Below are 257,168 nucleotides of genomic sequence, written 5' to 3'. Positions count from 1 at the left end.
TGTGTTAAATATTGCTGTCCTGATGCCTTCTGTTTTTTCTCTTTTACTCCTTCACATACATGTCCCTGCCTAATCTTCACTGCAAAGTCTTCATGAGACAAAAACTAATGAAGTGGTGCCCTATGGATCAGCCACAGGTCGAGGGCTCTCTGGGACTTCCAACTGCATTTCTTTTTTTTTTTTTTTTTGTGGTACGTGGGCCTCTCACTGTTGTGGCCTCTCCCGTTGCGGAGCACAGGCTCCGGACATGCAGGCTCAGCAGCCATGGCTCACGGGCTCAGCCGCTCCGCGGCATGTGGGATCTTCCCGGACCGGGGCACGAACCCGCGTCCCCTGCATCGGCAGGCGGACTCCCAACCACTGCACCACCAGGGAAGCCCCCATCTGCATTTCTGCTTCAAAGATTGTGTATCTGAGATCCATAGCCTTCATCCCTGCAGGTCCTTTGGGATAGTCTCTTGACTAAACCTCTGTGGCAGGACAGAAACACAGTCAACTCAGGTTGTACAACTCAAGTTGCAACTGCAATGTGAAGAATACTTATGGTAAAGATCTAGGAGCAATTAAGTACTAAACTAGGTCTCATTTAATCTAGTGTACTTGCTTGTTAATTGCCTCTATTTCCAGGTATGAATTCAGCCAGGCTTGCTCACTAACCCCTTCCTTCCTTTCTTCTTTTTTACCTTCTTTCGTTCTTTCTTCTGTGTTTCTTTCATTTTTTAACCCCTATATAATTCTCCATAGTTCTATTTCTCTATATCACTCATTTTCATTTATTTATTTATTATTTATTTAAAAGTATAGTTGCTGTACAATATTGCATGAGTTATAGGTGTACAATATAGTGATTCACAATTTTAAAGGTTACACTCCATTTATAGTTATTGTAAAATATTGGCTATATTCCCTGTGTTATACAATATATCCTTGTAGTTTATTTTGTACCTAATAGTTTGTACCTCATAATACCCTACCCTTATATTGCCCCTCACCCCTTCCCTCTCCTCATTGGTAACCACTAGTTTGTTCTCTGTATCTGTGAATCTGCTTATTTTTTGTTATATTCACTAGTTTGTTTTATTTTTTTAGATTCCACATTTAGTGATATACAGTATTTGTCTTTCTCTGTCTGACTTATTTCACTTAGCATAATGCCCTCTAAGTCCATCCACATTGCTGTAAATGGAAACACTTCATTTTTTTTAATGGTGAGTAGTATTCTATTGTATATATATGCCATTTCTTTATCCATTCATCTGTTGATGGACACTTAGGTTGCTTCCATATCTTGGCAATTGTAAATAATGCTGCTATGAACATTGTGGTGCATATATCTTTTTGAATTAGTGTTTTTGGTTTTTTTTGGATGCGTACCCAGGAGCGGAATGCCGGGTCATACGGTAGTTCTATTTCTAGTTTTTTGAGAAACCTCCATAGTATTTTCCATAGTGGCTGCACCAGTTTACATTCCCACCAACAGTGTAGGAGGGTTCCCTTTTCTCCACATCCTTGCCAACATTTGTTATTTATATTCTTTTTAATGATAGGTGGGAGGTGATATCTCATTGAGGTTTTGATTTGCATTTCCCTGATGATTACTTGAAAGCTTTTGCACAGCAAAGCAAACCAACAAGGAAATGAAAAGACAATGTACTGAATGGGAGAAAATATATGCAAATTATATGACTGATAAGGGGTTAATATCCAACATATATAAACAGCTCATTCAACTCAACATAAAAAATCAAACAACCCGATGAAAAAATGGGGCAGAAAAACTAACTAGACATATTTCCAAAGAGGAAGTGCAGATGGCCAATAGGTACATGAAAAGATGCCTTCATTTTCTTTTTATTAACATAAATTTTTATTATACCAGTAACATATTAATGTAATATCATATATTAGTGTATATTGTGTGACATCAAACTTCATTTGTCAGCTATCTTTTTTAGACCAAAAACTAACTTGGAACTCATTACTTTTTTCATATATATATAAAATATATATGATATATATGATTATATATATATATCTGTATGAAATACATATGTATATAATTATTCTTTTAAACTACTTCATGCTATTATGATTTATTAGTGTATCACAATGTATTCATCCCCTTAACTATTTAGATTATTTCTGGGGCTTCCCTGGTGGCGCAGTGGTTAAGAATCCACTTGTCAATACAGGGGACACAGGTTCGAGCCCTGGTCCAGGAAGATCCCACATGCCACGGAGCAACTAAGCTCGTGTGCCACAACTACTGAGCCCATGTGCCACAACTACTGAGCCTGCGCTCTAGAGCCTGTGCTCCATAACAAGAGAAACCACCACAATGAGAAGCGCACGCACTGCAACGAAGAGTAGTCCCCACTCTCCGCAACTAGAGAAAGCCCGTGTGCAGCAACGGAGACCCAATGCAGCCAAAAATAAATAAATAAAATAAATAAATTTTTAAAAAAAGAACTATTTAGATTATTTCTGATATAAGCAAATGCTGAGTGCATGATTCCTTTGGCACATGTATGATGATCTCCCTAATGTAGATTAAATACCAGAAGTGAAACTCTGGGTATGTCCATTTTATTTTTATTTTTTGTATTGAGGTGTAATTTACATACATTATATTAATTTCAGGTGTACAACGTAATGATTTAATATTTGTATGTGTTGTGAAATGATCACCCCAATAAGGCTAGTTAATATCTGTCACCATACAGAGTCACAGAATTTTGTTTTCTTGTGATGAGAACTTTTAAAATCTACTCTCTTAACAACTTTCAAATATGCAGTACAGTATTATTACCTGTAGTTGACATGCTGAACATTACGGCGTATATCCTTTTTTTTTGTTTTTTTTTTTTTGGTACACGGGCCTCTCACTGTTGTGGCCTCTCCCGTTGCGGAGCACAGGCTCCGGACGCGCAGGCTCAGCAGCCATGGCTCATGGGCCTAGCTGCTCCACGGCATGTGGGATCTTCCCAGACCGGGGCACGAACCCATGTCCCCTGCATCGGCAGGCGGACTCTCAACCACTGCGCCACCAGGGAAGGCCCCCATTTTAATTTTATTAACTACTGACTAATTGTTCTCCAAAGTGTCTGTGCAGCCCACACTCCTACCAGCTGTGCAGGAGAGAGCTCCTTTCTGCACAGGCCCCACTGACACTTGATATCACCCACTTTAACATTTTTGCTCTAGCTCTCATATTTCTTTTCTCCTTTTTCTCATCCTCTTCATTCTCCTCCTTTTCTCTTCTCTCACTCTCTTATTTTCCCTGGCTCTTGTTCTCTTTCTCTTGGTTTCCTTTGCTCTTTTGTTTCCTCATCCTCTTTTGGTTTCTTTATTCATAATTTTTTAATTTTGAAAATTTAATTTATAATCTGATTTATTACTTAATGAAAATCATGAAAATATCCTCCAGCAAATGTACATTTACAAAATTATTGTCAAAGGTTGCAGTGTTTTCTACATCATTGTTCTACCATACTTTTAAAAATTGAGGTAAAATACCCATAACATAAAATTAACCATTGTTAAGTGTACAATTCAGTGGCATTTAGTACATTGACAATGTTATGCAACCACCGTCTCTATCAAATTTTAAAATATTTTCATAATCCCAAAAGAAATGGGTATGGGTACCCCATATTCATAAAGCAGTTACTCCCCAATTCTCCCTTCTAGCCCCTGACAACCACTAATCTGATTTTTTCTCTATGGATTTACCTATCTGAATATTTCATATAAATGATTCATACAACATGTGACCTTGTATATCTGGTTTCTTTTACTTTGAATGTTTTTGAGGTTAATCCATGGTGTAGCATGTATCAGTACTTCATTCTTTTTTAATGGCTGAATAATGCTCTATTGAATGGATATGCCACACTTCGTTTATCCATTAACCAGTTGATGAACATTTAGGTAATTTCCATCTCTTGACTAGTGTGAATAGTGCTGTGATGAATATTTGTGTATAAATTTTTGTTTGAATATCTGTTTTCAGTTCTTTTGGGTCTCTACTTAGGAGAGGAATTACTGGGTCGTATGGTAATTCTATGTTTAACTTCTTGAGAAACTGCCAATCTGCTTTCCATAGTACCTGTACCATTTTACATTCCTACCAGCAGAGGACGAGTGTTCCTGTTTCTCTACCTTCCTGACGACACCAGCTATTTCTTGTCTTTTTTTTTGTTTTGATTGTAGCTATCCTAGCAGGTATAAAGTGGTATCTTGTTGTTTTGATTTGTATTTCCCAATGACTAATATGTTGAGCACCTTTTCATGTGTTTGTTGGACATTTGTATATCTTCTTTGGAGAAATGTGTACAAGTGCTTTGCTTATTGTTTTTTATTATTATAATCCTTTTTAAAATTTATTTATTTATTTATTTTTGGCTGTATTGGGTCTTCGTTGCTGAGGGCGGGCTTTCTTTAGTTGCGGTGCACGGGCTTCTCATTGTGGTGGCTTCTCTTGTTGCGGAGCACGGGCTCTAGGCTCACGGGCTTCAGTAGTTGTGGCTCACGGGCTCTACAGTGCAGGCTTAGTAGTTGTGGAGCACAGGCTTAGTTGCTCCGTGGCATGTGGGATCTTCCTGGACCAGGGCTCGAACCCGTATCCCCTGCATTGGCAGGCGGATTTGTAACCACTGCACCACCAGGAAAGCCCCATCCTTTGCTTATTTTTAAATTGGGTTGTTTGTCTTTTTGTTGTTGAGTTGTAAGGGCTCTTCATATATTCTGGATACTGGATGACTCCTATCAGATGTATGATTTTCAAATATTTTCACCCATTCTGTGTGTTGTCTTTTCACTTTCTTGATAGTGTCCTTTGATGCACAAGTTTTAAATTTTGATGAAATTTATTTTTTCCTTTGCTGCTTGTGCTTTTGGGGCCATTGCTAGAGTCTATTGCGAAATGCAAGGTTACAAAGATTTACCCCTATGTTTTATTTCCAGAGTATTATGGTTTTAACTCTTACATTGTTGATGTATTTTGAGTAAATTTTTGCATATATTGTGAGATAGAGGCCCAACTTCATTCTTTTGCACATAGACATTCAGTTGTCCAGCATTATTTGTTGAAGAGTTTATTTTTTCCCATTGGGTGGTCTTGGCACTTTTGTTAAAATCAGTTGACCATAGACATACGGATAAATTTTTGGATTCTCAAGTCTATTCCGTTGATCTTTATGTCAATACCACATACTGTTTTGATTACTAATAAATTTCTTTTCTGGTAAGTGTTAAAATCAGGAGGTGTAGGTCTTCCAATTTTGTCCTTTTTCAAGTTATTTTTGGCTATTTGGGCTCCATTGAAATTCCATTTGAATTTTATGAACATCATTTCCATTTCTGCAGAAAGGTCATTGAGGTTTTGATTGGGATTATAATGAATCTGTACATCACTTTGTAGTATTGCCATCTTAACAATGTTAAATCTTCCAATATATGAACATGGGATATTTTTCATTTATTTAGGTCTTCATTAATTTCTTTCAGCAATGTTTTATAGTTTTCAGTGTACAAATCTTGTACTTTCTTGGTTAAATTTATTCCTAACTCTTTTGCTTTCACTCTCCATCTATCCTTTTTCTTTTTCAGTTTTTGTTGTTGTTGTTTTGTCTCAGAAGCTGAACATTTCTCCCATTTAAATACCAAGTCCAACGAATGGTCAAGAGCATTATTCCTAATAGCCAAGAAGTGGAAACAACCCAAATGTCCATCAACTGATGAATGGGTAAACAAAATTTGGTATATCCATACAATGGAATATTGTTCAGCCATAAAAAGGAATGAAGTGCTGATACATGAAATAACATGGATGAAACTTGAAACCATTATGCTAAGAAGCCAAACACAAAAGGCCACATATTTGCCTTTCCTTTTTGGAGCAATGAAATGATCTGGAATTAGATAATGGTGATTCAGCATTGTGAATATGGTAAAAAACCACTGACCTGTACGTTTTAGGAGGGTAAATGTTATGGTATGTGAACTAAATCACAATAAAAAAGTAAAAATAAGTTAAAAAAAGAAAAAGTGCATTACACAGTTTTAGGTCAAAGCACTTCTTAGAGTTGTCTAGACTCTACCTCCTTACTCTTCCTGCAATCTTCTCATAGAAAATCTTTGAGCTTCTCTTTTCTGTGCACATGGCAGAATCAAAGCTGTCAGAACTGCTTCCAGAACTGAAAGTGCCAGTGTTTTTTGGTGGATAGGATCCCAGCAGGCCTTAGGGAAGCAGGACCTGGGCTGGTGATTTGGCAGGGGAATTAGGAAACCTCTTGAGGTACGGTCCATCAGAGTACCTGTCTTGGCTAGATCTCCATCAGCACCCAAGAAAAACCTGTCATCTCTGTTGCTGTCTGCAATAAGTGCTATGTGGTGTGTCTGTGTTGTTCTTTAGTTTGTTTTTGGCTTTTTTCCTCTGCTTTCCCAAAGCTTTGTGGGTTGTCTCCATTTGAACATGCTCTTAGAGTCAGTCCCTTGAGAGATTGGAGAGCTCCCAGATTTTAGGTGAAGGCCACATCTTGGGGAAGAAGTTTGCACCTTTATCTACCCAGAAGACCTTAGTCTTTGTTTAACAGTGGGAATAGCTGCTTGGAGTAGATTGGGGGAATCTCTGAGGCATTCAAAATTCTTATGAGTTTAGCAAACACTGATATTAGGAGAGCCTCTGGTTAGTTTAGAATTTCACTGCTTCTGAACATCCACCTTGAGATATTTCCCGAAAGATGGACCATGAACTTCTGTGTGAGGCCCAGACAGTTTTCAAAGTTTCAGTCCTCATCCCAGGATATATCCTTATATTACGTAGGGCAGAAGGCAGAAGATTTAGGTTAGGATAGAGAACTGAATGTTTTGGAAACAATAATACCTAAATTTTTACATCATCAAAAGTATACCATCATTGTTCTTAAACAAATTTTGTTCTGAACAAGACCTAAATTCAAGAAATTCAGTATGTAGCTAAACAACAGTTATTTTTCAAATGGTAAATAAAGCTGATTGATATAAAAATTACAGTTAGATCCAGGCAATATCGTTATGGAGCTGATTAAAGAAAGGTAAACACTGATGTATAAACAAATGAGCAATAACTGACTATGAAATATTCCCATTCCACCTGATCAAATAAAAAAGTATTTGTAGTCAATTATATCTCAATAAAAATTAATTGTAAAGTAAATTAAAATGGGGACGATTACAGATGAGGAATAACCAATAATAAAGAAATTTATTTAAATATTCACTCATCAAAGATGCAATTCAAATATGCAAGTGTACAATTAAACTCTTTTTATAATATCAAGACCATTCAAAGAGAATATTCTTCTGTGCATCCTATAAAGAGGGTGTTGCCACATGAGTAGTTGTAACTGGAACACAAATCTTAATGTCTGGTCCACGTAAGCAGTTGTTCTCTCTTAGGAAATGGGATGGAGAGCTAACTGTTATCTAACAGCTACTTCTCTACTTTGTGTAAAAGAGGTTCTTAGAAAAAATATGAAGGTCAGCATTTGAGATACAAGTCAGCATTTGTGAAGAGGCCTCACTCTACTCCATCAGAAAACTCAGCCACAGCCAACCTTTGAGGCCAAGAACCAAATGAGTGGGGTGACCCTGCCATTTATGGGACCTGGGAGGGGCTGAGGTTTTCTTGGCTTGGTTCATGGTAGGGGGCAGAGACCAGAGTTACCCTTTTCTCTCTGTGCTCCTCAGATCACTTCATTGGTTGCAGATCCATTCATTCAACAGATAATTATGAAGTGCCACCATGTGCCAGGCACAGTTAGTTCCGGGCACAAATGGGTGCAAAGCCTTCATTATGGCTCTATGGTACATAGCCATATGTACCGGGAAAATATACTCAGGAAAAAAGTAGATTAGCCTTTAAATGTATTCTGCCTACATCTCATATTTTTAAATATGGGATTCAAGTGACTTGATATAGTTGCTTTAATGTGTGGGATTAGTGAATAGGACATGTCTCATTTTCTGCCTAATAGGTAATAGTTGGAATTGAGGCACAATGCAAAGAGAAAAATATATTATGTAGAAGTATCTCACAATAGTAAGCCCTATGTTAGGGCTTGTTTTTGCTAAGATTTTAATTAAGAAAACACATTTTAAAATTCGGTAACCTTAAAGGATTTTTATTTATTTATTTTCTTAATATTTATGTATGTAAGTATGTATTTATTATTGAGATAACATTGGTTTATAACATTATTTAAGTTTCATGTGTACGACAGTATATTTCTACTTCTGCATACTCTACAGCTTGCTCATCACCATACAGCTGACCCCCTTTACCCATTTCACCCTCCCCCTACCTCTTCCCCTCTGGTAACCATTACTCTGTTCCTTAGAGGATTTTTAAATCACAAATTATCTCTGGGTTCCAGAAGGGAGAATTAGTGTTCAGAGTTAGGAGAAAAATGGAAATGTTGCTGAAAAGTAGAAACACAAACCAACTAAAGTGAAGAGAAAACAAGAGGATAGAAGTGTGCATTCCTCTGTAAGGACTTTGCATTTTGTATTGACTATTTTTTAATATTATACTACATTCTAAACACAATTCTATTAAGAAATTGTAGGTGAAAACTTCATTGTTTAGATGTGTTGGTCTTTTAAAATTATGTCTTTCATAAAGCTTAGTAGAATGTTTATATCAGTATCATCTTTAATAAGTTAGAAGACTGAAAATTACAGAACTAAAAAGGTTAGTAGACCTTTACAGAAGGTCATCAAAAGGAAGTGTGGCTTAATCACAAACTCTAAACAGTTGTAAAAGTAGACAGATAATTTTACCATTAGCCTGGTGATGAGGTGTGGTAGGCCACTGTTGAATTTTCAGATTAACAGAGCCCACAGGGGCCTTATAAATCTAGAGGCTTATCGTTCATGTTAATTTTTGTAAGTTCTTCTTAGGTTTTAATATTAACCATACCTCTGGGGCTGTAATCAAGATGATAAGATGATCTAGCTGAGGGACTTCCCTGGTGGTCCAGTTGTTAAGACTCCACGCTTCCAATGCAGGGGGGCCGGGTTTGTTCCCTGGACAGGGAACTAGATCCTGCATGCTGTAACTAAGAGCCCACATGCCGCAACTAAAGACCCCTCATGTTGCAATGAAGATCCCGCATGCCACAACTAAGACCCAGCACAACTAAATAAATAAATAAATATTTAAAAAAGAAAAGATGATCTAGCTGATTTTGATGTTCCTGAATCATTAGATTTTTTAGCCTTTTTTTTTTTTTTTTTTTTAAAGAAAGGGAAAAGAAAATATATGACTCTTTAAAAGTACCATACTGGGGACTTCCCTGGTGGCGCAGTGGTTGAGAGTCTGCCTGCCGATGTAGGGGACACGGGTTCGTGCCCCGGTCTGGGAGGATCCCACGTGCCATGGAGTGGCTGGGCCCGTGAGCCATGGCCGCTGAGCCTGCGCGTCCGGAGCCTGTGCCGCAACGGGAGAGGCCACAAGAGTGAGAGGCCCGCGTACCGCAAAAAAAAAAAAGAGAAAAAAAAAGTAACTATAGTGGATTTACTGACAAACAGAACTATCCTGTGCTCTAAGAGATGTTCAAGAGTAATTTTAACTATGTTTAATGTTTGCCTTAAATGCTGATTTTAAAGCCAAGCTCTATGATAAGATCCAACTTCCTTGAGTAAGCGTTTACCTTACAATTTTATAGTTCTCAGCAGTTTACACTGCAGTTCCGACAACTCACTTTTTAAAGCTTAGTGATTTTGGAATCATTGGCCCAAAGATAGATAACCTAACACTCATAGTCCTCACGAAGGGATAGCTTAATTTTGAAATATCTCCTTTAATTCCCAGAAATCCCTGTGAAATAAGAGAAAAAAACATACATGAACAAGTGTTTGAAGTAGTCAGTGCGTAAGAGATAAAAGGTATATCTCCAGCTTTGTAGGACAGAGTAAAAACTCTGTGGCAAATGAGACAAAATCCCACAGATTCAATAACAAATAAATGAAGGAAAAAACCCCAAACCTTAGCATGTTTCCCATATGTCCATCAAGATAAATAACAGATAACAACTGCTTTTAATATAATAGATGAGACACTGTTCTAAGCAAATTGCATGTATTAGATATTTAACCCTCCTATGAATTTATGGACAAGTATTGTTTCCATCCTCACTTTCTAGGTAAGGAAGCTCAGGCATGGAGAGATTAAGTAATTTTTGCAGGTTTTACGGCACACGTGGCAGAGCTGGATTCAAATGCAGGCAGGGGCTTCCAAGAGGCCACACCTTCTGCCCCGTACCACCTGCTTCTCTTGAGTGTCGCTGGCTGGGAACTCCTGGCACAGCCCAGTCTTTATCCCTAATGGGGAAGCAGTTGTAGTGCAGGACTTAAATGCACATATTTTGGTGTCTAAAAGATTCCTCTTTTAATCCTTGCTCCACCACTTAGTGGAGAAGCAGGAAGGGAAGTGATTGCCTTCCCTGCTCCCTCCATCTCAAACCCTGGCTGGTAAAGAAACTGAGATCTAAAGGATTTCGATATTTAAAATAGAAATCAGGTTCTATACCCAAACACTGAGTTGTTTTGCCACCTCTGAGTCAGCTTGCCACAGTCAAATCATCATGCATTCAGAAAGCTTCCTATACATCAGCTGTCTCCGATGCACTCAGTGGTGTCTGGTTGTCTTGTTGTTGTTTTTAATAATCTACTAAGTATACATGGATAAGGCAGTGTGCATTATGGAGAAAGTTAGTGTATTAACACTTTGAGTTAACAGTAATTCAAATAAGATAAATTGTTACTATTTTTCTCTGATTTGGTGCCTAACCTTCATTATCACTTGAAGTGTAAGTATTACAGTGATTTAATAGTTAAGCAGCTAGTAGGTATGGTTACCACTTGTTGAATACTTACTTTGCTCTGGGAGCTTTACTTAAATTATGTCAATTTCTCAGTGAGGTTGGTAAGTATCTTTACCCCTCATTGTTGATGGGACATTGAAGTATAAAGCAGTCTCCAGCAATTAGCTTCAGTTCCCATTATAATCTAGAGTGATGGAGGCAGTGTTAAAACTGAATCATTCTGATGCCCTCGTGTGCATATTTACCACAATTTTCTACTGCTTCCCAAAGAATAAAGGCAAGGCTATGTTTATAGCTTCTGACTTGCTACACTACAGCTTTAAAGGTCAGTATCTGTGGAATGTGTATTCTTTTTTAACATCTTTATTGGAGTATAATTGCTTTACAATGTTTTGTTAGTTTCTGCTGTATAACAAAGTGAATCAGCTATACATATACATATATCCCAATATCTCCTCCCTCTTGCGTCTCCCTCCCACCCTCCCTATCCCACCCCTCTAGGTGGTCACAAAGCACTGAGCTAATCTCCCTGTGCTATGCGGCTGCTTCCCACTAGCTATCCATTTTACATTTGGTAATATATATATGTCCATGCCACTCTCTCACTTCGTCCCAGCTTACCCTTCCCTCTCTCTATGTCCTCAAGTCCATTCTCTACATCTGCGTCTTTATTCCTGTCCTGCCCCTAGGTTCTTAAGAACCAGTTTTTTTTTTTTTGATTCCATATATATGTGTTAGCATATGGTATTTGTTTTTCTCTTTCAAACTTACTTCACTCTGTATGACAGACTCTAGGTCCATCCACCTCACTACAAATAACTCAATTTCATTTCTTTTTATGGCTAATATTCCATTGTATATATGTGCCACATCTTCTTTATCCATTCATCTGTCGGTGGACACTTAGGTTGCTCCCATGTCCTGGCTATTGTAAATAGCGCTGCAATGAACATTGTGGTACATGACTTTTTGAATTATGGTTTTCTCAGGGTATATGCCCAATACTGGGATTGCTCGGTCATAGTTCTATTTTTAGTTTTTTAAGGAACCTCCATACTGTTCTCCATAGCGGCTGTATCAATTTACATTCCCCCCTGCAGAGCAAGAGGGTTCCCTTTTCGCCACACCCTCTCCAGCATTTATTGTTAGTAGATTTTTTGATGATGGCCATTCTGACCAGTGTGAGGTGGTACCTCATTTTAGTTTTCGTTTGCATTTCTCTAACGATTAGTGATGTTGAGCATCCTTTCATGTGTTTGTTGGCAATCAGTATATCTTCTTTGGAGAAATGTCTATTTTGGTCTTCTGCCCTTTTTTTTTTTTTTTCTGCCCATTTTTGAATTGGGTTGTTTGTTTTTTCTGATTTGAGCTGCATGAGCTGCTTGTATATTTTGGAGATTAAACCTTTGTCAGTTGTTTCATTAGCAAATATTTTCTTCCATTCTGAGGGCCTTCTTTTCGTCTTTTTTATGGTTTCCTAGGCTGTGCAAAAGCTTTTAAGTTTCATTAGGTCCCATTTGTTTCTTTTTGTTTTTATTTCCATTTCTCTAGGAGGTGGGTCAAAAAGGGTCTTGCTGTGATTTATGTCATAGGTTGTTCTGCCTATGTTTTCCTCTAAGAGTTTTATAGTGTCTGGCCTTATATTTAGGTCTTTTATCCATTTTGAGTTTATTTTTGTGTATGGTGTTACGGAATGTTCTAATTTCATTCCTTTACATGTAGCTGTCCACTTTACCCAGCACCACTTATTGAAGAGGCTGTCTTTTCTCCATTGTATATTCTTGCCTCCATTATCAAAAATAAGGTGATCAAAGATAATATATGTGCGTGGGTTTACCTCTGGGCTTTCTATCCTGTTCCATTGATCTATATTTCTGTTTTTGTGCCAGTACCATACTGTCTTGATTACTGTACCTTTGTAGTATAGTCTGAAGTCCAGGAGCCTGATTCCTTCAGCTCCGTTTTTCGTTCTCAAGATTGCTTTGGCTATTCGGGGTCTTTTGTGTTTCCATACAAATTGTGCAATTTTTTGTTCCAGTTCTGTTAAAAATGCCAGTGGTAGTTTGATAGGGATTTCATTGAATCTGTAGATTGCTTTGGGTAGTATAGTCATTTTCACAATGTTGATTCTTCCAACCAAGAACATGGTATGTCTCTCCATCTGTTTGTATCATCTTTAATTTCTTTCATCAGTGTGTTATAGTTTTCTACATACAGGTCTTTTGTTTCCTTAGGTAGGTTTATTCCTAGGTATTTTATTCTTGTTGTTGCAGTGGTAAATGGGAGTGTTTTCTTAATTTCTCTTTCTGATTTTTCATCATTAGTGTATAGGAATGCAAGAGATTTCTGTGCATTAATTTTGTATCCTGCTACTTTACCAAATTCATTGATTAGCTCTAGTAGTTTTCTGGTAGCATCTTTAGGATTCTCTATGTATAGTATCATGTCATCTGCAGTGACAGCTGTACTTCTTCTATTCCGATTTGGATTCCTTTTATTTCCTTTTCTTCTCTGATTGCTGTCACTAAAGCTTCCAAAACTATGTTGAATAATAGTGGTGTCTAGTTGCTGATCTTAGTGGAAATTGTTTCAGAGTTTCACCATTGAGAATGATGTTGGCTGGGAGTTTGTCATATATGGCCTTTATTATGTTGAGGAAAGTTCCCACTATGCCTACTTTCTGGAGGGTTTTTATCATAAATATGTGTTGAATTTTCTTGAAGACTTTTTCTGCATCTTTTGAGATGATCATGTGGTTTTTCTCCTTCAGTTTGTTAACACGGTGTATCACATTGATTGATTTGCATATATTGAAGAATCCTTGCATTCCTGGGATAAACCCCACTTGACCATGGTGTATAATCCTTTTTTTTTTTTACATCTTTATTGGAATATAATTGCTTTACAATGGTGTGTTAGTTTCTGCTTTATAACAAAGTGAATCAGTTTTACACATACATATGTTCCCATATCTCTTCCGTCTTGCATCTCCCTCCCTCCCACCCTCCCTATCCCACCCCTCTAGGTGGTCACAAAGTACTAAGTTCCTCTCCCTGTGCTATGCGGCTGCTTCCCACTAGCTATCTATTTCATGTTTGGTAGTGTATATATGTCCATGCCACTCTCTCACTTTGTCACAGCTTACCCTTCCCCCTCCCCATATCCTCAAGTCCATTCTTTAGTAGGTCTGTGTCTTTCTTTCTGTCTTACCCCTAGGTTCTTCATGACATTTTTTTTTCTCTTAGATTCCATATATATGTGTTAGCATACGGTATTTGTCTTTCTCTTTCTGACTTACTTCACTCTGTATGACAGACTCTAGGTCCATCCACCTCACTACGAATAACTCAATTTCGTTTCTTTTTATGGCTAAGTAATATTCCATTGTATATGTGTGCCACATCTTCTTTATCCATTCATCCGATGATGGACATATAGGTTGTTTCCATCTCCTGGCTATTGTAAATAGAGCTGCAATGAACATTGTGGTTCGGGACTCTGTTTGAATTATGGTTTTCTCAGGGTATATGCCCAGTAGTGGGACTGCTGGGTCATAGGGTAGTTTTATTTTTAGTTTTTTAAGGAACCTCCATACTTTTCTCCACAGTGGCTGTATCAATTTACATTCCCACCAACAGTGCAAGAGGGTTCCCTTTTCTCCACACCCTCTCCAGGATTTATTGTTTCTAGATTTTTTGATGATGGCCGTTCTGACTGGTGTGAGATGATATATCATTGTAGTTTTGATTTGCATTTCTCTAATGATTAGTGATGTTGAGCATTCTTTCATGTGTTTGTTGGCAGTCTGTATATCTTCTTTGGAGAAATGTCTATTTAGGTCTTCTGCCCATTTTTGGATTACGTTGTTTGTTTTTTTGTTATTAAGCTGCATGAGCTGCTTATAAATTTTGGAGATTAATCCTTTGTCAGTTGCTTCATTTGCAAATGTTTTCTCTCATTCTGAGGGTTGTCTTTTGGTCTTGTTTATGGTTTCCTTTGCTGTGCAAAAGCTTTTAAGTTTCATTAGGTCCCATTTGTTTCTTTTTGTTTTTATTTCCATTTCTCTAGGAGGTGGGTCAAAAAGGACCTTGCTGTGATTTATGTCATAGATGGTTCTGCCTATGTTTTCCTCTAAGAATTAGATGGTGTTTGGCCTTACATTTAGGTCTTTACTCCATTTTGAGCTTATTTTTGTGTATGGTGTTAGGGAGTGATCTAATCTCATACTTTTACATGTACCTGTCCAGTTTTCCCAGCACCACTTATTGAAGAGGCTGTCCTTTCTCCACTGTACATTCCTGCCTCCTTTATCAAAGATAAGGTGACCATATGTGTGTGGGTTTATCTCTGGGCTTTCTATCCTGTTCCATTGATCTATCTTTCTGTTTTTGTGCCAGTACCATATTGTCTTGATTACTGTAGCTTTGTAGTATAGTCTGAAGTCAGGGAGCCTGATTCCTCCAGCTCCGTTTTTCGTTCTCAAGATTGCTTTGGCTATTCAGGGTCTTTTGTGTTTCCATACAAATTGTGAAATTTTTTGTTCTAGTTCTGTTAAAAATGCCAGTGGTAGTTTGATAGGGATTGCACTGAATCTGTAGATTGCTTTGGGTAGTAGAGTCATTTTCACAATGTTGATTCTTCCAATCCAAGAGCATGGTATATCTCTCCATCTACTTGTATCATCTTTAATTTCTTTCATCAGTGTCTTATAATTTTCTGCAGACAGGTCTTTTGTCTCCTTAGGTAGGTTTATTCCTAGATATTTTATTCTTTTTGTTGCAATGGTAAATGGGAGTGTTTTCTTAATTTCACTTTCAGATTTTTCATCATTAGTGTATAGGAATGCAAGAGATTTCTGTGCATTAATTTTGTACCCTGCTACTTTACCAAATTCATTGATTATCTCTTGTAGTTTTCTGGTAGCATCTTTCGGATTCTCTATGTATAGTATCATGTCATCTGCAAACAGTGACAACTTTACTTCTTCTTTTCTGAATTGGATTCCTTTTATTTCCTTTTCTTCTCTGATTGCTGTAGCTAAAGCTTCCAAAACTATGTTGAATAAGAGTGGTGAGAGTGGGCAACCCTGTCTTGTTCCTGATCTTAGTGGAAATGCGTTCAGTTTTTCACCATTGAGGACGATGTTGGCTGTGGGTTTGTCATATATGGCCTTTATTATGTTGAGGAAAGTTCCTTCTGTGCCTACTTTCTGCAGGGTTTTTATCATAAATTGGTGTTGAATTTTGTCGAAAGCTTTCTCTGCATCTATTGAGATGATCATATGGTTCTTCTCCTTCAATTTGTTAACATGGTGTATCACATTGATTGATTTGCGTATATTGAAGAATCCTTGCATTCCTGGAATAAACCCCACTTGATCATGGTGTATGATCCGTTTCATGTGCTATTGGATTCTGTTTGCTAGTATTTTGTTGAGGATTTTTTCATCTATGTTCATCAGTGATATTGGCCTGTAGTTTTCTTTCTTTGTGACATCCTTGTCTGGTTTTGGTATCTGGGTGATGGTGGCCTCGTAGAATGAGTTGGGGAGTGTTCCTCCCTCTGCTATATTTTGGAAGAGTTTGAGAAGGATAGGTGTTAGCTCTTCTCTAAATGTTTGATAGAATTCGCCTGTGAATCCATCTGGTCCTGGGCTTTTGGTTGTTGGAAGATTTTAATCACAGTTTCAATTTCAGTGCTTGTGATTGGTCTGTTCATGTGTTCTATTTCTTCCTGATTCAGTCTTGACAGGTTGTGCATTTCTAAGAATTTGTCCATTTCTTCCAGGTTGTCCGTTTTATTGGCATACAGTTGATTGTAGTAATCTCTCATGGTCCATTGTATTTCTGCAGTGTCAGTTGTAACTTCTCCTTTTTCACTTCTAATTCTTTGATTTCAGTCTTCTCCCTTTTTTTCTTGATGAGTCTGACTAATGTTTTATCAATATTGTTTATCTTCCTAAAGAACCAGCTTTTAATTTTATTGGTCTTTACTATTGTTTCCTTCATTTCTTTTTCATTTACTTCTGATCTGGTCTTTATGATTTCTTTCCTTCTGCTAACTTTGGGTTTTTTGTTCTTCTTTTTCTAATTGCTTAAGGTGTAAGTTTAGGTTCTTTATTTGAGATTTTTCTTGTTTCTTGAGGTAGGATTGTATTGCTATAAACCTCCCACTTAGAACTGCTTTTGATGCATCCGATAGGTTTTGGGTCATCATGTTTTCATTGTAATTTTTTGTAAGTATTTTTTGATTCCCTCTTTGATTTCTTCAGTGATCTCTTGGTTATTTAGTAGTGTATTGTTTAGCCTCCACGTGTTTGTATTTTTTACAGTTTTTTTCCTGTAATTGATATCTAGTTTCATAATGTTGTGGTCAGAAAAGATACTTGATACGATTTCAATTTCTGAAGTTTACCAAAGCTTGATTCTGACCTAAGATATAATCTATCCTGGAGAATGTTCCATGAGCAAATGTGAAGAAAGTGTATTCTGTTGTTTTTGGATGGAATGTCCTATAAATATCAGTTAGGTCATGTGTCATTTAAAGCTTGTGTTTCCTTATTTATTTTCATTTTGGATGATCTGTCCATTGGTGAAAGTGGGGTGTTAAAGTCCCCTACTCTGATTGTGTTACTGTCGATTTCCCCTTTTATGGCTGTTAGCATTTGCCTTATGTATTGAGGTGCTCCTATGTTGGGTGCATTAATATTTACAATTGTTATATCTTCTTCTTGGATTTATCCCTTGATCATTTTGTAGTGTCCTTCTTTGTCTCTTGTAATAGCCTTTATTTTAAAGTCTATTTTGTCTAGTATGAGAATTGCTACTTCAGCTTCCTTTTGATTTCCATTTGCATGGAATATGTTTTTCCACCCCCTCACTTTCAGTCTCTATGTGTCTCTAGGTCTGAAGGGGGTCTCTTGTAGACAACAAATATACTGGTCTTGTTTTTGTATCCATTCAGCCAGTCTATGCCTTTTGGTTGGAGCATTTAATCCATTTACATTTAAGGTAATTATTGATATGTATGTTCCTACTACCATTTTCTTAATTGTTTTTGGTTTGTTATTGTAGGTCTTTTCCTTCTCTTGTGTTTTCTGCCTAGAGAAGTTCCTTTAGCATTTGTTGTAAAGCTGGCTTGGTGGTCCTGAATTCTCTTAGCTTTTGCTTGTCTGTAAAGTTTGTAATTTCTCCATCATATCTGAATGAGATCCTTGCTGGGTAGAGTAATCTTGGTTGCAGGTTTTTCCCTTTCATCACCTTAAGTATGTCCTGCCACTCCCTTGTGGCTTGCAGAGTTTTTGCTGAAAGATCAGCTGTTAACCTTATGGGGATTCCCTTGTATGTTATTTGTTGCCTTTCCCTTGCTCCTTCTAATATGTTTTCTTTGTATTTAATCTTTGATAGTTTGATTAATATGTGTCTTGGCGTGTTTCTCCTTGGATTTATCCTGTATGGGACTCTCTGTGCTTCCTGGATTGGATTGACTATTTCCTTTCCCATATTAGGGAAGTTTTCAACTATAATCTCTTCAAATATTTTCTCAGTCCCTTTCTTTTTTCGTCTTCTTCTGGGACCCCTATAATTCGTATGTTGGTCTTTTTAATGTTGTCCAAGAGGCCTCTGAGATTGTCCTCAATTCTTTTCATTCTTTTTTCTTTATTCTACTCTGTGGTAGTTACTTCCACTATTTTATCTTCCAGGTAACTTATCCGTTCTTCTGCCTCAGTTATTCTGCTATTGATTCCTTCTAGAGAATTTTTAATTTCATTTATTATCTTGTTCATCATTGTTTGTTTGCTCTTTAGTTCTTCTAGGTCCTTGTTAAACGTTTCTTATATTTTCTCTATTCTATTTCCAAGATTTCGGATCATCTTTACTATCTTTACTCTGAATTCTTTTTCAGGTAGACTGCCTATTTCCTGTTCATTTGTTTGGTCTGGTGGTTTTTTACTTTACTCCTTCATCTGCTTCGTATTTCTCTGTCTTCTCATTTGGCTTAACTTACTGTGTTTGGGATCTCCTTTTCACCAGCTGCAGGTTTGCAGTTCCCGTTGTTTTTGGTGTCTGCCTGCAGTGGGTACAGTTGGTTCAGTAGGTTGTGTGTGCTTCCTGGTGGGGGGGACTGGTGCCTGTGTTCTGGTGGATGAGGCTGGATCTTGTCTTTCTGGTGGGCAGGACCGTGTCCGGTGGTGTGTTTTGGGGGTGTCAGTGAACTTATTATGATTTTAGGCAGCCTTTCTGCTAATGCGTGGTGTTGTGTTCTTGTCTTGCTAGTCGTTTGGCATGGGGTGTCCAGCACTGGAGCTGCTGGTCGTTGAGTGGAGCTGGGTCTTAGCATTGAGATGGAGATCTCTGTGAGAGCTCTCGCCGATCGATACTACGTGGGGCTGGGACATCTCTGGTGGTCCAATGTCCTGAGCTTGGCTCTCCCACCTCAGAGGCTCAGGCCTGACACCCGGCCGGAACACTAAGGCCCTATCAGCCACACGGCTGGAGGATGGGCAAGTCAGAAAGGAATCAGGTTTTCGGCTCTTGGATAGTGGCTGACTTGGGATTGGGGCTCCACAGCTCTGCTTCAGTGGTTGGCCTGGAATATGTATTTAATAACCAGTTTTTTACAAAATGTGCATAGTTGTTGATCCCCTGCATCTCAAAATTTATCTCTAATCTGGTAATTCCATACTCTTATCCTCACTAAAAAATCTTCAAACTGAAAAAACAAAATGTCTCTCTCAAAAACTATTATGCAGAAAGGAAGGAAAATCAACTGATGCTTTGTTCAGATGTGGACAAAATATTAGCTGTGATTAACTCAACCACTGGCTCTGAGTTATTTCACAGTAGCAAGGACAAAAATTCTGGCTCTGTTAATCACATTCGGATGAAACATCAAGTTTTATAGAAATTATCCCCATATCGCTGCTTTTTTCTGGCACATTAATACAACTAACTCATCAGCAGAATGAGCAAGCCATTCTTGCAACAGACCAGAGCTTCCTTTGATGAAACAGAGCCACCACAAGCTGTTCTCCGGAACCTGGGAAAGGATTGTATTAGTCAGTGTTGTACATGTTTTGCTTTTGAATTCATTTGGCCACCAGTGATCATAATATCTGTTCAAGGCAATAGGAAACCTAGTTACAGAACATTAGTGCCAGGTTCTTGCTGGTTTGTTTTTCAAATATGCTATTTCTAAGTTACCTAACTAACACACATACACATTCACATACCATTTCAGGCCATATGAATTTCTTCATTGTGTGACCTGTTCACTAACCAAAATGGATGATTGAGAGAAGTAAGCACAAATGAGCCAATCCACAGTGGAAATGGGAATCAAAGCAACTGATCTGAACTTGGGAGGCTCCTGTTTCCCCTCCATCTCAAAGGCACATACACACATGGGTCAGATCTGGTTGCCATGTGTGTAGACAGTGAACAGCAATTCTCTACCAGTACTGAACTGACAAAGGAGACCCAGAGAGCAAAGGTGGTTGGTAAGGAGTGGTAAGAGTGCTGTCCCTCCCTCCAGTTTTTCAAGAAACACCAATTCCCTCTTGAGCAAAACAACAACAAGATAAACCAACACCCCCCACACACACCAGAACTTGTCACCATGTATATAGCTCTATGACACCTTTCCTTTTAGGAATATCTCCTACAGCTAGGTAATAAAATATATATGGTACATGATTTCCCTGATGAATTGGGCTTATTAGTTTAAAGAGTAAATTGATCTTTGGGACCACAGTGGAGAGGTCCTTTCTGGAAGCTGTAATAACATTTCTGAGCTATAAGGATTGGTTCCTATGGACTAGGGTTGACTAAATTATACACTTGTGTTCTAGGAGGGATGGGAGAAGTTGGCCAGAGTCACAACAGGAGGGTATGAGAAGCTGAGCTATTACAGTTGCAAGAAGGAAAGAGGTGGACCTAGGGACTTAAATATACTCAAATGTAAAATTGTCTTTCAGAGGGTCCTAGGTGTAAAATGCTTGAATTAATCCTACTTAAACGATGTAGAAAAACAAACATCTACCAGACAAAGGAAAAGTCATGAAAATTCATCTAAACAGCTAAAAAACAGAATGTGTAGACTCCCTCTCAACTGTGGCTTTTTTTAATCCACCCATGATGGCTGGTTATTCAGTTCCTTTGGCATTCATTCCAAAAACATCTTTTGTTTCTTGATCCGCACAGAGAAGTCAATTTGCAATGACAGACTGACATGTTAAATGTTAAACATGAATCTCAAATTTAACTGAAATTATTTCATGCCGCCATGAAGCATAATAATCCATTATTTTGTTTTGTCTTGACTATGGAAGGGCAAAAGAAGCAGAACTTTAAATTAAAAAATAAAAAAGCTCATAAACTCCTTTTACCTTGTCAAAGGCATAGGGAGGATGGAGATTGAGTATTTCCATTTAGTGTTTGAGCTACTTGAGAAGATAAATTGGGTGAGACCACACAGAAAAATCCTCATTATTTTGTGCCCTTTGGACATGCTGTGGCTCCCTCCCAGGAGCTCACACCATGCCCCTTCTGAATTAACTGAAGTGACTGAGTTTATGCCAAAATATGCTCTGAGTAACATGTCCCCACAGAGACGGCTGTGCTGTGACTGGCAGCAAGCCAGGGTTTTGTCCTCCTTTGGCTCTAGCCTCTCCACCCCAGGCTGGGGAGACCCAACTAGTGAGTGAAGAAACAAAGAAACACTCCGTTTGCTTGTGGAAGTGGAGTGAGCCAGGGAAGGAGCCTCCTCCTCCACTCAAAGAAGGCTCTTTCAAAACATGAGAACTACCTGGGACAGAGGATCTGGTGCAATTAAACATTCAATTTATAAGGCTTTTACTTTCATCACTTTTAAGCCTCACCATAAGCTAGTGAGAGAGGTAGGAGTGGGTGAAATGCAATACATAACCCTGAAATTTGTTGAGTCTGAAACATGGACTAGGTACTCTTCTGGGATCATGCACACAAAGTAAATATAATGAGGTCCCTGTTCTGAAGGGAGCGACATGCATTCTAGTGGGAAATTGAGACTGCAAATTGTACATGAAATTGTTGTCAGTATTGGTATCCTAGGAAGAGGCTGTTTTGAACTCAAGGATTCAGTCTTGGCAAGCAGATTGCAGGGGTGGGTGGAGGGGCATTTGGGATATTTCATACCAGTAAAATGATTTGCTATATGTTTTAGTAATCAGTATACATAATTTTTTTCTTCCTATCCATTTCATTCTAAAAAGTATTTGAGGGCTTCCCTGGTGGCGCAGTGGTTGAGAGTCCGCCTGCTGATGCAGGGGACACGGGTTCGTGCCCTGGTCCGGGAAGATCCCACATGCCGCGGAGCAGCTGGGCCCGTGAGCCATGGCAGCTGAGCCTGCGCGTCCAGAACCTGTGCTCTGCAATGAGAGGCCACAACAGTGAGCGGCCCGCGTATGGCAAAAAAAAAAAAAGTATTTGAAGAGTTCCTCCGAGATGACAGCATAAGAAGGCCCTGAACTCACCTCCCATGGACACACTGATTTTACACCTACATACAGAGCAATTTCTCCTGAAGAAAAACTGAGGGCTGATTGAACAGCTTCTGCACAACTGACAATAGAGGTACCACACAGAGACAGGTAGGAGAGATGGAGACACGGTATCAATGGGACCTGTAGTAGGGACATCACTGAGGTGCCCATGTGCCCTGGGGAAGAGCAAAAAAACCCCACAAAAAACCAGCAGTTTAAAGGGCATCTAGACTATACATGAGAGAAATCCACTTACAAACCCTAGAGCATCTGCCGAATGGGCAGGGAACTTCTGGGACTCTCTCCAGGGTAGGAGGTACCAGAGATTGCCATTTTTGGCAATCCCCCTCCACCTTGATAGTGTACAAGGGAACGTGGTCCACTCATCTAGCCGGCATACCAAGGCTGCCCTGGTGCACCCCAGGTCCTTGGTCTACGCCTCCAGCCATCCCTTCAAGGTGGCTCCAGCTTAGCGCACGCTGGGCACCCCACCCACACCTGCCCCAGGAAAAAAGCGCAAAACCCACAAACACATGGAAGCTAAACAACATGTTACTAAACAACCAGTGGGTCACTGAAGAAATCAAAGAGGAAATAAAAAGATACCTGGAGACAGATGAAAATCTATGAGATGCAGCAAAAGCAGCTGAAAGAGGGAAGTTTATAGTGATACAAGCCTACCTCAGGAAACAAGAAAAGTCTCAAATAAACAACCTAACCTTACACCTAACGGAACTAGAAAAACAAGAACAAACGAAACCCAAAGTTAATAGAAGGAGAGAAATCACAAAGATCAGAATAGAAATAAAAGAAATAGAGACTGAAAAACAATAGAAAAGATCAACGAAACTAAGAACTGGTTCTTTGAAAAGATAAACAAAATTGTTAAACATTTAGCCAGACTCATCAAGGAAAAAAACACACAGAAGGCCCAAATAAATAAAATCAGAAAAGAAAGAGAAGTTACAACTGACACCGTGTAAATACAAAGGATCATAAGAGATTACTATGAACAATTATACGCCAAAAGACAACCTAGAAGAAATGAATAAATTCCTAGACATGTACAATCACTTAACAGTGAGTCAAGAAGAAATAGAAAATATGAACAGATCGATTACCAATAATGGTAGTGAATCAATAATCAAAAAACTCCCAACAAGCACAAGTCCAGGACCAGACAGCTTCACAGGTGAATTCTACCAAACATTTAAAGAAGTGTTAATACCTATCCTTCTCAAACTATTCCAAAAATTGTAGAGGAAAGAATACTCATTCTACAAGGCTAACATTACCCTGGTATCAAAACCAGACAGGACACCACAAAAAAAAAAAAAAGAAAAAGAAAATTATCAGCCAGTATCACTGATGAACATAGATGTGAAGATCCTCAAACATTAGCAAACCAGTTCAACAATACATTAAAAGGATCATCCACTATGATCAAGTGGGATTTATCCCAGGAATTCAAGGAAGTTTCAACATTTTCAAGTCCGTAAATGTGATACATCACATTAATAAACCAAAAATAAAAATCATATAGTCATCTTAATAGATACAGAAAAGCATTTGACAAAATTCAGTATCCATTTAAAGTAAAAACTCTCAACAAAGTAGATATAGAAGGAACATACCTCAACATATTAAATGCCATACAGGCATACCTTGTTTTATTGTATTTTGTTTCATTGTGCTTCAGAGATATTGTGTTTTTCACAGATTGAAGGTTTGTGGCAACCTGGTGTCAAGTAAGTTTATCTGTGCCATTTTCCAATAGCATTTGCTCACTTCATGTCTCTGTTTCACATTTTGGTAATTCTCACAATATTTCAAACTTTTTCATTATTATATTCGTTATGGTAATCTGTGATCAGTGATCTTTGATGTTACTATTACAAAAAGATTGTAACTTGCTGAAGGCTCAGATGATGGTTAGCCTTCTTTAGCAATAAAGTATTTTAAAATTAAGGTATGTACACTTTTTCAGACATAGTGCTATTACACACTTAATAGAGTACAGTATAGTATAAACAGAAATTTTATAAGCACTGGGAAACAAAAAAATTGTATGAGTCACTTTATTGTGATATTTGCTTTACTGCAGTGGTTTGGAACTGAACCTACAATATCTTTGAGGTATGCCTATGTATGACAAGCTCACAGCTAACATCATACTCAATGGTTCAAAGTTGAAATCTTTTCCTCTAGGATCAGGAACAAGACAAGGATGCCCACTCTCACCACTTCTATTCAACATAGTATTGGTAGTCCGAGGCACAACAGTCCTAGGCACAACAATCACACAAGAAAAAGAAATGAAATGCATCCAAATTGGAAGGAAAGAAGTAAAACTGTAACTATTTGCAGATGACATTATGCTATATATAGAAAACCCTAAAGCAGCAACCACAAAACTATTAGAATAAATGAATTTAGTAAAGTTGCAGGATACAAAATTAATATACAGAAATTTGTTGCAGTTAATAATGAACAATCACAAAGAGAAATTAATAAAATAATCCTATTTACAATTGCATCAAAAAGAATAAAATGCCTAGTAATAAACTTAACCAAAGAGATGAAAGACCTGTACTCTGAAAACTGTAAGACATTGATGAAAGAAATTGAAGACAACACAAATAGATGGAAAGATATACCATGCTCATGAACTGGAAGAAATAATATTGTTAAAATGTCCATACTACCCAAAGCAATCTACAGATTCAATATAATCCCTTTCAAAATACCCGTGGCATTTGTCAGAGAACTAGAGTAAATAATACTAAAATCTGTGTGGAACCATAAAAGATGCCAAAGCAATCTTGAGAAAGAAGGAAAGCTGGAGGCATCATACTCCTTTATTTCAATCTAAACTACAAAGCTATAGTAATCAACACAGCATGGTACTTGCCACACAAACAGCACATAGATCAATGGAACAGAATAGAGAGCCCAGAAATAAACCCATGCTTATATGGTCAATTAATCCACAACAAAGTAGGTAAGAATAAACAATGGAGGATAAGACAGCCTCTTCGATTAACGGTGTTGGGAAAACTGGGCAACTACATGCAAAAGAATCAAACTAGACCACTTTCCTACACCATATAAAAAAATAAACTAAAAATGGATTATAGACTTAAATGTAAGACCTGAAATCATAAAAATCCTAGAAGAAAACATAGGCAGTATGCTCTTTGACATAGGTCTTAACAATGTTTTAAAAAATCTGTCTCCTTAGGCAAGAGCAACAGAAGCAAAAATAAACAAATGGCACTGCATCAAACTGAAAAGCTTTTGCACAGCAAAGGAAACCATCAACAAAACAAAAAGGCAACCTACTGAATGGGAGAAGATATTTGCAAACAATATGCCCTGTAAGGATTTCGTATTCAAAATATATAAAGAAGTCATACAGTTCAATATAAAAACCCAAATAATCCAATTTAAAAATGGGCAGAAGAGGACTTCCCTGGTGGCGCAGTGGTTGAGAGTCCGCCTGCCGATGCAGGGGACACGGGTTTGTGCCCCGGTCTGGGAGGATCCCACATGCCGCAGAGCGGCTGGGCCCGTGAGCCATGGTCGCTGAGCCTGCACGTCCAGAGCCTGTGCTCTGCAATGAGAGGCCACAAGAGTGAGAGGCCCACGTACCACAAAAAAAAGAAAAAAAAAAAAAAGAGCAGAAGAGCTGAATAGACATTTTTCTAAAGAAGACATACAGATGGCCAACAGGCATATGAAAAGATGCTCAACATCACTAATCATAAGAAAAATGCAAATCAAAACCACAATGAGATATCACCTCACATCTAATAGAATAGCTATTATCAAAAGAAAAAAAATCACAAATGTTGGCAAGATTGTGGAGAAAAGGGCACCCTCATGCATTGTTGGAGGGATATAAGTTGGTACAGCCACTATGAAAGGCAGTGTGGAGGTTTCTCAAAAAATTAAAAATAGAACTACCATATGATCCTGAAGTTTCAGTTCTGGGTATTTATCTGAAGAAAACGAAAACAGTGATTTGAAAAGTTATATGCACCCCCAATGTTCACTGCAGCATTATTATATTATATACAGTAGCCAAGATGTGAAAGAAACCTTAGTGTCCATAGATAGATGAATAAATAAAGATGTGATATATATATGTATGTGTGTATATACAATGGAATATTACTCAGCCATAAAAAGAATGAAATCCTGCCATTGCAACAACATGGATAGACCTGGAGGATATTATGCTAAGTGAAATAAGTCAGAAAGAGAAAAACAAATACCATATGATTTCACTAATATATGGGGGAAGAAAACAAAACAAACAAACAGAAAACATAAATAGACTCATAGATACAGGTAACAGGCTGGTGGTTTCCAGATTGAAGGGGGTAGAGGGTTGGGCAAAATAGATGAAGAGGATGAGAGGTACAGACTTCCAGCTATAAAATAAGTAAGACCTGGGGATATAATATACAGCATAGGAAATACAGTCAATAATACTGTACTAACTTTGTATGGTGACAGATGGTAACTAGACTTATCATGGTGATCATTTTGTAATGCATGAAAATATTGAATCACTATGCTATACACCTGAAACTAACATAATATTGTAAGTCATTTATACTTCAATAAATAAATAAATAAAAATAAAAAGTACTTGAAGTGTCTTCAAAGATAAAAGATAGATATGAGAAGTATCTAAATTATCTAAGAAGTTGTATTAAATTTATGTTGGCAATGCTGAATTCACTTTTTAATTTTTTAATTAACTACGGAATACATCAAAAATATTTATAAAATATTTGTCATCCCTGAGAACTTAAAAAATTCTGTTATGAAATATACACAAAAATTAAGAGAAAGATATGATGAACTCCTATACCTGCCACCCAACTCCATCAATTATCAACACATGGTCAGTCTTGTTTCATGTAATCCTTATGTACACCATTATTTCAAAGGAAGTTAGAGTTCATAGCATTTCATCCATAAATACTTAAAAATGTACTTCTAAAAGATAAGGACTTGTTTTAAACTTTATACCAAGGTCATATCTAAAATTAATAATATTTCTTTAGTATCATTAAGTATTTACCTAGAGCCCTTTATAACAAATATAGTTGCTGCTGTGGTTATCTATTGCTGTGCAACAAACTACCCCAAAACCTAGAGGCTTTAAAGGAGAACCCATTATTCTCTCTCATGTAGGAAGGTTTTTAGTCATTAAGTCAATTTCTTTGGGAGGGTTCAGATATTTCATTTCTTCTTGAGTTAGTTTTGGTAAGTTTTAATTTTCTAGGAATTTGTCTATTTCATCTAAGTTTTAAAATTAACTCTCATAAAATTGTTCATATCTTTTTATAATGTCTATAGTATCTGTAGTTATGTTTACTTTTTCATTTCTAATATTGTTTATTTGTACCTCTTCTCTTTTTTCCTTTATTAGTCTCATTAGAGGTCTGTCAATTTTATTAATCATCTCAAAGGACCAAATTTTGTTAATTTTCACTATTGTAAGTTTGTTTCCTGATTTTTAATTTCTGCTTTTATCTTTATTATTTCTTATCTCCATCTTTCTTTGGATTTATTTTGCTGTTCTTTTCCTAATTTCTTAAATTGGAATTCTTTGTTCAATAATGTGTAGCCTTTTTTCACTCCTAATCTGTGCAACAAAAGCTGTATATCTCTCTAATTATTGTTTTAGCTGCATGCCAAAAGCTTTGATATGTAGAATTTTCATTATTGTTTAGTTCTAAATTTCTAATTTCTTAATTTCTGTTATAATTTCTTCTTTGAATAGTTGATTATTTAGAAGTATAGTTCTTTATTTTCAACCATGGGATATTTCTGGTTATTATTTTGTTGTTGGTTTCTAAGCTATGTGGTCTGCCTAATACCATTCCTTTGAAACTTGTTGAGATTTATGAACTAGTATGGGGTTATTTTTTATTACACTTTTTTTTCTTCTTTCACGCATTGGCAATTGTCTTTGCCATCCCCTGGGAGATAGGGGTTATTCTAGTTCATCCTTCCATTGAGGGTGTACACTTTGGGTCCTAGCTCTACTGTCTGTTCAGGCCCTGGGTTTTATCTCCTCTACCCCAGCCCCAGAAGGCTGTGCATATCAAAGCTCCTGTTCATCCAATTCAGTGCCTGCCCTCAAGATGGAAGCAGCATCAGTGTTCTCTCCTCCCTGCATGCTCTGCTTTTGTTGTTTTTTTTTTTATTATTGAAGCATGGTGGATTTACAATGTTGTGTTAATTCCTGCTGTACAGCAAAGTGAGTCAGTTATACATATATATACATTCTTCTTTATATTCTTTTCCATTATGGTATATCCCAGGACATTGAATATAGTTCACTGTACTACACAGTAGGACCTTGTTGTCCATCTATTCTATTCCCTTTTAGTTTTTGACCTGAGTATTCCTTACAGTCTATTCTAACCAGTTTGTCAATGCATTTAAGAAGATTTTTAAAAAATAAATATTATCCATCACTTTTCATTGGTTGTGAACCTGGTCTGCATACATCCATCAGCAGACGCCTATACTGACATCTTCTTTGACTACTGTTGAATTCCTGTAACATGTAGTAAGTAACATGTTCAAAGAGGTCAAGGCTTGGACATTTCTTGACGCAATCACTAGAAATACTGTTAGGGAAAAATTTAACAGGATATGTAGAGCGAATGTTCACAAGTATTAACCAACCATCGAATAAAAAAATACACACTGAAAAGAGAAAAATGATATACTTTTAAGTTCCATTCAGAGTCCTCAAAACTACAGCCAATAAATCTGAATAATTCTGAAATGACCCTCATATGTTTGCTAAAAAGATACATAGGAGTGTTCATAGCAGCATCTCTCCTGTCAAAAATTGAAGAAAAAACAGCAAATACCTATCAATGGTAGGATAGATAAATAAGTTGTGGAATGCTTTATAGCAATGAGAATGAACAAACTACAGCCCCATGCAACTATCTATACGAATTTCATAAATATAGTGCTGAATGAGAGAAGCTCAATACAATAATATATAAATTTGTATGATTCTATTTATATAAAGTTCAAAAACAGACCAAATGAATTTATTGAGTTATAATTCAAGGTGGTTGTTACCTTTGAGAGAAAATTAGTGAAAGGGATGGGCACACGAGGACTTCTGAAGATCTAGTCGTGTTCAATTTCTTAATCTGAAAGCTTGTTACATAGGTGTGCTCATTTTGTGAAAATTAGTTGAAATGTACACTTTTAATGTATGCATTTTCTGTATATATACATCAATAAAATTTTACATTACAAAAAATCCAAAATGAGAGATAAAAGCCATGAATTTATTTAAGAAATGAAATATCCACCTGATGCTGCTCTTGATTTTTTACAAAAGGATTGTGCTAATAAAGTGTTAACATAATGACATTGTAGCTGTTTAATGACTTCTGGAAAGCTGGGGACCTTGATCTTGAGAAATGAGAATAGGAAAAATGGAGATATTTTTCTTCTAAGTGTAGGAAAACACTGCTTTTCCCAGACCGAGTTATACTGTAGAATTGTGAAGAGCTTTTCCTTTTTGTTTTCCGTTAAAAATTTTTTTTATTGAAGTATAGTTAATCTTCAATGTTGTGTTAGTTTCAGGTGTACGGCAAAGTGATTCAGTTATTTATACATATATATATACATATATATAAATACACACACATATCCATGTTCTTTTTCAGATTCTTTTCCGTTATAGGTTATTACAAGATATTGACTATAGTTCCCTGTGCTATACAGTTTTAGAGTGCTTATGTTTACTGATCACCTGCAAAATTCTTGGAAATTTAAAAATCTGTTCTTGTGAGCTAGTACAAAAATGCTCCAGCACAGAAATTCCTTTTCTACCCCTGAGCAGCTTTGCGTGACCTTAAAGAAATTACTTTACTTATGGAGCTTTAGTTTTCTCATCTCAAATATAGTGAGAACATATTAGGTTATTGAAAGGATAAAATATTTATGACCATGCCCAACAGATGGTTAGATCTCTTAGATGTTTAGATGGTTAGGGCTCTTCTTAGTACATCAGAGATCTGAGCCATGTATTAATCTTCTTCTTTGACAGTTGTCCTCATTCTACTCTAAGCCTGTTTCTTCAACTGTAGAAAGAGAATACATGCCTACCACTCTGACACCTGGTAAGTAATCTTTTGGTTATTAATAATATTATTAGAATATTGTCAAATAGCAAGTTTGGTTCTAGTTGTCTTTCTTAATTTCTGCAGTGACTTATCATCTGAGTGCAGTTATTTCTGTGGGAACCCTAAATTATTCCTCTGTGTCTACCACAAAGAAAAATCTAAGTGGCTTCCATTTTCTGCCCTTGCTCTCTCTGTAAAATCTTCTTTGCCAACAGTAAAGCATCATTATCTTACTAAGAAATGCAGTGGGTCATTTCATTCTAGATCTATGGTTTGCCTTGAGCTAGAGAAATATTCCAAGTTCTCTAAGGAAGAATTCCAGCTCAGCTTACTTGCCAAAACTTGTCAGTAGATTCGTGGATTCTTTACGAGCAGAATCTTGGTTCCTCACTTTAATCTGTGCCCTAAATTTAAACATAGATTATCCCTTATTCTATTGTTTGTCAGGATTCCTACATTTTTCATGTTAACCTCATTTTCTGCATTGTAGTTTTCCATTCTGAGATGGAGATAAATCATATTGTCCCAGCCTGTTTGTAGTGTATTAATCATCCATTTCTCTTCCATGGGCTTTTCACATGGTTGCCCATTTTACATCTGTTCATTCCTTTCTTTTTTTTAGTTTTAATTTTTTTAACATCTTTTTTGGAGTATAACTGCTTTACAATGGTTTAGTTTCTGCTTTATAACAAAGTGAATCAGTTATACATATACATATACCCCCATATCTCTTCTCTCTTGCATCTCCCTTCCTCCCACCCTCCCTATCCCACCTCTCTAGGTCGTCACAAAGCACTGAGCTGATCTCCCTGTGCTACGCGGCTGATTCCCACTAGCTATCTATTTTACATTTGATAGTGTATATATGTCCATGCCACTCTCTCACTTTGTCCCATCTTACCCTTCCCCCTCCCCATATCCTCAAGTCCATTCTCTAGTAGGTCTGTGTCTTTATTCCCGTCTTGCCCCGAGGTTCTTCATGACCATTTTGTTTGTTTTTTAGATTCCATATATATGTGTTAGCATACGGTATTTGTCTTTCTCTTTCTAACTTACTTCACTCTGTATGTCAGACTCTAGGTCCATCCATCTCACTACAAATAACTCAATTTCGTTTCTTTTTATGGCTGAGTAATATTCCATCGTATATATGTGCCACATCTTCTTTATCCATTCATCTGTCGATGGACACTTAGGTAGCTTCCATGTCCTGGCTATTGTAAATAGAGCTGCAATGAACATTGTGGTACATGACTCTTTTTGAATTATGGTTTTCTCAGGGTATATGCCCAGTAGTGGGATTGCTGGGTCATATGGTAGTTTTATTTTTAGTTTTTTAAGGAACCTCCATACTGTTCTCCATAGTGGCTGTATCAATTTACATTCCTACCAACAGTGCAAGAGGGGTCCCTTTTCTCCACACCCTCTCCAGGATTTATTGTTTCTAGATTTTTTGATGATGGCCATTCTGACCAGTGTGAGATGATATCTCACTGTAGTTTTGATTTGCATTTCTCTAATGATTAATGATGTTGAGCAATCTTTCATGTGCTTCTTGGCCATCTGCATGTCTTCTTTGGAGAAATGTCTATTTAGGTCGTCTGCCTATTTTTGGATTGGGTTGTTTGTTTCTTTTTGATATTGAGCTGCATGAGCTGCTTGTAAATTTTGGAGATTAATCCTTTGTCAGTTGCTTCATTTGCAAATATTTTCTCCCATTCTGAGGGTTGTCTTTTCATCTTGTTTATGGTTTCCTTTGCTGTGCAAAAGGTTTGAAGTTTCATTAGGTCCCATTTGTTTCTTTTTGCTTTTATTTCCATTTCTCTAGGAGGTGAGTCAAAAAGATCTTACTGTGATTTATGTCATAGAGTGTTCTGCCTATGTTTTTCTCTAAGAGTTTTATAGTGTCTGGCCTTACATTTAGGTCTTTAATCCATTTTGAGTTTATTTTTGTGTATGGTGTTAGGGAGTGTTCTAATTTCATTCGTTTACATGTAGCTGTCCAGTTTTCCCAGCACCACTTATTGAAGAGGCTGTCTTTTCTCCACTCTATATTCTTGCCTCCTTTATCAAAGATAAGGTGACCGTATGTGCGTGGGTTTATCTCTGGGCTTTCTATCCTGTTCCATTGGTCTATATTTCTGTTTTTGTGCCAGTGCCATACTGTCATGATTACTGTAGCTTTGTAGTGTAGTCTGAAGTCCAGGAGCTTGATTCCTCCAGCTCCGTTTTTCTTTCTCAAGATTGCTTTGGCTATTCGGGGTCTTTTGTGTTTCCATACAAATTGTGAAATTTTTTGTTCTAGTTCTGTTAAAAATGCCAGTGGTGGGGCTTCCCTGGTGGCGCAGTGGTTGAGAGTCCGCCTGCTGATGCAGGGAACGTGGGTTTGTGCCCCGGTCTGGGAGGATCCCACATGCCGTGGAGTGGCTGGGCCCGTGAGCCATGGCCACTGGGCCTGCGCATCTGGACCCTGTGCTCCGCAACGGGAGTGGCCACATCGGTGAGAGGCCTGCATATCGCAAAAAAAAAAAATTTAAAAAAATGCCGGTGGTAGTTTGATAGGGATTGCATTGAATCTGTAGATTGCTTTGGGTAGTATAGTCATTTTCACAGTGTTGATTCTTCCAATCCAAGAACATGGTATATCTCTCCATCTATTTGTATCATCTTTAATTTCTTTCATCAGGTCTTTTGTCTCCTTAGGTAGGTTTGTTCCTAGGTAGTTTATTCTTTTTGTTGCAATGGTAAATGGGAGTGTTTTCTTAATTTGACTTTCAGATTCTTCATCATTAGTGTATAGGAATGCAAGAGATTTCTGTGCATTAATTTTGTATCCTGCTACTTTACCAAATTCATTGATTACGTTCATTCCTTTCTCATACAAGATGCACAGCCTACTTTTATTTCTGTTTCTTTATAAAATCTGATGTAAAATAGTGTATTTTTCCCCAGTACATTTCCATTGATTGAAGATTTATCAGAAATTATTTGACTCCATAAGTTCTATTTACATTATTTCTTTGCATTTCATGGTATTTTCACCTCCCAAACCCCTAAAGGACAGCAGCGCCAGCAATGACCTCTCAAACTGATTTTCTCAAGTCTTCCTTCTTAGAGCTTAGGCAGGTCTCACATTTCTTCAGGGCAGAGATTACCTGTTTTATTTATCATCTAATCCATAGGTAAACCTAGTGATTCTTTTGCTATGGTAGGATATAGAGAGGAATTTATTTGCAAGGCAAATAAGAAAATACTGAACTTTTATGCTCTTAAGACCGGACGTTGGAAGAAACTTATTCTTCAAAAATATATATCTTTTCTGAAGACTCAGCTATTCCTGAAGTGAACATAAATTATAATTTTTACTTTAAAGGTAGAGTGAGGGGCTTCCCTGGTGACGCAGTGGTTGAGAATCCGCCTGCCGATGCAGGGGACACGGGTTCGTGCCCTGGACCAGGAAGATCCCACGTGCCGCGGAGCAGCTGGGCCCGTGAGCCATGCCCACTGGGCCTGAGTGTCCGGAGCCTGTGCTCCTTAACGGAAGAGGCCACAGCAGTGAGAGGCCCGTGTACCACAAAAAAAAAAAAAAAAAAAAAAAAAAAAAAAAAAAAAAGTAGAGTGAAGATTAAAAAAAATTACTAAAGTCTTGTATATACATTCTACTACTGCCAATTGCATTACTTTAGTCGTATGATAGTAACCATGACATCATCGGTATAATCTAGTATTCCTTTGCATTTGGGGTTATGTTTTGACAGTGATCTTTATCTGCGTTTTTGAAAAGATAGATAAAAAATTGCTGCTTTTTCCTCCACGAGCATTTGAAGGTGATTACTGGTATATTTCAACACATATTGGTATATATGTTGTCATTGAAGTAGACGGTGAAATTAGAAAACTAACTTTCAAGTGCTCCCAAACAGTATATCTGTGTTTCACATGGCTGGGATTCTTAATTTTCTCTGCTCTTTCTCTTTCCCTGGTTCTCCAACTTTCCGCTTAAATGTCAGTGTTCCCAGGGTTCCATCTTTGGTCCTTTTTCTTCTCATGTTATACACTCTGCCGTGCCTACAATCATCACCACCACCCACACTCCTCAACTCCCACATTTCCATCTCCATCTCACTTCTAAGCCTCCCTTTCTCTATCTCCAACTGCTGGCTAGCCCTGGAAGATGTTTCCCCTTGGATCTCAGTATCCAGGAATGGGTGGTTCTCGGAAGCCACCGACTTGCTTTTAACTTAGGGTCTCAATGAAACGTTTGCTCGATTGTGTTTCTCTCTGTTTTGCCACTAGGAAGCTCAGGGCAGATCTGGTGGCCTATCCGTAGTTGTTGTTTAGGGTCTGCCTTTTACTTTTTGTGTATTAACCTCACCTCTGTCTTAATTCTCTTCACCTCAATTTTTCACCTAGTTGTTTTTATCCTGCTATAATGTATGTATTTATATAGCCTTGGTTTGGAATAGTCAAGGTAAAGTAATATGTGATTATATATATAAATATATCCTTTCTGAATATCTCCACCTTGATGGTCCATGTGGGTATAACAATGTCAACATGTTAGAAATATATCCTCCTCCTAACATTCTCTGTCATGAACTAATCCAACTAGTTTCCCAAACTAGCAGTAATCCCAACTTAATCTTTTTTTTTTTTTTTTTTTTTTGTGGTACACGGGCCTCTCACCGTTGTGGCCTCTCCCGTTGCGGAGCACAGGCTCTGGACGCGCAGGCTCAGCGGCCATGGCTCACGGGCCTAGCCGCTCTGTAGCATGTGGGATCTTCCCAGACCAGGGCACGAACCCGTGTCCCCTGCATCGGCAGGCGGACTCTCAACCACTGCGCCACCATGGAAGCCCCCAACTTAATCTTTGACTCTTTCTCTCTTTCCCATCATCACCTCCAATTAGTCACCAAAGTCTCCCAATTTATCAAGAGATTTCCTCTTCATCCCCACAGTCACTGTCCGACTGGACTACTGCAATGGTTTCTTGCCACTCCAGTTTGTTCTGTGTTCTGCTCCCAGAACAACCTTCCTAAAATATATATCAGATCCTATTAGCACCCTATTTAAAACCCTTCACTGTCTCCCCATGGCCCATAAGGTAAATTCCAAACCACTTTGTATGATGAACAAGGCCCTTCATGATTTGAACAGTGAACTCTTTCCTCTCCGTAGTCGGAGCTTATTCTCCTATCTAGAGGTCCACCACTCTCTGTGTCACCGTTTGATCCATGTTGGATTCCCCTGGAAGCAGACTCTGAGACACATAGCATTGGAGTGCAGGAGTTTGATCTGGCCATGGTCTTGGGATTACCCAGGTAAGAAGGGAAAAAAGCAGAAAGGGGCTGAGAGACAAGTCGGGCTGTGACAAGTGATATGCTGGAGCCAGCTTGCATGGAAATCGTCAGATGCTGTAAATCAGGGCTTTCTCTCCTCCCCCCAGAGAAACCGCTTACCAGCTCACCTCTGGTTGCAGTGCAATTGCAAAAGGCCTCGGCTGAACCCACAAAGTGTTTGAAAGCTGGGAAGGGCCTTCAGGGTTGTCCTAAACTTGAGGTGAGGGAGCTGGGCATCTATACCCCTCTGTTGTCAGTCACTGGATGTGGACTTTCTCTGGAAGGGGACATGACCTTGGGCAAACTCTCTTCAGCTGAGGCAGTTCCGAAAGAGGGCTGACAGCTGAAGGCTGTCTGTAGGCACCTCCCCGGCAGCTGGGGCAGCAAGTCCTTCAAGAGAAGCTTGCCACAAGTTCCCTACGGCCTCCGTATTTGCAGCTCTCTGAGCACCACTGGCTCTGCTGGGTGGGGAGGCAAGTGGCAGAGCGAGGCTCACGTTTAAGATTGGCCTCTGGCTCTTATAGCCTGGCAGCTGTAACAGGTAAAGGAGTCTTTTGACAAAGTCGATGGAGCCCCTGGTTTTCTCTCCAACCCTTGAATTAGGAATTTAAGAATTATGGGTTGTCTCCTTCCTTTATTAAGCTATCCAGCCCCCAAAGTCCTTTAGTTCATCAGCTTCTTCATGTTCTTTTACGGCAGTGGTTCTCAACTGGGGACAGGTTTGCCATCCAAAATTATACCACAGAGTTGGTCCGGTGAGGACCCTGCCACTGGCACCCTGAACATTGACCTGTACACCTTGCGTCTTGGACAGGATGCTCCATCCCTGGTGCTGAGTCGCTGCAGCCCCTTAGCACTGGGTGCTGCTGCCGCTGCTGCTGGTGTTCAAGAAAATCTCCTTGCTTGTCCTGCTCCTCTCTGTCCCCTGTTTCAAGGTCTGGAGCCGGTATATCGAACCTTTGAGGCCTGAGATGTTAACTGCAAACGATGCTGTGACAGTGGGTATCTGGCAGTTTCAGCTTGGATGGTGGGAGGTGGCCTTTACCTGTGGTCAAAATTCACCAGGAGGGCAATTTCCCAGACAGAGAAAGTGTGTAGATGCAGGAGAGCAAAATCCCGACTTTTAGGTGAAAAAGGTGTTAATTCCTCCTGACATTTGCATCTATTTCAGGCCATTTTATCATAAACATCTCCAACAGCAAAGCACTTGGATGTGTATAGCTCTCTGTATTTTTCCAGTGCATTACCTCAGGTTAATTTGTAGGTTTCTGACCCTGCCACAACTGCTGTTTACTTGATTACAAACACACACTCATACCTTGGTATGATAGCCTGATTATTATAATTACTTTCTCAGTATAAAAATAGGTATATGTCCTCTGAAGATCTTACCTTTGTTATTCAAATTCATTTCATCATGTGTTAGCAGTGCCAGGATAAACAATGCTGGAAACAATTTCCTAATGAAGTAAAGCTAGACAGCGTGACTTTTCATTTCTGTCTTTGATTAATTGTGTGCTCGTCTCCTCTTTTATGCAAGATAAATCCACATGTAAAGCTGTATCAAGGCAGAAAAACAAAGTCTCTTTTTCAAGAGTTCTTAGTTCTAGTGTGACTTTTTTTTTTTCTTATTGTCACTTGATGAATCTTTTCGTTCACCTTTTCTGACAACATCCAAGATGAAAAGTTCTGTGCTTCATAGATGAGCTGATGATCCCCTGACAGGGCTCTGCAAAAGTTTCTGGTTAGCCTGTCGCATAAAATACCAGTATTGTCTGGAAGACTCAGAGATTGCCAGTGCAGTAGGGCAATTTTTTAAAGTAAATTTAATGAGACATTCTAAAGGAAGGATCCAGAGGCAGGTCCATTTTGACTTTCACATAAAGACTAGGGGCAGCCAATTTGCCTGTCACTGTTGGAGATGTTTAGGGATGTTGGTAAGAACTCATTTTACATGTTAGCATACCCAAACATAGGATTGCTTTTTCATTGCTGCTTAAGGTGTCTCTCCATACTGTCATCTATCATCATTCCGGGTTTATAGATGGAGAAACTGACTAGGAAAAGCGGACCACAGACTCAGAATTAAAAGTCAGATATGAAAACAAATGATCAAATAAAAACCCAAGGCTTTTCCAGTGCAGGAAGGAAGGAGGGGAATCCTTCCCAGTCAGAGGCGGGCTGTCACAATCCCCAGTTTCTTAACTCATCAGAATGGTACACTTTTTTTGTCTCTTTTTTTTTTAAAATAAACTTTTAATTTTAGAATAGTTTTAAATTTACAGAAAAATTGGAAAGACAGTACAGAGAGTTCCTATTTGCCCCACCCCTGGTTTCCCCTGTTGTTAACATCTTATATTAGTATGGTACATTTGTCACAGTTAGTGAGCCAATACTGATATATTATTATTAACTAAAGTCCATATAGTTTATTCAGATTTCCTTAGTTTTTTAAAAAATATAATTGATGTATACGATTATATTAGTTTCAGGCATACAACATAATGATTTGATATTTGATATACTGCAGAACAATCACAATAAGTTTAGTTAACATCCATCACCATACATTTTTTTCTTGTGGCGAGAACGTTTTAAGATCTACTTTTTAGCAGCTGTCAAATATACAGTACAGTATTATTCACTACAGTCACAACACTGTACACTACATCCCCATGACTTATTATTTTATAACCAGATGGTTGTGCCTTTAGACCCCCTTCACCCATTTCACCATTCCCCCCTGCTGCCCCTTGCAACCACCAATCTGTTCTCTGTATCTCTGAACTTGTTTTTTCCAGATTCCATGAGGGAGATCATTTGGTGTTTGTCTCTGTCTATTTCACTTAGCATAATGCCCTCAAGGTCCATCCATACTGTCACAAATGGTAGGATTTCCTTCTTTTTTAATGGCTGAATAATATTCCATTGCGTGTGTGTATTATATTTTCTTTATCCATTCATCCATCAGTTGACACTTAGGGTGTTTTCATGTCTTGGCTATTTTAAATACTGCTGCAGTGAATATGGGGGCATGTATATCTTTTCCAGTTAGTATTTTCATTTTCTTCACATAAATATGCAAAAGTGGAATTTCTGGATCATATAGTAGTTCTGTTTTGAATTTTTAGCTTGATTTAGTCCTACTGGTTTATTTTTGCTTTTGTTATCTTTGCTTTTGGTTTCAAATCCAAAAAAAATCATTGCCAAGACTGATGTCAAGTAGCTTACTGCCTATGTTTTCTCGTTTCAGGTCTTAATTTTTGTGTACAGTGTAAGATAGTGGTCCAGTTTCATTCTTTTGTGTGTGCCTGTCCAGTTTTCCAACACCATTGTATATTCTTGGCTCGTTTGTCATAAATTAATTGACCATGTATGCATGAGTTTATTTCTGGGCTTTTTATTCTGTTCTACTCATCTATGTGTCTGTTTTTTTATGCTAATACTGTAATGTTTTGATTACTATAGCATTGTAATATAGTTTGAAATCAGGGAGTATGATGCCTCCAGCTTTGTTTTTCTTTCTCAAGATTGCTTTGACTATTCAGAGCTTTTTGTGGTTCATTACAAATTTTAGGATTGTTTATATTTCTGTGAAAAATGCCATTGGAATTTTGACAGGAATTGCGTTGAATCTGTAGATTGCTTTGGGTAGTATGGACATTTTAACAACTTAATTCTTCCAATTATGCTTTTTGTATTATGTATGAAACAAATCATCACACTCTAATTCATGTACATTGTCTCCCATGAAGAAATGTAAAGCAGGGTCAGAGGATAGAGTGACAGGGGCCGTTCTAGGTAGGATGATCAGGAAAGGGCTCTCTGAGGAAGTGAGGTGAGACCTCTATGAAGATCTGGGAGAGAAAATACCAAGCAGAGGGAAGAGTGGGCAAAGGCAGTTTATTTCTGAATGCAGCATATGTGATTCTTAGCAACTATGGTCCAGTCAGGTTTGGATTATGGATTCTCCAAATAATTGAACATAACATATAATCAGACTATAGCCGCACGTGCCCACGCGCACGCGCACACACACGTGCATGCAGGCACACTCTTCTGTCAAGATGCCATCAAGTAACATGAATTAGCTAAGTGGTTCTCAAACTCTAATATAAGTGAGAGTCACCTGGGAATCCAGGTGGAAATGAAAAGTGAACACTGCAGGACGGCTGGCAGGCTGCCAGGCATTCCGTTAGCTCTCACTTTTCCTTGTAGTCATCAGGCTTCAACTTTCTCTGAGCTTAGTTTTAACTTTTTCAGTAAAGGATAGTTTGCTGCTGTGGATCCAGGAAGCAGAAGATTATCACGAAAAGAGCAAAGGGTCACTTCCAGCTGGAAAGAGCAGATGAAGTCATTGGAACGATTTTTCCACTGAAGAAAACTACAAAATCTGGATGAAACTTTTTAAAAATGTTAAAGCATCGTAGAGATAAATGATTGTAAGGATTTACTAGGCCAGATTTTTGGAGAGGAAAGTGGAGCCTCTTCAACTCTCAGTCTTCTGTCCTCAGTCTGGAAGAAACCACTAAAAATGATCTTACGACAGCAGCGAGGTGGTGGGAAGGAGTATCAAAAATTTGAGTCTAGTACCTACCAGCATTAGAAGCTGCTGACCCCCTCCCCCAGGCCCCGGGTTGGGACTGCAAAGGGCTACACCATGGAAGTGTAGCTATACATGGCAGTCCATAGACTACTAGCAGCCTCGGGGGCTGGCAGAAGTGCTTTCTGGAGGAACAAAACATCACTGTAGGTCCAAAGTAGTTCTGTAACTATTTTTTTTAACACAGTGCCCTGCAAGACACAAAACAAACCAAAATCATGGTCAATCCAACCATCTGGACATTTTTATACTGATGATACTTGGGTGCATCTAATCAGAATTCAGCAGCTGACTGTTAATAGAGTAGGAACTACTAAGATTACTACATTGTATTACAAGTCAAAACAGGAACTGGTCAAACAAATAAATTTTGTCCGATGGATGGTAACTTGACAATGAAAAAGAACTACTTTTTCATGCAAAAACATGGATGACTCTCAGAAAGATTAAGCTGAGCAAGAGAAGGCAGTCAGGTACTGTACCTACGTATGGTGCCACTTATACGACATTCTAGATAATGCAAAAATAACCTATAGTGGCAGAAATCAGATTACTGGTCACCTGGCGCCAGGGGGCGGGGGGACTAAATGCAAAAATAATCTATAGTGGCAGAAAGCAGATTACTGGTCACCTGGCGCCAGGGGGAAGGGGGGACTAAATGCAAAAGGGCATGAGGAATATTTTGGGGTGATGGAAATGTTTTATATCTTGATTGTGGTGATTGTCACATGAGTGTATGTGCTTGTCAAACGCATCAGATTTTACACTTAAAATGGATGCATTTTATTTTATGTAAATTATACCTTAACAAAGTTGATTTGGAAAAGATAGTAAGTCCATCTCCCCTAAAACTTTTATTCTGTGTACTTTTCTCATCTAAACAATTCCAAGACTCATTTAATATAACGATGATTATTGCAATATTTGTTAAAAATGTGCTCTCATTTACTATGTGTGGTAGTACGCCCAATAATGATAATAATATTATTAGCCTTATTTTATTAAACTGTTCCTCACGTTATTTAGTAAATGTCTTCTTTAGGATCTGCCTGATATGAGCATCCACACCTAAACATATGCTCCTGAAAGCCTTCCAACAAAACTTTCTCATTGGTTTACTCTTCTTGCTAAGAAACAATAGAGAGATGTGATAAGTTTCATAATTTTAATACACTATGAAATATACAAATGTATATTTAAATGTGCGTTAAAGGAGTCGGGCAGATTGGTGAATGCTGATTTCCATTCAGCATTGGTTGGTTATTATTACAAGTGGTAACTTATTGAACGTAAGTTCTTTTTCTTATTACAGCTAGGATTAGAATTACATTAACAAAATAGGACTAATAAGGGAAAAAATGGATAGAAAAAGCCCAAATTAAAGTACTTCTATTATGAATCTCATAGTAAGAAATAAAGTAGGAAACAAACTTGGCATTTCTGAGACGTCTTGGGAATCACAGTCCATGCTCGCTGATTCTCTCGCTCCTGTTAACAAGCCAGTCACCTTCTGCACTCAGACTGAGAAAGTCATTATTTTTCTTTGTGGGCTGTAATTCTGCTAACGCTGGTGCTCTTGTTATAGCAGTCCTGTAACTCAGTTGGCTAGGATGGATTTGTAGACTCTGGGTCTTTACTGATAACCTTTACTGACCTTGTAAGATTCACAGATCCTTATTATGGCAGAAGTCCAAAGTGCTTCATGAATCAAAATGTTTTGGCACAAACATGTGATTCTGAGTACACTAGACTGAAAAGAGCTTGCTATGCAATGAGAGACCACGCTACTTAAACCAACAATTTTCCTTGAAAAGCACAGTGTTAAATACGGGCATGAATGTTTGTTCTCCAGCAGGGCACATCTAGCTCCCTACTCGTCATCCTTTGTACTCCAAGGAAATTAAGGCATGTCTTGAATTGTGATGATGCCTGAGTCAACACAAAAAACACTAAATTTTATACATATCTGTGTTGACATAAATTGAGATCCTTTCCAGCTCTTATAGCAAAATTGAATCCCTGCATAAGAGAATTGTATGCAATAAGATGTAATCTCTTAAATATTTTACCGAGGGTTTCTTAGCATTCATTCAGGAGAATTATGTTTGGGGAATGTGAATATGTCAGTGAAGAAAATAATGTTATAACCCAGAGAAGCAGCTTTTTATTGGCATTCATAAAACCAAATCCTTATTTCTTGGAAGACCAAAGCTAATGATGACATTCCCTATAGTAACTTCATCAGTTAGTTCATAAATTTCCTTGAGTGTCCACCCATGGTATTGCAAAGCCTGTTTTATATACTCTGGAGCACTAGGAGAGGAAACACTGGAGGAGGTGTTTTGCCCTCAAGTTATGTAAATTTTAATTAGTATTAAATGAGAAACATAAAAGAACACAATGTGTGTGTATACACACATATCTACATTATCTATCTATCTTCATCATCATCTATCTTATGCAGCTAAATACAGAGATTAACTAGGGGTGGTGGTTGTGTTTGGGACAATGGGGAAGTAAGTGCAATTAACACAATTAAAAAAAAAAACTCAGGCTTCCAGGGTGGTGCAGTGGTTAAGAATCCACCTGCCAGTGCAGGGGACACGGCTTCGATCCCTGGCCTGGGAAGATCCCACATGCCGCGGAGCAACTAAGCCCATGCGCCACAACTGCTGAGCCTGCGCTCTAGAGCCTGCGAGCCACAACTACTGAGCCCACACGCTCTAGGGCCTCCGTGCTGCAGCTACCGAGCCCGCGTGCCTAGAGCTGGTGCTCTGCAACAAGAGAAGCCACCGCAATGAGAAGCCCGCGCACCACAACGAAGAGTAGCCCCCGCTCGTCGCAACTAGAGAAAGCCTGTGCGCAGCAATGAAAACCCAACACAGCCAAAAACAAAATAAACAAAAATTAAAAAAAAAAATCTCTGCTAGTACTGCCATAGTCATCTACTTCTTCCTTTTTAAATAAGGGGCTTAATTTGATCATGTGTTAGACATTGAATAGGCACAGGTAACTCCTCCTGCAACAAGAATATAGAAAGAACTTGTTATATGTGAGTCCCAAAGGGCTCACTTGGATCTTCAGTATTCCCCACCAAACTTTTAATTTTAGAAGAACCATAGTCTGAAGTTGACATAAGCAAAAGAATTCAGGATATCTTTTAGTGTACTTGTTTGTTTTTGCCAAGACCTGTTACCAGTCGGGGTCTGAGGACCAAGCTGATATCCCAAGGAGGGCCCTCTGGCACTTGGTACTCGCCGTCTGTCTACATAGGGCCATCTTACAGGAGACTTGTAACCCTTCTCTGCCTCCTAGTCCTCATCAGGAATATCCCAGGCCATCTGTACATGTTTCCAGAATCTCGAATCTTGAAAAAATAGGACTGAGGTCTCAATCTTTTCCCTCCAGAAGACTTCTTATCTCCTATGAAAATAACCACCTCTTTAAAAAAAAACTTCAGGCCCACGGAAAAGAATATAAAAAAGAATGTATATATGTGATAACTTGAGTATATGTGTGTATAACTTTGCGGTATGGCAGAAATTAACACAGCATTGTAAATCAACTACACTTCAATGAAAAAAAAACAAAAAACGTCAAGCCCCATGTAATAATAGCAGTGGAGAGGTCTATTACATGAAGATACCTGCGTACTCACCAGACCCTTACCAAACCAGAGACATGTTAAATCTGCTCATCTAGATCCCCTCCACCTCGCTCAAACAGGGAGTATAACTCAGGGAAGTAGAGGATCAAAATTTAAAGCTGCCTGCTACATATTTTACCTGAAAAAGAAATTAAGTAAGCTATGCACTCGAGCGCATATATATTCTCATTTACCGTTAAAATACTCTTTAAAAATGTGTTTACTCTCTCAAATATGTAAGTAAAATTGACAGCTTAGGAAAGGCCCTATGTTTACTCTGTGGTTTTGCCTAAATCCTCATCCATTGTCAATGTGAGTATAAATACCTAAGTTTGAAGAACATGGAAGTGATCATTAACTTGCAAAAAGTACAAAGCAAGTGCTTTAGAAACTCATGGGAGGAAAAAATAATTTCTGTTTGGAGAATATTCAAGGCAAACTTGATGGAAAAGTTTTCTTTTTTTTTTGGCTGCGTTGGGTCTTTGTTGTTGCGTGCAGGCTTCTCTAGTTGTGGTGAGCGGGAGCTACTCTTCATTGCAGTGCGCGGTCTTCTCATTGTGGTGGCTTCTCTTGTTGCAGGGCACCGGCTCTAGGCGCGTGGGCTTCAGTAGTTGCAGCACACAGGCGCGGTAGCTATGACACTCAGGCCCTAGAGCGTGCGGGCTCAGTAGTTGTGGCTCGCGGGCACTAGAGTGCAGGCTCAGTAGTTGTGGCTCACGGGCTTAGTTGCTCCGTGGCATGTGGGATCTTCCTGGACCAGGGATCGAACCTGTCCCCTACATTGGCAGACAGATTCTCAACCATTACGCCACCAGGGAAGTCCGATGGAGGAGTTATTTTCCATCGTGGCATCAATGGCATAGACTTGAGTCAGCCACGCACACATATGTTTGATCTGTGTAATGCTTCTCCCTTCCCAATCCTTCTGCATACGTTTCAAGATGGCAGTTTGAGTTTTCAAAGAAGGTCAAGGGATGGATATGAAGAAGGGTGAGTTGTTGAAAAAGAGCAAGTTGTATTTGTAGAATCGGAGACTGTTTGGGCTGAATTATGTCAGGTTTACGATGTCAGGTTAAAGGAGGGGTGACTCTCAGATGTCAAGGACACAGATGATAGAAACTCTCCTATCACACAAGTCTTTGTGAGAAGAAAGACCCTTTCTCCCACCACAGAAATCAGAGTGCAGACCTTCTTTCTGCTTGCTTTCATAACGAGAATACAATATCTACTTATCTCTCTTGTGATATTGTCAGCAATTGATAGGTATAAAATAGTGGGTCCATTATTTTATAAGAGATTGTGAAATGGTGATATTCTAGTTCTATAATTTCTTCATCATGTTTTAATTTACATAATGCCATTTTTTTTGCTTCTTCATCCATTTGGTTACCCTATGAATTAACTTTGCTCCCTGGAAGCCAAAGCTTGAGGCAAAGTTTGCATGCTGGAGTTTTATTGGGAGATGCAATTCCAGGACAGCACAATTGAAGGAGAAAGGGAAGTGAGGCAGGAAAAACAACTGCAAAGTGGCATGTTCTAGAGCTGGCATAGCCTCACAAAAATACACGACTGGTTGTTTGATCACATAGGACGTCTGCCAGAGAGCAGTGTGAAGCACTACATCTTGGAACAGTCCATAAGGGAGAAACGGAGGCAAACCTATCTGCTGATGGTTTCCCAAATCCTGTCTCTCGCTGGTCAGAGTTCAAAGTTCACTTCAAGGGGCGTTAACTCCTCTAACCTTCCAGGTTGACCTATCAGACTGCCCCAGGCAGTGTTTGGGGAAGCCAGTTGCCATACACTAATGTTTAATACAGTATCTGGGTCCAGAAGCAGTGGGAGGAGCCAGCCTCTTTATGCCCATCCCCTCAAGTTGGACCTGGGCATCAGAGCTGCTGCTGCCTCCACAGCAGCAGGCATGACGGCTGCCATGCTCAGAGCCCAGCTCTTATCTCAGAGGAGGCTGAGACAGTTAGCAGTGTTAGGAGAGCATGCAACAGTGGTAGTAGTGGGGACGTCCACCGAAGAAGTGGCCAAATCTCAGGGGCAGGTGGGCTGTGCAAATACGGGAGGTGCATGAACTCAGTTTTGTATGAAAACAAAAACTCAGCTTTAGATGATGATATATTTAGGATTTCAATTTTATATGCTCTGAGGCCTACTTCATACAAACAAGGCAGGATAAATGCTTGAAGTTTTCCTTTTTCAAATCATTTTTCAGAGTAGTGACTTGGTTCCATAGATCCTCCAAGGGTGATCAGTGAGGATTGTACATTTTGTTTTGTTTTTTAGGAGGGTGGGCATATTATTACAAATCCACGGATTTTTAAAAAACTGAGTTGACTTACTTCAATCCATTGAAATTTGTATTTCACATAAATGCATATCTTATAAACGTCCAAACTGTCCCTTCTTTGGCCAGTGGAAGCCCTTTCAGGTCGCTTCCTGACTTTTACTGACATATTTCTGGAAGTCTTTGAGAGTTCCTTTGCTTTCCGGTGTGACCACGTATCTTGTACATTTCCTGCCTCAGACCTGGAATCGGCCATGTCTGCAAGGAGCCCTGGTTCATATTTGTGGGAATAATATTCAGAGCCACACTCTGGACACTAAGGATAAAGTAGCAGAATATGGAAGGTAAATATAAGTGTTAGGAAAATTTTATTAAATAAAAAGCGTCAAAAATAGAAAAATTAGATTCTCAACAGGAAAACTAAATTTTTGACAAATGTAAGTAATGGAAATGTATATATATTTCAAATCTAGAGGAAAATTCAAAATTTTACTTCAGTGACTTGGCAGACTCCTATTTAAAGACTCATTAAGGAAAACCTTTCATTCAGTTAATCAAACAAACATTATTTGGGTACTTTCTGTTGCAAATTTTTGAATGCTCATAGGTTTTTAAAAAGTGCACCTTGTCCTGAGAATGGAATCTTGAAACTAGCCAGGGACCTGTGTATGTACATTTTACAAAGGAAGCTCTCTTAAATATAATGGGACCAGGGAGAATGGGGTGGGGGGAGCAGAGAGAATTAATTTATTTAGCAAACATCCATTTACCTTCTATGTGCTAAGCTCTGCCATTGAGAATTCAAAGGTGAATTTAAATATAAGATTTAGCCCTTTAGGTATTTCCAGATAATTTGAAACTAAAAGAAGAAAATAACTAATTAAAATACCATGTTTTAACTAGTAACTGAGCTGCTAACTTCCATAGACTGAGAGGGAGAGACCTACAGCCAAGACAGAGTTGGGGGAAGGCTTCTAGGAGCAAGAGGCATTAAACTTGAGCTTGAAGAATGACTTCGCCAGATAGAGAAAGGTTGTGGAAAAAAGAACATTCAGGCTATAGAAAAAAGCATGTGCAAAGCCAAAGAGATGGGTAAGGGAATGGTCCCAATGGAATGGCAAGATGTTCTGTGTGTCAAAAACAGAAGAGAATGTGGAGTAAGCCTGCAATGAAGAGAGCAGAGGGAGTTGAGTCTGGAGTTGAATACAAATAGTCACATTGAGAATGGGGTTATACATCACGCTAAGCATTTGAACTGTTCAGTTAATTAAACAAGATTGAGTTTGTGTGAGATGTATCATTTCAGAATACAGTTTTGTCATTTCCTTCATAGATAAGATGTTGACCTTAAAACAAGTTTCAAGCTTAGCTGGAGGGAGCAAAGACCACAGTGTTCTGAGCAGGCCAGTGGGCATTGGGAGGACAGGGGCTCAGGTTGAGGGTATGGGGAATGTAGGTGGGAGGCGGCTGCTCAGACAGCCAGGAGGGTCCCAGAGCGCCTTACTGAAGCTCTAATTTCATGACTGCAATTCCTCTCGACTTCCAGTCTTGACCCCGTAGTGACTTTTCATTAGGAACTCTTTCTGTCTTAGTTCCTGACTTTGCTGATGATTTTCGAGTGGTTGAATCCTCTAAGGACAGGGATCTCTAGTAGTGGGAACTATCTTTGGGTCCTGCACTCTCACCTGGTAGATCTCTAAGTTAATAAGAGCGCAGGGTCCTGACAGGGTTTATACATTGATCTATTTGGGGATAGGAACTTCCACGGGAGTTTGAAATAGGGTCTGACAAATGAGACCCTGTGGATAGTGTCACACTACTTGTATTAGGATAAATCTAAACTTCTGTAATAAAGACACTCCACAATACCATGACTTTAATAGCAATAGTAATGATAATAACAATAATAAAATTTCTTTCTCTCTCTCACTAGTAGTTTCAAAATGAGTGTCGTAGGTCAGTGGGATCACTCTGCTCAAGTGAGGACCCAGGTTCCTTCCAAGTCATGGCTCTGCCATCTCTTGGCCAGTGTGCCTCAAACTTTAATGTGCATATGAATTCCCTGGGGATCTTGTTAAAATGAAGATTCCATTTCAGTAGGTCTGGGGTGGGACCTGAGATTCTGCGTTTCTAACAGTTCCTAGATGATGCAATGCTGCTGTTCCCTGACCATACTGGAGTAGCCAGACCCTAGGGCGTTATCATTGTCTGCATGGTCCACGCTGAGTCACTGCCACAGTCAGGGTCTAACCTACCCTGAAAAGGAGATGTGGGGGGACGGTGGAGGCTCCCTTGATGACCTGGAGGTGGCACACAGCACTTCTGCTCACGTTTCCTGGATAAAATCTTAGTTACATGGCCATACCTAATGGCAAGGATGTCTTGGAAATGTAACCTTGCTGGGCAGCCATGTACCCAGCCACAGTTCTTACTTTTGGAGAGCGGGAAGCAGATGTTGGCAGACAACTCCCAGTCCCTCCACATTCCTCTATCTAAAGTCCCCTCGTGCACCTCTCAGAGGCTTCTGGTGGTCGCCCAGTAACGTGAGGTGTACTCAGGGAAGCGTCCGTGACGCTTTCCAGACAGCACTTCACAGCATTCTTTCCTCCAGCACATTCTTGAGATATCCTGCTCTCGGGATTTCCTGGGTACAGAGGTTCTCTTTCTGCCTTCATGACTTTGGAAGTGAACAAGATGACCAAATTATACCTCTTCAAGATCTACTTGTTTAAGGCTTCCTGTTTTTGTGAGGATACATTGATGCTTCAAACCCAGTATCACACATTATACCAGTAAAGACAATCTTGGCTGGGCTGGATCAACTGCGCTGCAGGCTTTCCCATCTGATGAGCGAGATACGATAATAAATGAGTGGAGGCCACTGGCAAGATGCATAGGCAGCCTCAGAGTGAATCATAACCACAGTACATTTATAATAAAGCCCCCGTTCATATGCAGGCAGACATTAGACGGTCAAATAGCTCAAGGATACTGAATGAAAAACTTACTATTCATGAGTGATAATATTTGCCCTTCTATTTTTAGTTACCTGATTGAAAAGTATCTGGCTTATTCACTGAAAGAAATTTTTGCTTCCTGATACTCATCTCAATATTCAAGCAAGTGAAATAGAATTAACTGTTTTAGCCGAAAAGCTAGAAGGGCAAAGAATGATTGAGCAAGCACTCCATGGCTGCTTTAATGTGTCCTTAATAAACGGCCTTAATAAATGTGTAGGAAGAGATACTAAGCTGCTCTCTGAAAAAAAAAATTAAATGTGTATATTCTCCCCTCAAAATACAGGCCTAGAGAACAATGAGCCCTTAGTTGAATTTTCTCCTCAGCGTGACATTTCTCTGTTACCGTTCATTGAAATGAAAAATTCCAAAGTGAGAAAAAAAAACCCGAAATATTATTCTCGAAATCAAATAAGGCTACCATGTCCTTCCATTAGCCCCAACAGTTGCTTCCAATTATTGTAAGCAGATTTTCTCATTTGTGCTTTTTAGAGAAACAATATTTGAATTTCAGGAGGAGAGCTGAGAATTGAATCATGTTATATACATGCTCAAGACTGTAGCAGCAGTCCAGAAGAGAAGGAAGAATTCTCCCTGGATTCTGAGTCAAAATATATTTAAACCCTAGCCATCTAGTTTTCAAATAATCGTGATAATGATGAAAATAGTGACGACGAAGATGATGATGATGATAGCCAGCATCTGTGGAGTGCTGACTGCAAACATGGCACTGTTCTAACGCTTTCCATGTATTAACTCACTTAATCCTCATAAAAACTCTTTGAGGCAGGTCGTATTATCATCCCCACTTTATAGTTGAGAAAAATGAGGCACAGAGATGCTAAATAATCTCCCGCGGTCACACAGCTACTGTAGCAGACACCGTTCACCCAAGATCTGTTTCTTCTTTCTGGGCACATAGCCAGCTGACATTTCCCAGCCTCTTTGCAGGAAGATTGGCCACTGGACTAAGTACTGGCTGATGGAGTATGAGTGATGTGTGCCACTTCTAGACTAAAGCTTTTTAGAAGCAGGAGTGCCCCCTCCATGCTCTTTTACCATTTGCCTGCTGGATGGCGACTCTGCTGAGGCACTGGGGGCTGGCAGAGCCACAAGTAGAAGGGGACCGAATCGCTCCCACCCATCGGTAACACCCTCCTTGGAGTATCGCAGAGACGAAAAACAAGCTTTTACTCTGTCTGAATCATTACACCTTTGAGCGTCTACTTGTTACTACAATATAGCCAGCCCCAGTTAACACCCCAAAAAGTGGTGGAATCTGGATTTGAATCCAGGCAGGCTGGCTGCATCATCGCCCTTGGTTAAATCACTTAACTTCTTAATTTGATAAATGGGAATGCTTGTTGCCACCTGTCTCTCTTAGCTTCTGAGCTAGTGTCCTGCAGTCTCCAGTAGAAGACTGAGTTCTGTGCAGCTCCTGAGGAAATCTGGGACAGAGTCAGCAGTACCCTAGACAAGGTGTTCAGCTTGGTTTTGGTTAATAGTCTACCCAGGATTAAGCCTTGTCATAGCTAGGGCCAGGATACTCTTTCTGGGGACCTTAGTCATCAGCTGGGCTTCTGTAGGCTCCACGAGGCTCTTTCTGTTGTGCACCATCTCCAGATGAGATGTCTTCTGGTCCAGAGCAGACCCAGTCCATCTCTTCTCTGCAATGTGCGCTGTGGCTCTCCCTCTAGGGGGTTTGCCTTTTAACAATGCCAGTTCTCCGAATTCCAGTCCCTCTTACTGTAGCCTGTTTCTATTTCCCACCTGTCTGCCACTGAGATCCCAGTGTGACATAAACCAACTTGCCTAACTTTTCACCCTGACAGTATATGCCCTGCCTTACCTGACAGAGTTATTGTAAGGATGAATTTAAGTGTATAAAATTGCGTTTGAAATGTGTGGTATAAAATTAGGTATTATTATTAACATGTTTAAATCTTTAATTATCAAGTGAAAGAAGCAATTTTATTTTGTTCAACTAGATATTAGTTGAAGAAATGGCCTAAATATTTTTTAAACAATAGTTAAAAATGTTTTTATTGAAGTATAGTTGATTTACAATATTACATTAGTTTCAGGTATATAGCATAGTGATTCAGTATATTTACAGATTATACTCCATTAAAAGTTATTACAGGGCTTCCCTGGTGGTGCAGCGGTTGAGAGTCCACCTGCCGATGCAAGGGACACGGGTTCGTGCCCCGGTCCGGGAATATCCCACTTGCCGCGGAGCGGCTGGGCCCGTGAGCCATGGCCACTGAGCCTGTGCGTCCGGAGCCTGTGCTCCGCAATGGGAGAGGCCACAACAGTGAGAGGTCCGCATACCGCAAAAAACAAAAACAAAAACAAAACAAAAAAAACAAAACAAAAAAACCAACCAAACAAAAAAAGTTATTACAAGACAATAGCTATAATTCCCTGTGCTATACAATATACCCTTGTTATTTATCTATTTTATACATAGTAGTTTGTATCTTTTAATCTCATGCCCCTAATTTTCCCCCCACCCCTTCCCTCTCCCCTTCAGTAACCACTAGTTTGTCTTCTATATCTGTAAGTCTCTTTCTGTTTTGCATATACATTCATTTGTATTATTTTTTAGATTCCACATATAAGTAATATCATACAGTATTTGTCTTTCTCTGACTTACTTCACTAAGCATAATATTCTCAGGTCCATCCATGTTGCCGCAAATGGCAGGATTTCATTCTTTTTATGACTAGTATTCCATTGTATATGCAGACCACGTCTTCTTTATCCATTCATCTGTTTTTGGTTTTTGTTTTTGTTGGCCATGCTGCACGGCTCGTGGAATCTTAGTTCGCTGACTAGGGATTGAACCCCAGGCCCTCAGCAGTGAGAGTGCAGAGTCTGAATCACTGGACCGCCAGGGGATTCCCTATCCATTCATCTGTTGATAGGCATTTGAGTTGCTTCCATGTCTTGGCTATTGAAACTAGTCCTGCTATGAACACTGGGGTGCATGTATCTTTTTGAATTCATGGGTCTTTTTTTTTCCAAATATATACCCAAGGAGTGGGATTGCTGGATCATAGTTCTATTTTTAGTTTTTTTAAGGAAACTCCATACTGTTTTCCATAGTGGCTGCACCAATTTACATTCCCACCAACAGTGTACAAGGGTTCTCTTTTCTCCATATCCTCTTCAACATTTGTTATTTGTACACTGTTGGGGTTTTTTTTTTGTTTTTTTGGGGGTTTTTTTGCGATATGCGGGCCTCTCACTGTTGTGGCCTCTCCCGTTGCGGAGCACAGGCTCCAGACGCGCAGGTCCAGTGGCCATGGCTCACGGGCCCAGCCGCTCCGCGGCATGTGGGATCCTCCTGGACCGGGGCACGATCCCGCATCCCCTGCATCGGCAGGCAGACTCCCAACCACTGCGCCACCAGGGAAGCCCTGTAGACTGTTTGATGGTAGCCATTCTAGCCAGTGTGAGGTGATACCTCATTGTGGTTTTGATTTGCATTTCTCTAATAATTGGCCGTGTTGAGCATCTTTTCATATGCCTGTTAGCCATCTGTATGTCTTCTTTGGAAGAATGTCTATTCAGGTCTTCTGTCTTTTTTTTAAATAAATTTATTTATTCATTTATTTTTGGCTGCGTTGGGTCTTCGTTGCTGCACACAGGCTTTCTCTAGTTGTAGTGAGTGGGGGCTACTCTTTCTTGCGGTGCAAGGGCTTCTGATTGTGGTGGCTTCTCTTGTTGTAGAGCACAGGCTCTAGACACATGGGCTTCAGTAGTTGTGGTGCTAGGGCTTAGTTGCTCTGCAGCATGTGGGATCTTCCCGGACCAGGGCTCAAACCCGTGTCCCCTACATTGGCAGGCGGATTCTTTACCACTGCGCCACCAGGGAAGCCCTTCTGCCTTTTTTTGATTGGGTTGTTTGGGTTTTTTTGATATTGAGTAGTATGAACTGTTTGTATATTTTGGATATTAACCCCTTGTTGGTCATGTCATTTGCAAATATTTTCTCCCATTCAGTAGGTTGTCTTCTCATTGTGTCAATGGTTTCCTTTGCTGTGCAAAAGCTTTTAAGTTTAATTAGGTCCCATTTGTTTATTTTTCCTTTTATTTCTTTTGCCTTAGGAGACAGATCCAAAAAAATACTGCTATGATTTATATCAAAGAGTGTTCTTCCTGTGTTTTCTTCTAGGAGTTTTATGGTTTTGGGTCTACATTTAGATCTTTAAACCATTTTGATTTGTTTTTTATATGGTGTGAGAAAATGTTCTAATCTCATTATTTTATGTATAGCTGTCCAGTTTTCCTAGCACCACTTCTTGAAGAGACTGTCTTTTCTCCATTGTATATTCTTGCCTTCTTTGTCATAGATTAATTAACCATAAGTGCATGGGTTTATTTCTGGGCTCTCTATTCTGTTCCATTGATGTATGTGTCTATTTTTGTGCCAGTACCATGCTGTTTTATTTACTGTAGCTTTGTAGTATAGTGTGAAGTCTGGGAGAGTTATACCTTCAGCTTCTGCATCCCAAGGTCAAGTCTTTTCCCTGGTCCTTGCAGCCCCAGATCCAGTGCCATGCAGTGGTGTAGAATGAGCTGGGCTTGAGTGTTTGCTCAGCTTGGGCTAGGGTGCACATTGAGGTGGTTGCAGAAAACCTGGCAGCTGCTGGGGTGGACCTCTCTCCATCCTGCACTGGGGGCAAGTCACAGGAGTCCAGGCTTCTCCAACCTTTCTATCTGTCACAGTGGTCCTCGTAGCAGCCAAGGGGGTTTGTCTCCTCTCCATAGGACTCTAGGACTGGTATGCCCAGTCTGTGGCTTGACCTGCTCACACCTGAGGATGGGTGTCCACCAGTGCAATCTCCCTTTTCCTCTGAGTCCCCTCCCAGGGGCACAGGTCCCAACCTCATCATTTTTCTTCCCTTCCTACCTGATAATGTGTATATCTTTTTTACAGCCTTGGTTGCACAGGAGTCCTTCTGCTAGTTTCCAGTTAGTATTCAGTGAGAATTGTTCCACATGTAGATGTGTTTTTGATATGTTTGTGGGGGAAGTAGAGCTCCGTGTCCTCTTACTCCACCATCTTGATCTCCACCTCTAGTTTTTAGAATTTGATTTTGCAGGTAAAATTATTCACAATATGCTATGTGTTGTAAGAGAGGTTTAGAAAAAATTAGAGTGAAAAATGAAGGTGGTGTTGGAGAATGGAAGTAATTACCAAAGATCACAATTGAGAAGTGTTAACAGCTGCAAATAATACATTCATTAGCAATTCTTAATGGCAAAGACTGCTGGTTCCTTTGTGGTTTCTTTTATGCTGAATTATGGCACTGTTGATTTCAAAAGGCTGAGATATAGCCTTCTCAGCGCTGACCTGTAACTTTTATTTGCTCACCTTTGGCAGATGCTGTCCCAAGGCATCACAAGCTCTGCCCACGGAGATGAAGTATTTCTATAATATTTATTTTAGTTGTTGAGGAGAAGGCTCTCTTCCAGATCCAGTCACCCTGGTCGATTTCAAGGAATCAGGTTTCAGCTTCCAGGCAAAGCAAATTCAGAATAAATGAAATAAAAACAGCAGGATGTAGAAGACATTTTTATTTGCTTGAGTCAGTACCCAATACATTATATATACTATATGTATGTGTGTGTGTGTGTATATATATGTATAAAACAATTTTAGATTTATGGAAAATTGCAAATGTAGAACAGAGAGTTCCTATACTCTTCAGCAGCTTCTCCTAATATTAACGTCTTATATAGCCTCAATATATTTGTCAAACTAAGAAAGTAACACTGGAATACTATTAACTAAAGGCTTTATTCAGATTTCATTAGCTTTCCCACTATTATCCTTTTTCTGGTCCAGGGTCCCATCCAAGACATCACACTGCCTGTAGCTGTAATGTCTCCTTAAGTGGTTGTAATGTTTCCTTAATCTCCTCTGGCATGTGACAGTTTCTTAGTCATTCTTTGCGTTTCATGACCTTGATAATTTTAAAGAGTACTGGTCAGGTATTATTTGTAGATCGCCCCTCAAGTTTTTGTTTGTCTGATACTTTTTCATCACTAGACTGGGGTTAGGGGTTTGGGGGACAAATACTACAGAAGCAAAGTGCCATTCTCATCACATCACATCAAGGAGTGTATATGATGAACTTGACTTATATCTGGTGATGTTAACCTTGATCATCTTGAGGCAGGAGATAGATGGGCTCCAGGCTAGACATTTACAACTGGCCTCCTGTTCACACTTCCTGGGGTGAGAAGAAGATGGACTCCAGGCTGGACAGTCATTACCAGCCCCCTGTTTACATTTCCTGAGGCAAGAGACAAACAGGCTCTGGACTACGTATTTATGACTGGACTCCTGTCTATATTTTGAGATCTGTACTTCGATATAAGAAACAACAACAGGAATAGGGTAGATAACCAGACACTGGACACATTTATGGCAGGGACAGAGAGGGGCTAAACCCTGTTAAAAGGTCAAGAGGTCATACATTTCCCATCCTTGGGGCAAGGGAAACATTGCACATGTGCAGAAAGGTTCCTTGGGGGTCAAAAAGGAGGGGGGCACTCCCCCATAATATGTGATGCTAAGGCCATACCACAGGCCTCTGGGCTGTAATCCATCTTGGAAAAAAAGTTGTGCACCTATGCTGGGGAGGGCCCTAGGGCAGGTCAGGTGTGGAAAAGGAAACCAGATAATAGGCCAAAGGTAAACAAAGACCGGGAAGAACTGCCCTACATAAAGGACTTCACTGCTTCTTTACTGCACTCCTCCTCATTAGGGGGGATGCCCACACCCTTTCTCTCCGTGTGCATCTCTGCCTTGCTTCTGTCATAACTAAACAAACTGTTTCTCTGTGTGCTCTCCCACTTGTTGTTGTGCTACGTCTCTAATAATAAACTTTGTACCTCTTTTTACAGTTCTTGCCTCCCTGAGAAATGCATTTTTCATTGGGGGCCAGAGCCAGTGGGTGTGGTGGTTAGGATTCCTGGTTTTCATCCAGGCTACCCAGGTTCAATGCCTGGGCAGAGAATTAAGATCTTGCTTCACGCCACCACTCACTGCTGCCTCTCCGAGATCAATCTGGCCAAAGTAGTGTTTGCTCCACTGTAAAGTAACTCTCCCCACCTTGCCCTAGTCTATCCTTTGGAAGCAGGCTGCTAAATCAGGGAGGAAAGAACACCTGCTTGAGGATGGAATATCTACATAAATTATTTGTAATTATTTGTAAGGGGGATTTGTCTCTTCTCCCACATTTATTTCTTCAATCGTTTATTTATACTAGTAGGGACTTGTGGATTATAATCCACATTATTATAAACCAATGCTGTATTATTTCTTTCATTGCTCAAATTTTGCTCAGCTTTGTCCATTGGGAGCTGTCAGGTTTACTCTTGAATCCCTTTGACACTCCCTGTCTTTTTAACTTTTATTTATTTATTTTTTTTGAGCAACTCCATCTTTTCTGGCACTAAAAGAATCATCCCAGCTTATCTTGTATTTTCACATGCCCTACAACCAGCCATTTATTCAAGAAGCTCTGCTGTCTTTTACTGGAGGATCATATCTTGCATTTAATACTAGTCTGGAAGTTTTAGCAGTGTTCTCTGTGCAGAAAACTTTGGCACAAAGTGGACCGACCTTGGGCCCAGACTGAAAATTAAAGTACAGTACTATCGGGACTTCCCTGGTGGTCCAGTGGTTAAGAATCCACCTTCCAATGCAGGGGATGCAGGTTCGATCCCTGGTCGGGGAACTAAGATCCCACGTGCTGTGGTGCAACTAAGCCCGCGTGCTCCAACTACTGAGCTCGCATGCCTCAACGAGAGAGAGAAAACCCGCAAGCCACAACTAGAGAGAAGCCTGCGCGCAGCAAAGAAAGATCCTGCATGCCTCAACGAAGATCCCGTGTGCCGCAACTAAGGCCCGATGCAGCCAAAAAATAAACAAAATAAATAATAAATAAATCTTTAAAATAAAGAAAAAATAAAGTACAGTACTATCAAGTGGCCCTACAAGGGACTTCTGAACATGGATCCAGAAGATTGGATATCATGGATAAGGTGACAGGGATACCTGTTCTTGGCCTTTCAGATTTAATACAGAGAGAATTGAATCCTTTCGCCCAGTCTCTCAACAGGCATATATATCTATATGCCTTTGTCGTTGTGATCTATGATTGTTAGTCTTCCAGAATTCATCTTAATGCCTCTATTGCCAACAGTTGTTTCACTTAGAAATCTCTTTGCTCAGTCGTAAATAGTTGTTGGAAGTTGTTGTCTATGGATGTTATAAACAAAAAATAGACTGGAGATGTCCTTTGCAGATTGTGTATTAGAGAAAAGTTGAGTACTAGTGAATTGTCTTTTAGTAGCAGAGAGATGATACTGAAGAAAAATTGCCGACTGGTATTAATAAGTAAAAGACTTTGGTCAGAATATTCCTTAAAAAAAGCCAAACTTACCACTTTTGTAGCAGGATAACCTACTGATATACTATTTTTATGCTTTATTCATACTGTTGTAGAAGATTCAAAGAATAAAAGACTAATTCCCACTCACCCTCCCCTGATATTGTGATATGATAAGAAATATACATTAGGTCTTTGTGCTCAGTCCCAGGCACAGAGCTTCTAAAACCCTTGGAATTTCCTGAGTGATACGGTGAGAAGAGTGTCTTTTGTTATTTATAATAAGCCCCTTTCAACCACACCAGGGTTTATGCTAATGAGGTGACTCCTGGAGGGTGACAGCTGGTCGTCAGAGATGCCAAGCAGGCTGTTAGAGAGAGAACTTTCAGTCCCATCCCCTGACCTCTCAGGAGGGGAGAGGAGCCAGAGACTGACTGAATCACCAATGGCCAAGGATTTAATCAGTCATGCCTATGTGATGAGACTCCCACTGAAAACCTAAAGGATGGGGTTTGGAGAGCGTGCGGCTCAGTGAACACCTCCGTGTGCGGAGAGGTTGACGCAACACACCTTCACAAGGATGGAGGCTCCTGGGCTCAGGGCCCCTCTGGAGCTCACCTTGTGTACCTCTTATTTTGGCTGTTCATCCATCTGTCCTTTATAATAAACTAGTAATAGTAAGCAGAGTGTTCCCTTGAGTTCTGTGAGCCATTATATTAAATTATTGAGCCTGAGGAGGAGGCTGTGGGAACCCCTGACGTGTAGCCAAGGTGGTCAGAAGTACCAGAGGACTAAGACTGGTGAGTGGCATCTGAACTAGGGGCACTCTTGTGGGACTGAGCCCCCGACATGTAGGGTCTGATGCTAACTCCAGACGGTTGGTGTCAGAATTTAATTACATTGTAGGACATCCAATTGGTGTCCAGAGAGTTGGAGAATTGGTTGGTGTGGGTAAGACAAAACAAAAAGAAAACTCACACATTCAGTATCAGAGTGTTGTGAGTAAAGAAACAGTTTTTCTTTAATCCCTCGTTCTTCTCTCTACTTATTTAACACATACACATGCACATGTATACACACACACACACACACACACACACACATACATTCTCACCCCCATTTGTTAGATATTAGATCTTTGCTCTTGTGCTCTGGCATCCGTAGCCCCTGGAAGGGATGAACAGTTATTAGGGACTCAGGACCAAACTCTGAGGAGCAAGGGTTTCATCTAATTGTCTGAAATGGGGAGGGAGGGTATTCCCTTCAAGAAAGAAGAGGCTGGGATGGAATCTCTAGAAACTATTTTTCTGGAGTTGTCTGAACTTTGGCACAGGGAGTGGGAGGGAGGGAGTGGAATGTCCCTATCTCATCTTGTGGACGGCAGGAAGCACCACTGAGAGTGACACCACTGCAAAGTGCCTGGGCCACAGGACAAGAAGCAGTAGTGAAATCTCAGCAGCCACAGAATGAGAGCTTCTTTCAGGGCTCTTTCATAATTCTAGGGAGAGCAAGGAACCTCAAAAATGACAACATATATCAGCCTTGGTGAATGATGGATGTGGACCAGAATTGCTTTGATAAGAAAAGTAAGGAAAAATTATGTCATCTGAACTGTAGGAATGGCTATCATGACTCACAGCGTTCAGCCCATAGTTGTACTCACGACTGTGATTTACTACAGCAAAAGGATATCAAGCACAATCCGCAGAGTGAAAAAGCACATGAGGCAAATCCTGGGAGACCAGGTGCGAGCTTCCAAGCGTCCTCTCCAGTGGCGCCAAATAGCTGTGCTTAATCCTCCCAGCAGTGAGCTGAGACAGCACATGGGAAATGCTGCAAACCAGGGAAGCTCACTAGAGACTCAGTGTCCAGGGTTTTTAATGGGGACACTCTCTGCCTGGCAGATACTCAAATCCAGACTCCCAGAAGGAAAGTATGTGTTCCTCATAGACCACATTGTTTGTACAAATAGTTTAGACACAGTGAGACACTCACTGTTATTAACTGATAAAGTTAATGGTGGGAACCCTCCTGAAATCTAACTTCCCCAACAGCCGCCAACGGCCAGCTTTGTAAGCAGACCTTTCAAAAGATATCATCAGGTCTGCTCCATGAACCCTTTTCTGCACAGCAGGATTTTAGATTCTGTTTAGGTAGGACAAGTTGATAGAAGACCCTTCCTTCAAAATGTATGGATACCATTGGTGGTTTTGACTGGCCCTTTGTCTCACTGGTACCCACAGGATTTTTAATTTATGGAGGTCACTGAGCGACAACACAGAGAGGGTAATGCCTTTGAAAGAAGAATTTTTAGGGAATTCTCTGGTGGTCCAGCAGTTAGGACTCAGTGCTTTCACTGCCTTGGGCCCGGGGTCTATCCCTGGTTGGGGAACTAAGATCCTACAAGCCACGTGGTGCAGCCTAAATAAATAAATAAATTTTAAAAAAGAAAGAAGGAAGAATTTTTACAGTTCCCAAGAGAAGGGGGCAGAGGGGCATGCCATGCCATGCAGGGCCACATGGAGAAGTACCAGGTCTGGTCAGGAGGCAGGAAGAGTGAAAAGAAAGCATGGCCCAGAGCTTTTTTTGTGTTTCCTACAGGAAAGGCATGGCAGGGTGGGCAAAACAGCTTAGGATTAGCTACTTTGGATAATGTCAGTGGGCTCTGGGCTCTGGGTTGGTCTCCGGTTTTCTGGTACCTGGTCCTGGATTGATTTAGAGAAGGGGAAACCTTGGCTTGGTGTATCAGTTAAATAAAGGTGGTTGTTGGGGATATGGACTTGGGATTGGTTGGTTTGTATATGAAAGGCATGTTTGCAGGTGAGTTATTCATTATCTCTAGGAATTAGCTAATGTTCCCTAGGAGGGAACATTCTCTCCCCAGCCAGCAAGCCCCCTAAGGTGTCAAAACATCATAAAATTAAAAAAAATAAACATGATTAACTATACCCTTATTCCAAGTTCTTACTCACACAACAACCATGAGATCATTTACAGTTAGCCCCATCTATCTCTATTGATCAAGTTTCCACAAATAGGCAGACCCGCTTACAAAGACCAAAAGCATTGTTGGTACAGTTTGTGACAACTGGGACTTGTCACAGACTCTTAAGGAAAATGATTTATGAACATTCAAGGAAATGTTTTAGGAACATTTGAGAAGATTGTTGGCAAGAGAGAAACAGAGGCATTCTAACTGGGTAGAAGATCTATTTTATGAGAATGGGAAAGTCATAGGTGAATACTGGTTAACTGTTTGGTGTGCATGAACCAGAGTATAGATTGAGATAAATCCAGATGAGTTGGGGCCGGTGGGGAGGGGGTTGTCACTGGTTGTTCTTAGATGTGTGAATTGAGAAGCAACTGGAAATTACCTTTTGAGTTGGAAGATGAAGTGTTCAAAATCGTATGTGAGAAAGAGGAGTCTGAAGGTGAGGTATTGAGAATGATTAAAGAAGCCTAGGGGTAGCTTGTAGGTGGGAAGGTCAGTAACGAGGCTTATAGGGAAACAAGCCAGGAACAAATAGGGGCTGGGTGTTAAGAATAAAGAAAAGGAAGACAAATCCTCCAGTCTTGGCAATGTAAAGGATGGATGACAAAAAGATGGAAACAACCCAAGTGTCCATCAGCAGATGAATGAATAAACAAAATGTGGTATATACATACAGTAGAATATTATTCAGCCATAAAAAGAATTAAAGTCTGATAAATACTACAACATGAATAAAACTTGAAGACATCATGCTAAGAAATAAACCAGACACACAAAGGACAAATGGTGTATGATACCACTTACATGAGGTAACTAGAATAGGCAAATTCAGAGACAGAAATCAGAATAGTGGTTACCATGGGGCTGGTGGAGTGGAGGGAAAGGGGAGTTATTTTTAATGGATACAGAGTTTCTGTTGGGATGATTAAAAAGTTCTGGAGAGAGATAGTGGTAATGGTTATACAACATGTGAATATACTTAATGACACTGAATTGTACATTTAAAAATGCTTAAAATGGTAAATTTTAGGTTATGTATATTTTACCATGATAAAAAAAAGAAAAGAAAAAAAAGAAGCACAATTGAATGAATGGCATTTGAAGAGTGACTCTTGAGATGAGAAGCACAGGGAACAAAATGGGTCGTGGTAACTCTGAGAGACTTGGGAATTTGACGGTTGGTAGAGCTGATACCCAGGTCATAGACTCTGTATCCGTATGGATCTATCAGCTTTCTCTAGTGCCTGGGCACTGAATGCCCCATGACGCCTGTGTGAATGAGTACTGTGTGAATGAGTGGTTTGAGTCCAATGAAGATGGGAGGGAGTACTGATAGAACAATGTAACTTTATCAGAGCTACTGAAAAATAAAATAAATGCCTCATGACAGTGAATCAGGAGATTGGTCTGTGTGTGTGTGTGTGTGTGTGTGTGTGTGTGTGCGCGCGCGTGTGTCTAACATAGAAATACTACCATTTATGGTAGTAATAAAACCACGGGGTATCACTCGAAGAACAATAAATCAAAGGACTGGCTGTTTTTTTGGAAAGAGCTCTAGATCAGCCATCCAGATCTGTGAGTGCTAGTTTCTCTCTCTGTCTTAACTGCTTGACCTTGGACAAGTCACTTGCCCTCTCTGAATCTCAGTTTCCTAAATTGTCCTTCATTTCCATCCAAAATAAGGAAGTTATTCACTTTATTTATATTTTTTAGTAGTTATTGTTAAAATTTTTCATTTATACTGTTAATTCTGTCTAAAACTAATCAGAATCTCCACCTTTGGGGTTGGCACTGTTGATAGCCAACCCAAAGGCTTATTTTCATATCTTACTTGTCATAGAGTTTGGCTCCTACTAAGCTGTTGAAAATAATAGATGCTTACTCTGCCAGCCTATCTTCCGTCAAGAACATGAGCACGTGACCGAATTCTTGCCATGGGACTGAAGGGAATCCTGCTGTATGGGAAAGGTTTCCTACCTGGAAACAAGAGACATGAGAGGAGCAATGTTGCTATCCTCATCCATGCCACTCTTCTTCAGTCAGATACTGTTACCTCTGCAGCAGCCATCCTACAATCCTGAAGAGACAAGTTGAAGCAAGTCAATACCCTGAGGACTGCAAATGGAAATTTGGAAAGAGTCTGGATCCTTGGAGTCACCCTTGAGCTACTGAAAATAACCTGGGACTGTCTTCCTTGGAACTTCTTGTAATGATCCCCTTTATTTAAGCCACCTTTGGTTGGATATTATGCTTTTTCCAGAAAGTATTCTACATGATACAGTCTACTTCCTGAAAAATATAAGAACCTTATAAAATGGAAACAGTTCAAATAACGACTTCAATACACCCCCATTAAGTCTACCAATCTGCTCCTCTGTGTACCCACCCCCTGCTTCCCATCTGTTACAGTGGATGAGCTGTCCTTGCTCCTGTAGAAAGACTACCCCTTCATCTGTATATGGATCCCATCCTCTTCTGCTTACTCAAGGACATCAGTCTCTTTCCTCATTGTCAATTTTTTCCTCTCTTCTGGGTTATTCCTGTCGACATACAAATATCTCCCATTCAAAACAAAACAGAACAAAAACGAAACGAAACACAACAACAATCTGCTTGACTCTGTCTCCCAGGACAGTCACTACTCCATTTCCTTGCTTACCATTACGCCAACATTCTTTGAAATATTTCTCTATACTTCACATTCTCCACTTACGCTCCTCTCTTGAGACCACTCCATTCAGGCTTTTGTCTCTGCCACTCTTCAGAGGGACTTACCAAAGTCACCAAAGACCTCTGTGTTACCAAATCCAATGGCCAATTCTCAGTTCACATGTTTTTTCACCCAGCAGGAGCATTTGATACAATTGTCTCTCTTTGAAAGATTTTATTCACTTTTGGCTTTCACGGTTCTCTTCTCTTTTGTTTGTCTTCCTACGTCCTGGGTCTCCTCCTCAATCTCCTTTGAGGGTTCTTTTCAACTTCATGGCCACTAAATGTTGGAGGGCTCAGGGCTCAGTCTTCAAAACTCTTCTGCTTCTATCTATATCCCCCAAGTGATTTTATTTAATTACACATATACTACAAATACATATCTCAACTCAGAAAGACAGCTCAGTATACCCAACTGTCTAGCAGACATGTAGGTTTGGTTGTCTAAAGGTCATTTCAAATTTAACATTGTTTAATACTATACTCTTTATTTTCCTCTTAAAAATGCTTTTTTCCATTCCTTTTTCATTTCAGTAAATGGTCTGGCCAAAATCTTAGAGTCATCCTTGACGCTTTTTTTATTTTTAATTTTTTATTTTTTTTGCGGTACGCGGGCCTCTCACTGCTGTGGCCTCTCTCGTTGCGGAGCGCAGACTCCGGACGCGCAGGCTCAGCGGCCATGGCTCACAGGCCCAGCGGCTCCACGGCATGTGGGATCTTCCCGGACCAGGGCACGAACCCGTGTCCCCTGCATCGGCAGGCGGACTCTCAACCACTGCACCACCAGGGAAGCCCTTGATGCTTTTTTCTTAAAAAGAGCAATATCCAATCAATCAGCAAATGCCTCTTGGTTCCGCTTCTTCTGCTACCATCTTTGTCCAATCTACTATCAATTCTCACCCATATTATTGCAACAGATTCTAAATCAGTTAAGATTGAATCTGACTATGGCAAATTGTTCACAAAAGTACTCTTTTCTTGGACTAGGATTGTTCAGATAGTAAAGGGTACTTAATGCCGAATCAGCTGGATGTAAGATCTCTTTCCCAGCATAATCACAGTAAGGATTTTTTTTAAGCCTGTCACTAGGAAAGTTTTCTTTTATTTTGTTATTGAAGTGCAGTTGACTTACAGTGTTGTGTTAGACAACAAGGGTTTTTTTTTGCGGGGGGGGGCCGCGCTGTGAGGCTTGTGGGTTCTTACTTCCCCAACCAGGGATTGAACCCAGGCCAAGGCAGTGAAAGCATGGAGTCCTAACCGCTGGACCGCCAGGGAATTCCCCAACAAGGATTTTTGATTGCTTCTCTTTCCTAACTCTATTCTTCTTTCTCACCTTTGTGAAATAAGGGAAAGAAATGCCTAGCATTCCTAGGCATTTCTTTCAGAATTCCTTCAGAATTCTGAAGGATTGTTCCTAATTCTTTTTTTGTTTGTTTTGTTTTTTTGCATTACGTGGGCCTCTCACTGTTGTGGCCTCTCCTGCTGCGGAGCACAGGCTCCAGACCCGCAGGCTCAGCGGCCATGGCTCACGGGCTTAGTTGCTCCGCAGCATGTGGGATCTTCCCGGACCGGGACACGAACCCGTGTCCCCTGCATTGGCAGGCGGACTCTCAACCACTGCGCCACCAGGGAAGCCCTGTTCCTAATTCTTAACCTTGCTTCACCAGGACAGGACTGTGACCTCCCATTTTTCTTTCCACGTATACAGTGCTACAAAGGGTGCTGCTGAAAAAGGTCTTGGTTTGACTCTGCTATTTCCCACCTTTAATAAACCCTGGGGGAGCTGAAATTGCAGGGAGCAGCAGGCAGTCATAGCCTGACCCTTGCTTGTCCCCTCTCAGAGCTGAATACCGTGGCACTCATTAAATATTCAGCAATCTATTTAAAACAAAAAGAGGTGATCTTTTCAAACCGTCTAGTGGGTCTGCATTACAACTGACGAATGACTTTCCTGCTCATTAAACATTTAGGCTCTTCCTTGTCTTGGTGCGTCTGCCTGTAATCATGACAGCAGATAGAGTACAGCCGTGTAGACTCCTTCTTAATGCAGGAAACCTCCTGTCGTATTCTTATTGATGATTTTTGGCAAAGATGACAGGAAGGAGGATGGAAACATCAGGAAGATAAATAAGTCCTCTAGGGCTTCCCTGGTGGTGCAGTGGTTGAGAGTCCGCCTGCCGATGCAGGGGACACGGATTCGTGCCCCGGTCCGGGAAGATCCCACATGCCGCAGAGTGGCTGGGCCCGTGAGCCATGGCCGCTGAGCCTGCGCGTCCAGAGCCTGTGCTCCGCAACGGGAGAGGCCACAACAGTGAGAGGCCCGCGTACCGCAAGAAAAAAAAAAAAAGTCCTCTAAATCCCAGAAAGTTGGCACGTGTTCTCAAGAAACAAGTGTTAAAGCTATTTAATATGTAGGTCATTTGATAATCGCATTATTACCATTTATTTCACTTTTGAAAGGCATCTTCTCTCTCTGTAATCTTGATGAAAGCATGAGGGATTTCTAAGAGCTTCGATAAAACCATTCATATGCTTACGCTAGTACTCATAATGATGACCTAAAAGACACTAAAAATTTCAGCTCTTCTGGTACCTTCAACTTGCTCCTTTGCATTTGGAGCTGTTTGGCCCTCCTAAATTTTACCATCATTCTTTGAAGATTATTATTTTGTCGTATAATTATTTTAAGAGCCCATCTGTGATTTTAGTTGTAAACTGCTGCTTTTGTAGCATGTATTCAACATCCCCAAAGAAATGCTAGGTGCGCTGGGATTTCAAAGAGCCTGTATTCCCTCTGAACTAGTTATATAATAATGAAAATAGTAACTGCTGTATATTTGTGAATTGCTTTAAAATTGTGCTTACAACTCTTTTTTTTAATTTATGAGACAACTTTGCATTTCTTCTTCCACCCCTAAAACCAATGAAAATTTAAAAGATGTTAAGTATGAAGGAACTCATGTTAAATGTAAGGTCTCAAATTATTTTGTTTCTTTTTCACTTTCTTTCCCTTCCATCAACTTTTTCTTGCACTGTAGCCTCTTCCTCACGATCCCATAGAGCCAGCTTCAAAAAGGCTTTGTGCATAGATCAAACTCAAAAGGAGTTTGAGCTCCATTGTTTGCTCAAACTCTACCTTGGAGAGGGGGTTTCTTTATTGGTTTAATGCAGCTTGTTATAGAAGGCATTTCATGGGATAACTGAGCTTTGGCCTAATTTTTCTGCTTTCTGCTGATTCTTTTTTTTTTTTTTTTTTTTTTTTTTGCGGTACGCGGGCCTCTCACTGTTGTGGCCTCTCCCGTTGTGGAGCACAGGCTCCGGACGCGCAGGCTCAGCGGCCACGGCTCACGGGCCCAGCTGCTCCGTGGCATGTGGGATCTTCCCAGACCGGGGCATGAGCCCGTGTCCCCTGCATCGGCAGGCGGACTCTCAACCACTGCGCCACCAGGGAAGCCCTCTGCTGATTCTTAAATATTATTTAGTAATGACATTTTCAGGCTGAACCTGATCTCAGAGATTTTCTAATCTAACTTCCCTATTTTATAGATGTGAATCTGAGGTCTAAGTAGGCGACATGCACTGCCTGAGGATTGTTTCAAGTACTTCTTAATTTTCTCAATCTATTCTCTGTCCCATGGGATAAGAGTTTCTTATTTGTCCTCAGCTCCCTGGCCTTTATGAAGCTCCACTTTACTCCATTTACCATGACCTTTTCAAGGGCATGCCTTTCTGGGTTGTACATATCTTTCTCCCCTTCCATGGTATCTCTCCAGCTCCATCCCTTTGTGTCTGGTGCGGGCCGGTGGGGGATGGAAGTTTGACCCTTGACAACCAGATCTTGTCATCTGCCTTAAACAAATTTATTAAACCGAGAAGAAATCACGTATAAACAATTCCCCACTTCCTCTGATGGTAAAGAAATGTTTTCTGAGTTTCTGTCCTTATTTCACTGAGCTGGCGACGATTTTCCATCCATCAAATCTCCATACCGTGTTCCGGTGAGCCACATGTAACTAACACACAGAAATTTGACGCTAAGAAATTGCCTAGTTTGTTTTGTTCTGCCTCCTTCAGTTAATGTCCAAAGTCACCATTTAGATGCTATCCTTTCTACTTCAGTTTTATGCCACAGATTTTATTCTTCATGTTCTTTCTATTTAAAGTCTGTGGCAGGAATTTTCACTGGCCCAGCTCCCATGCATACATCTTCAATGAAGTTCCATTTCTCCCCTTTCTTTCATGGTCTTTTATTCTGCTTTGTTGACTCTTGCTTTACATTCTCTGGGTTATAGGATCCGAATGGCAAACCAGAACACCAAAGTATTCTTTTGCATGGAGACAGAAAACACCCAGAATCAGCATCCTCTTCCCTGGACAGGGCTGGCTAACCCTCTTGGCGTGCCTTTTCTAGACTTTGCGCCGAGCAACAGTTTCCTAAGCACGGTACTCCTCACTGTCAGATTATGGTTCAGTGGAGTAAAGTACACTGGCCACATTCCAGGCCCAGAATTGTGCCCTGGTCACTGTGATAGGGCTTTGCCAGCTCCCGGCACATGATGTGAAACAAGAGACCCTTAGGTATTTGTTTAAGTGGATCTATTTTAATTTCCAAGGACTCAGAAAAAATTTCCCAATGATATTAGGGTTGCTTATTCTATCTTTTGCTTGATTTGTCCTATTTTATTTATTAGCTTCCCTCTGAAGGGGCCTTTTCTAGTTCTTGTCTCCCTCATCTCCTTCTTTAAAGAATTTACCCCAAGCTTATCAAATACAACAACGATTTCTGGATCTAATATTTACGAATGTCAGTGGTCTTTGGTGCTTAATATTCTCCTTATTTACTTTTACAGCTAACTCTTGCCAGCTCTCCTCGTTCCATTGTGCTTGTCTTTTGGTCACTGCTTTCTGTGGACCCCTCTCTGCCTTCCATCTGGATGAATTCTGGGGAGAAGGAGTGTGGTCTCAAGTTTCACGGCACAACAGTAACCTTACCTGCCGCTTATCTGGTTTCCAAAGCACGTGTCCTCTCTCAGTCAGCAACATAGAATAACACAGAGAACGTCAGCAGATTCCAATGCTAGCCATTGTCGTCTCTTCCTGGCCCCTGTCCACCATCCAGCTTCTAACAGAGCTTGGCATAGAGAAGGGCTATTGAGTCTGAGGGCCTTGCTAGCACTTTAGCCTCTTCCATTTGATCAGAAGCCAATGGACTTGAACCATGATGGTTTGGTTCGAGGTGGTTTTATTAGTGGTCATAAGGAGAACTCAGTTTCATGGAGGCCACTTCTGCCTTGGCTGTAAGACTTTAAGGGCTTTTTCCAGCACATGACTCAGTGTCACCTAGATGAGGTCCCATGTGAGGAGTATCCTTTAGGATCCACTATTAGCACTTCCATGGCATTTTGTTTTCCATTGTTTCACAGCTAGTTACGTAGTTGCTCAGCTCTCCTCTCTGCTCCCTCACTAGACTGTAAATTCCTGGCATGCGCCCCTGAATTACTCATCTCTACATTGCCTACAGCCTTGTGCCTAGAAGGAGTTGAATAAAGTATCTGTATAGGGCGTTTCACAAAATATTTCCTAGAACTGTGATTGAGAATGTGCAGAATCTTTTAGGGGTGGTGATGAATTGTTAGGGTAGCAAAAGACCTTCCTGCAGCTGTCAGAGGTTTGAAAATCTGTTCTGAAGTTCTTACAGCAAGGGATGCATCATCATTTGAAATAGTATTTAAAGGAAAGGAGCCTATGTGCTTTGATCCAGTTGTCTTGGGGTGTACACATGACCAAAGAGCAGGGGTTGATGTGTAAAACAAAAAGCCACATGGCTTTCTTTACCCTCGACTCACCCTTTTCCCTCTGTGTTTTCCCCCAAGTTCCCAGTTTAAGCTAGTCTTCTTAGGGAGGCTTTTCAGCCCTGTTTAATCAGGAGAAAGGAAATGTGAAATGGAGAGAGAAACTGTCACAGGGAGAGGTGTGGCTTTCTGAGGAAAGTGTATGTTCTCTGAAAAAATTAAAATGCAGATTTGCATTTTCTGACCAGAAATATCTGGTTTGCCTTGAGGGAGGATTAGGAGTGCACAGCAGGGATACAAAGAGGAAGATTCAATATCCAGCCTTTGACATCTAGAGCAGGACTTCTGGGTCTGCAGAATAACATTTGTTTTGAAAGGCAATCTTTGTGGTGAATTTCTTTAGCACCTACCAAGAGCCGTCTTGTGGACTAGATCATAAGAAAAGGCAGGGGTGGAGAGAAGTCAATGTGTGACATAGGGTAGGAGGCACGAGTAAAAGAGGAAGGGGAGGGCTTCCCTGGTGGCGCAGTGGTTGAGAGTCTGCCTGCTGATGCAGGGGACACGGGTTCGTGCCCCGGTCCGGGAAGATCCCACGTGCCGCGGAGCGGCTGGGCCTGTGAGCCATGGCCGCTGAGCCTGCGCGTCCGGAGCCTGTGCTCCACAACGGGAGAGGCCACAACGGTGAGAGGCCTGCGTACTGCAAAAAAAAAAAAAAAAAAAATAGAAAGGGGAAGATAGAGGGAGAGGAAGCAGGCAGTGAGACACATGTGTCCCAACCACCCCCTCTTCGAGCTGATGTCCAGGAGCCACGGTAAATAGGTGGACACAAAAGCAAAGACAAAACAAAGGGCTTTGTGCTCTGCACCCCTCTGGGTCCCCAGGAGGCCGGCAAGATCCCCTGGTTGGCACTTTCTCCACGGGGCAGCCCTGAAGGAGAAGTTGGCTTCATGGATGGGCCCAGGGCAGCTCCCAGCTCTCCGTGGCCTGCAAGAGGTGTGCAGGGAGCCTGAGGTCCTACGTGGCCCACTGAAGAAATTCAGAGATTCTGGGAGGACAGAGCCTAGGGTCAGGATGAAGAAGCTGCAGAGTAAGGGGAAGTGGCCAGCATGCTGAAGCCAGGGGGTGGGTGACAGAATGCTGTCCCCAGTTGTCCTGCTGAGCCTCAGCTGTCACCAGTGGAGGGCACGAGCAGGACATTACTGTGTCACAGAGGCCCAGGGAAGGCATTAGTCAGGGAAGGCATTAGCCATTAGTCAGGGACGGCATTCGCCTGTTGAATCCATGTGTATATTGAGCTAAACAGTATTTTTATTTTGTGGCTGAAGAAGCCGTAGCTCCTGAAGTTTAGGGTCATTTCCCCCAGTTCATCCAGGGCCCGGCAGACCCGGCAGACTCAGGACTAAACTTAGGGCTCAGCTCCCGCAGTTCATGCAGGTGCTCAACATCGCTTTCTCTGCTCCTTGGAAGCGTTTTATGTTTTCTGGTTTCTCCTCTTAGATGCCTTATTTAATTTTGAAAGATGCCCAGAGTTCTTCCAAGATCCACACTCCAAACAAATAAAATGCAGTGTGGTTTGGTGCTGTGGTAATTACTCAGTCCATTACCTTTTCATAAAAATGCTGTCATCGTCCCAAGTGAAAAATTCCACACAGGATAAAAGTGGCTATTGGAGAAACTTCTGATTCATTCTCCCAGTTGATTTTATGACTTGCCCATTTGAAGCTTATTGGGTTTACATTTTAGACTGCAAACTCAAAAGGAGATAGTTAAACATAGCAGAATACTGAATTTTCAAGGCATCACACTTCACGCATTTTCCATTTTTCTGTGTTTCGCGTATGGCCAGAGTCTGATAGAGCTGTATCTCAGTACCTATATTTTCCTCATTAACCGAAAGAGAAACTATTACCCAAAGATACTCCATTCCTTAATCAAGGTTTTGTCATAGTTTACGTCCAGTTTTTCTTGCACGTTAAAAGATGTATACTTTTGTCACAAGAAAAAACTAACAAAGGAAGAGTTGGTGAAGGAATTAGCACTCTGCCTGGAAGGAAGCACATTCTGTGTGGTTCTGACTCAACTTAGGGAACTGGGTGGTTACAGCCCATCATAGGCCGATACAGACCACCTCTTGGCTTCCTGTCTCCTCTCTCTCTGCCAGCATTTCCCCCCCACCAAGTTCAACTGCAAAACCCTTCCAGAAGTGGAGGGAGGTACACGTAGGCTATAAAAACAGTCCAACTAAATGCCACTCCTCTTATTTTGTTATGAGATAAAATATGTGCTCACATTATATATTTAATCTGACTTTGTCCCATTGGTATAATATGTATTTTGCTTAAAAATGAGGTTAGGGATTACTGTTGGGAATGATACTGGGGCTCACATAAGTCTGATACAGGGTTTTGGAATGTCTCAATCCGTTTAAAAGTAGAGTAAACTTGATATAAATAATTACTTGCTTGGGTTTTTGAAATTGCTCAATTTTTATTTAAATTAGAAAATCTTTGGAATGACTAAAAAGACATTATTTAGTACTGGAACTGACCGTCTTTGTCTTTCAAACCTCAGGTGCCAACATGACACATTGTTGGCACCTAGGGTGCCACAGCCAGGCACTCTGCCCAGCCAGAGTTTTAAAATATGGGGACCAAAGCTTGGTACATGCCTTTGCTGGACACTAGCAGTGGTTGGGATCTTTAAAATAGGACAATAAGACTTCATATCATGACCTCAAAAGGGTTATGTCTATACCGCTAGGGAGTTCAATTTAATGAGTCTTAGGAAATAAAATGATCACCTTTTAAAGTAAGAGTTACAACATCCTTGTAATATGTGCAAATTTGACAGAAGTTGGACTACGCCGGAACTTCTTATTTGGCAGACTTTTTAATTTAGAGTTATTTAAAATAAATTTAGGTGCATTTAATAATTACGGCAGGATTGCAACAGCATTACAGAAATTTAGAAATTAGAGAAAAATTTTCTTGTAGCTCCCCCTAAGAACGAATATCATTTTGGTCCTCAGCTGACCCCCTATCTGGATCACCTGGGAAGCTTGTTACAGTGCAGATCCCAGGTTCCTCCTCTGAGTCAGAATCTCTGTGGGTAGGAGCCTGTGGATTTGTATTTTTAACAAGCTCCCCACTGGATTCTGATCTGCAGCTAGGAGATTAACTTGTTCAGCTACCCAGGGGATCATTTTATCTGCAGTTCGTCCAGAGGACCCATTCCAGGCTTTGCTACTCAGATCATCTCTGCTTTAGGGCAGTGGGAAGCCACTAAAGGCCCAAAGCAGGAGGTGACCTGATCTTATTTGCTTTTGAAAGCTCACTCTGGAGTTAGTGAGTAGATAGAATTTGAGAGGATCAAGACTTGGAGTCAGGGAGACAAATTAGGAAACATGGTGAGAATGGAGAGAAGCGGACACAGCTGAGGCCGTATTTAGACGATAGAATTGGTAGAACCTGGAGATGACCGGATTTATGAAGGTAATATCAAGACCTCTTGCAGGTTTAGGAAACAGAAAAGAGCTATTCTTTGAGATAGGACATGCAAGAATCTTATTTGTATATATCTTTTTATTATAATTTGTCTCAAATACTTTTCTGAAAGGTGGCATTTAAATATGTATTTTAATTTAGGTAAAATATAACTGTCATTAAATTATAAGGTAATCTTCAAGATGGAGAAGTGGTTAACTTTACAATGGAGAAACCAGGTAGACACCACCTTAACCAAGCCATCCAAATGAATGTCACCAGGAATAAGACATATCTACACCACGTACCCCCGATACCATGCACTGAGAAGTTACAGCATCATATCTGGGGCATTCTTGACAAAAATGCATAACTTCACTCTATGAGAAAAGATCAGACAAACTAAAAATGAGGGACATTCTACAAATAACTGACCAGTCCTTTTCCAAGGTGTCAAGGTGATTGAAAGGCAAGGAAAAACTGAGGCACTCTCAGGCCAAAGGAGACTAAGAGGACATGACAACTAAATACAATGTGAGACTGGGGCGAAAAAAAGACATTTAGTGGAAACACTGACAAAATTTAAATAGGGTGTGTAGGTTGGTTAATAGTACTATAATCAGTGATTGTTTCCAGGTTTTGATAATTGTACTGATTATGGAAGATGATAACATTAGGAAAATCTGGAGGAAGGGCATATGGGTTCTCCCTGTACCATTTTAGCAATTTTTTGTGCATCTAAATTACAAATAGAAAAAAATTACAGGCAACATTTATTTTTGCAATAATTTTAAAATATTAGTAAAATATACTTTTTCTCAAAGTTATACAGCTTCTGGGATAAAAGGCACTGGTGCTTGAGACTGTATATAAGGTGGCCAGTATCTATGTGAATTAATTCTGATTCCTGTGTGTCTAATAATTTTCCTTCACCAGTTTGGACCGGTTCAGGCTGCAAAACCTCTGTACAGTTGACCCTTGAACAACGTTGGGGTGAAGGGCATCGACAATCCGCCCAGTTGAAAATCCATGTATAACTTATAGTTGCCCTGCCGGATACATTGTTCCTTGGTTTCCAAGGTGCCACACCTGTGGATTCAACAGATTGTTGTAGTACTGTAGTATTTATTGAAAAAATATCTGGGTACAAGTGGACCCACGCACTTCAAACCTATTTTGTTCAAGGATCAATTGTATTTTTACCTCCTTGATCATTGCTCTCAGCTGGGCCTCTATACCTCGTGGGGATTGGGGCGGGGATAAACTCCATGACAGGTGAGGCTGCGTAGCAGCACTCCTGGGCTGAGACCCGGGAGCAAGAATGAGAGTTAGGCAAACTCTGCAATATCTGTTCCCTAATTTCCCTTCTGGAATTGTCCCTTCCCAGAACCTACCACCGTATTCTGACCGTTCTCTCCCTTGCCAAGTAAACCTGAAACCCACTTCCACCCACACGCAGGCACAGCCTTGCTGTTCACTAGGAAATAGCAAAATCAACTCAGAAGTTCAGGTGTTAACAACTGACGAAGCCCCTCCCACTCACCTTCCCGCCCCAAGACATTCCCATTTAACCGTGCTCTCGGAGGAGTTAGATGGAATTCTACACTGAGGCAAAACCAGAGCGGCGGCAGAGCTGGGGAGTTCCCGGTGTCCCTGGAGTTATCAGGTATGTGCAACTTCTGGGGATTGAGGTTGAGGGTAAACCCAGCGCTCTGGAAAACACCATTTGCGGGCCTAGCGCCTGAATGTCCTGGGAGAGGTAACATGGTGTTACTTGTGTAAACTTCCATCATTTCCCCCAGAATTTTGGGTTATGTTTTGACGCTGATCTTGCTTTCAGGTTAACCTCGGTTTGACTCCCTCTTCAAAGTGACTGTAAGCTCTTGCCGTTGATACTTATCAAACCCTTTAATACTTCGGAACCAGAGAACAGTAATATCTTTTCATTGCCCACCAAATGCAAATCACTTTCTAAATCACATATGACCACGTAGGTGGTCTGTTTACAATTCGTAGGGTTGCTTGGCGTTAATAACTCCCACAAATGGCCACCAAGACACTTTCTCTTGAACAGTAGAGAAAATGATAGCTTCCTCAGGCGTTCACCCAGCATTAAACAGAGCCTGCGTGCCTTTGTGTCTGTCTGCCTTCAGCTGCTGCAAAAGTGAGTCTGCAGGAGGCCCTGAGTTCCTGAGGGAAGTGGATTCAGGGCATGATTCGCAAGACATGGTATCAGCAGTCTGATCTACAGAACCAGACTGAGTAGAGGGGAGAGGGGCAGCTCTGCCTTGGGGGGTGAACTCTGCCATAAGGACCCTGCTCAAAACAGTCTTCATCCTCCTCGGCCAAACCTGATGAACAAGCTTTAATTTCAGTTGCTCCCATTACCTGCCTTTCCTACATGACCTTGCAGTTCTCCAGGTGGCTATCCCTGATAGTGCTCATCCAGAGGTTCATTTGTTCCTTTTTTTTTTTTTTTTTTTTTTTTTTTTTTTTGCGTTACGCGGGCCTCTCACTGCTGTGGCCTCTCCTGTTGCGGAGCACAGGCTCCGGATGTGCAGGCTCAGAGGCCATGGCTCACGGGCCCAGCCGCTCCGCGGCACGTGGGATCTTCCCGGACCGGGGCACGAACCCATGTCCCCTGCATCGGCAGGCGGGCTCTCAACCACTGCGCCACCAGGGAAGCCCTCATTTGTTCCTTTTTATTTCATTATCACAGTCTATTTTGACAACTTCATTCAAGTATTATGCACATACCATGAAATTCATCCATTTCAAGTGTGCAATTCAATGACATCTTTGTAAGTTTACTGGGTTGTGCAGCCATTACTGTAATACAGTTTTAGAACATTTTCATCACCCCAATAAGATCCTTCATGCCCAATTAGTTATGCCCCATTTCCACTCCCAACTAGAGGCAACCTCTTACCTATGTTCTCCTGTCTTTATTGTTTTGCCTAGTCTGGACACGTCATATAAATGGAACCATGCAGGACGTGGTCGTCTATGTCTGGCTTCTTTCACTTAGCATAATCTTTTTGAGGTTCATCCATGAGGTCGCAGGTCAGAGTTATTTTTGTGATGGTGGGTTCCCGCTGCCCCAACCCCCAAATTCCTTAAAGATGCTAAGACCACCTGTCCTTCTATGGTCCTCCTGCTTCTGTTCATGCCCCCTGCAGTCAGCATTCCACGTGGTTGTTGGATCTGACCCTGTTCTTTCCCTGCTCAGCACCTCGGGTGGCCTCACCTGCGCTGAACCATCTAGTCTACTCCAGTCTGTCCTGCCGGGTTCAGGCCTTTGTTCAAATGCTAATTCCCTTAAGTCCTTGCTGAACTCCTTGACTAAAATGGCATCCTTTGTCATGGCCTGTTGATTTGCCCTGCTGTTTCTTCAGTTTATTCTTGAAATACATTTTCTGCTTAGTATCTTTATTTTAATTAAAACATTATTTTATGTTGAGTATCCTTGATTTACAGTGTTGTGTTAGTTTCAGGTGTACAGCAAAGTGATTCAGTTATATATATATATATATTCATTCTTTTTCAGATTCTTTTTCCACATAAGTTATTACAGAGTATTGAGTAGGTCCTTGTTGATTATCTATTTTATATATAGCAGTGTGTATATGTTAATTCCAACTCCTAGTTTATCCACCCTGCACATTTCCGTTTTGGTAACCATAAGTTTGTTTTGTAAGTTTGCGAATCAGTTTCTCTTTTGTAAATAAGTTTGTTTGTATCATTCTTTTAGATTCCACGTAGATGGGATATCATATGATGTTTGCCTTTCTCTGACTTACTGCACTTAATATGATAATCTCCATGTTGTTGCAAATGGCATTATTTCATTCTTTTTTATGGCTGAGTAATATTCCATTGTATATATGTACCACTTCTTTATCCATTCATCTGTCGATGGACACTTAGGTTGCTTCTATGTCTTGGCTATTGTAAACAGTGCTGCAATGAATATTGGGGTGCATGTATCTTTTTGAATTATGGTTTTTTTCTGGGTATATGCGCAGGAGTGCGATTGCTGGTCCATACAGTAGTTCTATTTTTAGTTTTCTAAGGAGCCTCTGTACTGTTCTGCATAATGGTTGTACCAGTTTACATTCCCACCAACAGTACAGGAGGGATCCCTTTCTCCACACCCTCTCCAGCATTTATTTGTAGACTTTTTTTTCTAACATCTTTATTGGAGTATAATTGCTTTACAATGGTGTGTGAGTTTCTGCTTTATAACAAAGTGAATCAGCTATACATATACATATATCCCCATACCTCCTCCCTCTTGCATCTCACTCCCACCCTCCCTATCCCACCTCACTAGGTGGTCACAAAGCACCGAGTTCCTCTCCCTGTGCTATGTACCTGCATCCCACTAGCTGTCTATTTCACATTTGGTAGTGTATGTATATGCATGCCACTCCCTCACTTCGTCCCAGCTTATCCTTCCCCCTCCCAGTATCCTCAGGTCCATTCTCTACATCTGCGTCTTTATTCCTGTCCTGCCCCCAGGTTCTTCAGAACAATTTTTTTTTTAGATTCCATATATATGTGTTAGCATATGGTATTTGTTTTTCTCTTTCTGACTACACTCTGTATGACAGACTCTATGTCCATCCACCTCACTACAAATAACTCAATTTCATTTCTTTTATGGCTGAATAATATTCCATTGTATATATGTGCCACACCTTCTTTATTCATTCATCTATCGATGGACACTCTGGTTGCTTCCATGTCCTGGCTATTGTAAATAGAGCTGCAGTGAACACTGTGATACAAGACTCTTTTTGAATTATGGTTTTCTCAGGGTATATGCCCAGTAGTGGGACTGCTGGGTTGTAGGGTAGTTCTATTTTTAGTTTATTAATGAACCTCCATACTGTTCTCCATAGTGGCTGTATCAATTTACGTTCCCACCAACAGTGCAAGAGGGTTCCCTTTTCTCCACACCCTCTCCAGCATTTATTGTTTCTAGATTTTTTGAAGATGGCCATTCTGACTGGTGTGATATGATACCTCATTGTAGTTTTGATTTGCATTTCTCTAATGATTAGTGATGTTGAGCATCCTTGCATGTGTTTGTTGGCAGTCTGCATATCTTCTTTGGAGAAATGTCTGTTTAGGTCTTCTGCTCATTTTTGGATTGGGTTGTTTGTTTTTTTGATATTGAGCTGCATGATCTGCTTGTAACTTTTGGATATTAATCCTGTCAGTTGCTTCATTTGCAAATATTTTCTCCCATTCTGAGGGTTGTCTTTTCATCTTGTTTATGGTTTCCTTTGCTGTGCAAAAGCTTTTAAGTTTCATTAGGTCCTATTTATTTGTTTTTATTTCCATTTCTCTAGGAGGTGGGTCAAAAAGGATCTTGCTGTAATTTATATCATAGGGTGTTCTGCCTATGTTTTCGTCTGAGAGTTTTATAGTGTCTGGGCTTACATTTAGGTTTTTAATCCATTTTGAGTTTATTTTCGTGTTTGCTGTTACGGAGTGTTCTAATTTCATTCTTTAACATGTAGCTGTCCAGTTTTCCCAGCACCACTTATTGAAGAGGCTGTCTTTTCTCCATTGTATATTCTTGCCTCCTTTATAAAAAAATAAGGTGACCATATGTGTGTGGGTTTATCTCTGGGCTTTCTATCCTGTTCCATTGATCTATATTTCTGTTTTTGAGCCAGTACCATACTGTCTTGATTACTGTAGCTTTGTAGTAACCAGGAGCCTGCTTACTCCAGCTCTGTTTTTCTTTCTCAAAATTGCTTTGGCTATTCAGGGTCTTTTGTGTTTCCATACAAATTGTGAAATTTTTTTTCTAGTTCTGGGAAAAATGCCATTCGTGGTTTGATAGGAATGGCATTGAATGTGTAGATTGCTTTGGGTAGTATAGTCATTTTCACAGTGTTGATTCTTCCAATCCAAGAACATGATATATCTTTCCATGTGTTTGTATCATGTTTAATTTCTTTCATCAGTGTCTTATAGTTTTCTGCATACAGGTCTTTTGTCTCCTTAGGTAGGTTTATTCCTAGGTATTTTATTCTTTTTGTCGCAATGGTAAATGGGAGTGTTTCCTTAATTTCTCTTTGAGATTTTTCATCATTAGTGTATAGGAATGCAAGAGATTTCTGTGCATTAATTTTGTATCCTGCTACTTTACCAAATTCATTGATTAGCTCTAGTAGTTTTCTGGTAGCATCTTTAGGATTCTCTATGTATAGTATCATGTCATCTGCAAACAGTGACAGCTTTACTTCTTCTTTTCCGATTTGGATTCCTTTTATTTCTTTTTCTTCTCTGATTGCTGTGGCTAAAACTTCCAAAACGATGTTGAATAATAGTGGTGAGAGTGGACACCATTGTCTTGTTCCTGATCTGAGTGGAAATGGTTTCAGAGTTTCACCATTGAGAACGATGTTGTCTGTGGGTTTCTCATATATGGCCTTTGTTATGTTGAGGTAATTTCCCTCTATGCCTGCTTTCTGGAGGGTTTTTATTGTAAATAGGTGTTGAATTTTGTCAAAAGCTTTTTCTGCATCTTTTGAGATGATTATATGGTTTTTCTTCTTTAATTATTTAATATGGTGTATCACATTGATTGATTTGCATATGTTGAAGAATCCTTGCATTCCTGGGATAAACCCCACTTGATCATGGTGTATGATCCTTTTAATGTGCTGTTGGATTCTGTTTGCTAGTATTCTGTTGAGGATTTTTGCATCTATGTTCATCACTGATAATGGCCTGTAGTTTTCTTTCTTTGTGACATCTTTGTCTGGTTTTGCTATCAGGGTGATGGTGGCCTCGTAGAATGAGTTTGGGAGTATTCCTCCCTCTGCTATATTTTGGAAGAGTTTGAGAAGGGTAGGTGTTAGCTCTTCTCTAAATGTTTGATAGAATTCGCCTGTGAAGCCATCTGGTCCTGGGCTCTTTTTTTGGTGGAAGATTTTTAATCACAGTTTCAATATCAGTGCTTGTGATTGGTCTGTTCATATTTTCTATTTCTTCCTGATTCAGTCTTGGCAGATTGTACATTTCTAAGAATTTCTCCATTTCTTCAAGGTTGTCCATTTTATTGGCATAGAGTTGTTTGTAGTAATCTCTCATGATCCTTTGTACTTCTGCAGTGTCAGTTATTACTTCTCCTTTTTCATTTCTAATTCTATTGATTTGAGTCTTCTCCCTTTTTTTCTTGATGAGTCTGGCTAATGGTTTATTAATTTTGTTTATCTTTTCAAAGAACCAGCTTTTAGTTTTATTGATCTTTGCTATTGTTTCCTTCATTTCTTTTTCATTTACTTCTGATCTGGTCTTGATGATTTCTTTCCTTCTGCTAACTTTGGGGGTTTTTGTTCTTTTTTCTCTAATTGCTTTAGGTGTAAGGTTAGGTTGTTTATTTGAGATGTTTCCTGTTTCTTGAGGTAGGATTGTATTGCTATAAACTTCCCTCTTAGAACTGCTCTTGCTGCATTCCAAAGGTTTTGGGTCATCGTGTTTTCATTGTCATTTGTTTCTAGGTATTTTTTGAATTCCTCTTTGATTTTTTCAATGATCTCTTGGTTATTTAGTAGTGTATTGTTTAGCCTCCATGTGTTTGTATTTTTTACAGATTTTTTTCCCGTAATTGATACCTAGGCTAATATTGTAGTGGTTGGAAAAGATACTTGATACGATTTCAGTTTTCTTAAGTTTACCAAGGCTTAATTTGTAACTCAAGATATGATCTATCCTGGCGGATGTTCCATGAGCACTTGAGAAAAAAGTGTATTCTGTTGTTTTTGGATGGAATGTCCTATAAATATCAATTAAGTTCATCTTGTTTAATGTGTCATTCAAAGCTTGTGTTTCCTTATTTATTTTCATTTTGGATGATCTGTCCATTGGTGAAAGTGGGGTGTTAAAGTCCTCTACTATGATTGTGTTACTGTCGATTTCCCCTTTTATGGCTAACATTTGCTTTATGTATTGAGGTGCTGCTATGTTGGGTGCATAAATATTTACAATTGTTGTATCTTCTTGGATTCACCTTTGATCATTAGGTAGTGTCCTTCTTTGTCTCTTGTAATAGTCTTTATTTTAAAGTCTATTTTGTGTGATATGAGAATTGGTACTCCAGCTTTCTTTGATTTCCATTTGCATGGAATATCTTTTTCCATCCCCTCACTTTCAGTCTATATGTGTCCCTAGGTCTGAAGTGGGTCTCTTGTAGACAGCATATATATGGGTCTTGCTTTTATATCCATTTAGCCAGTCTATGTCTTTTGGTTGGAGCAATTAATCCATTTACATTTAAGGTAATTATTGATATGTATGTCCCTATTACCATTTTCTTAATTCTTTTGGGTTTGTTATCATAGGTGTTTTCCTTCTCTTGTGTATTCTGCCCAGAGATTTCCTTTAGCATTTGTTGTAAAGCTGTTCTGGTGGTGCTGATTTCTCTTAGCTTTTGCTTGTCTGTAAAGCTTTTAATTTCTCCATCAAATCTGAATGAGATCCTTGCTGGGTAGAGTAATCTTGGTTGTAGGTTCTGCCCTTTCATCCCTTTAAATATGTCCTGCTACACCCTTCTGGCTTGCAGAGTTTCTGCTGAAAGATCAGCTCTTCCCTTATGGGGATTTCCTTGTATGTTATTTGTTGCTTTTCCCTTGCTGCTTTTAATATTTTTTTCTTTGTGTTTAATTTTTGATAGTTTGATTAATATATGTCTTGGCATGTTTCTCCTTGGATTTCTCCTGTATGGGACTCTCTGCACTTCCTGGACTTGATTGACTATTTCCTTTCCCATGTTAGGGAGGTTTTCAACTATATTCTCTTCAAATATTTTCTCAGTCCCTTTCTTTTTCTCTTCTTCTTCTGGGACCCCTATAATTCGAATGTTTGTGCATTTAATGTTGTCCCAGAGGTCTCTGAGACTGTCCTTAATTCTTTTCATTCCTTTTTCTTTATTCTCCTTAGTAATTATTTCCACTGTTTTATCTTCCAGGTCACTTGTCTCTTCTTCTGCCTCGGTTATTCTGCTCTTGATTACTTCTAGAGAATTTTAAATTTCATTTATTGTGTTGTTCATCATTGTTTGTTTGCTCTTCAGTTCTTCTAGGTGCTTGTTAAACGTTTCTTGTAGTTTCTCTGTTCTATTTCCAAGATTTTGGATGATCTTTGCTATCATTACTCTGAATTCTTTTTCAGGTAGACTGCCTATTTCCTCTTCATTTGTTTGGTCTGCCGGGTTTTTACCTTGCTCCTTCATCTGCTGTGTGTTTCTCTGTCTTCTCATTTTGCTTATCTTACTGTGTTTGGGGTCTCCTTTGCGCAGGTTGCAGGTTCATAATTCCTGTTGTTTTTGGTGTCTGCCCCCAGTGGCTAAAATTGGTTCAGTGGGTTGTGTAGGCTTCCTGGTGGAGGGGACTGGTGCCTGTGTTCTGGAGGACGAGGCTGGATCTTGTCTTTCTGGTGGGCAGGACCATGTCCGGTGGTGTGTTTTGGGGTGTCTGCAACCTTATTATGATTTTAGGCAGTCTCTCTGCTAATGGGTGGCGTTGTGTTCCTGACTTGCTAGTTGTTTGGCATAGGGTGTCCAGCATGTAGCTTGCTGGTCGTTGAGTGGAGCTTGTTCTTAGCATTGAGATGGAGATCTCTTGGAGAGCTTTCACTGTTTGATACTACGTGGAGCCGGGAGGTCTCTGGTGGACCAATTTCTTGAACTCAGCTCTCCCACCTCAGAGGCATAGGCCTGACACCTGGCCGGAGCACCAAGACCCTGTCAGCCACACGGCTCAGAAGAAAAGGGAGAAAAAAAAAAAAAGAAGGAAAAAGTTATTAAAATAAAAAAATTATTAAAAATAAAAAGATTAAAATGTAATAAAAAGAAAAAGAAAGGAATAAGAGAGCAACCAAATCAAAAAACAAATCCACCAACGATAGAAAGCACTAAAAACTATACAGAAAACAAACAAACATAAAATGGACAGACAGAACCCTAGGAGAAATGGTAAAGCAGTGCTATACACACAAAAATCATACAAGAAGTGTACACATACACACTCAAAAAATGAGAAAAAGGAGGGCTTCCCTGGTGGCGCAGTGGTTGAGAGTCCGCCTGTCGATGCAGGGGACACGGGTTCGTGCCCCGGTCCGGGAAGATCCCACATGCCGCGGAGCGGCTGGGCCCGTGAGCCATGGACGCTGAGCCTGCGCGTCCGGAGCCTGTGCTCCGCAAAGGGAGAGGCCACAGCAGTGAGAGGCCCGCGTACCGCTAAAAAAAAAAAAAAAAAAAAATGAGAAAAAGGAAAAAATATATATCTGTACATTAAAGAAAAAGGAAGAGAGCAACCAAATTAATAAAGAAATCTACCAATGATAATAAACTCTAAATACTAAACTAAGATAAACATAAGACCAGAAACAAATTAGATGCAGAGAGCAGACCCCAAGTCTACAGTTGTTCCCAAAGTCCACTGCCTCAATTTTGGGATGATTTGTTGTCTATTCAGGTATTCCAGAGATGCAGGGTACATCAAGGTGATTGTGGAGATTTAATCCGCTGCTCCTGAGGCTGCTGGGAGAGATTTCCCCTTCTCTTATTTGTTCTCACAAGTCCTAGGGGCTCAGCTTTGGATTGGCCCCGCCTCTGCGTGTAGGTCGCCGGAGGGCGTCTGTTCTTCGCTCAGACAGGACGGGGTTAAAGGAGCAGCTGCTTCGGGGGCTCTGGCTCACTCAGAACAGCGGGAGGGAGGGGTACGGAATGCGGGGTGAGCCTGCAGTGGCAGAGGCCGGCGTGACGTTGCACCAGCCTGAGGCGCGCCGTGTGTTCTCCAGGGGAAGCTTTCCCTGGATCACGGGACCCTGGCAGTGGTGGGCTGCACGAGCTCCCGGGAGGGGATGTGTGGATAGTGACCTGTGCTTGCACACAGGCTTCTTGGGGTCTGCAGCAGCAGCCTTAGTGTTTCATGCCCATCTCTGGGGCCTGAGCTCATAGCTGCGGCTCACGCCTGTCTCTGGAACTTGTTTAGGCAGTGCTCTGAATCCTCTCAGCTAGCTGTGGTGCACTAGCCCCCTTCAGGCTGTGTTCACGCAGCCAACCCCAGTCCTCTCCCTGGGCTCTGACCTCCCAAGCCTGAGCCTCAGCTCCCAGCCCCGCCCACCCCAGCGGGTGAGCAGACAGGCCTCTCGGGCTGGTGAGTGCTGGTCGGCACTGATCCTCTGTGCAGGAATCTCTCTGCTTTGCCCTCTGCACCCCTATTGCTGTGCTCTCCTCTGTGGCTCTGAAGTTTCTCCCCCGCCACCGCCCCCCCTCCCCCCGTCTCCTCCAGTGAAGGGACTTCCTAGTGTGTGGAAACTTTTCCTCCTTCACAGCTCCCTCCCAGAGGTGCAGGTCCTGTCCCTATTTTTTTGTCTCTGTCTTTTCTTTTTTCTTTTGCCGTACCCAGGTACGTGGGGGAGTTTCCTGCCTTTGGGGGTGTCTGAGGTCTTCCGCCAGCATTCAGTAGGTGTTCTGTAGGAGTTGTTACACATGTAGATGTATTTCTGATGTATTTGTGGGGAGGAAGGTGATCTCCACGTCTTACTCCTCCGCCATCTTGAAGGTCTCCCTGTTTGTACACTTTTTGATGATGGCCATTCTGACCGGTGTGAGGTGATAACCTCATTGTAGTTTTGATTTACATTTCTGATAATTAGTGATGTTGAGCAATTTTCGTATGCTTTTTGGCCATCTGTATGTCTTCTTTGGAGAAGTGTCTATTTAGATCTTCCGCCCATTTTTTGATTGAGTTGTTTGGTTTTTTGATATTGAATTGCATGAGTTGTTTGTATATTTTGGAAATCAAGCCGTTGTCAGTTGCATCATTTGCAAATATTGTCTCCCATTCTGTAGGTTGACTTTTCGTTTTGTTTATGGTTTCCTTTGATGTGCAAAAGCTTTTAAGTTTCATTAGGTCCCATTTATTTATTTTTGTTTTTATTTTCATTAGGAGGTGGCTCCAAAGAGATATTGCTGCTATTTATGTCAGAGAGTGTTCTGCCTATGTTTTCCTCTAACAGTTTTATAATATTCAGTCTTACATTTAGATCTTTAACCTTTTTTGAGTTTAGTTCTGGAGTTTCTATCCTGTTCCATTGATCTATATTTCTGTTTTTGTGCCACTACCATACTGTTTTGATTACTGTAGATTTGTAATATAGTGTGAAGTCAGGGAGCCTGATTACTCCAGCTGCATTTTTCTTTCTCAAGATTGGTTGGCTATTCGGGGTCTTTTGTGTTCCCATATAAATGGTAAAATTTTTTTGTTCTAGTTTGTGAAAAATGCCACTGGTAGTTTGATAGGGATTGCATTGAACCTATATATTGCTTTGGGTAGTATAGTCATTTTCACAATATTGAGTATTCTGATCCAAGAACATGGTATATCTATCCATCTGTTTGTGTCATCTTCAATTTCTTTCATCAGTGTCTTATAGTTTTCTGAGTCCAGGTCTTTTGCTTCCTTAGGTATGTTTATTCCTAGGTATTTTATTCTCTTTGATGCAATGGTAAATAGGATTGTTTCCTTAATTTCTCTTTCTGATCTTTCATTTTTAGGGTATAGGAATGCACGAGATTTTCTGTGTATTAATTTTGTATATTGCAACTTTACTGAATTCATTGATGAGCTCTAGTAGTTTTCTGGTAGCATCTTGAGGATTTTGTGTGTATAGTATCATATCATCTGTAAAAGGTGATAGTTTTACTTCTTCCTTTCCAATTTGGATTCCTTTTATTTCTTTTTCTTCTCTGATTACTGTGGCTAGGACTTCCAAAACTATGTTGAATGAAAGTGGTGATGGAACTTTCCTGGTGGCTCAGTGGTTAAGAACCCACCTGCCAATACAGGGAACATGGGTTTGCGCCCTGGTCCAGGAAGATTCCACATGCCATGGAGCAGCTAAGCCCATGAACCACAACTACTGAACCTGTGCTCTAGCGCCCGTGAGCCACAACTACTGAGCCCGCACCACAACTACTGAAGCGTGCATGCCTAGAACCTGTGCTGTGCAACAAGAGAAACCGCCACAATGAGCCTGCGCACCACAACAAAGAGTAGTCCCTGCTTGCCACAACTGGAGAAAGTCTGTGTGCAGCAACAAAGGCCCAACGCAGCCAAAAAAAAAAAAAAGATGGTGAGAGTGGACACCCTTGTCTTGTTCCTGATCTTTAGAGGAAATACTTTCAGCTTTTCACCATTGAGAATGATGTTGGCTGTGGGTTTGTCGTATATGGCCTTTATTATGTTGGGGTATGTTCCCTCTATGCCCACTTTCTGGAGAGTTTTTATCATAAATCGGTGTTGAACTTTGTCAAAAGCTTTTCCTGCATCTATTGAGATGATCATATGGTTTTTATTCTTCAATTTGCTAATGTGGTGTATCACACTGATTGGTTTACAGATATTGAAAAATCCTTGTATCCCTGGGGTAAATCTCACTTGATCATGGTGTATGGTCCTTTTAATGTATTGTTGGATTTGGTTTGCTAGTAGTTTTTGAGGATTTTTGCATCTATGTTCCTCAGTGATATTGGCCTGTAATTTCCTTTTTTTTGTGGTATCTTTGTCTGCTTTTGGTATCAGGGTGATAGTGGCCTCATAGAATGAGTTTGGGAGTGTTCCTTCCTCTACAGTTGTTTTTTTTTTTAAATAAATTTATTTATTTACTTATTTTTGGCTGCATTGGGTCTTCGTTGCTGCGTGCAGGCTTTCTCTAGTTGTGGCGAGCACAGGCTACTCTTTGTTGCAGTGCACAGGCTTCTCACTGTGGTGGCTTCTCTTGTTGCAGAGCATGGGCTCTAGAGAGCAGGCTCGGTAGTTGTGGTGCACAGGCTTAGTTGCTCCGCGGCATGTGGGATCTTCCCGGATCAGGGCTCAAACACGTGTCTCCTGCATTGGCAGGTGGATTCTTAACCACTGTGCCACCAGGGAAGCCCCCCTCTGCAGTTTTTTAGAAGAGTTTCAGAAGGATATGTGTTAGCTCTTCTCTAAATGTTTGATAAATATCACCTGTGAAACCATCTGGTCCTGGACTCTTGTTTGTTGGAAGTTTTTATTTTTAAAAAATTTTTTTTTAAAGAATCAATTTTATTTATTTGTTTATTTTTGGCTGCGTTGGGTCTTCATTGCTGCCCGCAGGCTTTCTCTAATTGTGTTGAGTGGGGGCTACTCTTTGTTGAGGTGCATGGGCTTCTCATTGTGGTGGCTTCTCTTGTTGCAGAGCATGGGCTCTAGGTGTGCAGGCTTCAGTAATTGTGGCATGTAGGCTCGGTAGTTGTGGCTCATGGGCTCTAGAGTGCAGGCTCAGATATTTGTGGCATACGGGCTTAGTTGCTTCGCAGTGTGTGGGATCTTCCTGGACCAGGGCTTGAACCCGTGTACCCTGAATTGGCCAGTGGATTGTTAACCACTGCACCACCAGAGAAGTCCCTGTTGGAAGTTTTTAAATCACAATTTCAATTTCAGTACTTGTGATTGTACTTCATGCTTTCTATTTCTTCCTGGTTTAGTCTTGGAACGTTGTACGTTTCTAAGAATTTGTCCAGGGTTGCTTGTAGTAGTCTCTTATGATCCTTTTTATTTCTGTGGTGTCAGTTGTAACTTCTCCTTTTTCATTTCTGACTTTATTGATTTGAGCCCTCTCCCTTTTTTTTCTTGATGAGCCTGGATAAAGGTTTGTGAATTTTGTTTATCTTTTCAAAGAACCAGCTTTTAGTTTCACTTGTCTTTTCTATTGTTTTCTGCATCTCTATTTATTTCCACTCTGATCTTTATGATTTCTTTCCTTCCACTAACTTTGGGTTTTGTTTGTTCTTCTTTCTCTAGTTTCTTTAGGTATAAGGTTAGCTTGTTTCTTTGAGATTTTTCTTGTTTCCTGAGATAATATTGTATTGCTATAAACTTCCTTACTAGAACTACTTTTGCTGTGTTCCATAGATTTTGGATCATCATGTTTCATTTTCATTTGTCTCTAGGTATTTTTTGATTTTCTCTTTGATTTCTTTGGTGATCCATTGGTTGTTTAGTAATATATTGTTTTAGTCTCCACGTGTTTGTGTTTTTTACATTCTTTTTCCTGTAATTTATTTCTAATCTCATAGTGTTTTGGTCCGAAAAGATCCTTGATATGATTTCAGTTTTCTTAAATTTACTGAGGCTTGATTTGTGACCCAATATTTGTGACCCAATATTTGATCTGTCCTGGAGAATGTTCCGTGTCCACTTAAGAAGAATATGTATTCTGCTGCTTTGGGAATGTATGCTCTATAAATATCAATTAAGTCCATCTGGCTTAATATGTCATTTAAGGCCTGTGTTTCCTTATTGATTTTTCTGTCTGATGTGTCCATTGGTGAAAGCAGGTTGTTAAAGTGCCCCACTATCATTGTGTTACTGTCAGTTTCCTCTTTTATGGCTGTTAGGAGCACCTCAATACATAAGGCAAATACTATGTTGGGTGCATATATATTTGGTGAGCATCTTTATGATTGTATCTTTGAACTCTTTACTAGGTAAATTTTCACTTATCTCTGTTTCATTAAGGGTTTTTCTGAGGTTTTATCTTGTTCTTTTGTTTGGAACATATTCCTTTTGTTTATTCATTTTCCTTGACACTCTGTGTTATTTTTCTATGCATTAGCTGAAACAGTCACCTCTCCCAGTCTTAAAGAAGCAGCCTTGTGTAGGAGGTGAACCTTATTGTTCCACCCTGCTCTAGCTCTTGGTTGTCTCAAATCTTTGTGATTGTTCAAGCAGCCTGCTTTATTCTTAGTGGCTTCTGGTAGTTGAGGGTGTGCAAAGACCTGTCGGTGTCCCAAAAAGGGTGGATCTCAGTCAGCACCTAGGTGCAGGCTAATTGGAAGCTAGGCCCTCAGGCAGCAGCTTTTCAAATGTGCAAATATAGCTCTTTGAGGGGCAGATGGGCATTTCTGTCTGCTCTCTTTGCACTGAGCCCTGAGGTAACAGCTTGTTAAGAAGTTTCTTTGTTTCCAGCTGTCCCATAAACACAAGAACACAGGCCTTGCTGGCCACCAGACTCAGGCTATCAAGTGACGTAGCACAGCCACAAAAGTTGGGGCACTACACGTATACACAGGCTCTTTTCCTGGAGATGCTGGTGATGTCGGGCAGGACAGAGGGAGAGTGTGAGGATGACACCCACTGGCCTCCGTGATCTCCGGAGAGGATTATCATCAGCCCTTAGATGTGTTTAGTTAGGAGTTTGCTTCTCAGGCCACAGCTATGAAGATAAGCTAATAGGTCTCTTTCACAGGAAGTCTGGGGGTGCATTTCAGTCTGCTGTCTCTGTGCTGTGCCCTGGGGTGGTTAGCCAGTTAAGAACTGTTTGTCCATTTGCTACAGCCCTACAGGACCCACTGGCCACTAGAGCCACATGATCAGTGGGTGTCACAGAAACCAGGGCACTAGGTGTGTGCACAAGGTCTTTCTGGGAGATATTAGTGACCTGGGGTGAGGTGGAGGGAGAGTGCGAATATGGCCCCACCAGCCTCTGTGGACTTTGGAGGGTGTTTCTGTAGGCTTCTAGATGTGTGTTCAGTTAGAATCTTGCCCCTCGGACCAAAGCTTTAAGATGAGCAGGTAGGTGTCTTTCACAGAAAGACTGGGCACTTTTCAGGCAGAGGACTCTCTGCTGGACCCTGGGGGGTAGCCAGATGAGTCTGCGTGAGCCCTTTTAAGAACTGTTTTTTGGGTGGTTAAATTGACTGAAGGTGGTCAAAGGTACAGACTTCCAGTTATAAATAAGTTCTGGGGGTGTAATGTACAGTATGGTGACTATAGTTAATAATACTGTATTGTATATTTGAAACTTACTAAGTAGATCTTTTTTATTTTTTAAATTTTAAAAAATATTTTATTTTTTTGGCTGCGTTGGGTCTTTGCTGAGGCACGCAGGCGTCTCTCGAGTTGTGGCATGCGGGTTTTCTCTCTAGTTGTGGCGTGTGGGCTCCAGGGAGCGTGGGCTCTGTAGTTTGTGGCACATGGGCTCTCTCATTGAGGCGCAAGAGCTCAGTAGCTGTGGCCCCAGGGCTTAGTTGCCCCGCAGCATGTGGGATCTTAGTTCCCCGACCAGGGATTGAACCTGTGTCCCCTGAATTGGAAGGCGGATTCTTTACCATTAGACCACCAGGGAAGTCCCTATGTAGATCTTTTAAAAAATTTTTAATTATTTAATTGAAGTATAGTTGATTTACAATGTCATGTTAGTTTCAGGTGTACAGAACAGTGATTCAGTTATACATACATACATATACATGTTCCTTTTCAGATTCTTTTCCCTTATAGCTTATTGAAAAATATTGAGTATAGTTCCCTGTGCTATACAGTAGGTCCTTGTTGTTTATCTATTTTATATATAGTAGTGTGCATATGTTAATCCCAACCTTCTAATTTATCCCTCTCTCCCCCCCCCCTTCCCCTTTGATAACAGTAAGTTTGTTTTCTATGTCTGGGAATCTCTTTCTGTTTTGTAAATAAGTTCATCTGTCTCTTTTTTTCTTTCTAAGTTTCCATGTATAAGTGATATCATGTGGTATTTAGCTCTGTCTGGCTTACTTCACTGTCTGGCTTATGGTAATCTCTAGGTCAATCCATGTTGCTGCAAATGGCATTCTTCTTTATGGTTTAGTAACATTCCTGTGTGTGTGTGTGTGTGTGTGTGTGTGTGTGTGTGTATACAGAACACATCTTTATCCATTCATCTGTCAGACATTTAGGTGGCTTCCATGTCTTGGCTATTGTAAATAGTGCTACTATGAACACTGGGGTGCATGTATCTTTTCAAATTAGAGTTTTTGTCTTTTCTGGATATATGCCCAGGAGTGGGATTGTAGGATCATATGGTAACTCTATTTTTGGTTTAAGGAACCTCCATACTGTTTTCCATAGTAGCTGCACCAGTTTACATTCCCACCAACAGTGTAGGAGGGTTCCCTTTTCTTCACACCTTCTCCAGCATTTATTATTTGTAGACTTTTTGTTGGTGACCATTCTGACTGGTGTGAGGTATTTTTTAATATATTAAATATATTACACTTTTCTTTAAAAATGTGACTAGAGAGAAAAAAAACAAAACAAATTAAAAAAATTGTTTCTTGGGCTTCCCTGGTGGCGCAGTGGTTGAGAGTCCGCCTGCCGATGCAGGGGACACGGGTTCGTGTCCCTGTCCGGGAAGATCCCACATGCCGCGGAGCGGCTGGGCCCGTGAGCCATGGCCGCTGGGCCTGCGCGTCCGGAGCCTGTGCTCCGCAACGGGAGAGGCCACAACAGTGAGAGGCTCGCGTACCGCATAAAAAAAAAAAAATCGTTTCTTGTTTGCTATATCTTGGTGGGATGTAAGACCTGTTGGCTTTCAAAGCTAAATATTTTGGAGGCTCGTCTCTTAGATGCAAGTCTTAAAAGCTGGGGTGCCAGATGTGAAGTCCAAACCCTTTGCTCCTCATGGAGAAGCTCGGAGTTGTGGGTTCCCTCCTGACTGTGGGTGGCTGTGTCAGGGGTGGGGTGTATCGTGAGATTGTGTCTCAGCCTCTTCGACCCGGTTCCATGTGGGTTTCTTCTCTTTCACCTCATGTGTAGGAGTTGCTCATCTAGTTTTTGGGTTTCTTTCAAAGCGCATTGTTCTGTATGCAGCTGTCCATTAGCTGTGTCCATGAGAGGAGGTAAGTTCAGGACCTTCCTAGTCGCCATCTTGAATGGGAAGCCTCTTGCTTTTTTGTCTTACTAGACTAGTGGGTAAGAGTGCCGTCTCCAGGGTCCTGCTGCCAGGGTTAACTGCCCTACCTGCTTCCTTCCTGGCTGGTGAACTTGGGCCTTTGCCAAATGGGGATAAGGGTAGCACATGGTTTATAAGGTTGCTTGAGGACAAACATATCCACACACACAGAAAGCTTAGAGCACAGGGGACCGAGGACATAGTTTATCGCCTGTTTCCTCCCCCTGGAGTCTCAACTTCATCAGGGCAGGACTTTTTCTCTTTGTACTCCCAAGCCCCTAGAATATGAATGGATGCAAAATACAGCTAAATGGTCCTTATTTATTGGCCTCAGCCCTCATCCCACTGGCCTTCCTGACTACCCCCTTATAGTCTGACCTTCGCCTTTTTTACAGCACCCCCTTACAGCTTTCCAGTCTGGCCTTAACTCATCTTTGAGGCTCTGTAAGCCTTCTGGGTACTGGCTATGCAGTCTGCCCAGGGAAATCCCTGAGGCTGGTAAAATGATCTGATAAATATGGAGAATTTAGTGACAGACTTTCTTAGCTGAAATGGAACCTTTCATACTGGCAGCACCATTCGGGTGTAACTGCCTAAGCTTTAGTGGGAGTAGTAGGAAACATGACTAATTGCAAAGTTTTACAATATTCCAGGTGTGTACATATTAAACATCATAAATGTGACTTTATCTTACTAAGGTAGCAAATGCTCTGTGGCGTGTTTGCAAGGCCCTGTGACAAGGCAGTTAGACCACCTGGCCACCACATGCAGCTTTTTTCCTCAGAACACCAGAGCAACGTAAGACAGAGCACAGGGGCAGAGCACAGGATACAGAGGAGGGTGGCACCTAGTAAGAAAGACACTCTGAGATCTGGGGAGGAGCCCAACCTCTAAGTCATCCAATGTTTAAGGTGTAAAAAAGCTACCTTCAGTCTGTGCGCTCAGTTGTCCAGCTAAAATCTCGATATGAAAATTAGCTTGGGAAAGAAAACTCCCAATTGGAGTCCAATTATGTGCTAGGCGCGTGTAAGTATATTAGCCTGTTTATTCCTCATAATCACCAGTTACTAATTGACAGTTGGGATTTGAACCTGGTCCTGATTTCTCTTGAAGCTGAGACTCTACACACTATACTTGCACTTTCTGCTGCTAAGTAGAAAACCTCAGTGGGCAAGTGTAGCCGGATTCTGTGCAAACTTGCAAATGCTCTGGACTGAATGGGTACAACTCAGCTGTCTGCACCTCAGATGACCCAGCTGGTCTAGGATAAAGGCTGCCTTTGCCTTATCTATACAAATACATTTTTTTCCTTCCTGTCATGCTGGTCAGCAGTTACATGGCAGTTAGCTAGTGTTAGCATCTCTCCAGGTAGATGGTGATGATGTCAACCCCTGCATGCACTGCTAGCTAGTGGCATACTTTTTCTCCAGGGATTGGGTGGAGGGGCTCATAATGAATCCTATGTTCAATGACAGCTGCGTTATATACAATGCTTATTTGAACAGTGAGAGAAAACATAACTGTAGAAGAGAAAAGCCAAACCATGTATCCACCTTTCAACTGAGCTTGTATGTAGTGATAAGCTGGACAGAAAATAGTGTGTCTAACTTTAGACCACAATTTGAGAGGTAGAGATCTCAAGAGAAGCACAAACATGTATGATTTGGAAAATAGCACTTACCTGGAAAAGAACAAGCTATTAGATTAATGAAGTAATCTTTTAATTTTTTTTTTTTTTTCGGTACGCGGGCCTCTCACTGTTGTGGCCTCTCCCGTTGCGGAGCACAGGCTCCAGATGCGCAGGCTCAGTGGCCATGGCTCACGGGCCCAGCCGCTCTGCGGCATGTGGGATCTTCCCTGACCGCTGTGCCACCAGGGAAGCCCTTAAACTAATTTTTTAAGGTTAAAATACTTTATACAAAATAGTAATTTTTGTGATATCTCATGAAGCAAGACAAAGCAGCAGCTGTTTTTTTTCTCATAAATTAGATCACCACCTCCCAAACTGATACCCAAAGGAATAGTATTTCATGAAATGTTAAACCAAATGCCTTAATTTTTTTTTTCTTACGGACAAGTTTGAGGAATGATATATTTTCCTCTTAAAGATTTCAGGCTGGGGAGACACACTCTTTAAAGTATGACTGTTTTTATTTCCAGGAAGTGGTCTATGGGGGGAAGAACTGCTTGGCAAATGCTGAAATTTCTAATTGTAAGATGAATTTGGAGAGCTCACTCATGTGGTCTCTTAGTTTTAGAATCCCAGGTACTCTATTATTTTCCACAATTACTTTGTAACCAAATTGACAGACAGACAAATAGGTTGAATAATCTGAAGCTTCGGGTCCACTGATTTTTAGGAGGCATCCAAACCAAAAGAGCCCCGGACGATACGATCAGCTGGCTGCGTGGTTAATATGTAAGACAGTAAGCCACCCCTAATGGCTTCCTCACCGTAAACAAGGGAGCTAGATGGACGCGCTCCGCCTCCGTGCAGCGCTTACCGTCTATGACTTCATTGCTTATTCCCATAGACAAATGACAGGGCGCAGTGCAGAATGACTGCACTTCCGGGGTTGCTCCTCAACACAAAGGAACCAGAAATAAAGCCTCTCATTCTTAAATAACATTTATTATTGTGGCAAAGAAGTCTTTTTCAGGAGAACAAGTCTCACATTTATGTAAAGGTGTATTGGTTATAGTTATAGAAGCAAATTTCACTGAGGTGCTCTATATGAAGTATGCCTGACCATGACTCTGAATTCAGCAATCTAATATTCACAATGTGTTGGCTGCCATTAGCTATTTATCCGAACATGCCTTTTGTTCCTTTTAAAATATGTGCCCGCACAGGGTGGAAAAAGAAACGCCAAGGGCCTGCTGAAAAGGAGAAGCCTAGAAAAGATAAAATTCCCACGGCAGTTCTGTTCAGCTGCAGTCCGCGAGTGCAGGAACAGTGTTCGTGTGGGGAGGCATTACGCCCAGTGGTTTCTCGGTTTTAATGGTGTGAGAGCCCTTGAGGTTTTCCGCAGCGGTCAGAGGCAGTGGGAAATGCCATTTACTGAATCCAGTCGATGTTCAGGCAGCGCGCTATGAATGCAAACATGTCTGACACTTCTTCTATTACTTTGGCCGTGGGCTTCCCAGCCCCGTGGCCCGCCTTGGTGTCCACGTGGATAAGCAGGGGATTGTTCTGCTTCCGACTGCGGCCCACCAGGTACTGAAGGGTGGCAATGAACTTCAGGGAATGAAGTGGGACCACGCGGTCGTCATGGTCCGCAGTGAGGAGAAGCATGGACGGGTACTGGATGTCGTCTGCCTCTGGTAGCTTCACGTTGTGCAGTGGAGAATATCTGAAAGGCAAAGGCACTTTGATGAGGCCGGATATCAAAATGAGAGTTGTGTGTCCACTAGGATAATCACGGGGACCAGTGGGCATAGTGACTTGCGTCGTCTACCTGCCTACCGTCACCAGCAGTGAGGACTGCAGCCAAGTGGTCCCTGGGTGACCACTGCAGACTAAGTTACATCACCTCACCGTTTAGGCTGTGACTGGCCAGGGCTACTGGAAGCTGGGGAGCTGTGTCGTTTACTTTGCTCCCACTTTGGAAGCCTGTGGAAGAAAGAAACAGGGCTGTTGAAACAACCCAAAGTATGTACATACTGACTGTCTTGAGGTGAATATTTTCATATTCTTCAGACTAACTTTTCACTGCTACAAAGTGGACTGACGGTCCCTTTGTTTATATTTTACATGAAAAGATTTTAATTGAGGTATAGTTGATTTACAATATTAGTTTCAGGTGATTCAATATTTTTATAGATTATACTCCATTTAAAGTTATTATAAAATATTGGCCATATTCCCTGTGCTGTACAATATATCCTTGTAGCTTCTTTTTTTTTTTTTTTTTTTTGCGGTACGCGGGCCTCTCACTGCTGTGGCCTCTCACATTGCGGTGTGCAGGCTCAGCGGCCATGGCTCACGGGCCCAGCCGCTCCGCGGCATGTGGGATCTTCCCGGACCGGGGCACGAACCCGTGTCCCCTGCATCGGCAGGCGGACTCTCAACCACTGCACCACCAGGAAAGCCCTGATTGTTCTTTTAAATCACTGATTGTGAATAGAATGGGTGCAAGCCTTTCTTTTGTTGAAGAACTTGAAATCCAGTGTACAGCAGCTTTTTGCCTGTTTAGTACCTATAAAACCTTTATTCTGAGCTCAGCTTGGCAGTCTTAGGAAGACCACGGGTCCCCTCTGGGCCTAGCTTCCTGTCTGAAACCAGGGAACCTAAGCCGCTGACCCCCTGCTGGCTCACAGTCCAGCAGAAAGAAACTGCCTTTGGCCAATGGTGAGAAAGTTAGTGGAGGAGACACCTTCTGATGCACAAGATAAGTTTCCAGTTAACAAAAAGGTTTTTAAGAACATAAGTACAATCAAATTAAACAGCGATTGATAATAGTTAAGTGAAAGACATCTCTGGATACTTTTTCTTTACATTTTAGTCCATATGGGTGTCATGTTTTCCAAAGTGTTCAGTATTAATGAATTAAACTGTTTTAGTAGAGTTTTATTTTGGAGGGTAAATAGGCAAAAATAGTAAAATTTCTACTCAGTTAACCAAGCTAAGACTAAAACCTTCTGGGGTTTAGTCTCCTAATAGATAAGATGGGGGTACCAATGGGTCTGTTTTCTGCTCTCATTGCAGAGTATTTCTGGATCAACCCCAGTCCTCCAGATAAGGGTTAGTTCTATGGGAAAACATGTCTGGAAACTGCCTACTAATAATGCCTCTCCCCACCTCAAGATTCACGTGCCACATTTATACATTCAAGACTGAGAAGTTCTGTAGAAAAAAAGTCTGTTAGGCTTTATTTTTCCCAGCCATTCACAAACTTGGAAATTTAAATTTTGGGGGGCATGGGAGACCCCCTTCAATATATTGGATTGAGCTCTCTGTTCATTGGGAGTAGCAAGTAAGAGGAAAATACAGCTCTGTGGGTGGTGCTAGGTTAAAAAATTATAAAGTCTGAAATAGGACTATCACAGACATCTTGAGAGAAAAAATATTTAGAACTTTTTTTGCTTTCAAATTAATTTCAGAAGTATCAGGTTCCAGCAAATATTTTGTTGCCTTCATTATACAATTAACTCAATATTTTCAACTGAGTTTAAATGGGACTTATCCCCCGCTAAGTGCATATTTTCTTAAAGCTAATTGGAACTATGGCTTCTTCAAATATTCAGCTTTCACCAGGATGTGTCAGTGAGGCTACCTGTGTATTTTAAAAGCTAAACTTTCTCCCTCCTACAGAACAGAATTGAGTAGTTTAAAAGTATTCAATTAAAAAAATTCAAGTCATTTTAGCTGAATTTCTAAGTGGAGCTAACCATACAAAGCACATCAAATGAAGGAAAAAAACCTGACTTGAGAAATTACTGTATCAAAATTTATGACTGACTGAGGAGACTGGGGAGAGGGGACATAGGCTGCTGGTGCTATTCCAAGAGTAATTCCTAAATACTGCTGGTAAAAACCCCTTTTTTTGTGGGAAGTAAAGAGAGTGAGGAGCCAAAAAAGAATGTAGCTTGCAGTCTGGAGAATCTAAATGTTTGCCATTTTCTCACTGTTATCGCCAAAGTGTTGAGGGATACCAATATTTCAGTAATGCAACTTGTAGTTTCAAATATATGTGGTTATACTGAGAGCACAAAAAAAGTTTAACTGTTCTTGCATATATTCCTCTTCATTTCCTTATTTCTTTTTTTTTTTTCTTTTTTTTTTTTTGGCGGAGCGCAGGCTCAGCGGCCGTGGCCCACGGGCCCAGCTGCTCCGCGGCACATGGGATCTTCCCGGACCGGGGCACGAACCCATGTCTCCTGCATCGGCAGGCGGACTCTCAACCACTGCGCCACCAGGGAAGCCCTTTATTTCTTAATTTAGAAAAAGAAATCCCATATATATGTAAGTTATAATGACCTTTTTTTTAAAAATTATTTTTTAATTGCTGCATTAACAAATTACCACAAATTTAGCAGCTTTTAAAAACAACATGGATTTCTTATCTCACAGTTCTATAAGTCAGAAGTCTAGCTTGGCTCAACTGGGTTCTCTGGCTCTCTCAAGGCTGAAATCAAAGTGTTGGCTAGCTGGGCACTTATCAAGAAGTTCTAGAAAAAAATCTACTTCCAGACTCATTCCAGCTCTTGGCAGAATGCATTCAGTTCCCTGTGGCTGTAGGACTGAGGTCCTTGTTTCTTTGATGGCTGTTGGCTGGGGTTGATCTCAGGTCGAACAGCCCCCATTCCTTCAGTTTCAAAGCCAGCAATGGTGGCTTTAGTCCTCCTCATGCGTCCAATCTCTCTCATCTCCCTTTCTGCTGCATCCCCAACTCCCACCAGAGAAAATGCTCTGCCTTTAAGGGTTTGTCATTAGATTGGGCCCACTCGATAATCCAGGATAATCTCCTTATCCTGGTCAGCTGATTAGTAACCTTAATTTAATCCGCAAAGTCCCTTCACAGAAGTACCTAGATTAGTGGTTGACTGAAGAACCAGGGGACAGGAATCCTGGAGGACCACCTTTAAAATTTTGCCCATCACATCTTTGTAGTTTGTTGTTTTTGTTAAAGACCAGATCAAAACCAGAAAGACAGGTATTCCCACCACTTGCCCTACTTTTGCAGTAAATTACATGCAAATATGAGATATTGAAGGGCATGGAGTCAAACGTTTGTCCTTTTGACTATGTTCAGTATTCTGGTATCAAATTGTTAGCAACACAAATATGTCATATGAATTAAAACCTTACTTGATGAGCCATTCAAAGTGTTGTTTGTTGTCTGAGCACCCATAATCAGTGGTCCAGGCGTGACCAATAGTGTATTTATGGAACTTCAGCATGTCCATTACTCCAACTTGGGCAATAACACAACCAAAGAGGTCAGGACGCTGATTTGCACATGCAGCTAAAAATCAAGATAGAAAAGGGAGGTGGTCCATCATTAAACATCTATGTAATAAGCAAAATCAAAACAGAACAAAACAACACTTAAATGCTTTCAGAACCCTGGTTGTCTTTTTTCCAAGAGCACAGAAAGAAACCATCAGAAATCACTTGCCCAACAGCCCACAAGCTTTTCCCCCTCCTTCCAATATATCGGAGGGGTGGGTATTGTCATCAGTAGTAGAGATTTACTCCTCAAAGTGAATCTCAATGGAGGAACATTATATGAAAACCTCTAGGGCTTTCTGTAAAACCTGTGTCCCCTCCTCCCATCCCCAGCTGCTTTCACAGGTGATGCAGGAGGTTAACGAACTTGTTCAGGATCTGAAAACTAGCCTGTGATATCGTGACACAATAAGAAATACCTGTTTACTCTTTGTCCCCAGTTCCTAGAACAGAGCTCCTAAAACTCTTGGAATTTCCTGTGTGACAGGGTGAGAGGAGTGTCTCTCGTGATTCATAACTGACCCCTTTCAACCGTCTCTGAGTCCATGCTAATGAGATGGGTCTTGGTGGGTCCCCAGATAGCTTCAGGATGGGGGGTGGCTGCCCAAGGAACCAACCATGTGATTACAGGATTGGATCTTCTGGTCCCACCCCTGACCTCTGGGCAGAGGAGAGGGGGTGGAGATCAAGTTAGTGATGAACGGCTACTGATTTAATCAATCTTGCCTGCATAATAGAACTTCCATAAAATCCACCAAACAATGAAATCTGGAGCTTCTAGGGTGGTGAACACAGGGAGGTGCTGGGATGGTGGTGCGCTAACAGGGAGTACGGAGGCTCTGCCTGCACCGCCCATACCTTATCCTATACATCTCTTCCATCTGACTGTTGCCGAGTTCTATCCCTTATAACAAACTGGTAAACGTAAGGAAAGGGGAGGGGGACATGGGAACCCCCGATTTATAGCTGTGAGTCAGAAGTATGGGAGGTCCAGAACTTGTGATTGGTGTCTGCAGTGGGGGCAGTCCTACGGGACTGAGCCCTCACCCTTTTGGGTCTGTGCTAACTCTGGGTAGTGTCAGAACTGAACTGACTTGTAAGACACCCAGGTGGTGTCTGGAGAGTTGGAGAATTGGCTGGCGTGGTATGCCCCCCTTCCCACATTTGGCATCAGAAATGTTGTGAGCAGAAACGGCTCATACAGCCCAAGGCAGAATAGCGCCTAAAACCCCGCTCGGAGCTCTAACCGATGTTGACACACCTCCTTGTCCTGTTGTAAGAATACTCTTCTCTGTACACTTAAAAACTTATTTTTTGGAAAATTCAATAAATGTTTATTGAACACCTGCCATGTGCCTGGCACTACGCCTGGGGATATGTCAGTGAATAATTTAGTGGGAAAGATAAAGAAGTGAACAGGCAATTATAGTGTGGCAATCACTACTGTTGAGAAAATACGGGTGCTATGGAAGTAGGGCGTAGGCCAGAGTGCGGAAGTTGGGGAGGCTTTGGGAGGAAGTAAGATCAAAGCTGGCATGACTAGGAGTTAGTCAAGGGATGTGAACTTTTGCTGCCTCTGACAAAAAACTGTTCCCACCCCAGTTCTGATTTCAGTGCTTATTCATGATACTGAAACCTGAGTCCTACCCCTGCAGATCCTTTTCTCCCACTCAGAGGTGGGAGGCGCAGGAATCTGGAAACTGTTCTTTTTAATAAGCATCTCAGCATCCTGATGGAGGAACTCCATCTCTGAAGGTCCCTTAAAGGACCTAGTTTGTTAAAAGGCATAAATGAATTCCTGAATATAAAACTCCAAAAATAAAATGGAGTTTTATTGGATGAACCAGTAAGTTACAACACAATTCTCCCACTACTGAAATCAGATGGTATTTTCAATGTCCTTTCCCATTAAAAATTTTAGATTCACCCTTAGTTCTTCTTTTTTTTAACACTTCATATTTAATTCATATGCAAATTCAGTTGGCTCAAATTCAGAATATGCCCAGAATCAGACCATTTCTCACTACTTCCATCGCCACACCCAGGTCCAAGCCACCATATTCTCTCCCTGGGACAGAAGCCACCTATCTGGGCTCCTGCTTTTCTGCCCTTGCCTCCCCTTCTGTCTACCCTAACACAGTAACGGGATCAATGCATGATCCCGATTAAAAAAAAACATGTCAAATCATGACACTCCTCTGCTCAAAACTCCCCCAAAGGCTTCTCATTTCACAGAGTAAACCATGGTCTCTGCATGGGCCACGAGGTCCTGCCTGCTCTGGCCTCCCCCGACCCCTAACCTCTCCCATCTCTCTCCCCTGCTCTCTCTGCCCAGCCACAGACATGGGCCTCCGGGGCCCATTGCTGGCCTTGGGCATATCGTCTGCCTCCTCTGACTGGAACAAAAGCTCCACGAAGGCAGAGCTGTTGTCTCTTTCGTTTGCTGACATATGCCCAGTATCTGGAAAAATGCCCAGCACTTCTTGGTGCTCTATAAATATTTGGCGAGTGAACAAATCAAATTTGCAGTTATTCGGTTTGTAAGAATATTCTCCATCTCCTTTCTCGATTTCTTTCCACAAGCCACACGACTTGTGGGATCTTAGTTCCCTGACCAGAGCAGGGATGGAACCCAGGCCCCTGGCAGTGGAAGTGCAGATTCCTAACCACTGGACCGCCAGGTTAGTCCCTCCATTTTTCTTTCTTCTTTTTTTAAATTGAAGTATACCTGACTTAAAACATATTAGTCTCAGGTGTAAATCGGTGATTCGGTATCTTTATACATCACAAAGTGATCACCATGGTAAGTCTATTTATAATCTGTCATCACACAAAATTATTAAATATTATTGACTATATTCCCTATGTTATCTGTATATTATATCTCTGATTTTCTTTTTTGCGGTACACGGGGCTCTCACTGTTGTGGCCTCTCCCGTTGCGGAGCACAGGCTCCGGACGCGCAGGCTCAGCGGCCATGGCTCACGGGCCCAGCCGCTCCGCGGCATGTGGGATCTTCCCGGACCGGGGCACGAACCCGTATCCCCTGCATTGGCAGGCGGACTCTCAACCACTGCGCCACCAGGGAAGTCCTGTGATATTTTTATAACAAAATTTAGACCTCTCAATCACCCTCACCTGTTTCACTCACCTCCCCACCCCACTCCCCTCTGGCAACCACTAGTTTTCTGTATCTATGAGTCTGTTTATTTTATGTTTGTTCAATTGTTTTGTTTCTTAGATTCCTCATATAAGCGAAATCATATGGTATCTGTCTTTCTCTGTCTGACTTACTTCACTTAGCAAAACACCCTCTAGGTCCATTCATGTTCTTGCAAATGGCAAGATTTCATTCTTTTTTTATATGGCTAATATTCTACTGTATGTATTATTATACACCTCCTTTATCCATTAATTTATCAATGGACACTTAGGTTGCTTTCATATCTTAGCAACTGTGAATAATGCTGCAGTGAACATAGGGGTACATACCTTTTTGAATTAGTGGTTTTGATTTCTTTGGGAAAAAACTCAGAAGTTGAATTGATGAATCATACAGTAGTTCTATTTTTAACTTTTAAGGAAACTTCATACTGCTTTCCATAGTGGCTGTAACCGATTTATATTCCCACCAGTGCATGAGGGTTCCCTTTTATCTGCATCCTTGTCAACACTTGTTATTTGATGTCCTTTTGATACTAGTCATACTGACAGGCGTGAGGTGGTATCTCATTGCGGTTTTGATTTGCATTTCCTTAATGATTAGTGATGTTCAGCATATTTTCATGTGCCTATTGGCCATGTGTATGTCCCCTCTGGAAAGATGTCTATTCAGGTCCTCTGCTCATTGTTTGTTTTTCTTTTCCGGTATGTGGGCCTCTCACTGTTGTGGCCTCTCCCGTTTGCGGAGCCCAGGCTCCGGACGTGCAGGCTCAGCGGCCATGGCTCATGGGCGCAGCCGCTCTGCGGCATGTGGGATCCTCCCGGACTGGGGCACGAACCCGTGTCCTCTGCATCGGCAGGCGGACTCTCAACCACTGCGCCACCAGGGAAGCCCTCATTTTTTAATTGAGTTTGTTTTTGATGTTGAGTTGTATGGGTTCTTTGGATATTTTGGACATTAACCTCTTATCAGATAGACTGTTTGCAAATACCTTCTCACATTCAGTAGGTTGTCTTTTCATTTTGTTGATAGTTTTCTTCACTGTGCAAAAGCTTTTTAGGTTGTTATAGTCCCATTTGTTTTTTGCTTTTGTCTCCCTTGCCTGAGGAGACATACCCAAAAGAAGTTTGTGAAGACCAATGTCAAAGAGTGTACTGTGTTTTCTTAGAGTTTTATGGTTTCAGTTCTTACATGTAAATATTTTTTTGAGTTTATTTTCACATATGATGTGAGAAAGCAGTACAGTTTGACTCTTTTGCATGGAGTTGTCCAGGTTTCCCAACACCATTTTCTGAAGAGGCTGTCTTCCCCACTGTATATTCTTCCTTCCTCCGTTTTAGACTGACCATGTATGTGTGGGTTTATTTTGGGTTGTCTATTCTGTTGCATTGATCTATATGTCTGTTTTTGTGCCAGTACCATACCATTTTGCTTACTAGAGTTTGTAGTATAGTTTGCAATCAATGAGCATGATACCTCCAGCTTTGTTCTGCTTTCTCAAGACCGTTTTGGCTATTTGGGGTCTTTTGTGTTTCCAAATAAATTTTAGAATTATTTGTTCTAGTTCTGTGAAAAATGCCATTGGTATTTTGACAGGGACTGCACTGAATCTTGTACACTGCCTTGGGTAGTAGGGTGATTTTAACTATTAATTCTTCAAATCCATGAGCATGGCACATCTTTTAATTTGTGTCATCTTCAATTTCATCAGTGTCTTACAGTTTCCAGTGTACAGGTCTTCCACCTCCTTGGTGAGATTTATTCCTAGGTATTTTATTCTTTTTGATGCAATTTTAAATGGGATTGTTTTCTTAATTTCTCCTCCTGGTAGTTTAAGGTACAGAAATCCAGATTTCTGTATATTAATTTTGTATCCTGCAACTTTACTGAATTCATTTATTAGTTCTTTGGTGGCATCTTTAGGATTTTCTATACATAGTATGTCATCTGCAAACAGTGGCAGTTTTACTTCTTTTCCAATTTGAATTCCTTTTATTTCTTTTCTTGTCTGATTGCTGGGGCTAAGACTCCCAATACAATGTTAATAGAAGTGGTGAGAGTGAGCATCCTTGTCTTGTTCCTCACCTTAGAGGAAATGCTTTTGGCTTTTCACTGTTGATGTTAGTGGTGGGCTTGTCATACATGGCCTTTATTATGTTGAGGTATGTCCCTCTATACCCACTTTGCTAGGAGTTTTTAATCACAAATGGATGTTGAATTTTATCAAAAGCTCTTTCCACATCTATTGAGATGACCATATGGTTTTTATTCTTCAATTTGTTAATGTGGCTTATCACACTGATTGATTTATAGATATTGAACCATCCTTATATCCCTGGGATAAATCCTACTTGATCGTAGTGTATAATCCTTTTAATGTGTTGTTGAATTTGGTTTGCTAATACTTTGAAGATTTTTACATCTGTGTTCACCAGTGATAATGGCCTATAATTTCCTTTTTTTGTGATGTCTTTGTCTGGTTTTTGTATCAGGGTGATGCTGCTGGCCTTGTAAAGTGAGTTCAGATGTGCTCTTTTCTCTTCAGTTTTTCAGAAGAGTTTGAGAAGATATGTGTTAGCTCTTCTCTAAATGTTCTGTAGAATTCACCTGTGAAGACCTCTGGTCAGGGACTTTTCGTTTGCTGGGAGTTTTTTTTTTTTTTTTTTTTTAATATTACTGATTCAACTTCATTACTGGTAATTGGTCTGTTCATACTTTCTATTTCTGCCTGATTCAGTCTTGGGAGATTGTAAGTTTCTAGGAATTTATCCATTTCCTGTAGATTATCCACTTTATTGTGTATAATTAGTCATAGTAATCTCGTATGATCCTTTGCATTTTTGTGGTGTTTGATGTAACTTCTTTTTCATTTCTGATTTTCTTTGGGCCCTCTCTCTGTTTTTCTTTTTTTTTTTTTTTTTGCGGTACGTGGGCCTCTCACTGTTGTGGCCTCTCCCGTTGCGGAGCACAGGGTCCGGACGCGCAGGCTCAGCGGCCATGGCTCACGGGCCCAGCCGCTCCGTGGCATGTGGGATCTTCCCAGACCGGGGCATGAACCCGTGTCCCCTGCATCGGCAGGCGGACTCTCAACCACTGTGCCACCAGGGAAGCCCTGTTTTTCTTGATGAGTCTGGTAAAAGGTTTAACTTTTTATCTTCTCAAACAACCAGCTCTTAGTTTTATCGATCTTTTCTATTGTTTTTTAGACTCTATTATTGCTCTGATCTTTATTATTTTAATTACTTTAGGTGTTAGGTTAGATTGAGACTTTTCTTGTTTCCTGAGGCAGGTTTATAATGCTATAAAATTCCATCTTAGAACTCCTTTGGCTGCATCCCATTGATTTTGGATCATTGTTTCCATTTTCATTTGTCTCCAGGTATTTTTAAACTTCCTCTTTGATTTAACAGTGGCCCCCCTCCCCCGTTGTTTAGTAGCATATTGTTTAGCCTCCATGTGTTTGTTTTTTGCAGTTTTCTTGTAGTTAGTGTCTAATCATCTTATACTGTTGTGGTTAGAAAAGATGCTTGATGTGATTTTAATCTTAGTCAGTCGTGTTTTGTGGCTTAGCATGATCTATCCTGGAGAATGTTCCATGTGCACTTGAAAAGGATGTGTATTCTGCTGCTTTTGGGTGGAATGTTCTTAAAGTCCATCTGATCTAATGTGTCATTTAAAGCCAGTATTTACTTAATGATTTTCTGTCTGGAATATCTATCCACTGATGTAAGTAGAGTATTAAAGTTCCCTGTTACTGTTTTACTCTCGACTTCTCCCTTATGTCTGTCAATATTTGCCGTGTACATTTAGGTGCTCCTATGTTGGGTGCATAAATATCTTTCAAATTTTAATTTTACTATAGTTGATTTACAGTGTTGGTCTCAGGTGTACAGCAAAGTGATTCATTTATACATATACATATATCCATTCTTTTTCAGATTATTTTCCCATATAGGTTATTACAGAATATGAGTAGAGTTTCCTATGCTATACATTAGGTCCTTGTTGATTATCTATTTTATATATAGTAGTGTGTATTTGTTAATCCCAAAATTCTAATTTATCCCCCCCACCACACAGCTTTCCCCTCTGGTAACCATAAGTTTGATTTTGAGATCTGTGAATCTGCTTCTGTTTTGTAAACAAGTTCATTTGTATCAATTTTTTGGGGTTCCACATATGAGTGATATCATATTGGTATTTGTCTGTCTGACTTACTGCACTGTTTGACAATCTGTAGGTCCATCCATGTTGCTGCAAATGGCATTATTTCATTCTTTTTTATGGATGAGTAATATTCCATTGTATATATGTACCATGTTGTCTTTATCCATTCCTCTGTCGATGGACAACTAGGTTGCTTCTGTGTTTTGGCTATTGTAAGTAGTGCCACAGTGAACACTGGGGTGCATGTATCTCTTCGAATTATGGTTCTCTCCAGACATATGCCCAGGGGTGTAATTGCTGGATCATATCATAGTTCTATTTTAGTTTTTTAAGGAACCTCCATACTGATCTCCATGGTGGTTGTACAATTTATATTCCCACCAACAGTGTAGGAGAGTTCCCTTTTCTCCTGGGTGCATAAATATTTATGAATGTTATATCCTCTTCTTGTATTGACCCCTTTATCACATGTAATGCTCTTGTCTTCTGTTACAAACTTTGTCTAAATCTATTTTGTCTGAGTATTGCTACCCCAGCTTCCTTTTTGTTTCCATTTGCATCGAATACCTTTTTCCAACCCCTTACTTTCAGTCTGTGTCTGCCTTTGGATCTGAAGTGAGTCTCTTGTAGGCAGCATATAGTTGGGTCTTATTTTACTATCCATTCAGCCATTCTATCTTTTGATTGGACCATTTGGTCCATTTATGTTTAAATTAATTGTTGATAGGTATGTACTTATTGCCATTTAAAAAACTGTTTTTGTAGTTCTTTTTTGTTCCTTCTTTTTTGCTCTCTTCCCTTGTGATGTAATGACTATATTTAGTGTTATGTTTGGATTACTTTCTCTTTTTTGCTTGTGTATCTACTATTGATTTTTGGTTTTGGTTATCAGGAGGCTCATACGTAACCACCTATATATCTTTGTGATTAAGTTGATGATCTCTTAACTTTGAATACTTTCTAATAATATTGCATTTATATTCCCCCTGCCATATTTAATGTTTTGATGTCATATTTTAAAACATTTTGTTTTGTGTATCAACTACTATTGTGAATATAGATGATTTTACTACTTTGTCTTTTAAACTTCTTACTTTGTAAGTAGCTGATCTACTATCTTGATGTTTACCTTTACTAATGAGTTTTTTTTCCTTTCATAATTTTCATATTTCTAGTTGTGGTCTTTTTTTTTCCACTTAGAGAAGGCCTTTTAACATTTCTTCTAGAGCCAGGGAAGTTCCCTTATAAGTAACTAGTTGCTTTTCTCTTGCTCCTTTTAAGAGTCTCTGTGTCTGGGTGTGGACCTCTTCGGGTTCATCTTATTTGGGACTCTCTGTGTTTCCTCAACCTAGATGTTTGTTTCCTTTCCCAGGTTAGGGAAGTTTTCAGCTATTTATTCAGATAAGTTCTCTGCCCCTCTCTCTGTTCTCCTTCTTGGTCCCCTAAAATGTGAATGTTAGTTTGCTTGATGTTGTCTCAGAGGTCTCTTAAGCTATTCTCATTTTTTAGAATGTTTTTTTCTGTTCAGCTTGGATGATTTTCATTATTCTGTTTTCCAGGTCTCTGGATCCATTCCTCTGTATCATCTAATCTATTGTTGATTCCTACTAGTATATTTCTTATTTCAGTTATTGTATTCTTCACCTCTTTTCGGCTCTTCTTTATATTTTCTAACTTTCTGTTAAATGTCTCATTGTCTTTATCCATTCTTCTCCTGAGTTTGTTGAGCATCTTTGTAATCATTACCTGAACTCTTTATTGGATGAGATTACTTATCTCCACTTTGCTTAGTTCTTTTCCTGGGGTTTTATCTTGCTCCTTAGTTTAAGAACATAGTTCTGTCTTCTAATTTTGCCTAATTCTCTGGGTTTATTTCTGTGTATTAGGTAGGTTGGTTATGTTTTCTGAGCTTGGATAAGTATCCTTAATATAGGTGATATCCTGTAGGGCCCAGCAGACTTCCCTCTGGTGACCAGAGTTACATGCTCTAGGGGTGCCTCCTATGTAGGCTGCACGGGCCCTTCTGTTGGGGCAGGGCCAACTACTTTGGGCATGCTGATAGGCAAGGTCTGATCTCTGCATGACCAGAGCTGGTGCCAGTCTGCTGGTGGTGGAGTGCTAATAGCCAGAGAGAGGATCCAGAGTGGTGCTTGTCAGCACCAGTGTCCCTGTGGTAGAACGAGTTCCCCAAAATGTCTGCCACCAGCACCTGTGTCCCCAGTAGGAGTCCCAGTTGCCTCCTGCCCCTCTGGGAGGCTCTTCAAGGTTAGCAAAAGAATCTGACCAGGCTCCTTTCAAATGACTGCCTCTGTGCCAGGCCTCAGAGCATGTGAGATTTTGTGTGCACCCTTTGAGAGTGGAGTCTCTATTTCCCACAGCCCTCTGGCTCTCATCAAAGTAAGCCCCGCTGGCCTTCAGAGCCAGATGTTCTAGGGGCTCATTTTCCTGGTGTAGGACCTCTGGACCGGGGAGCCTGATGTGGGTCTCAAACCCCTCTCTCCTTGGGAAGGAACTCAGCAATTGTGATTATCCTCCCGTTTGTGGTTTGCCTGCCCGAGGTTGTGGGTCTTGACTATACTGTGCATCTGCCCCTCCTTACCCATCTCATTGTGGTTCCTTCTTTATATCTTTGGTTGTGGAAAATCTTTTCTATTAGTCTTCAGGTTGTTCTCATACATAGTTGTTCTGTAAATAGTTGTAATTTGGGTGTGCCCGTGGAAGGAGGTGAGCTCAGGGGTTTTCCACATCTCTACCCTTTCCAAATTTAAACAAATCATTTGGACATATATATATTGTACCTCCCTGGGAAAACGTTTTTTCCAAGACTATATTCCATTGGGGTAAAGAAGTAATAAGGACAGGAATTCAGGTTTTGACACAAGTCAGTAAATTTCAAAGGCAAGGAAACGGAGTGAATGTGACAAGATCCCCTGACAACAGTGGACGGAAAGCTAAAAATGGTCACATGTGCTTTTTAGGTTGAGTCTATCTGTGCTCTTCTCCATTTGTACAACGGCCCCTCGTATCCTAATGACACTGGGTGTAGGACCCAGCAAGCAAAGTTCAGGACCACTATAAATGTTCACTACAATGTTAAGTACTGTTGAGAGACGAAAAGAAAAGTAAAAATTCATTAACTACCAAAATAGGAAAACCCACTTAGAGGCAGTGCCACATAGAGATTAAAAGAGCAGACTCTAAAGCCACGGTGCTAAGCATCAACGCCAGCACTACCATCACACTAGCTACTCAACCCCTTCAGTGCCCCAGTGTCCTCGTCTGTAAAATGGGGATAATACCTGTCCCCGTCTCCCAGGCCATGTGCATGTCAAGGGCTCAGCACTGAGCCTGGCAAGGTGCTCAGCAAGGGTGAACATTACTGTGAACTGTTTCATGACTGTGAAGCTGTGGATCCATCTTTGCATGTACCTCATTGTCCTTCATGACTTATTTCTCTGAACCCACAGCATCTAGCATCCCATGGCATAGGTATTCAACAAACGTTTAGTGGTGATCACAGCTTACAAGTTCTGGGTAACAGTCAGAGGTGTGTTATTAGGCCCAGGCATGTGCTGACTGAACCCTAGAGACCTGTGGGTCCAGTCTGTGGGGAGCGGGAGAGGGAAGGGTAAGAATTGCGGTCCAGTCCGATAGAGCTCAGAACAGGGAGGAGGAAGGGCTTTTCAGGCTATGATGAGTTGAGTCAGTAGTTGTGTCTTCAAATGTCATTAATTAGATGCCCTAATACAAATGGGTTTTGCTTTTTCTGTACCACTGCTCCCATCCATGAGCCAAAGTAAATCAGAGTACCTGAAAACTCCAAGAGTTAACTAGTAAAGTACAATGGATAAGAAACCCAGTTCTCACCTACTAAGAGGCCCCCATTTGAACCTCCATTAATAGTCAGCCTCTTGGGAGACGTGTAACCTTCCTTGATAAGATATTCAGCAGCACACTGGAAGTCATCAAAGCAGTTTTGTTTGTTGGCCAAGATACCACCTACAATGTGCCAAAGTGAAAGACAGTTAATTAACAAAACAGAAAAAAAAAAATCACATTTTAACCTAAGGGGAATTCAAATGATGATAGGGCATAGTTTCAACTACCGATCAACTTAAACAATGGACTACCACTACATTTAGAAAAATGCCTCCATTTAAATTTTGTTATGCACTGTGGAAATCCATCATCAGTACCACAACTGCTAATCCATATGGTGCCTTTGTATTTTTCTAAAACCTCTTAGAACTTAAAAGGCAAATGCCCCAAAGGGAAGAGATGATCTGTTATGACGTCAGACAACCATGAGAATGAAAATGTGAAAGCATGTCAACAAAAAGAACCTGTGTCTTGGGAGGAGCTGGACTCAAAACTGACACAAGACCCAGATCAGAGTCCAGTCCTCGAGTTCCACACAGCATGCGACAATGGGGATGAGTGCGCTGCCCCCTCCCTGGGAAGATGAAAGTGCTCTGCGCGGACTTCCCTGGTGGCGCAGTGGTTAAGAATCTGCCTGCCAGTTCAGGGGACACGGGTTCAATCCCTGGCCCAGGAAGATCCCACATGCCACGGAGCAACTAAGCCCGTGCGCCACAAGTACTGAAGCCTGCGCTCCGCAACGAGAGAAGCCACTGCAATGAGCAGCCCGCGCACCACAACGAAGAGTAGCCCCTGCTCACCTGCTGTGCACAGAGAAAAGCCTGTGCACAGCAATGAAGACTCAACGCAGCCAAAAATAAAATATAAAATAAATAAATTTAAAAATAAAGAAAGTGCTCTGTGCAGAGAGGTGCACTTCTCACCCCTCCTCTCTGCCGGAGTCTGAGGTGGGGACGTGATTACGAGAAGGAAGCTCTCTGACTTTGCCCACGGGTACTTAAGGAACTTAGGTAGGAATTAGGTGGGGACGTGGTGCTGCACAGAGCAGCCCATTAGTTTCTCTATGCTTGAATGAAGAGGATCTCAAGCATCTCCTTAGAGAATCTGGGCTTTCTCATCTAGAAGCCATTCCAGTGTAGAGCCAAACAAAGAAACTACTTAAAGAGAGGAGCATTTGTAAGGCCTTGTAATATCCAAAAGTAAAGGCCAAAAGTCAAAGTCATGCCCGCAAAGGAACGGATGTCTGAAATAACTGCCAATGAAATGAACAAAAAGCAGACATAGATCTAATTAGCTATTTGAGATTAACCATTTTTGCAGAAATTCAATTAAAGATGAAGCAGCGCTACTGAAGAAACTTTTTCAGAAGAAATTTTTTCATATCAAAACAAATGTTATTAAGATTTTAATAAGAAAGTATTGGTGAATTAAGATGGCTAGGATTACTTAGTTTCCAGGAATAATAACATTTTGAAGAGCATTAAATTTTAAACTCAATTAACAGAATGAAATCTAGATTTATCGAGGTTCAGGATGCTAGGGTCTAACTAGAAAAGTTCCATTTCAGGCCCTTTCACTGCCGAAATTAGGAGAAAGTTTATGATCAGTCTAAACAGAGGTAATCAACTTTTAGCTTCAGTCAAGCTGCAAACTCCCCCACCCCCAAGACTTCTGGATAATAACTTGGTTATAATTAATACAGAGATGAAAGAGTTGACCAAGACCAAGGGCACTCTTCCCTACCAGAGCATGGTGGACACCTGAGGACCAGAGGAATTCTATGGCAAAGAACTTGGGTTCTTTGAGGAGAAGGCCACTGGGTCAGGAGTCCGTGCAGGTGGGTGTTTAAGTGTGTACATTAAACATTTTTAACCAGGAAATTGGGTGAGTCAAGGGGTTCAGACTTAGCATATGGATTTGGGATGTACATCCAACATAACGTGTGTAGAGATTTTACTTTTATTCCTCCTTTCTTAGTTATCTCTTACTATCACAGTAAGATATCACTATGATTTTAGTGTAATTAAACTCTAATATCAGGTCCAAGTCAAAACTATACAATGAATTCTATGCTGTTTCAAATACAGTGACAATCAATACAGCCTCAAGGATGACACCTGGCAGCAGCTGGCCCGACGACGGCTGGCAGGCTGGGGGCCCATGTGTTCATTAGGGACACTCACTCTTGCTAAGATGCTCAAATAGTTTGCTGTCTGACATCAGTCCTTGGGGTGCATGCTGAAGACTGAGGATTTAGGCTTGGGCCCTTCCTGCCTCCTGACATCTAACAGCTGCTTATGAAAAAAGCTCTTTACAGATCTACCCTCATCTTTGCTGATCTGATCGATGCAGAAAACCAGAGTCTTGGCCTTAGGAGGCAGAGAAGAACAAGTGGGTGTACGGATCCAAAGGGTGGTCTCGGATGCTAATGCTGCAGGAGAAGAGCCTCCTCGCCACGTGCTGCTGGCCAAGCCTGAGCCCTGGGGGCCGCCCTCGTGCCCGCAGACTGTCTTACACAGGACGCCTGATGTTGAGAGGGGAGAAGCAGGGAGCCAGCGGGAGTGAAGGGGCTTCCCACACTCTCCTCCCACAAACACAGGAATAAGGTAAGGGAAGAACATCTTCTTCAAGTTATTGGTTAGTCTATGCATTCCAGATACACAAAAGCCTGGGAGACGGGGTGTGCTCCGTATAGAGAGAAAAGGAAGAGATGGGGCTTTAAAAATAAAGATTGCCATAATTTTCTTTTTAAAGAATGGTAATCTGGGGAATAAAGTTGAATATATAGGAGCAGTTTCCTCAATCAACTAGAATACATGCTTCAGGAGGCCAGAGAACAGGGACTGAACCGTTAAAACCAGAAAAGAAAAATGACTGTTCTTGTGTTTATCTAGCATGTGCAGGTTTTATTAGAGTCCCAGCAGCAACACTAGGAGGATGCTATTTCTTAGCAACGTTCGGAAGATCAGAGAAAACAAGCAAAAGATGCCCGAACTGGGAATAGGAAAGCTCTATTGTAGAGTGCTCTTTTCTTTTAAGAGAAAATGGCCTGTTTTTGCAGTCTGTTTTGAGATAGCCAATAAGGCTAAACAGTAAAAAGCCAGGCTAACAGGAGAAGGAGACACAATAAATACCAAAAGTATCCCCCAGACTCACTTCTGACAGTGATAGATAAAAATGTACCCTATACATTGCTAAAAACAAAACAAAACAAACTGATTATGGTATGTAGGAGATGCGTCTGAAAAAGGTGTCCTTCATTAAAATAGACTGCAAAGGAAAATAAACTGAAAAGACTGAGCTCTTTCAATTGAAAGGGGGAATGGTGTCTGCAATGTGTTTGGAAGCATCCTTTTCTGCCCCTCATCCCCTCGGCTTGGGCTATGCCATATTTGCGTTTCTGCAGAGAAAATACCTCACCTTTATGCCACGTCTCTCCGTACTCCCCACCTCCTCTGATGTTGGCCACTGCAAGGACACCACCCATGTGTCTCACAAAGATGAGCCTGGACACACTGAGAAATGGTAAAAACAGTTAACCTGCCACTACCTGTGCCCAGTGAGGGCCGCTGTCCTCCTCCACCACACCTGCACCCGCACACATAGCCCTGAAGATGCTCCGCACGTGCTGTCATCATGGAAGCCCAGTACTTTTACATTGCTCGGTTCAAGTGAAATGTTATAACTTCTGACTAGTGATTAACTGCAAAGCTCATACGTTTTCAGGAGCGTGCAGAATACCTCATTTTAAACAACTGTCTTGGCAACCAAAATACTGCCACCCACGTGACACAGCCCTGGTATGAATGGTGCTGTGCTTGTTACACACCCGGTAAAAGCCCTTGCTACCATCTCTCCCAGTATCTCTCTCCAAATTGTTCAAGTTGCAAAAAAGAAAGCTCCTTCTGAAATATGAATTTTAAACAGATTTTCCAGTTTTACAGAAATTTAGACGTTGAAACTAGGTGTGAGAGAGGTAGAGGAGATCAGGCACACTGACCAGAAAATAAGAACGCGTGCCCAGGGCTAGAGAATGTTTTCTAGAAATAAACAGAAGAAACTATAGCACAGAGCTTCTTTCTTAGAAAGTTTGGATTTTATGTTTCTTCCTTCTCGTTCCACTCTGACCCTAACAGTACCGAGTGAGGTTATTTTTCTGTTTGCTGTTAACTAAAATTAATTTTGCTTTGAGAACTATTTCTGAAATTTATTCACTCTTCCTTTTAGTAACTGGGGAAACTGTGGGCTTCTGCAACCTGAGGCTCAAGATGGGCTGGCTGCTAATTTCCTGGATGTTGAAGATCAGAGGAAAGGAGAGTCTGAGGTAGGTACAGACCATACACCCATGTGGTCCTCTCTTCAACATTTTTCCTATACCTCAGAGGGTCTCTACTGAAACTACCAGCATATCCACTGGTTCAGGGAAGAAAATGGTGTAAGGACACTTCTTACTCGTCTCACTTCCCAACACAGAGCAGGCTTAACGAATACTCGTTGCACAAATGAACAAAGGTAAGAGCTGCTCAGGAATCAGTGTTGTTTTCATCCAGGTTCCCCTCTGGGGACCAAGGGGATGGGGCTCTGGTGCAGAGGCAGTAGACCAGTCTTTGGTTTCTCCTCACTGTCTGGAGAAGGTCAGATGCACGCTGAAGTTCCGAGGTGCCACGCTTACCTGTAGTTAGGTGTGATAGATATGTTGAAGCCGCCGTAGCCGTATAGGAAAGCGGGATGAGAGGCATCCAATTTTATGCCCTTTTTATGCACGATGAACATTGGAATCTTTGTACCATCCTTGCTAGGGTAGAAAATCTAGAACAAAAGAAAGCAGAACAGCTAGATTTAGCATTCCTGAGTAAACACTTGCATGCTTTTACATGGGAAAAACAGACAGGTAGTAAATTCTTCAAGCTGTTGAGCAGCACAGTGAAAATCCAGTACCACTAAGGGCCTAGTTGATGGTGAAGCGTATTTCCGTTTTTATGGAGACAGTGTGGAGTAGTGAATACAGGGAGACTTGACTTTGAATTCTTCTTCCACTCTCAAAAGCTAGGTGACCCCTGGCAAGTCTGTCCTCACTCCGCTTTAGTTTTTTTTTTTTCTTTTTTTGCGGTACGCGGGCCTCTCACTGTTGTGGCCTCTCCCGTTGCGGAGCACAGGCTCCGGACGCGCAGGCTCAGCGGCCATGGCTCACGGGCCCAGCCGCTCTGCGGCATGTGGGATCTTCCCGGACCGGGGCACGAACCCGTGTCCCCTGCATTGGCAGACGGACTCTCAACCACTGTGCCACCAAGGAAGCCCCTCAGCTTTCGTTCTTTATCCCTAAAATGTGGCCACCGTGCCCACCGCTTAGGGTCTCCACGAGGCCCATGTAAGAGAACAGGCATTCAGTTCTCTGCTCCCGAGCACCCCTCCCGGCAGCGGAAACTCAGATGTGGCTCTTCTGCCAAACAACCCAATCTAGGAAGACTGTTTTTCTAGGAAAGACATTTCATATTCAACTTCCTCTCTAAATGTTAAGACACTCAACCCCTCTTCATTTTCCTAGGTTCCACTATTAATTAAATGTTAGCAACAACAAAACGTATGTTAGCTTTAGAGAGTAGATAAGAAGCAACATAGAAATCCTATTGTTTCTGATTAAACAAAGACACTTTCTCCAGGATTGATAATTAAGGCTCATCAAACCTTCCTGAATCTGGTAAGTTAACATTTCTAGATTCATGACTTTTTGGATAAAAGGAATAAGAGAAAAAGGATTAGAAAGAGAACATGAAATGTTATTCAAACGGTAAGCCACCCAAAGCTGATAATGGCTTCTTCCGGACAGACAATCTGTAAAGAGCTTTCTCTGGTCAAACGTGGTGTCTTTATCCCAAATGACACCTGGAAAGTGCCCCAGCTTAGAAACGTCTTGCTGACCTCACACGTCACAGTCAGGGACATAAACCTCTACAGGCAGTGTGACTCGGAGCCATATTCTATCCAAAGCTTTTTAAGGTAGCAGTTCTATCGTGGAAAGTGTCCACAAAGTCCTTGGGAATGAACAGTGGGGGGCGGGCAGGGGAGAGCGGGGAGGCGAGGCAGATTTGGAGAAAGGCACTACATGGCCACCATTAATGCCTGCGAGTCTGGTCGTTTTTTGAAACCTGCCAAGGAACAGTATAACAAGCATTTGCTTCTGACTTTGGAGAGAAATACTGAGATGTATGTAAAGTTGACTGTTTAGGAATTATGGAGAATACATGGCAGAGTTCAAAGTTATCAGAGGAGACAGGGTTTTAGTTAAAGTTATTTAGTGCCGGTTAGGAGCCACTACTAGAGAGTAACTGTGCGGGCAGTACAAGCAAATGCAGAGTAAGAGGTACAGGCGATGGCTGGGGCTACTGAGCTAAAACCCAGGCCCTCAGGTAGGCGCGTTCTAACCACAGAGGAGACAGCGTGGGGACGGGTGGGCAGGGGAGCAAACTGTCTCACACGATTCTACCCTAACTGAATCATCTGCTTAAAAAATAGCGTTTCCCCCCCCCGCCCCCGCTACCTCCCAACTTCCCACCTATCCTCAAATCCCAGCCCCGGCACCCAATACCTCTCCAGCCGGCTGAGCCCTCCTCAGGCACCTCCCCTTCTGCGTCCTACTCTTCACCCGGTCAGCTGGACTGGTGCACTTCTGTCCCTACTAAGCTGACCCTCAGAGCCTCCTGTTTGCAAAGTGCTCTGTCTTCTTGCTTCGGGGCAACGTGGCTTCCTCCTCTGGCACTGCTTTGCTTGCTACCACCTGTAGGATTTCCAGTGCCTGCACCTCCGTCTGCAATGCTCCCATCTGGCTCCAGGACAGAGAGGCATCCTTGTGGAATACAGTCAAAAGCACAAAGGCCCCCTTATGCCCATAGCTGCAAAAATATACCCAAGTTTTAAGCTGGTGTAGTTGAGACGTTAAAATAACAACACCGTGAACGCTGTCCAGAAGTGAAAGGGCACTGTGAGCATGACTACAATAGAATCACCTTCAGGACGACTCCTTCAAAGAAGGCTATTTCAGACTTGAAATAAACATACACACGTAACATATATACGTGTATAAATCTTTATCAAATCTCCATACATACGCACAGAGCGGTGTTTACGCCATTTCCATTGATCGAGTGGCAATTGATGGCAATAAACCTTAACCTGCCCGCAACAGACGGGCAGGCTGACTCCTGGGTCTTTTGATAACTATGGAAGGAATCCATGTGGACAGTTTGGAAACAGACATTAAAAATAGCCCAGCTAGCTCCCATTCTGCTCTTTCCATTCCTTTGACTTTACTGACACTGATTTCCTCTTGAAGCCTCTTCTTCAGAGAGGCTTTGTGGGTAAGTTTCTTTCTAGATTTGCCTGGTAAGGAAGAAAAGGCAGCACACTCCTTGTTTCCACTTGCGCCCCAAACCTGGCCCAACCGAAAAGCTCCACTTCATAATCTACACTAGTGGTTCTTGAACCTTATGCGTTGGGCCTAAGCATCTGTGATAAACATGTTAACAGTGCAGTTTCCTAGGCTTCATTCCCGGAAATTCTGGTCCCACAAGTAGGAGGTGGATGACCAAACCTGCAGATTTAGCACATCTCCCAGCTGTTCCCATTGTTTCCCATTTTCTTGCATTCCCAACACCACCCATGTGCATCCCCATCTCTTTTGTATCTGGCCTTTCCTATCTTCATGGGGGCCATCTGCTTGGAGTTCTGGAAGAACCTTCTGCCAACTTCACTCACCCTCTGAACCCCATAGAAAGAAGGATCATTCATTTCTTACTAAGTCCACTACTACCACACTCTTCTGATTACCACAACTTTTTCTTTTTGTATTGTCTCCCTTTCCTTGGCGTACAAACAGACTCAAATTTCTCCTATCCTACATAACAACAACAACGCCCCAAATCTTTTGTACTGCCATGCCTGTCCCTCCTGCTTCCTTCCCGATCAAACATATCCACAGTAACCTACACCCACAGCTCACACTCGCCTGCCTCGTTCAGTCCTATCCTCACCACTGCCCTTTCGAAGGGCAGTGATGAATTTTCTTGTCTTTGCCCCTCCACCCCTACCTCTACCCTGGTGGTGTAGATCCTTCCGAACTTTTCTGCATGCTTATAGAGACACATCTGTTTACACGTATTCACATACACAGGTTATTATTAAAAGGCAATATACAGAATCAGGCCAATATTGGGATAAAACTTAGTCGGCTTCTCCCCACTCAGCTACCTAATGTGGAATTCCTTCCAGGTAAAGATACCCAGATTTACCTCATTTAACAAAGTGGCTGCCTCGTACTTCATCGTATGAAAGTACACAAACTTATTTAACCATTTGCTCACCAAAGGCTATTCAGACTACTCTTTTTCTGTTATCAACACTGATTGATAGAATAAATCCCTTTTACACAAATCTTATATACTCATGCTATAATTTCTATGGGATGTGTTCTTAGACATGATTGCTAAATCAAAGTGTATGTGCATTTAAAAATTCAACACAGGAGTTAGAGCCAAGATGGCAGAATAGGAGGATGTGGAGTTGACCTCTCCCCACAAGTACATCAAGAACACATCTACAAATGAAACGATTCTCACAGAGCACCTGCTGAACACTAGCAGAGGACCTCAGACACCTAAAAGGACAAGAAAAATCCCCACACAACTGGGTAGGATGAAAGAAAGAAAAAAAAAAGGAAACGAGACGTGACCTGCACCCCTGGCGGGGGGGAGCTATAGGAGAGGAAAGGTTCCTGCACTCAGGGAAGCCCCCTCACCGGTGGCAGGGGGATCAGCTGGGACAGAGAGGGAGCTTCTGGGATTCGGAGGAGAGTGCAGGAAGCGGTCTGTGGCAGGCAAGACAGAGTAAGACCCACATGGATGGTCCATACTGTACAGATGGCCAAAAAGCACATGAAAAGATGCTCAACATCACTAATTATTAGAGAAATGCAAATCAGAACTACAATGAGGTTATCCACCTCATTGGTAGGAATGTAAATTGGTACAACCGTCATGGAGAACAGTACGGAGGTTCCTTAAAAAACTAAAAACAGAGCTACCATATGACCCAGTAATCCCACTCCTGGGCATATATCTGGAGAAAACCGTAATTCGAAAAGATACATGCACCCCAAAGTTCACTGCAACACTATTTACAATAGCTAGGACGTGGAAGCAACTTAAGTGCCCATCGACAGAGGAATGGATAAAGAAGATGTGCCACATATATACCATGAAATATTACTCAGCCATAAAAACGAATGAAATAATGCCATCTGCAGCAACACGGATGGACCAAGAGATTGTCACACTGAGTGAAAGCAGACAGAGAAGGACAAATATATGATATTGCTTATATGTGAAATCTAAAAAAATGGTACAAATGAACTTATTTATAAATAAAAATAGAGTTACAGATGTAGAAAACAATCTTATGGTTACGGGGGGAAACAGGGAGGAGGGATAAATTGGGAGAATGGGAATGACATATGCACACTACTATATATAAAATAGATAACGAATAAGGACCTACTGTATAGCACAGGGAACTACTCAATACTATGTAATGACATATGGGAAAATCTAAAAAAGAGTGGATATATGTATAACTGATTCACTGTGCTATACAGCAGAAAGTAATGTAACATTGTAAATCAACTATACTCCAATAAAAAAAAATTCAATAGATTCTGACTAATACTCTAAAAATGGTGTATCAACTTAAGCTCCTAATGACAATATTACCTAAGTGTCAATTTCTTATTAGCAGTGGGTGTTAAGATGGATTTTAACTTTTGCTAGTGTAAAAGGCAAACATTACCATCTCATCAGTTTTAAGGCTCAGTTTTTAGATTAGCAAAGATTTTCATCTGTTAATTGGTCATTTTATATCTCTTCCTCAGAAAACCAAGTGTGCCCACGCTTTCAGTGTGTTTTACCTTTCTGATTAGTTAACAGAAACTCTTCTTACATTAAGGACATTTACCTTTCTTTCTGTCACATATTTTGTTTGTATTTCCTCCCAGTCTATAGCCTGTTTTTAAACTTTCTTTGTGGTATCTTGAATATATTTACATAGCACATATACAGATAGGACTCCCTCACCCCAAGGTGTAAAAATATTTGTCTATATTTTCATTTTGAATTTTTACATTTATGGTTATCCAAATGAAGTTTCTTTTTACATATGATCTGGTATCTAACTACTTTTCCCCAAATAGCCAACTATTATACACCATTTACTAAAGAATAATTCTTTTTCCCATTTTTCAGAAATGCCGTTTTTGAATTGGTTTCTTCCCAGGCCTCATCTGTTTCGATCCCTATCTTGCAGCTGCTTCTTTGGCTTCCTGGGTGCAGTATTTCTCTAATTCTCTTTCAACCTTCCTAATTGATCCATTACTAGCTCTTCTTCCTGCTGCCAAATGCTACTGTTTTGCAGTTTTCTATACTTGGTCTTCTCTTTTCTCTCTGCAAATACCCCATTTGCCATCTCAGAGAGTTCCAATAAACTACTCCGTGCTAAGGACCTTCACGCCCACATTTGCAGGTCCCTGTTGAGGGGCTGGTTAGGAAGCCCCTCAGGTTGCTCCACTGTGAGGGCTGTGATGTCACACGGTGGGTGGCCCGTCTACATCTGCAAGCCAACGTGCTCTAGGTGTACCTGTACAGGCTCCTCTTTGGGGCTCTCTCATTTTGGGTAGTAGCAGTGGTCCCTTACTTCGCTCTCTCCTCAGCCACCCAACTGCCAACTCTCAGAATCACATCTTGTGCCAAGGACCCCACGCCCAGGCATCACTCGGCCACTTCAATTCTCAGGCCTCTCCTCGCGCATGTGTGCTGGTGACCCTGCTCAGGACTCCCTGCCACGCTAGCCTCAAACCCACCTGGTCTCCCTGACTCCTCTCACTGGCTAAAGTGAAGCGGTGGTAGGAGCAGTGGCGCCTCGAACTATTATTAGTAACACACAACAACCATAATATATTTTATCTATTTATATGATACACAAGCCGTTACTGCTTGATGAGGAGGCGACTGCTGAAGCTTGAACCCATGGGCTGTTTTCAATAGTTTATTGCTACACCACCACCCAGGTTCAAGCTAAAAAGCAAAAAGACTTTTCGCCCTCATAATTGTAACCAATTGAGAGCGAGCTGACAATACACATCCGTTCATTTTGAGTGTCCACTGTGGGCGCAGACCTTTGATGGGATGCCAAAGCCTTTATGGGACCCTTAACGGACAGGACAACAAAGTGCTCCCATGGGATCCAGCAGGCACCCACCTGAGTAACAGAAAAAGTCCGTCCGTCATCTAGGTCCAACAGCTCATCATGTGAGGCTGACGGGCCCCGTCTACCCCATTCCTGTCAGCAGCAGAGCAAACGGTCCGTGCGATAGGTCCAGTCCAACCAGGAGCCTGTGACACCAGCGTCAGCACCGGGTCTTTCCCCTGGCACACCCGTCCACCTTCACCGACACAAGCACCACCGAAGAATTTAAGACAGAGTGTCTTTGGAAGCACCCGGGAGACCACGAGAGGGACTATTTTATCGTGTTTTGATATGCAACCTTCATCAGGGACACCACAGATGAAAAATAAACATCACGACGGCGATTCAAAGCCACAGTTAGTTCTAGACGTTAGTAAGCCAACCAGAGATTGATCACACACTGACTTTAGAATGTTTCCTGCCTTAATTCCGTGTTCCTCCCCTTTAAAACTTAAGTACTTCATTATGTAGACTCCCACAGCAGCATAACAAAGTTAGTCCACATTTAAAACCAAGAACATTCAGCACAACAAGGCGATAAGGAAGCACACCCTCTGGGAAGCCCACGCTGTATCTCGATAGAGGACAGAGATGGGTATTTTCAAGTAGTTGTGAGACTGTTCCACCTGGGAAAGAAAGCTGGTGTCAGCTCTTTCTCAGCCCTGGGGAATCAAGATGATCATCCCAAATTCTGGGTATTTAAAATGTTTCAGGGATTTCCCTGGTGGCCCAGTGGTTAAGAATCTGCCTGCCAATGCAGGGGACATGGGTTTGAGTCCTGGTCTGGGAAGAACCCACATGCCGTGGAGCAACTAAGCCCGTGCGCCACAACGACTGAGCCTGTGCTCTAGAGCCCGCGAGCCACGACTACAGAGCCCACATGCCACAAATACTGAAGCCCACGCACCTAAAGACAGTGCTCTGCAAGAAGACAAGCCACCGCAATGAGAAGCCCGCGAACCGCAACAGAGTAGCCCCCGCTCACCGTAACTAGAGAAAGCCCGCACGCAGCAACGAAGACCCAATGCACAAAAAATAAAAATCAATCAATCAATAAATGTTTCAGATACAAGGAGAGAATGTCACTCTGGGACCTCACCTAGCTGGTCACCCTCTCTTATTTTAGAAACGAGAAACGCAAGATCCATAAATATAACTGCCAGGTAACACTGCTAGCTTACGTAAAATTAACACCAAGCCCCTGGTCCAGCGTTTTTTCTACCCTATTAGAAAGTAATTCACTTGAAGCTATTACTTCCTTGTAAGCATCTTTACTGGGTGTAATTATGCAAAATTTTGCAAACGTTAGAAACTTTGACATAAATTTAGTATATTCTCCCCCCCCCCACCCCCAAGACAATGATCACTGGCCTCTAGGGAATCCAGGGGACAAGTATTCTGGCCAAGATACTATCCTTTCTTCGCTTTTTTGTTTTCGTTACCCTCTTGAAAAGGAGACTCATTCAAGCATGTCAAAAGCCATATTCCAGATACAGGAGTTATTACTTATCATTATTTCTAAAGCAGAATGGGTCTGCTTAGAAAGATGATCCTTCTCTAAACAGTCATCAGTGTTTCCACCTTGAGGACAGATTATTAAAAGAATAATAAAAATCCCACTATATCCTGCCATGCCATTCTACTAAAAAAATTCAGTTTCAATAGTATTCTTAAAAGGCACAATTCACTTCAGAAATGAAACAAAAAATGCTTGAGAGTATCATAAGAAAAACTAACCCCAACTTGATAAGTAATCAGTTTAAAGCAGCTTCTAATTTTGCACATTTAAAACCAGTATTCTAACGAATGACTGACAGATAAGAGCTCACCGATCCCTGATCTGCATCCTTTAAATTAAAAAACTCTTGAGGAAAAGAGAGAAAAGGGTTATACTTTATATAAGTCCAAAATGTCAGAGATGACCATCCCTACTGTCCGCATGACTGTGCCGAGGCATCACCAAATGTCAAGTGGTCCTTCTCTGGATATGCATGTATATCTGTATGCATGTCCAGCTGATCTGTATGCATGTCAGCTGTCATGTGAATCTGGCTTCATACAGATGAAATAAAAACATCTTCCTTTAAAGGAAAAAGAGGAGCAAGTAAACATAACAAACCAAGGGAACATTACTGTTCTTCAAGAGAATGACATCAGTTATGAAAAGATCAGCTCTCTCTGCTGAAATGATTACTTTTCTGGAGATAATAATACATTTAGTAATAAAATCAATTTTGCTAACACATTTGAACACGTGAGACCATTTAAGTTCCCCAAACAAACAATCTTCAGCCCCACAGTTAATCTGATTCAGACTTGGTGCTCTCTGAGGCAAACGCCAGGACTCTCGTTATCACGGGTAATGGGATGTGCTCGTCCACGCAAGGTGAAGGAAAACGGTAAAGGGCAAGCCCTTTGCAGAGAGGAATGTCTGGTGAGGGCGACTCCTGCCTAATTTTAGAGCCTGACGGGTTGAAAGGAGAATGTTCATAAAGGGCGCTGAGCTTCCCTTCCCATCAGACTTGACAGAGCCCCTTGTGTGGCCTGTGCTAAGGATGGCAGACACATGTGACGAGGAGCAGAGCTGCTCAGAAATTCCGTGCTCAATGCAAACAGGGAACAGGACATTCCATCACCCACAGAACTGGGCAGAAGGCAACCTCTGTGCCCCCATTAGCTCGTAAAACAAGTATACGAAGAACTTCGGGAGGCGCTGCACATTTCTGAGCTGTGCTTACGTTAAAAATACTAGCCTGTTTCAGATACAAGGAAGGTTGTAACCCTATCTCTTTTCTAGACTTTTAACTTTGGAGGAGTGGGGGAGAGTTTAAGGGTCACCTTTGGGCAGAAAATATAAAGGGAAGTGTTTATTTCAGATTGTTTTAGTCTGCTTTCCAAAGGATAGCTGGACATTTTTGTAACACTGGAGATTTAAAAAACTCCTGTGGGGCACCTCAATGACAGCGAAGTCGGTCTATTTAAAAAATCTGTTTTAATTTTTGGGACATTTCTTGAGCACCAACATTGTGGTAAGTGCTATATGCATAGTCTCTGCAGAAATGCACCGGCTCTCAAAGGCTCAGCCATCTGTTCTTTGGAATAATAAACCTATTCCCGGTCTCAAACTGTGCAGCAAGAAGTGAAATAGAAAGTGGAAGGTTCTGAACGTGAGGAAAGAAAGCCAGTGGTACAGACACAAGTGGAACATGGCACTCTGATGAGTTTTTAGAGTTTAGAGGTATTCACATATTTTAAGGTAGAAAGACATAAGGGGCTATGATGAATAAATATGACTTGACTGTGAAACATAAAAGCCACCGTCAGTTCCACTGCCCCGATTTCCTTGTGGTCAAGGCAAACACACAATCAGACATTTTCATAAAAGTGAAGGACCTACTTACTATATGCAGAGGTTCAGAGAAAGCAGTTTCTGTTTCTTAACAGGCATTGTTTCTGAGGTGCTCTCTAAGAATGCATACATTGCCCCGTAATGAGGCTCACCACAGTGGGCTTTTAGGCTGCATGTGGAATGCACGTGTGTCTGTTTTGTTCTTCATGAAAACAACATGATGAGTCCAACCTCAGGTCACTATGAGCACTGCACTGTGTGCATTCAGTAAACATTTGTTTATGAATTTATTTGTTGACTGAATAAATGAGTTAGAATTACATATTAAAGACTCTCTTTCCGATGCCACAAATTCCTATACACCAGCCAGCCTCAGTTCCTGAGGCTCAAAGTCATCTTGGATGCCTCTCACATGTCATCTTATCTAGCCCTGCCTATCCACATGGTGGCCTTGTCTCCTAACAGGACTCTTGCTTCCAGTCTTTGGATACTTGTTACCAGATTAATCTCCCTGCAATCAAAAAAACATCTTCCTTTTAATCTAGGTCATTCCCCTACTGAAAACTGCAATGCCTCCCCATTTTTCACAAAATGAAGTCCACGTTTGAGACCAGCAATTGAGACTCTACTCTCCGCCTTCAACATCTGTGAATCCTTCCCAGCTATCTTCTCCAGTGAAACTGCCATTTCACATCTCCAGACCCTGGCTCCCAATGTCACATGCCTGAATAGACTAAAGTATGACTGAAAAGAAACAAATCATCGGCTCTTAGGAATTCACTTGTTTGACCCCCATCTACTCCTACCCAATGCAGGCATCCCCAGAGCTACATCTCAGGCAGGTTCAACCTTTGCTTGGATATTTCTAGTAATGAGAAAGAAATTTACAACAAGACAAATGGCAGGTCATTTCATTTCGGAACTTCCCTAATTTTTACAAAGTTCTTCTCTACCTGAAAAAGTCAAAGTAACTGAAAATACAGGGAACAAAAGTTATCCAAGGCTCTGGAGACAGAACCTAGTAATAGTAAATTCCTATATATAAGTTAACTATCGACTGAAGTTTCCATACATTTAAAAACAAATATTAAAATGCCTGCCACTTAGTTTCTATATTTTTCACAATAGAGTTTTCCTTAGTCCTTACTTTGGTCACAATATACAGTTTTTATTTTACTTGATTTGTTTAAAACACTTACATAGTTTTTCCCATGTACCAAACACTACTCTAAGAGCGTTATAAATATTCCCTCATTTTAATTCACACGTTATACCATGAATACTGCCATTTTTTAGGGAAGTCACTTTGACACAGAAAAGTAACTAGTCCAAAACATATATCTCATAAGTGATAGAGTCAGGATTTGAACCTGGGCTGTCTGACTCCAGACTCCATGCTGTTAGCTCCTGTAAACAAGGGATCAGCAAATCCTCTGGCCCCTCCCCCAGGGGCTCCTCTTGAACCCTCAATGGCACAACTATTGCACCATCATGCATCTCCCTCGTGGGGCCGTGCATCAGTTTACATCTATACCTAATACAGTGCCCAGAGGACAGTAGGCACTTAGAAAATGAGTGCTGGACAAATGCGGAAGTGAATGCTCAAACTGGACCCCATGCTTCAATCAAACATAAGAAAAAGTATTTTAAGTGGCAGTTCATTAAAAGAAATCCTCAACAAAATATTACCAAACCAAATCCAACAATATATTGAATTGGAATTTATTCTAGGGATGCAAGGATGGTTCAACACCCACAAATCAGTCAATGCGATATACCACATTAACAAAATGGGTTAAAAATCTTATGCAGAAAAAGAACTTGACAAAATTCAACATGTATTTATGATAAAAACTCTCAACAAAGCAGGTATAGAGGGAACATACCTCAACATAATAAAGGCTATACACGATAAGCCTAGAGCTAACAACATACTCAATGGGGAAAAGCTGAAAGCCCTTCTCTAAGGTCAGGAACAAGACAAGGATATCCTCTCTTGCCACTAATTACTCACCACAGTATTGCAAGTCCTAGCCTGAGCAATTAGGCAAGAAAAAGGAGTAAGTATCCATATTGGAAAGGAAGAAGTAAAACTGTCACTATTTGCAGAAGACACGATATCGTATATATAAAAACCCTAAAGGCTCCACCAAAACATTGTTAGAACTAATCCACAAGTTCAGTAAAGTGGCAGGATACAAAATCAGTATGCAAAAATCTGTTGCATTTCTTTACACTAATAATCAACTATGAGAAAGAGAAATTAAAATAGTCCCATTTATAATTGCATCAAAAAGAATACAAGACATAGGAATAAATTTAACCAAGGAGATGAAAGACCTATATATTGAAAACTACAGGACATTAATGAAAGAAATTGAAGACGACACAAATAAATGGAAAGACATCCCATGCTCATGGATTGGAAAAATTAATATTGTTAAAATATCCATATTTCCCAAAGCAATATAGAGATTCAACGCAATCCTTATCAAAATTGCAATGGTATTTTTCACAGAAATAGAAAAAAAAAATCCTAAAATTGGTATGGATCCACAAAAGACCCTGAACAGCCAAAGCAACCTTGTGAAAGAACAAAGCTGGAGGCAATCATGTGTCCAGATTTCAAACTATATTATAAACCAAGAGTAATCAAAACACTATGGTACTGGCACGAAAACAGACACACAGATCAGTGTAACAGGATAGGGAACCCGGAAATAAACTCATGCTCATATGGTCAACTAATTTACAACAAAGGAACCAAGAATACACAATAGGGAAAGGACAGTCTCTTCAATAAATGGTGTTGGGAAAACTGGACAGCCACATGCAGAAAAATGAAAATGGACCACTGTCTTACACTATACACCAGAATTAACTCAAAATAGATTAAAGACTTGACCATAACACCTGAAACCATAAGACTCCTAGAAGAAAACATCGATGGTAAGTTTCTTGACATGGGTCTTGATGATTTTTTGAATCTGACACCAAGAGCAAAAGGAACAAGGGCAAAAATAAATAAGTGGGACTACATCAAACCAAAAAACTTCTGCAGAGCAAAGGAAACCTTCAATAAAGTGAAAAGGCAACCTACTGAATGGGGGAAGATAATCGCAAATCATGCATCTGGTAAGGGGCTACTCTCCAAAATATATAAAGAACTCATACAACTCAATAGCAAAGACCAAATAATCCAATTAAAAAATGGGCAAAAGATCTGGATAGATATTTTTTCAGAGAAGACATACAGATGGCCAACAGGCACATGAAAAGATGCTCAACACCGTTAATCACCAGGGAAATGAAAATCAAAACAATGAGACAGGGCTTCCCTGGTGGCACAGTGGTTGAGAATCTGCCTGCCAATGCAGGGGACACGGGTTCGAGCCCTGGTCTGGGAAGATCCCACATGCCGCGGAGCAACTAGGCCCGTGAGCCACAACTACTGAGCCTGCGCGTCTGGAGCCTGTGCTCCGCAAAAAGAGAGGCCGCAACAGTGAGAGGCCCGCGCACTGCGAGGAAGAGTAGCCCCCGCTCGCCGCAACTAGAGAAAGCCCTCGCACAGAAACGAAGACCCAACACACCCAAAAAATAAATAAATAAATTTATAAAACAAAAAACAAAAAACAATGAGATATCACTTTACCTGTTAAAATGGCTATTATCAAAAAGACATGAAGTAACAAGTGTTGGCAAGAATGTGGAGAAAAGGGAACTCTTGTGCACTGTTGGTGGGAATGTAAATTGGTGCAGCCACTATGGAAAATGGTGATGGAGGTTCCTCAAAAGATATTAAAAATAGAACTACCACATGATCTAGCAATTCCACTTCTGGGTATTTATCTGAAGAAAGTGAAAACACTAATTTAAAAAGATATATGTACCCCTATGTTTATTGCAGCATTATTTAAAATAGCCAAGATATGGAAACAACTAAGTGTCCATCAATAGATAAATGGATCAAAAAAATTGTGAGATACACACACACACACACACACACACACACACACAGGAATATTACTCAGCCATAAAAAGGAATGAATCCTGCCATTTGCCACAACGTGGATGGACCTGGAGGGCATTATGCTGAGTGAAATTAAGTCAGACAGAGAAAGGCACATACCATATGCTCTCTCTTCTATGCGGAATCTAAGAAAACGAAACAAAAACTAAGCTCAGAGGACAGAGTGGTGGTTGCCAGAGGTGGGGGGTAGGCGAAATGGGTGAACTATTTTGTTTTGTTTTTAGTTTAAATAAATTGAATAAAATTTTTTTAAAAATCCATACAAACACAGCAATCTAGAGTCTGGCATCACAGTGCTTGTAAGCTGAAAAGTAAAAAAATATAAATTAACTCTGGTTGAGGTACTTAAGAGGCTGTATAAGCATGGATAAGGGATCCCAAACTTCCAACTTATTACTAATGAAAAATATTTAACATCTGCCATTTTCCTGTGTGTAGCTGTTAATCTATTAATTTAGCGGTGCCACGGTGGATGAGCTTTACGGCTCTTGCACTGTTTGGTTCTGGTAATTGACTCATGAGATTGCAACTGCATCATAAACACCCAATAAGAATGCTTGAAGGGATTCCCTGGTGGCGCAGTGGTTGAGAGTCCGCCTGCCGATGCAGGCGACACGGGTTCGTGCCCCGGTCCGGGAGGATCCCACATGCCGCGGAGCGGCTGGGCCCGTGAGCCATGGCCGCTGGGCCTGCGCGTCCGGAGCCTGTGCTCCGCGGCGGGAGAGGCCACAGTAGTGAGAGGCCCGCGTACCGCAAGAAAAAAAAAAAAAAAAAAAAGAATGCTTGAAATCCATTTCAAATCCTCATTAACTCACACCTACATCAGACCACTTATTTATTTTATTGCACTAGAAAAATAAAATAACCAATGTTGAAAAGACAAACTCTAGCCGGACTGTTCAGTAACAGAACAGAACTTTGCAGCTTAACCATTTGCGGCTGGCCGTTATGCATTCTTAAGAGTGTGAACTATTAGAGAGAGACAGATGTTAAAAGAGGAGAAAGGGGAGCGGTGTTTCTGCAATCAAGCAGTTTGCAGCCGTGGGGTGGGGGATGGAATAACCTGCACAAAGCCAAGGGGGGCCCCGAGTCAAGGACAGCATTGGCAAAAGCCCCCGAACCAGGAAGCTGGTACAACTGTCCAAGTACCACTTTTCATTTGTACCTCCAAGGGGAAACTGAGATGCAGCAAAACACTGCGAGAAGCAAATGCACACAAAATAATTTTGTTGTAGAAAAATGAATGACTGGAATACCGAAAAGGTGAATTTGCAAGTAAAATTCACAGGCACAAAGACATTCATGTGGGTTTCTGTTGGACACATCCAATGCTGCTATTACCCTCTGATCTACTTCTACCTAGAGTCTCTCAGACAATACAAATGCAAACCATCAAAATAGACCCCTCAGGTGAGTAAGAGGCAAAACAAGAAACCCACCATAGATGATTTCATGTTGCTTAAAAAACAATCATTAGGAAGCTCATGAGCGCACAGTGCATTTCACTCCCCCACTGCGATGCATGGGGCCAGAAGTAGACTCGTGCTGGTGAGGGCAAGCTGCAAAGAGATGGTCCGTTAGAAGGGACAGAACAGAGGCTTAGAGGAGCATCACAAACAGCCATTGGGAGGCGGAAAAGAGAACGGGGCGGGGCGGGGGGGGGAATGAAGGCAAATCACCAAGTTCAGAAATCCTACCGTGATTCTTCTTTGCTTTCTGTTCTAAGCTTGGCTGTGTGAATGTTTTATATTTGTGCAGCAGAATAACAGTAGCAAAAAATCTCATCAATGAAACCATATATAATTTTTTTTGATGGCTACGAAATGCCTCCCACTACCTTGTCTACCCCAGCACTATCATGGACGGACGATCTTGTCTATTCATTTAAAAATGTTTTAAAATGTGGAAATAATATACTTTGGATTACACACACACACACACCTTTTTATTATCACCTGTAATCAAGGCAGCGTTAAGGCAGTGAAGATCAAAGTCTAAGAAAAATGAAAGCTTAAGATGAATAATCGAATCATGTTCCTGGAAGATCTAGAAAAGAACACTGTGCTGTAGTGATGATAGATGGCATTCAGGATGGTGGATGGAGAACATCTGACGCTTGTGAAGCATCAGGGCTGTGTGTGCAGAAAAGCTGGCTACAAAGCCAGCATGCTGAGTTCCAAAGGTTTTATTTAGCGAGTTTTGTGTAATAGCTCTACTACCTAGGAATTAACACACAAAGCCCCGGACTGTAAGGAGACCCTCCACCTCACTCCATTAAAGCGGCCAGGCTCACAGGCTCCACTCACAGCCTTTTCAGTCCACTGCTGCCAGACTCTGGCTGGCTGCTCTCACCACCAAATGCTCACGGGCAATCCCAACACTGCCCAACCCACAGCCACTGTGACTTCCCTGCAAGACCGTGGAATTTCTTGGAACAACAGGTTCCAAGTCCTTGAAACTTCTCCCCAGCTGCTGCAAGCTTTCCTGGTTCCTCTTCCCCACCTCTTCAACCCTCCTGTCCCTTAAACCTTGAAGCTCCCTTGAGGCTTTGTTCCTCTTGCCCCTTCGATGCACCCCACTGAGGTGCTCAAGCTGTGCCCATGGGTTCGTTCACCACCACCCCTGCCACTCCTCAGGACTCTGCCTGACTCCTGACCCTGGCGTGAGCACCGGGCAGATGCCCCATGTATATCTGGCACAGGTCCTTTCAAGGGCTCCCCACTGTACACAGGATAAAAACCTCACCCCGTTTGGGTGCACACCAGACCCTTAGGGTTTGGACCCGTCTCCCTTTCCAGGCCCATCTCTTGCCACTAGGCTCCAGCTGTGGTGTTGAGGACACCCCTGCTGTATAGGAGCTCTCCTCCCTCCAGCGCCCTTCCCCGTCTGCCCAGAGCTCCTTTCCAGGAAGCCCTTCCTCCCAGCAACAGTCTTAGATGCTCCTCTTCCTCTGGGGTGCCATAAGACCAGTGATCAACTGAAAGCAAACTGCTAAAAATCTTTGATGATATCCCCATTTCCCTAGTAAACTCCATCCTCCCTTATATTCCCAGCACTGCCAGATACAAGGTAGTTGCTTAATAAATGTTTGTGAAACAATTATTTTTATTTACTTAAGCCATCTTTTCACCCAGTCATTCCTAGATACTCACTGGAATTCCTCACTTGAAAATTCCATTTTATTTAAATCACTATTAATTAGTAAAAGTGTCTTAGGCATCCTTTGGCTTCTCTCTTGGGCACAGGGTCTTCTGGGGCCTCACATAGACTAACAGTGTGGAAAGACCTTATAAAAACCATATACACAAATCAATAAAGATGTTGAAAAGTGAAGAAGGAAAGGGAAACTGAATGCATGAAGTAAGAGGCTGCTTTAGAAAACAAGTTAGATTTCCAAAATCTGGGAAAAGTAATAAAAAAAATCCAGAGTAATGGTCACAGACTCATAACACACAACAAGGAATGAATGGGTCAACTGAATTTACATGTTAGTAGAACTACTTTTTTTATTGCTCAACTTGTCTAAAAGATTTGCAAACATTTGTAAGCAGGTAACAACAACAATAAATGTGTGCAAGGAAAATATAAAGAAAAATTTACTTTGATGCTCTAAAAGGGAGAAGTAGTGCTATTTCCTACTTTTGTCAGACTACGACCCAAGACAGTCTTAAAGATTAGATCACGCAGAAAATTTCACAGCAGTTCAAATGGTGGTAAACATTCATTTTCCGACATTATTTGTTGGTTTTGAATGGACAGAACCAATTATCAGAGCAGAGGGAGATGGTCTGACACAGAAATTTTACAGAAAGGAAACGTTCCATTTGTATAGGTTTCTGGCCATGATAACTAGACAATGTAACACTGCTTCATCTATTGTGGCCTCTCTCATTCATTCGTTAAGTATTTATATGTATCTACTCTGGGCTCTGGGGACATAGCGGGGGGCAAGACCACTCTCTAAAGGGAAGAGGAATGAACACATAAACAGATGAGAAGATGATGTCAGCTAGGGATGAGTGCAGTGGGGAAGCAATAAAGCTGGATGTGGGACTGGGATGCAGAGGGCTGCTCTCTCACACAGGACGGAGAGGGACAGGGTCTCTCATCTGTGCAGTGAGAGTGAGTGAAGGGGTGGGCCAGGGGGGCGGCAGACATTCCAGGCAGAGTGGGGAGAGGAGGGCGGGGAGTGTGAGTGCGTACATGCAAACAAAGTGGGGCGGCCACTCTGCAGCTGAGTGGACGAGTGGACGAGGGGCAGAGGGCAGGGGCCAGACCGTGCGGGTCCGTGGGCATTTCTCAAGGCTGGTCAAATAAGGGATGTGCTATTTCACAAGAAGCCACACTAGCCTATGAAACAACGGCAAACAGTCACTGCCTTTTGACCACCCATCTCGGAACTGGCTGCCCTGCCTGCTCACACTGACCCCAGCCAGGAGCCTGCCCGCCGCTGTATCAATAACAACATCAATCGTTCACCCAAGCTGACATCACCCCAAACCCTCAATACTGTGGGGTACAGAGGACTGTAACTCACCAACGTCACCCCAAGGCAAGACTCTGGCTAGATCACACGTGTATCTCCCATTGATGAAAGAGGGCCACATTAGGGGCAGTCGAGCAGAGCGCGCCAGTGTCATCTCCCAGAGACTCACCCTGCTGTTGGCCAGCCCTGTGGCCGTGGAGGACAGAGCACCCACGGAGGGGATCCAGCTCTTGGAGGGGTTGGGGAGAGAGGGAGGAGGCCTGAGGGGTAAGACAAAAAGCAGGGGGCAAGGAGGGGCTGGAGCGGACGGATGGAAAAATTAAGGAGAATGCGGACAGGCCAGCGGCCGGCTAGGCTGCGATACAGCTGAGGGGGTCACGCGTGGCTGCAAGCCCCCGGTCTGCTTCCCTGCCTCTAGCATCATCCTGCCCTCCTCTCGCAGACCCGTGGCATCCGAGAACCGTGGGCCCAATCCCAGCTCCTGGATCCAGATGGGCCCACAGAGGAGTAACGGAGGTCCGAGAGCTATGGGCAGAATTTGGAGAAGCCCAATGGGAAGCAGACCTGTAAGACGAGGCTGCACAGATCAGACTGCAGTTATCAGCAACTCGGGCTGTGCGGCTGATCGGCAGTTCTATGCGTTCTTTATTAAGTAAAGTAGGAAAATAAACATTACTTTAAAAACACTGCGTTCAGGATACAAACTCTCCTACAGCTTCGAGTCCACCAGAGAAAATAATAAAGGTCCTCGGAGAAAAAAGAAACGTTGACTGTTCACTAGGTTTTCCAGAGCGGTTTGTATTTCTGAAGCAAATACTTGGAAAAAGGAAAGCTTAAAACTAACAGAATGGATTTGTAGTGACAGAATTTTAGATGCTGTGGTCAAAGGATGAGGCTGGGCGCAGAAGCAACCCTACACTCCACGGAGGCCCTCTCTGGGGAGGGATGTGCGGTCGTCTGCAGGGCGAGCCCCCCAGCGCTGTTCTCTCTCCTCCCGGCACATGGAGGGCTGCCCACTCCAAGGCTGGTCTGTCCCCAGGACATGGTGTTGGCCAACGATGTGTGGCTGGGTTGGGAGGTGACACTTGTACAGAAAAGGAATTCATCACAGCAAGTGTGTGATACACTTTCCCTCTGCAGCACAGGGACAGGCCATGCTTGGGTGGAGAGGCTCCTTGGGCAGGGCCTGGAGGGAGCCCAGGCTGATGGCCCACAGACAGCATGAGATACAAGCTTTCCTGAGATTTTAGAGGTGCCTGTTAACTGCAATGGCCTAGCCTATCCTGACTGATAGAAAAGAGCAATTAGGAAGGAACCCATTCATAGTGAGTAGAAAATCCTAACACTCGATATTTGAGTCTTCCCACTCCTAAACTGAGTACATAACAAAATGTATGTATTTCAAAATTTCAAAACTACGTTTTTTTTTTAACGTTTTTATTGGAGTATAACTGCTTTACAATGGTGTGTTAGTTTCTGCTTTATAACAAAGTGAATCAGCTATACATATACATATGTTCCCATATCTCTTCCCTCTTGCGTCTCCCTCCCTCCCACCCTCCATATCCCTCCCTTCTAGGTGGTCACAAAGCACAGAGCTGATCTCCCTGTGCTACGCGGCTGCTTCCCACTAGCTATCTATTTTACATTTGGTGGTGTATATATGTCCATGCCACTCTCTCACTTCATCCCAGGTTACCCTTCCCCCTCCCCATATCCTTAAGTCCATTCTCTAGTAGGTCTGTGTCTTTATTCCCGTCTTGCCCCTAGGTTCTTCATGACCTTTTTTTTTTTTTTCCAAACTACTTTTTGATTTTGAGTTGAAACTCAAAAATTGTTTGGGGAAAAAAAAAAAAAAGGTGAGAAGACAGAGAATTCAGGGCCTAGGGAGTTTCACAGAAGGAAACTCCAAGTACTGGGGAGCCAGTACTTGGAGAGGCCACTCTGAGGCCCCCAGGCGCTCTCACACACACATTCTCTTCCTTCCCTCCAGGTGGAGTGGAGGAGACGTCCCTCCTTATCTGAAGGCCAGTCCCTCCACTAGGGCTTGAGATCCCCTCACCTTCTCGAGAACTCGGCTCCTACGTGGTTCCCTTCCTTCTGGAACCAGCCCATCGACACACCAAAACAATCTGGTTTCTCCCACCTTAGTAACATGCCACTGGACTTCTCAAAAGCCTGTGTACACATGGTTCTCCATTTCCTCTTCTCTCAGACCTTCTCCCTGAACTCACGGCCATGAAAGCTACGGAAGGCTCCATTTGTAAATGTCTTATAAAATTAAAACCTATTTTTTTGGATTGATTTGCTTTTTTAGCACAGCTATACAAGTTATTCTACAGGAAGAAAATGACAAATTTGAAAAGTAGTCTGGAGAAGGAGGAAGAGAGTGTGAAGTATAAACCACAGCTGTTAAAAGTCAGAGATGTTCAGTTAACCTAGGGGGGATTATTTTTTCTAAAAAAACTTCTTAAACAATGAAAATGTAAGCCTTTCAGATTACAGCATTAAGAGAAGTTTGTTGCAATTAGGAAAATAAGGCAATACAAAATAATATGAGAGCAAAGCTAATCCCCCAATCCCTCAATAACACCCACCCATGAGAAAACAATACTTAAGTCTTTTTCAACTTACAACGGGGCTACATTCTGACAAACCCATCATAAGTTGAAAATATCTAAGTCGAAATGCATTTAATACACCTAACCCACCGAACATCATAGCTTAGCCTGACCTACCTTAAATGTGCTCAGAGCACTTACATCAGCCTACACTTGGGCAAAATCGTCCAACACAAAGCCTATTTTATAATAAAGTATTGAATAACTCATGTAATTTATTGACTACTGTACTGAAAGTGGAAAACAGAATGGTTGTATGGGAAGAGAAGGGTTGTATCAGTCGTTTACCCCCTTGATCACACGGCTGCCTGGGAGCTGAGGCTCAATGCCGCTGCCCAGCATCACGAGAAAGTATCTTACTGCATGTTGCTAGCCCCAGGAAAAGCTCAAAATTCAAAATTCGAAGTACAGTTTTTACAGAATGTGTATCTCTTTCACATCATCATATAGTTGAACCATCACAAGTCAAACCTTCGTAAGCCGGGAACCGTCTATATATGAACCCCATCTACACCCTCCCTCCTCTTTCCCAGTATACCCTGTTCAGCCACCACTCTGCCCCCACTGCTCACTGCAAGTGTCCTTGTCAAGATCATCAATGACCCCACCTTGTCAAATCCAAGAACTCCTCCTTCTTCCTTACTGACCAACCAAACACACTGAGTGTCATCTGCCACTCCCTCCTTTTCATACACTGTTCTTGGCTTCCTGGTCTACCCGGGCTGCGGTTTGCTGGTTTTCCTTGCATCTCTCTGGCTGCTTCTTCCCCAGCTCTTTGCTGGCTCTTCCTCTTCCAACTAACCCCTAGATGTGGGGCTCTTCAGAGCTCAGCCTTGAGCCTTCTCCACTCTTACGTGTTCCTCCACGTGACTCTGTTCCTGCCCCTGGATTTAAACAGCACACTAATGCTGAAGATGCCCACATTTATCACTCCAACCCTTAGACCGTAAGACCCAAATGCCTAACTCCATACTTGACATCATTGCCTGGATGAAAATGTAACAGGCACCACAAACTTGACAGGTCCAAAACATTTTTCCTCTCAAACCCATCCTCCCCAACCCACTGCTGACAACTTGGTACATGCTGACAACTTGATACACGATACCAGCTACTCAGATTCAAAATCTCACAGTCATCCTTGATGTGTCCCTTCCCCTGTCCCCTGCACGTTCAATCCCTTACTCTACCTCCCAGGTGTATTCCAAACACACTTTTCCCCACGTCCAAAGGCTACACTTTAGTCCAGGCCACCCTATCTCTTACCTGGTCTGTTGTTACAGATGTATATCAGCTCTCTCCACGCCCATACCTGCCCTTTAAATCTATTCTCCACAAAACGGACGATGGTTTTCTTAAATCAGAACATGTCACTTTCCAGTAAAGACCCTGTAGGGACTCCCACCACACTTGGGATCCCGAACAAACTCCTAACATGGCCACAAAACCCTGCCATCCCCCCCGCCCAGCCCCCATTCTCCTCCACTCACCATTTCCCAGTCTTCTCTCCGATCCTCTCTGAAGCCAAGCACTTTATACTCGGGGCCTTTGCTCTAACATGCTGGGCTCTTCTTCCCTCATTTTCACGTGGTTCGCTCCCTCTTGGCTTTTAAGTTTCCACTTAAATGAAATCTCAAGGGAACTTTTGTTGACGACTGGCCCAAGTCACACTGGGCCCCTCTGTCATTCCCAGCAACAGTCATTGTTTTCTTCATTCACAGCCCTTGTTCCAACTTGCAATGTTCACATTTATTTTCTGTTCACTTGCTTTTGCCCGTATTCCTCATAAGAGCAAAGACCACGTCTCTCTAGGTCACTGCTACATTCCCAGTGTTTAGCCCAACGCTTGGCACAAAGTACATTTTTAATACGTACAGGGACTGCAATAAATGCAGTGGTTCTTCCCCATCCCACCTCCACCAATCAATGCAGACCAGGAATTTCTGATGCAAGGTGAGAAGGAGAAGGGGACCAGCTGGCAGTCGTAAATGAACTTGAACAAGGTGTCAAAGTCTAGATGGGTGAGTGGAGGCAGCTCTGGCAATGCCCCGTTAACACTCGCCTGTCCTTCCTATCTCTGAAGATTCTGAGCAACGTATCAAAGTCCGTGCTTCCGACACAGCCAGACCTGCACATTCTCAAACACACCAGCCACAGTTTAGAGCATTTATACTTTTCTCTAATCTCTTCCAAATATTTACATTAGCTATATTCACATTAAATTTTAGAGTTGAACTAGACATATCCTTTGCAAAACACACAGAAGAGGAGGGTCCAGATGTAGGCAGCATAAAATGATTTTTATATAATGATTTTTACTTGCACCCTCGACGGTTTTCTGTTTGAGATTCAGTTTCAGAATTACCCACTACCTTAACTGGGATCAAAGAGTATATTCTGTTAAAAACATGTCTGTATGCATATTACTATTTATGTTTATATACATATGTATACAGACGAAGGCAGCTGGAGGCAAGGAGGACACAGGCGTCATCCATTACTTAGCAGACTTGACTAGCAGATGACTTTAAATGCACAAGAATCTGGGCTGCATTTATCAGTACAGCCTGAGGAGATGACTTACAGTTCTTTCTTTTGAGACATTAACCAAGGTCAATGGTGAAGCTTTCTCTACAGTCTTAATAAAACCACAATGTCTTATGTTGATTTCTACACGGAGACCTAGAACTACCGACCTCAGGGCACTTGACTGCTGAGTTGTGGCAGCCTGATCAGGGAGGTAGGCACAGCTGCTCAGGTGCTCAAGCGCACCGCACAATCAGAGACGTGGCTTACGCACCGCTTATGCCACGGTGTGACTTGGGGCGACTCATCTAACTTCCCTACACCACAGGCTCCCCATCCAGAAAACTGAGATCACAAGAGTATAGCTCTCCAGGGCTGGTTCTTCTCTAAAGCGATGAGATAATGCAGAGAACCCTGGCATGGAGGCTGGCAGATTATGTGTACACACCCTTGCTATGTTTTCAAGCACCAGCTGAATATCCCCTCTCCCTGTGTTTTGCTTTTGACTGCGTTCCCAAGGGCAGGAGCAAGAAGAGGCATCTCGGCAGGAGCTGGGACTTGGCTGCATACTGAAAGATGTGCGGCGTTTCCGAGAACGAAGTAAAGAAGACGGGCAGTGCCAGCACGGAGCAGAGGAAGGAGAGCCAGGCAGAGGCGAGCCTGGGCATGGTGGTCACGGCCGTTTAGGAGCTGAGCCTGGGTGGTGTGCGGTGTTTGGGGTGGGGACTCAGGGCGGTGAGGCGGTACCTCTGTGGCGTGGATGGAGCATGGCACCAACAGTTGGTAGAGGAGCTCACACTTGACACTGACAGTGACCAGGAGCCTGCGTGTGTCCCTGCTTAATACCCTCGCGATGCCTTCCACTTGGCGATACTGTACCATCACGTTTATCATTGTTACAACATTTCTAATCTGCTCCGTACATTGAGTCAGCACTGGGAGTGCACAGATAAGGATCAAGTCGGCTTCGCTAAACCCATGTCAGGGCACACCTGATCCACATCAAAGGATTATACTTAGGGAAAGAATTTCCTCCCTTCTTCACAGACCAGTGATAGGCCAGAAATGGCTTTTCCTCCAGGGAGGTAACGGACTACCCACAGGGCTTGGTATTCCTGCCATCATCCACTGACCATCCGTGCAGCTCCAGGCAAAGGCAGAAGGCAGGGAGGAAACTGTGTGGCAAGTAAAGAGCCCACACTATGGTCTCTTCTCTCCTTTTGCCCTAAAGGTCGAGCAGAGCAGGAAGCCAGAGAACACTTGTCTAGCTGGCAACCTACATAAAATGTACCCTGGGGCTAGGAGTGATACTGTTACAGAAAAGATAAGCCCCAACTCTCTCCTGCTGAGCCTTCTCCATGCAGAGGAAATCTGAACAATTATCAGATTTCTAGACACCCTCCCAATTCTATTAATTCTTTGTCTAACTTCACGGATGGAGAAGGCAGAAATCTGCAGACAGACACTGGAACGGATGCCCCTCTCTAAGGAAAAGCCACAGAGAAGGTCTCCTGCTCCGGCCACTGAAGTTGCTTTCCAGGCTCACTGCATAAGAAGCAAACATCTCAGGCTAGAGTTTCCAAAATAAATCTGTGAATATTCTTCTGATTTTGAATCAGAGGCAACCGAGTGCCAGAATTAGCATTACTGCCAACCTTCCCCCAATGATACCTTGGGGGAAGTCCAGCAAAGATGACAAAAGCAAAAACATAAATACTTAAGTTTTTTACTTCTGAACACACTTTAAATGGAGTTTCAAGTTGCCACGTGGTGACCGACATTTAAGACTTAAAGCCCCTCTGTATATTTTAATACATTAAAACATAAATGTATAAATGTTTATGTGTATAATATATATGACATAAATAAATGGATAATGCAATGAGGACCTCCATTAAAATGCAACAAGGAGACTGGAAGTGAATATTTAAATAAATCATAACAGTATTTATAAGTCATTAAAAAATGAACTTATGGGCCCTTCTTGCCTCTCCTTTCACACAGAGAGTATTTTTTATTATTTAATAGGTCCCATAAAATTCTACAAAGTACTCACTAGATCTTTACATGATGTAGAAACATACTTTGAGAGGTAAGGAAGCGTAGGGATTTAGAGGCTTTTAGGCTAATTTGTTTATTTTAAAGGTGGAAAAAACAAAAACGAAAACCAAATCCCAACCGAGTACAGAGAGAGCAAATAACTTGTCCTCATAACAAAACGCACAGGATTAGCACAGCTCTGGAGCTCTGTATTCTAGTCTTGGCTCTGACAATTACTGGTGGTGTGACCTTTGTTAAAACACTGAGCAGACTGAGTCTTAGTTTCCTCATCTTTAAAATGAGAGGGTTCAAACAGATGAACCCTAATGTATGTGCAATTTGTCCAGAGCCCCAAACCAATAGTGGAAAAACATACCATCTGGAACAAAGCAAGAGGCGGCTATGAAATTCGGGACCTGACACCTGCCCAAAGGCTGATTCGTGCCATGCTTCCATTCCAAGGAGCAGGCTCTTGAGGATGGCCTGTGTCCACATCCTCTGCAGGGACAAGGCAGGGGGTGTGGCTGGGAGTTGCTACCCCAGGCAGGAAGATGACGCTAGCACAGAACAAAACACCTGGACAGCCATCTGGACACTGCTTACCTGGCCTCCTCATCATGCCAGAGGTAGCCCCTCAGTTCACCTTGATTTTAATGCTCAAATAGTCTCATATACTCTTGCATCACTTCTGCTAAAGTCAGGACAAGCGTTCGGGAAGAGCGAATACTCATGTCCTAGAGGAAATACTAAATGCCTTTCTTCTTGGGACAGGAGAGCCTCTTTAAAGGGTGCTCCTGTCTTTGTAGTGTGTGACTTCTACTGTTCACAATGATAATATTTGAAAATTCAACTCTTTTGGAGTCTTAGTTTTTCCAGTGGGAAACCGAGATTTAGAAACCTGGCCACCAGGTGGCGTCTGGATTCCTTGGTTTCAGGGTCCCCACCAAGTTTTTGCTGAAGGCCTGTTTTGCTTTCTGTGGCCGATTGCTAGCTGTCCGCCAATATCCATTCCCATTTCCTTGATAATAAGGCCCTAATTTTTAGCTGGTACATTTTTTCTGGGAATAAAACTACATCTAATTTGTAGTTGCTAGTATACAGGTTTTGACATTCAGAGAACATGTTCTCAGAACATTAATTCGTGTTTTGATACTCATTAACTTCTGTGCTGAGCGCATGGCATCAGCACTACATCTCTCAACCTCCTTCTGCCAAGCGTGGCCACATGAGTACGTTTTTGCCAATAAGGTGAAAGCAGACATAATACATGTCACCTCTGGCAAACAGGGCAAACACCTGCCCTTCCCTCTTCTTCCCTATTGCTGCCTTCATGCTGGCTGGAAAGTGGATATAAAATGCCTGGAACCCCTGCAGCCTTCTAGGACCATGAAGTGATGGTGGGAATGGAAGCCATGTACGGATAAAGCAGCAAGAGAGAAGGAGCTTGGATTCCTTACCCCTTAGACACCAAGTTGTTCCTGGACTGATGTCCCCTGCACTTCTTTTATGTGACAGGGAAAAAGAAACATCTCTTTCCTTTAAGCCATGGTTATTTTTGACTTTTTCTTCTGTTGCTCACAGGAGAAATCTAATCTAATCTGAATAACACACCTTGAGATTCAGACTCATTTCTAAAACCAGAAATAATTATTAAAATGGCAAAAGATAAGCACCATTAGCACATACTATTCATAGATGCAACTACACTACTGATTCAGTACTAATAAGAGGGAAGTGACTTTCTACTTTTTTTTTTTTGCGGTACACGGGCCTCTCACTGTTGTGGCCTCTCCCGTTGCAGAGCACAGGCTCCGGACGCGCAGGCCCAGCGGCCATGGCTCACGGGCCCAGCCGCTCCACGGCACGTGGGATCTTCCCGGACCGGGGCACGAACCCGTGTCCCCTGCATCGGCAGGCGGACTCTCAACCACTGCGCCACCCGGGAAGCCCCTCTACTTTGTTTTTATAGGATAATGAAATAGAACTTTGTTTTTCCCAGGATAGTTTTCTATCAAGGAGCTAGAGCTACTTGTTAGCTGTGAGTAATCTGAAATCTACTGACCTCCGTATCAGCAAAGCTCAGCAACCCGCAGCTTTTATGGATTTCAACAGCCATGACTCTTGGAAAAATTTAAACAAAAACTGAATATACTTAAGTGGGCACTATTTAAGTGCCTCAAGCTGTTTTCCACCTTGCAACAAGGAAGCCCGCAGGAGACTCAAAGAATCTCCCCAGGCCTATCGTTCCGGGGACTTGGTTGCTCAATTCTCAAGGCAACCTTGTGATTTTTACTCTAAGTGGGTTACATATTCTCAGGTTGCTGCAAAGCAATGTCCTTTTTCAAAACATGGAAGAGGATTTCTTTATGGTATGGAAACTGCACCAACCACGCACTTGGGCCCCATAACCTATTCCTCTGTTATAAGATAGCAAGAAAACCAAGACTCTTTCTTATCATCTTTTTTTTTTTTTTTTTTTTTTTTGCAGTACGTGGGCCTCTCACTGTTGTGGCCTCTCCCGTTGCGGAGCACAGGCTCCGGATGCGCAGGCTCAGCGGCCACGGCTCACGGGCCCAGCCGCTCCGCAGCATGTGGGATCTTCCCGGACCGGGGCACGAACCCATGTCCCCTGCATCGGCAGGCGGACTCTCAACCACTGCGCCACCAGGGAAGCCCTCTTATCATCTTTTACAGTCAAATTATTTTAACACAGTTGCTATCTAAAGAGGAAACAGGTACAAACATACGCCCTCTGAATATGAATATTATGCTGTCAATCTAGAATGGCTGGGCGACAAAGAGAATCCTAAAGGAAGGCAGGAATCTGTTTATGCAAGAATATGTCACTGCGAAGCGTACTATAAAAAATAACATGAAAGCTTAGGCACAAATCGTCAAGAACAACTGATTCAGTTTAAGGCCACTTCCTAATCATATGTAAGCACTGTATCCTCTCAAAACGTTCTTTTTGAAAACATTCCCCCATTCACTCTTCACTAACATTTTCTGAAGATTTCTGACCTATTCCTAACTGTGAGAATACAGCGCTATAGGAAAACAGTATCGTTAGTTCAACAGTCAGCTCACAAAGGATGTGGATGAGTCAAAAATTGCATATGCCATGCACTCAGCACAGAAGTTAATGAGTATTAAAACACTAATTAATGTTCTGAGAACATGTTCTCTGAATGGCAAAACCCGTATGCTAGCAACTACAAATTAGATATCGCCAAGGTGAGAAAAAAATCTAAAGAAAGAAAATGCCACTCTGTCTATGCCAAGGCATCTTGGTAAACCCAAACAATCATCTAATTTTAGCATTGCTGGTCGGCTACAATGCAAACTGCCTTTGGGATGTTCTTGGTGTCTCACATGCATTACTGCAGGTAAACCTCAGAAGGTAACGTTCCTCAGTTCAAGAGGACAGGAATCAAGATACTAACATCTGTGTTAAATACTTATAATTCTTACTATTTCTATACTCTATTGCCTTAGGTTTGCTATCGCCCCATAAAACTGAATCTTCCTTCTAATGTATTCTTTTATAAAATGTGGAAACTGTTGTTAAGGGAGTTGATTCAGAGTACACTGTTCTTTTTCGGGTCTATAAATTTTGTCTTTCATTTTGGGAGGAGAAAATCCAATCTCTCAGCTGGCTGAACAAAAATGAGACAATGAGAAACCAAAAACTGCATTTCTGCTACACTACATCCTTTGTCATGCCACGTTCAACCACAGTGCAAACACTATTCCGTCCGCAAAAGACAGCTGCCCAAGGCAACCCTACCTGCATAGGATGTTGAGGGCATGATTCCTTTCTTCTCGAACTTCCTGTGAAATTATGAAAATCCTGCTACAAAAAGGCAGAGGCAGTCTCTGAATGAAGGGTTGTGGTAAAATTCTTCAGGAGTCCCAGTAAGGACCTGGGAATTACGGAAGCAGCCATCCCTCAAAGCCCTGCCCAGTTTCCACCTCTCCTGGGAAGACTCCCTCCACGACCCTGACCAGGACGAGGCCTTGCTGATGGAAGCTTTCACCTTTCCCTTGATCACTGGGATAACATCCTTGGGGGTGTCTGACCTTTCAGATCTCTGTGTCTCAACTTTCCAGACTGACTATAAATTTCCCAGGGACAGTGCCTCTGTCTGGAACTCCTCTGTCTTCAAACAGTACCACCTGGCATTGCATGTCACATCATAAATATTTGTTGACAGACTACATTTCTCTATTCCTTTGCTTCTGTTTAAAATGAAACGTATTACTGATTATAAATGTAGACAGATTTTTCAGGTAAATCACTCATCGCCAAACCTGTGTTATTAATGTAATTTCTAATGCTCAGTATTTCAACTTCTTTTTAAAGACACGGGCACAGATGTGCTAACCAATATTACGTGGTCATGTCATTCACAATAAAAGGAGAAAAACTATCAGTCAATTGCAGATTTGATAAACCTATCCAAAACTAAATTCTTATGTGTACCCCAGATCGGAAGAGAAACAGTTTTTCCAGGATCAGATTTTCAAAATTGTATTTCCGATACAGATCAATTTTCTACCCACAGCTGTAGTCAGGATTGGATAAAGATTACACAGACAGTAGCTCTGTTCTGTGTCCAGCAGCAATCTACAACACTCCCACCCCCTGTCCCACCACCATTCAAGATGCTCTGGGTCCTAAATGAAAGAACAGCCCTCTGTGGCTTCTTTAGCCGTGTGCTTCTTCGAGCCTCCTCTTTTTCTCTCCTTGGCTTGGTCCGCCTGACCAGCTATACCACCAGGTAGATGTGCATGGCTGTGACCACCATTAATTGTACTGTCTAACCATGCAGGGTAATCTGTGCTGCAGTATTTGCTTCAAAACGATAATGTGCCTCACAGAATGTAAGAAGGAATGACGACTAGCCCAGGGGATTTTATTTTAAAATCACTTACAGGATAAATATAAACACCAGAGTCAAGCGAAATCAAAAGCATCATTACCCTGAAGGAACTGAAAACAAAGAGTATCTTTTTTTTCCCCCCAAAAAATGCTGTGGTTTCTATTACATACTATAAGGGATTTTTTCCATTCATGCACAGATTCCTCTCTCGGGTCTGCTTTTACAGTTTGGTCACTGTTGGCAACACCACTGACAGCCTGATCGAATTGTGAGCACATCTGTCACGCTCACATTTCCTGTCAAAGCTCTGCTGTGCACACCTGAGCTAGACCACTGCAAAGTGGATTTTAAGTCCACGGTGTTGTGACGTCACGGTACATTCCAAAGGCACCTTTACACAAAGAAAGAATTCTATTTAAATAACTCAGTGCAATGTGTGTGATGTATATAATCAACCGATTAAAATCTTCTATTGCCATTATACTAGAGAGGCTATGCTCTGCCCCAGGCATACCTCCTTAAGATCTGTAAAACCAATGTGTTCTGTCCAGTTACTCAGTTACTAGCTTCTTAAATATTTACCATGAATCTTTTAATCTTTTTTTCCTCCTATTGCAGCAGTACAAATAAAAGGGTGTAAGCATTTCAGTAGCTCAACGTCAGAGAAGTGGAGAGCCAGACACAGAGGAGTTCAGTGAGTTTTCCAACAGCATAGCAGTTGGCATCACCCAAGCACGCTTCCTCCCCAGTTTAATCTGGAAATTTCAGGCTGCTATGCACACGGCTGAGGGATTTCTACTCCATACAAGCATGTGCTCAACTGTAAAGTTTTATCTTTTCATTTATAAATGAAAACAGTACGTATTAGGTTGTAAGTAGTTTCTTGGTGTATCCTCTGTGAAGAACAGAAAAACACAGCTACCTGATAGGAAAAACAACTCCACCATCCTCACTGAGAAATAAAGGTCACTTCCCTAGAAGAGGCTGCCTCGCTGGAAGCTGTCATGACTACAGGTCCCCCTCCCTGCCCCAAACTCCAAAGGTAATTACTCACTTTGGCAGGAATTGTGGGAAGCAGAAAAAAATGAGAATCATGTTTTTTGAAAATATACACCAGAGGGGCTGCACAGTAGAGATGAGAAGAAGACAGGGGGTGGGATGGGGGGGGTGTCTCTCATGGGCAACTCTGCCCAATCCTAGGGCAGCCAAGGCTGTACCTTTGAGGGCAGAAGGCAGGGACAGTCACTGGTTGCTGCCTGTGGGCGTCCTTTGCATTACTGATGGGAGAGGCAGTGGTACGCGTCACACACACACGTGCGCGTGCGCCTGAGGATGCCCAGGCAGGGACTAGAAGTAGTTCCTGAGAAGGTCAAATGTTACAGTTGATAGGGACAGATTTTTTACACATGGAGAAAACGGAAAACAGCAAAGAATGACAGCCTACAAGTGATTTTAAAAGTCTAATGCAGGACTATGGTGAATTAACGCACCATATAAGCACCAGACAGGGGCTACTGCCCCTAAAAGATACCTCTACAGGCAATGGCTCACCCTGAAAATGAAAGAAGCCAAAATAGCTGTGGAAAACTAAAAGTCTGCTGTATTTATTTCTAACACTGATTATATTCTATGTGCCAGACACTTAATATGGGCATACCTTGGAGGTATTGCAGGTTCAGTTCCAGACCACCACAATAAACCAAGTATCAGAAAAAAGCCAGTCACATGAATTTTCTGGTTTCCCAGTGCAAAGAAAAGTTACATTTGCACTATACTGTAGTCTATTCAGTGTGCAATAGCATGAAGTCTAAAAAACAATGTACGTATCTTTTTTTTTTTTTTTGCGGTACGCGGGCCTCTCACTGTTGTGGCCTCTCCCGTTGCGGAGCACAGGCTCCGGACGCGCAGGCTCAGCGGCCATGGCTCACGGGCCCAGCCGCTCCGCAGCATGTGGGATCTTCCCAGACTGGGGCACGAACCCGTGTCCCCTGCATCGGCAGGCGGACTCTCAACCACTGCGCCACCAGGGAAGCCCAACAATATACATATCTTAAAGAACACTTTATTGCTGGAAAATGCTAACCATCACCTGAGCCTTCAGTGAGTCATAATCTTTTTTGCAATAGTAACATGAAAGATCACTGATCACAGATCACAACAAATATAATAATAAAAATGAAAAAGTTTGAAATTTTGCAAGAATTACCAAAATACGACACAGAGACATGAAGTGGACAAACGCTGTTGGAAAAATGGCACCAACACAGATTTGCTCGGCACACGGTTGCCACAAACCTTCAATCTGTAAAAAAAATACAGTATCTGCAAAGTGCAATAAAGCGAAGCACAATAAAACAAGGTATGCCTGTATACATCATCTCACAGAATCCTGCAGGAATGCTGCAAAATACGCACTAACTCTGTTTTACAGCTGAAAAAACTGTGGCAGGAAAGTTAAATGATTCACCCAATGTCACCCAAGAAGCACATGTAGATTTCAGGCCTGACAGAGCTTCAAGACAAAGGCTCTGTATGTCTACTGAGAACACTCTGATTTTATAAATACTATTTATACAGACTAAGGATCAGAAAACTTTGTCTTAGAGGGCCAAATACTAAGAGCTTTAGCCTTTGTGGGCCAGGCAGTCTCTGCTGCACAGGTAAAGCACTAAGGCAGCCACAGACACTGTGTGAACAAGCAGGTGTGGCTGCTCTCCAATAAAACCGGAGGCCAGTATGTTCACCTCTGATATAGAAGGGGGGCTGGCAAACTGCAGCCCGCGGCCAGATCCAGTCCGCCATTGGTTTTGTAAACAAAGTTTTATTTACCTGGAAAATGCCTGGATCTGCCTAAGAGGCAAGAGATCATTGTTTTGGGGTGCGCGAGGAGAGGGGATTCAGAGCACCGCCTAAACGAACTCCAGAGACTGGCGCGAGCCGCGGCTATCAGCGTGGACCCAGAGACGGGCATGAGATGCTAAGGCTGCTGCTGCCGCCACCAAGAAGCCTGTGTGCGAGCACAGGTCACTATCCACACCCTGCTTCCGGGAGCCTGTGCAGCCCGCCGCTGCCAGGGTCCCGGGATCCAGGGACAACTTCCGCGGGAGAACACACGGTGTGCATCAGGCTGGTGCAATGTCACGCAGGCCTCTGCCGCCGCAGGCTCGCTCCGCATCCGCACCCCTCCCTCCCCTCGGCCTGAGTGAGCCAGAGTCCATGAAGCAGCTGCTCCTTTAACCCCATCCTCCCTGAGCGAAGAACAGACGCCCTCAGGCGACCTACACGCAGAGGCGGGGCCAATCCAAAGCTGAACCCCAGGAGCTGTGGGAACAGAGAAGAGAAAGGGAAATCTCTCCCAGCAGCCTCAGGAGCAGCGGATTAAAGCTCCACAATCAACTTGATGTACCTGCATCTGTGGAATACCTGAATAGACAACGAGTCATCCCAAACTGAGAAGGTGGATATTGGGAGCAATGATATATATATATTTTTCCCTTTTCTCGTTTTGTGAGTGCATATGTATATGCTTCTGTGTGTGATTTTGTCTGTATAGCTTGGCTTTTACCATTTGTCCTAGGGTTCTGTTCTTTTTTTTTTTAGTATAGTTTTCAGCACTTGTTATCATTGGCAGATTTGTTTTTTGGTTTGGTTCCTCTCTTCTTTCTTTTTTTATTACTTTAAAATTTTTTTATTTTTAATAATTACTTTTTATTGTTTATTTTAATAACATTATTTTATATTATTTTTTTCTATCTTCCTTCCTTCCTTTTTTCTCCCTTTTCTTCTGGGCTGTGTGGCTGCCAGGGTCTTGGTGCTCTGGCTGAGTCTCAGGCCTGAGCCTCTGAGGTGGGAGAGCCGAGTTCAAGACATTAGTCCACCAGAGACCTCCTGGCTCCACGTAGTATCAAACAGCAAAAGCTCTCCTAGGGATCACCATTTCAACCCTAAGACCCAGCTCCACTCAACGAGCAGCAAGCTATAGTGCTGGACACCCTATGCCCAACGACTACCAAGACAGGAACACAACCCCACCCATTAGCAGAGAGGCTGCCTAAAATCATAATAAGGTCACAGACACCCCAAAACATACCACCGGACACGGTCCTGCCCACCAGAAAGACGAAATCCAGCCTCATCCACCAGAACACAGGCACCAGTCCCCTCCATCAGGAAGCCTACACAACCCACTGAACCAACCTTACCCACTGGGGGCAGACACCAAAAACAACAGGAAATGCGAACCTGCAGCCTGCAAAAAGGAGACCCCAAACACAGTAAGTTAAGCAAAAGGAGAAGACAGAGAAACACACAACAGATGAAGGAGCAAGGTAAAAACCCAGCAGACCAAACAAATGAAGAAGAAATAGGCAGTCTACCTGAAAAAGAATTCAGAGTAATGATAGTAAAGATGATCCAAAATCTTGGAAATAGAATGGAGAAAATATAAGAAACGTTTAACAAGGACCTAGAAGAACTAAAGAACAAACAAACAATGAGGAACAACACAATAAATGAAATTAAAAATTCTCTAGAAGTAACCAAGAGCACAATAACTGAGGCAGAAGAACGGATAAGTGACCTGGAAGATAAAATAGTGGAAATAACTACTGCAGAGCAGAATACAGAAAAAAGAATGAAAAGAATTGAGGACAGTTGCAGAGACTTCCGGGACAACATTAAATGCACCAACGTTCGAATTATAGGGGTCCCAGAAGAAGAAGAGAAAAAGAAAAGGACTGAGAACATATTTGAAGAGATTTTAGTTGAAAACTTCCCTAACATGGGAAAGGAAATAATCAATCAAGTCCAGGAAGCTCAGAGTCCCATACAGGATAAATCCAAGGAGAAACATGCCAAGACACATACTAATCAAACTATCAAAAATTAAATACAAAGAAAAAATATTAAAAGCAACAAGGGAAAAATAACAAATAACATACAAGGGAATCCCCATAAGGTTAACAGCTGATCTTTCAGCAGAAACTGTGCAAGCCAGAAGGGAGTGGCAGGACACATTGTGGCAGGACATATTTAAAGTGATGAAAGGGCAGAACCTACAACCAAGATTACTCTACCTGGCAAGGATCTCATTCAGATTTGACAGAGAAATTAAAAGCTTTACAGACAAGCAAAAGCTAAGAGGATTCAGCACCACCAATAAGCTTTACAACAAATGCTAAAGGAACTTCTCTAGGCAGGAAACACAAGAGAAGGAAAAGACCTACAATAACAAACCCAAAACAATTAAGAAAATGGTAATAGGAACATACATATCGAAAATTACCTTAAATATAAATGGACTAAATGCTCCAACCAAAAGACACAGACTAGCTAAATGGATACAAAAGCAAGACCCGTATATATGCTACCTACAAGAGACACACTTCAGACCTAGGGACACCAACAGACTGAAAGTGAATATATTCCATGCAAATGGAAATCAAATGGAAATCAAAAGAAAGCTGAAGTAGCAATTCTCATATCACACAAAACAGACTTTAAAATAAAGACTATTACAAGAGACAAAGAAGGACACTACATAATGATCAAAGGATCAATCCAAGAAAAAGATATAACAACTGTAAATATTTATGCACCCAACATAGGAGCACCTCAATACATAAGGCAAATGCTAACAGCCATAAAAAGGGAAACTGACAGTAACACAGAGTAGGGGACTTTAACACCCCACTTTCACCAATGGACAGATCATCCAAAATAAAAATAAATAAGGAAACACAAGCTTTAAATGACACATTAAAAAAGATGGACTTAATTGATATTTATAGGACATTCCATCCAAAAACAACAGAATACACTTTTTTCTCAACTGCTCATGGAACATTCTCCAGGATAGATCATATCTTGGGCCACAAATCAAGCCTTGGTAAATTTAAGAAAACTGAAATCACATCAAGTATCTTTTCTGACCACAACACGATGAGACTAGATATCAATTACAGGAAAAAACCTGTAAGAAATACAAACACATGGAGGCTAAACAATACACTACTTAATAACCAAGAGATCACTGAAGAAATCAAAGAGAAAATCAAAAAATACCTAGAAATAAATGACAATGAAAACACGACGACCCAAAACCTATGGGATGCAGCAAGAGCAGTTCTAAGAGGGAAGTTTATAGCAATACAATCCTACTGCAAGAAACATCTGAAATAAACAACCGGAACTTACACCTAAAGCAATTAGAGAAAGAAGAAAAAAAAAAACCCCCAAAGTTAGCAGAAGGAAAGAAATCATAAAGATCAGATCAGAAATAAATGAAAAAGAAATGAAGGAAACGATAGCAAAGATCAATAAAACTAAAAGCTGGTTCTTTGAGAAAATAATCAAAATTGATAAACCATTAGCCAGACTCATAAAGAAAAAAAGAGAGAAGACTCAAATCAATAGAATTAGAAATGAAAAAGGAGAAGTAACAACTGACACTGCAGAAATACAAAGGATCATGAGAGATTACTACAAGCAACTCTATGCCAATAAAATGGACAACCTGGAAGAAATGGCCAAATTCTTAGAAAAGCACAGTCTTCTGACACTGAACCAGGAAGAAATAGAAAATATAAACAAACCAATCACAAGCAGTGATATTGAGACTGTGATTAAAAATCTTCCAACAAACAAAAGCCCAGGACCAGATGGATTCTCAGGTGAATTCTATCAAACATTTAGAGAAGAGCTAACACCTACCCTTCTCAAACTCTTCCAAAATATAGCAGAGGGAGGAACACTCCTAAACTAATTGTACGAGGCCACCACCACCCTGATACCAAAACCAGACAAAGATGTCACAAAGAAAGAAAACTACAGGCCATTATCACTGATGAACATAGAGGCAAAAATCCTCAACAAAATACTAGCAAACAGAATCCAACAGCACATTAAAAGGACCATACACCATGATCAAGTAGGATTTATCCCAGGAATGCAAGGATTCTTCAATATACGCAAATCAATCAATGTGATACACCATATTAACAAATTCAAGGAGAAAATCCATATGATCATCTCAATAGATGCAGAAAAAGCTTTCGACAAAATTCAACACCCATTTATGATAAAAACCCTGCAGAAAGTAGGCATAGAGGGAACTTTCCTCAACATAATAAAGGCCATAGGAGACAAACCCACAGACAACAGAGTTCTCAATGGTGAAACTCTGAAACCATTTCCACTAAGATCAGGAACAAGACACGGTTACCCACTCTCAGCATCATTATTCAACAAAGTTTTGGAAGTTTTAGCCACACCAATCAGAGAAGAAAAAGAAATAAAATGAATCCAAATCGGAAAAGAAGACGTAAAGCTGTCACTGTTTGCAGATGACATGATACTACACATAGAGAATCCTAAAGATGCTACCAGAAAACTACTAGAGCTAATCAATGAATTTGGTAAAGTAGCAGGATACAAAATTAATGCACAGAAATCTCTTGCATTCCTATGCACTAATGATGAAAAATCTGAAAGAGAAATTAAGGAAACACTCCCATTTACCAGTGCGAGAAAAAGAATAAAATACCTAGGAATAAACCTACCTAAGGAGACAAAAGACCTGTATGCAGAAAACTATAAGACACTGATGAAAGAAAATAAAAAGGATACAAAGAGATGGATTGGATTGGATTACCATGTTCTTGGATTGGAAGAATCAACATTGTGAAAATGACTATAGTACCCAAAGCAGTCTACAGATTCAATGCAGTCCCTATCAAACTACCACTGGCATTTTTCACTGAACTAGAACAAAAAATTTCACAATTTGTATGGAAACACAAAAGACCCCGAATAGCCAAAGCAATCTTAAAAAGAAAAACGGAGCTGGAGTAATCAGGCTCCCTGACTTCAGACTATACTAGAAAGCTACAGTAATCAAGACAGTATGGTACTGGCACAAAAACAGAAATATAGATCAACGGAACAGGATAGAAAGCCCAGAGGTAAACCCATGCACACATGTCACCTTATTTTTGATAACAGAGGCAAGAATATACAATGGAGAAAAGACAGCCTCTTCAGTAAGTGGTGCTGGGAAAACTGGACAGCTACTTGTAAAAGAATGAAATTAGAACACTCCCTAACACCATACACAAAAATAAACTCAAAATGGATTAAAGACCTAAATGTAAAGCCAGACACTATCAAACTCTTAGAGGAAAACATAGGCAGAACACTCTATGACATAAATCACAGCAAGATCCTTTTTAACCCACCTCCTAGAGAAATGGAAATAAAAACAAAAATAAACAAATGGGACCTAACGAAACTTCAAAGCTTTTGCACAGCAAAGGAAACCATAAACAAGACCAAAAGACAACCCTCAGAATGGGAGAAAATATTTGCAAATGAAGCAACTGACAAAGGATTAATCTCCAAAATTTACAAGCAGCTCATGCAGCTCATCAAAAAAACAAACAGCCCAATCCAAAAATGGGCAGACGTAAACAGACATTTCTCCAAAGAAGATATACAGATTGAGAACAAACACGTGAGAGAATGCTCAACATCACTTATCATTACAGAAATGCAAATCAAAACTACAGTGAGGTATCACCTGACACCAGTCAGAATGGCCATCATCAAAAAATCTACAAACAATAAATGCTGGAGAGGGTGTGGAGAAAAGGGAACCCTCTTACACTGTTGGTGGGAACGTAAATTGATACAGCCACTATGGAGGCTCATTAATAAACTGAAAATAGAACTACCATACAACCCAGCAATCCCACTACTGGGCATATACCCTGAGAAAACCATAATTCAAAAAGAGTCATGTACCACAATGTTCACTGCAGCTTTATTTACAATAGCCAGGACATGGAAGCAACCTAGGTGTCCATCGACAGATGAATGGATAAAAAAGATGTGGCACAGATAAACAATGGAATATTACTCAGCCATAAACAGAAATGAAAATGAATTATTTGTAGTGAGGTGGATGGACCTAGAGTCTGTCATACAGAGTGAAGTAAGTCAGAAAGAGAAAACAAACACCGTGTGCTAATGCATATATACGGAATCTAAAAAAAAAAAAAAAAAAAAAAAAAGGTTATGAAGAACCTCGGGGCAGGACAGGAATAAAGACACAGATGTAGAGAATGAACTTGAGGACATGGGGAGGGGGAAGGGTAAGCTGTGACAAAGTGAGAGAGAGGCATGGACATATATGCACTACCAAATGTAAAACAGATAGCTAGTGGGAAGCAGCCGCACAACACAGGGAGATCAGCTTGGTGCTTTGTGACCACCTAGAGAGGTGGGATAGGGAGGGTGGGAGGGAGATGCAAGAGGGAGGAGGTATGGGGATATATGTATATGTATAGCTGATTCACTATGTTATAAAGCAGAAACTAACACACCATTGAAAAGCCATTATACTCCAATATGGATGTTAAAAAAAATAAACAAAAATAAATAAAAAGCATAATTCATAAAAAAAAAAGGTTTTATTTATTTTTGAACTACATCTAGCCCATTATCTAGACTACTCCTAGACAGGTGAAGGGCAATTCACTGAGGTAAAATGATGCCCTAGTTTCACAGAAACATCCTCGGGGGCATCAGTGCTCTGTTTTCTAACCTTCCTTCACAAACAACAGTCTGACTCTTAATCTGTGGTCTCTGCGGTCCAGCCCCCTGGTGGGAGAGCCCTGATAAACACCTGGTGCCTGACAGGTGACCTCTCACTGCAAAGGAACAGAGTCATCCTGCATCATCCATTAGTAAGTGATTCCGTTTCTGAGAAACTCAGTACAGTTGGGGCGCTAAGAAAACAAAAGTGGAGATTCTTAACCCGAAAAGATGGTGACCAGAGACTGAACTGGTGGTATCATGACAATTAAGCAGTTAATTCATCCATTCTAATATTTTATGGCGTGCTCACCCTGTGCCAGCCAGACATACAGACGAATTTCAGACTGGAAAGGCTGGCTCCTAGCACTTGAGTATTTTATGTAGAGCAGATCTATGTTGTTATTTATGACACCACGAGACCTGAGCCAGAAAACAACCCACTTTCAAGCAAGCAGACAAACTGTGTCGCCTTGAGCACCCAGACAAGGGGCTCTGGCTTCGTGTCAAGAGTAGCAGTGCCGGGAGCAGAACCTTTAAACTCTAGGAGGACAGGGACCACGCCTGGCTCAATGCCCAGAAACAGCAGGAGTTCCCCCAATATCTGTTGCCCCTATTGTTGTGGATTACCTCCACGGCTCCCGACAAAGTGGGGTGTGCAGGGCCCGAAAGTCAGATTTTGTCAGGATCAAATGCTCCATACCTGAACTGTCTGGTAATCGGAAGCATCGATTCCTTTCACAGTCACCTCTCGGAAGACTCTGGGCTCCAGTTCCTCTTTGGTCAGATCACAGTGATAAATGATACCTAGAAGGAAGTGGAAGTCTTAAGTTCAGTCCACAAACTCACTAGATACAAGGGCGGCAAAGATCACAAAGCACAGTCAGCAGTGCCGTGTAAGGTCACTGTAGCAAGAGAGCCCACAATGGTCAGGCGTGTGGAGTGCCTGACTTCATCATCACCATGTCATCATCACCAGTTCACACTTCATCATCACCATCGTGTTCGGCCTTCCGTTTTACAACAGTTACCTGGGTATTCATTTTAGAAGATTCTAATGCATTCTGTGACCATGAGAATAGTTAAACCTAACTGCAGAAACTTAACAGGTCTTCCCCACGCCAGGTCACTTAGGAGAACAGGTCAAAGAAGATGGGAAACTTCATGTAGGGCCGTTTTACCTGAGAAGTGATTAAGATGGAAAACTCAAATGACTTGCCCAAGGTCAACAGCCATTCAGGGGTCTCTTGATGGGAACTCTGGGGCGCCTGTTACCTGCTACCCACCCATCTGTGGACACACATGTGGAAAGCAATCAAGGACCAAAGATAGCCTTTTAGGGTAGCCTTTTGGAGTTGCCTTTAAAATTTTGATTATCCCAGTAATTGTGCACAACACAGATTGATGAACACACACCACAACATTTTAGCTTATTTTAACCACTAATGAAAATTCCATCTCCTTAATTTAACGCTACTACACTCTAACATTCAAGAACTAAACCAAAGAAACAATAACTAAGACGAATCGTTACTGTTTGAAAACAACAACATTGCTATAGTTTATGAAACAGAATTAGTCATCTGGAGTGGGTGGTATGGAAACAGCCCTCCCACAGAATACTTTAAACACATGCTGTCAAGTATATGAAAAATCAATTTAGAGATCCTGATACTTGCTGGAAAACCAGAAACTAAGCGGTACTCCCACAGGGCACATTCAAATTGATTGATCATGTGTTAAAATGGCAGCTTGCTTTCTTTTCAACTCCTCTGTGTACGTATGAACTTCACTAACAGCTGAGAAACGGCACTCTGCCCCCCACTGGCAAAGAGTAATACATTCAGATTCCTTAACAGCAGGACTGCTAATCCCTATGAATGTTATCTCACTTCTCATGCTTACAAATTATTTTAAGGTTTATAATAGGGAATATGATTAACACTGACAGTGGGGAGATGTGTAACGTGACCGAAGTCCTGGCTTTCTTAGTTTAAGTTACAGTTGGATGTTTGTTGGAATATGACTTTATATATAAAATACTTCCAGACTACACTCTGGGCATACGTTCTAAATTACCAGATACACTGAATACTGTACTTGCTCAGATAAATGTAATCTCGAGGGCAAATTGCTATCTTCACATGTGCGTTAATTTTTGAAGAGCTTCTTCATTAGTACCTGCCCCACTTCATCCAAACACAAAAAGCATCTGAATCCTTGGAAAAAAACTCCAGACCAAACAACGACGACGACAAGAGATTGCAGAACAAGCATGTGCCATCTGAGCATCGGACTCACCCCGGCATCACTGTTACCTGTACTACAGTGAACGACGAAGGACCCTGGGGCCAGGACTCCCAGCTCTGGCCAGTTACTGGGGCAGTGACCCCAGTGAAAGACAGTGAGTAGGAAACACACTCTAAATGCCTGTTTATCTAGAATAATTGAGACATCAAACCCTCCAATAGCAGACTGAAATAAGTATAGGACACAGGCTGGCTACTGTTGGGAGAAAGGGTGCCGAGTGCCTGACTTTAATTCTTCTGTTTGGGGCAGAAGTGGCACCTTGGGGGAGGCTGGGTTAAACCTAAAGGTACTGGTACTTAATATATTTGATGGATACTTTCTGTTTATAGATCCATCGGGGTCAGTCCAGGTTAGCCCACTGCATATTCACTCTGTAACATGAATTCCTGTAGTCTAATGATGCTTTGTGTCCTGTCTGAATTGGTTTGCTTAAGTACAAGGAGAGGGGAAGGGATTGGAGAAACCATCCTAGAGTCATGAATCAGAGAGGACTGGTCAGGTGATCTCTGGGGAATAATTTCGAAGTTTAAGGGCAAAAGAGAACTGAATTATGGAATTCCCTTAAGACCACACGAGGTGTCTGCACTTGACATGGGTCTCCTGATGAAACTGTTTTAACAAGCCTATTCTAGCAATAGGAAAGAGGCAGGGACGATCAGCTAGAATATTCCTGCTATATATAATATGAATAAATGTAAGGAGGTGAAAGAAATGGGAGTTAGGAGGAAGGGGCAACCCTAGAGGTTGCTAAAGAATCATCAGAGGAATCTGGAAAATGGGATATGCAAAAAGAAGGCAAAAGGAATTTGTGAAGATGACCCATGTAGATACTGTTTCATCCGATTATAGGTTGGGTTTTAAGGTTATTAAAAGAAAAAACCCCCACAAACTAAAACAAGTCTCTCAAAAATTGTTTGCACTCCTTGGTCATTTACCCAATGGAGTCGAAAACATGTCCACACAAGAACCTGTACACAGATGTTTACAGCAGCTTTATTAATGATTGCCAAAAGCTGGGAGCAACCAAGATGTCCTTCAGTAGGTAAATGTGTAAATAAACTGTGGGACATCCAAGCAATGGAATATTACTCAGTGCTAGAAAGAAATAAGCCATCAAGCCACGGAACAACCTTAAACTCATATTACTAAGTGAAGGAGCCAACCTGAAAAGGCTACGTAATCTATGAGTCCACTACATGACATTCTGGAAAAGGCAAAGCTATGGAGATAGTGAAACGATCAGTGGTTGTTAGGGGCTTGGCGGGGGGGGAAGGGATGAGAAGGGCTGAGCACAGAGGCTTTTAAGGGCACTGAAAACACTCTGCATGGTATCATAATGATGGATACACGTCGTCATACATTTCTCCAAGCTTAGAATGTACAGCACCAAGAATGACTCCTAAGGTAAGTCACGGACTTCAGGCAACTATGACGTGTGTCCATGCAGGTTCATCAGTTGTCACAGGGGATGTACCCTGTAGCAGGGATGCTGATGACGGCAAAGGTAGTGCATGTGTGGGGCAGAGAGTGCATAGGAAATCTCTGTACCAGCCCTTCAGGTTTGCTGTGGACCTAAAACTGCTCTAAAAAAATGAAGTCTTGAAACATTTTTATGCCTTTCCCAAAGAGCCTGGGAAAGGTTCTTTGATTTCTTCTCCCTGTCTCTCAGAGCCATGCAACTGGGACGCCTGTACTGGATTATTACAACACACGCAAGTCTGGAGTGAGCCTCAGACAACGTTCCAAGGTTCCATGAGTACAGAATCAGTCGGCTCGACCACTAAGTGCTTCGAGCCACAGGGAATACGTGTATCGTGCTCCAAACTGCCCTGGCTGCCTCTTTTCTTCCAAGTGCGACTCAAGGTACAAATGGCTTGGCTCAAGATGTGTCTTCACTATGTGCCTCCACGGGAAACGGTCAGCTGGTGTTCACCTGCCAGACGCACCACGTGTCCACAGCAGCCGGCACTGCAGGTATTTTTGGCCCCAGGGCTTTATTTATCATTTAGTGTCTCTGCTGTCTACTGCAGTAGTGGACAGCCCACCTTCAGAGACCAGCGCCAGACAGCCTTCGAGCGGACATGCGTGTATGTGGGAGTGTGTATGTACACACTGCCATTCCTGCTTTCGAGGAATCTAGTTTAATTGTCTGATGGCCATTTTTCCATTTGGATAAGAAGGCCTGAGTCTGGAAGCCCCGTTGTCCGGTTTTATATATCAAATTACATGAAGGAGAGAAAAGAAAAAGCAGGAGGCAAAATGAATAAGAAAAGACAAAGGAGAAGAACAAAGCACGGCAGCACCAAATTAAAGCTTGCTCAGGAGCGTCCTGTCCATACAGCACTGACAACACACTCCTCTTTCCAAACCGCGCGGCCACGGTCACGGATAGGATTTCACTGCTTGGTACAGAACTCATCATTTTATGCTGGGACAGTGAGCCCTTTCAGCCCTGGGTAATGATGAACTTGTTCCTGAAATAAATGGCCACATGGGGTCACTGAAGGTGGTTTACGGGCCTCTGGGGACTCTGGCTTTTATGACGAGCAGGTGAGTCAGCGCTGCTCTGTTCTCCTCATTGCCCTTTATCCATTATCACTGTTTCAAGGCTATGAGGTTTTCCAAAGTCAAATTTCTGGAACCAGTGTAAGTTGAGGAAATAAAGTGTGGATCCCACGGCAGTGGTTGAGAATGGCTCTCTGGAGGAAAGCTACTTCTCTTGGTTCCTGTCCACTGGCTGCCACTGTCCCCCAAGCCCCAGGGGAGGAGGGGTGAGGCTCGAGACACCCTGATGTGAGGTTCTTGACCTGTCAGTTCCAGACTCGTGGCCCTGGGCACGGTTTCCACATCTCTTTGAGATCCTCTGAAAGGCACATGGGCAAGTAAAGCTTGCTAGGTGTTCCAGAGGTACCATCAGCCCTACGTACAGAGCATCATTCTTTTGGTTTTAATAACCCTGACGGCAACCTGTCATGACGATAAGATTCCTTAAAGACTGCTGCTCTGTGACTCAGAGGCACGAAAAAAAAAGTGTATCAGGCATCACTGTCACCTGCCAAACCCCAGGAGGAGGACAAGGCCACTTCTGCACCTGCCGGGCTCTCCCCTACGTCTGCTTTATTTGCTGAGGACCAAACTATTGCAACGAAACTGGGTAGGACAGAAAGGACGACGAAGGAGCTCAAAAAACAAACAAGGAAAGTGCAGACATCTTTTCAGCCAGACTGCTTTCAGGATAGGGTCTACCCAGTCAACGGTACACTGCCAACTGAGCCAGGCTCCTGGGATAAATCAGGGTATGTGTTATGGCTTCAGCTGTAACAGAAACACTGCAGCCAAGTGGAGAAACGGGAAAAAACCAAAACAAGCAAAATGGGTGTGACCAACTTAAAAAAAAACAAGTTATACAGAAAGCTATGTTTAGTTTGGGGAAAATTAACTGATACCGTAAAATTGCAATTTACAAGTGTTTCCTTTTCTACTAGAACCAAGTAACAAATTCCGCCCCCCCATATGATGTAAGACTAAACTTTCACAATTACATTTTAATCCAGTTTAACAAGAGCAGAATTTATTCTCAGTTTTAAAACAATTTATTAATGTCAGATGTGACTACAGATTTTTATATAACACTTTTAGTTATTTGCACTGTGTGTGTTTTGTAGACCAAAGGCTGACTCTAAGGTTATACTTGTTCATACTAATTTTTCACATCAACCTAGAACAACAGATGGTCCTGTCCCTGGAAGAGAGACTCAGGATATAAGATGAATGAGAGTGCAGTTTTAGGTGTTCGTGTTTCCCTTTGTTCTGAGTGTCTGTTTTACTGTTTTATTCCCACTAAGTACTTTTGGCTGTAATACAGCATATGTGATTTTCAATAACACAGCATCGTATTTCGATTTCTCAAAAGAAACCCAAACGTGAGTCTGATTTTTAAATTGGACAACATTGGTGGAAAGACGCTCACCTGGAGATAAAAAGGAAGTAAACTGATAGAAGATTTCGGTGTCCTTCTTCTGACCGCTGTACCCCACGACGCTGCCGACCTCAAGCGGGAAGGTCTTGAGGAGAGCACCGGTGGCTAGGTCGTGAAGCTGCAGAGTGTTCTTCACGTTATGGAGGTAGCATAACACCAAAAAGTTGGACCTGACGCAAGCTACCCACTCTGAAAAGATAACAACAGATAAAGCATAATGTGGTTTTGAAAATTAGCCCAAAACATACTCATGTCACCGAACAACAGTTCTTGAGTTCGACACTGTGCTCTGCGGCAGTGAGACTTGCAAGTGATTTTATCATTGGTGTTAATCATGCATCATGTTTTCAGCGTATCCCTTTAATAAATCACTGCCACTGTCATCTCCAGAGGCAACAAGATAGTCTCCACCTGGGGCCAGGAGCTTTTGATGATCCAGATAACGTGTGTAATGCAAATAACCCTGCTTACCTATTTTGTGTCCAATATCATGCTACAGGAGGTATAAGAAGGAAAACAACAAAGCCCGAATCACGATCCACATCTGTCAGGATCGTTTATTCAACAAACTGTGTTAAATGTAAATGTATATGCCAGATACCCTACAGGGTGCTGGACGGACCAGCAAGAAGATGAGGTCACTTCTGTCCTTGAGACACAATCGCGTAAAAACACAAGTAGTAACTTGTAAACAAGGGTGAGTGAGTGGTTGGTTGGGACCCCAAATAAGAGAGAGCTCTTGAGCAAATGCTGAATTATGTCTGGAGGGCAGGGGTGTGAAGGCGGGGGGCCTGGTGGTGTCGGGAACAGGACAGCTCTCTGGGGGACGAGAAGGTGGGAAAACATGACTCAAGGAATGAAGGCCAGAGCTGGGGATGAGGAGAGAGAAAAGAAACATGAATGAACCAACAGCAGAAAGGAAGGGAGCGAGGGAAGGAGACTGGGAGAAAGAACGAGGTAGAGATCCATTTTCAAGAAGAAAACCGGGCTTCCCTGGTGGCGCAGTGGTTGGGAGTCCGCCTGCTGATGCAGGGGACACGGGTTCGTGCCCCGATCGGGGAAGATCCCACTCTGTGGCTGGGCCCGTGAGCCATGGCCGCTGAGCCTGCGCGTCCGGAGCCTGTGCTCCGCAACGGGAGAGGCCACAGCAGTGAGAGGCCCACACACCGCAAAAAAAAAAAAAGAAGAAGAAAACCGCTGTTCCATCTGGGGGTGGGCGAGGGTAGTAGTGGTGGTTTGATGGGGGACTGGGTGAGCCAGGTAGGGGCGAGTTTAGGCCTTTCTGACTCAGCCGTTACTGAGGAGCTACTGTTGGAGAGAAGGGTGACACACATAAAGATGGCATCAGATGTATGCATCTGACGACTGACCAGAGAACAACAGAGGTGCACAGAGGGTGGAGGGGAGACCCGAACACACAACTGTAAGAAGCCGGGCAGAACACCATATCAAGCTGGGGATAAAGTCTGGAGGAGGGGGCAAAGAAACAAAAGGCATCTCCCAGGAAGACTCACCAGGACGTGGCAAGTGTGGGGACAGGAAAGTGAGGCAGAGGCAGGAGGCCCCTCGGTGTCCAGGGCTGCAGCTTCAGTGATGGTACCGTCCGAGACGGAGCTGGGAGAGCGGAGGTGAGTGAGCAGAGGAGGAAAGGAGAAAGCGGGGGGGGGGGGGGTGGCCAGGCACCAAGCACAATCCGTCGTGCTCTGGATGAGATGGGCCAGCGCTAAGGACGGGCCATCCAGAGGGAGAGATGCTTCAGTAAATGGAAGCAAGGACAGGGCTGCAGGGAACAGCTCTAGCGCGTGGAAAAGAAAAGACTTTCTTGGGTCTCATGGTGGGATGCAGGGCAAGGGGCTCTTGACACTGCTTATTTTTAAACCCAAGAAACTAGTAGTTCACACATATAACGTTATGAATGATCAACAAGACACAGGCCAGAGGGAGCTCTGAGGATCCCCAGGGGCCTCAGTCTCGTCGGGTGGTTTAGATTACTACCGCAAACTTTTCCTCAAGTCAGGGTATAAGGAAGAACTCTTACACCTGAAAGTAATTTGCTCATCCAATACGACTTTTTAAGTGCTTCAATCAAGCAATATATGTCATGTGGCTTTAATGTTTTAAGGAAAGTAAGGGGAAAAAAACTGAAGTAAATTATTTCTGTCCAAAAATAATCAATCTGTGTTAACTACGAGTACATCAGAATTCTAAAACAGACGAAGTGAATAAAAAAAGGACAAGGTGATTTGTAGACTGTCGTTAATAAAAGCTCTGACTTTACAGCTGTACTTTATGACTCATCTCTAGTTTTTATTCTCAATAGGGCATTCTGTGCTAATGACACACTGCAAATTCAACTGTGCTTCTCTTTGAATTGATGAGTTCTGTGAATATGGAAGGTTTCCCCTTTCCAGTCTAAAGAACTTATAACCTTTTAGAGGAAAGGTTATAAAAATATAATCTTGATTTGCATTTCATTAGATCTGCAAGTGAGATAGGATGTCACCTTAAGGTACAGTTAAAACTGCCTTAGGGGGGCTTTAAAAGGCAGAAAATTCACACGCCTTGGGAAATATTTGTACCTCTGATGCTTCCCTACGTGAGAATCGCTGTTCCAACCTGACTCGAACCTGAAAAACACCCAGGGCACTCGCTGTTCAGGAAGACATGCCCACCAAGTCTCCCCTGGACCCACCAAGGCCTGAGGGCCCCTCCTGTGGCACTTAGGAAGCACTCACTAAATGCTGGCTCTTACCACCCTTAGGGGGGGACATTCTGTCTCAGTTTGGACAGAAGTCATCAGGTTACCAAAGTCGCATGAAGGTGTTCATGGAAAAGGCAGAAAACCTGTTCTAGGATTCGTGGGTCCCTCAACCAAATATACGAGGGTCAGAGACGGAATGGAAGGTTTTGAGGACACAGGGTGAAGCGATTTCCTTGGAAAGAGCCCCTGTCATGCTGTAAGTCCCCCTCCCCGCTGGGGAAAACCCCAGCCTGAGAGAGACAGAGCACCGGTGCCTAATCCGAAGCTGAGAAGCACGTATGGACTGTGGACTGTGGAGGAGCCCGGGATGGGCTGCTGCCCTGGGGCTGCAAATGGGGGTTGTGTAGGAAAGAGCATGGGTGGGGCTGCCTTGGGTCCTGTCTGACAGAACTGCCTGAGGTGTTGCAGACCTCTTTACAGAAGCAGGCGGAGGGATGAGCCAGAAGCCCAGGGGTGAAGGGGATCCCAGGCAAACACCCAGAGCAGCGCTTCCTCCAGGGCCAAGGGAACTGCCCAAGCAAGGGCCCGGCGGGAGCGCCCTTGGGAAGCGCTCAGAGACTCAGCTGTAATCAGCTGACCACCTTCCGCTCTACCCGCTAAGCAAGGCCAGGCTGAAATATCTGCAGGCGTAGAGCACACTGCCTTGAGCCAGTGCGGAAGACGTCCTTACTTTTCCAGGATGTGCACCTGGATCTGACTCCAATACGTGTGCCTTAATTCACTGAAAAACCCATGCCAGGACTGCTTTATGTGACAATGGGCCACTCTGCAGCTCTCAAAAGGAATTATTTTCCTGATTATATACACCTTATACCTTCCCATTTGGGGATGGCCCTAGATTTTATCCCCATTCAACCCATCAGCAGAAGTTCACCTCCACAAGCAAACTCTTCACTGGCTTGAACGTACTCGACTCTCCTTTTGTGTCAAAAAGTGTAACAAAATTAGAGAGTCTCATTTTAAATCCAGCTTTCAGGCAAGAAGTAACTTATAAAGCAGTATATTATTTTTGGAAAATCACTGAGAAAATCAGTAATGCGAACTTAAAGGAACTCTGAAACATGACAGATAAAGAACTGAGGCTCTCAAGAGGTTACTGTAGCCAGTGCACACAGCATCAAGTGCAATGTATTTCAATTAACTCTGACAAGAGTCTCTTCTCTTTTCCGGTAAGAGGACTGTAAACCCACCCTAAGATCTACAATAGGTGTACTATGAACAGCCAAAGGTTATTCAGAAGCTAAAAGCTAAGGATTCTGAATCCAACTGATTTAAAAAACTAAACATTAGTGATTATCAGACAATAACTACACAAAGACAGCCGATATTTTTTTTTCTAATAAAAGAAAAGCACTACCTTTGAAGGTCTGGATTCACACCTTCACAATTTTTTGAAGACCCCACACAGTATTGTACTAACTACAAAGATGTCACACGGTAAACACCTAGTTGCGCTCCTGAGACATTTCACAATTAGAGGTTGAAGGTTCTTCACCTTGTAACCGGTCACCGGAGAATGAGAGATGCACCAACTTCCTGACGTTCTTACCAGAAACAAAAGCACAACTCCCAAGCGGCACGTACTCTTACCCAAGACGTCTTTCTCGTGCTCAGGAACAAGCACCTTCCACCTGGACTCCTCGGGGTCTGTGAAGTCAATGTTGATCAGGCGGTAGTTGGGAGAATGACGATTTGTCTTGAACGTGAACACCGTGCCCTCGTTGGTTACATAGTCATATTCCCCTTCGAAGTTGTCGATCAGCTTCACCCACTTCAGGATTCCTGGTGAGAGACCAAGCACCTCTGTCACCTCTCCAGGGTTTGAAATGGTGTGGTTTGTATGTGGGGGGCGGGGGGTGGATCTTTTCTGTCTATAGAACACAAAGCAGACACAATATTTGGAAGACCTAAGGCATGAGAAAGAGCAAGGGCGAATGTGGGTAAATTTTAAGGTTTCCAAATAACGCAAACCTGGCAATGAAGGAGAGTGGAGAATTCCCCCAGCCCATTACCCCACATAATCCGGCACATCCCCCTCTACCTGAGAGCGTCTCAAATCCGAGCACGTCTTTCTACCTCTACTGCCATCACTCCAACCCAAGTCTTTACTTCCCTCTGGTTATGAGCAGTGGCTCACAATTGGGGATGATCTCACCCCCACCCGCGGACTTCTGGAAATGTCTGCAGACCTTTTGGTTGTTACAACTTGGCAAGTGAGAGGAGGGCTACTACGAGCATCTAGTGGGAAGAGGCCGGAGATGCTGCTTCAAGGCACGGGATACCCCTTTGACAAAGAGCCAGCTGGCCCCAGATGTCAGTACGTGGCTGGGAAACCCTGGTGTGCGGCATCAGCTTCCCACCTGCTCTGCCCACTGCCACTCTTGTTCTTCTCGGTAGCAGCCACCACCATGTCTTAATATTCTAAGCTGGTCCCTGTTGGTACCCTTCCTAGAAATTTCCCCACTGCTCTTTGAATCAAATCCAAATTCCTTCTTTCGGTCTCCATGGTCCTGCATGTTACAGTCCTTGCCCACTTAGCTAACCTCAGATGTTCCAACTTTCGCCTCACTCCCTGTCCTCTGGCAACAGTGGCCTTTGTTAGGTTCCTTAAGACATGCTTCACTTCAGGGCCTTGTCACAAGCTGTTTCCCTTGCCTACCCCACTCTCAAATGGCTAGGTACCTCTCACCTGCACCCAGATCATTTCTTCACAGCACTTCTCTCAAGATATATACACCTGAGCCTTGAACAACATGGGTTTGAATTGCGTGGCTTCCCTTATAGGGGGTTATTTTCAATAGTAAATACCGCAGTACTACCTGATCTGCAGTTGGTTGAATCCATGGACGCAGAGGGACCATGTATCCAGGGGGCCAACTGTAACCTCCAAGTGGTTCAAGGGTCAACTGTACCTAATTTGCATGTTTATAATTTGTCTTTTTTATTCACTATTTAATACTCAGCACCCAGACAGAGTGGCACCTTCAAAGGTGCAAAATAAAACTGGTGTTGAATGCAAGGACAAACACTTTCCAGTCCTTCTGTTCTAAGAACTAGTCTGGAGAAGGTCAACACTACAAAGAGATCTTAAATGTGTCCCCCATCATCATCATTTAAACGGCTCACTAAATGTCACTGTTAATATTAAAAAAAAAATCCACTGGGAAGACATCTGGTTCATAATGTATCAGACATAAATGTTTAGAGGACATCTCAAAAATCTTATAAACGAAAAAGCTCTATGACTTCTAAACTGCTCAAAGGCAATGCCGGATCTCAGCTATTCTCCAATTAATCTCCTACCTTCGATTTCACAATGAAATTGCTACATTAATTTAGATCGTTCATTTATATTCCTGGCGAGTTTACGTTCATTGTCTCATTCATCTCTATAACATATCTTTATATAATTTGTTGTTGAATTAAATTAATCAGGGAAAATATAATCCCATGGTAGAGAGTTTTTCAGTTAGATATAACTGAATTGAAACCCCAGCTCCAAGGACAATTTAGCTGTGTGACCTTGAACCATCTCTTTATACCTTGCTGAGCCTCATTTTCTCAACTGTAGACGAGAAACAGCAAGTAAATGTGAAAATTATACAGTGACTGATACCTACCCTACAACAAAAACCTCAAAAAATATTATTTTAAAATAAACGGCGGGAATTAAAACTAATAATAAGATAGGCAGTTTAAAAAAATCTACAGCTTTTCCACATGTTAGCAATACCAGTTGGAAAACATGGTGGGGACAGGGGACCTCATTTATATTAGCAGTAAAATTAATGAATACTTAAGAATGTGCTTAACAAGAAATGTGGACTCTATGAGAAAAGCTCTAAAATTTTTCTAAGGAATCTTAAAAAACAACAACAAACAAAACCTGGATAACTGGAAACACATACCATATCCCTAGATAGGAAGACTCAGTATTTCAAAGGTGCAAATAATTCCAGAAGAAATCTACAAATTTAACACAATTCCAATTCCAAAATCCAAATGAGCTTTTTAGGGAATCTGACAACATCATTCTGAAGTTCATCTGGAAGAATAAGCACTTAAGGACAGTTGATATATTTTTGACGACAGAACAAGAAGGAACTTCTTGTGCTGTGATGCTCTGAACAAGCCCCCTCCCTCCTGAAGGAAATTATCACCCTTTTATGATAATCATTTTCTTATTTTTCTTTGTTTGTTTCCTGCCTTAACATGCAGCCACAAACACTACAGTCTAATTTTGCCTCATTTTTGAACTTCTAATGGAATGAAACCATACCACATTATTCTTTTGTGTCTGATTTCTTTCTGTTCTTGATATCTGACCTTACATTATGTTTGTGAGATTATTCATCCTCTGGTTATTGTTACTGACTTCTGGTTAAATCTTACTGTATACAAAGAACATACTCTGTATGATTTCAATCTTTTTAAATCTGTTGAAAAAAGCTTTGTGGCCTAATTTTTTTTTCTTAAATGATTTTAAAATGTTCCTCTATGTGACCAAAAAGAACGTGTATTTTGCAGACCTTCCCTGTGATATGCTAAGAATGTCTACTAAGTAATTTGTTAATCTTTTGTTCAAATCCATATATTTACTGATTTAGAGGGACATTTTTTCTATCAGTCAAAGAAAAGGTCTGTTAAAATGTTTCTCTATGATTGTAGATTTGTCCATTATTATTTGTATTTCTGTTAACTTTTACTCTCTGTATTTTGAAATCATGCTCTTAGATAGATACAGTTAGAATTATTATATCTAAATAAAACTGAATTGAACCTTTTATGATTATAGAGTTTTATCTCTAGTAATGCATTTTGCTTTGAAGTCTACTTGGATATTAAGACAGCTACATCATTTTCGTTTTTACATCTTTGGCCAGTTGTCTTCTGCAGACTGGAGGGCCCCAATTTGCTCTTCTCTGTGTCTCTTAACCACTCATATGCTTTCCACCTCTTGGTGGGCTGCATTCTATGTAATTTATTTTAATATTCATTTCACTAATTCTCTCTTCAGCTATGTCTAATCTCTTCTTTAATCTAATAACTTAATTTTTAATGGTAATCATTTTTCTATTTTTAGAAGTTCTACTTCATCCTCTTCCAAATAGGTTTGGTCATTATTGACAATATCTTGTTTCTTGCTTATGTTTCCAAGCTTCTCATTTATTTTTTTTTAAAAAGCAGCATCACTATTTTAAAAAGTGTATTTACACACTTATTTTACAGCAGAAATCTGATAATTCCACTGTGGTGTGACTCTGCTGGCTCTACTTCTCATGCTGGTGAATTTCTTCATCTGCTCTGTGATTTCTGATTGTGAACTGACTTCCCTTGGAACACTATCTGTGAGAATTCTTGAAGGCCTGGGTTGAAGGGACACTATTTCAGACAAGATGTGTATATGGCTTCTGTTTGCCTCTTGGGAGGCAACCAACCTGGGAGCACTTTAAATTCTTGGCATGAGGATGTTTGGACCTCATCGAGACAATCAATTCAACTTGCACCCACGTGAAGGTCAGCCCTTCTCATGTTTTAGGAGAATTCACATCCTGCCTCCAAGGCAGAGACAAACCTCCAAGGCAGGTTTCCTTACTATACCCTGCCTCTCCCCTCCTCCCTGGCTCCAACACTGGCGCGTTTATTTCTCAATAATCCTCACACCACCACCAAAGGGAAGCTCAGCCTCAAGGCCCAGCAGAAACATTCTGGGACAACCCAGCTTATATCCCAGGACTCCTGCTTTCATTTTGTCTTTGGTCTTTACGATTTCTCTTCCTTGTGCCAATTAGCAATATACTTAGTAAGATGCTTTATTAACTCTTTACAACATTTCAGTTGGGAGATTATTCAGAGTGTATCGTCTGCTACACTCCTACAAACAGAAATCCTTACGATTAATTTCCATAAACAATTAAGTTCTGCATCTGAGCCAAACATTTTCTTTTCCAGTGACAAACTGCTAACCTCAAAAGCAGGTGATCCATTCAAAGAAAACTGCATCTTAGTTTACATAAAACAATACTTTAAAAGGAAAAGAAACCCAAAGACTATTCCTTATAAGAATAAGCTAAAAAATTAGTTGGTAATGCAAAATTTGCAGATAGTCAGAAAGCTACATTTGTTTATAATAAGAATGATGAAACACAATTTTCTGGACTGTGACATTTGTAGACACAGAGTCTTGGTTCAGGGAAATGTCAGATTCTTTAAGTGTTCCCCTGACAATAAAACATCTTCTGATGTGAAACCTTTACTTCTCAAAGTAACCATCTTACGGTTTCTGCCGAAAAGGTCTTTCAGCCATTGCAGTGGTATTTATTATGACCCTACCTCCCCCTGCCTGCAAAAAAGTCACGGAAACATCCACCAAAGGCAAAACACAGCAGAAATTTCCTTCAGTACCTCTGTATAGTCAGGTGAGTCTGAAGATGCGGTGCACTTGTTTTAAATAACCCAGCTCCAAAGAGCACCAAAACAATAAAAAAGTTTGTGGCCATTATCTGCCACCAATTTCTGAAGCATTAACTTTAGTCATAAATACACACAAGTCATATATTCATGCAGACTTAGGAATGTGGCTGGATTTTTACAAATCCATTAAAATCTGAAAAGCTGTTCAAAGTACAGGCTCACAGGGCAGCATATTTAAAATGAGGACTCATGAAATCCTTTGGCTCTCCGGAAACCTTTGCTCCTCAGGCTTTGGCCACAAGATAATTTAAGAGAAAAGGTATTCCAGTTGAACAATGGGGCTCATTCAGTTTTGCTATTCACACGTTAAAACACTGTTGATTTAATGGGAAATAGGAAAGGTACTTAAAAAAAAGAGATGTGGCTAGACTCTCCAACCATCTCACTTTTTGCCCACTTTTTCTGAGGTCTTTTTGTCTGTAAGTGGTATTCTTCCCTCTGAAGCCAACAGAATTCGATTCCCAAACTTCTCCACATTCAAGTTAAAATTACTTTTTTTTTTTTTGCGGTACGCGGGCCTCTCACTGTTGTGGCCTCTCCCGTTGCGGAGCACAGGCTCCAGACGTGCAGGCTCAGCGGCCATGGCTCACGGACCCAGCCGCTCCGCGGCATGTGGGATCTTCCCAGACCGGGGCACGAACTCATGTCCACTGCATCGGCAGGACTCTCAACCACTGCGCCACCAGGGAAGCCCTAAAATTACTTTTTATAAACCTGCTTCTTGGTGGGGGAATAATCTGTTTACTGAGTGAAGGTGAGCTTAACATAAGTAATCTAAAGCTTTCCATAGAGCAAAGTCGTGACTTGTATTGCTTTCTTTGAAAATCAATGGTATTAACTACATCGCCTAGAAAACGTTTTGTAAGCTCTCTTGTGATAGGAGCTAAAAAGCGTGCTTACATTTGACAAAACAGAGGGTCTGGCCTCTAACAACAGTAACTGATGCATGCACAGCTCATGCTCTAGGGCTGAGGAGAGCAGAAGTCTGCTGTCCTCTCCGGCCTGATGCCTCCATTCTGTCACAACTGCCACATGGTGACGGTTAGAGCATGGGCGTGGAATTCAACTGACCTGGGTCTGAATCTTACAATGGCATCAGGAAAGCTAATTGGCCTCACCAGCCTCAGTTTCCTTGGGATAACAACATGTGCTCCTCAGAGGTTGTTAAGAAGACAGTGAAATATCGACACGCATAGCTCAGAACCTGGCACACGGGAAATGCTAAATAAACAATACTTACTACCATCCCAAATAACCCCAGCATTCTTCAAGTGACAAAAATAAGCTGAACGTGGCTTCTGAACAGCACTGTTTGCTAACGGCGAACTAATAAAATCTAGTTTCCATCTCTCAGGGCACATAGCCATTTTCCTAGAAAAGGCCTTTATAATCACTAACTTAAAAATGAGTAAAATTATTACTTTTATCACTAGTACTTCATATTTTACTTCAAAATTCATGTTTTTTGCTTATTTTTATACTGTCTTTCGACGTTCCAATTCTTTTGGGTTGTTGGCATTCCCTCTCTGAAACACAGACTTATTTTCTAATAATTCCCTGCCTTTCACAGAAGCCCTCCTCCCCTGTTGGTCTGACTTTTAACACCCTGATGACTTTGCTAAACTTTAGACAACTCATCTGTTTCAAGCTTCTGGAATGTTTATCTCCTCCTTTCCTCTCCATCTCCAAAAGATGTCCAGCCCCACCAGGCATGAACATGGGAGTCAAAATTGTCCCAGCTACCTAGAAACAAGAGGTCATCTGCCTCGTAATGCCAGAGATGGCTGAGTGAACAATTTAAGTGTCTGATAAACACTGAGCTTCCTTTTGTAGTTCTATGTTAGCACGTAGGGTAGATTGATTTCTCATGCCGGAGAAAGCCAGTTTTCTTTAAAGACATGAAAGCATTAAAATGAACACATGGTGAGTGCTGAAAATGATCAAACTTTCAGCAAAAAAGGAAAAAGCTGAGAGACAGGTTAGTGAAAGTCTGGGTGAGGTATAGGATATACTGCTATTTCCTTACAAAAATCAGTATGTCAGCATCACCCATCTTTTCCCCCTAAACCCTTCATAAATGCTGTGACATGAGCAAAGACCATTTCAGGTCCATTTTAAGGATAGCTACACTGAAAAAGAAGGGTGTTAAATTACCAACAACAAGGATTTTAGACATTTATAGTTCTTTGCACCTAACAATTACTTCCTACGGATTCTATTTAAAAACCCCTGATATAGTTGTACGTTAATTCAGAATAGGGCCAAATGGTCAGTGTCTCTTACTGCTGACTATCCTATAAAATAGAGAATAAAGTATCTGACCTTCTACAGAAAAATGAAAGAACCCAAAAGAAAAGAGAACGAACAAAAGAGACAACAGAGGGACTTTCACAGTGGTCCAGTGGTTAAGAATCCGCCTACCAGTGCAGGGGAGGCAGGTTCAATCCCTGGTCAGGGAACTAAGATCCCACATGCTGCGGGGCAACTGAACCTGCGCGCCGCAACTACTGAGCCTGTGTGCCACAACTAGAGAGAAGCCCGTGTGCTGAAACAAAAGATCCCGCATGCCGCAATGAAAATCCCATGTGCCTCAACTAAGACCTGATGCAGCCAAATAAATAAATAAATAAATAATTTTTAAAAAGACAGACAACAGAGAGAAGTGAGTCTAGAGTTTCCAAACTCCAGAGAGGTCCTAACTCTGAGCCTGGGCATGTATGCTTGATGACAGCACAACTGATAAGACCTGATGCTGTGCACTGGCCGTCTCTTGGCCTCTGTCCAGCCGACGGGGAGCACACACCCGGCGGGGATGGGCTGTCATCACTGCCATCACCCAACACAGCGCCTGGCACAAAGTGGGCACCAATTAATGTCTGCTTCATGACTAAATAAAACGTTCACACAATCCTACATTTCAGACTGAACCTTACATACACTTCTTGATAATGTAAAGACAACAGAAGTAACCAAATTTAAAAGAAGTTAGTAGTGTCTTCCACTTTTCCAATAAGAATAGTTAGAAATTAATACACTAAGTTAAATATGTGTAAGTGCTGAAAACCATCTTTTATATTTTTAGGGTATAAAATTAACTTTTATTTCTTTTCATTTTTTTAAAATGAAACTTTATTAGGTGCATTGATTTGGAATTCAGAAACTTTTAAATTGTAGCTCTTCCTCAAAGTATTTATTTATTTAATATATATATATTTTTGGGCTGCGCTGTGTAGCATGTGGGATCTCAGTTCCTTGACCCACGCCCCCTACATTAGAAGTATGGAGTGTTAACCACTGGACCGCCAGGAAGTCCCTAAATTAAGTTTCCATTAAAAATTTGAGAAGCCCACATATTGGAGTGAAAACAGACAACTCTGAGTTGTCTTTAACTGTAACGTAAAAAATACGTGAAAATTTATTCTAAATTTAGTCTACATGAAATAACTCTATGTATTCAAAATATTTATAAGAAATTTAGGAAACAAAGTGTGTATGTATGTGTATGTGTGTGTGTGTGTGTGTGTATATATGTGTGTATATATATATATATATATATCTCAAAAGAAATAGTAGTCTTGATTTAGAAAGGTACAGAAAATATAACTAAGAAAATCCAGACAAAATCATTTTCTTGCAAGGTTCAGGATGATTAATTTCAACTAATCTGCATGCATGAATCCCATTAAGAATCACAGGAGTCAAGACACAGCTGTCTTTTCCATTGCAGAACTAATAAAATGTCATGCCTCCCCGGTGTCCTAAGTGATACCTTGATACCTTTTTACTTTCAATTTTAAATAAGAGAAGCAGAAATCTTCTGCTCATGTAATACACAGGACTGGAGAAACGTGGTCTGTACTTTTTGATTGTTCTCAGGGTTAAATAAAGGACAAAAGTTTAATTTAAAACAGCATGGAGGCCAGAAGGGTAAAGATCCAAAATACAAGTAAATGAACAGTTACAGATGGAGGACGGCTTCTCAAGCAGGGACACCTGAGCACGGGATCCTCAAGGGGTGAGGGAAGTGGCTGGAGACGAGCTGGTGCCCACTTACTATGAGTCTGTGTTAAAGAAAAGTTACTCTGACACTTGTAAAAAGGTAAAGAAGACTTTATTCAGGACTATTGTGATAGGTGTCAAGACTACTGCAATTAGGGACAGACGTCAGGCTGAACTCAAATACAGAAAAGACGGCTGGAGATTTATAGCCAATGGGCAGAATGAGGGGATTGGTGATCAAAATTTACTAAGAGAAGATATCAGGGTAGGGGGATTCTTGTTGAAGGCAGGTCAAGCATGTGGGGAATGGACAGGGGAATGAGGAATTTGATCAGATATCAGGGGTAAGGGACTGTCTTTAAACTGACTTAGCAGGATTCTCACAACAACTGGGCTATGTAGGCCAAGCAAGGAGGGTGGGGGGCAAGGAACTAAGGCTGAGACCTAATTGAGAAGAGGCTCAGAGGAGCCTGACTAAAGTCTGGTCAAGGAGAGAATCTTTGCTGTCATCAGGCACTGTTCTAGGTGCTGGGGACTCCGAGAAGAGCAAGACAGACAAGATCCCTGATCTCATGCAGCTCAAAAATACTCACACGGTGTTTTTATATGGAGCGAAAAAGAAATCAGAATAGGGGAAAGGGGAAGAAGGGCCAACTACAGAGGGAAAAGTATCAACCAAAAGCATGAGGAAGCATGGTAACTTCTAGGGCAGAAGTCCCTCTTCCCCCAGAGAAAGCCGATAGTGACTTGGAACACGTCTCTGGCAGCCAGCGCAAAAGAGGGTGTGATATTCTTTGGAGGGGGCCTGCTTAGCCGTTTTAAACACGTGGAAAATTATGCAGATTTCTAATGCCCAGATGATGGGCCTAGTGCCATTTCCATACAGTGGCGAGTGAAGTGAGTCAGGGGAGTTACCTGTTCAGACAGGTAAGGACAGGAGCAGCTACAGGAACTACAGTTCCTATGGAAAGGCTACAGCCCATTGTTTGCAAGAAATGTGTTCGTATTACTACTAAGTAAAAATACTGCAAATGTAAATGGCAGAAATGAGGTTCTCCGAAGAGAGGCAAAGGGTAACAGGAGAGAGATTAAGCTCACAGAGCAGCACGTAGTAAGAAGGTCAGTCCTTGAACAGAAAATCAAATTGACATGATGAATGTAAATCATAATCAGAGAGAACACTTTTAATTCTCAACATTCTAAGATTTTTTTCCATTCTGTATTTATGTAGTTTTGTTTTCCTTTTATCTTTTTCTATGATATTAAGTAGTCATTGGCCACTTTTTTGCGCTTCTTATTTAAACTGCACACAGGCAGAAAGGTTTCCTGGGAGACAAAGATGATGGAAATGTTATAAAAGAGCTTAAGTGAAATTATTTAGTTCTCCAGACAGGCAATTTAGTGGTCCTCTAATAAATAAAAAATTAATGTACAGTAAAATACTGATACATCTCCCTGACTTTAAGGTAAAAATGATTAAAATTATAACAGAAAGACCTGAGGTTATCAAAAGGGATATCAATTTCAGCAATATAACATTAACGATTTTGTAACACTGGATTTAGTTTTCAGTCACCAGCTATTCAGGTTTAACTCACCTACTATTTCAGTTAACTAGCGTATTTAGCATTTAACTTAAATGTTAATTATTCTTCTCCTTAGTTTAAACAGGGAAACAAAAATGCGGGAGCAGTAAGGAAACAGCAAGAAAAAGATCCTAGGTGGCAGTCACAGTCACCAAGTGGGCATATGCTCCCTGAATTCTCAGTTATCAACCTGCAAAATTAAACACATCTCCCACGAGAGGCACACCTCTTCCTGTTTTCTTTGATGTAAGGCCTCTTTTCGGACTATGAATCCGGTTTTACAGAAAACAAGTCAAAATCAAGATCTGTGTTTGGAGCAGCTTCGATACTGAAGATAAATTATTTTTAGGGCATCTTCAATCTATTTTAATCCACACCTAAAACCATTGTGTAGTGATTCCAAATATTCCCCTTTCAGTCAAAAAACAAAAGGATAAAGAAGGCATGCTTGAGAGCCCACCGTATGCCAGGAACCCTGCTAGGCCCTTTTCTATGCATTTTCATTATTCCTCACAATTCCTCATGAAGTAGGTATCACTGCCTCATTTGTAGTTGTGGAAATATTAAGAGAAAAGGATAACTTTCCCAAGGTCACCAATTATTTAGAGGTAGAGCTGAGATTAAAATTCACATCTGATTTGAAAGCCTTAAGGTTACTGTCTCAATGTACTCAACTGTAATTAATAAGAGCTATTTAAAAAATTTTAATGATTATGATATCCATCTGCTATGTCTCCCGTTATAAAACAAATATACTTAGTGTCTTCAACAGTTAAACTCACACACAGTACTTGTTTTTTTAATCAGTTATAATCATATTATTAACTCATAATGAAGCAGCAATCAATTAAAAAAACAAAAAGACCCAAGATCTCTCTAATCTTGCCCTACACAATTGACTTTTGAACCCATGGATGGAAACTGATTTCCAGTTCATCTTCCTAGTACTGGTCAGTCATTGCAACTGTTGAGAGCTTTCAGAATCCCACGACCACCATTCAAAAGAAGAGCTCCTCTGAGGTTTATGTTACCCACGAGTTTAATACTAATAAAGCAATAATTTAAAAAAGATTACAGGCCCAGCATTACACCCAGAATTTAGCAGCTATCACTGGGAACACTCTCCAAACTGATCCTAACCCATTTGTGTGCAACTCAACAGCTTAAATTCACCTACCTTACTCACTTAAATTCTGCTTTCTTGTCAACAGTATATTATGTATTTTTCTGAATGACACAATGAACTCCACATACTGGTCAGTTTAGTAACCTTCTTATAAAATGACATCAGGTTAGTATCATAAGACTTATTTGCTCTATTGTCTTCCATGTGGTTTTCCACGAGCTCACTGGGATGGTCTCTTTGTTACTTTCAACTTGTCTAGGCTGATGTCCTGAGTTAATCGATCAAACTTCAATCTAGGTGTTACCGTGAAGGTATTTTATGGATATGATGAAAGACCATAATCAGTTGACTTTAACTAAAGGAGATTATCTTAGATAATCTAGGTAGGCCTGAGCCTTCCAGCAGAGCTGAGGCTTCCATGAATAAGAAGAAATTCCACTTGTGGACGGCAGCCTGCCCTTCCTGATGGCCTGCCCTACTGGTTTCAGACTTACTTAGCCAGTCCCATAATCATGTAAGCCAATTCCTTGCAATAAATCTCTTAATATATATATCCTACAGGTTCTGCTTCTCTGGTTAAACCTTGAAGATACTTTCACAAACCATCAATATTTCACAAACGTAAAACACCCAGAAATACCTTTAGTAAGAAAGATGTAGTTCCTATGCAACTCAGAGATACAGTCCCAAATAAATTCATAGATTTACACATAGCTCTAGTCAAACATAGCTGGATTTTGTTCAGATCATGGCAAAATAATCTTAAAGTTCCTCTGTAAGAATTTTTAAAGAAAGAGAGAAAAGGAGAACAATTTGGACAAGAATAACTGCTAACGTTTACTGAGTGCTTACTCTGTGCTGGGCTCTTCATCTAAGCTACACAAAACCATCTAAGAAACAGAGAAGACAATGGTCACATAAGCTAAGGAAAGACCAAGTCGGGAAGGGAGGCCAGGACCTGGCTTATGTGGTAAATAATGCCTTCCAATCTGAATGCATCACAGCCAGTGGGTTTCTTGATGTACTTGTGAGGAGCGGCGGATTCTGCGTCCTCTTATCCCACCATCTGGACTCCTCCCCGGCCACTAGCACTTCTTAGATGCTTCCCTGTTTTTCTCTCATGCACCTCTAGTGCACCGGTGCACCTCTGTACTGCCTTCCTCCTGGAATCCCAATCTCTGGGTATCACACCCTCTTCTCTAATTCCTCACGAGTGCTGAAAAAGTGGGGGGGGGGGGAGAGGTAGTGGAAAAAAAAAAGGTAAGGACGAAGAGGTGAGGGAGAAAACAGAGGCGCCAGCACTTGCTAAGTCTCATTCAAAGTAATACCATCTATTATTAAAGTGGACGGAGCAATAGCAGTTCAGTATATATACGTGGATGAAACTGTTTAATTTCCTCCAGCTGCAGAGAAGACAATTTGTGCACCTTTTAAAAACTAGCTTACCTAATAATTTAAAGATATAATGAAGTAATAAAGACAAAATGAAGGCGGCACTCTCTGGAGGAAGAACACTGTAACTGGAGAAAGGCCAAGTCCCTTCCACCATCCCAGATCCACAGAGGAACACTGGGCAGGACAGCAGCACAGTAACTGCTGTTTGCTTTTTCAGATTTGACCTTCCATGCTCAGCTCTATGCAGACCTAGACTTGCAACTCAAGTGAGCGATTCTCGGGCGGTGGTGTGCTCCTCTCAGAGAATGTGAAAACTGATGCGGTGGATCCAATTTTCTTGAGATCAAAATGGGTGTATCTTTTTTTTTTTCGAAACAGAAAAAAAAAATGTAGCTTTATTCAATGGATATATATTTAATATTAGAAGAGAGATGCCTTCATCCTGCTGTATGTGTGAATGGTGCTCTGTAACAGCTAAGAATGTTAGGATACAGACCTTGCTCAGAGAAGTTTAAAAATGACGCAGTGTCCAATCAATAATAAAAAAAAGGTAGGGCTTCCCTGGTGGCACAGTGGTTGAGAGTCCGCCTGCCAACGCAGGGGACACGGGTTCGTGCCCCGGTCCAGGAGGATCCCACATGCCGCGGAGTGGCTGGGCCCGTGAGCCATGGCCGCTGAGCCTGCGTGTCCGGAGCCTGTGCTCCGCAACGGGAGAGGCCACAACAGTGAGAGGCCCGCGTACCGCAAAAAAAAAAAAAAAAAAGGTATATATTTTCTGATCATAATGTAATATACATTAGATACTAATAATGAGGTAATCTAATCAACAACTAGAAATGTGCTCAATATTGTATATTTTGAAAATTTGTGTCAACTGTCTCTAAAATATATTTATTTTACATTAAGCAGACCATGGGGTAATTGTATCCTTGTCTGAGTGTTAGTGTATCCCTGAGAGAGTTTTGGGGTCTGAGAATTTTCAGCATAGTAAATAGTGCCGCTGAAAAGCTTTAATGCTTGATGATGGTGCTAGTATGATAATAAATGTTGGAAGAAAACAACATTTAAGATGAGCCACGTCTAGAACTTGTAACTGGCTGGTCCTATGCTTACTATCTTGATACATGGGGTTTCAGGAAGCAAAATCAGGCTGACATTGTACGTGTGTTCAGTACTGAGCAGTTGTCCTGTGATCATCTTTTAACCCAATAAATTGTCACTGGTGTCCTCTTTCCTGTGACAGTTTGCACCATTACATCTAGACAGTGATAATGCTTTACAGACCAAAGGGTCAGTTTCCCCCAAACGCTCTTTATGTGCAATGTGGACAGGAAACTTTCACACTCATAAGCATGCAAACAATATGGTTAGCCTCAATCTACAGAGAAAATGCTAAAGCCAACGAAGAGCTTCGTTCAATTTTTTTTCATTTTAAGGAATAATATCGAAAGAAAAAAATCATACGAACTGAGATGACGTGGTTAAATGGAAGAAGGTTTCTTGGGAGATCAATTAGAAGACCAACATAATGGCTTTTTAATGGAGCTTCCTGGAGTAATCATCCGTGTTTGAAAGACAGCTTACCGGTGATGCCACTGGGTTCCCGCTGGAGGTCACAATACCAGAGTCGGTTTACGGGATCACACCCCTCCCTTATCGACAACAAGACGTAGCGACCGTCGTCAGATAACTATGAAGGAAACAAAAACAGCACACGGGGCTGATTAGAATATATTTTTTTGTGAGAACACTGGTAAATATTAAGTAAAAAATAAAGGTTCACCGCAAATGCAGTATCTTTACCCCAAACAGTTGGACTGGATAAGAAAGTTATCAGAAGAAAAGGTGAACATCAATTTTTTAACTTATTTCACTGTGAATCACAGTTTATTTTAACAAAACACAGTGAAATATTTAAGTTGAAAATATTTATATATAACTGAATGTCATGACTCAGTGTGACTTTTATTTAAAGTCTATTCTTTATGGTCACTAATACTGTGATAATTCTGTATGGTGACAGACGGTTACTGGACTTGTCACGGTGATCGTTTGTAACGTATCTGTTGGATAGCTATGTTGTACACCTGAAACTAACACAATATTCTATGTCAGTTACACTTAAATTTTTTTAAAGTTAAAAAAAATAAAGTCTATTCTTTAACTGAAAAATACACGCAATCTGTCATTTTGAATATAAATGTCCCTGAATTTGAAATTTTGTCACAGGTTACACGTTTTAAAAGCTGTTCTAAATGAGTAAGAATTAGCAAAATGGGCGCAGATGCACAAACGTTCATTTGTGGTTCATACTGGTCACATTAGCAAGTTTCTACTGAACAACTAAACAACTTTTGATGCGTATCTTTAGTCCCCTATATATCACAAGGCGGCAGAGATAAAAGACCTGTGCTTCAGTGGATTTCTTTTAAAATATTAAACAGGAGAACCTTAGGTAGCAAAAAGAATCTTGATAAAAAACGAATGCAACAAATAATACATTACGGTTTTGAGTTGTCAAAATTGATATAAGTAGTATCAGACTATATACATCCTTTTGCAACTTTTTTCATTCAATATAATTTAAAAAATTAATCCATGTTGATACGTGTATATTTGCTTCACTTATTTTAACTGCTGTAAAATATTCCAATCTAGGAATACATCACAACTAATTGATCCATTTTCCTACCACATAATTAGATTATTTCCATTTTCTTCCTTTGTGGTTTTTGTCCTTATTATAAGCAATACTTTAAAAAATTTCTGAACATGTTTATCGTGGCCTCATATACATGTTTCCTGGGGTACATAACTACAAGTAAAACTGCTCAGTGGTACGATATGCACATACTCAACTTTACTAGATGTTGCCAAATTATTTTCCTAACTGGTTGTATTGACTTACACTCACATATCTGTCCTGTTTTCCACATCCTACTCTGAAGGTGAATTTTATGTGTCATCTTGGCTAGGCCACAGGACCTATATATTTGGTTTATTCTAGATGTTTCTGTGAAGGTGTTTTTTTTTGGATGAGGTTAACGTTTAAATTGGTGGACTTTGAGTAAAGCTGACTACTCTTCATAATGTGGGTCAATCTCAACCAATCAGTTGAAGGCCTTCATAGAAAATGACGGACCTCCCCTGGCCAGAAGGAATTCTGCCAGCAGATGGCCCTTGGACTCAAGCTGAAACTCCTCCCTGGGTTTCCAGCCTGTCAGCCTACCCTGTAGATTTTGGAAGTGTCAAGCCCCTACAATCATGTTAGCCAATTCCTTTAAACAAGTTTCTCTCTCTATATATATATTATATATACATATATTCCATTGGTTCTGTTTCTCTGGAGAACCCTGACGAATGCACTTACCAACAACTGCTATTCCTTCATTTATTCATTCAATAAATAGCTGCTAAGCAGCTAATATGTGCAAGACATTTTCTTAGATGCTAAAGATAAATCAGTGAATAAATCACGGGGGAAAAGTTACACCCTAGTGGAGGAGACATGTCCATAAATATGGAGTAACGTAGTCTATTATAAAATGCTAAATGCCGTACAGAACATGAACAGGTCTGGGTAAGGGAGGCAGGATGTGTGGGGAGGGACTGCAGTTTTAAATATGGCAGTCAAGGAAGGCTTCATAAGAAGGTGTCTTGCCAACTGATGGGAACATGCTGTATAGCACAGGGAACTCTACCTAAATGGGAGGGAAGTCCGAAAGGGAGGGGATATCTGTATGTGTATGGCTGATACATTTTGTTGCGCAGTGGAGGCCAATACAACACTGTAAAGCAACCATACTCCAATAAAAACTTAAAAAAAAAAAAAGGTGTCTTTCCACTGTCTTCTGACTTGCATTGTTTCAGATGAGAAGTCATTCATGTTCTTCTCCCTATGTACAATGTAATGTGTTTTCCTACCTGGCTGCTTTTAAATTTTTCTTACTATCTTTGGTCTTCTATGAATTGATTACAATGGGCTTTGCTGTAGTAGCCGCTTTCAGATTTGTTGAGCTTCTTGAATCTGTAGGTTTGTCTATTTTACCGAATTCATAACATTTTTGGCTGTTTTTCTCCTCGTATGATTTGTGTGTCCCCTCACCCCTACCCTAGGACTTCAAATACAAAATGTTAGATCACTTAGTATTGTTCTACAGTTCGGTGAGACTGTGTTCATTTTTCTTTCAGTTTTTTTCTGTGGCTTAGTTTCAACTTGCTGTCTTCAAATTCAGGTCTTTTCTTTTATAGTACCTAAACTGCTATTAAACACATGCAGAGAATTTTTCGATTCAGATAGTTTATTTTTCACCTCCAGAAGCATATTTGGTTATTTTTATGTTTCCTATTTCTTTGTTCACTTATAATTCATTAACATTTCCTAAAATCCTTTAAAAATTATTTTTATAATTGCTTTCAAAAAGTCTATATCTGCTAATTGTACTACCTGGAATTTCTAGATCTGTTTTATTGACTAGTTTTTCTCCTGGTTATAAGTCACATTTTCCTGCTTCTTTACATATTGAGGACTTTTTTTCATTGGCTTTTGAACATTTTTAATGCTATTTGGGTTTGCTATTTTTTTGGTCTTTCTTTAAAATGTTTTGAGGCAGTTAATTTGGTGGATCAGCTTGATCCATCTAAGATTCATTTTCAAACTTTGCTGGGGAAGGTCTACAGGGCTCCTGCAAAGGCACGGATGGCCCTTCCGGGGTCTCTGCTGAATACCCTGGGTGCTCACGAGGCCTTTCTACTTTAACGGTTAGAATGTGAAGGTCTCCCAGACTTGTTAAACCTCTGGTAGTTAACAGCTTGCAAGTCGCTGGTGGTTGTTCTCAGCTTGAATCATGGAGCCTCATCCTATGCATGCACCGCTCAATAGTCAGCCTAAGATGCAGGGGAATGCCAAGAAGATTTCTGGGACCCTCAGCGGTGGTTCCCCCTTCGGGCACTGCGCCTGCAAATTCCAGTGGCTTCAGTCTTCCTGAATTCCAATCTCTGGAGCCTTAGTTCCGTGAGACTGTAATATTCTGGGGGCTCCTCCTCCTTGTGCCAGAGTTCAGAAAATTCCTCCAGGCAGAAAGCGGCAATCATATGACACCTCTTTCACGCATCACAGTCGTATGACATCTGCAGACCAATATCTGCAAACGGATGCTCTGTCTACTTTGGATAGTTTTCTAGCTGTTTACGGCAGGAGGGTTAGTCCAGTTACACATCATGGCCAGAAGCAAAAACTTGTCGTTATACTTTTATTTGTTTAACTCATTTTTAATTCTTTATTGGATAATTACAATTTTAGGGTATAGTATTATGTGTGTTTAAAATACAGAGACATAAGAATTAAGAATGTAATATAAAACTAATTAAAATATAATATTTATGATTAATAAAAAACGTAACAACGATATAGTTTCTTTTGTCATATTACAGAGTAGGCTATTTTTAGGGTTTTACTTACTAGCAGCATCGAGTTTTTAGGCTTGGAGGAATTAGATTTCAGCTCTTCAGAAATGCCCAGCCACTTTCTATCAGTAGATGTGTTTTGGTAAACCAGCTGTCTGTCAATCGGGCTCTCTGCATTGGTAAATTCGTCACAATAGCTGTGTGCGTCTACAACATCCAGTATGTTTAAGAACTTGGCAGCACACTGGATGTGAAACATCTCTTTCTCAGAACAATTATTTTAAAGCACAGAGGTAATTTGTATTTGTGAAATAGAAGTGGGATTCCAACTAAGTACAGTTTTATAAAAGATTCTAGAAAAGTCCCGTTTAATTTGGCTGTTCTTTTTTTTTTTTTTTTTTTTTTGCGGTACGCGGGCCTCTCACTGTTGTGGCCTCTCCCACTGCGGAGCACAGGCTCCGGACGCGCAGGCTCAGCGGCCATGGCTCACGGGCCCAGCCGCTCCGCGGCATGCGGGATCTTCCCGGACCGGGGCACGAACCCGTGTCCCCTGCATCGGCAGGTGGACTCTCAACCACTGCGCCACCAGGGAAGCCCTGGCTGTTCTTTCTTGGTGACATTTTTTCTGAGTTCTGAAGTTGTCTCCTTTCCAAAAAATGAATATTTTGCTGTATGAATTCTGGTCACAAACTACACATGACACTGAACTACTCAGGTGCACTCTCTTCATCTCTTTCCAGGCTTCTTCTAGTCTTTTCAAAGAGTGTCAAATGGTTTTGGAGAAACTGCATATACATTTATGATTTCCATGTATTATTTTCTCCATTCTCATCCTCAATGTATTTCCGAAAATTACCTATCATTACATTTTAAGTGGGTTTCTTAAAAATGAACATCTGGCTTGACGGAGTTTAAAACTTCAGTCTAAGAATCCATATTTCGTCTTTATTAATCGTTACTGCTTCCACATCTTAATTTTGAACATTCTAGTCACCTTGCTTTTCCCTTCTCCTTTTCTCTTTACACTGTATTAATATAAATTTCTTTATAAACTTTTTCCCTTCATTGACTGCACTGGGAGTTATATACTCTATTTCTAGTCTTTTATACATTTTCCTTAAGCTTTTCATATGCATAGCTAATAAACCAGTGTCTAGAAATTCAGTTCCACCTCATTTTTAAACCATCCTATACTAAGAATATCATTAGCAAACTCACAATTATAACTTTATTAAATGTAATGGAAAGCAGCCTCATTAATAATACTTCATACTTTTGTTCTTTTGTCCTTTAAATAAAGACAGACTCTTTATAGCTTAGTGCTTAGAGTCATGCTACATCAATCATAAATGATGGCTAATTCAGTTGCAGTGATTCAGCCAACAGAATGATAGGGCAGTAAAACACTGCAAGAACCACACCAAACCTTCGATGACAGCTGTCTCAAGCACATCTAATGAGTTTTTCTCAGTATTTCTGCCTGCACCAAATGGTTGCAGCAGTTTATATTTAATCTAAGGCAGGAAGTCCCAAGAGACTTGCTGTTGGGCTGCCAATTAAGTCAGTCTTCTTCTCTGTAACCCTCTTCATCACAACCCAGAGATATTCCATAGCCACTGAGCAAATCTGCTGAACTGCAAACAACTCTGAACTTCAAATGCTCAAGGTCTCAAATTTCAAAATCATTTATAAGTCACTGTTGCCCTAAAATATATAGTTGAGAAATATACCTTTGTCCACTAAAATTTAATCAGTAACAATGTATATTCAACCACGGCCTCACATTCAGACTATTTCAAGACAATGTAAAAAATGAATTTTGGGAATCACTGGGAGGGGAAGACAAAAATAATGTTGATGATGAGGAGACTTAAATCTCAACAGAAGAAAGTGACTTTCGTGAAATCCAGATTAAAGGAAGATAGAAAAGCAGGAGAGCCAAGGGTCCCTTCAGGCCTCATGAACAGTATAAATTCCAGTTCACAAAACACTGTTTTTCTTTAAACAATAAGACATAGGCTAGAAATACCGTGTTCTCTAGAAGCAATTAATCTCATTCAAAAGCACTGACTTTTCACAAAGTCTAGCAATAATGCTAGACTGACCAATTATGAAATTTGTAATTCTTAAATCACAGCTTCCTTTTACTTTATGTCTATATTAAACAAATCTTCCTTAAGTCAAAATGATTTTATTATTTCATGAAATCTCCCTTTTATGTAAATAAATATTAATTAACAAAAACAAAATTCTAAGAACTACTGTAAATAAAATATTGACATTTGCTGATATTAAGTCCATTGATTGCATTTCAAACAATACCAACAAGATGAAAGTTAAAACCCTTTACCATTCTTCCTACTGACAATTTTTTTAAAAAGTATTTCCCTTTAGACACAAATTACTTTGACAATCTAATTGTGTGAAGTCATTTGCTGAATTACATTTAGAGTACTGCTTAAATATCTTTAGAAAATGTTAATTAAGGGAGACAGGAATAACATCTGTATTGATAAAAGTATCTGGAAAGAGAAAAAATTCCGATGTACAAAGAATGTGGTATTCACAGATAGGCTACATAACATTTGGAAATCTGCTGGTACTTAGCTATTCATTATCCATAACCAGATAAAAAAACAAAGCCAAAAGTCATCCTCCCTTGCTCCTGGGGTAGATGAAGTTGGAGATAAAACTGTCACAAAAGGTGGCTGGTTTTAAACAGGAGAATTTGCCGCCAGCCAACTTTCCATCTCCTTCACCAGAGACACAATTTAACATGTGCCACCAAACACAGCCGTCCACTATCTGGGGGAGTCAGAGCCGAGGCTGTTTATTCGACCAACATTTACTGAGAATCTGCTGCAGCTGAACCAGGTTCTGGAACACACAGATCAACAGGACAGGGCATTCAAGACCTTATGCTGAGGTGGGAGAGTTAGACACCCAGACACACACACGAGGTTATACTGTAAACATTCATAGTGAGAAATACAAAGAATTGACGGGAGTGCCAGGGAGGAGCATCTAACAGGGAAGCGAGTTGGGAGGAAGAGTGAGATCTGAGAAGGCTCTTCCCTGGCGGTTCAGAGGTTCACACTCTGCGCTTCCACTGCAGGGGGCGTGGGTTGGATCCCTGGTTGGGGGACTAGGATCCTGCATGCTGTCCTGCACAGCCAAAATAAATAACTAAATTTAAAAAATTCATTTGAGAAGGCTCTTGGGAATGGATGGTCCCTAACTAATTTTTAAAAGGGAAGCAGAATTCCTCTAAAAGTGATTGCTTGACTCTTTCCATTCTTATAGCTGCTATGCTGGCGTAGGTATCTGGTTCAGAGGGCTATGTCTGACACACACTCAAGCTACGCAGACACTCATTCTCAAGTATACATCTCACCGACAAGACAGCGCGAGTAGCGGACACTGGGGTCTGCTGAAGCGCGCGCTCCCCCAGCTGCCGGGCACCGGGAGCAGGCAGCTCTCAGCTGAGCACCTTGGGGCCTTGCCCTCCCCGGTAAAGAGAGCCACCCCTCCCGAGGTCACACATTCTTTTTGGTTCATCCCACGTGCAATGACTGGTTAATGCATAAAGGTAAAAGGCCCAGGCCCCTCACCCCTAGTTAGGAAAAGGTTGAAGGGCTAACCCAGCTCAAGAGCTCCCTGGAGGACCGGCTGAGGCCCTTGTCATGATTTCATTCAACTTGTCCCCCTTCTGCCTTCTCTCCCCAGCACAGGCGAAGGTTTTGAAAGTGCCCCCGTCGAACTTCTGGAGGCTGCTCCCCAGGGAACCTGACCTGTGACGGCATGCAAGGCATCACGTCACCTGGTTTCTCATCTTCGCATATTTTACGCTAACTGAAGGAAACCTTTTTAAGTGGTGGTTTCTAGTTTTGAAGAGGGGCACCCAAAAACTGCTGCCATGTGCATTTACAGTTATCAAAAGGTAGGGCATAAGGTATGGGGTTATCAGACTTTATACTTTCATTAAAGAAGCCACATTAGTTGACTGAGAAATTTTACCTGTGCGTATTGTGGTATTAAGCCTCCCTGGGACAGTAATATTTACCAGGGAAACCTTTGACAGACATCATGCAAACTATTCGACTTCGACAGTGTATATATTTTATACTTTATTCTGTTAGATTCACATGTGCTGCTCCAACACACACATGACTCAGCACGTTCAGGAATATAACCCTCACAAACCCAGAAACCATCAAACACGAAATTTAGAGATAAGAAGCAACCAGAGCAAACCTCTGGGGAATCTACTCCCAAATAATATGTTTTTATGAAATTTCTTCTGTTAATGCCTCATGGTGGGACCGTGATCCAGTCAGACCAGAGTCTGGGTCCAGCTGCACCGTGTTCACAAGAGGTCACTGGCTCCACCATCAGCTCACTGGAGGCTTTTAAAAAAAATATGAATTGACAAATAAGTGTGAAATAGAACATATGTTCTATGTTGATAGAACATAAATAATAAATATGTTGATAACAGTAATTTCTCTAGAGAATGGGATCTTTGTATGTTATTCTATTTATTTATTTTTTAAATTTAATTTATTTATTTATTATTATGATTATTATTTTTTGGCTGCGTTGGGTCTTTGTTGCTACACTCGGGCTTTTCTCTAGTTGCGGTGAGCAGGGGCTACTCTTCATTGCAGTGTGCAGGCTTCTCATTGCGGTGGCTTCTCTTGTGGAGCACAGGCTCTAGGCTCACGGGCTTCAGTAGTTGTGGCTCACGGGCTCTAGAGCGCAGGCTCAGTAGTTGTGGCGCACAGGCTTAGTTGCCCTACGGCATGTGGGATCTTCCCGGACCAGGGCTTGAACCCATGTCCCCTGCATTGGCAGGTGGATTCTTAACCACTGCGCCACCAGGGAAGTCCCTTGTATGTTATTTTAAACAATAAATGTATTTATTATTACTAGCATAAAAATTTTAAAGTAGATGAATCTGGCTATTTTTAGTCTCAACACTATGTAGTAAAAACAGCTGGGCTTTCCAGCTGACCTGAATAAGCTAGCTTTTCTTCATGCATCTCATATTGAGAAAATTAACAGAAGATCACTTTATTAAAGTTTTAAATTCTCAACCATTTAACTATCTAAAAAGTTGTCTTTCAAAACGCTGCGACCCATAACTAATATTTACATATACATAGAATACGTGGACTTTCATCAAACTTATCCTTTTCAAAAGAAAAGCTCATAAGCTGTTTTATGCTAGAGCTACTAGACTCCATGGTTACATGGTCTTGTGTTAACAACCAAAGCTTCACGAACATGAAATTTCTTTAATATATATAATTTTTTCCACTTAGAATCCAACAAGAAGAGGGTGGATAAAGTCTCTTCGTAATTTGAAAGTACATGCACTTCTTCAAATCGAGGAAACTACTTTCTTTTATATATTATGACAAAATAATTCATTGTGTGTATAAAATAGTATACTAAAAAGCAGTGAGACTTACAGTTGCCTGGGAAATTAACAAAAGGTGTGAAAATGGATTTTAATAGCTTTGAGAGTTAATCATTTTCCTCTCAGAGCAGGAAACTCTTATCAGTTTTATCTCACAGACTCTTGTGGATTCCTTTCATAATAGTTGTGAATCATGACAACATCTCTTTACTAAGTATGTTTCCAAAACATAATCTAGGAAAACTTTTAAATGTCAAACTAATCACCTACAGTGATGGCTTTTCACTTATGGGGCTCATTATGGATTTGTAATAAAAACAGGAGACAGTGTCAGCAGCAGAAGCGCGGGATAGTCTAAGCAATACGACGTGCACTGACATAAACGTTTCTAATAGGTAGTCCTAAATCAGCTTTCCCAACACTGTGTGCTACTACAGCAGTGCGAGAGAAAGGACATCAACCCCAGTACTCTATGATGTGTTGCCTGGTATGCCAGAAACAGATATACCAGAAAATTCTAGGAAAAGAAAACCCATTCAAAGTAAAAGTAGTAACGGAGGTCTCGACATGCTATAGCCACTCTTGTTTCTCATGTACCTCATTGTTTCTCTGGCACATAAGCTCGGTTATTTCAGAATCGACTGTTTGTTTTCTTTTTTCCCCCACAGAGCAGTTAAGAGGGGTAGCTGAGAAAAGTGACTGACCAGCAAATCCAACTTCTACCACAAAACCAACCCTCTTATCAGGAGCTGTTTTATGAATTCAGAGCAGCGCTACCCGCAGCCTTGCTCACATCCAGGTCTTTAGATCGGCTTCCTGACTCTCTGCCTTTCCCACCAGGCTCTGAGATGTCCCTGCGTGCCCATCAGCCTGATGGAGATCCTCACTTCATGCAGTGCTGGTGAAAGAGAGGACGTGGGCCGTGAGCCTCGGACACACACAGTCCAGGGAGGAGTCCCCCTGGGACTGATAGAAGGACTGCCACTCCTGTGATGAACAGAAGGAATCAGCCTCCAGGAGCCAGTGAAAGTGCAGGACCCCCTGGGACAGCACAGTGAAGGGTCACCAATCAGAACACATGCTGGCAGCCTCAGGTTCAAGTACCGAAGTTAAGGTCAAGAGGACAACGGTGTCTTTAGAATGAAACACAAACTGAATGTGGTGGGAATTCTGTCATGGGCCCCCAAGCCTCTATGTATGACTTTAAAATGTTTATATAGGGCTTCCCTGGTGGCGCAGTGGTTGAGAGTCCGCCTGCTGATGCAGGGGACCCGGGTTCGTGCCCTGAGCCTGTGCTCCGCAACGGGAGAGGCCACAACAGTGAGAGGCCCGCGTACTGCAAAAAAAAAAAAAAAAAAAAAAATTTATATAAAATAGTTTACTACAGCCAAAACATCTTCCATCAGGGCCAGAGCCTGCCCATCTCTTCTCCTGAATACCACCTGGCCCCGGCACAGTGGTGGACCCAAGGTAATAAGGGCTTCCAGGTATTTGGGGAGTAAACGCATGAACTGTGCTGACCAGGAAGAGGGCTGCTGAACAGTACTGCTCAAGCAGAAACCATCCAACATGAAAGGGGCAGGTGAGACAGAGTTTCCTGAGGAACATCTGACTTTACTACGTATGCTCTGTAAGGCAACGCTGGGTGCACCAGCGTCTGTCTACAGGGTCTTTGTGTGTGTGAACCTCAGCAGGGGAAGGGGGAGTACAGATATTTACATTCTGAGTGCCCACCATGAGTCAAGCATTAGGTAACGTTAATATATATGAAATATACATAAATGTGTACAAGTTCATATATATATATATATGTAATATACATAAATGTGTACACAAACACAGCTGACCCTAGAACAACTTGGGTCCACTAACACACAGATTTTTTTCAGTAGGAAATGCTACAGGTCCAGAGTTGGTTGAACCTGTGGATGTGGAATAGTGGATACAGAGGAACCGCATATATAAAGGGATGATAAGTTATAAGCACCCCTAACCCCTGCATTGTTCAAGGGTCAGCTGTATATGCATATTTCAATTACTAGGGAACACAGTGAACATATAAAGATGGTTTATGGGGATATGTGATACCTAATAAGGTCAAGATTACCTTTGTACAATAAAATTAGGTTCTCAATGTAGGATTCAGCTAGATAATCACAAAGAGGCTGGGCCTTTTCTTCTTAATCCTTTCTCAAGGGACTTGATACATTTTCAGAATCTACACTCTAGAGCACCCTCTGCTGGGAAAAGTGCCTCAACATGCTTGCTTTGTGGGTTTTTTTTTTTCTCCAAATGCTCTACAAGTCACCCGTGTCCCCTGCATCGGCAGGCGGACTCTCAACCACTGCGCCAACCAGGGAAGCCCTACAAGTCACTTTAAAATACTTTTTTTGTCCAAAAGAACCTTCTAAAACATGATTATTTCTACCCTCCCACAATCCTGCCCTCCATCTGAAACGTCACAGTCTACCTTACATAATAAGTGACATCACTGTGCCTCCAAGCCAGATGCCAGGTATGTGTTTCATGTTACCCCCAGGGGCACAGCCGCTGGAGGTGCAGGAGGGACCAAGGGCAGGAGGCCCTGGGCTGGCAGGTGAGGAGGGCAGTGGTGAACACTGCCTGCACGTCCAGGATGGAGCGACCCGTGGACGTGGCTTCCCCTGGAACAAGAGGCACCAGGAAGGTAGCTGGACTCCAGTCATCTGGAAAGGAGCCTGCTGAGAAAGGATGGAAACGGGGGTGCCAGAGAGGCACGAACCTCAGGGGAATCCTGCTGGGAGCAGAAGCTGTGAGCGGAAGGGAGGACGATGCAAAAGGTCAGCCGGAGAGTTTACTGTCCACACGAGGGAACGACAAAGTACACAGGTTCCCAGAATCGAGGGGATCTCACTGCAAAAGGATCACGAAGAGCTGGTACCTAGAAACCCCTCATGACCGCAAGCTGCCAGGAGACATATGGACAAACAGCTCCGGATGAGCAAAAACCCTGTTCCCCTTCTCCAACTCCTCCCCCTGCACGGCCACTGTAGAAACTAAAACACGATGAATGGCTGAGGGGAGGGAACAGGCAATCTTGTCACTGCTCAGAATGGCCACTCCCCTGCCCCCGCCCCGTAAAACTTAAATTCTGACGTTTCAGTCTGACCATCCGTCGGTTGCCTCCTGCCCCTTTATATTCCCCCCTTCCTGTTCCCATCCCCCAATTCTCAAGCAACCACTGATCTGCTCCGTGCCATTATAGACTACTTTGCATTTTCTAGAGTGTTATATAAATGGAATCAAATACTGTGTACTCCTTCTTTTCTAGCTTCTTTCACAGAGCATAATTACTCTGAGATTCATCCCTCTTGTTCAGTGTATCAAGAGTTCATTCCCATAGTGGTGCAGCCACTATGGAAGACAGTATGAAAGTTCCTCAGAAAAACTAAAAACAGAATTGCCTTATGATCCAGCAATCACACTCCTGACCATATAGTCAGACAAAACTAGAATTTGAAAAGATACATGCACCCCAATGTTCACAGCAGCACTATTTACAATAGCCAAGACATGGAAGCAACCTAAATGTCTGACAGATGAATGGATAAAGATGTGGTGTATATATACAATGTAATATTATTCAACCATAACAAAGAATGAAATAATGCCATTTGCAGCTACACGGATGGACCTAGTGATTATCCTACTAAGTGAAGTCAAAAAGAGAAAGACAAATACCATATGATATCACTTATATGTGGAATCTAAAACATGACACAAATGAAATTTTCTACAAAACAAAAACAGATTATAGACCTAGAGAACAGACTTGTGGCTGCCAAGGGGAAGGGAGGGTAGGGGAGGAATGGATTGGGAGTTTGGGATTAGCATATGCAAACTGTTATATATGTACATATAACTGAATCATTTTTGCTGTACACCAGAAAACTAACACAACATTGTAAATCAACTATACTTCAATAAAATAAACTTAAAAAAAAATAGTTCATTCCTTTTTTTTGCTGACTAGTATTCCATCATAGGGATGTACCACAGTTTATTCACTCATGCACTTGTTAATGGATACTTGGGGTGTGTCCAGTTTGGGGCTATCATGTACAAAGCCACTGTGACTACTCATGTCCAAGTCTAGGGAACAAACATTACCTACCCCACCTGCTAGTCCCCCACGTGCTCACGAAACCTGAGCTGGGGAGAGGGAAGAAGCAAGTAAATTGGAGAGTTGATATTTTGTTTTGAGCTGCAATGGACCTTTAGTAACAGTTCAAATACTCTAAAGTGTCCAGAAAGCTATGGGTTCTGCCGGGTGGATGCTGTCCTAGGCCACAGTGGGGAAACTAAAGCTGCTTCGTGATAGTAACTTGACGGGCGGCTCAAGGCAAGAAGGACCTGTCCATGTAGGAAGGCAGAGGAGGTATCTGTGAAGGAAGGAGAGGAGTCACGAGGAGATAGCATCTAGGATATAAAGAGAAGTCCTCGGTGAACCTGGATTGCAGCAGCCAAAAGGGAGGAGGAGGGCAGCGCACCAAAGAAATTCAGAGACATCCACTCACTCAGCCACACCCACAAAGCCCAACCCTCCAGAGCCTATGAGATGCTGTAATAAATCCTCCATCCACAGACTGAAAAAGGCGCTGAAGGAAACTTAGGTAAACAGACTTGGAGAGATGATGTGACTTGCCCAAGGTCACACAGACAGGACTAGAATTAAAATCTCCTGATTCGTGCTCCAGTACACCCCCGTCACGATGGTGCTGGCCCTCCATTCAGAGACACTGTTGAGTGAGTGTATTCACGAAACACCAGATTCAAAATGACGATCCTAAAAGCCACCACTTGAAAAATAAAAGCAACAACTGCAGCACGTGCATTTGCTGTGCGGTTATGATCAGGACTACTGCTTTTCTCTAAGGTGTGGGTCACTAAATAAAGCCTGTTAGGAAACCGTCTGCTTCACTTCCAGTGAATGCCCTGAGCGCTCATTCGTACACCAGGCATGGGCGCTTCTGGTCCAGCCAGCTGACAGCCCACCAGCTTCTTGGACCCCATGGGCTTTATCACACTTCCTTGACAGGTACAAGAAACTCGTACATCACGACTTTTGGCATGACCTAGATTTTTCTGACTTGGAACTGAATCAATTTCAGGGCATACCTGAGGCTTCTGAAGGCTCAGAACTATAGCACCTGTGTTTAAGTGACAAAGTTGCTCTTCCACATAGCAAGAAGGTCCTCTCAACAGAACCTGCCCAACTAACCCTGGCCACTGGAAGGGTGATATCTAACAAGACCCCCTAAGCAGCTGGAATACAGCTTAATGAAACCTATACCCAGTGTGTGTCTACTAAGCCTACTGGTTTGCTTACAGACTTCCTCTGCATAATTTGCTCATCAGGGCCCTGATCTAGTATAAAGTTCCTTAGGACTCACGGTACACATCCCATTAGCTTTTTTTTTTTTTTTTTTTAACAACTTCATTTATTGCTTCTGTGCAATACAGATGCCATCTCTTCATTTACTGCCATTCTTTAAACGGTCATTCCTGCTGTTTTCGCACAACTTCTTACCTTTCGACAAGGGAGGCAGAGTGCTGGAGGTTAACAAGATACAGGCTGTGGGTCTAACATACCCAGCAGGCAGTTCCAGCCACGGACCTGCAAGTTAGTCACCCTCACAGGTACTTTACTTTGTCCGTGCAATGGAATGATCACCGCCCTACCACGGTTATGGTAAAGATATTAGACAAGTCACACAGAGTGAATATCTACTGAGTGAATGGTAAAAGGATCATCCAAACTATTTAAATTTGCTTTTCTTTTCAGTTGCCTAGTAGCAGAATTGAATAAGTTTTTTTTTTTTTTTTTTTTTTTTTGCGGTACGCGGGCCTCTCCCGTTGCGGAGCACAGGCTCCAGACACGCAGGCTCAGCGGCCATGGCTCACAGGCCCAGCCGCTCCGCGGCACGTGGGATCTTCCCGGACCGGGGCACGAACCGGTGTCCCCTGCATCGGCAGGCGGACTCTCAACCACTGCGCCACCAGGGAAGCCCAGAATATACATATATTTTAAATGCATATAAGGTATGTTTCCACTGTATTTAGAAAAACTGGCGGCTATAGCAGCATTATTCACGATAATGCTGTGGAAACACCCCAAGTGTCCATTGACGGATGACTGCTTAAACAAAATGTATATGCACACAGTGGAATATTATTCAATTTTTAAAAGGAAGGGAATTCTGACACATGGTACAACATGGAAATAAACCTTGAAGATGTTATGCTAAGTGAAACAGTCACAAAAGGACAAATACTATATAATGACATTCACATGAGGTACCTGGAACAGTCAAATACATAGAGACAGAAAGTAGAATGTGGTTACCAGGGACTGGGTGGAAGAGGGGATGCAGAGTTATCACTTAATGGGTTCAGAGCTTCAGTTTCTCAAGATGAAAAAACTTCTGGAGACAGATGGGGGTGATGCCCGTACAATAATGTGAACGTACTTAATGCCACTGAACTCTATAAATGATTAAACTCATAAACTTTATGTTGACGATTAAAGGGATAAGTTTTATGTTAGCTATATTTTACCATGATTTTAAGAAGTAAAAAAAAAAAAAAAAACCTAGCTGTTTCAAGCAAACGCTAATAAAGAGATGTGAGCAACTAGTTGCATGTGTACTCTACTGCGAAGCTTGTTTTCTTCTGGACTAATGTGCTAAAGTACATCAGTTATTCCGGCACTCACTTTCAGTTGTATTTCATTTTATCGACCATATAATTTTACCTTGATTAAAACAGGTCTGCTGTAATGTTTCCCCATCAACATCTCTCCCCGCAAAAAGGTGAAAAGAAACACATGACCCAACATTACAAAATGTTTTTGGTAGCATATTTACCTCCCTAATTGCTTCACTCAGATGAAGGTAAAGATGTGTATTATTTTATAAATAAATACCTACTATCTGCAGAATGCAGAAGCCTTGGGTATGAGAAGTTGGACTAAGAAGAAAACTTCGTAGAAACAATCTACAAATAAGTCAGAAAAGCCATTAAAAACAAATGTGAGAAAACTGACAACAGTAACTACACAAGAAACGCTTGTAGGGTGGGGAAGAAGTATGCAAAAAGGGCACAGTTTCAAACAGGCAATAATATGCAAGTCTTATAAATTCACTTTTAACATACTGCATTGAAGTCTGGCAAACCTCTTCTATTAAGGGCCAGAAAGTAAATATTTTCAGCTTTCAGGGCCTCCTTCTGTGGCAACTAGTCAAGTCTGCTCTGGCAACTTGAAAGCGGCCACAGACAAGTAAACAAATGGGCGTGGCTGTGCTCCAGCAAAACCCAATCTACAAAAGCAGGCAGCTGGCCAGACTTCGGCTGAGGGCAGTAGGCTGCCAACTACGGTTCTAGAGAATCAAAATAAATTAAAGGACAATGTGGAATAAGGTATATTAACGCACGTGGACTAAAAAAACGTGGATTCATATTCTATCCCCCACTGAATCAGACCCACGCACAGAAGTTCAAATCTAAAATACCCCTTTCTTACCAAAGTTCTAATTGTATCCCCGAGAAGGGGTAAGAGGCTCAATGGGCTACAAAGTTTCTAGTGGATTCCTCATTCCCACTAAAATGGGATGATAGCCCACCTATATGAAAACATTCAGAATGCTTTTCTTAAAAAAAAAATATATATATATATATATACATCTTAGTACCCAGAAATGAGCTAACAAGAGTCCAATTCTTTCTCTAAGCACCTCTAAGTTATTCCACAGGCGATTCGCAAGATACAGAATAAAATCTGGGACAGTAAGTACAAAGACATCACTTCAACAGAGGTTGGTTATTATCAAGACTCCTAAGGAATGTATGAACCACCTATGAGATGCATAAATATCCAAAGGGTACATATTTTAATGTAAAAACAAGAGAACAAGAGGCATGAAGAGCACAGTTGTGTAAAAAAGAAAAACACACACACTCTCTCTCCCCCTACATTCTCACCTGTGTATACAAAGAAAAGTTTTGGAAGGAAACTCTCCTCACCTCTGAGAATCAGGATTCCAAGTTTTGAAATGGTCATGTTTTACTTTACGTTATTTTGTACTTTTACCATTTTACCATAAGCATGTATTACTTTTAGTATTAAGATTTTTATGTTGAGATTACAGTTAAAAGATTTTTCACCTTCATTATTAAGAGTCCATTTGAGTACTAATATTTCTAACAAAAGGATATTCACTCAAAGGACTTCCACCATCTGTAAAGATCACCACATAAGAAGAATATTTATATACACAATCCAAGAGAGATGGTGTTTGTGGGTAAAATCTCACAGTAGAACGATACCTCAGCTCCACCCATCCACTTAGGCTCATCAGGAAACTCAGCACACAAAATATCTTCTGACTGATCAGTCCCCAGGACATGGTAGCAGAGCTTTTGGTGGAGATTGGTGGATGTTTCTGTGCCTAAAGGAATTAAAAACGTACACTGAAATGCAGCTGACAATTTTAAGAAAATCTATCCCTCCCATACTGTACAATGCTAGAAATATTTAAAAATCTAAGTATCTGGTGCGGGACTGTAGGATACAAGGTTAATATACAAAAGTTAATCACTTTCCTATATACTAACGATGAACAAGTGGAATTTGAAGTTAAAAACACAGTACCATTTACGTTAGCAGCCCCCAAAATGAAATACTTAGGTATAAATCTAATAAAATATGTATAAGGTCTATAGGAGAACTACAAAACTGATGAAAGAAATCAAAGAATAACTAAATAAATGGAAAGATATACTCAATATATTATGGACAGAGATACTCAATATTGTCAGGATGACAGTTCTTTTCAACTTAGTCTACAGATGCAATGCAATCCCAATCAAAATCCCAGCAAGTTATTTTGTGGATATGGACAAACTGATCCTAAAGGTTATGTGGAGAAGCAAAAAACCCAGAAGAGCCAACACAATACTGAAGGAAGAAAACAAAGGTGGACAACTGATACTACCTGACTTCAAGATTTATTATAAATAATCAAGACAGTGTGGTATTAGCAAAATAGACAAATGGATCAAGGGAACAGAGTAGAGAGCCCAGAAACAGACCCACATAAATACAGTCAACTGATCTTTGATAAAGGAACAAAGGCAATACGATGTAGAAAAGACAGTCTTTTCAACAAATGGTTCTGGAACAACTGGGCAACCCCATGCAAAAAATGAATCAAGACACAGACCTTATATACTTCACAAAAATTAACCCAAAATGGATCACAGACCTAAAAATGTAAATGCAATTATAAAACTCCTAGAAGATAACACAGGAGAAAATCTAGATGACCTTGGATTTGGTGATGACTTTTTAGATACAACACCGAAAGCATAACCCATGAAAGAAATAACGGATAAGCCAAACTTCATTACAATTAAACCCTTCGGCTCCATGAAAAGACACTGTCAAGAGAATGAAAAGACAAGCAAATATCTGATAAAGGACTGTTATCCAAAATATACAAAGAACTTTTAAAACTCAACAATAAGAAAATGAAGAACCCAATTAAAAACATGGGCCAGAGACCTTAACACATCTTAACCTCACCGAAGAAGAAATACGAATGGAAAATAAGCATGTGAAAAGATGCCCCTCAGCATATGTCATCAAGGAACTGCAAATTAAAACAATGAGATACCACTACACACTTATTAGAATGGCCGAAACCCAGAACACTCAAAACACCAAATGCTGGCCAAGATGTGGAACAACAGGAACTCTCACTCATTGCTGGCGGGAAGGCAAATGGTACAGCCACTTTGGAAGACAGTTTGGCAGGTTCTTACAAAACTAAACATACCGTTATGATATAGGAACTGTGCTCCTTGGTAGTATTTACCCAAATGAGTTGAAAACTGACATCCACACAAAAACCTGTACAACGGATGTTAACAGCAGCTTGATTCGTAATTGCCAAAACTTGGAAGCAACAAAGATGTCCTTCAGAGGTGAATGTATAAACAAACTATAGTACATCTAGGCAATGGAATATTATTTCATGCTGAAATAATGCTTTTTAGTGTTTTTATCAAGCCATAAAAACACATGGAAAAAACTTAAATGCACATCACTAAGTGAAAGAAGCCAATCTGAAAGGCTATATACTGTATGATTCCAACTACATGACATTCTGGAAAAGGCAAAGCTATAGAGACAGTAAAAAAGGTCAGTGGTTGCCAGGGGCTGGCAGGAGAGGGAATGATGTATAGGTGGAGCACAGGATTATTAAGGCAGTGAAAACACTCTATGATACTACAATGGTAGATATGTATCGTTATGTGTTTGCCCAAACCCATGGAACGTACACCACCACGAGTGAACTCTAATGTAAACTGTGGATTTGGGGTGATTATGATGTGTCCGTGCAGGCTCATCTACTGTACCCTCTGATGGGGATGCTGATAATGGGGGAGGCCATGCATGTGAGAGGGGCAGAGGGTATATGGGAAATCTTGGTACCTTATGCTCAGTTTTGCTGTGAACCTGAAACTGCTCTAAAAGATTAAATCTATTAAAAAAAAAAAAGAGAGAGTTAAGTATCAGTTGGGTATCACCCTGGAAATAACCACATATATTTGCTGATTTTGGAGGCTGATTTTCTGCAGGACAATGAAGAAAAAAAGGAAGATAATACCATAACATTAAAAAAAAAAAGCTTAACTTGGTGATTTTCCATGGGTTTTCCAGGAACACTGCTAACAGCACATAGCCAGAATTGCTTAGCCTCATTCGTAAGTCCTCCACCACACAACCTGAAAGGCTGTTGAGGTCTTCCGAACAAAAGGACAGCAAAATTACAGCTGGGAGAAGATGCTGGCTCTCTTAAATCAACCACCATTACTAATTATTACTATTTCTGCCAATGGAAATTAAGGCTAGATAATAATTTCCATGTTTTTCACAAGTTAACTTAATAACACTGTTCTCTAACAAGAAATGGCCAGTTATAAACTTTTTTGGTCTCCTAGAACTTGGCAACAGCCAACACTTTCTAACTCAGCAGCACTCTTCATACAGGCAGCTAATTCAGTGTACAGAGCACAGAGGTCTTTCTTTAGCCAACATCCTTGAATAAAAAGCCTACTCTTAGCTCCTCTTGTAGCTCATTGGTGAACTATGAAAAAGGTACTACAGTAATCGAATCCAAGGCAGCAAAAGCTATTGATAAATGCAGCTGAAAGAGACGAAAAGTATTATAGCCTTATTCCCAATTCAACTGGGGGGAAAAGAGAAAAAAAGCCTATCTAAAGATGACAAAGATACAGCAATTCATGATAAGGGGACAGCATGTGCAGGAGAAAGCACTGGACTAGCCGTGCTTCCTGCCAGCTCTAGGCCCTGCAACAAGTAACTGAGACTCTGCACCCCAGCTCCAAAACTCCAGTAAAGGGATGGTAGCCCACCTGTAAAGATCAACCAAGACAACATGAAAATGCTGTACACCGCATGGAAATATGGAGTAGCGTAAAGAAGATGATGTCGACAGCTTGTACCAGCAAGGTACAAGCTACAGGGCCCTTCCTGCCTGGGAAGGAGAGGTGAAGGAAGAAAGAGGGACCACTTGCACACAACGGGATCTTTGTGCAATTGAAGCAGAGAACAAAGGTGTGTCCTGGTAGTTAATGAGGACAAAAGCGTCAAGACAAGTGTGACCGACAGGTGACCTGTAACTTCTGAGCAGAGAAAGAGATGTGATTCCTGCAAAATTTTATCATCACTCAACATCATTAAATAAGTTGGTTTTGTTAAAAAAAAAAAAAAAATCCATCTTCTCCATGATCCCCTTGGGAGAAAGAATGCATATGTGAAGAACGGACGGCAATAAAAATGGCCCCAATTTTTCACAGTTCCCTGTATCTCTCTCCCAACCCCTTGAACAGCAGTTGGTCCTGTGACTTGCTTTGGCCCAAAGAGTGCAGTGAAGTGATGTTCCAATAGCAAGCCCAGGCATCAAAGAGGTCGTGCCTTTCAGCTCTCCCCCTTGGAATCCTGCTGAGCTGCCATGTGAACAAGCCTGGACTGGCCGGCTAGAGAATGAGAGACCACATGGAGCAGAAGTGACGCCCCAGACATGTGAAAACGTCACGCTAAGATCAGTCAACTGACCAGCAGCTCATCTCACATACATGATAGAATTCAGCTAAGCCCAGAAGAACTGCCTGGCCAACCTGAAGACTCACAGTGCAAATGAATGGTCGTTATTCTGAACCACAAAGTTTTGGCAGGAACTGTTACACAACTATGCTAACAGATAAAACGTCCTTCCAGGAAACATGATTCTAGACCAAGCAACCTCTATGTGGGGTTTAGCTTCTTTCTTTAAGTCATGTGAAGTCACACTTCATTTCATGAAAAAGGTGCTTCATCCGAAGTCTCAACCTACCATCACTTTTCCCATCCTGTTGTGGGTATGCGTTGTAGAACATTCCCTTCCCATCGTGGGTCCAGGCCATACAGCTGAACTTGACTCTTTCGAGCACATCTGGAAGCTCTTTGGCACCATCGACTTTCATGAACTTGATCGTCACCCAATCTGAGCCACTGGCACTCAGACCATAGGCAAAATATTCACCATCTTCACTGAATGCATAGCCTAAGGGACACATGAGAAATTGTCAAATGGTGAACATGGGGACACCACTCCCAGCCTTGCCCGCTGCCCACTGTGCTGTCTGACAAAGCTCTCTGTCACACATGGAAGCAGAATGTGGCAACAGGAGGAGCAGGCAACTGGTTGTGAGGAATTCTGGGGGCTCACCCAGGTCTCCCAGGAATTTGCCTTATGACCTTGGACAAGTTTCTTAACCTTTCCAGGCCTTAGTTTCTTCATCTGTAAAATGAAGTAATAGATTATATGACCACTAAGATGCTTCCATTTAAAAATTTTCTATAATTCAATAAGCAGTTCACTTAAAAGCAGAGCTCATCTGGGTTTATACTTGGAAGGAGGGGGGAAAGGAGTAAGGACACTGCTTTTAGAGTAATGACTGAATGTAACAGAACTAAACTGGAGCCGTTACATAATTTTTGGAATGGACTCCAAACTACTTGAAATCCCTCTTTACAACCTCGTTTTCTGAGCATTGCTGGCACTCCAGGATTACTGTCCACACCATCTGACAACTAAAAGCCCAGGTAAATGAAGCCTGAGGGTTTGCAATGAAGACTCATGCAGTGCACATTCCAAAAGTGACCGTGAAAAGATAAGGAAAGCAACACCACTGATGGACTAATGCACTGTCCCCCATTCTTTGGGGCCACCACAGACAGAATGTTCTAACCACTGTGGAATGCTTCTTGACAAATATTTATATGTTTCTATTAGCTTTATGATTATAAGGAATGTGTAGTGTTTGGTACCAGATACTGACACCAGAGATTTCCTCTTATGATGTCTGTTAAACTTCACTGGGGGTTAAAAATTATCCTAAGAAACACAACTATTTTCACGGGTTTCCTACTATTTTACATGGAACTTCTACTAGGGAAAAATAAGGTTAAAATTTCATAAAACCTTCTTATTAATCACTTATAATTCCTATAAAGTATCCAGGCTCAAACGTATATAAACGCAGAAAAGAGTCAAGAATGTGATGAGGAGTAAATATTCACTTTTTATGCTACATAAATTATATATAATTTTAAAATTTTCAGGAAAAATGTAAATAAAACACTTGGACTTGAAATATATGTTTAAAAAATCATATACTATCAAAAGAATCTGAATGTCTACCTATACTGTGACTTCCCTATAATATCATTTTCAGAAAACTCAAAGACTGAGACCAAGTCCGATGTCTAATTTACCTTGTCATCCATCAGGGTCCGTACATGACAAGCATTACATAAAAATGTTACTGGAATGAATTATCAGAGTGAGAGGTGAGACCCTGTTATAATGAAGTCCTCTGGATGAGTTGCAAGATAGACCCTGGTTAAAATGAAATAAACTTCTATTTAGGGTGTATTACTGCACAGAATCAGTGTATTAAATTCACTCACAACTGATCTTCATTTCCAAGACCAAATTCATGGAAGAATACTGACAATAAGCTGGCTGGCATCTTATTTCCAATACCGATTACTCTCAATACTAATGAGATTAAAGATCATCGTGTACATACACAGCTTATTGGGGGAGAGGAGGAGGAAGTGCTAAATGACTGAATGCCTTTATAAAAGGGTCTTCTCACACAGATCTGCTGGAACAGGCCTCTTTAATTCCCACCTAATCAGTTACAGGACTTCAGCGTTCCAACTGCTCAATTCTGTAGGGCTGAACCTACACTTGTGCTTTTTCTACAAAAGAGAAGATGCTACGGAGGAAATGCTGAGCCAACTTTACTAAAAACATCTAGAATACTAGCCAGAGATGATTCTCAGAGTGTACAATTTTTAAACCACAGAACCAGAGTGTAGACAACTTCCTTACCCTAGAAGTGGTGCTTACGGCACAAACCTGGGTAATCTCATGGCCCGTAGAGGAGGTTATCTCGGGGGAAGTTATTTAGGAGACATACGGCAAGTGCATACGTATTTTTGCATACAGCAAAACATACTTATTCAGCTTTTAAACTTGCATCCTCTGGGGACAAGGTACCAAGTTGTCTAATTTCTACAAGACTGTGTTTTATACTTTTAATTCTAACACACTAACAATTAACTAAATTTGAAAACATCACTTTTTCCCCTCAAGGAAGCAGATTTCATAAATATTCTTTCCTGTTTTATATTTATAGTTAAAACATTCTTTGTACAACTTAAATTTCCTACAGAAGAGAATTAATTTTTTTCCAAACGTAGACAGGTCTCAGAGAAGCTACAGAAGGTGATGATGATACTTCAAGATCCCAGAAGCCCTAGAAGCTAATTTAGGTCCAGTGTGAATTACTCTCTGGTCCTGCTTCAGGCCATCAGAAGGAGTGTGACTACCCATGTGTTCTGAATTTACCGTGCATAAATCAGCTTTCCTGACACTGCGTGTGCGTCTGTTCTACAATACGGTCCACACTCTGTCTGGTCTTTCAGAGCTGCGAGCGAGGGCCCCGGGACTCCCGTGGGCCTGGCTGTGTAGCCCTCACCTCGGAGCGCCACCGTGCCGTCATCGGAGAGTATGTTGGGGTCAAGGAACACTCTGGCTTCACCCTCTAAGGAATCCTGTACATATAATACTCGTTGGTTCTGCAAACCTGTATTGTAAAAATAGAAATACCTGGGGGACAGAGATGGTCTTTATTCAGCTATGGAGTTCTATTTGTGGAAAAAAACCAAATGCATACAAACAAATAGAAAAAGGAAAACAACATACAAAGGTACAACTGCCAACAGGCCGTGCCAGGGACATGGGGACTAGAGTGGAAGGTCCCACCATCTCCCTGTAGCTAGAGTTTGCTCCCTGAATTGCTTTAGGAATTCAAATAATATATTGTAATTCTACACATTAGCTACATAAAGCCTGCTTTATTTCCTAAAGTGAAAACTGATATTCAAATAAAGCAGTAACTTTTTCTTTTCAACGGAGAAGACAGCACATTTGCTAAGATGAAGTGCTGGTTCCCATCCCTAGCCAGGGTGCTAGGGTAGGGGGTGGGCAAACCTTTTCTGTAACGGGCAAGACTGCAAATTAATTAAGCTTTGTGCACCATACAGACTCTGATGCTACTACTCAATTCTGCAGTTGTTGTACAAAAGCAGCCGTGAATAACACACCAACAATGCGCATGGCTGTGTGCCATTTAAACTTTATTTACAAAACGGGGGGTAGACAGGGCTTGGCATGCAGATCATACTTTGCTGATCCCTACATATGTGAAGTCTAACAAACTCTAAAGTAAATTTGTGGTAGTGGTCCCAAAGAGAGTTAAAAAGCAAACAAGAGACTTATGTTTTAAGTGGGTGTCAGAGGGCAAGGAACAAGAGAGGTGAATTAATGGGTGCTGCATCTTGGCCCATTTCCATTCCTGGATGGAAGAAATGCATATAATAAGGTCTTTTCAAGTAGTAGAAGCTAAAGAGAATTAATTTCAGAGGCAAACAAATTCCATTGCTGTCTATGAATCCTGCTATCTCACCAATTACTAGCCACGAGACAACAATCATTTCCTACAATCTAGATTTCGTCCTAGGACACATCTCTGCTAAATTTCTTGGTCCTTCTTTTAAGAAAGTGGTCAACAGACTAAAAAATATTATTCTCATATTCCAGCATAGAAATGAATTGATTTTATAATGAATTAAGTTTATAAACTGATAAGTTATTCCGAATTTGTACTGTAAAATTTAAGAACGTATTAGATCAGGAAAGTAAAAAGAAAATTAAATGAAAGCAACTTCACATACCTTTTCCCTTTCTTGAAGTGGCAACTATACTTGGGATAGTCATACAATTCAGTCATTCTCTCTTTGTATAAACCTCTGATAGGACACTGCTCAAGAAATGGCACAGTAATCTTGTTCTGGGCCTCCACAAAAGCCTGGAGAGAAAATTTAAATGAACAAAGCAAGTCAGATATAAAATTTTCCATGGGGAGTGTTATCCATTAATATGTATCAGCAAGATTCAGCAATTTTACTCCTGGGAATATATCCTAAGGAAACAAAAACACTACGTCGAAGAGATATCTGCACCCCCATGCTCACGGCAGCATTATTTACAATAGTCATGACATGGAAACAACCGAAGTGTCCACTGATGGATGAATGAGTAAAGAAAAGGTGTGGAATATATATAGACAATCAAATATTAGTCAGTCATAAAAAAGTAGGAAATTCTGCCATTTGGGACAATATGGATGGACCTTGAGGACATTACATTAAGTTGAATGGAGAAAGACGAATACTGTATGATCTCACTCATATGTGGATTCTTAAAATATAAAACAAAACAAAAGCCCCAAACTCACAGAAAAATCCGATCTGTGGTTATCAGAGGCAGGGGATAAAGGGAGTAGAACTGGATGAAGGTGGTCAAAAGACACAAACTTCCAGTTATAAGATAAATAAGTACTAGAGATGTAATGCACAACATGAGGACTATAATTAACGCTGCAATAGGATATATATGAAAGTTGTTAAAAGAGAATAAATCCTAAGAGTTCTAATCACAAGGAAAAAAATATTTTTTTTCTTTCTTTTGATATCTGTAGGAGATGACGGATGTCAACTAAACTTGTCCTGGTAATCATTTCATGATACACGTAAGTCAGATCATTATGTTCAACACCTTAAACTTATACAGTGTTGTACATCAATCATATCTCAATGAAACCTGGAAAAAAGGATTTAAAAAATGTATCAGTGAAAGCATATTTTCCCTCAATAACAACAACTAATACTTCCATGGCACTAAGTATGCACCCAGCAGGTATTAACTCACTTAGGACTCATAATCCTATACAGAAGGTTCTGTTTCAGCCCAGCTTTCTGGATGGGGAGACTGAGTCTTAGAGGTCAGAAAGGTGCCGAACATCACGCGGCTGCGAGTGGCAGAGCTGGCTCCCGAATCTACGCTCTAACCAAACACAGTATCAGCTACTCAGATCACGCACTGTCAAGACACTACACTCACCCTGTGCAAGGCTCCACGCCCCTCAGCAGCCGGTGAGCCCCAAACATCGGAGTTAAAGAAACCAAGTTAGAGATACCTAGGTACTACTTTATCAACTTTTGTTTTTGGCCGCGTTGGGTCTTTGTTGCTGTGCACGGGCTTTCTCTAGTTGCGGCGGGCAGGGGCTACTCTTCGTTGCGGTGCACGGGCTTCTCATTGCAGGGGCTTCTCTTGTGGAGCACGGGCCCTAGGTGCATGGGCTTCAGTAGTTGTGGCACACGAGCTCAGTGGTCGTGGCTCACGGGCTCTAGAGCGCAGGCTCAGTAGTTGTGGCACACGGGCCCAGTTGCTCCGCGGCATGTGGGATCTTCCTAGACTAGGGCTCAAACCCGTGTCCCCTGCATTGGTAGGCGGATTCCTAACCACTGCACTGCCGGGGAAGTCCCATATCAATTTTGTTTTTGACAATCTTTCTAAGACCTTCTACCCTTGTCAACTCCAGAGAACTTTGCTAAATGCTGCAACTAAAGAATATTTAAAACAAAATTGGAAAGTGAATTGAATAAGTATGTCAACAATAATGGTTTATAAGATGAGCAAGAGATGGCCTGCAGGCCATCAGGAGATCCTGGCAGCAAAAGCAGGGCAAGGAGCAGTTTTTACAACAGATCAGTTGTATCCAAGCGTAACCTATCTATAACTAAGCAGTTAGAAAATTTATAATACTATAATACTACTATAAAAACTTGGTTTCATAATAATTCACATCTGGCTATTAGAAATAAAACAAGAATAAATGTATCAGCTCTAAATTCAATCGAAGGTTTCATCAGATTCTATACAAAGGTAAAACCCTTTCGATAGGAGAAAACTTCAGGAAATTAACAACTTGCTATACTTGGAACGGCAGGCAAAAACGCGTTATTATCAGAGTTCATCCAGATCTAAGGGCCGACCCCAGCTCCAAACGGTCTCTAAACGGGCTCTCCTACACAAACCACTGACCCCACCCTGGAGAACCACGACTGTGTGCTGAGAGAAAGCTGTTCTAAAACTCGAAGTTTACAATGCGCTTGAAAACAAGTGAGAAAGAGTGTGAGGTATGAGTACAATGATGAATAACAGCTTTGCACGAGGATCAGTTCAAGAGAAATGAAACTGTTATGGGTCACATTTCTTATTTCATTCAAACAGAAGGTAACGTTGACTGAGTCCCACAGAAATACAACGCCAACTGCTTATCACGAGGGATTGGCAAACCTCGCCCTGGCCTACGGCACTCAAGCTTAGAATAGTTTTTATATTTTTAACTGTTGGGCAGGTGGGTGGGGGGGAGGGGCGGGCTGCAAAGCCAGCAGTGACCTAGGTGGCTCACATCTACAATATTTCCTGTGTGGCCCTTCACAGGAAAAGTTTGCTGACCCCACTCTATCTCATTAAAAAGTGTCAACAAGGAGATTAACTCTTGTTTTTCAGTTACAAAGTCAATGCACAGCTGCGAAGCCACGCGGGGGCAGCGTTCTGGAGATCGCTAAGCGTGTGCAAGAGCATCACCTGATTTCATGGGCGAAGGAAATGCCAGGCCTCCTTTACAGACGTGGAAAGGGAGGCAGGTGGTACTGAAGGCACTTGGCCAGCACCACACAGCGAGGGAGCGATACTGCTGAAGCGGAATCATGTTCTTCCAGTCACTGTAACAGTGACCGAGGCCGACTCCTTGCCTGATACTGGATGTGGAGACAAAGCAGACCCACTGGGGAGAAGGCAGGCAGCCTGGGCTTTCTCTGATCTCCTCCCGCTTGGGCTGGGCAGCCCCATCAGGGTGCTCGAGTGTCGACAAGGATTTAATGTGAACCTAGTGTGCATCAGTACCGATCCTGGCATGGTAGGTGGAGGGGTGAGAAGTCCAAGACAAGATCCCTGCCATTGTGGAGCGAACGTTCTACCGGGGGAGACAAGACACAAGCCAGAGGGTTGCAGAGAACAGTCAGTCCTAAGGACGCACGCAGGGTAGCCGTGGGGCGAAGCTCCTATGCGAAGTAGCATCCACGAGACGCGCAGCTCCTGAACCGCTACCGCCAGCCCACGGCGAGCGCAGGGACCGGGAGGGGGCGCCGCAGCAACGTGACGGGGCCGTGACATCTCCGTTACATTTCACAAAAATATAAAGCCCCCACGGAAATTTGAAAGCCATCTTTCACCACCAATCCTGGGCAACACTGGGATGGGGGCGTCCTTACTTCTAGCAGGATGGCCAGGCAGGCTCTTCTGAGGCTCTGAATTGAGATCTGATAGGCAAGAGGGAGCAGCTCTGTAAAGACGGGAAGAGCGTTCCAGGCCAAGGAAACTGCAGGTGCCGGGCCCTGGGCGGAGGAGCTTGGCAGGTGAGAAGAGTACGGAGGTCAGGGAGGCTGGGGATGAGTGAGAGAGACTGAGACCCAGGCAGGAGCTAGATCCCGTGGGCCCTGGTGGGCAGATGTGAAGTTTGAATCTTCATTCCAAATGCAAACAAGCTATGCCTGGGTGAAGAGACAGTTACATAGTCTGCTTTACCTTTTCAAAGGACTACTCTTGCTCTGGGTGGAAAACAGACTATAGGGGAGCAAAAGCAGAAATAGGGAAGCCGGTTAGGAAGCCGGGGCAGCGGTCCAGTGAGAGACAAGGCCAAGTGGAATGGCTGGGCTCTAAAGGAGCAGGAACGACCACTGTAATGGGAGTAGGGACAGAGAAGATGGGCACAGCGCATGCTCACATCTAGATTTGATGGCTGTTTCCCAGAAGGGCCTCGCCAGAACATTCTAGCTGCTTAGGCCTCCCACCCTGAGGCCCCAGCAGACTGAGGGCCTTGGCTGGCCCCTTCCCCTTCCACTGGGGGTCCTCTGAGGAGGGAGCCCTGCGGACTTCGTTTCCCTAATCCGTCTGATTTGTGTTTGTACGAGGCTGCATCTAGGCCTTATACCCTGGATCTTGGAGGACCACGGCGGGTGCATGAGTCATAGATCCTCAGTTCATCTTCCCTGGAAAGGTGGAACTGCACCCTCCCACGGTTTCTCTATCTTGCTTTGCTTCTCAGCTACAGTTACAACTGCTGCAACAGAACCCATCTCACACCAAAGCAGGCACACTGGCTTTTCTCACTTAAAATGTTCAGAAAACCATTAAGTCAGCCGTCGGAATGCTACTAAATAACTAGGCACATTATATACAATCTTGCTACCTCTCACCCACAAATGTGAGTCAATTACTTTAACTAGAGCAATGTTCGAAGACTGCACCCTTCCCAGTCCAGTATCTACATGCAAACAGTGTTCAAGTTCTTAAAAGTCTAAGTTCCGTCCTAGTGTACATATTTATAATTTGGGCAAGTCCTTTTCATGAAGGCGGCTTTGTGAAATGCGGGATTCCAAAGAATACCAGTAATACCTTCTTGGTCATTTATGGATTTGATAGTCTGGCTTCTGGGTCTGAAAATTAGAACAAATTTGGGGGAAAGAGAAAAGAGGTATAAGGATAAAGAAAAGGAAAACTGGAGGAATTGCAGAATGGTAAAGAAGCAGGGTGAGGGGAATGAAATTCTCCTTGTCCCTCACGAGTCTCAGCATCGAAAGTCACACTCCAGGATATTATTAAAATCACTGAAACCTGAAAGCCCATGAAATGACACCAGCAGCTGAGCCTTTAAAGGGGATCACCAGTTTAGAGTTCATAGCTACGGATGAGTCTGAAAATATTGTTCTAAGAACAGCTGCTCAAAGCTAAGAAATCCAGTTCACATTGCATTTTGCCTTGACTATCAGAAATCTTCAAAGCAAAGTCCCAGTTATGCAAGACGATTAAATCTGAGAGCTCTGCTGTGTAACACCGTGCCTGTAAGTTAACGATGTTATACCGTACACATTAACGCGTTAAACGCTGTTCAGAGGGCAGATCGCATGTTGAACGTTCTTACCATAATCTACAAAAAACAACAACAAAACAAAGCTACCTGGCAAAGGGTGGCTCAGTTTGGGAGCTGGAGATGCCTTTACCTTCACTGTCTTCAGAAAGAGTTTTTTTCAAGTTGTCCTCATATGTACTATGCTTTAATCCACAAAATATCTCAAGTCCTTCTACAAGCACAATTTTTACATATAGGAATAAAAAGGATGCGTACAGCTCCTCATTAAATAGATATGTATACAGAACATCACGACAGGCAACACAGGATTAAACAGATGAATCACATGGATAAGATAAGAGCTACAGGAGAACAAATGAAGGGGAAACTACTGCTGGGATAGGGTGGTGTAGGCCTTGGGGAGTGGGGCAGGCAGGCAGTCCAATGCCCAGGAGGGACTTCCAGGTGGGAGACCCACTCCATCATGGGAACCACCCAGGTGAAACCAGCGATGGTGCTATCTACAACCCACAAACTTAGAGGAGTTTCTGTTGAAAATTATATGTAGGTGTGTGTAAATATATTATTTATTTAAATATATAGATACACACACACACACAAAGACACGCACATATGAATTAGCTGGTTAAAGCAAGTGGTTGGTGCCACAGCACGGCCTGGCAGAAAACCCCGATCGTAGTCATGTGTGAAGGGCTGAGAGCACCCTGGAGGCCAGAGGAGGAAGCACACCTGGACCCCCTCTCCCTGCTGGGAGCGTAGCAGAATTCGGAAATGACTCTCCAAGTGCAGGGATATGCCCATAAATGAGAAGGCAAGAGGTGGCAAAGCTCATCCCGGAGGCTGCAGGAGGACCCAGGGCCAGGAGGGCTGGACGGTCACATGGAAAACCAGAGGCGTGCCAAACAGAGGATGAGAGGCAGCTGCTGCAGGAGACAGCTTTAGAAACGGAGACTATGGAGGAATGGGGTAATGTACAGGACAGATTTAGGAACCTACACCCAAAAGAGAGAAGAGTGCCCCTTATTTTCCAGTGCGCTCCGAACTTTCAAACATTAGCAGTCCATCAGATGACAAAGAAAAGCTTGCTCGGGTCACGGTGGTAACTACAATGCCATTACCTCAACCCAGAGAGGGGCCTTTCTCTTCCTGGTCCCACAAACCCCTACAAACCCCAAGGACGAGCCACGTCAAATCCAACAGGCGAGAGCCCAAAACCCATGGGGCTTGTCCTTGAACATTAAAAGCCCAGAGTGGGTCCCTCTCTTCTCTCTGGGACCATCTGCTCTCAGGTCAGGAAGGCTCCCACTAAGCTTCCCGCTGCATGTGGGTAACTGACCAGAAGCCCTGCCAGGACTCTTTCCACCTTCTCTGCCTGTCCCGCTGAAGGCAAATCAACTTGTTCCCTCACTGGGCTAGTTACTGTCAATCAAGGGGGAAGGAAACAGAAAGTCTCATTCCGACCTTAGATTCAAGCCTTGTTCTCAGATCTCGCCATCACCAGGGCATCCCTTCAAAGTCGGAACACTAACCCTTTTTGGCTCTGTTCTTGGGTGTACACACTACTGACCAGAAGCCTGGCAAGGACAGAGGTGATCTGCACATCAAATCCAAACCTAACTAAAAATCCAACCAGGACGAAGTTAAACACGTACAAATCCTCTCTTGAATAATTCTTGTATCAGTGAGGGAATCCAAACTATAACAAGAGTATTTGAAAAATAAGAAAAACTAAAACATTAAGAATTAAAGTCCTTAATGCAAATCACAACTACAATGAGGTATCACCTCACACCAGTCAGAATGGCCATTATCAAAAAATCTACAAACAATAAATGCTGGAGGGCTTCCCTGGTGGCGCAGTGGTTGAGAATCTGCCTGCTAATGCAGGGGCAACGCATTCGAGCCCTGGTCTGGGAGGATCCCACATGCCGCGAAGGAACTAGGCCCGTGAGACACAACTACGGAGCCTGAGCGTCTGGAGACTGTGCTCCACAACAAGAGAGGCCGGGATAGTGAGAGGCCCGCGCACCGCGATGAAGAGTGGCCCCCGCTTGCCACAACTAGAGAAAGCCCTCGCACAGAAACGAAGACCCGACACAGCCAAAAATAAATTAATTAATTAATAAACTCCTACCCGCAACATCTTCTAAAATAAATAAATAAATAAATAAATGCTGGAGAGGGTGTGGAGAAAAGGGGACCCTGTTGCACTGTTGGTGGGAATGTAAATTGATATAGCCACTATGGAGAACAGTATGGAGGTTCCTTAATAAAGCTAAAAATAGAGTTACCATACGACCCAGCAATCCCACTACTGGGCATATACCCTGAGAAAACCATAATTCAAAAAGAGTCATGTACCATAATGTTCATTGCAGCTCTGTTTACAATAGCCAGGACATGGAAGCAACCTAAGTGTCCATCGACAGACGAATGGATAAACAAGATGTGGCACATATATACAATGGAATATTACTCAGCCATAAAAAAACCGAAATTGAGTTATTTGTAGTGAGGTGGATGGACCTAGAGTCTGTCTTACAGAGTGAAGTAAGTCAGAAAGAAAAAAACAAATACTGTATGCTAACACATATATATAGAATCGAAAAAAAAAATGGTTCTGAAGAATTTAGGGGCAGGACAGGAATAAAGACACAGACGTAGAGAATGGACTTGAGGACACGGTTAGGAGGAAGGGTAAGCTGGGATGAAGTGAGAGAGTGGCATGGACATATATACACTACCAAATGTAAAACAGATAGCTAGTGGGAAGCAGCCACAAAGCACAGGGAGACCAGCTCGGTGCTTTGTGACCCCCTAGAGGGGTGGGATATGGAGGGTGGGAGGGAGACGCAAGAGGGAGGAGATATGGGGATATATGTATACATATAGCTGATTCACTTTGTTATACTGCAGAAACTAACACACCACTGTAAAGCAACTATACTCCAATAAAGATGTTAAAAAAAAAAGAATTAAAGTTCTTAGAATGTGGTAAAAACACTTCGAGTTGAGATCTGTTTCCTTTCGGTACCTTTAGGAAGCCCCACTGATAGACTGGGGGTGGAGTGGCTGAGGTGTGACCTCTGCTAGCCATCAGAGTACCCCTCCCCGAGATCCAGGGATTGATCCAGAGCTGGGCAGGACATCCATGCAGGATGAGGCTCGAGGCTGATCTAAGGGCTTTGTTTCATGAATCCCACACACGTCGGGGCAGCTGACCTGATCTAGTCCACAGGACGGATTCAGGAGTGGACCTGGAACAGGCTCGGGGGATGGTGTTGGTGCCTGGGTGTGCCATATGCTGCAGGACAGCGCCCACACTGTGACTGATGAGGTACATCTGGCCCAGGGGAGGTGCTCTGTACCCAAATAAAAAGGCTGGGCCTGGAAAATGAGTTACAACTTCGGGACGTTTGGGGGTTACCCTCTCTCTTGATCAGATTTTATCATTTCCGGGTGCCGGCAGCTGACACTGAAGGTCATAGATAATGGTAGTGATACCTCTATGTTCTAACTATGCTAACTCCTTTCTACATTCTTCACATAAGTAAACCCTGTTCACTTTCATAAACAGAGTCTTTCGTCAATTCTTCTCTACATGTAACAGTCAATAAAGTAGCTATGAACCCAGGCTAAGTAACCAGAATCCTTTTTCAGGGACTGAGGTGAACACTGGAAGGAGAAGTAATCTTATGAGATTTGGGACTGTCAGGACTGTGTAAAGCCTGAAGGGGCAAGGCCCATCTTTCCCTACCATGTGGGAGAGGCTGCTAGAAAACAAAACAATCAGAGAAAAGCAGATGACCTAAGAGACAAAGAGAGACAGGTTTCCAGAAACATCATGTGCAGTCCCGGCTCAGGCTGTGCCTAAAGGCATGTACTGATCTTCAATTATGTGAGCCACTCAGCTCCTTTTTTTTATATGAGCTAGAGCGAGCTGGCTTTCAGGTGCTGCTCGTCAAGAGTCCTGCCTGATACAGCTCTTCCAGGAGCCGCTCAGCTGGCCAAGCATGGGCAGGGTAGGAGAGGAGGAATCCACCAGAAGCTTGCCCAAGGGCTGGATAGGGAAGCCTGGAAAAGGTGATCCACCAATGAGAAAGAGTGAAATTTAACTAAACGTTCAAACCAAAAAGTTTTCAAGTAACAAAGTGAAATAAAAAGAAATTAATGAGCTAGAAAATTAAAGAGTACAACTTATAAGGCCTAGAACCATTTCTTTCTAAAAAGACAAACAGCAACCAAAAAACTCCCATGCATTCAACCGAAGCGCTGGCTAAGCCAGTCAAAAAGGGGAGAGGAGTTACAGATGCTGGAAGTTTGAAATAATAAAGAAAGAGAGACAGGGACTTCCCTGGTGGCGCAGTGGTTAAGAATCCGCCTACCAATGCAGGGGACACGGGTTTGATCCCTGGTCCGGGAAGATCCCACATGCCGCGAAGCAACTAAGCCCGTGCGCCACAACTACTGAGCCTGCGCTCTAGAGCCCACGAGCCACAACTACCAAGCCTGCGGGCCACAACTACTGAAGCCCACGCGCCTAGAGCCCGTGCTCTGCAACAAGAGAAGCCACCGCAATGAGAACCCTGTGCACCGCTACGAAGAGTACCCCTGCTCGCCGGAACTAGAGAAAGCCTGCACGCATCAATAAAGACCCAGCACAGCCAAAAAAAACCCCAAAAAACAAATAGAGACACAAACAAGGAGAGTAAAGTCATTACAAGAACTATTTCACATAATCCCCTGTTAGTAAATTTTAAAATCTCAATGACACGGACAATTTTCTAGGAAATACAGATGCCTAAAATTGATCCAAAAAGAAAGGAGATCTAAACAGAGCCCAAGAAATAATTGCAGTAAAAGAATTTGTCCCAAATAGCTCTAAAGATGAGGCCTATTAAATTATCAAGCAGATAGTTCCTGTGCTATTTAAACTATTTAATAATAAGTGCAATGGCAAGCATTTATTAAGCACTTACTTGTGTCCACCACTCCGCTCCACGGTTCAAAAACATTATCACTCAATTTTACCCACAACCATACACAGTAGTTTTCTCCAGATTATAAATCAGAAAATTGAAGCTTAGGGGCTTCCCTGGTGGCACAGTGGTTAGGAGTCCGCCTGCCAATGCAGGAGACGTGGGTTATAGCCCTGGTCTGGGAAGATCCCACATGCCGCGGAGCAACTAAGCCTGTGCGCCACAACTACTGAGCTTGTGCTCTAGAGCCCGAGAATCAAAACTACTGAAGCCCGCGTGCCTAGAGCCCACGCTCCACAACGGGAGAGGCCACCGCAATGAGAAGCCCACACACCGCAACGAAGAGTAGCCCCCGCTCGACGCAACTAGGGAAAGCCCATGCACAGCAATGAAGACCCAATGCAGCCAAAAATAAATTTTAAAAAAAAATTTAAAAAAATTGAAGCTCAGAGAGGTTAATAAGCATGACCAATGTCACAACTCTGATAAAACTGTGGAGTTAAGATTCAAACCTGTCTTTCTACCTCTAAAGCTATTCATTAAATGAATATACACTACTGCTTTCCCATGAATAAACAGGTTCCAAGATCTCGAAGGGTTCTCATCAGCTTCTGGGGAGAACAGGGTAGAAAAAAAATTCTGGAAGAAGGGAAACAAGTTAGGAAGCTACTGAATGCCTAGCTCAGTGGCAATGCATGCCTGAACCAGGCAGTGACAGCCTGGATAAAAACAAGAAGGGTATGAGATTCTACACAGGCAGAACTGGAGCTCCAGAGAACAGTGTGCATGATTGAATAGAGAGCTGACCCAAATGGTCAGAGTGCCATCCACTGTTATACAGGAGAGACCCAGAGGTCTTTATTGTGACACATGCCTTGATTTCCCCCAATGAGAAAATTAGAATCGCAAACACTGTCCCTCTAATTTACAAAGACGCTACGAACAAGTGAGGCATCTATGAGAACCTTAACTCCTTGCAAGCGCCCTATATAAATCAAAGGTGTTATTATTGTTCTCTAATCATGTCTAAGCATTCTCTAGGGCAGTTTTCCCAAGCTTTCTGGATCTTAAGAATTACCTGGTGAGGTGATTGGGAAATAGACTTCTACCCAAATCAGATGCTACAGAAGTAGAGCTTGGGCATGTCTATTTTTAACAAATACCCAGGTGATTTTTATGACTGAATGCTTTCCCCCTGGACATGGCAGCATGGGCTGGTGAATGGATTCCAGATACCTAAGAGAAAAGAAAGAGGCTCAGAAACGTCAGTTATCTTCGTTCTTTAGGTGTTAGTTCTTTCATAACTGTTTTCCTAAAGATACCATGTCTGATATCAGCATTTCTCATAGAGGACATGCAGATTATTGGAACCAAGGCCGAGTAGCTGCCTACGGGGAACATATTAATGTTAAATGTACACAAGCACCTTAAGAATTTCATCAATGGTTTGGGGTCTGCTTTTCTAAAACGGAGCTTTCCCTGGTGGTGAACAAATGGGGCAAGACCCCCAGCCTCTACTCAAGATGCGGCTCAGCCTCCTTTCGGCACTGACCTCTAGCAGCTCAAAGGTTACATGGTTCGCCCAACTCCAATCTCTGGTCTCCTAGGCTGATGTGTGAGTCCAGGCCAGCATGGGCCACATCTGTCTTGCTCATGACAACACATCCCTTTCCTCACCCCCATTTAACCCAATGCTTGGTGCAGTGGGCACACCGGTAAACCCAGGACAGGGGGAGAAGGGGAGGGCATGAGCACATATGGAGAAGGAAGGGGAATGAAACCAGTGGACCTATGGCATTAGGGCCAGCCAGCATCCATTCTCCTCCCCAGGGCTCTACCCTGCGTAGTGAGATACTAACCTCACATAGCTGTCCTGCCACTACAGAAGCCAAAGAGGGTCCCTAAGGCTTTTACCAAATCTTTTTTCATTGTCACAGTACAGCCAAGAAGTGAGCACACATCTGGAGCTTGGCCAATCAAAACTCCCTCTCCTGGGATGCAGTCACTTGAACAAGCGACAGAGGGCCAAATCACTGTAATCACTGATGCCATCAGCAGTGCTGGGTGAAAAGTGGAAATTCCCACCACGGAGTCCCACAACTGTCTGGTTCCTGCCTGCTCTAAGCCTGGCCCTCAGTGCATCCCAGGAGCTGGCCTCATATACTTGCTATGAATTCCTTATTTGCCTAACATGGCCAGAATTCATTTATACTGCTTGCCTCAAAAAGCTCATTACAGAAATCAAGAGAAAGAAGACAGAAAAAGACAAGAGAGAGCACTGCTTAGAAAAGAGGATGGCCCAGGACCAGCAAATTCTATCATACTTTTGACAATTACCCCATGCACAGATCAAAAGGATGTCGTTCTCTAAATACATATTTCAACTGCGGATTTATCAGAAGTGTGTTTGCGAACATACATAAGGCTAAACCTTTCTGTAGGAGGGGGTGAGACCTTTAAGACCTGAGACGCCTTGCAGATTGAGATGATATGTGGTAACAGATTTACCTAGAGCATTTCCTGTTTCCACTAGAGGAGGAACAACACAGTAGTAATTCTCAATCCAGGTCCTTACATGAAACATTAATGAATGGATGGCAGGGCGTTTCACAGGCCAGCTTTGCCAGTGGGTTCAGAAAACACCAATTAAAAGAGGCACTACCAAATAGCTTTAAGGTAATGTTTGGCCTAGTTCAGTCGTCGTCCTTTAGAACAACTAAGCCACACTTAGATGCCACAGTTCCGTTGGCGGAGGTGTGGGGAATTCAATGCTTAGAATTTAAGTATCTTTTTCTAAATAACTAGAATTCAAAAGGAAAATCCTGCTCCATTTTGTGGATGAAAATAAAAAGACAGAGGCGTCTTTAAAGTTCAACATTCTGAGCAAGCAAATAAGAGGACTAGAGGCTGAAGGTCTACATCTCAAAACATTGAAGCAGCAGTGCCCAGGATGTATCATCTTTGTACACAGCTCTGCTGTGTGGGGAAAATGAATTTTTACATGCATTTTCTCAGTTGGGTGTCATTAAAACCTTGGAGCTGAGATGAATTGAGTGTGACTATATTCATTTTATAGATGAAGAAAAGGAATCCCAGGTAAGGTAGCTGGCTGTGCTCAAAGGCCAAGAAAATGAAAGACCAAGGGCTATGACTTCTATTCCCATCTGGCAAATATTCTGTTTCTCCACCCTGCCTCCCAACAGAGGTGACATGGGAAACGCCTGGAAACTCACAGGATGAAGGAACTACTTAAAAAGAGGATATTCACAGTTTGTCCTGAAGTCTTCGAAAGAACACCATAAACCAAACCCAAAACCTAAAGTCTCCTATGCTGTTCATTATATCCAGTATTCCTCAGTTCCCAGTCAGCTTCATCTGCTGTCTGTTGGCTTAGAGACACTGAACTGGCCCTTCATGTTAGTGGAAGTCCTGGGAGCAAGCTTCCACGGTTGCCTCTGCGGCCTGACAGCCTGAGGGGGAAATGCAAGTGGACAGAAGGATCGTGGCTCACCCAGCTCCCCACCAGTTCTTGCCCACGCTGGCTCTGCCCCACTTTAGGAAAGCACACCGCCCAGGGAGATCTAGGCCAGACTGATACCAGCACAGAGCAGCAACTCCTCACGCTACCTGCTTTTAGGGTTAACCTCAAAGAACAAAAACAAAAGCAAGCAAGCAAAGAAAAAAACCGCATATTAGGATAGGCAGAAAGGATCCCAGGGAAAGGTGTTGACTGCCCTCAACTTTGTTCTCCACCGACCTCTGTGACATTAAAATACCTACACAGAAATCCTAGGCTATTTAAATACCCTAGAGATGATCAGAAGTCCTTTGAGATTTAAATCTTTCCTGCCAAGGAAGGGAACAGTGCGGGCAGAAAGGGGACGTTTCCAGCTTCTTCACCTGTAAGACTGAGGGACTGTTCTGTTCATTACCTTCACAGCCCCTTCTCAGCAGGTGTAATGGGCGACCCCCAACTACTCAGACAAATGGGGTGTGGGGGAAAAGACCTACATTCTGTATTCCTTTGATCCTCTCTGAAACAAATGGTGATGTCATTTTTTAGAAGGACTGAACATAAAAACAATTTTTTTTTTTTGCTGGTTCCTATTAAGAGTTCTTCTCTCATGATCCACAAGGGATGGAGCTGTTGTTACTGTCCTTTTGCCTGAGGCAGCTCTCAGAGAGGGAAAAATAAATTAGCCATTTGATATCTGCAGCTGATATTCTACATTTGCTTACCTCCTGTACCAAAGCCCCAGGACAGAGCTTCTGTGGAAGCCGGACTTGACAACTAGTTACAATGACAGCAGCTATCCCACGAAAGGTGTAAATTTTTCCTTTCTGTATCTCCCCTTCACTAACTCAGTAACAAGTTCTGGAATATTCAACCAAGAGGCTGAAGCCACAATACGATGGAGTAAAATGGGGAGACTCTTCAAAAGGCTACAAGGACATTGCTTCTATCTGGACTTTAGGGCTGCAAAACCAAGCCCAGGGATGCAGAGAATTTCTCACTATCAGGAAGGGGTGCAGATGGTGCCACGTGGACTGACTGCACCACGATGGACGGGGAGGCCAGGGGAAAGAAATACACATTCGGTACTCTCACAGGGACCTGACAGCGAGACGGCTGCTTCCGTAAACTGCAAGGGATTGAGAGGCAATGCAAAGCTGAGGGGGCACAGCAGTCCCCTTGCTGGCGACATACAAGTCTCTACTATTCCCCAGGACGTGTGGTCCATCTGCACAGTGAAGAACACAGGACCATGGTAAGGTCACTGGATTTGGCAATGGGGCTGCTGCTGATCACGAAGAGAATGGTTTATACTGATGGGAGACAGGACAAAGGAAGAAGGGCTATCAGCTGCATGGAGGGGCGTGCAGAGTGGCTAATCGACAGGAAAAGAGGAGATGGCCCGTGACAGTATCTGAAATTAGATCTGAACAGGGCACACCCAAAGGGGCCAGGACACCAACTGAGAGGAAGAAAGAGGCTGCAAAGAGCTAAGGCCGAGTGTGGGGTTTGGGGTTCACTTGTTTGTGTCCCACAGGAAACTTAGGAAGTTAAAGATTAGGAAGTGAATCACATGCACATTACTGTCAGTGGGTGGGGGATGGGTGTCTTGCTATTAGTAGTCTGGAGGCTCAAGTTACCTCGGTGTCAAAATATCGGGGTGCATCAAGGCTGCTACATACTTCCTTCCATGACCTGCAAAGGACAAGCTTTTTTTTTTTTTTAAATAGATTTATTTATTTTTATTTTTGGCTGCGGTGGCTCTTCCTTGCTATGCGCGGGCTTTCTCTAGTTGCGGTGAGCGGGGGCTACTCTTTGTTACGGTGCGCGGGCTTCTCATTGTGGTGGCTTCTCTTTGTTGCTGACCACGGGGTCTAGGTGTGTGGGCTTCAGTAGTTGTGGCTCGTGGGCTCTAGAGCGCAGGCTCAGTAGTTGTGGCACATGGTCTTAGTTGCTCCACAGCATGTGGCATCTTCCCGGACCAGGGCTCAAACCTGTGTCCCCTGCACTGGCAGGCAGATTCTTAACCACTGCTCCACCAGGGAAGAGCCTGCTGAATGGGAAGTATGGACTGACCATCTGTTGGGACCTGCCTATCTGTCTTCAAATCCTTTTTAATGACTGCAAACCTCCCTCTCTGCCATCTCACACTGAAAACTTCCAAGGTTACCCTGGTGTCCCATTTACCCCAGTGAGATTTCACTATGGTTCAGACACCTCAAGAGTATATCACACTTACGAGATGTCTAAAGGGCTTTTAACCCAGAGCCTTCCCTTTATCTTATTACTGTTTAGGTTGTATTTCCATACAGATGCTCCTAGAATTACACACATACTTTATAAAGTTGTAATCACTGGGAGCACTACAATCTTGCATCCTTCTCCCACTTCATATTCTACCTTAAGCACTTTTTCACTTAGAAAGCAATCTTTACAGCCCAACATTTTAATAGAGGCATGTACTATTTCGTTAAGCAGATCCACCAGATTTGACTTAAACACTAAACTATTGTTGGAAATGGTGATTTCCAATTTTTCACTATTAAAAATAATGCCCCAGGAGCTTCCCCGGTGGCGCAGTGGTTGAGAGTCCGCCTGCCGATGCAGGGGACGCGGGTTCGTGCCCTGGTCCGGGAAGATCCCACATGGCGCGGAGCGGCTGGGCCTGTGAGCCGTGGCCACTGAGCCTGCGCGTCCGGAGCCTGTGCTCTGCAACGGGAGAGGCCACAACAGTGAGAGGCCCGCGTACTGCAAAAAATAAAATAAAAAAAATAATGCCCCAAACTGGCCCTTTTCTAGATCTCCCTATTTCTGAAGTGACACTATTACTCTCCCAGTAGGCCTGAAAACTCTTCTTCCTTAGGTATTTGCTTTTTGCTATCAGATGGGTTGATTTCTCATCATTGCTATTGATTTTACATTTATTTGGTACATACTCACGTCACTTGAACGCATTAATTCTAAAAAGTTTTCAGTTGTTTCCCTGAGGTTTTCTAGACACATAATCATAGAATCTATAATTAATGATAATTTTATTTTCGCCTGTACAAATTTCAGTTCATGTTTTATCGCACTGGTCAAAGCTTCGCAAACATACAAAAATAGTAGTGACAGAGATATTCCAGCCTAGCGCTTAGGTTGTTTTGAATATTTATCTTATTAAAGTTATTTCTATTTTTAGCTTTGGATTTTAATGCTTAAAATATTAACTAGGTTAATTATAGAATATAGGTTTAATCTATGAATGTAATAATATTAAATTGTTCTTGAATTCCTGTGACAAATTCTGCTTTTTTTTTTTTAACCTGCTAACATTATTTAGTCTTTACATCTATATTCACAAGAAAGGTTGGTCCCTATCTTCACTGTCCAAAATGGTAGCCACTAGCCCCATGTAGCAAATAAGCAACTGATCACGTGGCTGGTCTGAATTGATATGTGCTATAAGTATAAAATATATACTGGATTTTGAAAACTTACTTTAAAAAAAAAGAATGTAAAATATCTTAACAGTATTTTATATTCATTACATGCTGAGATGCTAATATTTTGAGTATACTAGATTAAATTATTACAATTAATTTCATCTGTTTCTTGTTACTTACTGTGGCTACTAGAAAACTTTGAATTATCTACGTGGCTTACATTATATCATCTATTGGGCAGTGCTGAAAACACTGTTTCCTCTTTACAAAGGTTGAATTGACCTCAAAGAAACAACTGAGTTGTGTAGGATCTTCTATAAACTGGAACATTTGCTATAAAATAGGGTTACGTGGGCCTTCAGAGCTTGAAAGAATTCACCCAGATTCAAGTCCCCACCACCACTGTCTTTGAGAATTTTCTAAGTTACAAGTCTGCTCTGAGATTCTTTTATAAAGGATAGAGCCTCAAATGCCAGGACCTCTCAGAGTTGGATAACCTATATTAAATACTAGATTAAATCAAAGACTTACCGACAGCATTTCAGATCTTAGTATAAATGAGCTATCAATGTTCCTCACTTCCGGGCTGGTTTTTCATTGAAAACGTAACAAGCAGTTTTTCTTTGATTTAGAGGTTACGTGAAGATTTTCCTTTACACCAAGGTATGGCTAATACACCTGTGTGTACGTGCCTCTCACTGTGAGTAGAAAATGTTCCTGCTGCTCTTCTGAGTGTTAGAAAAACACACTCTGTCTTTTCAGTCTGAGACCGAAATTTCACTCATCAGATTTCAGGTGACAACTAGCTCGCGTCAATAACGAGGTTGTTTAGGGGGAACTGGGCAAGGTGTGTATGGAGGATGCAGGGGGAAGGCACGAGCTGCAAAGCCCTCTGACACCTGAGGTACACCGTCTGAACAGGTCAGCGTGGGAGGGGGGTGGGGGGAAGCCGAGGGTACCTGCAGGAGGACATACAGAGTCCCACGGCAAGCACAGACATGAATATATTCCTATAGCTTGCATTTCCAAAGCTATTACACCCAGGGTCTTTGATCTTTTATCATTTCTTTAATGTGGACTGCCTGGGTTCCACTGGACTGCCTGGGTTCCACTCTTACTAGCTACGTGAACTTGGACATGTTACTTAATCACTCTAACTCAATTTCTTCATCTGTGAAATGGGAAAAATAAAAAGGCCTATGTCAGAGTTTGAGAACTGAATGGGATAGGGTATGCAAAGCTACCAGTGAAGTGCCCTGCACATGGTAAACAACCAGTCAATGTAGACCACGAAAATAACAGTGTATACGTCAGTGTCATTAGCGTCTATCCAGTGTTGACTGCAAGATCACCAATTGGCAAAGTTTCATCTACTAGTAAGTGGCTCGTCAACCACAGGACCAGCCATCATCAATTAAGGAACAGCAAAGTATGCATCCATTAACACGTAAACAAAAGCTGGGTCGTTCCAACACAGCTGCATCACTCAATCACCATCAAAGGCTGAAGGAATCCAGGTTGTACCCAATACCTCAGACAAAGTAATCGTCATAGAGATAGTCCTTGGGGACAGTTTTCCAGCGATGCACAGGAAGTTCATCTCCTTCCCTCCATTACAGGCTATGAAGCTGCCTGTGACTCTCCATTCCCAGGCTCAATCCTGTCACAGCTCAGCCCAAAGCTGGATGGTCAAGGTCATCTGTGGCAGAGTGGAGGCAAGGAGGCGGCCCACACCTGCTCCCTGCTCCGCTTAGCCTACCTGCGGAGCTAGAGCCTTTGCCTGCCCCTCGAGTGACCCATTTGTTTCTCACTTGGGGATGGCTACCCATCAACCTCTATAACCCACTGCTTCACCAAAGGAAAATGAAAACCCAGATACCAATCATTCTCACCCATGAGACCTCTGTCTTTCTTGAAGGGAATCAGGAAAGGGTGAGAATGAGGGAATATAGATAGAAGTAAAAACCATTAGAAAATCTCAAAATGGTGGTGTGCTTACTTCAAGGGAAAGGACAGGGAAGAAGTTTTAAGAGTTTCTGCAGTGGGCAGAGGAGGAGAAAAACGCTAGTCACGAAGAACACCTGAGAGCGGCAGAAAGGAAAACAGGCAGGCCAGTGCTTCGGAAATGAAGAAAGACTTGATTCCTGCCTCTACTTTCTCCTCTTCCATGTATCATCGTGCCTGGCTAAGCCCTTCCCTCCACTCCGCTGCTGGTGAAGCTTTTCCCTAAGGACATGAAGGTGGTGGAGTCTGCAACCCCACTGGCCAGGGAGTGTGAAAGGGTTGGGGATGGGGGATGGGCAAGGAGAGAATTCCGATTCCACTAGCCAGGTCCACATCAGAAGGGAATGCCTTCCTGGAAAATCTGAATTGCCTTGGAAATCTGAGTTCAGTTCTCCAGAGAACACTGGTATATACGGTGGCAAGGGACCACAAGATATAAGAGCAGCTAAGACATAGGCTTTTAGAAGCTGGCCTAGAGAACTACTCAGCATGCATTAACATTTTTTTTTTTAAATGGGAAATGTACTCTGGGATTCTAAAGAAGCTCAAATAAACTTCTGGAATGCTGAGCACATTAGAAATTGCATACATATTTTTACATACTAAGTTAGCATGGCTATAAATAAAAGAGTCAAGGAACTCAGAGTGGACTGGAGAAACACTATTCCCTCAACCAAGCAAACTTAACCACATAGAGTATATGTTAATAATGAATCTCAAATGCCAAGTCTTGGGCACTCCAAGGAGAAGAAAATACCCATGGGACATGGCACTTAGAGGTAAGCTTCGTTAACGAAATGAGACTTCAGCTCAAAATACTACGTTTCTCCAAAAGAATAGGAAAGCCTCATATTTTTACACAGAGTGGAAAATTCTCCCCCCACCCCCCTATAAAATATAAGAGAATGCTTAGAATTTAGTTCTCTTATAATTTTATTGTTGTTGCATTAAAATCAATAAGTAATCTATATGACCAGCATTCAGTTTTCAGGACCTGGTACTTCTTAAATATATACGATTTTCTTTCCTTTGGAGAAAATGTATTAGGCAATTTTTTCCTTCACATAATTTTTCTGTAGGTTTTCATTTTCCTTTGGTAAAATTCTGTTTTCCTTCTTTCAAATATTTTCATTTCAAATAGTTGGTTCATTAGTGTCCCTATAAACCATGAACATTATTCAAAACAGTTACGTGACCTTCTATGGGACTAAAAATGCTTTCACCTCTTTCCCATGAATCATTTCACAGAAAAGTGGCAGTACCAACATGTCTATTCACCCTCTCACTGCAGACAACACAGGATGATACCAGAAGGGAAACGCCACGGTTATTGATGTCTAGGGTTTGGTCTGAGCCACGAAGGCCGCCTTATGTTTATTATTATTATTTTTTACATCTTTATTGGAGTATAATTGCTTTACAATGGTGTGTTAGTTTCCGCTTTATAACAAAGTGAATCAGTTATACATATACATATGTTCCCATATCTCTTCCCTCTTGCGTCTCCCTCCCTCCCACCCTCCCTATCCCACCCCACAAAGCACCCAGCTGATCTCCCTATGCTATGCGGCTGCTTCCCACTAGCTATCTACCTTACGTTTCGTAGTGTATATATGTCCATGCCTCTCTCTCGCTTTGTCACAGCTTACCCTTCCCCGCCTTATCTTTAATCATAAACCCTAATTTACCTTTGTCTGCTCGCTGTCTGGGTCTTCAAGCCAAGCGTAAGGGTCACAGATTTTATGCCCATGATAATCCTGTACCTGCAAAAGACAAAATATGGTATTAGATAACTAGTGTCTAATCCCAATTAAGTTACTACTTTCCGAATGTGGTACAGAGATAGGAAAGGGGCAGTCAGAAACAGCCCAATTGGCTCACTGGCAACGTGTCTGCCCAAATTACCACATGAACCAAAGCTGGCAGGTTCTCAAAGGTGTCAAGCCACCCTTCATGAAAAGAACGTTTTAGCTAGAGAGGGAAGAAAGATGAAAGGTCAGAATAGGAACCGCTCCATCTGTACAACACAAAACAAAGGCCTGCCGCTGTGCTAAAGAAACTTGAAAACGTGTTGTCGTAGCAAAGCACAGAATTACACAGTGCAGTGGGGATGCCGGAAGGGCACGCTTGGGAGGGAGCCACCGCACACGAGTGCACTGCCCTGTTCTCGCTAAGCTCACTGATGATTAGAAAATCTCCCTACAATGTACAATATGATCCGCTGTGCCTTTAAGTCTGAACTGCCAGAAAGCAAGTTAACTAATGTGCAACGATACTAAGTGACGTCAGCTGAGAAAGCTGACTTACATGCCATAAAAGAACGTTTCTAAAACTGAAGCTTTTCTTCCGTTTAGTGCACTGTTATGAAATGCTTTCTTTCACTGTGTAGAAAAGGAGGCACAAAGGCCTCACGCATTGGGACTACCCTGATATTTAATGAATAAAATTGCCGAGCGCAAGAAGGGCCTGACTGAGGGGACACTTCCAGGAGCGCTCACAGGAGCTGATCTTCAGAACCACGTGGGAGCTTCTGAAAAACCAAATTCCTGGGCCTGCCCTCAGAGACGAACCGAGACCAGAAGAATGACAGGGAGTCGCCACTCCCCAGGTGATGATGCCTAAAGAAACTATCCACAAGTAAATGTCACTGCAGAACCTCTCCATTTCATACTCACGTGATTAATCTAATCAAATGAAACCACATGGACAACGTCTTTGCAGTCAAGTCTCTCTCAACAACTCATTAACATTCCGGCTAAGGCTTCTTATATGAGGTTGTCCAGAAGACTACCAGTGCCTCCAATGAGTTTTGCATCTGTCTCCTTGTTTTGTTCTATAATACCAAAATGTAAGGGCTATTTCCAAAGGAAAGAGAACACTCTCCTGGAAAAGGAAAACCTGCTGTTTCTGCTGCTGGTCAAAGTTTCAGCGTGGCTGCTGGCCAACTGAGAAGAATCTCCCCCAAGCCTCAAACCTCAGGCTTTCTGCAAGGGGTCAGCATCTGTCCTCATCTGGTGCCAGAGGAGAGCACCTGGGGAAATGCACACCTGGAAGAACGGGCAGTTCAGGTGGAACACAGGAACTGTTCTCAGCAAACAATGACTGACAAGTGCAACTGACAAAATCAGACGAAAGCCTTCCTGATGAGTCTCCCTAAAATTACCACTTTTCAATCCTTACCAAAAGCCTCTCTAAATTGTAGCTGATTATCATCACTGAAGAAAAGCTTTCTGTCTTTTCTTCTCATCTGCAAGTGTCTTACATTTTACACACCTTGGAATGGTTACAAAATATGCTTACAGTAACAACCATCTTTTCTCTGTCAATAAGGAATTAAAAACATTTAAAGTTGTGAAAGATCTTCCAATCCAGTATTTTTAGGAGCGATGTCAGGCACAAGATGGCAACACGCCCAGGGCCATACCGAGTTCAGAATCAGCGCTGTGACTCCAAACAAGCTGCCGACAGCTTTTCCCCAAATATTCCTTGGAGGGGACAGACCGGACACCTAAAAAACGTTCCTCGATTATGATGCTGTTAGAACTCAGACATATCCAAAGACTTCACTTTTCATAAAGAAGGGGAAAAGATGAACTGCAAGTCTTCTTAGCATTATGGCTAAGTGAAGGTGTTGCCAAGTGCTAGACCCAAAGCAATGTACATTCGCTGAATATCCATGTTGTTGTGCCTGATGCTTTAAAGCAACCCTACTTTCCAGACTACAGAATGCAATTCACAGAGACTGGAGGGCCACAGATTGACTGTGAGCTAAACACTGCGCCACAGCCACGTTATCTGATTTGGTCCTCACTGGGAGGTTATTAACCAACTCATTTTTCCAGATGAGGAAACTGAAGCTGGAGAGAATTAAAGCAATTGACAAGGGTCAGACTTAATAAGTGGGAGGCAGGACCGTGACCCACCTTGAGCCGACCTCAAAGCCTGTGGGCTCAACCTTTGGCTAATGAAGCAGGCCAGTTCTGAACTGGCAGGTGCACAGCTGGACCTTGACTCAGAACCCAGTGTATCCTACACTGGACTGCCTCCTGAACGGTGTTTACCTCTGAGCAAACAGCCCCATCGCCATCTAAAGCAGACTGAAGTTAGTTATAAGGCAGACATTTTTAACCAGGACAAGAAACCGATTCTCTCCAGGAGAATCCCAGGAGCCAAGTGCCCTCACCCCATCCCGCCCACTCCCTACATTTTTCTTTTACAAGATGATACCCTACAAATGGGGTGATCTCATAGCTACATCCCCTGAACTCAAGTTGTGCAGTATCTGATTCTCCCACCTGATTTAAGTTTGCAAACCATGCCTTATTTTCCCGAGAGGCTTTAAAAATAGAGTCCTGATAAGACACTGTTACTGTTCAATATTTCACTTGTATTGTTCAACAGCTCACCTGCTGCCTTCAGGATGAAGTGCAGACTTGTACACACAGCACGCAGAGCCCATCAAACCTGGCCCCATTTTCTTTATTTTCCCTTTCCAGCCCCCTTCCAAGCTCATCCACCCACGGATATTCTGGCCTTCCTGCCATCCTAAAACAAATGCAATTCCATGACTGTACAGCCCTACATAACGATGACTTTAAGTCACACGCCAGAAATGTCCTTTCTACCTTAACCAACTGGCCAACTTCCAGGCTCAATTCACATACTGCCTCTTCCTACTGATGGAAATTAATCTCATCCTCCCCTGTGTTCTCCACTCACCCTATACATTCTTCTAACTGCTGTAGCAGGCCCGAACTCCCTGAGGGCAACACTCTCGGGGGGGATGGGCAATGGCATTACAGTGGAACGGCAAGGTTTCCAAAACTCTGCTCACTAAAGCAGAAATCCACCACAAAGGGTTGCATGCTCCAACCCCACAGTTCAGCAGGAGACTGTGCCGTACGTAGCTGGAAGATGCTCAAGGGAGAGAGACAGAGAGCTACAGCAATCTCTAGCACCTGCTGGAGAGAAACGAACCCATCCTAGAAATCACGACTACAATTTGAGCAAATGCATAAGTCAAGCGTAGGGTTAGTAATCAGGACTCCGTCACAGGAAAAAGATACTCCACGCAGGCTATCAGGGCTGGGATAGATACACTGGGACCCACAGAGCAGGGTCCAGGCTGGACTAGAACCACATTTCCTTGGCCTTGAGGTTGACCGTGAGTTCTTTGATGAAAAGGAACTGGAGAGTATTAAAATCCACGGTATACTCTTTCAAGTTAATTGTTCCTAAGCTTTCTGATGTCTTCAAAAAATCCTCACTTAACCCTTTCAAGAACTGTAAAACACAGATAAGTGAACTGTAGGATTTTGGTAACCCTTAAAGGGAAAAACTAAGCAAGAAGCAACCCTGCCTTTAAAAATAAAACAAAACAAATCTAAAACAGCACTTATCAAACCCACATAATAGTTCTTTATAATTTTAATCTCTCCTGAAAACTCAAAGATTCTCAAGAACCAAACTGAGATATTCATGTCTTCCCGTTACTAAAGTCCGTTACACTGCAGGGCTGGACCATCATGTGAATGAATGAAGGATGATATTCTTACTACAGCAGCAAGTAAGCTCTGTGATTAGCCAAGCCGGCCCGAATAGTTCACATATGGGAGAGAAGGCCTGTAACAGGTAAGTGATCTGCCAAAGAGCATCCAGCGAGTGAGTGACAGAACCAGAACTAGCGCTCAGTTCTTCTTACTTGGTCTCTCCTCTTTTCCATTCCGGCTGGATCACTTTACTCCCAGACACAAAGGAAACAACTCTCTGAACCACAGGGATACAGCTTCTTGGGCATCAGAGTAAATTTAATAAGCGAGCAGCTGAACCGGCTGAGAAAACATGGTTACCAGATGACCACAGGTCAAAGAAACCATGGCTGCATCAGTGCCACTTGGGAATCGTAATTTAAAGCAATACGTCCTTTACTCTAAAGCCCAGTACCCTTTATCCCCAAATGAGACTGCTTTAAAGTACAGACTTTCTGGCATAAATCTGGTCAAAGCAAACAGAAAAAAACCTAGAACTGTATCCTACAAAAATCTTTTTTATTTGGATTCCATTTTAAGTAATCTGAAGAATTTGGCTATTCCTACCAGAATCATGCCCACAACATTTGGATTTACTCCAGTTCTTAAAATGCCAAACTAATTTTTACACACACAAAAAGTGTTTGCCCAGAATTCCACCCTGGGGACTTCAACAGTGACCCTGAGGTCATCTACAGCTGAAGGAAACGGTGGCTAACCCCTGCACTAGGCAAAACTTCATTCTTTAAAAGGCCATTCTCTCCCCTTCGAAGACCTCGTCTCGACCCCACCAGCTCCTGTTCTAGTTTAGGAACACTCGGATCAACACTGCCACAGCTCGGGGCCCTGCTCCACCTTCCCCAGGACTCTACCTCGGCCCGGCCCTGCATCCCCAGCGCCCGTCGCCCAGCGCTCGGCCAAGGGCAGGGGAAGCGCTCGATACACGTTTTAAAATCGAATGAATGAACTTCAACTCTAAGTATTTTTAATTTGTGAGTTGAAAAAGTTTGCTTTTGTTTTATAATTGGACATCACCTACACGCATACACACTTTTTCCTACCACCATATTTAAGCCAGAGCCGCCTCCGGTCAAAAAGCAGTGACACGTTTTGTCTTCCCACTCCCTTAAGATGCCCATTCCCACCTGGGCGTCTGCCCTTGACCCCGCTGATCTCCTTAGGAAGCGGCCCAGCGGCGGCTGATCACCGACTCCGCCGCCAGCAGGCGGAGGGTGGCCGCCACCAGGGCCCCCTCGGCTAGGGAGGAGCCCGGCGCCCCCCGCCCGGCCTTGCAAACAAAGGCCGAGGGGGAGGGGAGGGCAGGAGGGGAGGGCAGGGGGCGGCGGGGGTACTCACGGCGGTTTCATCGCGGTACACGTCGGGGTACTGGAAGGACAGCATGGCCGGGGGCGCGGGGGCGGCGCGGGCTCCGGAGCGATCGCGAGGTGGCCGGGCGGGCCGCGGGGAGAGGCGGGGGCGCGGGCCGGGCGGCGACGGCGGCGGCAGCGGCGGCGTGCAGCTCTTAGCCGGGACTCACGACCCGACCTGCGGCGCGGCGGCGAGGACTTGCGGGAAGCAGGAAGGAGCTGTCGGCGAGGCCGGCAGCCCCTCCCCGGCGGGCGGGCCCAGCGGCGGCGGCGACAAGAGGAAGGGGGCGGCGCCGTGCGTGAGCCAGGCCGGGCGCACAGCTCCCTCTGCTGGAGCGCCGGCCGCGCCCGCGCCGCCCGGGCCCAAGGACTGCTGTTCCCGGCGCGTGGCGCACCCACGCCGGGACCACCGCCCCAAGCATCCCCGCCACACCCACAATGCCACGGAGCCGGCCACACGCCCCACACGCTGGCCCCGGCCACCGCGCCGGGCACACGTGCGGTCATGCCGGCGGGGCCACCACGCCTCCTGCCCCCTCCCGCCCTCCCCGAAGTCCCCCCGCTGGCCGCTTCGCCATTGCCGCGCTCGCAGGGCCTCCCTCGAGCCGAATGAACCGCAGGGTTTGCGTATTGATTCCCCCATCTTCCTGTTCCCGGACTGGGTAGGGGCGGCGAGGAGAGACCGGGCCTCTCCCCAGCCTTGAGAGCGAAGGGCTTGAGGTGACCTAATTTACACTGCCTGTGACCCTGGACTTGGGAAGGAAGGAATAATGGATCGTGAGGACCATAAAGGAAACACACCTCTTTTCTCAACCCCCCTGGTGGACGCTGTGTGGTTGGGCAGCTGGATTATTTAGGTGCGATGAGGTGTAAGACAATGGATGAGCCCTTGAGATTTACCAGTTGAGAGGGGACCAAGGTGGGAGGACTGGAAATCATCTAGGGTCTTTTCTTCATCCTGCCGGTTCCTTTATCGGCATCTCTTTTCTGCCAGTGTGTTTGTTTATTGAGCATCTTTTATGGGGGGGGGTGCGGGGGGGTATTAGATGCTTGACCTCAAACCCATGAAATTTTAATAGTTATATTTATTCGTCCTCGGGCTAGTGATAACGTGTTCTGGCCTTGCTTTCCGGACTATCAGGAAGAAGCTTTATAGCCCCAGTTATCAGAGCTATGGTGTGTGCCCAATGTGTTTTGTACTCCTGGCTTCTTAAAAGTCCTGGGAGGAGGGCATGGGTGTGACCAGAAAGTCCTTCATGTCCTGAATTCCAGGAGGGCACGGTAACTATTGTAAACTTGTGTCTTCTGTTTCATTTTTATTACCATCCCAATTCCGTGCCTCACCCACAGTTCAGCCTTTCTGTTAGTGGTGGGATGTTTGATAATCATGTTTTGCATCTGTTTCCAGACCCATCCTCCTTGGGCAACCTGAGAGTCCTCAGTTCTGGTAGAGCTCACACTACTGATGCCAACTTTGTGCAAACACACACAGAGGCTTAGCACTCTGCAGCCCAGTCATCACCTCCTGCCTTGCCTGCCTGTCACCTGGCCCAGGGGCCACCAGGCATTACCTTATGCTTCTGCTGCTTGTGGTTGTTTTTTGAGGGCAACCTAGGAACACCTGTCCCAGCAGATTCCCTAACAACAACAACAACAACAATAGTTAATGCTTATTAACTGCTTCTGATATGCCAGGAAATTACCTTATTTAAACTTTATGAGATAAGAACTAATAATATCCCAATTTTGCAATTGAGGAAAACGGGCTGTCTTTAGCCCGGGACTTCACAAATAATGGAAAAAAAAAGATTCAAGATTCCCAGATTGCTCTGATGCCAACACTCATTCTTAACCACTCTGATGGTCTCCCTCTTCACAAATAAGTAGCATTCTGTGGTCTAACGCACACCTGTTAATAGGTGGAACTTCCCTAGGACTTCATTTTATCAGGACCTGAGGTAGAAATTATAGGAATTGTGGTACCCAAAGGACAAATCACAACTCAAGTAACATCCTCTGTTTCCCTCCAGGCAGTTATCCTGGTGCCCAGCTCCTCTGGTCCCTGAAAGCCAAAGGTTTGTACGTGGCCCAGGCAGTGCAGTGAGCTGCCGGCAATAGATAGTCTGCACCTGCAGTGAGGTGGCAAGGAGAGGAAGACTGGATAGCCCTATCCCGCCCCCTGCTGGCCTGGCTGATCGTACACTACCTACATTTGCCATGTACTTGATATGTGTTGTCTGCTTTCATCCTCCTGACAAAGACATTTTGCAGATGAGGAAAAGGAATCTCAGTAGCTTTAAAGGAAATTGTCCGATGTCATCACACAGCTAAGACAGAGCCAAGATTCAAATTCAAATCTGTCACTTGACTGCAAAGTCCCTGCTCTACCTTGACCATAGAAAACAGAGAGAAGGGAAGTATTTGGGCCATCTCAGAAATGGAAGTGCTACCTCCAGAATAAACCTCAGAGTGCCGTTTGACACCCGTCACTGCACACCATTTGCAGGGGAATTACAGAATTCACACTGTGACAACTCATGCTCTAACCTAGAACTCATTCCCGCAGCACAAGGCCTTTTGGGGATGGGCACTAGCAGAGATACAGAAAGACCTCCAGGGAAGCTGGCAGCCCCTTTTCTAGTGCCTGACCTCAAACTTTGCAACCCACTCAGTTAACCAGTCACCCTCCTAGGGAGGCAGGCTAGTGATCATTTACTGCTGCTTGGCTATTTCAACCCCACTCCAAGTTCTTGTCAAAGTATTCCTCCCCACCAACCAGAGTTGATTTCTGGTAAATGCACAAGGATGCTTAGTCAATGGGGTAAGTGAAGACTGAAATCCACCTCACCCTCCACTTGCCACTCCGCGTACACGGGCTGCATACACCTGGAGGAAGGACTGTCTTTATCATCTCATAAAGGTCCGCCAGCAAGGGGCTGCATCTGCCCCGGGGGAAGCCTATTTCTCTGATACACACCAAGAGTGCCGTCTTGTTAGCTAGCACCCCTTAAAGCCTGATACCTCGTGTGCTTGCCCCGATGAGCCATCCTTTAATTTGACTTCTGGTTTCCAGGTAAGTAGCTAATTACCCTGACTGATTGGTGGAGTGCAGTCATTTACGACTGCTTTCCCCCAAAGATTTATATTACGTTTTCCAGTGTGACTCAATGGAAGTGCGTGTATATTCCTAGAAGCAAAGCATCAGGCAGCGTGAAATAGCACCTGGAATAAGAGTGAGGTTCTCTTTTTGGCCCTGCCGCTGTTTCACTGGCTTTGAATGAGTCCTTCCATCATCACTGTTTTTAATCTACAACAGGAGAGAACTGGATCAGGTGGTTTCAAAGAATTCTTTTTTTTTTTTTTTTGCGGTACGCGGGTCTCTCACTGTTGTGGCCTCTCCCATCACGGAGCACAGGCTCCAGACGCGCAGGCTCAGCGGCCATGGCTCACGGGCCCAGCCGCTCCGCGGCATGTGGGATCCTCCCGGACCGGGGCACAAACCCGTGTCCCCTGCATCGGCAGGCTGACTCTCAACCACTGCTGCCACCAGGGAAGCCCTCAAAGAATTCTAAGATTCTTTAGTTCTAATTAAGAACTCAAATGAAGATGTAGGAGCCTCACAACTAACTCAGGAATTAAGAATGAAGTTGCCCTGGGGGAGTGCTGGCCATACCTTGTGGACAGATGAAGGTAATTGTCTGTCTACTGAAAGGGCTTTCTCTGTAGTTTTCTCCTGTTTTCAAACCATCCGCAACTGCAGATTTGGCTCAGAGGCCATTGCTGGGCCTGTGGTTCTTACTAAATTCATAGATCTGATCTTTTTAGGAACTGTAGCTGTTCCCTTCTAATACTCTTCTCTGAATATAGCCATGTGGTTAAAAGGTTATGTGAGGTGTCTGGAATTACAGCTGTGAAGTCTCCACTCCCTCCTCCCCTTCTCAACTTAATGCCTAACTGAATTAAATACCAGAATGAGAGGAGAGGGCTGAATTAAATCCAGATAAAATTGGATGGAGAACGTGGATCAAGAATGAATCTGGAGTATTTTTCCACTTCAGCTTATGGAACTTATTTATACCATTTCTAATGAGGTTCCCAAGTTAGGTGTGTTTCCAAATCAGGAGAGAGAAATCTTTTTTCCTATTCTGTTATTAGGAGAAAAATCAGGTGTGGCCCCCTACATGTAAAATGAACTTGTTTCATTTAAGCAAAGAAAGATGATCTATTCATCTGTTTTAAATTTAGAACTTAATACCTTTCAGCAAATACAACATGCAATACAAAAATGTGCCTGTTCAAAATTCTTGGCTATAGAAGTAGAGATAGGGGATTAGGAAAGAACAGAGAGGAAAAGAAAATGAGATAGACAAAGCAAGATGGAGAGACAGCATCCCAGATATGATATGAAGGTAAAAGTAAGCACAAAAAGACAATATGGAGACACAATAAACACAGGACAACACATGCAGAAAACCAGAGCTGGACACACAGAGAGCCTTTCACAGAACAACACCTCATTATATGACATCTAGAATATTAACGTTAAAAATTTTAAGTTCTGTTGGAACTTTTACAACTCTGGGTAGCAATGATGGACCCGCTGGTGTTTTTCCTCATTAATCAACACTAAGCAGTGTATCTAACCTGTGCACTAGAGGTTCTCCTAGTGCAGTTCAGTACCTCTGAGTCTCTCTGGGCTTACTGAGTAGCAACCAGACTGTCTTCCCATATACTACTGCTTCTCTCATGCAGTTCTTACAGGTATCATCTTGAATTAGCTAATTCTGAAGAATTAAATCTACATTCAAGTTCACTGTGCTGGTCTTCCTTGACATTTACAGTTTAACCATTTCACTGTATGCCGCAGCGTTGTATTATGGCCTCTAATATATAATTAGCACTGGGAAACATTGGTCTTCAGCCCATTACTCTCTGCACCTCTGGAGATTCAGGGTCCTATAAAACCGGAAGAGTTGGGCACCCAAGTGGTTTAGAGATTGCCTCATTCCCTAGGGCAATCTAAGTTCTCGAAGCCCTGTCTTGCTGATAGCTCACGTTCCCTGAAAAGGTAGCTGACAGATTTCCTGACTGTGTACTAGCCTTACCATTTCCCTCCTTATTTGTGGGGGAACGGGGAAAGAAAATCTCTTTATTGTCTTTATAAAAGTACTACATGGAGACTTCTAGTTTGGGCAATAGCGTACACGAGATAGTTTCTGCTAAAGACAGGATTGTTAATGCACCTCCAGGCTCCCAGGGACACCTTGCTCACTCCCTCCAAACAGACTGGCCGTTAAAAAAATATGAGCAAAAACAGGAGAGTGTGCAGCAATAGAGTCACCAGGATAAAGAAGTGCAAGGGGCATCATTTGCACTACATTCTATGTATACGTTACTCTCTGGAATTGTGCAATTTAGTTTCCATGTACAGACTCCAGAAAGACTGCCCTCAAAGCAAATGACTATCTGAATTGTCTGTTAAAAGGGGTCATCTTTGGGCTTCCCTGGTGGCGCATTGGTTGAGAATCTTCCTGCTAATGCAGGGGACACGGGTTCGAGCCCTGGTCTGGGAGGATCCCACATGCCGCGGAGCAACTGGGCCCATGAGCCACAACTACTGAGCCTGCGCATCTGGAGCCTGTGCTCCGCAACAAGAGAGGCCGCAATAGTGAGAGGCCCACACACTGCGATGAAGAGTGGCCCCCGCTTGCCACAACTAGAGAAAGCCCTCACAAAGAAACGAAGACCCAACACAGCAAAAATAAATTAAAAAAAAATAAATAAATAAAAAAAAGGGGTCATCTTTGAAGGAAAGCATGCTAACTTAGGCCCAGAGGTTTTCTACTCATTAACTGAACCACGATTTAACTCACAATCACAGATCATGCAAGGAAACGATATAGTCTTTAGTCTGTTAGCATTCAGCAACATTTTCACATTCCTTTAAAATCCTTTGCATTGCTAGAGGCTGTGAACCTGAAAACTGCATTTCCTACATGCCCTCGTCAGGTGGTTCCTGGCTAGGTTCTATCAATGGAAGAAAACAGAGATGAGAAGGGGTAGGAGGAGAGACACTACTTTTCTCTTTTCTCTTAGGTGCTGGTAATGGCAGGCACCTGCAGGTCACTGCAGGTTGCTGGAGCTGCAGCATAGTTGGATCTGTCGTAGGGAACCTTCAGCGCCTAAGGGGTCAGCAGCAAATTCATTAATATCAAAGGCACTGTGGACTCCCAGGCTCTTGCAGCATCCGTGGGAGTGTAGGCTGTGGCTTCCTATGGAGAAGTGGCAGTAACCAGTGACGGTGCGGTTGGTGTAGCACCACGGGGTCTGCGTGACACCACTTCACCCTTTGCTCCCCCAATCTTAGGAGAAAGAGTGGCTTGTGACAGTTATTAATCTCCAGGTAACATCACCTTTCCTTTTTCAATCCTCCAAGGCCTATCCTACTTGTATAACAAATTACTTGTATTAAATTCTCCATTGGAATTATCTAGCGTGATTATTTTTTTTCTATCTAGACATTTTTTAAACCATAAATAAGAGTAAGAACAAGTAACAAGCAACACGTTTAGACTCTCTGAGGGTTTTAGGTATTGGAAAGATCAAATACATAATGTAGAATGCCAAGATATAAAATGTTTCAAGAAAAAAATGTCATCCCCTGTATAGTAAGTTGTAAGAAAGTATTAAAATGACCAACTGGATTTGGAAAAAACAAAATATAGCTTTTAGAAATGAAAAATAAGTTGGTGAAGTAAAGTCATGGATAGATTAAATATCAAATTAGAAAGTTAATTAGTGAACTGAAAGGTAGCTCTGAGGAAATGACACTAAATGCAATATAGAGAGACAAAGAGATGGAAAATATGAAAGAAAAGGACAAGTATTAAATATGATAGAAAGTAGAAAAACCATTTGATCATCTCTATATATTAAGAGAACAAAATTCCATACTCATTCGTGAATAAAATCTCAAGGAAAAGTAGGAATAGAAGAGAATGGCCTTAACCTGATTTAGGTAACTATAAAAAACAAAAATAAAGACCAAAAAACCTAACCCCGAAAACCACAATCATTTAAAATATGGAAACATTAGAAGTATTCCATGTATAATCTCAAAAGAAGAATAAGCATGCAGCAATACCCACTTCTACTCTACGTTGCACCGAAGGATTAGAAAAGAGAAAATAAAACTGTCATTATCTTTATACGGTATAGTTGTTTACTTAGAGAACAAAAATACTGCCAAAAAATTATTCAAGATAAGAGAGTGGCTCACTGTGGCTGGATATATGATCAATGTGCTAAAGTCAACTGTGTTTCTAGGTACATTAACAAACAAATAGAAAAATTAATTTTAAAAAGACCCACTTAGCAACAGAAAGTATAAAGGAGCCGCAAATAAATCTGAAAAAAGATGTGCAAGATCGGACCATAGAGAAACAGAATACCTTCTTAAAAGACATGAAAGAAAACCTAAATAAACGGAGAAATAGCCCATGTTCATGGCTTGCTATATTTAATATTGAAAAGATGTCAATTGTCCACAAGTTGATTTGTAGATACAATGCAACTGTAGTTAAAATCTCAATACTTCTACTTTTTTTTTTGGTGGAACTTGACAAGCTGATTCTATAATTTATACAGAAGAGTAAAAGTGTAAGAACTGTCAAAACACTTTTGAGGAAGGAATGGAAGCTTTTCCTATCAAGAATTAATATAAAGCTACATTAATTGAGATAGGATGCTATATGAACAGGGATAGAAAAATGGAATAGGCTAGAATAGCCACAAACAATCGCACAAATACAGGGAACTTTGATATGTGACCCTGGTGCTATTGTATATTAGTGGAGAATGGAGGAACCACAGATGATCCTTGAACAACATGGGTGTGAACTACACTAGTCCACTTATATGTGAATATTTTTCAATAAATATATTGGAAAAGTTTTTGGAGATTTGTGCTAATTTAAAAAAAACAGATGAACCAAGTAGCCTAAAAATATCAAAACAATTAAGAAAAAGTATGTCATGAATGCATAAAATATATGTAGATAGTGGGCTATCCTTACATAGGCATAAGGTAAGTAATATTTAATAAAACATTAATCATGTGTTAGCTTTCTTACCGTTTTATAACTTTGCTTTCAAAGAATCACATTACTGTAGAGTACACCTCTCTCATAGTTGGACAAAGTGCATATCAGTCTATTATCACAGGTAAGTGGTTTTAAAAAAAGGTAACAATGTTTCTAACTCATATTCATATGACTGCAATACTGTATGTCATAAAAATTTTATAATGACTCATCATTAATGTGTAGCCTGCTGTGAAGCAATCACACTGCTTACACTAGGCTATCACATTGAAGCTTTTTCATTATCAGTGCATGAATTGTGAACCTGTAAATAAATATGAATTTCTTTTTCATATTATCTCTTCATTTTTGATGCCTAGTGTTTGTAATATGTATAACATCTACAGTATTTTGTGTCATATAAGACAATATTGAAGTAGGTACTGACAAACAGATTATTCATCTTGCAAACAAATGATGTAAACTTATGGTATCGATAAATACACTACAGTACTGTAAAGGTATTTTCTCTTCCTTATGATTTTCTTAATAACATTTTCTTTTTCTCTAGCTAACTTTATTGTAAGAATACAGTATATATAATACATATAACATACGAAATATGTGTTAATTGACTGTTTATGTTATTGGTAAGGCTTCCAGTCAACAGTAGGCTATTAGTAAACTTTTGGGGGAGTCAAAAGTTATACACGGATTTTTTTATGGCATGGGGGTCAGTGTCCCTAGCCCCTATGTTGTTCAAGGGTCAACTGTATTTAATAAACAGAGTCAGAATAAATGTTTATCTATGAGGAAAAAAATAAAATTATTTTTCTACCTCATATCATACTGAAATAAACTCCAAAAATAAATCAAACAATAAAAATACCCCAAAATAAACTCCAAAAGGATTAAAGCCTAAATTTCAAAAGCAAAATGTTAAGACTTTTAAACAAAAACACCGAGAAATTTCCTTCTTAACTGGGGCCAGAAAAAAATTTTCTTAAATATGGCATACAAAAAGATCACCATAAAGGACATATTGATTGATTTGACTGCATTAAAATAAAGAACTTCTAGACATCAAAGGACGCTTTGAAGAGAGTGAAAAGGCAAGACACAAACAGAGAAAAGATATTTGCTACACATAAAAATAACTTCCTCTTGGATTGAAAAATGAACGAACAATAGAAAAATGGATAAAAGATACAAATCAGATACAAATTCTGATACAAATCAGAAGGTTAGGGACAGAATGGTAACACATATGGTCAATAAACACTCAGAGCTGAACAATAGTATTAATAATCAGAGAAACAGAAATCATGATCACAATGAAGTCTCATTTTATACCCATTCAATTATCAAAATATAACAAATGTGACAGTACTAAATGTAGAAGAGGATGTAGATTCTTAAACAATGCTGGTGGTATGAACATACAATAAAAACCTCATACTACCCCTAAAATATAAAGCAAATATTAACAGAACAAATTCACAATCAGAACAGGAGTTTTAAAATATTTCTTAGTAATTAAAGAGCAAGCAGAGTTAGTAAAAATACAGAAGAATTGAACACAATGATTGACAAATTTGATGTACTGTTTTTTTTCTTTTCCCCAGAATGTAAATTTTATACTCAGTGAAAATTAATCAGCAATGCTGAATTTTCTCTCCTTTGAGAGCCTATTAGCACTGGGGAATTACCTGCCCAACCAGCCAGTCAGCACCAGCCCTGGGATGCCCCAGGTTGAGCAGCCAGCTGTGTGGGGACACAGCCCCACCCACCAGTGGGTCAGCACCAGCACTGGGCTCCCCCCCACCCCATCCCCAAGCAATGCCCAAGGACTCAGCCCTGCCCACCAGCATGCTAGCAGACTTTGCATGAGGCAGAGCCTGGCAGCCAAGTGGCCAGGGGCCAGTCCCACCTTCCAGCATACCCACAGTAGTCAGCCCGAGCACAACAGAAGAGCCCATGCAGCCCATGTAGAGGAAACCCCTATAGCATGTAGCTGTGGTGGCCAGAGCAGAGTGTGCTGCTCCTATGGAAACCCATCTCCTATGTAAGGCCACTTCTCCAAGATCAGGAAACATAACCAACCTACCAAATACACAGAAATAAAAACTCAGAGTTAGGCAAAATGAGGAGACAGAGGAATATATTCCAAATTAAGGAACAAGATAAAACCAGATGAAGAACTAAGTGAAGTGGAGATTAGCAATCTAGTCAATAAAGAGTTCAAGGTAGTGATCATAAAGCTACTCAATGAACTTGGGAGAAGAATGGATGAATACAATGAGAAGTTTAACAAAGAGTTAGAAAATACAAAAAAGAACCAAAAAGAGCTGAAGAATATGATACCTGAAATTAAAAATATACCAGAAGGAATCAACAGTAGACTATACGATATAAAGGAAAAGATAGGTGAACAGATTTCAAACTATACTACAAAGCTACAGTAATCAAAATAGTATAGTACTGGCCCCAAAACAGACACATACACATAGATTAATGGAAGAGAACTGGGCTATTTGCTAACGCCATATACAAAAATCAACTCAAAATGGATTAAAGACTCAAATGTAAAACCAGAAACCATAAAACTCCTGGAAGAAAACAGATGCAGAATGTTCTTTGACATTGGTTTTAGCAATATTTTTTTGGATATGTCTCCTCAGGCAAGGGAAACAAAAGCAAAAATGAACAAATGGGACTACATCAAACTACAAAGCTTTTGCACAGTGAAGGAAACAACTAACAAAATGAAGAGGCAACCTACTGAACAGAAGATATTTGCAAGCAATATATCTGATAAGGGGTTAATATCCAAAATATACAAAGAATTCATATAACTCAACATCAAAATAACATCGAAACAAATAACATAAACAAAAACATCAAAACATCAAAACAAAATAACATCAAACCAGCAGCAACCCAATTAAAAAGATGGGCAGAGGATCTGAATAGACATTTCTCCAAAGAAGATATACAGCTGGCAACAGACACATGAAAAGATGCTCAACATTATTAATCATCAGGGAAATGCAAATCAAAACCACAGTCAGATACCACCTCACACCTGTAAGAATGACTAGTATCACAAAGGCAACAAATAACAAGTGTCGTCGAGGCTGTGGAGAAGGGGAACCTTGTGCACTGTTGGTGGGAATGTAAGTTGGTGCAGCCACCACAGAAAAAAGTATGGAGGTTCCCCCCAAAATTAAAAATATCAGTACCATACAATCCAGCAATTTCACTTCTGGGTATTTTTCCAAAGAAAACAAAAACACTAATTTGAAAAGATATATGCTCCCCTATGTTCACTGCAGCATTATTTATAATAGCCATGAGATGGAAGCAACTTAAGTGTCCATTGATAGATGAATGGATACATAAAAAGTGGTACATATATATATACAATGTAATATTCTTCACTCATAAAAAAGAATAAAATCTTGCCATTTGTGACAACATGGATGAACCTAGAGGTTATTATGCTAAGTGAAATAAATAAGACAAATACCATATGATTTCACTTATATGTGGAATCTAAAAAACAAAACCAATGAACAAGCATAACAAAACAGAAACAGAGTCATAGACACAGAGAACAAACAGGTGGTTGCCAGAGGACAGGGGAATTTGGTGATAGTGAAATGGATGAGGGAGATTAAGAAGTACAAACTTCCAGTTACAAAATAAATAAGTCATGGAGATGAGATATATGGTGTGGGGAATATAGCTAATAATATTGTAATAACTTTGTATGATGACAGTTGGTAACTAGATTTATCATGGCGATCTTTTTGCAATGCATAAAAATGTAGAATCACTATTGTGCACCTGGAACTAATAGAATTTTTTTGGTCAATTATACTTCAATTAAAAAAATAAATAATTAAAATTAAAACCACTAAACTGTACACCCCCCCCAAAAAATTCAAAAAAGTCAGTTAATAAAATTTGCCACATTAGAATAACAAATAAGAAAAGTCATGTGATTATTTTAAGTCTATAGAAACATATTTATTGAAATTCAACACCCATTCATGAGTTATAAATATAGTATGACTACATATATATATATAATTTTTTAAAAATCTATGCATAAATTATTAGAATTAATAGAATTTAGGGAACTGCAGGTTACAAAATGGATATATAAAAACCAATTCTTAGAATACAATTGGTTTTTATATAATAAATGATGCTAAAACATGAAATATAATAAACGATGCTAAAACAATCGTCTTAATATAGAAATTTTAAATTTGGACTTATAGCTCATATTATACATAAAAATAAATTTCAGGTAGATTAAAGACCTACCACGAAAGAAAGAGCAATAAACTTTTTAAGACAGAACAGGGAAAAAAATCCCCTTAGTTTTAGGATGGGGAAGGATTTCTTAAACAGAAGCGCTAACCGTAAAGGAAAAGAATGATAATTCTAATTACGTTAAAATTAAGAACCTCATTCATCAAAATACACCATAAAGAGAGTGAAAGGAAAAGTCTACATTAAAGACAATCATATCTATAGCACGCATAGCTATCAAAATCTAGTATGCAGAATATATTTTAAATATTCTGAGAAATCAACAAGAAAGCATTTATCAGGTCAGTAGAAAATGGACAAAATGTTTAAATAGGCTCTTCCTAAAGGAAGAAATCCAAATCACCAATTAACACACAGAATGGTGCTTAACTTCACTAGTAATCGGGGAAATGCAAATTAAAACCACAGTGAGGTACCATGACAAATCCAACAGATTAGAAAAATTAATTCTGAAAATATCAAGTGAGAGAGGATGTAGAGCAAGGGGAACTCTGCTCATGTACTTGAGGGGGTCAGAGGGGGCTGGTGGCAGGGGTGAAGCACAGATTTGTAAAACCATTTTGGAAAACAATTTGGCTTCACCTGGTAAGGTTGAACTTGCACATACACTACAACTGGCAATTCCATTAAAATTCCAGTAACGTTCTCCATTCCTTAGAGAAATGTTTACATGCGCACCAGGATACATGTACAATCATGTTTATAGCTGTATTTGAGCCTAATAGCACCAAACTATTAGAAACAAAACATTAACAGTAGATTGAATAAATAAACTTTGGTGTATGCACACAATAGATTATACAACACATATTGCTTTAAAATAAATTTTAAAACTTAATATTGGCTTGACTTTAACAGAAGCAAGAGAAATTGAAGTAAAACTGATGGTATTGATGAAACGCAGGTAGACATTTCTTTAAAACTGGAGATAGTTCTCAAAAGAGCCCTTTGAAGTTAAGGGGGTAATATGAAAAAATGAACAGACCTGCATCTCCTCCCCCCAACCCACTTTTTGCAGAGGCAGCAGTTGAATAAATAATTCATTACAGTTTGAACAATCAAAATGTCATAGTCTTTATGGAGTGTGCTTGTGTGTGTGTGTGTGTGTGTGTGTGTGTGTGTGTGTGTATGTGTGTGTTCTTAACTACAAGAGTAAATCTCAGACAGTATTTATTGATTTCTTATTCTCCATCCATTCAGTTGAAGTCATTGTGGAAACTGATGGTTTTAAATTCATGTTTAACTGATCTTGAATTTCCCGGCATAACCCTGGTATCAAAGACACTAGTGGCCTAAGACTACTCTTTGGGCTTGTTTTGTCAACTTACTTGTCAGATTATGGAGGGAATCTCTTCACCAGATAGCCCACGAAGCTGGTGTCAACTCACAGTTTCCTTTGTGAGCTTTGGGGACCAGAGACTGACCAGATTGTCACATAAGCACAGGGAAGGAGTGGAGCCCTCCTCTGGGCCGATGCGTGCCGCTCAGGTAGGATCAAGTGGTGGACAAACCGCAAAGCCACTCTATGGGATCAAGATCCAAGAATGGGGTTAAGAGTTTGAAGTCTGCTGAATCTGAGCCATCCAAAGGCAGACATCAAAGTGAAGGCATGAGACCCAGAGTTTGGGGCCAGGGAAATCAGAGCTTGTGTGAGTCTGAGCTGTTAGGATACAGAGAGGGGCGGGAGGGCCTTGGAGAAGGTCTTGCCTGATTGATTACTGCTCACAGTAGCCAGGGAATTCACTATGTGGTTTATTTAAGGGCCAGCAAGAAAGCAGGGCCTGGGTGTTTCCACAAGATGTAAAAGCCCAGGGGTGAAACACTAGTAAGCACACTGATGCCAGTGTAATGTCAGGAAGTCTCCATTTTTATAAACAGTATTCAGTAAGCTGCCAGTAGGAAAGCTATGGAGCAGTGGCTCAGAGCCGCAGGACGTCTTTCTGCATGCATTTCTTCTTAAGAGCTTGTCTCTGTCCAGGGAGGCTTCTGGGTTTATACTGGAGTACCTGTGTCCCCTCTCAACACTTTCTATCCACCGAGTCCAAGGACAGCAACTCTGGCTGCTCCTAGGACCTCTTTTCACATTTTAGACTGGGTACTGGGCTCAAAAATAAACTTTCACAGTAAATATAGCTCACTTGTCCTCTCTTTCCAACCCACCTATGGGGGCTCAAACCAAACTCATCTCTGATAACACATGAACTTCCTTTTAAGGTAGAAGCCTAATGATTTGGAATCCAGTAGGTAAAGAAGGAAGCAGTATCTTCATACTCTTCGCACCTTGGGGCAAGGTAGGATATCCTCACATCCAGGTGGCTGGCAGTAGATGGGGAGTAAGGGGTTTTTTGAGGTCCAAGGTGCCACCGTGCAGGCCTCCTGCCTATCCTCTGTCAAGAGGGAGTGTGCGAGAGAGAGCAGAGTGGCAGGATCTCCCCCGGGCCAGAAGGACCTGGGGTGCCAGTTGCAGATTCCTGGAAGAGTGTCTGGGGCACAGTTTGCTGTGGTCCTTTTCTCCTGTCTCTGGCGTTAGAAACAGGAGCCAACTGCTTACTGGTCCATATTCTTTGAAGTGAAGTAGAGACTAATTCGTAATTGTACACTTCTAAAGTCTACTCCTCAGAAGCCTGGGCTCAGTCCTGATGGTTTCTTTATGTTGTCAAGGCAGCCCCAATTTCACAGGCAATCCTCTACCCCTTATTCACTCTCAGGCTCCAGTTCACGCTCGCCATCTGCCTAACTCTAAGCCCAGGTCACCGGGTTTGAAGGTTCACTGCTCTGCCCTCTGCTGGCCTGACTCAGACTTGGCAGCTCTGCTTTTAATTCAAGCAGGGGCAGCTCTTGCAGTTAAGTATTAGACTTCTTATCTGGGGAAGTTTCCAATTTATAGAGAACTTGGAAATGCTTATGCTATGGTACAGTTTCTGCGAATGTTGCATGAGGCTCTCGGGAGACTTCCCTTAAGTCTTCTCACCGGCTAATGGCTTAATCCTTCTGGGGAACGTTTTCTTCCAAGGCCAACTTCTGAGACTACTTTCTAAGCTGCTGATCCTCTCTTAGTTCTCAAGTACATTATCCAATACTTCACCTAGCTCCTTAGAGTTAGATATCCCTTCCCTGAGGTACTAAACCCAGGAGGTTTGCAGTGATACCAATTGCTTCCATCTATTCTGGTTAAGACCATTCCCATGAAAACACATGTGCATGTCACCTACAACTCCCAAGAACACTCAGCCTGTGGGTACAGCCCAGGACTGCCTGCCTTTAATCTGCTCTAGAAAGAATGTACAAATATTAAAAATATATTATCTACTATAGTGTACAAAAATTAAAAATATATTATCTACTATAAGGCAACCTCTCATCATGATCAGAACAAACACAAAGTGTGTTATTGAGAATTTACCTGGAAAATCAAAATTTGCCATAATAATTCAAAACTTTAACAAGGATAGGAAGCAAAAAAAAAAAATATCCTATCCATTCTCTTAGAATACTTGAATGTGTGGGTGCATTCCATCATTGAAATCAGCTTCTCTTCAACAGACTTTCACAAGTCTAAGAGTTCCTGATTAGATTTTTATTTGTTGGCCTAGAGGATTTGACAAGCCACTAAAATCTTCTATCCTTCAGATTAACACCTTAGCCTCAATTCTAAACTTGACCTGATGTGTTGCTCTATTTACCTAAAGTATTTCTTTTGCATTTGTGTCAGTTATTAGGGACATCCATTCCTCACATATACTTCATTGTTTCAATTGTTATACTGATCCTTCTGGAATTTTTCCAGTTATCATTTAGGAAACATTTTACTTCTTATGCATACGGAAGTACAACTAGGAAAATGGATAAAAGTCATTTATAGGATAAAATGCAAATATTGGGTCAGGCACCAACATTTTGCCCAGTTTTCCCTTAAATAAAAAATACAAGTCTTTCTCCGAGAAGATAATCACTTAGGTATGTACAGGCAACATCCATGTACAAGGGATTGAATTAAGCAATGGAATTATAAAAAGATGTCATATATATTGTCTCATTCTCAAACATTATCTCAGATTATTATATTAGGATTTTGATGGCCACTTCAGGAGTAAGTTTTTCATTTAATAAATATTTATTGAGTGTGTACCACATTCCAGGCGCCATGCTAAGATCCGAAGGTTCAGTTATGAATATGACACAGTTCATGTTCTCATGGAGCCTAGATTCTGGAAGGGAGATGAGTGCAGTAGGACCTATGGGATAGGGGGCTGTGAGAATGCAGAGGGCACCTAACTCAGTCTTGGAGGGAACAAGAAGGGTTCCCCAAGGTAGTAATGGCCAAGTTGCAATCGGAAGATTGAGTAGGAATTAACCAGGTACAGATCAGGAGGGAGGAGGTGGGGTGGGAGGGGTAGGTGAAGAGTGTTTCAGGAAGCATCCTATGGAAATGCTGAGAGCTGAGGAATAGAGATGCATGTGAGGGAGCATGGGAGTTCAGTATGGTTGGAGCACATATGACAATGTGGGGCGTGAGGAGAGATGAAGCTGGAGAAGAAAACTGGTCAAACCAGGCAGGTCTCCTATATTCATGGTTGATAAGGAACTAGGAGAATCCTGCACTGAATTGATAGTAAATAATAGTGTGTGAGTCAGGTCATAGCATGGATGTAATAAAAATGATAAGAGCCAGGGTAGGCTTTGCTGCAGCAACAAAGAAGTCCTAAAAAATCAGTGGCTTAGAGAACGACTTAGAGTTTCTCTCTTTCTCACTTTACAGGACTGAGTAGTTTCAAGTTAGCGGGTAGAGGTAGGAAAGGGAGAAGGTGGGCTCTACTCCTGGCAGAGATCCAGGCTGATTGCAGAGATGCTGTTATGAACACATAGCTTCCAATGTCACCAGCACAGGCAGCTAGAAGGGGAGAAGGGGACTGTGAGTAGGCGGGGCCAGGCCTGACAGCAGCACACGGCACTTCCTCTCACATTCCATTAGTCAGAGCCCAGTCACATGGCTACACCAACTGCAAGGAACCAGGAAGATGGAGCTCAGCTACATGCTGGGAAGAAGAGGATTTGTGGGGAACAGCTGGCGGTCTCTGCCACGGTGATGGGGGAAGAGCTGGTGGACGGTGAACCAGAACTATGGCTCACATTTTCCCTCAAAGCCCTTTGTCTGCTTGCCTCTGACCATCTCACAGTCCTTGCCTTCTTTCATTTCCTAATTCCCTCCTGCAGATGTACCTTGGTCCCCTTGGATTATTTATCTCAACTCTAACCACCAGTCTTTCCTCAACTACATCCCATACTTTGATCAATCCCCTCCGACTCCCAGCATGACAGGTCGTTTGCTTGCCCAGCTCACCCTGTTTGAAGGAAAGAGTCCAGCCCTGCTGGTCACTTGGAGTAACCAGAAATGCTGGTTGGTGAATCAGTAGGTGGCACTATGGGTCAGCAAGACACAAATTCCAAGGCAACACACACATAATGAGGGCAAGGATGTAGCCACGCTCAGGGGAGCACGACAACAGTGGCTCACTTGACCTACTTCCTCAAGACTCAACTTTCAAAAGGAGCGACCACACCCAGACTGACCAGTGGATTGTTACAAACAGGGATGTCAACATGCTCTGGACTGACAGCCAACAAAAATATTTCTTTTGTGTGGATGCTTTCTTCCTCTTGCGCTCAGGAAGGGCAGAGAAGTTCGACCTGTCTGGGTTGGAGAGCGCCGTGAGCTGCTCTCCTCAAGGCTTCTTAGGAAGGCAGTGAAAGAGGCGTGTGTGTTGTTTTAATGGGAGCTGCAGCTGCTGCTTTCATAACCACTGATTCGTCCTATTTGCTATTAGGAAATCCTCAGGCTCCGCATCAAAGGCCTCATTGTTGGGTTATTTCTTTCTTTCACTTGTGTCACCCTGGTAAGGTATCCTTTCACTCAGCAATGTCTTCTGGGTCATTTTTCATAACACTGTGAAGGTGTGGAGAGAAGTGGTATAATAGAGATTTGGAGATACCTTTCCCCACTGAGAGTTTAAAATTGACATTCAGCAGAGATAAGCAGGGATGGAAATTTTGTTCATGAAGAATTTGTTGTTATCTGTTTATGTCTCTTGGATCTGTCTCCTTTTTGTCCAGATTCAGATATTTAAAGATCATGTATCTGTGCTCCTATTCATAGAGACCGCCACTGGCATGATAGATAAAAAAGGTGCTACCTAGAAAAAAGACGTCTGTGTGTCAGGCTTTTTATTTTTCTCTTCATTTAATAGACAAGCCTCCCAGAAATGCAGGCAAAGAATTAATTTTCCTTAAAGCCAGTTCAGGTATTATAGTGTATGAGCGATTAGTATTGGATACTGTCTAAAAACATCACATAGTTATTATTGACCATCTGATTCTTAGCCATATTTCAAATTAAGCTAGCCATATGCACATGATAATTCTTTCATTAGTAATGCTTCTCTCTTATTCTGTTAGACTTTTTTTTTTTTTTTTTTTTTTTGGCGGTACGCCGGCCTCTCACTGTTGTGGCCTCTCCCGTTGTGGAGCACAGGCTCCGGACGCGCAGGCTCAGTGGCCATGGCTCATGGGCCCAGCCGCTCCGCGGCATGTGGGATCTTCCCGGACCGGGGCACGAACCCGTGTCCCCTGCATCAGCAGGTGGACTCTCAACCACTGTGCCACCAGGGAAGCCCTGTTAGACTTTTTTTTAAAAACCTTTCCCTAAAACATCTCTTCCAAGAAGCCCTCCTTCAGTCACCTCCACTTGACTCATACTGTTTCTTTATATTTTACATTTGTATCCCAGATATGGGATAGGCCCAGGGATCAGTCAGGATAGACCAGGTAGTGTTGAGGTAGTAATCCCCAAATCTCAGTGACTTAAATCAACAAAAGTGTGTTTCTTGCTCACACGCCATGTCCAGTATGGACCAGTAGGGGGCTTTGTTCATGCGTAGTACTCATGGACCCCATCCAGACTGATAGAGGCTCCATCCTAATGGCTGTTCCATAATCATCATGTTAGGGTGACAAGAATGTCGTGAAATACACACTGGCTTTTAAAGCTTCTGTCTGGAAGTGGTGGGTCACTTCAGTTTATATTTTATTGGCCAAAGGAAGTCACATGGTCACAATTAACTGCAAATCAGTAAGAAGCAAGGATAGGTTAAATGAACAAACACTGCCTTGCATTTGAATAAGTCTTACAACTTTAAAGCACTTTCTCAGACATCTCAGGCAAGTAGAGAGGGTTGGTTAATAACTTTCTCATTTTACATATGAGGAAACCAAGGCTTAGAGAGATTAAATAATTTATTTTAAGGTCAAACGCCTTTCCTTTAGATTAGGTTACTGTGACTGCTAGGGTTTTTTTGTGTTTTTTTTAATTAACTCCCCACAATTTCATATTTATAACGTTTGAATGAACAAGTGTCAATGCTGTGGCACTAGCCTGGTGCTCAGAGTAAAATAAATCAAACAGCATCTCTCTAGCTATGCTGCCGATAGTAATCAAGAGAACTCCAAGTCCTTGAAAGTCTCCCCTCTCAACTCATTATAGGAGTTGCAGGGGATATTTACTCTGTGCTCATAAATCTGGTCAGACAGGGGCCATGTGGTCCTCTGCCCTTGCCCTGACTCTCCAGGGTGACAGCTCCTGCGAGCACGGGATGCCTGTGTTGAAGAATGCACGCCCCTCCCCTAGAGATGATGGTGCCTGTGAAATGGGCTGAAGACCCAGAGGAGCTGTCTCCTTCCACGAGGAAGCCAGCGCCCACAGTGTGAAGAACTCTTTCAGGTTTTACTGACTCTTTTGTTTCAGCTCTTTCTCTTTCAGACTCACACACGAGCCTTTAGCCACTTTGGGACACACCCAGGATCTCACGTCCTCTTGGGTCAGACTCTCAGCTCTCTTCTCTCGGAAAGAAGGACTCTTTCCCAGAAGGCCCTTCGGTCACTCCTGCAGACAGCTGGTGAGTCCACCTTACCACCCCATCCAGACATGCCCATCCTGGGTTGAATGTCAGATCCAATGGACCTACTTGCTACAATATATATATTTTTAAATTTATTTATTTTATTTATTTACTTTTGGTTGCTTTGGTTCTTTGTTGTTGTGCACAGGCTTTCTCTAGTTGCGGCGAGCAGGGGCTACTCTTCGGTGCAGCGCACGGGCTTCTCATTGCGGTGGCTTCTCTCGTTGCAGAGCATGGGCTCTATGTGCACGGGCTTCAGTAGTTGTCGCTCGCGGGCTCAGTAGTTGTGGCTCACGGGCTTAGTTGTACCGCATCATGTGGGATCTTCCCGGACCAGGGCTCGAACCCGTGTCCCCTGCATTGGCAGGCAGATTCTTAACCACTGCGCCACCAGGGAAGCCCTTGCTACAATATTTTAAAGAGACATAGACTTGTTCCTCCATATGGCAAAAAAATGTTACTAGTTAATGTAACGGATTGAAGCACATCAGTATTTCAGGAAGCGTGCAGAGGACCATGCATTTCAGGTGCTCTGTTACCTCAACAAGTGAGAATAAATGGTACAGGAAAATCAACACGGAACTCCAAGGCCCAAATCTACAGTCTACTCTCAGGTCTGCCCCCTTGGAGTGACCTTGGGAAAATCACTTAACCCTTCTGAGCCCTTTCATTGTTCATAAAATGAAGTAGTGGAGATGGATTTCTAAGGACTTTTTCCAACTATGTAAGTTCGTGATTTGTGGAGACGAGATTTATTATTTGCAATTATCGTCAACAGGTGGCAGCAAAAATTCAATCTTTAGTGACTTGAAAAGAGAAAGCTAGCTGCCTTTGACTTAGCCTCAGAATTTCAGAGAACATTTACTTGATTTTTTTCATTTTCAACATGACGAGAAAATTAAAGCTCCACATTTTACGACTCTGGGATAGAGAGAAAATATGGACAATATTCGTTGTAAAATGCATGGAAAAGTAGGGCTTTAGAAATGAATATGTCTTGTAAACAATTGAATTTAGTAATTTCTTCCAGTCACTTTGAATGTGGCCATGGCTAAAGGTTTTAGGATACTAAAACTGCCATATAAAGTAACATTCAGACGGGTCTTTTATATCTTTATTTTTAACATAGATATAGAAGGATGGACCAACATCTGTAAGAGTTTCTTTCTGCATGTTGTATAAGTTTGGCATTTTTGTATTAGGTGTGTTGGAAAAGTTAATATATATGACAACATACAATGTCATTACATTTTACCATAGCTCAGATCTCATCAAAATGAATCCCAAATAATTATTAAAAATGTAAAGCCTTTTTCATTTATTAAAATTTTGCCGATTTTAACAGCTTGAAGTGGATGGATCAGGGTAAACACTAGTCTAACAAAATAAATGTGAAGTTTGAAGAGTATGGGGCTTTGCGCCATCGTATCACCATTAAACTCTTCAGCTGTAAACTAGGAGCTTATGGCTCATCAGAGAAGGATGTACTTCAACAGAAGTTTGAGCATTTTTCAGAATTTTATATGAATCCTGTATTCCTAATCCTAACAAGGATTACACCTTGTATTTTTTTTCGGTCTCCCTCTGTCTGTTGGGTGCTCTGTAATCTTGATGGTCAACATGATGATGGCTGATTAAAACTAATGTGTTTTTTTAATACAAAGAATTTTATAAAGATTCAAACACTGCTCATACATAATGTAATCAAATCTCCCAGTCAAGGTACCTGATTATCTAAGTCACTTGAAGTTACATGTTCACATTAAATTCTCTTTTGTCCATCCTCAGCCTAAGTAGAGATGTCAAGTGGGCAGTTGAATGTACAAGTCTACAGTTCAGGAAGAGCTCAAGACTATAGTTTGTACACCCTCTCTTCAATTTTCAGAGTAACATACCATCTAAATATTCACATTATTAAAATTATAAATTCCTTTGAGAGACTGCCTACGAAATAGCTCCTATTTTCAAGAGTTTTTTCCATAGCATTTTACCCAGTTCCATATATCACTGTTTTCTTAACAATATTAAATGAAATGGAATCAAGTGGCATAAATACATACATTCATAGGATTAGGAATACATGATTCATATAAAATTCTGAAAAATACTCAGACTTCTGTTGAAGTTCATCCTTCTCTGTTGAGCCATAAGTTCCAATTTTACAGCTGAAGAGATTTAATGATGAAACGATGGGCACAAAGCCCCCATGTTCTCCAAACACTACTGTTTACCCTGATCCATCTGCCATAATAACTTTTACTTCTTCCAGAGAGGATATAACGTAGTGTCTGTAGCTGCACTGCCCAATGAGGTACGCACTAGGTACATGTGGCTACTTAATGTAAATTAAATACAATTAAAATTTAGTTCCTCAGTCACACCAGCCACATTTCAAGTACTCAGTATCCACACCTGGCTATTGGACAATATAGCACAAATAGAGAATATTTCCATCATTACAGAAAGTTCTGCTGGATTGCACTGCTCTAGGATGGGGAACACTGTGGCCCTTTACACGTGTAGGTGTCATTTTTCCTGCATATAATGCCCACCTTTTACAACTGGCAAAATACGAAATACACCTTGGAAGGAAATCACACACTTGCTTTGAAATTACTCTCCTCAAAAAATGATTTCTCTCTGGTGAAGTTGACATTAATTACTGCTCGGCTGGAGTGTGTCACAAGAAATATCATAACATCTTTAAAAGTTAATGTCTCTACCCTGAGAAAACCGAAATTCAAAAAGAGTCATGTACCAAAATGTTCATTGCAGCTCTATTTACAATAGCCCGGAGATGGAAACAACCTAAGTGCCCATCATCGGATGAATGGATAAAGAAGATGTGGCACATATATACAATGGAATATTACTCAGCCATAAAAAGAAACGAAATTGAGCTATTTGTAATGAGGTGCATAGACCTAGAGTCTGTCATACAGAGTGAAGTAAGTCAGAAAGAAAAAGACAAATACCGTATGCTAACACATATATATGGAATTTAAGAAAAAAAAAATGTCATGAAGAACCTAGGGGTAAGGCAGGAATAAAGACGCAGACCTCCTAGAGAACGGACTTGAGGTTATGGGGAGGGGGAAGGGTGAGCTGTGACAGGGCGAGAGAGAGTCACGGACATATACACACTAACAAACGTAGTAAGGTAGATAGCTGGTTGGAAGCAGCCGCATGGCACAGGGATATTGGCTTGGTGCTTTGTGACAGCCTGGAGGGGTGGGATAGGGAGGGTGGGAGGGAGGGAGACGCAAGAGGGAAGAGATATGGGAACATATGTATATGTATAACTGATTCACTTTGTTATAAAGCAGAAACTAACACACCATTGTAAAGCAATTATACCCCAATAAAGATGTTAAAAAAAAAAAAAAGTTAATGTCTCAATGAAATCCTCTTCTAAGGTAACTTTATATTATCTAATATAGGAGAATGTTTTTCTTCTATCTAGAAGGTCTTCTCTTTCGGACCTGATAAACTGTATCTATCTAGCTGTTACTGGACAGCTGTGCCACCAAATGGAAAAGTTAGACAGTAGTTGAATAGGTCGCCCTTTGACCCAGTTCATCTGGGATGTCTTGACTGTCTGCATTTCAGAAGTGCAGGCCCAGGACATTTAATTATAGCAGATGCTGTGATATCTCCTTCTCGATCTATGAGTGAATCTTATCAATGTGACTACTAATTCTACTTTAGAATAGTTGTGTTATAGAGAATAGACTTGTGGTTGCCAAGGGGAAGGGGGTGGGGGAGGGATGGATTGGGAGTTTGGGACTAGAAGATGCAAACTATTATATATAGGATGGGTAAACAACAAGGTCCTATTGTATAGCACAGGGAACTATATTCAATATCCTGCGATAAACCATAATGGAAAAGAATATGAAAAAGAATGTATACATATGTACAACTGAATTACTTTGCCGTACAGCAGAAATTAGCACAACATTGTAAATCACCTATACCTCAGTAAAATAAATTTAAAAAAAAGAATAGTTGTGTTGAATCAGCCAACTCAAACAGCTACTTATTCTCCTTTGGGACCTGGAGTTGTGGAAACAGTCAAATTGAAGTGTTTTCTCCACTGGAAATGTCTACCACATTATTTTGGGTTGGCATGATATTTTAGAATAATACTTCACAACACTATTGTCCCCGTTTTCCAGGTGAAAATAAGAGGCTAAGGGAGGCTCTTAGTAAGGATGAATACATCTTTGCTGGACGGCAGAATAGTTCTACTATTTCAGATGTAGTGCATGGTGAGCATATTCACGGAAAATCAGACTTGTCTCTAGCATGGACTCACTGGGCTCTTGAGCTGAGGTGCTATAAAATCTAGTAACCTTGCCTAAGCGCCGGGATGTCTATGCCTCTTTGTCTGGGAGAGTAGGAGGGGTTTAAAAAGCTTTCTGGACATACAAAATTATGAAGGAATATCAGAGGCAACCTCCTGCGTGTATTTTTTTAAAAAAATAATAAACTTACCAGAGCAATCACTATCTAACAGAGTGTTACCTGCACGTTGGAAAAGGTAGATAGCAAAGAGCTTTAGCGATCATAAGAGCTAAAGGAAATATAAACACCTGGGCCTCTTCTCATTTTAAACATCAACTCAGATTCACGACTGGCTTGGTGTCAGTCCTAAGCAGGGCAGTTGTGTGTGGCTGTGCTCATTGTACAAGCGACAGTCTACACAATCATAACAGATGGCCTCGACGGATGCATTTTAGTTACATCCTCAGAGATCCTCGGCCACTCCAAGAGGTAATGGGAAAAGAAAGAAGAAGGTTCTTTCCCTGAAGCTAGTGTCTCACATCCCTTCGGGGTCACCGAGGTGGGACACACATGGCTGAAAGGTACTGTAAGCCCTTTCTCGCTTGGGGATGTTCCTGGATATAAGTTGAAAACTTGCTCAAACCTTGAGCAGTAGAAGTCTGAATACACCGGCTGTGATACTCCAGGGCTATAGAGCAGCTTTAAAGCAAATCAAGAAATATCAGTGATTTTTAAAGTGCTATATTCAGCTATGCCACTATCTGGATCACTTTAAATTCTAATTTACTGGGAAACATTGGGCAATTATACCAAATTTCAGCCTGTGAGACTGAAATTCCTAGTCTCTTCTTAGGAACTAACTGATCTACAGCAGGGGCAGATTGCGAGCTGACTGCTAGATACCTGAGAGATAGACTACTTGTGTTCAGTTGGCATTTTGTTGGGTTGGGGTTCTCCATAGTTTGGGGGCTTGGAGTTCGGGGACTTGCCCTCTGGCTCTGCCTCTCAGTCCTGTACTCGCTCACTCATAAAAGGGTCTGGGTGAGAATATTTCCAACATCTCTTCCAACCTTCCGATATGACTCTTTTTTGTTTTATTCAAATGCATTGAAAGGGTGAGT

At 41.9% G+C, this 257,168-nt stretch overlaps 1 protein-coding gene and 1 long non-coding RNA gene across 3 annotated transcripts; one reads left to right on the top strand and one right to left on the bottom strand.

Annotated features, from left to right (window-relative positions):
* The first annotated feature begins 30,496 nt into the window (after window positions 1–30,496).
* LOC132530208 (uncharacterized) lies at window positions 30,497–114,086 on the top strand. Its single transcript, XR_009543729.1, has 4 exons — window positions 30,497–30,569; window positions 111,477–111,611; window positions 112,082–112,380; window positions 114,002–114,086. It is a non-coding gene; the product is annotated as an uncharacterized LOC132530208 (long non-coding RNA).
* Window positions 94,227–231,503, bottom strand: PREP (prolyl endopeptidase). Of its 2 annotated transcripts, XM_060167197.1 has the most exons (16): window positions 231,373–231,503; window positions 226,177–226,251; window positions 205,462–205,595; window positions 204,204–204,334; window positions 201,506–201,715; window positions 197,412–197,533; window positions 179,804–179,909; window positions 165,230–165,421; window positions 160,870–161,067; window positions 155,293–155,396; window positions 114,447–114,583; window positions 113,195–113,289; window positions 109,763–109,894; window positions 98,425–98,581; window positions 95,152–95,226; window positions 94,227–94,966 (listed from the first exon to the last, which is right to left on the bottom strand). In XM_060167197.1, exons 1-16 carry the CDS (start codon window positions 231,415–231,417, stop codon window positions 94,672–94,674), a joined length of 2,208 nt encoding a protein of 735 aa, XP_060023180.1. In that variant the 5' UTR covers window positions 231,418–231,503; the 3' UTR covers window positions 94,227–94,671. The 2 variants fall into 2 exon arrangements, with proteins under 2 accessions (XP_060023180.1, XP_060023181.1); XM_060167198.1 differs by lacking the exon at window positions 95,152–95,226.
* Between the last annotated feature and the right edge of the window lie 25,665 nt (window positions 231,504–257,168).

Source organism: Lagenorhynchus albirostris, chromosome 12 (genome assembly GCF_949774975.1).
Source record: "Lagenorhynchus albirostris chromosome 12, mLagAlb1.1, whole genome shotgun sequence".
NCBI classification, from domain to species: domain Eukaryota; kingdom Metazoa; phylum Chordata; class Mammalia; order Artiodactyla; family Delphinidae; genus Lagenorhynchus; species Lagenorhynchus albirostris.
Note: the sequence above shows the minus strand (reverse complement) of the source record. Positions and strands in the feature narration are given on the sequence as shown.

Excerpts from the sequence above, each read along its gene's own strand:
- PREP (XM_060167197.1), bottom strand. The coding sequence starts at position 231,417 with ATGCTGTCCTTCCAGTACCCCGACGTGTACCGCGATGAAACCGCC. Across the intron at positions 226,252-231,372 it reads TGTACCGCGATGAAACCGCC|GTACAGGATTATCATGGGCA; the intron begins GTGAGTACCCCC and ends TGTCTTTTGCAG. Across the intron at positions 109,895-113,194 it reads CGGAGAGACGTGGCATAAAG|GTGGTATCTTGGCCAACAAA; the intron begins GTGAGGTATTTT and ends GGCACATTGTAG.